General features: G+C 44.1%; 3 protein-coding genes, 2 non-coding genes and 2 pseudogenes across 5 annotated transcripts; 6 read left to right on the plus strand and 1 right to left on the minus strand.

The window, feature by feature from the left end:
- The first annotated feature begins 7779 nt into the window (after positions 1-7779).
- On the plus strand, positions 7780-12117 carry Rps3a (ribosomal protein S3A). The gene is made up of 6 exons (XM_032898149.1): positions 7780-7911; positions 8546-8649; positions 8928-9115; positions 10908-11116; positions 11499-11608; positions 11949-12117. Exons 1-6 carry the CDS (start codon positions 7850-7852, stop codon positions 12068-12070), a joined length of 795 nt encoding a protein of 264 aa, XP_032754040.1. The 5' UTR covers positions 7780-7849; the 3' UTR covers positions 12071-12117.
- Positions 9600-9673, plus strand: LOC116897479. Its single transcript, XR_004387503.1, has one exon. It is a non-coding gene; the product is annotated as a small nucleolar RNA SNORD73 (small nucleolar RNA).
- On the plus strand, positions 11230-11301 carry LOC116897477. The gene has a single exon (XR_004387502.1). It is a non-coding gene; the product is annotated as a small nucleolar RNA SNORD73 (small nucleolar RNA).
- An 8858-nt stretch (positions 12118-20975) lies between the features above and the next one.
- On the minus strand, positions 20976-184358 carry Sh3d19 (SH3 domain containing 19). Its single transcript, XM_032898150.1, has 21 exons — positions 183853-184358; positions 112416-112455; positions 68405-68445; positions 62336-62378; positions 61071-61209; positions 60782-60935; positions 59076-60065; positions 50173-50280; positions 47871-47983; positions 42953-43014; positions 41672-41936; positions 39457-39525; positions 39127-39267; positions 35081-35147; positions 34039-34169; positions 32190-32248; positions 29689-29891; positions 29222-29274; positions 26890-27076; positions 26428-26525; positions 20976-23296 (listed from the first exon to the last, which is right to left on the minus strand). The coding sequence occupies exons 1-21, from the start codon at positions 183962-183964 to the stop codon at positions 23180-23182; spliced, it is 3192 nt and encodes a 1063-aa protein (XP_032754041.1). The 5' UTR covers positions 183965-184358; the 3' UTR covers positions 20976-23179.
- On the plus strand, positions 152361-162530 carry Prss48 (serine protease 48). Its single transcript, XM_032896527.1, is given in 8 exon segments — positions 152361-152395; positions 153469-153650; positions 155166-155210; positions 155786-155948; positions 158067-158326; positions 159010-159176; positions 162263-162451; positions 162453-162530. Coding segments are annotated over 8 exon segments (1119 nt in total).
- Positions 184359-188902: 4544 nt separating the features above from the next.
- On the plus strand, positions 188903-190895 carry LOC116895434 (annotated as a pseudogene).
- Positions 190896-266497: 75602 nt separating this feature from the next.
- LOC116895435 lies at positions 266498-267294 on the plus strand (annotated as a pseudogene).
- Positions 267295-288358: the final 21064 nt, after the last annotated feature.

Genomic DNA, 288358 nt, shown 5'->3' on the forward strand with positions numbered 1-288358 from the left:
AAGAGATCTTTACCAATTACACATCTGGTAGAGGATGTGGTGGTTTAAATGAGAATGCCCGCCCCCCTTGTAGGCTCATGTATTTGCATGCTTAGTCCCCCAGCTGGTTAACTAACTATTCTAGAAGATTAGAAATTGTGGCCTTGGAGCTGGAGAGATGGCTAAGGGGTCAAGAGCACTGACTGCTTTCCAGAGGACCTGAGTTTAATTCCCAACAACCACATGGTGGCTCACGACCATCTATAATGGGATCTGATACCCTCTTCTGGTGTGTCTGAAGACAGCTACCGTATATTCATATACATTAAATAAATAAATCTTAAAAAAAAAAGAAGAAGAAATTGTGGCCTTGTTGGAGTAGGTGTGGCCTTGTCAGAGAAAGTGTCACTTGGGGTGGACTTTGAGGTTTTTCAAAAGCCCGCACCAGGCCCAGTGTCTGTCTCTTTCTTTCTTTCGGCTGCTGCCTACAGATGAGGATATAGCTCTCAGCTCCATAATCATGCCTGCCTGCACACTGCCATGCTCCCTGACATGGTGACAATGGTCTCACCCTCTGGAGCTGTAAACAAGCCTCCAATTAAATGCTTTCTTTTACAAGAGGTGCCTTGGTCATGGTGTCTCTACAATAAAAAAGATATATTTATTTATTCTATATAAGTACACTGTAGCTGTCTTCAGACACACCAGAAAGGGTTTCAGATCCCATTACAGATGGTTGTGAGCCGTCATGTAGTTGCTGGGATTTGAACTCAGGACCTCTGGAAGAGCAGTCAGTGCTCTTAACCACTGAGCCATCTCTCCAGCCTGAGACAGAGGGTTTTACACACACACACACACACACACACACACACACACACACACACACACACACACACAAAAAAAAAAAAAAAACTGAACATAAGAAAACAAATGACTCGATTAAAAATAGGGCACAGAATAAACAGTTCTCAAAAGAAGAAACATAAATGGCTGAGAAACACTTGAATACATTTCCAGCATCTTTAGTCATTAGAGAAATGCAAATTAAAATTACTTTGAAATTTCATCTTATACCAATCAGAATGGCTTATATCAATAAAACCAATGGCAGCTCATGACAGCTGGCAAGGTTGTGGGGAAAGGAGGACACTTATCCATTGCTGGTAGGAGCGCAAAGTGATACAGACGCCATGAGAATCAGTGTGGTGGTTCCTCAGAACGCTGGGAATTGACTTGTCACAAGATGCAGCTACAGCGCTCTGGATCACCTCACCAAAGGACTCTACATCTTACTGCAAAGACTTTACTCAACTGACCAAGCCAACTCAGTCAGTCAACCAGGTCCCAAGAGGAAGTGAGCATTGAGAAGGAAAAGACAATAAGACAACACTATGACATGACTCTAGCCAGTGCTGAGGCTGTAGCGGGTTTATTTCTCTCCAGCCTGCTTTTATATCATTCTAAGTACATGCAAAGAGTAAGGTCAGTTCTAGGTTAAGGAACAAGCAAGGCACTAAGCAAAGGCCGGTGATCACTGTTTCTAGGGGCTCATCAGGATGACCAGGATCAAAGGAAATGCCGCACTCCTCAGCTGAGTGTTTACCTTGAGCTTTGTATTAGCTCAAATATTATCTGAGCCACTTCCTGAGTCCTAGCCCAATGTCAAATTCCTGCCAAATTCCTACAAGATGGCCTCAGGCTCTCTACATTTAACATGTTCATTGCTGCTTTGTTCAGTATGGCTAGAAGCTGGAAAAAGCTTAGGTGTCCACTGATGGATGAATGGCTACTGAAAAGGTGGTACTTTCACAAACTAGAACAGTATTCAGCTCTTAAGAAAAATAAAATTTATAGGTAAATTGATGGGACTAGAAAAAAAATCTTCCTAAGTGTGGTAACCCAGGCCCCCAAACACAAATATCGTATGTTTTCTCTTATATGAATTTTAGTTTTTTAAGCTTTTAAAATGTATGCTATAATCTGAGTAGCCACAGCAGTTAGGCATTTAGTATGGGAAAGGGGCAGGGGGAGATTCTCCCAGGGATGGGAAAATAGAATATAGTATTATGGAGAGACAAAGGGGAAAACAATAGGAGGATTAAATGGGGAGAGGTGGGAGAGAAGGGTTAAGGAGGAATGACTAACACCAAAGGTCATTTGAAAAGCCATATGGAAAACTACTAGTGTAGAAGCTTCCTGGATATATACATATATGAAAGGACAGAGTGACCAAATAGTAGTGGAGACACGCACCAGTAGACACAGTACACCACCGAGTGCCAGGAATGGCTTACATCTTGTTGAGTCACTGGCATGAACCCACCCCCAGTCCCCAAATAAAACCCTCAGGCTACTGCCAAGGATATTGGCTGCTCTCCACAACTTGGTGGCAAGGCCCTACTGCCGAAGGGAAATCGCACTTATGTCATCAAACCCGGAGTAGTCACGCTGGTGCCTAGCTAGTAGCTTTTCCTCTGCTGACAGGGTTGCTGGCGCTAGACGGCACTCCGAATGTTTTTGGAGGAAAAGGTAATCCCCAGGTACAAACTGGAGCCTCTGCCGGTGACCTGCCTGCAAGCTAAACTGGCACATAGGACAGTGGCCCAGATGCTGTGGGAGTAGCCAACCACTTTTTTTTTTTTTTAAATATTTTATTTATTTATTATATATGAGTGACATTACTGGTCTTCATAGAAGAGGGGATCTCATTACAGATGGTTGTGAGCCACCATGTGGTTGCTGGGATTTGAACTCAGGACCTCTGGAAGAGCAGTCAGTGCTCTTAACCACTGAGCCATCTCTCCCCAGCCAACCACTTTGATGTGATTTAATGTCCACTCTGTGAGAGGGAATTCACACCCGACACTGCCAACGTGGCCAAGAGCCTGAGACTGGACAGGTCATGGGCTTATGGGAAAACTGGGACTGCTAAAGGAACAGCGATAAAATGACCCCCCAATGACATACTTCTGTACCTCAGCCTACATCAGAGAAGCTCCGTCTCAGAGTGAGTGGGGAGTAATACAGAGATTCACGACGGGAAATGTGTAGAGAATAAGACTTTGGGCTGTCTCCGTCCCCTCAAGGGTCAGGGAACTGCGGAAGAGCAAGCAAAGCCTAAGAGCCAGCCATGGTAGCTGACTAGAAGGAAGCTGCATCTTCCAGACAACAGCAGGATCGGTGCACGTATGAGAAATCACACACTGTGGCAGTATCCACAGGACCTGCACAGGTTCAAGCCTGGTGGAGTCATAACACCGAGAGGGAGAAGCAGACATGGCATCCTACTCCTAACCAAGAAGCTATCTGCAATTGATACCCACTGGCAAGGAGAAAACCAGTTTTCTTCATGGACTCTTGAGTGTATCAACCACACTCCAGGGTATTCCCCTGGCCCAAGACTGGTTAACCAATAGGAAACTCCTGAAAGGTAAAAGTTTTAAAGTTGCCCTCCTGGACACAAAGTTTAGAGCAGAAGGAAAAAAAAAAAACAAAAAACAAAAAACAAAAAAAACAGGTTAGGCCCCAGAATTGTATGTTCCAAGAAGCCTCTCCTAGGGCTACAGAATGGGTAATTACATTGGCCAGCTCAACAGCCTTCTCCCAGAAACTAGCTGACCATAAATCTTAGAGAACAATCTGAGAAGCAGGAGACAGCTTCTCCTAGGAAACAGAGTTTCTCCTTGTGATTTTTCACTGGCATTCTTCACACTTTCCAATGATACCATCCCTGCCCCCTCAGGTTGTGGTTTCTTCCTTTAAATACCCTTTCTCCCAGCCTCTCGGGGTTGAACTGCACTGCTCCTGCGTGGGATACGAGTCTCGACCCCAGTGCACTGGTGGCTATTGATAAACCTCATGTGATTACAACAAGGATGGTCTTGTGTGAGTTCTTGGGGGGTTGCATCATTCTGAGACTTGAGTGAGGGTTTCCCCACTCCGGGGGTCTTTCATTCCCTCAATGGTATTTTTGTGGACTTTTGCTTGTTTGTTTCACTTTGCTTTGTTTTGGCAATGGTCTTTTGCTTGCTTGTTTTAATTTTCATTTTTGTGTTTTTTTTTTTAAGACAGAAGAAAATAGAACATAAAGTTGGGCATTTAGGGAGGCTCGAGGGTCTGGGAGGAATTCAGAGAGGGGAAAAACATGATCAAAATACGTAGCATAATTTTTTTTCAATAAAGTAATAAAGTCAGATTCTCACTATATAGGCCTGACTATCTTGGAGCTCACTGTGTAGACCAGGCTAGCCTCTAACTCACAGATCCAATCGCCTCTGCCTCCTGAGTGCTGGGATTAAGGGTGATACAGGGTTTCATGTGGCTCTGTTGGCCTCAAACCTTGACCTTCTGATCCTCTGCACTTCCTGTGTTTTACACTTACGGGCATGTGCTGCAGCCTCCCTCCTCCTTCTCCTCCTTTCTTCTTCTTTTCTCAAACCCTGGTTGTCCTGGAACTCAGAGATCCGCCTGCCTCTGCCTCCTGAGTGTGGGGTAAAAGGCGTGCACCACCACCACTCGGCTTTACAGGCAGGGGTTTCTGTGCTCGGTTTATGTGGTGCTAGGCTTTGTACACATTAGATGAGCATCTAGGAACTGAGTTACATCCTAGCCCTTTGTTTTTGTCTTCTAAATTATAGTAAGAAGAATAAAATCTTATCTTCACATTATTTTTGGATGGGGGGAGGAAGGGAGACTGGTGAACTGTGCTGAAGGTCAAACCGAGGGCTTCCTCACTGTTAGACAAACGCTCTCTGTCACTGACTTACATTTCTGGCCTCATCCTAACTCTTTCAGGGGGTCCCCTTGCCTAGTGTTAAATACAGTCACACAGTAAGGACTGAGACTCCACAGACAACTGAGATGTGTGGAGTTACTGAAGAATTTCAGGTGGGACTAACGGGTTAGGAAGATCGCCTTGGGGGGGGTGTGGGTAGGAGGACACGAGCTCAAAGCTAGAAGGAATGGTAAGGTTTAAAAGCTCAGAGAGTGGAAGTTGTTCTGTGGCTGTGAATGCTGTGGAGGGACTCAGTGACTGCCAAGAGAGATCCTGAGGACAAAGAAAAGCCCTGAGGGTGCAGCATCGAATGTGTCTGCCGTGGGTGACTAGTCACAGATTGGGAGTTCAAGTGCTTTTAACATGACTGATCGGGACAAAGATGGCCTCATTAACAGAGAAAAGTTTCACGATATGCTTCCTTGCTGGAGAAAGCGCCCAGTTGATGAGCATCTTGACTAATGGTATGATTAGTGAGGCTTCAGGACACATCAACTTCTCACAATGTCTTCTTAAATGGGACACTGTGAAGTTCAGCACTGTTCAGTAGGGTGACTCGATGGAGGAGCTGGGATGGTTTGAGAGATCTGTTTATAGAAGAATGGCTGTGGAGAAAGGCACCTATTGACACAAAGGGGAGTTCAATTACCCTGAACTCATCCACATCCTTAAAGATAGGGGCAAAAGGCAGAGCTGGCAGAAGAGAGCTCCACATCCCAGCTAGAAGCCAGAAGAATATGACTAAACTTCTAGCTTCTTGGGAACCCGAGGTGGGAGGATCCTTTAAGATAGGGATCTGGGAGAAGCCTAAGCTACATATAGAAACTCCATCTCAAAATAACGATGATAAAAACAGTTCTAACCTAATACTCCTAGTTATAACTTAGGGTGTTTCCATTATAACACATACGCGCGCGTGCGCACACATACACACATGCACACACGCACACACACACACACACACACACACACACACACACACACACACACTTATTTCTTATGGTGTGGAAGATGAACCAAACATCTTGTTCATTTAAATACACACTGTCACAGAGCAACACCTCCAGTCCTAGGTCTCCAGAGATAGGCCTGACTGTGTAGCCCAGGCTGTCCTCAAACAAAGAATCTTGTCTTGGCCTTCTGAATGCTAGGGTTACAGGGTGTGTCCACTCCTGGCTCTACGAGTTCCTTTCAAGTTTATGGTGTGCCCGCAGTTAAACTTGTGTTTAGTCTCAGACAGCTGGGTACATGTTATCTTTATAATTAGACATTTCTGTCATTTCCCCAGTCTAGGGTAACACGACAGTAGCCCTCCTCTCAAATCACAGTCTATTTTTTTTTTTCAAAGAAAGTTTTCAATTTGTTTCTGAATCCCAGTTAATCTTTATATTTGAAGGGAAAAAAGGATTTAAAAACTTCTTGGGAGCCTGGTGAATAGGGAGTTGGTTCTGGCTTGGTCACCATTTATTTGGTTTTGGCTTTGGTCAGAGAGGAAGTTAGAGAAAGGAACTCAATCCACTGCTGGCTGAATACCAAGCCTCACAGGCCAGTTCTACCCTCGAGGTAGCTGGTGACATCTCACCAGGCTGCGCTCTGCTGAACCACTATTGCCAAGCTGGATGTGAAGGGGCATGAGGAGCATGAATTTGGGGTCAGCCCAAACAACATAGGAGGACTCTTGCTTTGAAACAAACAAACAAACAAACAAACAAACAAATGAACAAACAGAAAAATGGGAAGCCAGAGGTGGGGGTGGGGGTGTGGAGAGGTGGGGTTAGAGGTAGAGAAATAGCTGAGTGGTTAAGAGTGGTGACTGCTCTTCTAGAGGATCAGGGTTCAATTCCCACATGATAGCTCACAACTGTCTGTAAGCCAGTTCCAGAAGATCTGGGACTTTCCCATGGACATACATGCAGGCAAAACACATAAAAGTAAACATGTCATTTTTTAAAATGGGGAAGGGGTGGTTTGCATTAAGAAAATCGGTGGGCAGTTAGGCACAACAATTGATCATGACTGTGCCATTTTGGAGTGCTGGAGATGGAATCCAGGGCCTCGGACATGCTGGGGCTTTACCACTAAAGCCACTCTAGTTCCTCACTCCACTAAAAAAAACAAACGCTCCTCCTATCCCAGAACAAACAAAACCCCAGGGCTGTGGTGGTAGCTCAGCTGGTACAGGCATGGCAGCACTGAGGGCCAGTGTGCTCAGGATGGCGGTCTCTCCCCGAGCCGTATACCCTCGTGGTGGGAGAAGAGAACCAACTCTTGAGAATTGACCTCCACACACAGGCCTGTGAGACACATGAACAACCACACTCATAGTCATACAAAACAAATAAAAATATGATTACAAATGTATAAGAGTTTTATATATATTTTCTCCCCCCCCCCAGTCTGTCTTGCTAGGTAGTTCAGGCTAGTCTGGAACGCACCACATACTCTAGGCTCTACTCCAACTTGCTATCCTCCTGCCTCCAGAGCTCTGGGATTGCAAGGCATTTGTTATCACACGTGGCTAAGCCTCTCTTTTCATGAATGTTCACCACACAACCATCTCAGCACGTGAACAGCATGCCCGAAGTTATGTTTATTTAATTATACTAACATTATGAAATAAATCACGTGATTATTCCCATTTCACACACTGATAGCTAAAGAGGTCAGAAGGCTAAGTACGTTCAAGTCACCACTTGAACATGGTTTTGTGATTTAAAGCCCAGGATCTAGGGAAGAAACATACTCTCAAAATTAAAACCTTGAGAGAGTTCAGACGCCATTTCGTGTACGGAAACGTCCCACACTCAGGGAAATGGAAAACATAGGAAACCCGACGTGAGTTGAACATCTCTGACAATTTGCAAGCTCCTGTGCACAGCAGTCTCCCATAGCCAGCCCGCGGCCCGCTGCGCGACCTCCCGACACACGAGGGCGCTGTCGCAGAACGGTGGGAAGGAGACTCTGGGAAGTGTCGCGAGATTATCAAAGGCGGAAGGGCGAAAGAGCAAGGGTCACGTAGACAGCGCTCCCCGCCCGGTTCGCATTAAGTTCTCGCGCGAGTTGTACTTCCGCCCTTTTGGCTCTCAGAGCGGCACCATGGCGGTCGGGAAGAACAAGCGCCTGACGAAAGGTGGCAAGAAGGGAGCCAAGAAGAAAGTGTAAGTGGCGGATTTCGCGAACCCCCGGTCTTTGGGTCCCGCAGGAGTCGGTGGGCAGGTTCTGGTCTGCGGTGTAGGGCGGATGGTGGGGATGCATGGTGGATTGCGCGGTACGGCTGCTGGCGGGTGCGATCCGGACGGCCGCCTCTCCCTCTGGGCCGGGCGTCGCGTGCCGCGTGTGAGCCCGCCCTCCGTCTCGAGTAGTTGCTCCCGTGTTTCGAACTGTGGCCTCCTGGGTTGCTTGAAGTCCGCTGCACTTTTAGCGCCCCTTCTACTTCAGGAGGCTCGGCAGTCACTCTGGTTGACCCCATGTCACTTGCGTGCCGGGACCTCGTGACAGCAGTTCGTACCAGTTAATGTCAGAAGTCCTTTGGGTTCCGGGGCAGTATATAATAGCCTATGTAATGGACGAGTGCAGAAGGCGTGTTTTCGAACCTACTGGTTCATGCATTGGCAGACAAGCCAGCCTTACAGGTTCACCCCACGGTGAGGGGCGTCATTTTGTATTAAATGCAAGCCCTCTACAAGATTTTGCCTGGGAAATTGTGTCAATAGAAGCATTAAGAAGAGTTTAAAAGTTGTCAGGCTTGTTCTTAGGATTTACAGAGAAACTTGGTTATTCTCTCCAATCCAGGGTTGATCCATTTTCTAAGAAAGACTGGTATGATGTGAAAGCTCCAGCAATGTTCAATATTAGGAACATCGGGAAAACACTAGTTACAAGGACTCAAGGAACCAGTGAGTACCATATACTTTTGCTTTGTTCCTAAGCTGTTGCATGTGTGTTTTTAACAGGCCTCTTGGTCAAACGATTTGTCCTATGCTGGGGGACTTGGTTGAAATGTCAGCCCAGTGGTTGCAGGCTTGGCATTTTGGAGTGCTTGTTTTTAATACATTTGCAGCAGCAAGGAAGTGTTTATACAACTGTCCAAGGAGACATTGCAGTATTGCCAGTAAGTCACTGGTGTGGAGGTGGATTTGGTAACAAGTTAACAGGATCTGTCATTCTTTTGTAGAAATTGCATCGGATGGCCTCAAGGGTCGTGTGTTTGAAGTGAGTCTTGCAGATCTACAGAATGATGAAGTTGCATTTAGGAAGTTCAAGCTAATCACTGAGGATGTTCAGGGCAAAAACTGTCTGACTAACTTCCATGGCATGGATCTTACCCGGGACAAAATGTGCTCCATGGTCAAAAAGTGGCAGGTGAGACCAAAAACTGTGGGTGTGCAAAAGACATCATGGGTGTGTTGGTAGGAAGGAGCAAACGTGGACTGGAGAGTTCGGTTTCATTTCCAACTTGGATGGTTTTCCTGGTGTGAAGCAGCAGCCTGGAGTTGGGGCCTCCTGTTTCACACCAGTAAGTATCACTGCTTTTCTGTGCCCAAGGCGCTCCACATGCTAGGCATTCGGTCCTAACACTGAGCTGCAGGCCTTAGCCTAGTGTTAGCTTGTTATGGTCACATGAGGTGAGTGGGGAGCTTTGCAGTTTGGTGAATGTTTGAGTTCATAGTGAAAAGATGCTCTAGGTGACTTGATTGTCTGACAGTGACAATCAGCTCATGGAGTTGTGAAGATGAAATAGCAGATGCAGGGGAAATGGTGACCAACAAAGAGAGCAGCAACCCATGTTTCAGGACACAGCTGTTCAGATGTGTCTGGGTGACAGTCGTGACATACTGTATATGGGAATGAGTGATGACAGGATGTTTCGGTCCCATATGAATCCTACTGATTTCACCGATAACATTTCTTGCTGACATTCCCTTATATACGTTATGGAATTTTGGAAATAATAAGCTATTTAGTAAATATTGTTATAGACTCCTTTGCAGTGATGTCAAGATTTTGTTTTAGGCAGTTCTGATTATGCTATGTGGGCTGATCTCAGGCTCATAATCCCGCCTCTTGTGATAGGATTGAAGGCATATACTCATGGCAAATATTGGGTGTATAATTTGTAAATTAATAAATGTAATTTGTAAAATTCAAAGAAGTCAGATCACTTAGCCACTAAAATGGCCCTTTAAAAGATGGTAGTATGGGGTTGGGGATTTAGCTCAGTGGTAGAGCGCTTGCCTAGCAGGCGCAAGGCCCTGGGTTGGGTCCCCAGCTCCGAAAAAAAAAAAGAAAAAAGAAAAAAGAGAAAAAGATGGTAGTATGGCCTAGTTGCAGATTTTATTTAGATCTTGGCTCTGGAATTATGTATTTAAGTTCTTTGGATAACTTTAGTTTGGAATAAAGAGCATTGAGAAAATACATTTTTATAGTAGAACTCCACTGCCCCCTTTTTTCATGAAAGGATCGCCTACCTGTTGTGATGTGGTGCTTGCTATGCAGACCAAACTGGCCATGAACTTTGGATCTGCCTTTGTAAACTGCAGGGATTTCGGGCGTGGGTTGTGTGTGGCTCGTTTTGTGGGTCTTTTTTTTGTGTGTGTGTGTTGTTGTTTTGTTTTTTGGTTTCTTGAGACAGGGTTTCACTGTATCCTTAGCTGGCATGGAATTTCTATGTAGAGCAGGTTGGGCTCAAATTACTAAGAGATCCAGCATTTTCTGCCTCTTGCTTGGAGTACTGGAACTAAAGCCACCACATACAACCTAGTTTTCCTTTGTAAAAGATAAAAAAAGTTTTATTCTGTCTATACCGTCTTAGGATCTAACTTTCAAAGCTCTTATGTTTGCGAGTGTTGGTATAAATGTAAGGGATGTGACTTCAATTGACTGGTTTAAAGGCAGGGTAACAATAATGATTTGGGGTATCATTCTAATTTCACTTTCAGGAAGTTGTGTAAACTTGTTTATTATGTCACATGGGTTTGACATCCCAAGCTTTTTAATTAGCACTTAAAAATTGATTTAGGCCATTAAAAACACAAAAGGAAGGGGTGGTCTCTTAAGTTCAAGGCTAACCAACCAGGGCTATATAGTGAGAACCTGTCTCAGAAAACAGCAAACCCCAAACGCTTATGAGCTGACAGCATCCTTTTCTCACTAGACCATGATTGAAGCTCATGTTGATGTGAAGACGACCGATGGGTATTTGCTCCGACTTTTCTGTGTTGGTTTCACTAAAAAACGTAACAACCAGATTAGAAAGACATCCTATGCGCAGCACCAGCAGGTCCGCCAGATCCGCAAGAAGATGATGGAGATCATGACCCGAGAAGTGCAGACAAATGACTTGAAGGAAGTAGTTAATAAACTGTAAGTGTGTTTCTTCTTTTTGAGGTGGAACCTCAAATCACTGTTTTGTGGAGAGTGAAATTTAGACTTGACTTTAATACACAATGAATAACAAAACTTTACATAATCATGGGAATGTGTGATGAGAAAATGTTTCGGTCCCAGTTGATGACCACTGATAATAACTGTCACATTTTTCTGATGTTCCCATGCAGAATATAGGTAGCTAAGAGGGTTATAAGACATGCTAATTTTAATTTTGCTAGGCTGTGTTACAATTTAGATACTTTCTAAGATTGTTACTTTCTAAGATTGTTTTCTATTTAAAGAAAATTGCTTCTGTGTGAGAAACTAGACTTTGGGGTTTTGGTTGCTTGTTTTTAAAAGTTTCTTGTTCTTGCAGGATTCCAGACAGCATTGGGAAAGACATAGAGAAGGCTTGCCAGTCCATCTATCCTCTCCATGACGTTTTTGTTAGGAAAGTCAAAATGCTGAAGAAACCCAAGTTTGAATGTAAGTGAGAAAAAAATCATGTTTATGAGATAGGAATTTGTGGGACCAAGTACATTTTTAAAAATGACTTTAGAATTTTTGATTTAATTTGCCTGCCTGTGTGTATAATGAATGTATTCCTGGAGACACTGGTGGTCTTGGACTGGAGTTAGAGATGGTTACAGGCCGCCTGTGGGTGCTGGGAACCGAACCCAGTTCCTCTGCAAGAACAAGTGCCTCTTAACCACTGAGCCAGCCTATACATGTAGGACAAAATGATGGTCTGTTTTCTTCTGTCTGTAGTACAGAAGACCATTTTTTATACTTGTCTATAACAAGATTGTTTTTCTTTTCCTTTTAGTGGGAAAACTCATGGAGCTCCATGGTGAAGGCGGTAGTTCTGGCAAAACAACTGGTGATGAGACAGGTGCTAAGGTTGAACGAGCTGATGGCTATGAACCACCAGTCCAAGAATCCGTTTAAAATCCAGATTTTTAATAGCGACAAATAAAAAGTCCTATTTGTGATGATTGCTTCTGGACATTGTTTTAAAATATGAGAGCTGGTGAATCAGGTATTGGTCAGTTTGACCTACTGGACTTAATGATTTTGTAAATAGCTGGTTTAAAGGCATGTGCCACCACACCCTATGATACCAGCATACTCCAAAGTTCTTTTTTTCCTCCCTTTAAATAAACTCATACTGCCCAATAGCACAGTTACAGTTATGGAGTAGCAACAAAGATGACTTTATGGTTGAGGGTCACCACAACATGAGGAACTGTATTAAAGGGTCGCAGCATTAGGAAGGCTGAGAACCACTAGTTTAGAAACTACAGTTGGTGAGCCAAAAGATTGACTACTGGAAATGGTTTGTAAAGGTTTTACGATGCCCAGGGATCATCCAGATCTCAGACCTTAAACATGCTAGGTAAGTGCTCTGCTATTGAGCTCACCCCTTTAGTGTGCCACTCGGAAAGTTGGCATTGTTCAAATTAACTCAGTTTCTTAATTTTCATTAAGCGGTTAGTTGCCTCCTCCAGTTCTAGCCTATACTTTTACAGGGTAAAGTTTAACACGTTTCTATCCTCTAGGCAAATGGTCTGTTTACAGTATTAATAGGTGCCTTGGTCATGGTAGCGAGCAAACACTATTATGGCTACTTTTCTAGCCGTCAAGTATCTGTTGACATATGTACCTCAGGTAAGCCTGTTGATGTCTTGGTAAAGAAGCAGATAGTGCTGCTACTAATAGCCCATCTTGTTTGTGGGCTCGAGTCACAAAAAGACCAGCATCCTTCATGGAGTGAATATAAGATAGCCAGGAGCTCAAGATGGCACACCTTTAAGGGCACTTGCTGCTCTTGGCAGAGGACGTGGTGGCTCACATCCTTCTAAAACAAAAGTTGCAGGGATCCCACATCTTTTCAAGCACCAGACCTGCACATACATTAAAGCAAAAACAAGAAATAAGCGGCTGGCCCATTTCATGTGTTCAGTTAAAATGTAAGCCTACTTACAGGCCACCTTGAACATGTGTTATAAGAAGTGCCTCCAAAGGTCTCTGAGTAATTTTACCTTAGTCTACCATAGAAAAGCAAAATTGTGATGTGATACTGTGGACTGAGAGCAGCCTTAACTGAAAGGGGGCTTTCTTTCAGCCTTTTTCTTTTCAGCCTTAACTGAAGCCTAACTTGAAAAGGGGGAAGTGATCTAGGAGATCAAGGGATGGGCCTTTGTAACTGAAGAGTATGGGAGAATGAGGAATCATCTGCAACACTGTTACACCTTTTGGTCTTCATTTGCTCCAGTGCTTTAAGCATTCAGTGACCACTAGTCTAGGTTGGTGACTGCAGTTAGTTGGTTATCTGAAGCATGTTCTTTGGTAGTCACTTCTCAGGAAGTTCTCATAACAGTACTTGTTCAATATTAAGTATTATTTCCATGTACTTTGTATCCAGGAGTTTTAAGAACATTTTTGTGTAAATGTGTGTGTGCCTCAGTGTATCATATGTGCAGGAAGAAGCCTGCAGATTCCCTTTGGAACTGGAGCTGCCATGTAGGTGCTGGGAACTGAACCTGGCTGCTCTGGAAGAGCAGCTCCACAAAATGGGGTTTCTGTGTAGCCTAGGTTGGCCTTTAATGCATCCTCCATGAATTGCAGAGATTACAGTTAAGTGCCACCACCACCACCCTCAGTTAGAAATTTTTAGTGAAACCATTGTTACAAGGTAGAGGTCAATCACAAGTGGTGCTAGAATTTCATATATAAGTTTTTACTGCATGAAGAATGCCTTGTAATAAAGACAACTAAAAGCTTGGATTGAATTGACAATAGTGGGGATCTCCTGAGCCTTACTGGTTCCATCACACTGCCACCTGTAGAGAGGTATTGATAAGGACTCCAGGAAAGTTCACTGTTCTGCAGTGCTTTGATTCAATGCAAACTGTGATGATGCTCTGAGAAGTAGCAGGCTTGGCTTCCTGGTTTTGCATAAAGTGGTATGTTAGCTTTTTATAACATCCGTGTGACTGACCACTGGAGACCAGTGTCACCAAGGTCAAATCTAAAAGACCTATTAGGCCTACCTTAAAGGCTCTAGAGTACGGACCTGAGATCAGTGCTGCAGGTTGCCTTCAGCTGTGCCTCTGAGAAGGCTTGCTGATGGTAACTAATGAGATGCCTGACTGGATCTGGCTCTGCCCTCTGTTGGTTAGATTAATAGCCTTTCTGAAGAGCATCAAAAGTCAAGGTTGCCCAAGTGTGTCAAGTTCTACAAGCCCTGTGTGCCTACATACACGTTCTATGTATAGTATGCCAAGAATGTAATCTCTCGACTGCTCTTTGCATAGGCCATGTCTTATGTGTACATCCTGTGTAAACCTGAAGGATGAGGCGATGTCACAGGAAAAGGAAGCTTGGTACCAGAGTAGAAAATCTTTAAAAACATTATTGTCCTGTACCACAGTCATTGAATGGTAAAGTCCTTGCCAGTTGCCTCCTGTCTTCTGCTAGTGTTAATGAAACTACAGCAATCCACATGTATAAACATGAAGCACCAATTAGAGGCACTTTATTCTGATTCAGAATCAAATCTGACTTTGAGTAAATATTTGTGGGATATATAACCTAGGTTCAATTGCTAGCATCCATGTGGTGGTTCACAGTTATCTATAACTGGTTCAGCAGATCCAAAGTCCACGGGGACCAGATATGCATGTGGTATACAAGGTGGAAGCAAAATATTCACACATTAAATATTTCAGCATGGATCTCTTAGCTTTCTTTAATGATGAAGGTTGCTTAGTAGCACTGCCTTTGCATGGGTGACTGAAGAATATCAGGTTATGGGTGGCAGAAGATGATGCTTACTACATGACAGCCAGGCTGCAAAAAGAAGGTACCAGGGTCCCAATGTGTACCAGGTCTCTGCCACCTAAGCAAACAGCCACCAAATATGGCTCCCTGAGGACATATAAACAGTAAGTACTGCTGGAGGAAGGAGGCTCTACAACTCAGCAGGCAGCCTGAGCATTCTGTGTAAATGCTAAGACTATAGCTTTCTTAAGCGATCTGTACTCCAATGCTGATGTAGGCTTTTCAATGATGCACCTTCCTTGAATTCATGCCTACACAACCCACTCTTGTAACCCCAATAAACTCACTGGTTAGCGGGGGGGAAAAGCATGAACCTAGCCCTGGTATTTTTTAAAAGATTTATGTATGTGAATGCACTGTTGTTGTCTTCAGACACACTAAAAGAGGGATCTCATGACATGTTTGTGAGCCGCCATGTGGTTGCTGGGAATTGAACTCAGGACCTCTGGAAGAGCAGTCAGTGCTCTTAGCCACTGAGCCATCTCTCCAGCCCACCTAATTATTTTTTAAGTAAGTTTCACTACATGTATATTGCTTAGGTTGGTTTCCAGTACCAGGCTGAAGTGATCCTTTTGCCCCAGCCTCTCAAGTTCCTTGGGCCTTGGAGTACATACCACTGCTTTGATTTGATTTGATCCTATTCCTAGGTGTTTGTCTAAAAGAGATGAGACATGTTCACACAAACTAGTTTAGAAAGTTGGTGGTTGTAGGGTAATGTCGGCAGGGAGGTGGGAGGGAGCATCCTCAGAGGCAAGGTGGTGATGGGATATTGGGTTTCTGGAGGGGAAAAGGGATAACATTTAAAGTGTAAATTAAAATGCAATTAAAAAAATTGGTTTGGATAAGAATGGTCCCTTTAAGTGCCTAGGCTTGAATTCTTGGTCTCCAGTTAGTGGTATTAGGTATATTAGGTATATGGCCTTTTTTGGAGGTGTGCCACTGTGCTTTGAGGTCTCAAAGGCTCAGGGTAGGCCTGGTGTCTCCCTCTGCATGTTGCCTGCAGATCAGGATGTAAAACTCAGCTATTCAGCCACTGCCATTGTCTGTTTTCCTGCCATGATGACCATGGACTCTAAAACTGTAAGTCAGCCCCTAATGCACCCTTTTGTAAGTTGTCTTGGTCACGGTGTCCCTTCACAGCAACACAACATAAGTCAAGGTTGGTACCAAGTTTACTCATTGTACTAAAAGCCTAACACATTGGGTAAACAAATTGTGGTATTTGTATGTTTAAACAATAGCAAAAGAAGGCAGAAAGAAAGAACTATATGCTTTTATGAATTTAGAAGTTAATCTGGTGTGGAAACCAGAACAGTGGTTGTGGTGGAGAGTTGAAAGGGATGAAGTGATTGACTGGAAGTGTGAAGGAACTGTGAAGACAACTGTTTTCATGTTGACTGTATATGGTGTTGATTCATAAATTATTTGCTATCCAGTATTTTATGTAAATTATGACTCAGCTTAAAAATGGGCACAACTATCCAGGCTATTGATAACACTAGTTTCTTGGCTTCCATGGTATTTAGGACGGAGGCCTGGGTACCACTTGTAGGTTCAAGGGGCTGGATACAATCATGCTTTCACTTCAGAGGTCAGAAGCAGCATCATCAGTGGTTGACAAGAGTGAGTTTTATTTGCAGGGCTCTGCTCTGTACTGTGCTGGAGAAGGTGGTCCTGAATCTCTTCCCTGAGGTATTCAGTTTCCATAAATTTTCCTTACCTGGTTCACAAAATCTTCTATATCCATCCCCTAGAACATGATCTATCCCATCTAGTAGGAACAACCAACACAGGGCAGACCACTTTGAGATTCAAATTTGTAGAGGATCAATGCTTTATTTTTGCTTTGAGACATGGTCTCACTACATAGCTCTGATTTTCCAGGAATTCACCAGAAACAGAAACTCACTATGTAGCCCAGGCTGTCCTGAACTCCTCCCAAGTGCTGGGATAAAGGAATGCCACCCAGCTTCCAAGTTTTTTTTTTTTTTTTTGTTTGTTTGTTTTTTTTTTTGAGATAAGAGTCTAGTTATGTAGCTCTTACTGATCTGGAACTATACTGATCAGGCTAACTTCAGACTCTTGGCCTGTCCTTTGGTCTCTGTCTCCTGAGTACTGGGATTAAAGACATGCACTGTCACCTGACTTGGCATACATATCCTAATGGTTATCATAGTTTTGCCAGGCTGTCACTCCAGGGTCACCTGGGTCTAGCAGAGTCTTCTGACTAGCCCATTTCCTCTGCACACAATGTTTTCACCATTGTGTATTTTAAAAATCCTGTCAACACTTTCAAACATCCACAGAGAAAACAGTGCTGTCTTTATATGGTACTGAACTGGAGGGTTAAATGCACTGGATCCTTTGATCCTTTGAGAAATTTCGACTCGTCTTCAGTGGTGCCTGGAAAACAATGGTAGGCTGAAGTGCTCTTAACCACTGAGCCATCTCTCCAGCCTGAGTCAGGACTCTTAATAGAATACTTCTCCATGATTGGGAGAATAAATGTAGATTGACTTGTTTTTGGGGTTGATTTCATGTAGGCTTTGAATTATATATCAAAGGATATCCCTGAACTCCAGATCCTCTTTGCCTCTGCCTACAAGTGCTAGGATTATAGGATATGCCACTGTGTCCTATAGATATGAGGTTTCATTATATTGACCAAGTTGGCTTCAGATTCAAGTTTAACCCCTCTTAGGGTTGACACCCCACCACCTCCACAAGCAGCAGAGCATGAATGTTCCATCAGCTTTGGCTTGTTCTCCTTTCTCTCCTTCAACCCCTCTCTCTCAATGTTGTAGTTTTTTTTTTTTTTAATTTTGAGACAGGTTTCTGTGTAACAGCCCAGGCTAACCTAGAACTCCTTTTTTTGGACCAAACTGGGTCTCTAACTCTCTTAACTCTCAGAGATCCACCTACTTGTGCCTCACAAGTGCTGGGATTAGAGGCATGGGTCACCACACCTGGGCTTTTTTTGTTTTACTTGTCTTTTTAAAAAATTTAAAGAAGGAATACAGAATAATTTAGATTGATGGCCATCCAGATGTGGGGCATGACTAATCCTGCACTTGAGAAGCTCAGCACGATGATCATGAATTAGTTCAGCCTGGGATACACAGGGAGGCACTGGTACAAACAGCAAAAAGATGGTTAATTTTTGAAAAGTACACAGCCGGGGTTTGATTTAGCTCAGTGGTAGAGCGCTTGCCTAATAAACATAAGGCCTGGTTCGGGTCCCCAGCTCCGAGGAAAAAAAAAAAAAAAAAAAAAGGAAAAGTACATAGCCAATATTTCTGATTTCTGAATTTGAATCAGTTCTGAAAAGAACGTCAGTGAATCCTTACCTAACTTTGCAGTTGTGGGGTTGGGGATTTAGCTCAGTGGTAGAGCACTTGCCTAGCAAGCGCAAGGCCCTTGGTTCGGTCCCCAGCTCCGAAAAAAAAAAAAAAAAAAAAAAGATATGCAGTTGTTTAAAATCATCTAGAATGTTCCCCAGACTCATTGTTCTTTTATCTGACATAGAGGTTGGAGATGGCTTGTTGTTACACAGCCCTAAAACACTCCAGACCTGAAGTTACAGGCAGTCACCAAGAAAGAACTCTCCATCAGTGGATGAGTTCACAGTCTGAATTTCTAAGTAACAATGGTACTGTATCTACATAAAACAGGACTTCTTTCCCACAAACTGCCCTCCAAGACTAGTGGTTCTCAACCTGTGGGATGGGACCCTGCACTGGGGTTGCATATCAGATATTAACATTACAATTCTTACCTAGCAAAATTACAGTTATGAGGTAGCAATAATGGTTGGAGGTCACTACAACATAAGGGACTGTATCAGAGGGTCACAACATTTGGAAGGTTGGGACCACTGTCTCGTGTAGCCTAGCCTAGCTTTGAAAAATTCAATAAGTAGGCAAATGACCCTGAATTCCTGATCTGTCTGTCTCTAGGATTACACACACACTACCAACCCGGCTAGTTCTCTATCTGAAAGAACATTTCAGAAGGTGGAGAGATGGCTCAGAGGCTAAGAGCACATGTTCTGTAGAGGACCTGAGTTTAATTCCTAGCACCCATATGGTGACTCATAACCATCTATGACTCCAGTTTGGACAAGCCAACACTTTCTGACACACGGTACATATATATGCATGTGGGCAAAACATTCATGCACAAAAAATCTTTTTTAAAAAATCCAAAGCTTTAATTTGTTCTTTGCCATCAATGCCTACCCCTCCTTCCCTTCTTGTTTTACAAGACAGAATCAGTCTCCCTAGTACTGGGATATTACAGGAATACCTGTGTTGTTGTGTGAGCCTTTGTAACTTCTTTTTATTTTATTTTCCTTTCCCTCTCCCTCTGCTTCTATGAGGGTGTTCCCCCACCCACCCCTTCTGGCCTCCCCATGCCTTTGTAACTTCTATAGGCTAAGAAAATACCAAAACGTTTTTTTTTTTTTTTCCGGAGCTGAGGACCGAACCCAGGGCCTTGCGCTTGCTAGGCAAGCGCTCTACCACTGAGCTAAATCCCCAACCCCAATACCAAAACATTTTAAAGATTTATTTGTATTCATCTCTGTGTGTCAGTGTGAGTGAAAGCCACTGTATGCAGGTGCCTGTGGCATCTGTGTGAGGGCGCCAGTCCTCTGTAGCTGGAGCTGCTGGCAATTGTGAGTGGCCTGCCAGGGTGTTGGGAACTGAACCTGGGTCCTCTGGAAAAGCAGCATGTGCTCTTAACTGCAGTCTCTCCAGCCACTTAAACAATTCTAACAGCTAAAGAGAAACACGTTATTTCAGCACAGTAAATGGAAAAGACTGGATTGTAATCAGCAGAGCTAGGCTGTACTTAGGGCTCTGCTGTTACAAGTCCTGTAACCCTGTTGAGCTCTGTGGCCCCACACTTGTGGTAGAAAAAGAAAAGCTTGTAATGAAAAGAGAGGCCCCTAGATGGCGGCAGTGCTCTGAGGGAGGCGACAGATTTTGTTCCATACAGTGAAGTTAAAAGTAAGGTAGAAAATGAATTCCCATTAGTTCCCATTAGGAAAAAAAAAATCAGCTTATGAATTCATTCAATGACATTCAAAATGGCATTGAATCATGAGTCTTACAGCCTATGTGCATCTGGCATTAATTAAAAGGAAACATTAATGTTCATACACAGTGAAAATACTCCCTTTACCTGATCCATATATTCATTGCTGTTTTCTCAGGCTTATGTACCTAAATTTGAGAAACTGAATACAAACTGTGATTGCTTTTTAGGGATACTGACTTACAGTCCTATAATCATCATTTTTAAAATGTCAGTTCTAATGATACATTTTGATAAATACACTAATATTAACTGTTCTAAATGTTGCAGACTGATTTGCAAGAGCAATGAAAGAATTACATTCTTCATACAGCAATGTTCACAAAGGCATCTAAAGAGACACCTTATCTTTTAGGGTTCAAAGGGTAACATATTGGGCTGGGGAAATGTAGTTCGGTAGCAGCAATATGTATGAGGACCTGGGTTCAGTCCCCTCTACTGCAAAAACAAAAACTAAAAATGGCTTCTCCAGTTTTAACCTAAAAACAAAAGCAAACTCAAAACCTGAGTATTTCAAGAGGTCTGTATGATGTATGGTTTGGGTATGAAGGTGTCCCCAGAAGACTCATGTGTGCAAGGTTTTGCTCTCTGTCCAGAGGCATTACTGAGATGGGGTCAGGCCATGGTCAGATGAACTAACCCTGGATGGACGGAGTCCATGGTGGATGAACTGACGGCTGAGTTCATACTAGGGGACGGAGGAAGGCGATTTGAGGTGTTTTTCTGAAGAGTGCATCTTGTGCCTGGCTCTCTTTTCCCTCTCTTCCTGTTCCTTACTTCCCCTTTTCTACCTCTTCTCTCTTTCACAGAGTCTATATGTTGAAAAACTCCCCACCATGATGTTCTGGTTTGCATCAGGTCCAAGGTGACAGAGCCAGGTGACCTAGGAATGAAAACTCATCAGGCCCAAACCTGTTTTCTCCTTTAGGTTGTTTATGATTAAGCATTTTGTCACAGCTATGAAAAGCTGACTGGCAAAGATGAACAGTATCAAACTTTCACCTAAAAAATCTGAAACAAACACAATAACCCATTTCCATTTATCTCATAAAATTCTCTTCATATACAATTGTTTTTCTTTGACTATTGTTTTGCCTTGACCTCAATCAATTTATAATAAGAAAGTACCCATGCAAGCCCCAAAGCTACATTTTGCTTCCTATTAGTTGAGAGAGAAATACATAGCAAGAAAAACAGCATGGTAGAGTGAGATGGCAGAAAAAGGAAAAAAAAGGATTTGTTTCAATATATATTTGCATCAACAAAAGCAAAGGTGCTGAGTGGAGAGCCGCCATCTGTCCACCACACCCGCCCTGCAAACAAAGGACGGGAGATACAAGGATAAGACTGGTAGGCTCACATTCTGAAAGATGCAGTCTTGTCTGCAGTAAGGAATTGAAAAGTTGAGTTCAGTTTATTATAGTGTCAAGTAGATACACAACTATTGCACTTATTCTGCTTACAGAGAGCCAATATCAAGAGGGATTTTTTCTTCAATAGAGAAAGGTTGTTCAGTATCCTCACTATTAAATTGAAATCTCACAGGCAAAGAAACACTTCATACCCCTCTCCACACCACTGACCCCTTCTTGCTCTTATATGGCTTGCTGATGATGAGAATTTAGTTTGAATAACACTTTATGTCTTCCCATTCTCGTAAAAGTAATTTGAGTGGAAACCTACAATGATTTTCTTTAAATACTCTTAAACAAAAACATGTAGTAGAAACCCCAGATCCAAAATGCCAAAATCAAATGCAATCATATGCCAGGGATAGGAAATTTAGTAAAAAACACAAAGTAGGTATTTCCTTATAGAAGCAACGTGTTCAGGAAATCACTGGCCAGGTTTTGGATAATTGGGAAAACAGGAAAAATTAAGAAGTGGTCCAGCATATGAAACTCTTCTTGGAAACAGAAGAACCCTGTTGGAGAGCGTTTCACATCTCCAGCGAAATGCTAACCCACCAATCCATTATTAGATTGTCTTCAGAGCATTTGGCTTTAGTTCGTAAACTGTAATTGATTGAGTCACACAAGAACCACTTTTGAAACTCAGAACGTGTGACCCTGGATGACAGGAAAGTGGTCTTGTGTTTACTCCAATAGCTGCAGAGATGCGTTGGGGGTGGGACGGGGTACTGCGTCAGCCTTCAGTCCTCTTAAATTATTTTAACTTCTGATATAGCGAGACGAAGTGAGCTGTGGGGGCTCGGCACTGTTTTTCATCTTACCCTTTGCTCTGTACTCTAAGATACTCTCCGAGATTCATAACGCACTACTGTAACAAGACCCAGCTTTTGTGTATTACTGGGGTAATGCAAAGAAAATGAGTTTTCCTTGAGTCAATGAGCTGACCAGTAATTGTCGAAGGAATGATTGCAGATTCAGAAAATGTGCTTTATAATAACCCTGTTAACATACACATCCACCGAGGAGAGGTAAGTTGTGGCATGTCTGTGGAGGGGTTAGTTGTATTAGCAAGGCATCTCAGGGATGGTTTTGGTTCTTTTGACCCCTTCGAGTCCCTGGATAAATGGGGAATGCTGGGACACAAGGAGCACTTGGGGACATGAGCTTATTTCCCCACCTGCTTGTAAATGTTCCACTAGTTACCAAACTATCTGTCCTGCAGCAAGCTTCCGCCCCGGGACTAAGACTAATGTGCTCAAGCTGTTAGAATTAATTTGAATATCAAAAACGAAATTCAGATTACCATCCATGTCCTGATAGTTACAGCATGTAGAATGTCAAACGTCCTCTTTTTAAACTAAAGTAGAAAATGAAGAAGCATGGTTAATTCAGTGTGTTGATGGGAACAGGCGTATGAGTACAGTTCCTGCTTGTTAGCCGACCCATGCTGCCTGCCTGCACTGGATGCTTTCCCAGGGGAAGCACACTTCCCTGCCGACTTCCTCACTCTCCGTTTCTCCGTACACCTTTCCACAAACGAAGCTAAGCTAAGAAACCTACAGGTTTTCTGCCCTCAGAAATTCTAGTGTGCCACATACATCTTAGATACTTCTCTTTCTGTTTAAAAAAAAATAGTGCAAATATCTGATAGTCAAAGTGAATGTTCAAGTGAGTTCTCGTGTCAAGGAACAGCCAAGCTTCACCTTCAGCTGACTTGTAGAAACTGAACGTAGTTTTTGGGAAAGATTCCAGCTTTTCCCATTAGTTCTCCGCGCATCCAGTCATCATCCACGGACTCCAGCTCTGTTATTACATCTCCAGCCTGGAAGGAGACAGGAGTTAGAAATAATTATTGGTTTCTGCAGGGTACAAGCACAGAGCGTAGCCTACCTGGAGCGGCGTGAATAATCTTCTCTTTATATAACTCATTTATCTTGATTTGCAGAGAGGATTAAATGATAAACCGCACAGATGATATATACCTAATGACATTTGCTTGCAGGCCTCTTTTTCTCAAAGTAAACTCATTCCCCCGCCACCATCAGCCTCACTCCACGCTGAGCTCCCTGCTTATGTTTTATGCCCCCCACACGCACAATTCCTAATCTAAGTCACTCTTTAATCTAAGACAGTACCAGCTATACACACACAAACGCACGTAACTTTATCTAACAAGTGTTTACAGAATACCTACTATGTGGCAGATACTGTCCTGGGTAATACAGCTATAATGCAGTATAATGGACTTGCTCTACAGTGGGAAGGCGAGTGTGGTTTCGCTACCCATGAGGGCCGTCTAAGAGGGGCACACGGACAGTCATGCTTACATAAAGGTCACAGGTGAAAGGGTGAGCCACCTGCTCCTGTGTGCTTTGTCCTCGTCTGTGCCTCACAGAAGTTCAATAGCTACAGTTCTATAGATGAACACCGTCAGCATCCTCGTGAGGGAGAGGCTATTTCATAGTTTTTTGTGTGGTGTGCGTGTGTGTGGGCTCGTGTGTGCATTAGTGCATGTGCATGTGTCTGTGGGTACACATAGAAGCCAGAGGTTGATGCCAAGTGTTTCTCAATCATTCTGCATCTTAGGATACGGAGGGAAGGTCTCTTACTTGAACCCAGAACTCACTAACTCAGCTAGTACAGCTATCCGGCTTGCTCTGGAGATCCCCGTCCCCACCAGATTGCCATGACCTCCTGGCATTTACATGGATGTGGGCATCTGACTCCAAGAACTCATGCATGTAGCAAGGGCCTCACCCACTGAGCCCTCTCTCCAGTTCTCAATTTCCTTGTGTGATAAATAATCTGAAACTCAGGCAGTATATATGTCTTAGTTAAGGTTTCTATTGGTGCAACAAAACACCACGACCAGAAAGCAAGCTGGGGAGGAAAGGCTTTATTTGCCTTATACTTCCAGATCACGATCTGCCATTGGAGGAACTCAAACAGGGCAGGAACCTGGTAGCAGGATCTGATGCGGAGGCCATGGAGGGGTGCTGCTTACTGATTTGCTCTGCCTGCTTCTTATAGAACCCAGGACTCTGAGCCCAGTAGTGTCACCACCCACAGTGGGTTGGGCCCTCCCCCATTATTCACTGATCAGGAAAATGCTCTCCCGGCAGATCTTATGGAGGCATTTTCTCAATTGGGGGCCCCTGATTTCAGATGGCTCTAGCTTGTGTCAAATTGGCATGAGACTGGCTAGCATGCTAGGCTGGGTGGCACATGCCTTTAATCTCAGTATTCAAGAGGCAGAGGCAGGCAGAGTTTGAGGCCAGCCTGGTCTACAGAATGAGTTCCAGGACAGCCAGGACTACACAGGGAAACCCTGTCTGGAAAACAACAATAATTACAAACCAAAGACTAGCCACCATAGCAGAACTTATCAGGATTGCACATAGTGTGAGTGTAGAGCCAGAATTCTAGGGTGTTCTAAGGTCCACATTCCTAATCTAGAGGCTATGATGAGGCTGCCGCAGTCTACAGTGTAAAGTTGCGATAACACTGCTTGGTAACAGTCCGAGCATATTATACCCTGATTCTTGCACACAACCATGCTTCCCTCTATCAGTGACTTATTCTACCCCTCCCTAGCGACAATACTGGCTTCACATGCAGTCCCATTAGAGGCGCTTTGCCTTGACGGAGAATACAGTACTGGTTTACCCTCATCTAAGTTACAGAGGACGTGTCTCACACATGTGCAAATTAGGATTCCTTTATCAGATGAAGATCAGATTTTGTTCTGGATGATGTCTAATAATTTCGTAGACCCTGGATTTAAAGTTCTGCAAGGGTCTAAGATGACCCTGGCTACTTTAAAAAGAAAGTATATTTACCAGGATAAATGGATTTCTTTGTAGCACTACTACATAGTTCTCTGCAAAATTGTTTGATTAAAGTCTTTCCTTGGGCTGGAGGACTGGCTCAGTGGTTAAGAGCACTGACTGTTCTTCCAGAGGTCCTGAGTTCAATTCCCAGCAACCACATGGTGGCTCACAACCATCTGTAATGGGATCTGATGCCCTCTTCTGGTGTGCCTGAAGACAGCTACAGTGTACTTATATATACTAAATAAATAAATCTTTTTAAAAAAGTCTTTTTTAAGACCAGAATGAAAACATGGTAACTGTCAGATGTATTTTATGTATAATTTGCTTAAGTATGTAAAATTTTGGCTATTCAAAACTTGTTACAAATAAGTTACTACCCTAAACTATAATATAATGAATAGTCGAAGCTATTTTCCTAACCATTGTCAGTTTTGTGAGTACTAGGACTATATATGATAGCTGTCTACTAACATTATGCACATTTATAGTTAAATATTATTTAATAGATATTAATGACCAATATACCATCCCTTAACAAAAAACTCAACTATTTGCCTTATGAGCCACTCATCCCTGAAGACAACCTGTTCTCTGTGGGGTTTGCTGTGAATTCTGCGAATTGACGTACATCAAAGCCAACACGTGTAGCATGCACTATCTGATTTCTCCATTAACTTCAGATGCTGGTAGCTGCTGTGAGGACTGAGGAGAACACTCAGTGAAAACTCCCACATCAAGGTCTGCCATCATAAAGCCAAGCCACAAGGGATTCTTTGAAGACTGAGATCACTAAGCTAAGATTTTCCCCTAGGCCGTTCAGTGACAGGTGATGATGTAAACTATCAGATCTTACTCAGTTTATTTAGTTCTTCCTCCCTAATTTTCCCCCCTTTTCTTCTTGATAAGGCCTCACTAGAGGTTCAAGCTGGACTTCAAAATGTGATCCTCATGCCTCTGCCCCCCAAAAGCTGGAACCATAGGACTTCCAGCCTTGTCCACACTCTTCCATTTCAATTAGGGCCTGAGAACTCTTCATTCTTAGGTAATGATCAATATTCCATTCATATGTACATTGCAAAATGGGTAGTGTTAGTGAGCACAAAAAGATACATATTCTGACCTTGAAAGAGAGCTCATCTTCGTTTTCCCCAACAAAATCATACAGGGCTTTAACCTTCTTCCCCTTCCGCATTGTGGAAGCCACACTTTTTGCCTCAGCTGCAAAGACACAAGAATATCAAATATGCAGCAAGACGGTCACACAAAACACAAACACCTTAGGAACCTGCCTTGTCTTCCTCTAAATATTTACAAGTAGTTCTGAATTTACTTAACTTGCAAAAAGATAAAGGATATTCACTTAGGACAAAAAAATTGTACAAAGTCTACTTGTTAGTCAAACTGAGCTGCTATTCAATGATACCTTGATCTTTTCCCCTCCACATAACTTTGATGTAGTGACTTCATTAATCATCTGTTCCAGATGTAGATAAACTTAAGTCAAGCATGGTCAGAGGTAAAGGACTATACACAATTTAAAAGCCTTAGCCCTTGAAGTACGTCACACTAGCAGCTGTTATACCTGGGCAGGGCTGTACAAACACTGCTGGAAAGATGCCCTCCTTGCCATGCAGCCGGCCCCGGTACCAGTCAGAGTCTAGACGCTCGAGGATCAGGATCCGATCTCCACGTTTGAAGGCTAAGTCCTCGCTGGTCTCTGCTGTGAAACTGTGGAGGGCTCTGCACCATTCTCCAGGAGGGCTGTTATCCTGTTTCAAGGCAGGGATCTGGGTGAGGAACTGGAGGGTTTATCCCCAGTAGCATTTCTCACAGCTTCCAACATGGTGAGGAATAAAAGCTAAGGGGCCACAGGGGCTGGTGGGATGGCTCAGTGTTTAAGAGCACATGCTGCTCTTCCAGAGAACCAGACTTCAGTGCCCAAGGACTCATGTCAGCAGCTCACAAGCCCCTGTAACTCCAACTCATGGGGATACAACACCCTTTTCTGGCCTCAGAGGGCAATCACATGCCTATGTAAACATATACATGTAAATGGATAAATATAAAAAAAGTGAAGGTGTTTTTAAGAGTTCAAAACCAGGGGTTGGGGGATTTAGCTCAGTGGTAGAGCACTTGCCTAGCAAGCACAAGGCCCTGGGTTTTGTCCCCAGCTCGAAAAAAAAAAAAAAAAAAAAAAAGTTCAAAACCAGGGCTGGAGAGATGGCTCAGTGGTTAAGAGCACTGACTGCTCTTCCAGAGGTCCTGAGTTCAAATCCCAGCAACCACATGGTGGCTCACAACCATCTGTAATGGAATCCGATGCCCTCTTCAGGTGTGTCTGAAGACAGCTACAGTGTACTCACATAAATAAAATAAATAAACCTTTAAAAAAAAAGTTCAAAGCCAGAAGTTTTGTTCAAATATTTTGTTACTATTAAATTAAAGAAATAAGTTTCCAATAACTTTTCTTAAAGTATAATTTTAAGTGGCAAGTGTGACAGTTTAGGGTTTTGCTAGTTTTAAGGGACATGTAATATTTAAGCAGAAACTTTCTGTGATCTATTCTAATATGATAGGCTACTTCTAACTCTCCATTAGGAACATTTTCTGTGGGGCTGGAAACACAGACGTGCAGACACACACACACACACACACACACACACACACACACACACAGAGAGAGAGAGAGAGAGAGAGAGAGAGAGAGAGAGAGAGAGAGAGAGAGAGAGAGCGAGCATATGGGCTGGAGAGGTGGCTCAGTAGTTCAGAACACTGGCTGCTCTTCTGGAAGACCTGGGTTTGATTCCCAGCGCCCACAGAGTGACCACTCAGAGTCCTCTGTCCTCTGTCCTCTCTGTCCTCTCTGTCCTCTGTCCTCTCTGTCCTCTGTCCTCTGTCCTCTCTGTCCTCTCTGTCCTCTGTCCTCTCTCCACCAATTTCAGGGGATTTCATGCCCTCTTCTGGCCTTCCATGGCACTTCATGTCCAAGATGCACAAAGTACATTCAATAAAACACCCATATACATAAAAAAATTTAAAAAACCACGTATCCACCAGTTTTAGTGGCACATGCCTTTAAATCCCTGTCCTTGGGAGGCAGAGGTGGCCCACCTATCTAGAGTTTGAGGCTCATCTGTCTACAGAGCAAAACCATGTCTTTAACCCCTCCACTGCATGAGAAGATGGTTCTGCCCTGTGAAGGGGCAGCTCTTCCAAGATGGATGGTCAGAATCTCGAGTAGCAAAGGCTTTGCAGCCACGCAGGGCAGACCTGGCGCTACCATTTCCTGGCTATGTGTGACACTAGGCTTCTCTGGGATTTGGTTTCATTTACAGGTTTCTGTGAGAGTCAAATGACAGGACACAGAGGACCTGTTCCACAGTGGCTGGCGTGCCTTCCCTTCTCAGTAACTGGTGGACTAAAAACAACAACAACAACAAAAGCAAGAAAAAGAACCCTTTACCCACTAGATCTGGTGGCTCACACCTGTAATCTAAGCACTTAGGAAGCTGAGGCAGGGGGATGGTCATATATTTGAAGTCAGCCAAGAAACTAGGTATGGTAGTGCATACTTACAACATCAGCACTTGGGAGTTAGAGGCAGGATGACAGGGAGTTCAAGGCTACACAAGACTCTAACTTAGCCCTCTCCACAAAGGAGAGTCATGGAATGGCCACCTGTGACATGAGAACAGAAATGGAGGAAGAAGGGGAGGGGAGGTGTCTGTCCCTGTGCCTTCTGCATGTCCTTCTGAGAGTCTTAGGTACAGTATTACAGTCACCACGTAATCTACTGCAAACGTCTGCTGTATAACACATACAGTGACTTCACTGTTTCCTCCTTGTAATTATAGTATCAATTCTCCCAGGGTTTAATGTGGCTGTCACAAAGGTTATCCATTCAAGCCTCCTACCTGAGAATTTGAGCCAGGGTCTTCGTTTTTGGTCTTTGGTGGCACCTTTGTGCCTACATTAAAAAAAACAGGGTCAGATTAAACAAACAAACAAACAAACAAACAAACAAATCACATAGTATTACAGGAAAAATAGGTAGGTAGGGTGACAGTAGACACTGGGGTTCCAGACCAGTCTCTTTAAGTGTTAGCCTCCTGGGGACTTTATTTAACTGTAAACCAGGGCTCAAAATTAACCGTGTAATGCACTGCTTTCCAGTCTTTGTCATTTCTCATGTGTAGCCATTGCCAATCACCTAAACAAAAGATCAAACCAGTGACCCACACAAATCACCATTCAGAGTAAGTGTTTTCCTCACCGTGACAAATGTGCTGGGATGATCATTAAACGTCTTAAGTGTTATTATATTACTGGTTCACCTGAGGTAGGCAAAGACACAACAGATACCCACATCCCCCATACTCACTTAAAATATTCGCACCAGACGTGGGGTGATCCTCGACAAGTTCCACAAAGTTAAGGGGGAAGATCCCAGTTCGGTCTCGAATCTCTCCTCTGCCCCATTCCTCATTCACATACCCTGTAAGAACGATTACTTCTCCCTCTGAGAAACTTAACTCATCCTTCTGGTCTCCGATATACTCAAACCGAGCGATGCACCTCCGGCTTCTGAACAAAGAACAGCATGGTTACGGGTTAAACAACCGCACGCACGCAAATAAAGACTGTCATTGGCGTCACCTTCAGCTCTGCTGTTAGGCAACGCTTCATAACGCACAATAAAAATATTTCAGCTTCCATCCTCCCCTTTCAATAAATATCCTGTTTACCATGGAGCAAGGTATATTTTTTTTCTATGAAAAAAAAAACAAAAACAAAAACAAAAACCTCCCACAAAGAAGAGTATGCAGCACCACTTAACGATAAGGCTTATTTCTAGATGGTGAAGCTTGTCACACAAAAAGGCCAACCTCCTGGCCTGAGACTTCAGCAGCATTCCGGATCCAGAGCTCACTGGTTAAGTGTGTCTACACTGCACATCTGCCTTTGATCAGCTCTTATGTAAATACAGACTCTCCCAAGGCTCCATTTGTCTGTCTTTGTGCCAAAGCAATCCAAGGCCCTCTAAAGCCTTTCAACCACAGACATGCTAGGATTAGGGTAGTTCCCCTGAGAATCTCAGGGTAGAGCATCAAGAATGAGGACAGTGTACAAGGGGCATCTCCCAGGCAGGGGGATGCTCGCTATGAACTGAATCCACCATGGAGCCGAATGTATCAATGAGCCTGACGAGTTAGAAGGTCAGAGGGAGCGGGATGCCGGGGAGCCAAAACACACACTCATCCATCAGCTTCGCCGCTCTGCAAAGACCGTGTCGCCTGTAAGAAGGTACAGTCCTGAGACTCGGAGGAACCCTCCATGAGCTGCGACTTTGAGTGAAAATAAGATACAAGCAGATAAAACTCGGTCTGTGGTGTGATTCAATCCCTAGCCTTTGATCTGAGCCCTGGAAAGTAAGTTTCAATAGCAGAGATGTAAAGAGAGGACAGCTGCCTGTAAGGAAAGGCTGCCCTGCTGTAGCCAGATTCTCACTGAAGTCTGTGGGCAGGTCAATGGCCGTTCAAACCCGCTGAAATTCAACGAGCCCGAGCGGTGTCTGTGCTCAGGGTAGCACTGGAACCTCAAGTGTGAGTCAATGACTTGATGCTGTCTGAGGCGCCGGAATTTTCCTTATTTGTGATAACCTTTGCATTTATTTCCTCCAGTCCCCTGGGGACAGCTCCTTAGGTCTGACCTATTCGCGACAGCTTTACAGTCTCCACCAGGTAGTGAATTGTACTAATTTGCTCATTTAACTAGAACATAAAGCTGTGTGGTGGCAGGGCTCTAAATCACACAAGAGTTAGAGTGAGGCATAAAAGGCACATGAATCCGGGAAAGGTCTCAGGAACACAGGAACACACAGGGAGCGTTAGCCTGCAGTTTAACTCTCCCCTCACCGGGGCCCAGTCCTTAGAAACAAAACAATACAAAATGTTTACTAAGCCGATTCTCGTTCCCACTGCTGGGATTAGAACCCAGAGCTGTATGTTCTGGGATAAGCATTCAGCTGCTGAGCTGAGCCCTGGCCTCATCTGGCTCTCTTTGTAGGATTCATATTTCTTTAAGATAGACATATTTTCCATGAGAAAAGCACTTTAAGTTCCAAAAAAAAAGCTACTGAAAGACACCAGAAAGACACACTAAAGACTTCCTGATAGCAAAACTGTCTGCGTGCAGGTCAGGTCAAGTCTAAGCAAAGTGATTTGCCACTGCCCCTAAGTCTGCGCACGCAGAAGGCTGTTTAGGCTGGTTTCTACCGGCTTACAGCATTTCCTTTTCAAAATGGTTTTATTTTTATTCATTTATGTGTGTGCGTGTTTAACCTCAAATATATGTATGCACCATACGTACATATGTAGATATGTAGACCTGGTGCCTACAGAGGTCAGAAGAAAGATTGAATTCCTAGGAAATGGAGTCACAAATGGCTGTGGGCTACGTATAGGTGCTAGATTCGAACCCAGGTCCCCTGCAAGACCAGCAATTTGCTGTTAATTGCTGAGCCATTTCTCTAGCGTGTCTTTTCTTTTTCAAAATTAAAAAAAAAAAAAAAGTTGTGCATGTACATACCTACAGGGCCAGCAGAGGGCACCAGATCCCCTAGATTTGGAGTTGGTGGTTTTAAGCTACCTAATGTGGGTGCTTGGAATTGAACGAGGGTCCTCTGCAGGAGCAGGACACATCCTCATCACTGAGCCATGTCTCCAGCTCTCACTATCACATTATAAGCAAATAAGTTTCCTGAGAATTAAGGACACTGAGAATCTGTCCAATCATGCAATGGAAATGATTAAGCTTAGAAATTCTTCATTGCTAACTCCTTAAAAAAAAAAAAAAGTACAAAAGAACACAGACAAAACTTACTTAGCACAGTGAGATGATAATGATTCTCTTTTTCCACTTCTTCCTTCTGGAATATCAACCTAGCAAAGACAAAATTATGGTAACACTTTTTTTCCCCCATAATTTGGTTAAGATGAAATTTAACATCAAGTACTGGGAAGATGAGTGATTAAAATTAAACAGGGAAGGTGGCTGTTGAACCTACTGGAGGTACCATTCCTAAACACTAAAATAACCAAAATGGGGCTTTGGAAAAACTGCACAGATTCAGCGGGGTGTGGTTACTTACTCCTGTGATGTTGGCACACAGGAGGCTGAGGAAGGAGGATCATGAGAAAGAGGTTAGGGCTACAGCAGTGAGACCCTATCTAAAAGGTGTGGAGGGAGAATGGCTCTTGATGTAGTCCTCCTCGAGCAACCCATTAACTCTTGCCTCGTGTTGCCATGAGCACATAACACCATTCCATCCCAGAGAGTTCTCTACACTGCATCCGAGGAGCGTGTGACATCAGACATCCCCAAATGAAGTGTTTGATCAGATTGGTGGGTTCTCTCCATATTAAGGGGACCCTTCTCTCCTTCATATAAACAGGGCAGGAAGAAAGCAATTTGTGCTAAATGTCTACTAAATGCCAGGCACTTCCTTGGTCTGGTTGCTTAGTAAACAGGAGAGCTAGGCTGGGATAAAAGTCTCGGCCATAACCACGCAGTTGAAAACTACTTAAGGCTGTGAGGTCTATATTAGATCAGGGTCCTTTTTGATAAATTCTGTAAGTGTGATGTTTTAAAACAATTTTTTAAACTTGTGGGCTTAGGAATAACATTTATACCAATAATGTGGCCGACTGGGTGTGATTGATTTCAGTGTGGTAATTGTGCTTTTCAGAGCACGGTTACACTGAGCAGAAGAGAAATGAGGAGGAGTGTTCAAACTTACATTACTCTTAATATTAATTTAGAGAGTGTGGCTGGAGGCCTGCAAAGAACCAGGCCCCATCTGCACTGGGCAACGTTTAAGTCCTACATTTCATAATCCAAGAGGCTCAGATGCTCTCTACTTGAAAAATACAGATTTTCTGTAATATCTAGATTTTAAAGTTTCTGAAGTAATGGAAAATTACTGGTTTTTTCCCCTTCAAAATAAGCTGCTTTATTAATATTTCATAGTATCCACAGGTTATATCAGGGAGTGAGCCATATTTTTCCTATTAATACATGTGTTCAAAAAACAGTCTTGCTTTGTCCCTGTTTCACAGCTACCCCGGCTTAGCAGGAAAGTCTTCAACGTACTGGAGTGTGTCCACAAGTTAAGCTATTAGGGGCTATAAAATGTTGATGCTTCGCTGTAATTTTCTCCAATCTGACTTGAAAATGTGAAAGACAATGGACCAGTAGCTAAGGTAGATGAGCCTGGGTCTTCTCAAACTGACGTGCCATGCCCCCTAAGAGTATCCCTTCAGAATAATGTCTGGTCGCACTAACCATGGTCACTGGATGTCTCCAGGCACATATCCCTAAGTGCTTAAGAACCCTCCAAGGATGAGTGATTTACCAACTGGTACTGTTTCGTTGGAGGCTGGGCCTGGCAATGTGTACTTCACTGAAGCTGGTGGGTCCTCCACTCCTAGACTGTGTTAGCCAATCCGTCAGCAGCAACAGATCCCTGCTGAGCTCTTACTCCTTCCATAACTGAATGCTGACAGAGCTAGTCAGTGTGGGAAAATGCTCATTTAAAAAAAAATGTCCGACTGTCAAGTGATCCAGAGAAGTCTGTCTCAAGACTGTAGGCTTCTAGCTTCTCCTTCCCATCTGTGAGCCTCACCGAAGCACCGGAATGTGTGGCCAAATAAAATAAACAAACCCCACTTACAATGACTTTGACGTAATTGGCAGGAAAAATTCCAGTCTGGTTCCTACATTTCCCTCTGTACCACTCTGCATCTATTTTTTCGAGAAGATAAACAATCTCTCCAGATGTGAGACTCAGATCATCGGCTTGCTCTGTAATACAGAATTCATGACACACAATGAATTGCCCCAGCTGCACACATGCTTGAAGAACAAAGTGGCATTTAGATCTGTCCACAGAGGCCGGGAGTGCATTCGCTGATCGAATTAAATTTTTCGCAAAATTTTATTTTAAAAATGTGATATGAGAGGTTCTACTTAAGATCAGGTTAGATATCTACTAAGGGAAACGGGTTTTAAAACCACCATCGTCCTGGCCCGTGATTCCTACTGTGCCAATGTAAGTCTTGCTGAAAACACACTGGGCATTGACGGATCTTTATAGACCTGGCATGATACACTTACCACTATTCCCAGTCACCCGGAAAAGCCACTCCAACTTCAAATATTAACTAAGGGAGTACTACAGCCCTTTAGGAAGAAAATTTATTTACACCGAAATAGAAATCAATCTGCCAAATATATATTAATAAGTTGTAAATAGTTTTTTTTTTTAATTTGTAGCTTTGGCTGTGATGGATAACTTAAAACGATTACAAAAATCTAATAATTTGATCTCATATTAGGCGGTGACACACATATTAAAGAACCTTTTAAACACCCACTTTACTTATTAAATTAGAATTAACTTCATCACAATGCTAAGCAAGTAAATGTTCTATCCCGAGCCCCCGAGGAATGTTATTTCGAGCTGAAACTTCATCACAAAGTTAAAGTTTGTAAACGGTAAGCAGTGGCTATTTTTCATTGGTCTGAGGGAGCTCCCATTCCTCTCAAAGGGCAGGTTTCCAGCTAAGCGTTGAGGCGCGACTGGGCGCCTGGCCCCTTCCTGAGGACGGAGCGATGGATATAAGATGTTATCTGCCGGCCAGCATTCTATGGCCCTGGCAGTGAGGATGAAAGGCTCTGTCAGGGTCCCACCCATTTATTATCTATGCCCTTACCTGCTGGGAAGTCGTGAAGAGCCACGGCATGAGGAGCGTCTATAGGCTTCTGAGTGTGGCCTGCATCCTGGGGGGAAAACAGGGCTGTGAGTGGGGTGTGCAGGGTAGACACCAGTTTCATTTTTCTCTGCAAGACCATTGTTTTGTCCTCATTATGGAGTCCTCCTGAAATGCTGCAGCACGAGTGCTAGCCGCAGAGCACGCAGGGGAGCTAGGCGAGAGGATCCTCACCACCTCAAAAACCATGTGCCCTTGCCAGGGGGGTACAGAAATAAATTTCAATAAAATTCAATGTTACTAAGCATTCCTTTTCAAAGTCTTACTGTATGCATATGGGTATTTTGCCTGCGTGTATGTCTGTGCACCATACAAGCGCCCGGTGCCTGCAGAGACGGAAGGAAGGCACAGGAATCCCTGGAACTGCAGATGCTCAGAACTGAACCTGTGTCCTCTACAGAAGTAGCAGCGAGTCTTTAACCCCCGAGTCATCTCTCCAGCCCCACTAAGCTTTTTGATTTTAAAGGAGGAAACTAAAACAAAACAGAACTGTTTAACTTTAAAAACATCAAAGGAGATAAGAACAAAACACCATAACATTTCTCCTTCTATAAAGTTGTGGGATTCAGCCATTTTGCTTTTCATTGAATGGCACTTTCCCCGCTTCTACTGATCAATTAAACCTTAAGGACAGAGCTTTCACATTTAAGTCCATTCTGATGGAAGAGAATGGAGTTCTGTATTTATGTTCTTGCGTTTTGCAATGAAAGGAGCTAATGACTTCCCATAAAGTATAATTCACAGAAGGAAAACCAGTTCATTTATTACCACTTAACTGAATACATTCTCTAGTCTGAAAGCGATGTTACTTCCCATGCTTGGCCTTTCTATTTAATCTGAATGGCTTATCCAACAAGCAATTCTAAGTAAATTAGCCAAGAGAAGGCAGTATTCTTTGGTTAGGTAAACAATGGCTTGGGTTAGCCAGAGGAGATCCAAGATGACACTTTGTTACTGACAAGCAGCTGGTTTTACTTTTGTTTCTTGTTTTTCTCCCTCCTCTGGCCCCTTTTCCTGCTGCCGCTGCTATTATGTGGACCAGGCTGGCCTCAAAACCACAGAGATCCTCCTGCCTCTGCTTACACCCACCACACCCTGTGTTATTTTATTTCTTGAGACAAGGTCTGGCTATCTCTCCAGGTAGGCTTTGAACTCACTATATAGACTAGCATGATTTCAAATTCATGATGCTCCTGCCTCAACATCCTGAGTGCTGGGAACCCACCACACTTGGGTTCTTAGTCTCTTATGAGAAGAAACAGGCTTATCGATGATGACATCATCATCATCATCACCACCACCACCACCACCATCATCATCATCACCATCACCACCACCACCACCACCACCACCACCACCACCACCATCATCATCATCATCATCATCATCAAATCCAGTTACAGGATGTCCATTACTTTCTCAGGTGGTCTGCAGATCAAGGCCAGGGCTTTACTGCTGGGCAAGAAAGACTCCATCCTTGACCCTTGGGAATGGTACTTAAAAATATTCAATGCTAGTAAACTTTTAGAATGAAGGTAGACTTTTGTGTGCTTTCTTTCTTCATGTTTCAATAACTCTGGACCTCTCAGGGATACGTCATCTCTGGCCTTTCCACAGCTGCAGGGCACTGGCTTGATCACAGTGTACTGGGAGGAGTGGCCCCACTCTTCCCACCTTGCACTTCTGTCACATCTTTCCTGAATCCTCTGTTCTTTTAATGAAAATGTGCCGCAGAGGCAAACCGTGTACTTAATACAGGTAAGCGGAACTGTAACTCTGGTCGAGACCTAAGGGCTGAGGCAACTTTTCACACCCGCTCCTGCTCACTGCCTTTGACTAAAGAACAAACAACATGGGAGCTGTGGTAATTGTGCTATTGCAGGTCTCCAGTGGCTTTAAGAACACCGATTTATGTAACTGTGTGTGTGTGTGTGTGTGTGTGTGTGTGTGTGTGTGTGTGATTTTTATTTGTTCCTGATTTAAATCTTCAGAAAAAAGACAACAATACTAGGCTGGATGGCTAGCGACTTGGAAGAAGTGAAGACACAGATCTACCCTAAACCTAACATGAATGTGAGTCTCCAAGTGAACCCAAGAGTGAGAAAGTTAGGACGGTGATCTGAGCCTCCAGTCAGTGTCCTCTCTCAAGCCTTCAGTGATGAGCAGGGAGACTCATCAGGGGCAACAGCCTAGACGGGGTTGTCCGCAAGGGAGAAGGTCAACCCAGACGCCACTACCAGGGTGCGTATCTTGTAGGTAAACCTAAGACAGTTCAAAGGTCTTCATTGCTAAAGAAATGGTAGTGTAATGGTAAGAATGGCTAATACTAGGCTGGAGAGAAGGCTCAGTGGCTAAGATCACTGACTGCTCTTCCAGAGGTCCTGAATCCACAACCTAGCAACCACATGGTGGCTCACAACCATCTAATATCAGGCCTTAAAAATCAGGCTCCACACTCATTGATAAGTGACTATTAGTCCAAATGCTTGAATTACCCTAGATGCACAGAACACATGAAACTCAAGACGGATGATCAAAATGTGAATGCTTCACTCCTTCTTTGAAAGGGGAACAAGAATACCCTTGGCAGGGAATAGAGAGGCAAAGTTTAGAACAGAGGCAGAAGGAACACCCATTCAGAGCCTGCCCCACATGTGGCCCATATATATACAACCACCCAATTAGACAAGATGGATGAAGCAAAGAAGTGCAGGCTGACAGGAGCCGGATGTAGATCTCTCCTGAGAGACACAGCCAGAATACAGCAAATACAGAGGTGAATGCCAGCAGCAAACCACTGAACTGAGAACAGGACCCCATTGAAGGAATCAGAGAAAGAACTGGAAGAGCTTGAAGGGGCTCGAGACCCCATATGAACAACAATGCCAAGCAACCAGAGCTTCCAGGGACTAAGCCACTACCTAAAGACTATACATGGACTGACCCTGGACTCTGACCTCATAGGTAGCAATGAATAGCCTAGTAAGATCACCAGTGGAAGGGGAAGCCCTTGGTCCTGCCGAGGCTGAACCCCCAGTGAATGTGATTGTTGGGGGCAGGGCGGTAATGGGGGGAGGATGGGGAGGGGAACACCCATAGAGAAGAGGAGGGGGAGGGGTTAGGGGATGTTGGCCGGGAAACCGGGAAAAGGAATAACATTCGAAATGTAAATAAGAAATACTCAAGTTAATTAAAAAAAAAAAAAAATCAGGCTCCAAAAATTTGTTGTCAGGCCTTAATTGTGACTTGAGTCACTGGATTATATTTCATTATTTAATGAATTTATTAAAGCAGATAAACCAGGTTTGTAGGTTTACACAAAGTTCCCTTTCCCCTCCCTACACAGGGTCTCCTGTCAGTAAGGATACCCTTGACCTCTACCATGCATCCAAGGATGACCCTGGACTTCTGATCCCGCTTGACTCCACCTCCTTACAGAGTTCCACCTGCCTTTGCCTCCAGAGTGCTGGGATTAAAGGTGTGGATCACAACACAGGGCTCAGCTTGCATTTTAAAGAAGTCCTTTGTATCAGATTTAGCATTCACAGGATTCCTTTTAAAATAATGGATTCATTCTGCTAGAGAAAGCACCTCTGGTACTTGATAAACAGGTTCACACTCCTCGGAGCTGGGGATCGAACCCAGGGCCTTGCGCTTCCTAGGCAAGCGCTCTACCACTGAGCTAAATCCCCAACCCCCAGGTTCACACTCTTTAAGAGTAAGTAGCTTTCGAAGTCGAAAATAGGAGAGAGCCGAGTGTCCTAGCTCCCACAAGCCACCAGGCCTGGAAGAAGGCAGAACGCCCAGTAGTCTCTGGGCCAGCATTAGAGTCATTTATCCCAAAATTGGAGCAGACTGCTACTGTTATTTCCACCCTGGTTACAGCAGTGCTGCTGATGGGAGAGACTCAGGGAGTGGAGGACGTAATTACTAGCTCCGTGATGGGGTCACTGTGCATAGCACCAAGTCTCACAACAGCACTTCCTTACATTAGGTCTGCTTCTGGGGTGCTCGTCCAGGGGAGTGACAATCTTCATCTGGGACGGGTGGACTCTGCCAGTGCCTTCTCCCCGCCGGCATTCCAGGTAATTGTTCTCTGCCTGTTTCAGGATCACAAGCACATCTCCACGCTGCAAAGCACAACAGCACGCTCTGAAGCAATTATTACTTAATAAAACATTATTACTTCCCCACATTTTAATCTTTGGAGCCTAAAGCATTTAATAATATGTAATAGCAGGAACAGAGGGCAGCGGTTTTTTTTTTTTTTTTTCTTTTTTCTCTTTTAATCAGTCAGTAAAGAAAGAGCTCGACTTTACCTTACAGGAAAGTTCCGTGGGGTTTTGGGAGACAATGTCTTCATTGGCAATTCCATGAGGCACCGACAGCTTAAATGTAAAGTGTAAGAGAATCAGTCACAAACTCAGACCGACACCCGCTGCTGATCACCTTGGCGTGCACGCTGAAGTACTGCTTCTTCAGAAGGTTGGCTCTCGGGCAGGCCTCCAGCCCTGGGATCCAGTGAGGTCACCGTTTCTCCTGGGCACTAAGCTCTCAGCGGGTGGAGGTGAGCCCTCAGGAGTGCAAGGGGTAAATGACCTCACATTCTGTAGAAGCTCTTTCTGTAGGGCCTTACTGATGGCCTCCATTTGCCTCGTAGTCTCCCTGGTAGCCAGTGTCTGTCTGCTTGAAGCCCAAAGACTTCCTATTCCCTCAGTGGTCTGACCTTATGATGGTTTTTAGCCCCAGGGCTAAAGGGTTCTGTTCCGGCCTTGGTAGATTTTGGCTGATGAGAAGTTTTAGGTAATATACACTTAAAACATGGAGAATGAGGCTACCTGGGCCCCTGGATTACCCATGAGCAAAGACATAGAGCACAAGGAGGTGAGCTTATAAATCTGGGTTGAGGAGCATCACGCCTCCCACATCCCCACAACACCCTGGGGTTCCTAAGGCACATAGATTCCTAGTAGTAACTTAATGGGGGTGGTTGTGGATTTATAATGAAACATATCACTCTAAACAGACCATCATTTTTACTTATTGATTTCTTTGGATTACTTAAATAGTTTGTCATTACACAGAACCCCAAGTAAACCTGGTCCCTCTTGAATAAACAGTTTTGGCATAGGATGGCCACAGGAAACAGAGAACATGCCACTAATTAACCCTGTATTCATGGTATGGTGGAGTGTGGGCTCAGTGCCAAATAATTCGGTATTAATGTCCTGGTTTTACCGCCAACTGGCTTAAATCTCTAACATGGTCTCATTTTCCTTATTTGTATAATGGGGATAATAAAAGTATCTAATTTACAAGGTTAGTTTTGAATAGTGCCTAGCTAATAATTAGTTCTCGATACATACCAATTTCTATGTTACTTTATTTATTAAGTAGTCTATCCCAAAGACTGTGCCCTGGGTTTGGGTAGTTAAAGTTTCATTAGTTTATACTTTATCTTGTGGGGAGGAGGGGGGAGGTGAGGGAGAAGGGGGGGAGAGGCAATGGGTTTCATTAATTTAAATGACTGTGAATATATTATGTTTTTAATCTGTCTACTCTCTTTTCAAAACAAGAATTTGCTTAAAGTAAAAAACACTTTCTGGCTTGAAGGGAGTACAGAATGGGATTAAATTACTAACTGCGGCTAAACACAGCACTGACATACAATTATTTAAAATATAGAAATAGTTGTCCCTGCCCACTTATAAATTATTATTTTTTTTTTTTTTCGGAGCTGGGGACCGAACCCAGGGCCTTGCGCTTGCTAGGCAAGTGCTCTACCACTGAGCTAAATCCCCAACCCATAAGTTAATTTTCATAAATCATCTCTGCCTGTCATTTGTGGGGTACACAGGCAAAAGTCAGTTGGTGAAAAACATCTAAAGAGACCAACATTAACATCCAACTAATCTCAATTACTGGTAAGGACTTTTAACTAGTAGCTAGTAAATGGGGTGTGATAATTATGCTAACAAAATGAAAAAAACTGTAAGAAAGTCCATTGATCTTAATAAATGCTCGATTTCTACTTCACTTAAAGGCGACTCGCTTACTGGGCAAAGCAACTGTAAAGTACAAGCTACACAGGGAGATGAGCCCTGGCATTGGTCACCCACGCTCATGGCGGATGCTCCTGGGGCAGCGAGGTAGAATTCCTATAGCCTGCTTCCCCGACCTGGGTGTTTCTGATTCTCAAAAACACAGGGATTTTTGTTGTTGTTTTTGTTTATTTGTTTCATGTGTATGAATGTTTGCTCACACGTATGTCAGTGCGTCACGTGTTAGGTATGGCTGTGAACTGCTATGTGGCGGCTGGGAATCAAACCGGGGTCCTCGGCATCTGCAGGAACGAGTGCTTTAAACTGCTGAGCCAGCATCTCCCCAGCCCCAGAAAACTGAGGCTCTCGGCAGCCTACTTCTCTAAAGCTTTCTGGGTCAGGGTCACTTTTAAAAAGAACTACAGGTCTTTCTTTTCCTAGCAGAAAACCCTTAAGCACCAACACTTTCTGGCTTTTAAAAGTCCAGGCTTACCATGTATTTCCTGTAGAGAGGGTGTCCTGGTTTGGGACGAGGGGGTAGCACCGGATCTTGGTTTTTAAAGACCTGACTCTTGGCTTTTGAGAGTCCAGATGCCAAGTGACTCGGCTTTCTCTGAAGATCCATGTCTGAGGAGGAGCGGTTAAAAGGCAGATTCTTATTTGATGATTTGGTTGCAGAAAGTTTAGGGGGTGGGGGTCTCTCAGGGGCCCCTTTGGGGGGAGGCCTCCACACTGGAATGACTTTTCCATGCACAGGTCTGAAAGGCAAGAGGGAGCCACGAGTCAGCATTTTGTTCTCATCTAGGTTCTGTTACACACACACACACACACACACACACACACACACACACACACACACACCACACACACACAGCCTGTCGCAGGCATGAAGAGCTTTTCTGCTAGCGAGACACAGTTTACTGAAACCTGCAGGGTGTGCTACTTTTGAGCAAATGACCGTTGCATTAAACATTGTATCAGAGGAAATGGTCCGATGCTCTGGCTTCCTCTTAGCTAGCACTGGAGATTCATTAGCTCAAGACAAACAGGCATTTACAGTCATGTGCGCTCTCAGGCCCCAACTGCTCCTGAACCCACTGACTATTTCAGGAAGCTAAGTACTGTCTGCCACCGCCTGAGACAAAAGCGTAGACAGGAGACGATATCAGGTATATGTGCTTGGGTCATTTGCATAATTAGAAAAGGAACATCAAAATCCCCTAATGGCCACATTATACATTACTATTAAAGCTCTTAATTTAGAAGAGCATAAAGTCCTAAAAAGGGAATAGGATAGTTACTAGTCTGAAAACCTTTTTCCTTATCTCTAAGTGGAAATAGACTTCGACATGGCAATGCCTTCGACATTTGTTCAAATGCCTCTAGAGCTCTGGGGATAGGCCGGCTGAGTCCCCTTCTGAGACGCTGAGAAACAGGGCTACCTTTCCTAACTCCCTCCAGGAGGGAGCTTATGAGCAAGACTCCACAAGAAGAACTGTTTTAGTTTGGAAAGTTGTCTTATTTATTTGGAAAAAGTATCAAAGACTCACTCATGTTTGTGATCTGTAGGCTTTGGATCTTGTTAAAAGAAGAAAAGATCAGAGAGTCCCATAACCTGCTGTCACAAGCAGACTGTGGGCTGGCAGCCCGGGCAGAATCTGAGTTTCTCTCCAAGGCGAGATCTAAGGCTCACAACCCTGGATATAGAAGGTAGTGGACAGGAGCCAGTCCTCCACAGTATTCAGTCCCTCCAACTTTCCCACATTTTACCTACCTTGGTGGCAATCTGGGGGGTCCTTGTACCAAGCTTCCTGATTCACTGGCTTGCTCCAGGTCCTACAAATGTTACAGAAGGCTTTTTAGTCAAGACAAACCCAAACTAAGAGTTTGTAAGAGGAACTGGGGTCAGCTTTTTGGGTGAGTCTCTAAGTAGAAAAGCTGTGAAGTTATGGAGAACAGCTTTACACATATACATATACACATACATATACATATAACAGTATTACACATATACATATACATATACATATAACAGTGTTACACATACACATACATATACATATAACAGTATTACACATACACATACACATACATATAACAGTATTACACATGTACACATACACATACACATACATATAACAGTATTACACATGTACACATACACATACATATACTATAACAGTATTACACATGTACACACACACATACATATACTATAACAGTATTACACATACACATATACACATACATATACACCCTTGCTGGTTTAGAACTGTGTAGACCAGGCTGTCCTTGGACTCACAGAGATTCACCTGCCTCTGTGTCTAGAGTGTTGTGATTATAAGCTTGGTCTCTTGTGCCCAGTCATAAAGCAATATTTTAAAAAAGACCTTTTTATGTGTATGACTGTTTTGCTTATATGTATGTTGGTGTCCTCAGAGGACAGAAGAGAGGGCTGGGCACCCTAGATTTTCTTCTTTCCTGCCAGTTTGTTTGCTTCAACTTTAATATATGACATTTCTTTATCTCAATTATGGGAGAAAACAAACAGTCGTGAGTTTAAACCATAGAGAGTGAAGTGGATGGCTGTTTTGCTCCAAGAGTCAGATCTCATCTCCTTGCTGGATAGCGTCCAAACAAGCAGTGGGTTCTGAAGTAGAGAAGTTGAAGACATTAAAAAGAACTTGAAAGGAAGACACAAGAGGAGAGACTGAAGGGGAGATGGGGAGTTCTCCAGCTTGCAGGCGGGTTGCATGGGAGGCCAAGGCCTTTGTGTGGGGTGTGTGTGCAGCAAGTGTGTGTAAGCACAGGACAGGCCTAGCTGGGCTCTGCAGCCTAAGGAGAGACAAGAGGGTCTGGAGTGGGGAGGGGTGGATGGGAAGATGGGGTAGGGAAGCAGGGCTCTGCTGCTCTGTTTCATGGGTTTCCAGAATACGTCATAGCCAAAGACTGGGAAATCATTTGTCTGTTGATTGAGAAACAGAAAAATCTCAAAGACCAAGCAGGCCTCTTTGTTCTTTTCTCTTATTTTCTTTTTCAGTTGAAACCTTCAAAGTATTTACTCCCAAGACCAACCTTCCCTTTTCCAGTCATTAAGACCCCAGCATATATCCAGGAAATACTGTCTCTAAGACTTTAAAGGGAATATTTTTCTAGCCCTTTAAAATTACTCTGCATTAACAGTCACTTAGTTATCGCTTAGGAATCTTTGGGCAAATTCAAACTGTTTCATCCTCATAACAAATGAGTTAAAACTTCTTTCCACAATTTTAAAATTCCTGCTATTTATAACATCCCCTTAAATACCAAGTGATTAATCGCCAATAACTATGATAATTTAAACATGTTTCGATGTCTTAAAACCTCATTTTTTAAAAAACAAATTAAGCTTGCCCTTAAAACTTGGTTTCACTAATGAGTTCGGTTAATGTAGTGAAGCAAGCCACCAGCTCATAAACCCTGCAATATTCCAGAATATAACCCACGCCTTATAAACACCCTGCTGCCTGTAATTCTTCCTGACAGTGCTGCTCGGATAAAATGCGTGCCTTTCCTTGGCCACCTTTAAAATTAAAACAAACAAACTTTAGCAGGCAAGGAGAACTTTTTATTGATTTTCCTCAAAATTAGTTGTGGGTTATGCCTTAATAATTAAGGGAAATTTCAGCAACAAATATTAACGTGTAACTCTGACATGGAAGGGTATATATCATATATATGTATATATAGTCACATATATATATATATGGTCACATATTAGCTGGGGCCTCCTGGGCCTAGGCTTGTGTTTTCTCTTTGTTTTCAACAAGGCTCTACCACAACTGAGCTACATCCATGTAGGTTTGTCGGATTTTTAAAATATCTTTCTGATCTCTCACTTTTAAGTTGGAACAAGAAAGGCAAATCCTGGAAGACACTGCTATACGTGACACCCTCCAACAGTGACAAGGTGGCCCCCGTTGCTGCAGTTGTCTTAGTGTTTGCTCAATTTGGGTTGGTGCCCAGATTCTGCCAACAGTCCTCAGAGATTACTGACTAGAGTTTTCCCCTCTTCAGCATTCCACACACACCGTGAAGCCTTTCTATATGTTAGTTTTTCCCTAGTTCTGAGATCCCGGGAACTCTGGTGTCTGAGATGCTGGCCAAGTTCCTGGCAGGGGTGTTTTTCTGATAATAGTATTTCTATAGATGCCATCTTTGCACAATCTGTGTTAGAATCATACTTTAATTTTGGAATGACCCCCATCTCCACCACCCCCACCCATTTCTTTTTAAGAGGGGACCTTGCAGTATAACACTGATGAGAGTAGAACTCACGACCCTCCTGTCTCAGCTTCTCCAAGTACTAGGGTAACAGGTGGATGTGACTGTACCTGGGGATTCTGGGTTTCGTGTCATTTTTAAAAAGGGAGATATTTCTCCTTCTCCTAAGACCACATGTGCATCATATAAAGGACCAGCTTTTATAAAGGACAACATTTCATTGGGGCTGGCTTATAGGTTCAAAGGTTCAGTCCACTATCAAAGTGGGGGCATGGCAGCACCCAGGCAGGCATGGCACTGGGTGAATCTGAGAGTTCTACACCTTCATCCAAAGGAAGCCAGGAGCAGATTGTCTTCTAGACAGCTATGAGGAGGGTCTCAAAGCCCAACACCCTTGGGACACACTTCCTCCAACAAGGCCACACCTCCTAATAGTTCCAATCCCTGGGCCAAGCATATTCAAACCACCACAATGTGTGTGTTGGAAGTGTGGAGCATGTGTTGTAGGATCTGACACTCCCTCATAGAGCAGAGCTTGGTCAGCTTGTCTCGGGCTCATACACTTTTGTGCTGTGTCCCTGGATTCTGACATGGTCCATGCCGTATTTCCCACAGAGCTGGCAGATTTAGGGGAGCTTTGAGATAGCAAGGGAACGCATAGCTCCAGGGGCCCCCGATGGGGCCCCAGAGCCATCACTTAAGTAATGGAGGCGAGGTTTGGCATCTGTAGCCACAGAGTTGATGGAAAGGTTCCTGGAGCTATGGACAGGGGAGACAGCAGATGAGTTTTGTCCAGTGAAAAGGACAGTTGGGAAGGCCTGTCGATCCTCAGTCTGCGACACTGACACGTTCTACAGGGCTTCCCCCTCACCTCTGGACCTCATGGCGTCTGGTCTAAATAAACTCAGTTCTCAAAACAAAATTTTTAGGCACGTGTTTGACCTCAGTCTCTAGAAATCCTGCACAAACCACGGAGCTTATAATATGCTTTCTCACGGCCTTTCTTTCAAACTCACTGTTACAGTCTGTATGTATGAGCATACAGGCGGCCCTGGTGCCCTGTGACGGGTACAAGGCAGGCTTTCCTCCTGCTCATGTGAGGCTGGGATATAGTTATGGACACTAGGTAGTTAATTTATCAAATCCTGCTCTTTTTGGTTTTGTTTTTTTTTAAAGCTTTATTTATTATTATACAGTGTTCTGTCTGCACATATGACTACAGGCCAGAAGAGGGCACCAGATCTCATTACAGATGGTTGTGAGCCACCATGTGGTTGCTGGGAGTTTAACTCGGGATCTCTGGAAGAGCAGTCAGCGCTCTTAACCGCTGAGCCATCTCTCCAGCCCTCAAAACCTGTTTCTTTTTTAAATGTAGGTGTCACTCTTGGACTGTGACACCCGGTGACAATCCCTGTGTTTCCATAGCGTGGCCAGTCACAGACCCCGTCACAGCTCTCCCTGAAGACTGTGTGTCTGCTCAGCATAGCTCCCTTCAGGGGCCTTTTGAGAGTGGGCGCCTGAGATCTTCGTGGATCTCAACAACATTCCTCCATACGGGGTTGGAACCACAGTACGGTAGGGGCCCTACTATCTGCTTTTGGGCTTTCTTTGCCCAGTTTTAATAAAAATTTATTATCAAGTACTTTGAAGATACAAATGATCACTAAATTTTAATTCATTCTACAGAAGAATCTCATTAACTTGGTATTGGCTAATTTAATTTAATGTCTTTTTCAAAGAAATTTCTCTTCACTAGCTGATTAGACGGGTTTGCCTGTATGATGAACACAGTTAATGCGCAGGCTAAGACTATTATAAAAATTGGACGGAATTGGTTTAAAGACTTTAAGAATTGATTTCCTTTGAAACAAGCTATAAAGAGCGCCCACCGGGAGGACATTTTTAAAAACCTACATGGGAATAGTATTAAGGTTGAAATATAAAATACATATGTGAAAGGTATGTTAACAAATGCATAGGAAAACATTTTATTTCAAATATAAGTTTTTCTTAAATTTCAAAATTAAAAATAATTAGTTACTTTAAATTATTTTTTAAATAAAAATGAATTTGAATGTTTTAAACAAAATCCGACAATTTGACTAATCTATTTCTACAAATATTAAAGTTTCTGGAAGTTATAATAACTTCCTCATTATTACTATAGTATCACATAAAAGACAATGTCATTGTATTGGTACAGGAGAAATTATTTTATAACGAAGTACAATTAATGAATCCAATCCTTCTATAGAGACTTGTAAAATATCGAATATAACATTAAGTGAGCACATGAGGTTTAACAACTGGGTTCTAATAAGATATTTCTAAAACTCTAGCCAATGGTAAGATAATTTAAATAGTAACTGAACACTCAGAAGTGTTTCAGAACTCTGTCTGAGGCCTAACAACCCCTTGGTATCACTTACTGGGTTTCTAGTTCTGTCAGAGTTACTGAACCTTCCAGACGCTACACTGTACGTATTTCCAACTGGCTTTTCGGCAGGAAGAGGAGGTGGGCTTTGTGGTTCCTCGTGTAAACCTAAGGAAAAGACAGAAGACAGAAGTCACCAGCAATGCTAGTCCAGGATTCCATACAATGAACTGACTGTCTGGGCTCTCTAGGAAAATGGCTGGCAGGAGAGAGATCCTCACCTAGAACCAGACAGTTTTGACCTCTGGAAAGTGAGTGAGCTAGCACCACACTACATGCTACAATAGTGGGAGAGCATTTGCTAAGAGCGATAACTCAGGCATTAACTTAGGCACTTCAAACAAAATCATCATCCCTGTGTTAGATCTGTCTGGTCTACTCATAGCTGGTACTATGGATGGCAATTTCAGTTTAAATCCTACATAAAAATAAAATTAAGTAAAAAAAATTTTTTTTGAAGCTTGCTCAGCTTTATGTTTCTTAAAGATTTATTTATTTTATGTATGTGAGTACACTGTCTTCAGACACACTAGAAGAGGTCATTGGTTGCCATTACAAAGAGTTGTGAGCCACCCTGTGGTTGCTGGGAATTGAACTCAGGACCTTTGGAAGAGCAGTGCTTTTAACCGCTGAGCCATCTCTCCAGCCCAAGAGGCTTGTTCTTCAGTTGTGCTAGCCACATGTGCAGCAGCCAGTTGCCACTGGGGGAGAGAGGCTACACAGTGGCCAGCACGAATACACAACTGCGAGAGAATGTCATACTAGATAGACAACATGCTACCCATGCTAGAGATACTGGAGTTATGAAAACTCAAAGTGAACCGTTCGATTAGTTAACGTCAGTAATTGCCAAGTTTGTTTGTTTGAACCAAAAGCCTGTGCTCATTCTAGTAAGACATGATCCTTAACAGGCGGAGTACCCAACCCTCGGCCATTCACAAGTAACTAAATGTTTCTGATAATTTAGGTTAATGGCCATAATTAGCCTCAATTACCGAAACAATACTTTTATATCCAAACCACACATGCATCTCAGTAATACTCCAAACTTACTTTAAAGAAAGAAAATGGAGATGATTAGATTTAATTATTGCCAGATAATTAAAGTCTGTGTGTAGGAATACTTCTTGAGGGGATGACTGTAACATATTGTAGGAGGCTAAAGTCACCTTTTACGCTGTCTGGTGTAGCCACTGAAAGTACACGGGCACTCTCATTGGTTCAAAAGAATACTTGCAATTTCTAGCTCCAGTGAAAAGCCTCTAACATGAAGAAGGTCTGTCGGGTTCCTAAAGTCAAGCGTATGTATGCTTCTACACTCTCAGGGCACTCCAGCCCTGACACGTGCTGTGTTCGGAGGAATCAGCGGGACCTCCTGTCAGACAGACAAAGACAATGGCATCTCTGGGCCAGGCAAGAAAAGCTCTGAGGCCATGAATGAAACCAGAGGCCCCATGGGAAGCTGAGGGCCAATTCTCAGCAATGCCAGGAACTGCTCCAGAACTCACAGATTTCCTTTTCTTCCTCAGTCTCTTGGAGCCTAGGCTGGGCTGAAAACTGTGTAGCCAGGGATAACCTTGATCTCCTGATCCTCTTGTCATAACTTTCTGAGTGCTAGGATTACAGGTGTGCACCATCTCTCCCTGTTTTACACACTTCCAGGGATTGAACCCAGGACTTCCAGCACACTAGGTGTTCACTCCACCAACAGAGTCACAGCTCCAGCCCTAAATGCCACATTTTTGAGGTACAATTAAAGCTGATATAAAATTTCATTTACTGTGTGTTTAAACAAATCAATTAAGGACGTACAAAAAATCTAGGGTTCTACTAATCTTAAAATGATGTTTACTTTGCAATTTAGTCGTTCTGAGAAGCATAATTGTCAGATGTCTCTAACGCTTTTGTGTGCAGTTCTTTGAACAGTTCACACATGTGAAGACTGAGATGACTGGAACAGTGCACCCCGGACAGACATATATAACTTCATCTGCTGTTCCCTTCACCTCTTCCCCAACATCTTTACTAGCGGCACCGATATGGGATACTACGATTGTTCCCAGATTCACAGTCTCTTACTTTCTTTGTCTAAAATCAGCCTTAAAGAAAGACAGAACACAAGCTTTTGGTGATAATTCTCCAGAGAATTGGGAGAGAAGACCTTGCTCCAGGATGTCCATGACTAGGAATAACAAACAGCAGGTTACACGTAATTTCTAAAGCAGACATTGGCAAGTTAATTCAGATTTCTCCTAGGCTCTTGGAGGAGTAAATTAGGAACATAGAGAAGAGCTTACATTTTCCTGGTTTGGCTGGGATTCTTATTACAGTAGGCTTCCTGGTGGGCACCGGCTGAACCGCTCTTTCTTTTGTTGCTTCTGTTTTTGTGGGGAGCTGAAAGGGATCTAATGAAAAACATAGTTTATTTTGCATGTTTTAGTTAACACAGATTCAAACAAAAAAGCCTCATTCATAATTTAAGAGTCATATTTCTCACGCCCCAGGGAAAACTATTCATGGATAAACAAAATCTCAGTTTGCAGAGACAAAAACAAAGTTGGAGCTCATAAAAGGAAATAATTTAGTACCCCGTAAATAATTCATATGGCTTTCTTCCTCTCTGATGAGAGAGATCCAGGACAATCCTGAATTATGTAGAAGCTAGCTTTCAGGGGAGTGTAATCATTTCATAAATGTCTGTGTGCAAATGAGGGGCAACTGCAACATGCAATCTCTCCAAACAGCCACGCCCCAGCCCCCAGGAGGGCTCTGCTCTTCATCCCTGTGTAAGACTGCGATGCTCGCCCCTGGCTTACCAGCAGCCTCCTCCTCCCCTCACACGACCTGACCCTGGAAAGGGCCCAGCTGCCTTAGATTAGTTTAGTGACGCTACACTTCCATAATGGGGAAGTAAAAAGGGTTTTATTCCAAAAATAAATCATCTCCCTTCAGATATCTAACTCTGGGGCAAAGATATACGACTTAGTATTTCTCCATCTTCATTAATTTATCTTAAGTAAGTTAGATATGCCTAGGGTAAGTATTTTAAATCAAAACGTAACTATAGGCCTATTTTTTTTTAAACAGAAAGAAATTAATGTTAATGCAAATGCTTTTTTCATTATTTTAGAAATCTGACTATAAAAATGTTTGCATGTGGGGCTGGAGATGGCTTAGTACTTAAGAGGACTTGTTGCTCTTGGAGAGGATCTGAGCTTCGTTTCCGGCACCCGTATCAGGCCTGTAACTCCAATCCCAGGGGACGCATTGCCTCTTTTGGTCTCCATTGGTTCTGGGCACATAATGTGATTATATAAATACGTATGGAGGCATTCCCCCAATATAAATAACATTTAAAAATGTTTGCAAGCATGGTATATGCGTGTGTGTCTCGGTGTGTGTGTGTATGTATATATGTATATGTACACACACATATATACATACACACACACACACACACATATATATTCGCATGCGCATGCACACGGAGCTCTGGTTCACATGCACATGTTACAGCGATCAGAAGAGGATGCCTGCCTGGTAACTGCTCTACGACTCTTACCCCTTGGAGGCGGGGTATTTTACTGAATCTGGAGCTGGCTGGTTTTTTGGCTAGGGTGACTGGCCAGTGAGCTCTGGCGACCTATCTTGACCCCCTTTGTGCTGAGGTTGCAGATGCACAGGCCCACACTTGGACTCTCTATGATGCTGTGGATCCAAACTCGGGCCCTCCCGTCTGTGCAGCAAGCACTCACTGACCCGCCTCCCTGCTCCTGTGTTTCCTTTTGAATGATGGGAAAGCTTGGGAAATAGGTCAGTTGGTAAAAGGCTTGTCATGCAAACATGGGGACCTGGTTTAATCCCTAGAATCCATGTAAAAAGCTTTGTGCACTGAGGAAACAGAGACAAGAGGGTCCTTGGTTTTGGCTGGCAAGCTGATACAGCAGAAAGGGATAGCTCTGGGCTCAGTGAGATACCCTGTTTAAGGAAAAAAGGGGGGAGAGCAACAGAGGAAGACATCGGATACCAGCCTCCGGACTCTGCATGCACACCTGTGTGCACCACACAGACACAGTCACTCTCTCTTCCCACAAAGTTAACTTAAAAAGAAATGGGAGACCTGAAAATAAACAGAATGGTAAAAATAAAGTGGTATGCTCTCCCTCCCCTGCCTCTGTGCTGCTCCTTTGGCCCGCTGGAACCTAGAACCTCTGCCTCCCTTCCAACCCTTAACCCTCAGCAACCCCTCAGTGGTTCCGTCCTATGTTTCAGTATCTCTCACAGATCTGTTCTCTGCTGGAAAAGGACTAACTAAAATAATAAAGGCTAATCAGGTTCAGTGTGGTCAACCTTTCCTATTTCCTGCTGTAACTGCTGCTTCTGGCATCTCTAATATGTTGGTTACTGGTACAGTTTTTGGGTAAAGATGCTTGCTGGGTGAGTTTGGAAGGAGAAGAAAGTGTTGAGCATGAATGCCTAAGATTGGATTCTGCGCCAATGTCACCTATCCATTCTCACATTCTAGAGTTAGAGTAGGTGTGTGCAGGACAAGGGCATGGGGGAAAGGCTTGTCCACAGGTACTGAGGAGGCTGATACAGGAACATCCAAATCCAGCTTGCAGGGGAGGCCAACCTTAGGAAACCCTGCCTCTAATCCTGCACTCTCTAGAGGGCATATCTCAACAGTCCTGTCAAAGGGTCAGCCATCTTGTCTTAAGCTCAAGCAGTTCCTCCTCCTCCTCCTCCTCCTCCTCCTCCTCCTAAGATTTATTTATTTTATGTATGTGAGTACACTGTCACTGTCTTCAGACACACCAGAAGAGGGCATCAGATCCCATTACAGATGGCTGTGAGCCACCATGTGGTTGCTGGGAATTGAACTTGGGAACTCTGGAAAAGCAGTCAGTGCTCTTAACCGCTGAGCCATCTCTTCAGCCCAAATTCCTTCCTCTTGGTTTTCCTGTCACTAGCTCCTCTTAAATAACTGACCCAGTCATGTGCTTTGCTCTGCATGCCCGGGTGAAAAACTGTTACACTGTTGCAGATGGGCAGGCCGGGTGTGCTGATGGCCCCAGCTGTGCTCACTGAGTCAGGAGGCCATCTGCCTGTTGGGTTGGGCTGAGATCCATGTGACACCAAAAGAGGACAAACAGCACTATCCCAAATCACTGAGAAGATAGGCGGATCAAAGACGTGGTCTTTATTTCCATGATGGTGGAGCCCTGGTTTGTGCACGACAGTCAAGTCCCCTTTAAATGAGCCGCAGCCTCAACTGCTGAAGATGACTTTTTCCCCTAGTGTGAGCAACTTACAAAGCAAGCACGGCACCTCCCTTTGTGCTTGTGGGCTGCAGGCACAGCCCAGAAGAAGGCCACATCCCTGGTATCTGTTTAAATGGCTAAAGTTTGTAACCTTTGGTCCTGGGCCTTATTTTTAGAAAATTACTGTAGAAACACTTGAAGTAAATATTTATGAAAGTATATGCTATAGGATTCCTTCCTTCCTTCCTTCCTTTCTTTTCTTGTTTAGAAACAAAAGCAAAATATAGGGGCAACAACAGGGGAAATCTTTGAGTTCTCAACTCCAAAATACTTTCATTTTATTATTGAAAAAAATAATAATAACCGGGCAGTGGTGGCACCTACCTTTAATCCCAGCACTTTGGAGGCAGAGGCAGGCAGATCTCTGAGTTCAAATCCAGCCAGTGCTACACAGTGAAACCTTGTTTTGAAAAACCAAAAAAGAAAAATAATAGATGGAAAATATTTTTAAAAAAATACTGTAAGAAAGAACCTTTCCCCCCCAAGTACATGTTTTTTTCAATGGTTTGAAAAATGAATATAGTTTTAAAGGTAGGGATATTAGGTATAAATAAACAATAGATTGGACTATTAATCTGAAGGGAAGTCATTAAATCTCATTGTTTTTCCAAGGCAACAATAATATTAGTCAACAATAGTAAGTTATAGAAATAAAAACTGATTTGGTGACCTTGGGGATGCAGATATTACTCATACACACAATAAACAAACAATTTTCAAAAAGAAAAAAATGGGATGGACATGGAGGCCAATTATGATTCCAGGAGCTCTGAGGTAAAGGCAGGGGAGGCACCTGAGCTACAGAGTGGTAAAATCCTGGCTGGAAGAGAAAAAGAAGAAAAAAGAAAAAGAGAGGAGAAACAAGTAGAGAACATTTTGTTAAAGGTGGCACTTACACAATTTAATGACTCTTAACAAAAAATGAAAATCAGGCCTTCCATCCATCTTCTCAAAGTCCTTCCAGATACATCATTTAAGACTCAATGAGTAACTAAAATACCAGGAATACCACTCTTCATCGGTTTGATTTATTTTGAGAAAGGGTCTTCTGTATCCTGGGCAGTGATACATAGTGATACCTAGTTTGATACACAGTGATACAACTTATGTATCAAGCTTACTAGGTAGCCGAGGATAACCTTAAGCTTCTGAGCCTCCTGCTCCTTACTGAGCGATGGAATTCAGGTATGTGCCACCACATCAGGTTTACAAAATACTGTAGGTCTCTACCAACTAAGATATATCCCCCGGGGTTGGGGATTTAGCTCAGTGGTAGAGCACTTGCCTAGCAAGTGCAAGGCCCTGGGTTCGGTTCCCAGCTCTGGAAAAAAAAAAAGATATATCCCTATTCCCCAACCCTTGCATTTTTAAAAATTGAATAAAATATATGGAGACTGGGAAAAATATGTTTGTTTGCTGTCGAGGCATTACATGATAGCCATCGTATTGCATTATATCATAATTCATTTAAGCAGCCCGTTGAAACTTATTTCCAATATTCTTTGTGTGTGCACATAATCTGTGCAGACTGCTGATGAGAATGACTGCTATAGGTTCATATGTTTGAATATTTGATCCCCAGCTGGTACAACTGTTTGGGAAGGATTAGGGGGTGTGGCCTTGTTGAAGAAGGTGTGTCACTGGGGGTCAGGCTTTAAGGTTTCAGAAAAGCCATTCTGATCTCTCTCTCTCTCTCTCTCTCTCTCTCTCTCTCTCTCTCTCTCTCAGCTACTGTTCCAGCACCATGCCTGCCTGCCACCAGATTTCTCGCCATGATCATCATGGACCCTAACTCTCCAAAACCATAAGACCCAAATAAATTCTTTCTTCCATAAGTTGCCTTGATTATAGTGTTTTGTCATAGCAACCGAACAGTAACTAAGACTTATGTGCATTTTCTCCAATGTTCTTTAGAACAAGTTCTTAATCTAGAGCCTAGGAGTGGTCTCGACATGAAAGTTATACCTCAAACTGTTCATACATGAACTAATGGACACCATTTTAAAGGAGATAAAAGATGCACAGGCTGCATCAGGTTCCCAGAATCCTGTGGTCTATAGGTGGTTAAAAACCTCCTGGGGTTGGGGATTTAGCTCAATGGTAGAGCACTTGCCTAGCAAGCACAAGGCCCTGGGTTCGGTCCCCAGCTCCGAAAAAAAAAGAAAAAACAAACAAACAAACAAACAAAACAACAACAACCAAAAAAACACCTCCTGGAGATAATTCTATCAGAGACTGCTCACGCATCACAAGACCAACATTCTGTCCAAATCTAGGGAAGTCAACGGCATTTTTCTGTATTCTCATCTGCAGTGTTCACTCTGTCTTCTTTCTGGTTTCTCATTTTAATGCCAATTACTCCACACGTGTCGCCAAACAAGCAGGCCCTTTACACCTAGGCATGGTCCTCATTACTGGGCTGATAAAAACACTGGTGATTTCTTCCGTCCATTAGCTGTCTGTAATAATATGCTTGTCACTGTAATTAGTTTCCCCATCTCTGGCTTGCTTTTCTGTAATTTCTCTCTCCAGAGTTCTGATAATAGCAGAGATTGGTCACTAAACTATTAATCCAGTCTGTGTAACGGAGCTGACGGTAGAAGCATTCGGCTTTTTTTTTTCCCTGACAACTAGGTATGATTTGTAAGGGTTAGAAGTGGAATTGCTAATACTTCTTGGCTTTATTACATTAACCTGGAAGGCATTCTACCTATGAAATGAGTCTGATATTAAATTGTCTGTTTTATGAGTTTTTCTTTAATAATTCTTCTAATCTTTACAATGTTTCCACAGTGTCAGTATTTTCTGATCTCTATTTCCTGAGATTAATATGGCAACTTCATTTTATGAATGCTTTATTAGTTTCTCATTATTTTTGAGGGAAGACAAAGAGGCCCAAAGATAGATTTCCGAGTTTTCTTCTGTGTTCCCTCTCCTTATTTCTGGCTGATGCCTGAACCAATTAGGCAAGGGTTCACAGAGACCATTTATTTACTTATAATGAATGACAATGCCACCAAAATATCAGGAAAAAACCTCACAGAATCCTCAGTCAAAAAACAAACAAAAAATCCATCAGTCCTGAGGGCCGAGGGATCCTGAAGGTCTCTGGAGAGTCATGAGCACATGTGTGCACTCTGGGAAAATCCCTAGGGCAGCTGTAGCTCAGGAGATGATGAACGGCTTGACGGAGCTTAGAGGGAAGTGGCAGTAATCCAGAACGAAGGCTGAGAGTGGGGCAGCATATAGGAATGGGAGGAATGAGGCAGTTTTGAAGATGGGTCACAAGGTAAAGCAGGCAATGGTGACTTAATAGATGTGGAGTAATCACTACCAACCAGGCTGCAATGGTGGCAGCGCTCTCCTACATGACCACAACAGCCCTAGTGCTATTCCTCACCCGGGGTATCACTATGGTATTTTATATGAGCAAAGAGAGGTACTGCCTGGCTGAGGGAATTGTGTGAGAGATCACTCTACTCCCAATCCAATGGCTAGACACTCAGTGATACAGCGAGAAGATTCAGGGATAGCCTCTCTGTCTCTCCAGAGAAGGCTGTTTGTGTGAGGTTGTCACCAAGTGAGGTGCGAAATATAGGGGGGCAGGTTTACAAAAAGATAAACATGGGGCTCCCTAGGGCTTCACAGGTAAGAGCAATGGTTAAAGTCAGGCATGCAAATGATACATTTTGCCAAAAGAGGGCTCTGATGACTAAATGCTGGGCGACAAGGAATTAGAGATCATGGTGCAGAAAAGGCCAAGTGTGAGGCATGGCACAGTAGCCATACTGAGTTCCAGCCATGGCACTGCAGCCACACTGAGTGTGAGGCACGGCACTGCAGCCATGTAGAATGCTTTCTGTTCATCTTCCTGTTTGAAGACGTCTGTCATGGTCTGCTTTATAATACAGAAGAAATTCTCAGCATTTTTAACCAAGTTTGCATCTCCACAGTACCCAGCAGGTTCTAAAAAGGCAACCTCTGTTTGATTTATATTGTTTTCCCATCCTACCCTTCTCTGGCACTTGTAACATCAAAAGGTTTAGATAAAAAGATATTATTAGAAACACATTAAAATAGTCTATAAGGTTTTGTTTGTTTAGGGAATCCTGAAAATGTTGGGTAGCAAACATAACGTAAAAAACAAACAGGACTTAAAATAAAAAAATTGTATTTGGGGGCTGGGAATGTAGATCAGTTAGTAGCATGACGAAGTCTTGAGCTTGATCCCCAACGATACCAAATCAAAGTGGACACACACACAGACTCACATACACACAAACACACACCCACACAAACACATACATACATAAACACACATAAACAGACACACTCATACACAAGCACACTCATACACACACTTTCATACACAAACACATACTCACACAAACACACATACTTACACAAACACTCATACACACAGACTCACACACAGACACACACATACACAAACACATACACACACTCTCACACACAAACACACAAACACACACACACACTCATACACACAAACACACAGACTCACACACACACATACACAAACACCCATACACACACACACACACACACACACAAACCTTGGCTGGGAACACAGTTTTATGACATGGAGCACCAAGAGTCTCTCAGTCTGTTTACTTCATCTGCAGTGTGAGGCCATTGCTGCCACACAGAGGGTTGTCTTAAATCAAATTAGTTTGAGTTGAAATGAAAGAGCGTCCATCACAGTACACAGACCGCCAGCAGAAGCACAATATCGCCTATTGTTCTCCTGCCTTCTGTGTATGAGATGTATCTTCTGTGCATGAGATGTATCTTTTTGCTTTATGTGCTACAGCCAGTTACAATGCTGTATGCATAACAAACATTTAGCAAATATGTCTGCTACCATGTACAAGACACATGGTCTACAGATCTTTTGTTTCTTTGAGACAAGTCTCAGATGTAGCCCAGGTTGTCCTTAACCTTGGGATTTTCCTAACTCAGCCTCCAGTTCTGAGCTATCCTGCTTAGCCACACTTTGGCTTGGAAATCATGTGTAGTCTACACCATTCTAAGGCATGCTTAATATTTATAAGGTTACAGTTAAAACCTGCAAAACACTATCAAGTTTATATGCCCACAAAATTCATCCAGATAAATAAACAATAGTAAAATGAATTTTTCCATTGAGACATGGATCAGCTTGGTTTGACAGATCAAAGATAAACTTTGTGTCACCGACAGATAAGCTTTGCTATCTGAATAGTGTGAACAGTGTGAACTCTCTGCCTTTGGGGAATTTAATTATCTTGATCTTGGCCAGCACTCTCACAATTTTTGAGTTTTTGTTACAGAAATTTGCATTGCCAAGACGTTCTGTGAGGATTACGGGAAAGAAGCTTGTAGCATGTGTGTCCTGGCTCCAACCATCACTCTTCCGGGATCTCTCCTTGGGCGGGCCCTTCTCCTGGACCCCTGTGGGGTCAGCATAGGATCCTCCACTTGGGAAGCTTGCATTTCATCCACATAAAGCTGTGCTCCCAGATCCTTTCAATGTGAGGCCTGAATTTGAAACTGCAAATTCAGGAAATCAGCAAAAAATTGGTCCCCAGTTCCCTTCTGCTTATGTCTGGCTGTTAAAATAAAATCGATGCGTTCTAGTATCTCTTTGACTGGTCTCCACCATCCACTACATGCTCTTACTTTCCCGTGTCTATGAGCATGTATCCCATGTTTCTAATTTCTGTTTACATCATCTTGAAACATGTGCACATACCTCTACACACACACACACACACACACACACACACACACACACACACACACACTACCAAAAACAGTGACACTAAAAACAGTGACACTGAAGACACTGGTCCCTTCCACTTCAAATTTTTACTCACCTAGAACCATCTCAGAACCAATGGGTTCTTCAGCTGGGCTCCCGGAGGTGGGCAATACGTCATCGTCAAAGCTGATGAGGTCGATGTCTCCCAGGGCTTTGCTCTGTGGAGCTGGAACTGGGGGGCTGGGTGGCAGCCCTTCTCCAGGTAACCTGAATGCTTTGGCTTGTGATGTTACTGAGAGTCGGGGAGGAACAGAAACCAGTTTTGGTGGAACCGAAGGGTACGGCGGGGCATCTGGGGAGGCTGATTTCTTCGGCAGCAAAGGCCGGGGAGCAGGAGTTGGGATTTTCTTCCCCGCATCAGGGCTCTCAGCCATGGGTCTTCCTCCAGAAGTCTCATGGTTCGCGGTTCGTGTAAGGCCAGGAGTTGGTTTCTTTGGCAATTCAGGTTTGGTTACTGGGGTGATTCCGGCTTCTTGTGGCGACGAGTATGAGGTGAGCCCTTCTCTGGAAGTCACCTTGAGCCTGGTTTCCGCCCACGAGTCCCATTCTCCGGAAGCTCTGTTAGCAGCTGGCTTGGGAGCCACCAAGGGTTTCCCTGAGGAAACAGCAGGCTTCGGGGGAACAGTGCGGGGAATAATCTCAGGTTTCTTGGGCGGTCCCGGGATTTCTGTGCTTGTCTGACCCTCAAATGCTTTGATCCTGGAAACAATAGTGTTTTGGCTTTGTTCTGTGTTCATAATGTTCATCACTGCCTGACTGTCTAAATTGCAGGTGCTGTCCAGCAGACACTGGGGCGGCCAGTCTTCTCTGGGAGTCACTGGGCTTTTCGGGACATTTTTCTCTTTGCTGTGAGCGTCCCTAGCTACTGGTCTGAGGTTGGTTTTTGATCTTGGTCTTGGCACTGGACATCTTGTAGCACTGGGTTTTTCAGGACAATTCTGCTCTTCACAAATATCGAAGACTATTAAAGGTGCCACCCCTGGGGGGAGATTGCCAGCGGAGGCTGCTGGTGAAGACTGGAGAGGCTTGAGAGGCGCCTGTAGTGCTGAGGGCAGCCAAGGAAGAGGGCAAAGTTACGCCGTTATCATTTGAAAAGCACAAACTTAACAGGAGCTATCTAGGTTTAAAAATAAACAGACAGGCTACCAAGAGATTGGGTTTCCCCCGCTCGGAGCTATTTGAAGTCAGCTTACAGGACTGTAAACCTTGCATTTGTTTTTATGACACAGTCATTGTATGTTTTAAAATACCATTAAATTCCTGGTTCTCATCAGATATCACACAAACCTGGTTGTCAAAACTCAACAACTTTAATGTTTACTTTCCAAAGCAATTTGCTCTCTGTCACCTGAACATGAACTATTATTCTAAAGAAGCCCAGAGAACAGTTGCCCTTAGCTTCTTACCAAGATGAACTTACTAAACACCCCTATTTATTGAGAAGTGTTTGTTTTCTATACCTATGATTATCGAGGGGGTCCTCAATGGAAACGAAGAGGAGCTACGCTCATGCACATCGTGAGTTAAACAGAGGGTGCTTTTGTGAGAAGGATGAGAGGCTAGGTTACTGCTCTCGAGAAAGATCTATTATAGCAATCACTGCGTACCCAAATTAAGAAAGCACACAGTGATCACAAAAGCCTAGGAAGCAAGATTCAATAAATTATGCACGACTAGCGAATTATTTTAAAGGCAGGAGGCCCGGCTGATTACGGCCCTAGAACTAGGTCAGAACTAGGGAAGACAAATCGCCTGTATTACTTGGAGGTGGATCGCCGTCTATTTCTTCTGGGAAGTCGGTCTGGGTCGCAGAAGTAATAGTGCTCCTTGGAGTGGCGGCAGCATTATTGTTATTTGTGGAGTTCACCTGGACTTGGTTGATTTCTTTTATCACTTGTTCGTAGGAGGGTGGGAGCTGGAAAGCAAAGAAGGAAAATGGCTTACATCTCTGAGCAGTAACAGGCAAGGCGCTTACAGCCTCACTGCGGAGATCTCTGAATGCAATTTGTAAAAAAAGGGAATGCAAAGAGATAATGTGGTGTTTACGCACCTCAGCAGGAACCAAGTCATTGGGTCTCCAAGAGCCTCCTACAGGCGTGGAGGGAAATCCCAGTCCTGGTGGTGGAGCTCCCGGAAACCACGAGGCCGGCCTCAGTGGCTCTGCTGCCACAATAGTGATCTCTGGGCGCCTGGAAGACGGAGCCTCAGTAAGGTTCTCAGGTAGGACACAAGTTAGCATCATGGATCAGTGTTTAGAGCCTCACGGAGGCAATCGCCTTCTAAAAAAGCATCAAGAGCTATTAGAGGTCTCAGAATGGCCTTTGTGGTCCTGGTGGCCACATAGAATAGCCAGGGAGGCTTCAAGGGGGCGAATGACCACCATCCTCCACGGACCTTGAATGTTGGAGAATTAGGCCCCGAGCGCTTAGCTCTGGGGTGGTTGACAGGACAGGGCTATTTAAGGCCTCTCAGCTGTATTGCATAGCTCTGCTGTTAGCTAGCAAATACGTGGTCTTTAGTAGAAAAACATACTGGGCAGTGGACTCACTTGGATTTCTATAATAGGAGTATATACATCATAGAAGTTATTTATCAATTCCTTTATCCACCTGCCAATCCTTCGGTTTGTCTATCATTCATTCATTCATTCATTCATTCATTCATTCTTCTTTCTATCTACTCACCTATCCTTTTATTTTCTTCTCTCTCTCTCTAACACACACACACACACACACACACACACACACACACACACACACACGTTTGTTTTTTTAAAGTTTTTTGAGGCGGGAACTTGCTCTGTAGATCAGGCTGGCCTCAAACTTGGAGATCTGCCTGCCACTGCCTCCCAAGTGCTGGGCTTAAAGGTTTGCACCACCACCTCCAGGCTTTATCACTGTCTTTCTAATTAGCTCTCTGCGCTGTATCCACCTGTATACCTGCCCAGCCTGCCTCTTCTTTTATTCTTTTTTTTTTAAAGAATTATTTATTAATTGATTTATTTTATGTATGTGAGTACACTGTAGCTGTCTTCATGACACCAGAAGAAGGCATCGGATCTCATTGCAGATGGTTGTGAGCCACCATGTGGTTGCTGGAATTTGAACTCAGGACCTCTGGGACAGCAGTCAGTGCTCCTAACCGCTGAGCCATCTCTCCAGCCCCCTCTTCTTTTATTCTTGACTGTTAGTGTACACCCTGCCCTCCACCCATACATCTGAGCAACAGTTGTTAAGTACTTACAAGGAAAATTCTCTCTCTACATCATCACTCTATACTATCAGAATATGCCCTCTATCATAGCTATAACCATACCTCCTATCCCGATGAAGTTCACTTTGAATACAGGTCCGAGAAGCTACGAAAGAAAAATAAATGAGTGTAGCACCATATAAGTACGTTCAATGCAGATTACATTTCTGTAGAGTAAATATTAGAAAGGAGTTTATACACGACACGATAGAAGATACCACTTTTAATACTGCTAAGAAAATCAAATCAAAATGATCTTTAAGTATGGCAGTAAATTATAATCATGTATTTGCATTGCAGAAGAAAACAATAGATTTCAAATAGTGCCTAAAATATTGTCTATATTTCTGAAAAATCACAGTGTGAAGACAGAACAGAGAAGAGTTACTAGACAAGAACTACATGGTGGGAGTGCTGAGATTATGACATAAAGTAACGATGGGAAGAAAAGAATTTAAATCTTATCTACAGGACTGGCCTAATACAATAGTTTTATTACTATTGTAAAAAGTGTAGAAGTAATGAAAATTTTACCTATTTTTTAAACTTTTCTGACCTTTCCAGTAGTTTTATTAAGTAATGAAAATTTTACCTATTTTTTAAACTCTTCTGACCTTTCCAGTAGTTTTACTAAATAATAATAAATATAAATAAAAATAAATAAACTCAAAACACTTTCTTGATCAGGCTTATAATACACATTGTGTGTGTGTGTGTGTGTGTGTGTGTGTGTGTGTAACAATCAAGAATTTCCCCCTAAGTCTCAAACTCAAAAATCTCCATGGCAGCTCTGTGTGGTGGCTCAGTTCTCAGAGCGAGGCAGGGGCAGGCGGATCTCTGTGAGCCCAGGGCTGCCTGCTCTATAGCGTGAGTTCCAGGCTGGCCAGGATGACGTTAGGAGTCCACTCACCTGACTCAAACGAAAGCCCCGTGGCTTAAATTTCCTGAATTTTATTTATAAGGCAAGTCAATTCAATAGGAAAATTATGTCACACCTGGAGATCCTTTTAACATAACAGAATATCATCTCTACTTTCAAAGATCCTTTTAGCAGGTGGAATCTTCAAGTACTCTACTGTAAAGACTGGTGAACAAAGGCATTTGTTTGAGAGACAGACTACTTGGGCGATGGCTTTTGGCACTTTCCAAGTGCTTCTGATTTGGAGAGATAGGAAGGATCTGTCTCAATGATCTCTTCCAACTTTCCTCTAAGCATGGCAGCCAGAGCTGAGACCAGTATAGCAGGAGTGAAACCCAGGATCCTCTCAGAGCTCGGGCAGCTGACCTGATGCCAGGCCTCGAAGGCTGAACCCCCAGTATCAGAAACCCAAACCCACGTCTGGATCTCCACTTGGAATATGCTCATAGCATCATTGGGCTTCAGGGACAGCTGACATTGGAGTCGAAGCTGAGCCACACGGAGGAATGTTATCTACTGGAAAGGGAGTGGTCAGAGCGCTGCAGGGATGTCTGATTGGTAAGATTTCACTGCGTCAGAATCACCCGCGTTAGCTGCAGTCCTATGCCCACCATCACCACTAAAGCTGGAATCAGCAGATACAGCATTTCCCCAAGACTCCGATCTTCCTGCAGGAACATACCTCTTCCGCGGGGCATTGTGCTGTGCACTAATCATGAGTGCTAAGGGAGAAAAAGAAGGGGTTACAGAGGAGGAGAGGGAGGGAAAGGGGCCAGCCAGTTGCCTATTTCTACAAGGAATTCGAGACCACCTACTGTGTGCTTTTTCCCTAAGAGATTATTGATTATCTCAAGGAGCACATTCTAAAGACCCCTTGGTCGGCAAACCCTCCACGTGCCCCACCCCCCCATTCTGCACCCTTAAGTGGAAAAAAGTTGATGGGCCATAGTTTCAAAGGTAAGAAATGAGTTGAGATGAAAATCTGTAACGTTGCCACCAACACAGAATCTTTTAAGTTCTGGTAGGATCATAGGTCTGAACGGACCATCTTTGATCCTCCTCAAACCACAGGGAAAGACGCAGAGGTGTGAGGAACCCATGGTCCGCAAGGCTGGGTACAGCTTGCTGCTCCAAACAGTTCAGCTCCTTGTAGAACCAGGGGAGCTGGTTATTAGTTCTCATTCTAAATAATTTAAAAACAATCCATTAAATAACTAGAGGAAACAAACACGTTGAAAGATTTTATATTATATATGCCCTTACTATAGAATCACTGTACTATTGGTAAAAGTCACAATAATAAAAACCTCAGTGGCTACACTCTTTGGACAGGGGGGAGCAGATGCACGTGATGGGACCTCAAGGGCACCGAGAACAGCAAACTTTCGGCCTTCAAGTCTGGAGGCCTCAGCCACATCACAGATCTACCTTGTGAGCCAGACCGCCCTGGCTTCAGGTTCCCTTCAGGGGTGACCCTAATGCGAGGCAGCCCCCAGCTAATAGCAAGGAAGCAGTGTTGGAGAAATCTGAATTCTGGGGATATGTTTGCCTAAAACGTTAATTCAAAGGCCAAGAGTCATGGCACACATCTATAATCTCAGCACTTGGGAGGCAGGAGAACCATCATAAGTTCAAGGCCAGCCTGGTTGTACACAGTGAGTTCCAGGCTACTTTGAGCCCGTGTAACAAAAAAAAACCCCATCCTTAAAAAAACAAAGCAAACAAATAAACAGCAAAAAAGGTCAGCTATGTCCAATTAGCACATATTAAAAAAAAAAAAAACCACTAAAAACGTATTTAGGAGTCAAAGAATGAATGCACAAAACCCCACAATAGCCTGGAACTGGTCGAATCATTATTAAGGAAATTAAAAGGCCAACTGGCTGTGCAACGTTGCTTTAGGAAAGAAAGGAGGCTGTCTTCTTGCCAGGGCTAGATGACTGATTTTGGAATAGTAAATAGGACATCTTAATTGGCTGCTATGATTAAAAAGTATTTACAACTTTTTCCTTTAAGAAAATTGTTTGTTGCTGTATTTAAATCAGGGGCTAGGGAGATGGCTCAATGGTTCGGAGCAATGGCTGCTCTTTCAGAGGACCCAGCTTGGATCCCCAGCACCCACCATGGGGCTCACAACCATCAGTAACTATGTGTATGGATGTTTGGCCTGCATGTACGTCTGTGTGTCCTGTGCATGCCAGGTGCCCACAGAGGCCAGAAGACGACTCCGGATCTCGTAGGCCTGGAGTCACAGACGTTGGTGAGCTGTCATGAATGTTGGGAGTCAGGCTCAGGGTTTCTGGAAGAGCATCTAGCTTTAACCACTGAACCATCTTGCCAGCCCTACCAATGTTCTTAAAGAACAGGTGAAAGGGACAATGGGGGGGTGTTAATTACCCCTCACTTTATGTTTATACGAATGAGGACAGTGTATCCACCTGTCCTTGTTTAGCGTCAGAGCAAATGCAGGCATGTGTAGTTTTTTTTTTTTTTTTTTTTTTTTTTTTTTTTTTACCATGTGAGCAACAGACAGGAATTAAAAAGACAATCAGTCATTAGAACTCAAAATCCCTTTGCTTCATCTCCTCCTCTCCCTCTGCTGAGGCCACTGGGTCAGCTTCCTACTCTCACACCCCAGTCTGATCTCTCAGGTCACTGCTTCCCCTCCAGCCACTGCTTCCCCATCCACGGCACGCCACAGCCAGGTTCTCTCTGCAGGACTTTTCTGACTGACTTACCTGTCTCGAACTCCAGCCACTCCTTCATTATTTTAACTCCCAAACTTGGTTCTATTCATTGTTGACTTGTTCTACAGTGGCTGCTGTCTCCACCGACCTCCCAGGCACGGCACTCGACGGCCTATTCCTTGACTCGCGTATCCTTTGACAGTGTACTCCTCCAGCCCCACAGGCTTCTAGCCTTTCCAAAACTCTGGCTATGCTTTTTAGGTTTGTTCTGCTCCATTATCCTCATCTGCCTTCTCTTTACCTTGCACAGTCTAAGCAAATTCCATCCTGGGGAACCTAGGGAGTCAGGGACAAAGTGCAACTCCTATCAGAGTCCTCACATCCCGGGAAGGAGAGGGAAGACATCAGCCAGTGGCAGCACCTCCTTCTAAGGAGAGGCTTTACAAAGACGACTACACCTCTCCTCCATTACTGTCCCTTACAGGGACACCACAAGATCCTGTCTCTTGTATCTTTCTCTTCCCAATGTGAGTGCTGAGAGCCAACCTCCATTCCTCTCGAAGAGCAGCTCCTAACCACCGACCTCTCGGCCCCAAGACAACAGATTTGTATGAATTGCCATTGACTTTTCCCTGGGATTGTTCAAAGCCATGACGTGTGGATGCTTTAAATTCGTACTAAATATTAAAACCTATATTCCTAAACATAGGCTATATTACTCTTAGTGCGGTAATCTCCACCCCAATTCTGAGTAAAACATCTAAAACCCTGTCTTTACTTTTTGTGTAACAGGTAATCCATGTTCTGTTTAAACAAAGTACCTTTTCAGAGACTGTATTTACAAAAGGTTAAAATCCTATACCAGCAGCAAATTATAAAATATCAGCCAAGAGGTAAAGACACAAAATACAAATGTCAAGTTTGGAGGTAAATTCTACTCTGGCACTTCTACCTGTATGTGGAGAAGTATGAGCTTATATTTGCAGGCATTTATATAGCCCCCTCCCCTATCTATCTATCTATCTATCTATCTATCTATCTATCTATCTATCTATCTATCTATCTATCTATCTATTATCTATCATCTATCTATCTATCTATTATCTATCTATCATCTATCTATCTATCTATCTATCTATCTATCTATCTATCTATCTATCTATCTATCTATCTATCTATCTATTCATCTGCTGAGGTTTTTCAGGCAGGGTTCTCTGCTGTCCTCAAACTCACTCTGTAGACCAGGCTGGCCTTGAACTCAGAGACTGCCTACCTCTGCCTCCCGACTGCTGGGATTAAAGGTGTGCACCATCACTGCCAGGCTCCATTTATATAGCTTTTGAAAATTTCATAAAAGAGATTAAATTAACCAAAAAAGACAGGTTTTGTTTTGTTTTTTATTTTTTGTTTTATGTGTATAAGTGTTTTACTTGCATGACTAAGTACCATATGCATGCAGTACCTCTGGAGGCCAGAAGAGGGCATTGGATCCACTGGAACTGGAGTAACAGATGGTTGTGCATTCCCATGTGGGTGCTGAGAATTGAACCCAGAGTTTCTTGAAGAATAGCCACTGAGCCATTTCTCTAGACCACAGTTTAATATTTTAAATTCAGAAGATAGATGTTGTGATGGTTTGCATATGCTTGGCTCAGGGAGTGGCACTATTAGAAGGCGTGGCCTTGTTAGAGGAAGTGTGTCACTGTGGGGTGGGCTTGGAGACCCTCCTCCTAGCTGCCTGAGGATGCTCAGTCTGTTCCTGGCTTCCTTTGGATGAAGATGTAGAATTCTCAGCTATTCCTGCACCAGGCCTGCCTGGATGCTGCCATGTTCCTGCCTTGATGATAATGGACTGAACCTCTGAACCTGTAAGCCAGCCCCAATTAAATGTTGCCTTTTATAAGAGTTGCCTTGGCTGTGGTATCTGTTCACAGCAGTAAAACCTTAACTAAGACAGATATCTCTTACTTTAGAAAAAAAAATTACACAAAATTCTGTCTGCTTGTTAATACTGCATTGCCAGATTAAGGTTTCTGGTTTTGTTTTTTAAGACAGGGTCTCATGTAGCCCAGGCTGGCCTCGAATTCCTTACGTAGCCAAGGATGACTGTGAACTCTGGATCCTCCCGTTCCCACTTCCCAAATGCTAGGATTATAGGCATGTCCACCATGCCCAGCTCCAGATTTGTTTTTTTTTTTTTTTAAATTCTTTTTTTTCGGAGCTGGGGACCGAACCCAGGGCCTTGCGCTTCCTAGGCAAGCACTCTACCACTGAGCCAAATCCCCAACCCCCAGATTTGTTTTAAGTTGCTTGACTGTATGAGGGAAAAGCATAATTCTGAGATACTGGCTTATCAAGCAATGGCAGTGAAAAACTAAGTGTCAAAAATACATTATTAACTCTTAGGAGAAGCTATATGTATTGGGTCCGTGGTAGATTCATCATGTACGAGCACTGGCTGGGAACCTTAACCATCATTTACAACGACTACAGAGGAAAATACAGAGCAGAAGAAAACAAACTTACATCTCTTGATTACCGCTCTAATGGATGACAGGGGTCCTTGGCTAGAAAAAGAGAGAGAGAAAATGTATTACACATTCATCAATCCTGTGGAGAACAGGTTTTTCACAATGCCAGGTCTTTTTGGGGCATAAGACATTAGTTACTGGCCTCTTTACAGAACAAAAATTAATGAAAAACTTTAAATTGCCTTTTATATTACGGTGCCTTAATCATAGAAACCTACAAATTACATCTCCCAGTCAAACTCTGGGCACTCCTCCTCATCAGACAGTATCATTACACGATGCTCACAAGAGCTTTACATAGCTCTCCTACACCCTCACAGCAGCTAACTACATTATCTGAATACCAATTTAACCTAAGGGCCAACAGTTTCTTCTTTAAGTTCAGGCTTTAAAACTCCCCAACCCAACAAAGCAATCTTCCACTTCCTTTGGGTTCCTTCTGTTTGGCAGCTGGCTGCGGCTTCCTGCTGCTGCCTTTGTGCTCTTGGAGAAGTTACAGTCCCTTCTCCAGTGTGCTCACGCACTGGCCAAGATGTGCGAGCTACAAAGTGTTTGATGTTCGTGTTGTTTCTACTCAAATCAAATGATCTTTGGAACATTAAGAGGAAAAAAAAAGACAACCAGTTTAATGAGAGGATTTAGGGGGGAAAACAACAAAAAATTTGTTTATAACATTCTTTACTTTTTTTCTTAGAGTGTTCTTTAAAAATTATACTTGCTGTGGTGGCTTGAATAAAAATCTCCCCCACCCCCTCATACATTGAATGATTCATTCCCAGGGCATGGAACTGTTTGAGAGGGATTAGTAGGCGTGTCCTTATTGGAGGAGGTGTGTCCCCAGGGGTGGGCTTTGAGGTTTCAAAAGCCCACATCAGGCCCAGTGTGTGTGTGTGTGTGTGTGTGTGTGTGTGTGTGTGTGTGTGTCTGTCTGTCTGTCTGTCTGTCTGTCTGTCTGTCTGTGCTGCCTGCTGCCTGTGGATCTGGATGTAATCTCACAATGGTCATGGATTAACCCTTTGAAACTGTAAGCAATCCCCAATTAAATGCTTCCTTTCGTTTTCCTTTTCTAAGACTTACCTTGGTCATGGTGTCTTTTCACAGCAACCAAGTAACTAAGATACTTAAATTTATGTTATTTCAAAATATACCTGTCTTATATGCAGGTAACTTCTGGGAACCAGTTTATTTAAAGGTGGGTTCTTTAAGAATAAAATTGCTATGGTTTAAACATGTCTTCTACAAAAGCAAATATCAGAAGTTTAACTCCTATCAACCAATACGGGGAGGACCTGGCTAGAGGAAACCAGACTGTAAGGGCCCTGCTGTCATCAGGCAGACTGGAGCGAATTCACTGTTAGATTTGGCTCCTGTTCACGCACGCTCTCTGTCACTTTGTCTTTCACAAAGAAAAAAGTCCTCTCCAGACCCCAGCTCTTCAGCTGTTGATATCCCAGTTGTGTGAAGAACCAGGAGCTAATAAATCTCTACTCCTTTTAAATGACCCCGTCTCTGACATTCTATTACGGCAGCACAGAATGAACTAGGACAGTGGTTCTCAAAGGGTGGGTCGAGACCCCTTTGCGGGTTGCATATCAGATACTTACATTATGATTCATAACAGTAGCAAACTTATGAAATAGCAACAAAAATAGTTTTATGTTTGGCGACCACTACAACATGTGGAACTGTATGAAAGGGTCACAGCGCTAGGAAGGCTGAGAACCACTGGATTAAGACAATGCAGTATTTCAGAAGGAAGAGAGGCAAGTTCTTGAAGCTCTTTGACAGCAGGAAGCAGGAAATGTCTTAGTACTGTTGACTTCTCAGAGAGTTCTTAAAGGCCTTCTATAAAACAATTACCCGAAAAGCAAGTTAATAATAAAGTAACGCAGAAGTCACTGCTCTGAGGAGAGAATAGGTTGATGCCTGCTGCACTGTGGTTTGGCCAGCAAGTACAGGTGCTTGTTACTAAGGACCCGAGGTGAATCTCCAACCATATGGTCGAAGATTCCCTCATCCACATGTACACCTTGGACACAGTGCTCATACCCACATCTACACACACACACACACACACACCACATATACAACACACACCACACACACCACACACACGCCACATACCACACACACACACACACACCACACACACACACACCACACAAACATACACTCTTAAACACACACACACATATACAACACACACACAACACACACACACACACCACACACCCACACACACACACACACACACACACCACACACACACACACACAAACACACACACACACAAACAAACAACACACACACCACACAAACACACACACACACAACACACACACACACACACACAACACACACACACACACACACACAAACACACCACACCACACACACACACACACACACACAAAACACACACACACACACACACACACACCACACACACACACACACACACACACCACACACACACACACACACACACACACACACACACACACACGGGCAGGGCAGGGGCATAAAAAAAAAAAGAACGAGGGGTGGGTAAATAAAAAGAACTGTGGTGGAAAGCGGACATATATGTGTGCAATTTCTCAGTTCACTGGAACTGTATTAAATATTCTGAATGAAATTCAGTAGAAGAAACCCTTTCTTATCACTGTGGCAGAGGAAGGTGTACTGATGGGGTGGACCAGGGGATGTTGTGGTTGAACTGCATCTTCCCCCACAAAGCTGTGTTAGAGATGTTACCTCTGGTGCCTCTGCACACAGCTCATCTCAAATAGGGCCATTACAAATATTACTAGTTAAGATAAAATCACGGGGTTGGGGATTTAGCTCAGTGGTAGAGCGCTTGCCTAGCAAGCGCAAGGCCCTGGGTTCAGTCCCCAGCTCCGAAAAAAAGAATAGAAAAAAAGATAAAATCATGCAGGACACAATCCTGTATGGCTGGATGCTTAGATGACAGAGACACCCAGGAAGAGCTCCACAGGACATTAACGATGCTGCTAGGAGCTGAGAACCAGCAAAGACTACTGGTGACCATGGACACCGGGAAGGCAGGGTGGTACTGCCTGTGGGTTTCCGAGGAACATAGGCCTCCTGCCACCACAACTTCAGGAAAACCAGCTACTACCTTTCTGCCATCTTAAGTCACCCACCGACTCCACAAAACGAGGGAGATAAACACATTTCTATTGTTTCCAGTCTCCTTTAAATCCTGTGTCTCTGTTGAGCATCCTTGGTTGGAAAATCCAAAATGAAACTTTTGTGCATACTTTTTGCAAACTTTAGGGATAGCTCATAGGCAAAATCCACTCAGACACCCCCAAATCTGAAAGACTCCCAAATCCAAAACACTTCTGGTCCTAGATGTTTCAGATAAAGGACATTCTGAGTTGCTCACAGGACGTGCTAATTCGCTGTACTCCACACCTTGTGGAGGCCACATTTCCCGAGAATAGAAATTTGACTGAGTAGCAGCAGCCAGGGTCTGCCTCCTCCATCTGTGAAGCTAACAGTGCCTTTGAGAGCCAGTGTTGGCAGCAGCGAATAAAGAGCAGGACCGTGGGCAGGACCGAAGCCAGCACCACCACTTCTGGTTGGCAAAGCGAGATGGCCGTGACAGAGGATGACACGATCAGGGGCTGGTGTGAGGAAATGGGCTGAGGCAGGATGGGAGAGAAGGGAGGAGATTGGTTTCTAGAAACAATAGGTCTCTAGAAAACTGGGAGTGTAGCCAACATGATGTAGAGAAATAAGTCTTTCCAGGACAGAATGCAGAAAGTCAGTCATTCTAAGAAGTGAGCCCTTGAGTAAGTGAGGCGTTTAGAGCTCAGAATTATCTACAGCCAAAACAATTGCTTGTTTATTGTGTGTCCATTTGTGTCGTATGGTGAGCTTGTGGAGGTGAGAGGTCAGATGTTGGACACTGGTTGTCTCCTTCCACCATGGATCTGGTAGGAAGCAGCCTCTGACCCACTGAGCTTTCTCGATGGCCTGGCCCAAACTGCTTTTTATAGTGTTGAGCCTGTCATCATAGCAGGCTGAGCAAAGTTCTACCACTGAGTTATCTGTCCCAATCTATAAATCCCATCCATCCATCCATCCATCCATCCATCCATCCATCCATCCATCCATCATATCCATCCATCTATCTATCTATCTATCTATCTATCTATCTATCTATCTATCTATCTATCCATCCATCTATCTGTCCATCCATCCATCCATCCATCCATCCATCCATCCATCATATCTATCTATCTATCTATCTATCTATCTATCTATCTATCTATCTATCTATCTATCTATCTATCTCTACCACACAGTGATTTTATACAATAATATATCTGACTGTGTATAGTGGTCATGCCCACAATCACATTCATACTTAGGAAACTAAGGCAGAAGGACTGTAAACTGGCCAGGCCAGGATATATAGTAAACTGAAGGCCAGCCTGGGATGTGGATATATAACACGTCCCCGAAAACCAATAAACAAGGAGACAAAATGGTTCGATTATGGCATCTTTCTAAGGCACACCACACACTTTGATCATACCGAGTGCCCATTCTCTTCCTTTTGCCCATACTCTAAATTTTATTCCTCGTCCACAATGAAATAAATATGACCTAATTTTTTTATTATATTTCAGAAAAATATAATTACCTGTGATTGTATAAATAGTCTGAATTGCATCCCCCCAAAAAACCCAAGTGAGCTATGGAATTGCTCGTGTTTCTGTTTTGTGTGCTTCTGTTTTATGTGTGTTGGATGGAACCCATATCACCATGTATTAACTTTCGATTTAAAGCAATTTATTACATAACAGAGAAAGGGAAGCCCTGTGCTGCAAGTATTCTGCTCCACAGGTATAAAGGGGTAGTGATATCTTAGCCGTCTAGATTAATACTGCATCGCAATCTGTTGGGCTGATGTGATACACTGTGAGGACAGGAGGGTGTGTGAGACACTGTGAGAACAGGAGGGTGTGTGATACACTGTGAGGACAGGAGGTGTGTGATACACTGTGAGGGACAGGAGGGTGTGTGAGGACAGGAGGGTGTGTGATAGACACTGTGAGGACAGGGAGGGTGTGTGACACTGTGGGGACAGGAGGTGTGTGGTACACTGTGAGGACAGGAGGGTGTGTGACACACTGTGAGAACAGGAGGGGGTGTGAGACACTGTGAGGACAGGAGGGTGTGTGATACACTGTGAGGACAGGAGGGTGTGTGAGACACTGTGAGGACAGGAGGGTGTGTGAGACACTGTGAGGACAGGAGGGTGTGTGATACACTGTGAGGACAGGAGGGTGTGTGATACACTGTGAGGACAGGAGGGTGTGTGATACACTGTGAGGACAGGAGGGTGTGTGATACACTGTGAGGACAGGAGGTGTGTGATACACTGTGAGGACAGGAGGGTGTGTGAGACACTGTGAGGACAGGAGGGTGTGTGATACACTGTGAGGGACAGGAGGGTGTGTGAGACACTGTGAGGACAGGAGGGTGTGTGAGACACTGTGAGGACAGGAGGGTGTGTGATACACTGTGAGGACAGGAGGGTGTGTGATACACTGTGAGAACAGGAGGGTGTGTGAGACACTGTGAGAACAGGAGGGTGTGTGATACACTGTGAGGACAGGAGGGTGTGTGATACACTGTGAGGACAGGAGGGTGTGAGACACTGTGACAGGAGGGTGTGTGATACACTGTGAGGACAGGAGGGTGTGTGATACACTGTGAGAACAGGAGGGTGTGTGATACACTGTGAGACAGGAGGTGTGTGACACTGTGAGACAGGAGGGTGTGTGAGACACTGTGAGGACAGGAGGGTGTGTGAGACACAGGAGGGTGTGTGAGACACTGGAGGGACAGGAGGGTGTGTGTGAGGACAGGAGGGTGTGTGAGACACTGTGAGAACAGGAGGGTGTGTGATACACTGTGAGGACAGGAGGGTGTGTGATACACTGTGAGGGACAGGAGGGTGTGTGATACACTGTGAGGACAGGAGGGTGTGTGATACAGTGTGAGGGACAGGAGGGTGTGTGATACACTGTGAGGACAGGAGGGTGTGTGAGACACGGTGAGGACAGGAGGGTGTGTGATACACTGTGAGGGAAAGGGGGGTGGGTAAAACACTGTGAGGGACAGGAGGGTGTGTGATACACTGTGAGGACAGGAGGGTGTGTGATACACTGTGAGGACAGGAGGGTGTGTGAGACACTGTGAGGACAGGAGGGTGTGTGATACACTGTGAGAACAGGAGGGTGTGTGATACACTGTGAGGGACAGGAGGGGTGTGATGACACTGTGAGGACAGGGAGGGTGTGTGTGATACACTGTGAGGGACAGGAGGGTGTGTGATACACTGAGGGACAGGAGGGTGTGTGAGACACTGTGAGGACCAGGAGGGTGTGTGATACACGGTGAGGACAGGAGGGTGTGTGATACACTGTGAGGACAGGAGGGTGTGTGAGACACTGTGAGGACAGGAGGGTGTGTGAGACACTGTGAGGGTGTGTGAGACACTGTGAGGACAGGAGGGTGTGTGAGACACTGTGAGGACAGGAGGGTGTGTGATACACTGTGAGGGACAGGAGGGTGTGTGATACACTGTGAGGACAGGAGGGTGTGTGATACACTGTGAGGACAGGAGGGTGTGTGAGACACTGTGAGAACAGGAGGGTGTGTGAGACACTGTGAGGGACAGGAGGGTGTGTGATACACTGTGAGGGACAGGGGACAGGGGGTGTGTGATACACTGTGAGGACAGGAGGGTGTGTGGACACTGTGAGGACAGGAGGGTGTGTGAGACACTGTGGGGACAGGAGGGTGTGTGATACAGTGTGAGGACAGGAGGTGTGTGATACACTGTGAGGAACAGGAGGGTGTGTGATACACTGTGAGGACAGGAGGGTGTGTGATACACTGTGAGGACAGGAGGGTGTGTGAGACACTGTGAGGACAGGAGGGTGTGTGATACACTGTGAGGACAGGAGGGTGTGTGAGACACTGTGAGGACAGGAGGGTGTGTGATACACTGTGAGGACAGGAGGGTGTGTGATACACTGTGAGGACAGGACAGGAGGGGTGAGGACAGGATGGTGTGTGATACAGGGTGAGAAAAGGAGGGTTTTGGGAACACAGGGAGGAAAGGGGGGGGTGTGTGACCCTGGGAGGGCATGGGGACAGGAGGGTGTGTGAGACACTGTGAGGACAGGAGGGTGTGTGAGACACTGTGAGGACAGGAGGGTGTGTGATACACTGTGAGAACAGGAGGGTGTGTGATACACTGTGAGGACAGGAGGGTGTGTGATACACTGTGAGGGACAGGAGGGTGTGTGATACACTGTGAGGACAGGAGGGTGTGTGAGACACTGTGAGGGACAGGAGGGTGTGTGATACACTGTGAGGAACAGGGTGTGTGAGACACTGTGAGGGACAGGAGGGTGTGTGATACACTGTGGGACAGGAGGTGTGTGATACACTGTGAGGGACAGGAGGATACACTGGGGAGGGTGTGATGAGGACAGGAGGTGTGTGATACACTGTGATGACAGGAGGGTGTGTGACAGGGGAGGGTGTGTGATGTGACACAGGAGGTGTGTGAGGGACAGGAGGGTGTGTGTGTGATGATACACTGTGAGGACAGGGAGGTGTGTGAACACTGTGAGGACAGGAGGGTGTGTGATACACTGTGAGGGACAGGAGGGTGTGTGATACACTGTGAGGACAGGAGGGTGTGTGAGACACTGTGAGAACAGGAGGGTGTGTGATACACTGTGAGGACAGGAGGGTGTGTGATACACTGTGAGGACAGGAGGGTGTGTGATACACTGTGAGGGACAGGAGGGTGTGTGATACACTGTGAGGACCAGGAGGGTGTGTGATACACTGTGAGGACAGGAGGGTGTGTGATACACTGTGAGGGACAGGAGGGTGTGGGAGACACTGTGAGAACAGGGGGGGGTGTGTGAGACACTGTGAGGAGGGTGTGTGATACACGGTGACAGGAGGGTGTGTGATACACTGTGAGGACAGGAGGGTGTGTGATACACTGTGAGGACAGGAGGGTGTGTGATACACTGTGAGGACAGGAGGGTGTGATAGACTGTGAGGACAGGAGGGTGTGATATACTATGAGGGCATGAGGGGGAGTGAGACACAGTGAGAACAGGAGGGTGTGTGAGACACTGTGAGGACAGGAGGGTGTGTGACACACTGTGAGACACTGTGTGAGACACTGAGGACAGGAGGGTGTGTGATACACTGTGAGGGACAGGGGTGGTGTGTGATGCTGTGAGGACAGGAGGGTGTGAACAGGGAGGGTGTGTGAGGACACTGTGGAGGGAGGTGTGTGACAGGAGGGTGTGTGATACACTGTGAGGGACAGGAGGGTGTGTGATACACTGTGAGAACAGGAGGGTGTGTGATACACTGTGAGAACAGGAGGGTGTGTGAGACACTGTGAGGACAGGAGGGTGTGTGATACACTGTGAGGGACAGGAGGGTGTGTGAGACAACGTGAGGACAGGGAGGGTGTGTGATACACTGTGAGGACAGGAGGGTGTGTGATACACTGTGAGGACAGGAGGGTGTGTGATACACTGTGAGGACAGGAGGGTGTGTGATACACTGTGAGGACAGGAGGGTGTGTGATACACTGTGAGGACAGGAGGGTGTGTGAGACACTGTGACAGGAGGGTGTGTGAGACACTGTGAGGACAGGAGGGTGTGTGATACACTGTGAGGACAGGAGGGTGTGTGGTTCACTGTGAGGACAGGAGGGTGTGTGAGACACTGTGAGAACAGGAGGGTGTGTGAGACACTGTGAGGGACAGGAGGGTGTGTAGCTGAGCAAAGAGCCTTCAGGTTCTAAGATTCGGAAAAGCTTCTCACTTTAGAGGTAGGGGATAAAGCCTAGTAAAGGGGCCCCGGGGTGTGGATTGCAGAGTGCTGCTTAGGGCGACATTTGATTTCTAGCCCCACCTACATTGGATGTGGAAGCACAAACCTGTAACTCTATTACTGTGGAGACAGAGGGAGCTTCAAGCTCACCCTCAGCTACAGAATGAGTCTGAGGCCAACCTGGGTAACATGAAACTCCGTCTTTAAAAGACAAAACAAAGAAAACACACTGTGATCCAGCTGGAGTGACTTTCCACTCCAGAGGCGCTGACTGCACTCCAGAGACCAACACGTCATACGCTCAACCACGTGCTACCACTGAGCTACGTCTCCAGCCTCAAGGGATGGTGGTTTTGCTAAAAGTAAAAACGCTGACAAAACAAAAAAGACTTTCTAATCTGGGAGTGATGGGCACACTGATCATCCCAGCCCTTGCTGGTGAGTCTGAGGCTAGCCCGAGTTCACAGTGAGTTACCAGTCAGCTCCAGCTACTTGGCAGGCCTGTGCCTCAAAACTAAAAACAAACAAACAAAACAACAAAGTAAAGCAAAACAAAAGCTGCACAATCAAACTGATGTCCTGTGTAATTAAATCTCTGGAATCTAAAAGGGAAAGTTGCATGACCGTTAGGACCAATGCCACTCGAGTATGCTGATGCACTCCATGGGTCATACAAAGAATGGAAAGAGCATCGAGGTGGGAGGGGCCATGTTGAGGGGCGGTCTGGGGAAGGGGAATCTGTGGGGAGATATGATTAAGATACAGTGTGTATAGGTATGGAGTTGTTCAAGAATAAGTTGAAATATTCTTTTTTTAGAATGAATATATATTCATTATATATATATGACATGATATATGAATGTTAATATATATGCTTATGTATATAAACAAATATATAAAATATATATTAAGGGGATTTATTAGAATGGTTTACAGGCTGTGGTCCAGCTAGTCCAACAATGGCTGTCCACCAATGGAAGGTACAAGAATCTGGTAACTGTTCAGTCCAGGAAGCTGGAGTTTCAGTCGGTCTTCAGTAGAGAAATATTCTTTAAAAGGATCAATAATACAATACCAAGTTTCATCAGACGTTTTGATATTCATCTTTTCCAAAGATAAACAAAGCACATAAAGGAGCTAATTATGGCTAATTTCAACAAGTTCTGTTCGTATGCTACACATCTGTGGGGGGAGCTAGGTTAGGCTGGAGGGATGGGTCGTGTCTGTGTGTTGACTGGAGCCACATCAATGTCCAGAAAAGGTACAAACCCGACAGCCAGCTAGAGTCCTACTTCCACTCCTGTGAGCAGGCCATTCGATTTACTTTCTGTTACTTTTTTGCCTGTAAAATGAATATATGTCCATCTTCTGGTTGGCTCACAAGCCTTAAAGGAAAACAATGGAAAATATATTAGCACAGAGCTGGCACATATTAGATTTAAAATGTTATATTTCCTACCTTACTTTCCAATATTAACATCACTATAGCTCATAATATATGTGGCTGAAATTTTGTTGTTGTTGTTGTTGTTTTTACAATAAAATCTCATGGGTTCTGGGCTGGTCTAATTATGTAGCTGAGGATGACCTTGAATTTCTGATCCTCCCATCTCTATAATGCTGGAATTACAGACACGTGTCACTACACCTGGATTATACGGTGCTGTGGACTGAACCCAGGGCTTCATCCATGACGATCAAGCGTCTTACCAACCGTGCTCCATGCCCAACCAGGCCGAAACTTTCAGAGCTATGGAGTCAGCACCTGCTGGGCTAGCCTAGAGCGACATAATCCTATCTTGAAAATACAAACATTTTGCAAGCCAGTTGGAATTACTGTTCTCCATTTAGCAAATGCTTCGCCTCACAAAGCGTCCTTCTTGTATACCTCATCTCTTAGGGAGTCCAAGCAAAGGAATAGAGCATCAAGCGAACTACAGACTTTTGTGCCGCGTCCTTATTCCCATTGTAACCACAGACGGTCCTCTGTTCTGTTAGGTCACCCTCCCAGGCTGTGTTCCACAAAATGGCCATGGAGATCAGTGAGCTCTGTAGGTTTAGTTTCACATCGCTTTAAGTCTATTAAAAAGAAATTCTATATAAAGTTCAAAGATCACGAGAAATGCTTTCAACTGTTAGAACTACAGAACATTTAAAATTGGAGTGTGCTGCCCCGTCCTTCCTCATATTCTCTCTCTCTCTCTCTCTCTCTCTCTCTCTCTCTCTCTCTCTCTCAACACATGCATGTCTTGACTTCCTAATTAGATTGCCGGTTTCTCAAGGAGAAATAACAGCTTCTCTCCATTTTCACAGAGCAATTCAGTGGAACTGCATCATGTGCTCGCTGAACTAATGTGAACTTAATCCCACTTGCAGGCAGAAAGAAATATGATTTAACTAGTTCCAGTGACTCCACCCACAACCCGCTTAGCACAAAGATCTTCAAATTCTGCTTCTGCTGCTGGGTTTGTCCTGTTGGGATCAATAACCAGTTACGCCCTGTCATAGGCACGTCCTGCCCAAAGTGTCTGAGTCTAAAAACAGGAACTGTTCACTGGGGGCTGGTGACATAAGCTTAAAGTCCCAGCCCTGAGGAGGTGAAGTTAGAAGGACGGTGGGTTCAAGGCTGGCCTGGGATACACAGTGAGACCCTGGCTCAAAAACTCAATAACCTGGGGATATAGCTCAGAGGTAGAGCCCGTGTCGCACACGTCCTGAGCCTTGAATCCATTGCCAGAACTGAGGAAAATAAAGAGGTACTTTTCATACGGACCCTTGCCTTAACAAGCAAGCACGTGGCACTCACTGGAGGACTGGCCTCACTGCCAACACGGGTTGGAAGAGCGGCAATGTTGGCCTTATTGCAGGACGGTGCTAAAGGGTTTAAAGACTCCAACATTTAACACTGGCACTCCATCGAACACTTAACTCCAGCGCTGGTAACAGCCACGAGAACTTGCATGTCAGCTCACAGAATTCCAGGAGTGACTGCTTCACATCTGACTGTGTTTTTTAGCTGTACACTCTCTGAGCCGCTCTCATTATAAGACCCTAGTAGCTCCCGATAGACAGGGTGACACTGATGTACTGCTAGTTTCAAGCTATGTGTAACATACAGTAACACGCCATGGCACGCATGTGATAAAATGTGTCTGGGTCAGGCTTGCTCTATGATGGGGAGCAGGCACAATTCCATTTGCAAAGAAAGGTAGAGCATAATGTCCAGTCAGCCAGAGAAAGGTGGCACTTGTAATACGTGTGGTATGACCTCTGACCTCTCCAAATGTGGACACAGAACGAACTATGAGTCTGATGTTTGTGTTTAACAAACACCACGGAGTGAGCCAAAGAAACCAGTAACTGAAACAAACCTTTTCTGGGGGGTTTGTTACCTTTCTCCTTCAGCTAACCTAGCCTAATCGTTAATAAGTTTCTATAAAAAAACCTAAAAGGGTGTGTGTGTGTGTGTGTGTGTGTGTGTGTGTGTGTGTGTGTGTGTGTGTGTGTGTGTGTCCAATGGTGGAATGTGTACTTAGTGTGCAGAAGACTTGGGTTCCAGCCTCAGCGTCAGAAAAGGAAAAAAAAGAAAAAACTCATAAGAAAGCTAAAATCCAATCCCCTCCTCTTCAGGTATGTAGCAGTGCGAGAGAATTTAATCTTATGGTAAGGATATATTTATTGGAAAAAGGCATAAAAAGGACAACACAATTTTAAAAAGATTATTATATTAGGAGAATCAAAGGAGAATATTAGACAATATATGGTAGTTTCCTTTTGGCTTATTAGCTTATAACTGCCCCATATCCTTCTTTCCTTACCTCCCCTCAAAGCAAAAAAAAAAAAAAAAAAAAACAAAAAAAAAAAAAAAACAAAAAAAAACCAAAAAAACAAAAAAAAAAACCCGAAAGCAAACAAACAAACAAACAAACAAACAAACAAACAAAAAAACCCCAACAACTGGATATTTAATTGTTAGGGTATTAGGAGTAAATTTTAAATTTCAACCAAGAAAATGTACAGCCGTGCTAACCAAGACATTACACTAAGTACCAAAGCCACCTGCCCCACAAGGTCATCCTTTAGTGAGACCCTGACAGACAAGAGAAGACCTTCTAATTTGTATTTCCATTTTCTTCAAAGCAAAACTTAGAACTGGCTTAAAATTTCAACCTAATTTTTACCATGCATCTGAGATATAGTCTGCATACTATTTCCTCTACCAGACCATAAACTCTTCCTCAAGCCATAGATACACACACACACACACCATATATACACACACACATATATATACATGCACACATATACAGCTGTATATTCTAACATAAACAATATGTTGATATGATGTTGCCCCAAAACCTTAAATTAAAGATATATTACAGCAAGCTTTTTATAAAAATTCTTGCCATATTAAATCCCACAACAACAGGACCTCCTATTTAACAGACCTCATGGAGATGGACTCAAGTTACACCCTAGAGGTTGTGAAAAGAACTTTAAACAATCATAGGAGAAACACTGTCCCCTGATAGCTGTCACCCTGCTTTAATAAGTAATGGTGTGTCACACACCCTTTAGCACTTCTCTGTGGATCTCAGGGGAAGCCAACTTCTGTGGTAGACAGGAAAGTCCTGCCTACCCAGAGAAACCAGGGGGCAGTAGAACCAGGAGTAGTCGTGTGGTCAGAATAAAAAACAAAAAAAATTAAAGGCAGATGTTTCTTTCATTACAGTCTATACCTAAAGTCCTACCATTTCTACAAGAAAATATAAACAGCAGGTATAAGCACCCCTCTTTGTTTGTTTTTGTTTGTTTAATAAGGATTAGCTCTGTTCCTTTACAGACACTGAAAAGTCAAAGCAACTCATGCAGATATCTGTATCTGATTGGCAGACTATTTCAATTTTAGACCATGTTAAAGAGATGGGGATGGGGCTGAGGAACTGGCTCAACAGTTAAGAGCATTGGCCTCAATTCCAGAGGAATGAAGATCGATTCCTGCACCCCCATGGTGCTCACAGGCATCTATAACTCCAGTCCCCGAGATCCAATGCCCTCTCCTGGCCTCCGTGGGCATTGCATGCACACGGTATGCAAACAAATATGTACAGAGCGCCCAGACATATTTAAAAGGGAAAATAAAATTGAAAAAGGGATGTGAGGGGCTGAAGATTACTCCAAGGTTGGAGCCCTTGATGAGTAAGCATCAAGCGCAGGACCAGCGTGCCGACCTCAGGAACTGGCACAAATGTGTGGTGCACATGGCACCCCACTTGTAATCCCAGGGCTCCAAAGGCAGCCGGGACTCTCTGAGCAAGCTATACTAGCTATGAATGACCTAGGGGTTCGATTGAGAGGCCCTGCCTCTGTGAATAGGGTGGAAAGTGACTGAGGAAGACTCCAGACTTCAATGCGCAGACCCACTACTGTGTGAGAACACCCCTTAGCACACGTGTGCCCAAACACACATGTACACACCTATACACCACACAAACACACACATACGTGTGAAAAGGAAGATAATAGGAGAAAGTAAGAAGAATGAGAGGGAGAGAGAAATACATTCCACACACCCCCTTGTTATATTTGATCCTTCTTTTGACAGTGTTTCTAAACCAATATTGAAATCTAGGAGACAGAAATTCCTAGCACAGGCCTTTAGTCTTTACTGATGATGTAGGCAAAAAATAAAAATTTCAGTAACAAAAAACTCGAAGTCCCAGAAACAGCTGACATTTGGAATCGGGCTAGCAACAGAATACATTATACAAGGGCATGCGCATGCGCGCGAGCCTCAGGGTGGAGCCTTAACTTCAGCATAGGTACTGTTCCGACAAGGCTAAGTCACCTCAGTCAGTGCAACTCTACAGGAATAATGTCAAACCTTATGATTGATACAAAATCACTCAAAAATCAGTGGGTTTAACAGAAAACAACAGGGAACGAAACCAGGTTGAAAATATGAGTTTGTTTCCCCTTTCTTTATTTCTTTTCTTTCTTTTTTCTTTTTTTTTTTAAAGATTTCATCCATACCGGAAGAGGGCATCGGATCCCATCACAGATGGTTGTGAGCCACCATGTGGTTGTTGGGAATTGAACTTAGGACCTCTGGAAGAGCAGTCAGTTGCTTAACCACTGAGCTATCTCTCCAGCCCCCTTCCCCTTTCTTTATGAGACTAAAATAAAACTGCCAAGAGGAATGGAAGTCATTTCTTTTTTTCTCTTTTTAAAGGATTTATTTATTTATTTTATGTATGTGACCACACTGTCTTCAGACACACCAGAAGGAGGCATCAGATCCCATTACAGATGGCTGTGAGCCACCATGTGGTTGCTGGGATTTGAACTTGGGATCTTTGGAAGAGCAGTCAGTGCTCTTAATCACTGAGCCATCTCTCCATGGCTCTCCAGTCCTCTTTTTTTTCTCAGACATTTTTTTTTTTGGAAGATTTATTTATTGTATATGAGTATACTGTAGCTGTCCTCAGACACACCAGAAGAGGGCATCAGATCTCATTATAGATGGTTGTGAGCCACCATGTGGTTGCTGGGATTTGAACTCAGGACCTCAGGAAGAGCAGTTGGTGCTCTTAACCACTGAGCCATCTCTCCAGCCCCTCTTTTTTTTCTTAAAGACAAGACAAATACACATTTTAAGCATTTGAAATTGATCAAAATATTAATTGATACTTGTGAAAACAAAGGAAGTAATTAGTGTCATAATTAAGAAGATATTTTTTTACACCTTCGATGGTGATAAAATGCACAGGTTATTATAGGCTCCCACAATAAGACTGGCATAGAGCGCATAACCCCAGGACTTGGGAAGCACAGAGGCCACACAGGGAGACAGATGTCTCAAAATTACCACTCCCTCCAAACAGAAGGAATACAGTATTTCCCATACCAAAATAACTTTTAAAAATATCTTTTATGGGTCTGGACAGATGGCTAAGTGACTGTTCTTGCAGAGGACCCAAGTTTAATTCCCAATACCCACACGGTAGCTCCCAGCTGTCTATAATTTGATGCCCTCATCTGACTTCCAAAGGTGTGCACATGATGCACACACATACATGTATGCAAAACACTTGTACACAGAAAAAAGGCTTTAAAAATTAAGAATATTAAATTATTTTTTAAAATTTGGTCTTGGGGGCTTGGTCTCGTTCAGTGAACTCAGTTCTCAGACATGGCTGCTCTCAGACAGAAACAGCTGTAACTCTCTGGAGAGCAGCCTTGGTGCCATCAGGGAACCTGCCCAAAACAGAATGTGCTGTGCACCACAGCTGTGGTGTTTGGAGAGCCATGTGGTCCTGCCATTCCATCAAGAAGAAGAAGAAAGCTAAGACTGATGTTGAATAATCACGGGGTGGTTACTCAATGGTTTGTCTCTGCTCTGCCATCCGCACTACCTAGAGGGTCTAGCTGATGACTTGGCACGGATCATTCCGCCCTCAAAGGTCAACCTTACTTTGAAAGTAATTTGTTAAAGATTAGCTCATTTTTATAGTACTTGAAAAAAAGATTTATTTATTTTATGTATGTGAGTTTGGCTGCTGTGCTACCTCTCCAGTTCCAGATTAGCTCGTGTATGTGTGTGTGTGTGTGTGTGTGTGTGTGTGTGTGTGTACATGTGTGCATAAGAGTGCAGGTACCTGTAGGGCCTTGGGATTCCTTCGAAGCTGGACTTAGGCATCTGTCAGCTGCCTGACTTGGGTGCTAGGAGCCAAACGCTTCTTCTGACACAGCATTTTGCTCTTAACCACTGAGCAATCTCTCTAGCACCAAATTTAACTTTTTAAAGCATTTACTTATTTTTGTTTTAGGTGTCTGATCAAATGGAGGTAGCTCATATGTCTGTTCGGTAGCCTCAGAAGCCAGAAAACAATACCTGACCTTCTAGAACAGGAGTTACGGCTGTTTAGAGCCACCATGTGGGTGCTGGGGACTGAATCCTGGTCCTCTGTAAGAGCAGTGAGTGCTTTCAACAGCTGGAGCTGTCTCTCCAACCCCCTTCCCCCGAAAACCTGTCTCCCCGTCCATTCACATAGCTGTACACAGGTTCATTTCAGCCTATTTCTATTGTTGGTAATTTATAAGTGGGAATGACCAGAGAAATAGTGTTCAGACACTCTTACGGTGCTGTTACCACTGGTTACAGGTTCAAATTAATACTGGACTTGGCGCCAAGTGCTTCCGCAGTACCTGCCCTGGACCAGCTGGGTCCTTAAGGATGGCTCCGGCTTTGGCTACTGAAAGCAAGGTGACTGCTCCCACTCCTGTCTGTAAAGTTTTACTACTAGGAATCATTATTCAACCATTAGCAGAGAGGAGGATACACTTTCTTAAGTTTTTGAGTCTGACCATGCCCTCTCCTTTAGATAGACTTTGTTTGAATTGGCACACGATTAGTTCTATATTTGATAATTACTTTGTAAAGGTTTCAAGCGTCCAAGGGTGGTCCCTGTCTCCTAGTCTGCATTAAAATCCCGGGTTTTGTTAATTGTTGGTTTAATTGACTGTTTATTCTCTCTTCCCCACAAATAAAGTTTTCGAAGGCAGTGGCTCATTTTTTTATACTTGTTCCCAGCAACTAGAAAAAAACTGGAACCTCACAACTGCTCTCAAGAAGTACTAATTACGGGGTTGGGGATTTGGCTCAGTGGTAGAGCGCTTGCCTAGCAAGCGCAAGGCCCTGGGTTCGGCCCCCAGCTCCGAAAAAAAGAAAAGAAAAGAGAGAGAGAGAAAAAAAAGAAGTACTAATTACGTGAGGTTTTTAAAAAAGTGTTGGTGCTGAAGAGATGGATGGGTGGTTAAGAGCACTGGCTGCTCTTCCAGAGGACCTGGGTTCAAGTCCTGGCACAGACAGTGGTTCATGGCTGACTACTTACAGTTTCAGATCTAATGTTATCTTCTGGCCTCTGAGGACAGTGCATATGTATGGTGTACAGACATACATGCAGGCCAAACAATATACATAAAATAAAACTACATAAATCTTAAAAATTCTGTGTGCACATTGATTGAGTGTGATTGTTAACCCTGTTTTATTTTCCTGCCTCAGCAGGGGTGGTTTAGGAAACAGATCATTTTCTTTCTGTAAACAGCTCTGACCCTGCATACAGGCCCTGAGTCACTTTATTATTCAACTTTGGATCCAGGGGATTTTCTCTCCTGTAATGGTAAATAAATCTGACCTCGGGCTGCTAATTCCACCAAGTGATTGATTGCATGATGGTTTAAATATAATGTTCATTATTCAAAGGTGCTGAGATTGATGCGGGCCGATTGATTTATTTTGTTTTGCTTTTTGCCACAGCAAGTTATTTTAAAATAATTCACTGGGCCGACAAGATGGCTCAGTGGATAAAAGTGTTTGCTCTGAGGCTTCGTGATCTGAGTTTGGTTCCCAGAACTCACTTAAAGGTGAAAGGCGAGAAGCGACTCCACGAAGCTGTCCTCTGGCCTCCACACAGGTACCCACATTATAAACACACACATGGTAATACATGGAATAACATACAAAGTACATAGAGCATTGTGTCTGTTGCAGAAAGCTTGTCCTTGTGTGTGGCAGTGCTACATTATAATTACATGCTCGGGAGGACGACTCCCTTAGCATTTGCGGCACAGACCGTTGTCTGCTGTTGCGTGTTGTACGGTGTGCATTTGAGAACTTCTTGTTTGTTTTAATGTCGAGGCTTTCATTCTGTTGTCAGCATGAACAACATGGCTGCTGACCCCAACAATAGTTCCCGAATGGAGGAGGAACGCTTCATTCATCATTCTGTGTGCTTTCCGTCATGCCTTCACCTGTCTGCGCTGAGATCGAACCAGGTCTTGTGTGCGCCATGCATAGGCTGCACTACGGAACTGTGTCCCAGCTTTTTATTCTGTTTTGATACTCGTGCAAGTTCAATCTGCATCGCTAATGTTTTTTTCCCATCACTTTAGGTGAGGACAGTGAGCAAAAATAATAAATCGGCCCCCTGCTCTGCCCATTTTTTTCTGGCATAAATATTCCCACCACTGCAGTGTGCCACCCTTTGAAAGAGGTGCATATTGCACACCTAGCAAGCAAAATTAATACAATAGGAGATGGTGTTCTGATAATGCACATTTGTTTTTTTATATGTAAATTAAAAGCCAGACATGGTGCTTGATGAATAAGTTTAGAACTTAAGAGTCTCAGGCAATGGGGTTGGGATTTAGCTCAGTGGTAGAGTGCCCTATGTTGGGTTCAGTCCCCAGCTCCGAAAAAAAAAAAAAAAAAAAAAAAAGAGTCTCCGGCAAAAGGTTTTGCCTTGGGTTCAAAATCGGTTTGGCTATATAGTGAGTTTGAGGTTAGCCCGGGCTAATGAATGAGACTATGTCTGAAATAGAATGACAATCCAAACCAAACACACAATACAATTTAGTTCTTAATTTTGTCAGTGTCTAACAGCAAATCTGTAAAAAATTAGTGCGCATGTGTGTGCGTGCATGTGCATGCACGCGCGTGTTTGTGTGTGTGCGTGTGTGTGTGTTGTATGTGTTTATGTGTGTGTGTGTTTACGATCAGTTCACTCAGGCTGCTTCAACATAATACCACAGACTTATAGACTCATTAAAACCAATAGCGATTTTTCTCTCTCGTGGATCTAGAGGCTGGGAAGGTCACGGCCAAGGTGACAATAAGCACTGCATACATGATGGGGACCTGCTTCATGGTCACAGAGACTCCCTTGTCCTTGTCCTCACATAGCAAAGTGACAAGTGTCTGTTAAGGAACCCTGTTGGAGGGCTCTGCCCTCAGAACCCAATCCCTGCTGAAAGATTCTACCTGTGGGGCTGAGGAGATGGATGGCTCAGTGGGTGAAGGGATGGGAGGACCTACCGGCTAGCCTGGGGAGTAGAGCAGAAACGAAGAAAAGACCCTCGCTTGAGCAATGCAGAAAGTGACCTCACATGAATACACACCCACCCACACACATAAAAGATAAAATGAATAATTAAAAACTTAAGACAGAAAAGAAAGAATGATCTCATTGCAAAGACCATCAACAGGAGGGTAAGACTTCAGCATGAGGGAGTTTGGTGAGATGCAAACATTCTGATCACCAAGAGTTTTAAAGTGAGACTTGAAAGGTCTCATGCTGAGTGTTCAGTAACCTGTCTACCTTTCACAAGTGCCGTTTAGCCCTGTGTGCTTTCCTGCTTCTGCAGTCTATACTTGGGGCCGTTTCTCTGTGAGGCTAGGGAAGAATGGCTGAATAGAGTTCACACCTCCAGTGTGGAAGGGACTAAGGATGGGACGGGATGGACACACGACACAGCAGCAACACGCTGCCCCGTGTAGAAGGTCAATTACGTCAAAGCTGGCCAGTGTGACCTCATCATTCTTCAGGCAGAGGCTGACCTTGAAAGCATTTGGAAACTTTGCCCTGCTCTCTCTCCGGATGGTGCACCCTGGTTCTGATGGACTCCATACCTGCTGTTCTGTCCTCTTCCTGTTCCCCTTCCTGGTTCTTCTTGATGCTTTTAAATATCCTGACTCACAAGGCTGCTTATTAGGGGCCATCTTGCTGTCTGAAGTCCTAATTAACAGTCGTTGTCCTGGAATGAAGATACTCATGCTAACGCTTGCCCTTCTCTGGCCACCCAAGTCTAGAAATGGACGCTGCTGCCTCTGGGGTCATCTTGTGTAGCTAGCAGCCATCAGTTTAAAGGACTCCAACGTCCTGTAGCTACCAGATGGGCTCTTGGCTTTCCAGTGGCTTTGCAGGAATACAAATTAGCTGGTGGGAGTCCAGATGGTCTTGCTTATGCAAAGGAGACATTTCTAAATATTTGCATAAAAGTTTTGTGCCTACACATTGCTGGAGTTCCTGTCGAGGTTCCCCAAAGAGAACAAACCCTTGCGTTGTTAAAAGGAACTCATGTTTCATTTCCATTGTTGGCCAAAGCCACCAGTGTGAGGAACATTCTCAAGAAAGTCTATTTTTCAAGGGCATGGTTCAATTCATTTTCAAAATGTATGTTATTAGTAAACCAAAGGCTTTGATCTCTACTATAGAAATTTCCATTGGTTTTGTGCTTTTGTATCTATTGCTTCGTTATTTTCTCTGTAATTCAGCCTATTTTATCCTGGCTTAGAAGCCACCAAATATTTGATAAGAAGATATTCAACAGTAATTCATGTTTTATCCCTGCTGTTGATGAAATGACAGCTCTTGTGGTAACACTGGACATTCTGTTACAGGGAGGGACCCCACTGAAACCAAAGCCATACTTTCCCTGAGATTTACAGCTGTTCCTGTCTGCACAGAACCATGTCAGAGGACACCGGCTTCTCCTCTGCTTAGGGAGGAGGAGGAGGAGGAGGAGGAGGAGGAGGAGGAGGAGGAGGAGGAGGAGGAGGAGGAGGAGGAGGAGGAGGAGGAGGAAGGAGGAGGAGGAGGAGGAGGAGGAGGAGGAGAAGTGTGGGTGGGGGCAATCGCACACTGACTGCAACTGTGGATGTGAGAACCTAAGACTCACTTCAAGCTTTATGCTCAAGTCTACATTACTCACACAGGCCACAACTCAGAAAGCCAGGTCCTGAAGAAAACTGAGTGGGACCTCCATGACAGGAAGGCCGGGAGTTCCAGCAGCCTCACAGGAAGTACCAGAAAAGGTGAGGACACGGTCTATCCGTGACCTGTAGGCTGAGCAATGGGGCCATGGAGACAGCTCAGTGGGTGAAGCATGTGCCGAGCCGGAGGACCTAAGAGACTCCGGCCAAGTGTAACCTATGCCCTCTCCACAAATACAATGGAACAAAAGAATGTTTAAAGCTGACTGACAAAGCTGTTCCTCAGGGTATTAAGACCCTTGTCAAATCCCAACTTATTTTCCCAAATGAGGTCACAGCCATATTTGGGAGTGGGTCAAGCCGACACACTTGCAGGCTCACCACTCTGACACACTCAGGTAAAGGTGTGGTATCTGGGCCTATGAGCTACAAAACAGGAAGTGTTAGTGGCAAAGACTGCCAATCCTCAATAGGATTTAAGGCAATTCAGATGGGGCAAAAATTATTATGGAGGTTTATTTTTTAAATTAAAGATCACATGTCTTAATAATTAGTATGAATTACTTCATTACTTAGGAAAATGCTAACACATACAATAATTGTTTTTGACACAGGGGTTCACTCTGTATCCTTGGCTGGCCTGGTACTTGGTATGTAGACCAGGATGGCCTCAAACTCAGAGAGATCCTCCTGCCTCTGCCTCATGAGTAAGTGAATTAATATAAGTGAAGTCCACTTTCAATGTGCCATTGTACAGGAATTCCATTGCATCTATTTAATATCAAATTAGTGTCTCATAAAATTAAATGCTGAGATATAATTTTTAAAAATTTATTATTTATGTATGTTTTCATATATGAACACTCTATCTTCATGCATATGGGAAGGGAGAATCAGATCCTTCATGCATATGGGAAGGGAGAATCAGATCCTTCATGCATATGGGAAGGGAGAATCAGATCCCCTTACAGACGGTTGTGAGCCATCAAGTGGTTGCTGGGAATTGAACTCAGGACCTCTGGAAGGTCAGTCAGTGCTCTTAACCGCTGAGCCATCTCTACAGCCCCTAAACCTCTGTTTTCATATGCAACCGGCATAGTTCAGGTTCACACGCTCTGAAAGCAACAGCACCCGGCTGCAGCTCGAAATGTGCAGGATGAAATAAAGGCTGCTTATCAAGTCCCTGCTTCACTCTCTTTGTTTTAGTATCTTTATCTAACCGGAGTCACAGACCTAAGGATGTTAAAAACATCCTTGTGATTAACCCTACAGAAAATTATGGGCAAGGAGATGATACATTCATTTCAACGAAACTTTAAGAAAATCTTCCTTTTACTGAAATCTTCATGAAAACAGACTAGTGTGGATGGCTGGCTTTAGAAATAGGGCTGCAGACATCTCAGTGGGTTTGGGTGTTTGCAAAGCACCTCTGGGTCTGGATTCCAGCATCCATGTAGAAACTAGGGCACGGCCACAGGAAGCTATAACCCCAGCACTGTTGTGTGGGATGCTGGGAAAGACTGGAGAAAAGAGACTTGCTGAGGCTGGCGGCTAGGACGGAATGGCGCCTGCGACTGAAGACAAGTAGTTAGAGAGAAGCCGCGAGGTTAGCATAGTGGAAATGTCTGTATGCAGTACAAGAAGTTACCTTTGAAATCACAATCCTTCTGACCTCCTTGTGACATGAGGTCACATAAATTCTCTCTCTGGTGTGTGTGTGTGTGTGTGTGTGTGTGTGTGTGTGTGTGTGTGTGTGTGTGTGTTCCAATGCCTTAGTATAGTCAATCTCCTGTTTTATCCCTGCAAAGGCTATGTTTTCATTGAATTATTTTAATGGCATTTATCTATTTATTGGGGAGGGGGTAGTTATTCCCTCATATGGGGGTCAGAGGGCAACCTGCAAAAGTCAGTTCTCTCTTCTACTACCTGGGTCCTGGGAATCAAGCTTTACCTGGTGAGCCATCTTGTAGGTCCCAAGGTTAATTTCTTAAAGATCAAAATCAATACAGAGTGGGGCTGAATGCGTACTTCAGTTGTAGAGCACAAGGTCTGGGTTTTGAGCCCACCCAGAACAGGCTTGACTTAAACGCTGAAAGACTGCCCACCTCTTCATCGGAAGCGTCCATCTGCAGGAAGGCTGCACAAGGATTCAGGGAGAGCGCAGGCCCTGTGATCTGACTGTCATTTCATATGTAAAGTGACTGAACTGAGTCCAGAAGTCTAAGGCCCGACTTCAGTCCTGCCACACTCGCTGTGTGAGCAGTATCACACCATATAGTGCCATTCTCCTTGCCTAGATAGATGATGACTTCTAGTCTACCCACCAAGTTTAACAATAATGACATTTAAAACAGTTAGATTCAATTTAAGTTTTCTTAATGCAAAGCCAAGACACCATCCAACAAGAGCAAAGGGGGTCAGACTTGATATTCCTTAACTTCCAATACTAAAAAACAAAGGCCACTGTAACTGATAGACTCTAATGCCTTTTAATTCAATCCAGGCTTAAAAAGTAGTTATGATCTCGCTTTACAGGTGAGAAAGTTTATGTAATTTGAATGTTCAGAGTCTTAGAGCCAGGGACTGAGGAAGCCAGGGTTTGACCTCACTTGGGCTCAAAGCCTGGGTGCTTCACTGCCTCACAGGAAGTCCATGCCTAGCTGTGTGCACACCTAACCACAGACCATCTTATAAAAGTATGGGTTAATTGCCAAGCAACCATGAGACTCTGTCTTCTTTCAGTGAACATCCTATAGGCTTGCAGACTCAAATCTGAGGTATCAGAGGAAGAAAGAGGGGAGTATCTTGAAGGGTATAAAGGGGCCAGACATATAGTAAGTCAGGAGAGCGCTTGTCCTGGTTTAGTCCCCAGCACCATATAGACCGAGCATGGTGGCACATGGGAGGTAGAGGGTTGAGGCTCAGATGTCCAAGGCTATCCTTGGCTACCTGGCAAGCTCAAGGCCACGTCAAGCCAGGGCTAGAGACCTTTCTTGAAGAAAAGATTGATTGCATTTCGTTAAGAAATGTTACATGAAAAATATTTTTAACCTTTGTTGGTTTAAGAAAACAAAATAACAAAGATGCCTATTGTTCTCTGAGGCAAGTGCCCCTGCCACTGCCCATAGGGCAAGCAATGCATTTTCCTGTAGGAGGCGGCGGGATCTGGTTTGCCTGTAAACACTTTAAAGCCGCATTCAGCTCTGTTTTCCTAATGTATTCATGGCATCCAAATCCAAGTGAAAACTATACTCTGGGAGTTTTAAAGCCGGAATGAACAATGGTCGGAGTGCCGCTTCCATTTCCAAGTTGCAATATTGCTGCTGTCGCTTCCTTTAATGGAGTCATATTATCCTGTGAGGCTGACACAATCGGAAACCTCCTTAGTCTCTACAGAGATGAGGAGTTTTATTATGAGCACGCAGAGTCTATATAAACAGGACAACGTGCACGGAAGAGGTGCGGCACTGGAGGGAAACCAGCCTTTCCACGTCTGAACTTCGTTACTGCTCTCATCTTTAAGATTGGCTCTGCCTGCATCTGCACACACGCACGCACCAGCAATCCCACGTCTAAAGACTCCCAAGCCCCGAGCGAAGTTAATATTAAAGCTCTGGGTCTTCTAGCTTAAACTTGATTAGCAAATCCTGCAGGTTACACACACACACACACAGACACACACACACACACACACACACACACAGACACACACACACACACACACACACACACAGACACACACACACACAGACACACAGATACACACACACAGACACAGATACACAGACACACAGACACACACACACACAGACACACACAAACATACACATACACACACAGACACATAAACAAACACAGACAAAAGGACACACACACACAGAAACATAGACACACACACAGACACACACACACACATACACACACACAGACACACACACACACACAGACACAGACACACACACACACACACAGACACACACACACACAGACACAGACACACACACAGACACAGACACACACACAGACACACAGACACACACACACACACACACACACACACACACACACACACACACACACACACACACACACACACACACACACACACACACACACACACACACATCCAGAAGGTGTGGGAGGGTGGGAGGCCAGGCTCGAGTTCTCAGAGAAGCAGGCAAGGCACCAGCTGCAAGCAGCCTCCACTGCACACTGCACGGGGCCAGCTTTTGTGACTGTAATCACTGCGTTGCTCAAAACCACGGAAACAATGCCCTGAACGCAGGCTGGAGAACCCACACGAGGTCATTCCTAGAGTGACTCCTAAGGCTGAGCCCCCCAAACCACTGAAAGTATCCTGACAATGTGTCAGACTTTGTGTGTGTTTTCCTCCAAGTGTGTGTGTGTGTGTGTGTGTGTGTGTGTGTGTGTGTGTCTGTCATCTGTGTGTGTGGATTGAGTGGAGGTGAGGGCTTATTTCCAAAGGAATGCAATCAGTTTCCAATGAAGTGGCCCGATTCTGATTATACAAAAATCAGAATAAATGCAGAAAACCAAATCTCTTTTTTTTTCAAGCAGTCTAAGAAAACATCTTATCATCATGTCAACGCCCGCAGTCCCTTACAACCCCAGGCACTTCTGGTCCAGATAAAGCAAGCTGGGCAGCCTCGGACAACCCCTAGGCCTTTATTATGTAGACTCTTATCACGATCAGACACCTGTCTCAAGATGACAGCACTCCTCAGGACCACAATCAATATTAACTATGTGGTTATTTATGACAAAAATGGACAAACATCAAAATATCCACATTTTCTGAGCCCGTAGAGTCCTGACCTTGGGAAGCAATAATGACATCATGTAAGTGGGTTTAATCTGCTTATCCTGAGGTCCAAAGAGACTATGATGGACAATTTTATGTGTCAGTGTGGCTGGCTATAGTCTTCATTATTCAAACACAAATGTATGTGTTCCAGTGAGGTCGTTATATAGATAGGTTAAAAGCTGTCAGTACTGGAAGGCTAGCTTTAAAAAAGTCCAGGTGGGCCTGGTTCATGCAACTGGAATACCTCAAAAGGAGAGAAAGGCTCCTGAGGTGGAGACCGCTACTCAGCGGGAGCATCCTTGTAGCTGCTTCAGTCTGTGTGCGTGAGCGCCAGCTTGCCTCCCTCGTTGCCTGTCCTCGGGCTCTGGCCTTGCTTAGTCAGCCCCTACAATACTGTGAGTGAGTCTCTGCAATCTCTTCTCTCTTTTTAAAAAAGCTCCACTGTGTTACTAACTCTGTACACGTGTGGGTCTGCATGTGCATACGTGCACCTGAGTGCTGGTGCTCTCGGAGGCCCCGAGGCATAGATTCTCGAGTCATAGGCACTTGTGAATCACCCAATGTGGGTACTGGGAATTGAACTCTGGTCTTCTGCAAGAGCAGTATGCACTCTGTTGACTCATCCCTTTAGCTTCCCAATGTTATCTGTTATAGATACGTTTACTACTGGTCCTGTTTTGCTGACAAATACGGCAACTAAGGAAGTACCACAAACCTAAAAGGTAGACACTACACCTAGCCCTATTTCAGCAGAACCTGAAGAAAGACCAAACTTGCCCAGAGCAACGTTGTTGCTCTTCAACAACGTGGCCAGGATTTGAATTCGGGCAGCCTGAACAGCGGCTCCATTCTACAGTCCCTTAGAGAACGGTTCTACCATTAAGGGAGCGCTGCACAGCTGCAATGGGGCCTTAAAAGCTCATTTCAGAACATCCTCAACTTGAACACACATGGTTCCTATTTCAAATACAGGCTGGAAAGTATTGACTAGGAGTCTGAATTAAAATTTACAGGAACGGATGACAGAAGTGGAGTGGGTGTGAGCATTCTCGTAAAAAATATAGGCTATACTGAGGTAGAATGTGTGTGTTTGGGAGATGAGAGATGAGATCCGTACTTACAAAGTGATACGTAAGTGCTCAACCACTGAGCTACCGCCTCACAGAAACCAATATTCTTGCTACTTTCTTCTGCTATACCCATAAATAAGGCAGGGCAAAGGAATGGCTTAAAAAACAAGAAGTTACAGAGTGAGACCACAAACGTTTAGCAAATCCACTGAGCAGCACAGACGCTCCTTGACTGTAATAGGTTACGGTCCGGTAAATCTACTGTAAATTGAAATTATCATAAGCTGAAATGCTTTGTAAACCACCTAAGTGGGCTGAGGGGGAAAATGCTTGGAGTAAAAGTGTGCAGATCCAAGTTCAAATCCCCAGAACCCATCTAAAGAGTGCATTAGTGAACATCTGTAATCTTGGGCTCCTATGGGGAGGTGGGAGGCAGAGACAGGAGAGTCCCCAGGAGCTCCTGGCCAGTTAGCATGGTTGCCTTTAGATTACTACACGCTCACACACTTGCACACAAATGTAAATGCATGTGTGCATGTGTGTGTGCTCTCTCTCTCTCTCTCACACACACACACACACACACATACACACACCCTTCTAACTTGTTGAACAGAAACACAACTTCCAAGCTGTTGAACATCACTGCTTGGCCTTATCTACAGAGTTTAAGTCCACGCGTTATGTCAAAGATCGTTTGTACACCTGGAGTCCTAAACTGTTCATTTGTACTTTTTCTTCTGTCAATTTCACTATGGAATTTATCATAAGAGATTATCAGAGGTGGACGACAAAATGCAAACACAAGACTGTCCACAGCACTGCTTATTTTTTTTTTTTTTTTTTTTTTCGAGCTGGGGACCGAACCCAGGGCCTTGCGCTTCCTAGGCAAGCGCTCTATCACTGAGCTAAATCCCCAACCCACACAGCACTGCTTATTATCAGGAAGAAGCTGGCATGCTCAGGGGGCAGACACGGGAGCACTGAGCCTGAGGCCACGCAGAGAGACCCGTTTGGAAGGAGAAAGGACAATGAGGGAGAGAGTGGGAATAACTAAATGGCAGGTAATGGGAAGACAATTAACCTGTGGTAATACTACCCTGCAAGATGGAGTACTACCAGAGTACGTTACGGGGAAATGCTTACAGGTTACTGTTTCGTGAAGAACTGTGTTGATAGATCTGTAACAAGCATTCACAGCAAGATGCTAAGCCATCGGTATACTGACATTAGCTACTATTGAACTATTAGCGATAATCTTTTTTTCTTGAATTTTCATAGGCTTTCTACAGCATTTTTTATTTTTATAAAAAAAGCACAATTTCAAGAATACGTATTGAAATGGGAAAATTTTCACGAACTAATGAAATAAACGCAACAGTTTTAAAATAGCACACTCGTGAACCTTTTTCCATATTAAAGTCATAATCTATTTGAAAAGATAGAATCGAAAAAATTACATTAAAATGTAATAATGATTAACTATGGATAGGTTTGATTAGATGATTTTGCTCCCTTTTATATACTTGTCTTTTCAAAAATTCCCATCATGAACATATTCTGCCTCATAATTAGAATAAACACATGTAATTCCACTTTTTATTTTAAAGAGCGGTGTTAAGAGAGAAACGCGATACCTTGGGCACTGGCTGTGCACCCACTCCTACAACACCCAAAGGAGCCTGACTCCCAGGTGCTCTGAAACACCAGGGTCACAGGGGAGCCACAACATCTGCCCCAACGCCCAGCGTAACTAGGTCCCCCACAATACAATTTACAGACCACAAGAAAGACAAAAGTGTTCATGCTTCAGTATTTCTTAGAAGGAGGAACAAAGTACTCACAGGAGAAAATATGAGATAAAGTGGAGCAGAGACCCAAGGAAAGGCCATCCAGAGACTGCCACACATGGGGATCCATCCCACACGCAGTCACCAAACCCAGTCACTATTGGGGATGCCAAGAAGTGCATGCTGACAGGAGCCTGATATAGTTGTCTCCTGAGAAGCTCTCCCAAAACCTGACAAATACAGAGGCGGATGCCCACAGCCAACCACTGGACTGAGAACAGGGTCCCTAGTGGAGGAGTTAGAGAAAAGACTGAGGTAACTGAGGGGGTTTGCAACCCCATAGGAAGAACAACAATATCAACCAACCAGACCCCCTAGAGCTCCCAGGGACTAAACTACCAACCAAAGAGTACACATGGAGGGGCCATGGCTCCAGCCACATAAATAGTAGAGAATTGGCCTTGTCTGGGCATCAGTGGGAGGAGAGACCCTTGGTCCTGTGAAGGCTTCATGCCCCAGGGTAGGGGAATGCTAGGTCGGGGAGGCGGAAGGGAGTGGGTGCGTGGGGAAGCACCCTCATGGAGGCAGGGCGTGGAGGGTTGGGGATGGAGATGGGTTTCCAGAGGGAAAACCAGGGAAGGGGATAACATTTGAAATGTAAATAAAGAAAATATCCAATAAAAAAAGAAAAAAGAGAGAAACTCCCCAGATGGAATGGTGAGGGAAAAGGCCCAGTCTCTGAGGACTTCCTCATCCGGATCTTCTCTTCAGGATTTAGTGCACAATGGCTGCTGGTAAACTTTAGGTCCTGCCTGTCATAGCACCTGCAGCATAGCACCTCTGGCCTGCCTGCAGGAGGGCGGTTTTATCTCCAGGAAAGAGGTGTAGCGGAAGGAATGCTTGTCCTTCAGACATGCTACTCTGAAGGTTATGAGACAGCTGGTACTTTCCCTCCCTAATTCTCATCCCTCCTGTCCCAGAGGAGGGAGGGAGACAAGACAAGCCTTCTCAAACACCCGTCTAACTATCAATGCAGTCACAAGGCTGTGCACCAGGATGCTATCTGCAAGGCTACCACAGGAGCTGGAGCAGAAGAGGCAAACGACATTGGGGCTGACGTTAAAGTTCTGGTGTGTTGTGTACAGAATTCTCTAAGCCGGTCTCACAGTCCAGTCCTGGGTCTGATGAACTCTAGTAGGCTCCATTCCTAGGCCCAGCGAGCTCCAGTCTGGGTCCAGCGAGCTCCAGTCTGGGTCCAGTGAGCTCCAATCTGGGTCCAGTGAGCCTCGGTACTGATTTCTTGGCTTACTCAGGTTTTAGCTTCAGGGAAAGTGTGGGCTTCTTTCTGAGCATCAGCGTCTGATGTCTATGAGATGGAGGTCTGAGGTGTGGCCAACTGAATGTTTTTTGTTTTTAACCAACTGTCTAGACTGAGATTTTTCTAGGAATTAGTTTGCTTTTGTAGTTTATAGTCCTCGCCAACTTGAAAAAGGTGTTCTATGCTATGCCAGTAAGGGGTATATTTAAATAAAATTTAAAGCCCCATTTTACAAGGATATTTATTATTGGGGATAAACCATAACCTAAGGACAGACTGAGCCGCAAGGCTGTACACCACGCTCACTCAACCAAAGTCCCTGTGATATTGGTTTTGCGGTGCTGTAAATAACTGCTTCTAAATTATAGTACAGAGAGGTAAAGAAGGAATATAAAATACGACCCAAGGGAAAGAGAGGAAGAATTAAAGGGTCAGGAGTTCCATGTGTTCCCTGGACTACTGAAAAATGGTGGCCATACGGGCCTGTCTAGAGAGAGCATAAATACAAGCCAGCTGTTTCAAAGCTAGCTGCCCGCTGCTAAATTTGCAACTTCACTAAAGCTCCCAGGTAAGTTTGATGGCGGCAGCAGGTCAGCTGATAAAACAGTTCAGTTACCCAACAGACACAATACAAGCGCTGGTTCCCGTCACACCACAGGGAAATGCTCAAGTCCCATTTCTTAAAACTACAGTAAAACAGCCCAATTCATTTTCTCTCATCTCCCTCTGCAAAAGCGTTCTTTCTTTCACAAAACCCACACACGCTTTAATATTCTGCCTTGTCTCAAACTTCGTAGATCTTAGAGCAAAAGTAATGTTTCCGTTATAGCTCACAAAACATAATGCCAAGAAGTAATTACACACAAGCTGTAGTTTATAGAGGTACAGAAATCAAAACATATGGGAAGGGAAATGCTACAGAATTACAGTAGTTAAATGGAGCCCAGAGGAGCACAGTGATTTAATAGACAGAGTTAGAAGGAGAAAAGCAAAAAACAAGGTAAATCTTTTGTTCAGACATTCTATTTAAAACCATAATGAAATGATGGTGACGTGCCGAAGAGAAACATGAACATCAGTAACGGGTACCAAGGCCTAGGACCAATATCAACAACAGGTTCCGATACCAAGAACCACGATCAATGACAGGTGCCAATGAGGAAAACCGTCAATGACAGGTACCAACAAAGAGAACTATCAACAACAGGTACCAGTGTGGAGAACCACCATGACAGGTACCAATACCGAGAACCATGATCAGCGAAGGGTACCAATGCTGAGAACTAGGAACCTTTGAAACTCTTACCCATGAGGCGCTCGCTGTGGTGTTAACATCACCAGCTCTTAATACTGTGTTTACTGAACTCTGTACTATAAATTTTTTGAGTTACACTGGAGTCCTTCCTAGGCACCATATCACTATGGAGGTAGAATGAAAGTTCAGAGGTAGGAGCATAGGTCTTGTAAAAATTTAATATTTAAAACGATTATGAAAGTAGAAATGAGAAAATAGTTTATCTATGGAAAGAAACAATAATGGTTTTTACAGATAGATCTACACACAAGTGTTCACAACGGGGCAATCTCTACCTGTAATGACCTGGAAACAACCTAAGCCTGACTCAAACGGAACTGGCTGAATAAATGATATAAAGCTATGGTGAACAATTTTATACAGTATTTTAAAAAAGAGTGACATGTGTCACTCGGTAACCCTGTATCTTCTTAATTTATTATTTTATGTGTTAAGTATTTGATTTTGCCGTATGTTTGTCCCCAACCTCCATGCCATGGCTGCAAAGGTCCATGGAGTGTTCAAAGACAAGCTCAAACTCTCGCCTACAGTGGATCTCACTGCAGTAGTCGATATACCCATGCTATGGGGCTGAACAAGCTGTCCTCACTGCTGTGCCAACTCTCTTTTCAAGTCTCCCGCACCCTCAGTCTTTGAACTTGCTATGTCATCTCAACAGAAGTGAAGTTCTGTCTCATTACCCCCATGCTACTGGACCCAGAACTCTACTGCATGCCAGGAAGCACTCCACACTGAGCTGAGCTACGGCCAAACTAGCATGACTTTGTGTTAGGAAGGTAAATGACTTTCTCTCTCTCCCTCCCTCCCTCCCTCCCTCCCTCCCTTTTCTTTCTGAGACAGAGTTTCTCTGTGTGGCCCTGGCTGTCCTGGAACTCTCTGTAGACCAGGCTGGCCTTAGACTCAAGGCAAGGCCCGTGGAGAACACGTGATGTGGGGAGGGAGTATAAATAGGACTGCCCCGACTGTAAGATGGGCTTGCTGGTACAGCTAGCTCTGCAGTGCTCCTTGGTCTCAAGTCTTCGCCGAACTTCACTTTGTTGAGAGAGGCACAGCTGAGAACTTCTCCTGGCGTCCTCAGTGGTCCTAATCCCTCCTGCTGACCGTGCTGATTCGGCTGAGGCCTGGCTGTCCTGCCACCACAGCTGCCATGGCGACACTGTGGAAGGGGACTGCTCCTCTATCTGTGAAACGTTTGTCAGTAGTTGTTGCTACTGACCTTTGAACTGAACTGCTGATTCCCTGATGCACAGATGGGACTTGCTCTAAAGAACAATTTCTAAATAGGTCCACTTCCCCCATATCCTAATAACCTTTCTTTTCTACCTTCTCTGGTGGGTGGTAGCCTAGAGAGGAGGTTAGAGGATTTAAGAACTATCATTAAAAGTAGGTGTTTGAAAAATGTAAGCTACACATATATGCAGACAAAACACCCATATACATACATGCAGGCATACATACATGCATACATACATACATACTCCTGATGTGTACTCTTTTTTTTTCTTTTTTCTTTTTTTTCGGAGCTGGGGACCGAACCCAGGGCCTTGTGCTTGCTAGGCAAGTACTCTACCACTGAGCTAAATCCCCAACCCCCTGATGTGTACTCTTAAGTCACAAGGACAATCTTACATATTTCTCCACACACTTCGTTTTGTCTTCCCGACTTTGCTGGGTCCACAGCTTATCTCAGGGGGTGCGCACGGATGTTTCATACCTGGATAATCAATGTTTCTAGCACTGTTTGTTGACAGCTCATTCTTTTACTGATCTGTACTGCCACCTCTGTTACATCCCACAGATACTGAATATAATTACCTGTCTGCGAGCTCTTCTCATTCTGTCTGGTGACCTAACTGTTGACAAAATGCTGTCTTAATCACTTACAGCCATCTGTCTCTCCCTCCTGACTTTCGAACTTCCCTGGGCCGCTTTTTCTCATTACTCATTATAGAATCACTTCATGTTCCCTTTTTCTTTCGTGTGATTATTAAACAAAATATCATTGAATTTTCTGAATGGGCGTCAAAAGCGATCACGACAGGTAATTTTAATAAGGTTTTAGGAAGATCAAGATTCACGCGACAGTTTTTGAAAAGTAGATTTAAAGGTTTTGTTTTGCTGCCTCTTTCTTTGCTGCTATAAATTATTTTCTAGGAGAAGATAAAATATTTGAGATGAAATATCTAGTTATTCAGTCTCCGTAAGTCCCTGAAATCTGTGAGGCTCATGGGGTGGTACAAAGAGCTTCTAATCTATTCACGGCCATGATTGCCACAGGACCCAACATTCCATATTATCTTTAGTTCCTACTTCCATCTAATTAGTCTCTTCAGCACTGTTTCCTAGCGCCTTTTTTCTAGATGTTATTAATAGCCATGTCTGGGGGGAAAAGTTATAAATTCAAATAAAAATTTAATCTGATGTCTATTAAAGCTTTCTCTTAAGAGTTTTATAAAGAACTTTATATATTTAAAAAGGCTTTCATTAGTATTTGTGATGCTTTTCTGCGTTGGGAGAACCATGCTCTACTAGAAAACTAAGTGGGCAATAGAGTTGACTAAATTTTTGCTCAAAGAGTGGTGGTTTGAATAAGTTTGGAACCCACAGAATCATGTGTTTGAATGCTGGCCCCACGGAGAGTGGCACCATTAGGAAGTATGGCCTTGTTGGAGTAGGTGTGGCCTTGCTGGAGTAGGTGTGGCCTTGTTGGAGTGGGTGTGGTCTTGTTGGCGGAAGTGTGTCACTGTGGGGGGCGGGGCCTTTGATGTCTCCTATGCTCAAGCTTCACCCAGCGTGAAGAGCCTCCTTCTAGCTGTCTGTGGAAGGTAGCCTGCTCCTGGCTGCCTTTGCATCAAGATACAGAACATTCAGCTCCTCCAGTATTATGTCTACCTGGATGCTGACGTGACGATAATGAACTAAGCCTCTGAAACTGTAAGCCAGCCCAATTAAATGTCTTTTATACAGAGTTGCCTTGGCCATGGTGTCTCTTCACAGCAATAAAACCCTAAATAAGACAAAGGTCATTCCTGGGAGAACTTTTCAGCTCTATTCAGAGTGACAGTGGATTGGCTTTCGTTTCTGGATCCCTAAAAGGTGAGAAAAATTTACAAGTACTTAGAATTACATTAGTTGTGAAGACCCCAATCCATGCAGGGGAAAGAGAAAAACAGAACCGTAATTTTTAAAAGACACTGATTAAACTCTGTCAGCAGACCAATTTAAAATGAGATGAAGTCTCATTTACCTATTGCCTTACTTTGAACTAGGGTAGCCTTTTGAAACTGACTCAGGCTTAAAAAGACTCATTTAAATTCTCATTTCTGTGTGTGTTTCTGTGTGGGGTGTGTACACATGAGTCAAATGCCGTCAGCGGTCAGGAGAGGGTGCCAGACTCCCCAGAGTTGGGTTACAAGCAGCGGTGAAGGGCCGTGCACAGGGCACTGGGAAACAAATCACAACCTTAGAAAGAGCTGGAAGAGCTCGCACATGCTGAGCCATGTCCCCAGTTCCGGAAGTACGTCCTTTTGAAAGTGTGTTTGGAAGACTCTGTGTGACCTCTAAGATGGGTGTCTCACACTGTAAGTGAGAAAATGAAGCTAGGATTAAACAGCTAGGAAACTGGGTCAGGCCTGGCAGCCACTGCATCGGACGCTCTACTCACCCCACCCCACAGACAGAGCTGCTAAAAGCCCAGACGGCCCACCACCCTTTTCAGCGGGCTCTGATGTTATAAACAATTCGAACTGCACTGAAGCCTGCAAGAAGAAAACCCGGGATTTATCGCTTCGGAATCAAAGAGAGCTCTGCCTGAGGAGAGCACTTTTAATTCTTCCCTAGCTCTTGCCTGGAGCTGCACATCCATGGAGGATCTTAACTTAAGAAAACAGCGAAAGTAATTATGAGGCTGGTCACCCTGTTCCGGATGCCCGTGTTCCTGTCAGTGACAGGGCTTTCTGGGGGATGATCTATCTAACGTAGGTCGAGTCTGTCTCACTGAGGCCATCTTAAGGCTCCCTCAGTGGTGCCTGACCACGCGGATCTGCTGATAGGGCTCATGACCTCACACAGTTGGAAGAACAACTCTTGGGAGAAGGTGAAGCCCAGGACTGACCGCCCATCTGCACTTTCTCTGGTATCATCGGGCATTAGAGCCATCCTTAAAATGGTTTAAGGGAAACTGAAGAAGGGGACTCAAGTGAGCTGCAGCCATGAGAAAAGAGACTGAGAAGGAGACAAATCCCAGTCTGTCTTCCAGGGACAGCAACTCTGGGTTCGCCCTTGAGCCGTTCCTGGAGCTAATACAGCACTTCCACACGACCCCGACCCTAATGAGGAGGCTCTGGAGGCCTGGTCTGACTCACTCGGAATGGCAAAAGGAGACATTAGGGCTTGGTTCCTGTGGAAGGTGTGGGATGGAGCTCAGGCAGTTGTCAGAGGCCCGCAAGTCTGAACTGGAGCCAAGGGAATGCACTTTTGGTCTCAATTTGTCAGAGCTATAGGTCAAACCTTGGCCTGGGAATTAGTTTAATGTACCTTGGGCAAAAGGATTGGGAAAGGTATAACATACCCATCAGGTTCCGCAAAGCAGAACCCCGAGGACTCTTCCCAAAATGATTATGGACTCCCTGAAGCTTTGGAAGCCTTGGAGAGTCTCACACTCTCTTCTGGACGGCAGGGACGGCAGGGACGGCGTCACAGGATTCTGACTCCCTAGCCTATCCAGCATATGCTCTGTTTGCTAATGCTTTCCTTGTCGGGGCAGGGGGCTGTTGGGTCTTATGTTTCGCGATGGTACATTAATAACAAACCTAGCTATTCCCAAGGAAGGAAAAGGTTTAGGATTAGGATCAACAGCCATGATAACAGGAATGGGAACCGGTCTGATATTAGAGGTATTTATTATCCATCATATATACAAAAACGGCATAAGCAGGCTTCTAAACGAATCATCAGACATGAGCCTCTAAGTCCCTCCCTCCTTCCCTCCATCCATCCATCCATCCATCCATCCATCCATCCATCCATCCAAGTGGTACAAGCTTTAGTTCCTACTCTGTCAAAAGTTGTCATTCTTATTCTACCCTCCTTGAATCACACCTACGTAGAAGAACCAGAAAGTGAGAATATATGTCTTCTTCCATGGATATAGAACTAAGAATTGCCAGTGGGGAAGGTAACAGAACAGGTATTTACTGAATGCTTAGAGGCTAATGAGAAATAAGAAAGCCACCTAATTTCCTTCCACCAGAAGGAAAATGGCAAAGTACACAGAGGGGAAGAGAAAAAGGAACCCTCGGCACTCCTCCCTACTCCTAAGCTCAGAGCACCTGTGACAGTCTACAATGCCAGCCTAGATCATCCAGTGTGGTGGCCTGAATGAAAATGCCCTCTGCAGTCTCAGGCATCTGAACACTTGGTTCCCAGTTGGTGGCACTGTTTGGGCAGGATTTAGGTGGTGCAGCCTTGCTGAAGAATGCATGCCAAGGAGGCAGGCTTTGAGATGAAAAGCCTTATGCCATCTCCAGGTCACTCTCTGCTTTGTGTCTGTTTCAGGATGAAAGCTCATAGTGTCTGTCCTGCCACCATGCCTGCCACCGTCTGCCACAATGACCCTGCCATTATAGACCCTAACTATCTAGAACTTTAAGCAACAAAAGATTAGCTGATACACCTGGGAAGACAGCCTCAACTGAGGATATTCAGATCAGGTTGTCTTGATTGTGAATTGATGTATAAATCATAGAAGACTCTCATGATTGTTAATTGATGTAGGGAGATCCAGCCCATTTGGGAGGCACCATTCCCTAAGCAGAGAGACCTGAACTACATAGGACAGGAGCAAGCTGGATGAGAGAGGGTGAACAGGTGATATGGGTGCAGTTGTTTATCTCCCCTTTTTACTGCGGCTGTGATGCGACCAGCTGCTCTGACTTCCCGGAAATCATGGGCTGTAATCTGTAGCTACAAACCAAATCTGCCCTTTCTTCCCTAACTCACTTTTTGTCAGGTTATTCGTCACAGCAACAGCAATGGAAGGCCGCTCATCATCCTTTCCCCACAGCATCCTAAAGAGAGACATCTGTGACAGCCTGCCCCTCACCTAGACCCTATTCACTTGTCGTAGGGTCCCAGAGGCTGGGATTGGACCTGACCATCAGAGAAAAGAATGGAAGGCTCTGCTCTACACACTGGGTGCTGTTGATTTGTTTGCTTGTTTTTCTTTAGTGTGAAAAGGGAACAAAGAAACCCAGCCTGCGAATCTTGAATCTTCCTGGAAAAGGAAGGACTGAGATGAGTCTACCTGGCCCACTTTACTCTCGCCCTCAGTGGGTGGCTCAAGGCTACAATCACACTTTGGGACCCGCTCTGAACTGACCTGATTTCTGCTCTAGTGGAGGAAGAGTGATCCCGCGGAACCCATCCTGCCGATGGCAGTACTGTCCGGAAGGAAGTGGATGAAGGTGTAAGCCAAAGATCAATCACTCTCTCAAAGCTTTGTCCACTGAAGCCCAGGGAAAGAAGTGTCTTGTGTGATGGAGGCAATGCTGACCATCAATAAAATAAAGCCAGCATTGGCTCTGTGTGCAGATGGCAGCCCAGTGGATGAGCAAAACACTCTCCTTTAAGCGGCAACATATAGAAACGGCTGACCCATGAGCACCAGCTTCTTAGAGAAGCTGATGTGAACCAGGAGTGAAGAGAGGTTGAGGCAGGAGACTCTCTAGTTGAAGGTCAGCCTGGACTTACATTGTGAGGTTTAAAAGGCTATTTAAAAAAAAAAAATAAGAGAGCCCATCTCCAGAAAAGAAGAAAGAGATTGAGCGTGCCTAAAATGCAGCGGTGGGTGTCCCAGTGAATGAACAAAGCCAAGGTCTCTCCCCCACAGCAGCCCTCTCTCCTCCACTCAGTGGGATCAGGGGCTCTGAACACTTGGTCCTGATCACTCAGATACCGTTTGCAGATGGTTCTGCCATCCCCCTTCCTTTGAATCCAACTCCATCTCAGTAGCCAGAATGGGGATTCCCCCAAACCAGTATTTATGGGCTACTAAGTAAACCAGGGGTGGAGCGACTGGAGGAAAACTCAGTCACAATGGAACCTTTTCTACTCTCTCCCCAGTGCCAGCTACTTTAGCTTTCCTTCACAGCGTCTGCTCACAGACGGGAAATTCTTCCTCATATTTGGTAGAGAGATCCATCCCCCTTAAAGTTCTGTCCACAGAGTCACATTCATCTTCGGGGACGTCAGTGAACAGTCGGGCAGTTCTTCCCAATGCTACTTCCTACTCTGAAATTTAAAGTCAGGACTCGGAGACCGCTCAGTTGGTAAAGTGCTTGCATAGAACCCAAGGTCATGCCTCAGGCATCCAAAAGCCAGGTGTGCAAGCCCAGGCTGGGGACGCAGAGCCAGGTGTGTCTCTGGGGTTTGCCGGTCAGCCAGTCTAGTCTAACGGGCGAGCTGCAGGTGCCCTGAAGGACTGTCTTAAAGAAACATCATGGCTGGCACCAAGGGGCAACACCCAAGGCTAATATCCGTTCAGATGCTCACACATGCCCTCACCTAAATACACACACGACAAGTGTTCAAGTCTATAAAAAGACTGAAGAAACAATAAAATTCACACATACATATGCCTTCCCTCTATGCAGAAATCACTAATGTTCTCCCGGGATGCACCTGCTTCCTCATCTGCCCAGGTTTTTCTCCCATGAATTACATGAGACTGTACACATAAAACATGCCACCTCTGACAGCTTAGCGTCTGTCTACTGAGATGACTTTCTTATTCTCTGTCCAAATGAGCAATGTTTACAAATAAAGTCCATATTTAAGCCTTTTTAGTTGTCACTCCTCCAATTTCTTTTTTTTTTTTTTGAAGATTAGAGCTGTTTTAATTCCTTTTATTTATTTGGGTGTTGTATGTGCGTGTGGGATATTTTTACTCTTAAATTTTAAATACCAAAGGCACACACCACGTTTATCTGCTGTCTCTTTTAATTGTATGTATGTTTTATGTACATATGTATGTATGTATGATGTATTTATGTACATATATACATATGTATGTATGATGTATGTATTATGTATGTGTGTATGTATTATGTATGTATGAGCTCTTGCATGTGCAAGATAAGCATTCCACATTCCCAGTCTTCCAATCTTCTGAGACAGAGTCTAACTGTGTAGCACAGGCTGGTCTGGAACTCAGAATCCTCCCACTCTTCTTCCAGAGAGCTGATTACAAGATGTCTGCCTCCTCTCTCTCTCTTTGTCAATGTAAAACTTTCTCCCGGCCGCTGTGCTTTTCAAGACCCAATTCTCCAGAACCCACTCCCTGCTAGAGCTACCTTCTAAGCACGGAGTGTGCTGCTGCGCCTCCGTCGTCTGGAGACACACTGCCCGGCTCTTGTCAACCACGATAGGTAAGGTGACTGCCTGACGAAGGCGATGACGACCTCTTATACAACTAAGAGCCCTTTATGGGGTAGGCGTCCGCTCCCTAACAGCTCTACAGGAGAGTGAGCAGTCACCGATGGCCGTCACCTCAGCCAGCAGCTGCACCCAACAGTGTGCAGCAATGGCCCCCTTAACACTACCACCCTTCTGTGTGGATTTTTAAAGATCCAATACATTTTATATCTAGCTAGTCACAGTGGCACGTGCTTCTAATCCCAGCACTCAGGAGGCAGAGGCAGGAGGATCTCTGCGAGTTTCAGACCAGCCAGGGTTACACAGTGAAGCCCTGTTTCAAATGTATTCATACAAATAAAATATATACACATATAGATTTAAAATTCACGATCCTATTTTTTAAAGACTCAAATCATAAGCTGGGGGACAGTCCCTCAGGTCCGCCTGTCTTTCCCTTCAGTGCTGGGATTACAGGTCCCTGTGGCCCTGCTTGTTTTGTTTTGTTTTTAAAGACGAGTGCTGGAGAGCCACTCCAGGTCCCTGTTCATGCTCAAGCACCTTACTGATTGGAACATCTTACCCAAGACCCCATATATGTATTTTTCCAAGATTTTCTCAGTTGGGCATTGTATTAGCCAGGGTTCTCTAGAGTCACAGAACTTATGGTCAGCTGTGGATGGCAAGTCCAAGAATCTAGAAGTTGCTCAGTCCCACAGTTGTTTGAGCTGGTCTTCTGGAGAAGTAGGTTCCAGCAGATTTACTGGCTAGTAAGTGCAAGCAGGTGAAGAAGAGTGAATCTTTCTTCTTCCAATGCCCCTGTGTAGGGCTCCAGCAGAAGGTGTGGCCCAGATTAAAGTGTGTACCACCACGCCTGGATCTGGGACTTGCTTTGTCCTAGGCTGACCTGGAACCCAGATATCTCTTTGCCTCAGTTTCCTGGGACTAAAGGAGTGTACTACCTTGCCTGGGCCTAAGCTTTTCATGGCCACTGTGCCTCAAGATCTCCAGGCCAAGGTAAAGGTCAGAAACTTGTGTCTTCCAGCCTCAGGATCGGAATCACAGAGGAGCCCTCCAATTCTGGATTGTAGTTCATTCCAGATATGGTCAGGCTGACAACTAGGAATGGACATTACAGGCACGTCCATGCATTTTATTTCTAGTTGGAGTCAAGACTCATCTTGTACTTTTCCCTTCCTGACCTAAGATTAGCAATGCCTCCAACGTATAGGACTCACCCTTAATAGGGGAGAACAACTGTGAATGAAGAACAGCTCTCCTAGTCCTTCCTCCTGTCAGACTCCAGGGTTTTGAATCCGGATTCTACTTCCATCCCAAACACCCACTTACGCTGTTTATGCTGTCCCTGTCTTCCCACGATTTACGTGTTTCTCCTCTACCTGTCTCAAGTCAGCTGCTGCATCTGGGATCACAGAGACCAACGACCAACCTGGCTGTGCACCGGAAGGAAGCACCCAAGGCCGAGATTAACACACACCGTGAGGATCCACCCCAGACTTTCTGAACGAGCTCTGTGGGGTGGGGAATGAGAGTCCACTTTGCTTTTTAAGCTCCCCATGTGATATCAATATATCCACTCCAGGGTATACCATGGTTTCTTTCTGTGAACCCAGAATTAGAAAGTAAAAAAAAAAGTGCTGTAGCTCAAACACTCCTTTAAAGAGGTTATAAGATTACTCTTCCATATAATCCAGGACCACAAATCTCTGGGGACGTGAAAACAGGCACAGAGGTTTCCACTCATGGCGATTCTATGAAGACATCTTTTTCTAACACGCTGCTTAAATTCTACGTCCTCTGTCTTTTATGTCACCTATACTTCATGTAAGGATCTATGTTATATTAAAATTTATACTGTTCAAGTCGTCCCAACCTTCAGTGTGCCGAGAGGCTCACGAGCCTTGGTTTTTACTATTCTAAGTATTTTTTTTATTTACCCTTCTAACTTTATGTTGTCATGGGCCACTGAGATGACTCAGCGTGCAAAGCGTGTGCCTCTGACTTTGATCTAAAGAACAACACGGTAGAAGGAGAGAACCAACTCCTACAAAGTTGTACTGTGATCTCCACACCCATGCCATGGCACACACACCCACCACAAGCACATACAATGTACAAACACATGCACGCCCACCATATATACATCCACACACATGCACAGCCAACCACATGCACACCTGCCACATGCACACTCACTACGTGCACATTTATACACATGCATATCCACACACATGCACACTCACCATATGCAAATACACACATGCGCACTGACCACATGCACACCCACTACACGTACATCCACACAATGCACACCCCACACACTCATATTCACGTACATCCACATACATGCACAGGCACACATATGCACACTCATACACACGCAATTCACACATATGCACACTTACACATACTCATACTCATATTCATGTGAGGCCACACACAGGCACATCTACACATTCACACATGTAAAATACACATACAACTACATAATAATATAGTAATGATTCTATGTCTATCGAGACACAATTAGCCACACGTAAAGAGTGATTTATAATGTGTATATTATACCTGAAGAAAGGCCAATATTATAGACACTCAGCTACACTTTCCCTTCAGATAAACTCACACTGATTTGACTGAAAACCGTTGAAAAATGTATGTCTACAGTAATTAGGGGAGCTTTCAAAGATTTTATACCTTGATTCGCTGAGTTCAACACAAGTTAGGATTTGACCCCTTGAAAAGCATTAGAGTATCGTTCACCAGTAAACCTAATAAATGCACAATCACTACTTTATCAATCTCCATAAAATAAAATCCAAAGAAACAGCAGTGATGTGCAAAATAATGAGAAATAATAGAAAAAGTACAGTTTCCTAAAATTTAATAAAAAATACCTAGAATAGCCTTCAAGTCTTACTTAAAAGAGAAAGAGACAAACTCAGTTTCTACCTTTTCAAGTTTGAAAGTATTCTTAAAACTAGTCTTTGGTGCTGGTGAAAATTAGCTTTTGTTTGTTTGTTTTTAATGCTTTGCAATTATAAAAATTAAGTTATGTGTGGTGATATACACCTTTAATCCCAGCACTGGGGAGGCAGAAACAAGCAGATCTCTATAAGTCTAATATCTATCTATATATATATAGATATAGATATAGATAGATAGATAGATAGATAGATAGATAGATAGATAGATAGTTAGTTCTAGGACAGCCAGGGCTACATAGAGAAATCCTTTCTCAAAAAACAAAAAAACAAAACTTTTCTGGGGCAAAATGGTTGAGCAGCTAGAGGCATTTGCCTTACAATCCTGACAACCTGAATTCACTCCCTGGGACCCACATAAGGTGGAGAGAGAACTGACTCCACAGAATTCCCTCCGACCCATGCACTGCCAAACGGCGTGCACACACCAGGTACGCGTACACAAAAGTGAACTTTAAAAATGTCTTCTGTATTTCTACAGAGTCTGTGTCAATTCTGTCATCGGGAAAACAGCAATATGGTTAGAAGGAGGAGAGAAAATGAAGTTATAAAAAAAAGAAAATGAGAAAGCTTTATGAAGCTACATCTGTTCCTGACAGGAATCTTCAGTATAAAACACTGTCCACGTCTTCAGAGGGGTTTGTTTAGAGAAAAAAAATGACGTCTCTCCTGTGAAGCTCTGACAGCCATAATCGAGTTCAACATAACAGTAACCCTAAAAAGAACAGTTTCATTGCTTCCAAATAGTTTTTCAAGCAAGGAACTTTAAGCAGAACCATTAAATACTTTAAATTCATACCTTGAGGAACGATGCTCTGGCTTATGTCTCTCGTTGCGATCTGTAAAGAAAGAAGACAGTCACACGTCAGCACAGGCTCTAAAACAGCTGTAGATTCCAGCTGCCACACCACCGAGTCTCACAGATGACAGTTTAGGGCAGCTCTGCTTTCTCCTGCCTGGCATAGGCTCGAAGGCATGCGACATAGGACACATAAAACTTTTCTGATGGGTTGGTAAAAATCATCTGATCAGAAAACGTTGTTCATTTCAGAAGATCCTGGCTTTGCTAAAACTAAAAAGACTTAGCTAAAGAAAGTAAGGAAACTGAAAAGCCAGAGATTACTCAGCTCTAAAAAATTATTCCATGAATCATGGTTGGCAGGAGCTTCTAACAGAATGGGAGGGAGCAAAACGAGCAGCTGGCAACATCTGCAAACTGAGACCAGGACAGCCTTAACTCCGTCCCATCCAGATCATTCAAGAACTTTCTGTGGATAGTTAGTTATAATGTGGTACACATGAACATTTGAGTTCTCACAACAGTGAAGGAAGGTACTCTAAGAATAAGAAACTGGAGACACTGTTATTTGTCTGAAGTGCACAGGGCAACGCCCTAAGATGTCAACCGTGCCTGGGGTGAGAAAGCCAGCTGTGTTTAAAAGTTCAGGGGCCTAATTCACTCAAAAGTAATTTTCTAGACTGTTACAAAATACTATGTATCAATCTGAAAACCATCCCATACACATGAGACACAAAACATCCAACTTGCTCATTTGAGCCCAAGTGACAATTGTTCCCTTGTATCTGCTTTGAAATTAGAAAAGGAAACCAAAGAAAGCCTCAGTGTTTGCAAAAGTCAACACAGAAAGAAACTCAGTGCAGTCCCACTCGACTTTGAAAGGAATCTACGGGAACACTATCACATTCACTCTCCTATAACACCATCTCAATCAATGTTGACTTCATGGATTGAGTTAAATAAAGACAAAGCAGAGGTTAGATAATTTCACTGACGGTAGAGCAGGACAGAGAACATTGATAATTCTGTACCCCAGGAGGAACGGGGTTTAAAATAAAAGTGTTTTATTTATTTATTCATTTGTTTGGTATGTGTGCATGTACACACACACAACTTTCACAGGCATTAGGTCTCATCTTCTGCTGTGGCTTCCAGGGACTAGACAGTCAGGTGATTAGTCTTGCATAATAAGAACTCTCCCCACTGTAGCACTTTTACCCGCTGGGCCATCTCACCCACCCAAGAAATGCCTTTTTAAGCCAAAGAGCTAGTATACAGTAAGATGCTGTTTTCTGAACAAGTAGGAAGTAGACTCTTGGTAAAACATGTTTGTTTAGATGCTCTGCCCTCCAAATGTACAATGGTAATGTTTCTGGTTCTAATTTCTACACTGAGTGTTTCTGTGCCTTTAAAAAACTCTTAATTTATCCATTCCACTCCTCCCTTAAGCAAAAACAGCAGACTTTCCACTGTCGGGTATTAAAATCATAGTAATACTTGGTATATTTGAAATCTTAAGAAGGAAACAAATCATTCTTCTGGCTTTCAGCTTGCTTGCTGTGTTAACAAAAGCAAAGCAGAAACTGGATAGAAGCTAGTTATTCCCATAACAAAGCAACAGCTCTTACCTGTGGCTAGCCAGGAGCTAAAACTCTGCCTGGGTGTCACTGCCCTGATTTCGTGCAGTTTATTTATCTAGGCAAGTGCCAGCAGGATCCTTCACTAATCTTCCAAGGCACACAACACACAGAAGGAGGGAGAAACAGAGTCAAGAGCATGTAAACAAGCTTCAGAATCCAAGAGCTTCAGGGCCCGTTCTGATTGGCAGATGTGCTATGACCAGTCAGCACATCTGGAATGGGGCCACTCAGGAACCGGATAGCGACTCTCCTCCACTCTTGGTTCAAACAGGAAATCCCATTTCAATACTTTCAGCTCTAAGAAAACACAAACGTCTTCCTTCTCAGAGTATCTCTCTGGTAAATAAAATCCAAGAAAATGACCTGATGAACTGTTGGAAGACATTTAAACGTTTCCCATTTCACTTTGTGTTACAGATCAGATTCCTACACCAACACACACGCAGTGTTTATAATGTGTTACTCCTAGGAACCTGCACAGTGATGATTTGAGGATAAGATAAATTATCCATTGTTTAAGATATCCCCAGACACTCAATTTTCAACAATAGTAACAAATTGAAACACACATCCTCACCTTCGTCTTTCCCCCAAAGGACACAGATAAACACAGTTCACACTTGGTGATCATGTCGTCTTTTAGTTAGAATGCATATAAATATGTGGGGAGAGAGAGAGAGCGAGAGAGCGAGAGAGTGCACGCGTGCGTGTGCATGTGGGTGTTTAATGTCTATCTGAGTCTTATGTTTGTACTTTTCCAATAGCGTTATGGTTTATGCACTTCTATTTTAAGCAAAACAATTTTCACAATAGGGAAGAATATTGTGCAACTGTCAAAAAATATATTGCGATTATTTCAGTCCAAAAGCCAAGACTGAACAAAACAAATCATGAGAGCAGATTCAGGCTCTACTTTCTTGCCAACGATAAAAAAATAACTTGGATAAAACCTTTTAAGCAGGACGCAGACAGATGGACATCAAACATGGGGATTTTATCTTGGCCCTACACAGTACTTAAAGAGCACGGATTTTACAAATACTTTCTAATACGTTCTCCATTTCTTTAAAAACTTCTCTAAGTTTTAAATAATTAGAAAAGAATGTATGGGGAGAAAGCAGGTTTCTAGACTCATGTATATTTAGCAATTGATATAAATAACATTGAAGAGTTGCTAAAAAATAAAAAGGCCAATTGACAACTCCAGGTTATACACATTTCCCTTTCAAGACAACTTCCAATTCTAGGACATGGAATATGTATGTTTTAACTGCTTTAACGTATGTTTAATACGTACTTTCTAACTGCTGTAATAAGACAACATGACCAAGGTAACTTGTCTTAGGGTTTTACTCTGTGAACAGACACCGTGACCAAGGCAACTCATAAAAAAAAAAAAAATTTAACTGGGACTGGCTTACAGGTTCAGAGGTTCAGTTCATTATCATAAAGACAGGAACATGGCAGCATTCAGGCAGACGTGGTGCAGGAGGAGCTGAGAGTTCCACCTTTTGTTCCAAAGGCAACTAGGAGAAGACTGGATTCTAGGTAGCTAGGACAAGGGTCTTAAAGCCCATGCCCACAGTGACACACGTACTCCAGTAAGGCCACACCTAGCCCATCAAGGCCACTCCCTGGGCCAAGTATATATAAACTATCAAGCAACTTACAGAAGAAAGACTTTATTTGGGGTTTACAGTTTCAGAGGGTGAGTTCATGAAGGTCATGGTAAGGAGCAGGCAGGCAGGCGTGGTACTGGAGCAATAGCCGAAAAATTACATCCTAATTCACAAGTAAGAGGCAGAGAGAGCTGACTGGAAATGGAGTGGGCTGTTGAAACCCCAGACCTCAACCCCAGTGTCCTATCTCCTCCTACAAGGCCACCACATCTAATCCTTCTGAAAGAGTTCCATCAACTGGGGACCTATTCAGATATATGAGCCTCTGGGGGCCATCGTCATCCAAACCAGCACCCCATGTGATCCAGTGTTCACGTGTTCAGATACTACGCCGCTTGTGTCCACTCTGACCAGGGTGGCTTGTGGGGAATGACCACACAGGTCCTACCGATGGCTCCGAATCTAAGATGACAAGCACTTTGAAAGGCAGATGACACACATGCAAATGTCCTCTTTCGCTTTGGTTAAAACTTAAGAAGGATGGCCAACGTAGGCCTGGCTGAGAGTCTGTCCTAGGACATTCAGGCTTTGATGATTTGGCTTTGATCACTTATCATAAGAGAGAAATCAAACCTCACTGAGTAGAGAGGAGCTTGCTTTAGCAACTGCAGTCAGAAGTGATGGGTCTTACACCGTTCCTTGAAATTAGGGGAAGGCTCAACCTCCAGAATGGGCACGGGATAAACTCGAAGCAGAGTAGAAAGCAGTGCAAAGGGAATCTGCCCCATGCCTCACGCTATCACACCAGAGTCTCAAAATATCTACGACAAGAAAAAACAATCTTTAAAGGATTCTATATCATACCATCGAGTTCTGCCTTGGGTGTTCGCATAATGTTTGGCTTCAAATTGTATTGTGTGTGTGTGTGTGTGTGTGTGTGTGTGTGTGTGTGTGTGCGCGCGCGTGCACGCATGTGCGCACATGTGTGTAGAGTGTATGGTGTGTGTGATATGTGTGTATGTATGCACGTGTGTATGGTATGCATGTTTGTGTGGTGTATGTGGTATATGTGTGTAGTGTGTGCATATGCACTCATGTGTGTAATGTGATGGTATGTGTCTGTATGTGGATATGTGTGTGTTCACACATGTGTGGGCACACATATGCCATGGCACGCATGTGGAAGTCAGAGGGCTGTGTTCAGAAGTCTGTTTTCTTCTGTGTTGGGAGCTGGAGACTGAATCCAGGTCATCAAGCTTACCTGCTAAGTTATGTCACTAGACCTAAAGAGAGAGAGAGAGAGAGAGAGAGAGAGAGAGAGAGAGAGAGAGAGAGAGAGAGAGAGAGTGTGTGTGTGTGTGTGTGTTTTACACCAGTCTTACTGTGTTGCCTATGCTGGTCTCAGCCTTCCCAGCAGGTAGGGTTAACAGGTATGCACCTGCCTCCACATTCAGTTGATTCTGTTATTTCAAAAACACGGACCAATCCCACAAAAATTCCTTCAATCACTTAACATTAATGCAGGAACTCACATATCTGAAAAAGGATTAGCCATGTGCGATGTAAGGTTCAAATAGACTGTATATACACTGGCGGTCCCGAATGGTTTACTAGAACTAAGAGTCCCTATGCTCACACACCGTCACAGTACAACAGCACACGCACACTTGCAGGATGCTGGAATGACCTGAGCGGGTGGCACACGCAATTAAACAGGGTACACGATGATGGCTACGCTGCTGGTTTAGGTGTTTGTTATCCTAGGCCTCCAACCACTACTTTAGATCATACTCTTCTCTGCACAACACAAATTCACTATAACACAGCACACAGCAGCCTCAGTCTTGTGTGTACATCTCGACTGCGAGGTGCTTCACTTAATAACCGCTCTACACCACCTGGCTCTGAGTAAGCTCTGATGTGCACATGACCAAGACACTGCCTGACGACATATCTTTCATACACATTATATCCCTGTCATTAGTGACCCAGGGTGACGCTTGCCCAACAATCCTGTTGCTTTTTATCTGTGATGAGCAGCTTAAGTAAAACAGTGAACCCACCCACTATATGATGGAACAAAAACATCCAGGGCTCACGAGTCCTTGATGACTCTTTAAAAGACAGCAAACCGATTCTACAGAGATAGGGTGTGGTAGAATTTTACACGGAATAGAGTTTCACAGGCTTCCCCAAAGCCTCAAACTAATAAAAGACATACCAGGGCATTTGGGATAGTTCAGCAGGCCAAACCCAACAAACTGAGTTCCATCTCTGGGACTCCGTGGTGGCAGTAGAGAATCAACTTTCACAAGTTGTTCCCTGACTTTCACATGTATACATGGGCATGCATGCAAGCGCACAACACACACACACACACACACACACACACACACACACGCACACGCACACGCACACACACACACACCAAACGAATGGAATAAAAAGGAATGTCTTCTACATATACATAGTTCTCAAGGATCCATTGACTGTTCTCTGTGTAGACATGGATTCTTAACGATGTCTGTGTCCACTGTCCATCCAATCAGCTTTGCTCCAGTGTCTCTCTAAAGTAACTTTTCTTCACTTCTAGGGTTCCTACAGTAAGTTCTCCAATAACTTGTTTCTTTTCTCACAGCTCTTGGGCTCAAACCCAAGGCTTTGCTCATACTTTAAAGCAGGGAATTGTTCTACTGTTCTACCACTGAGCCCCTCTCCCCACGGTGAAGCCCAGTAACTTGATGACCTCATCATTGAACGACCAGGAGATTAAAGAAAACATCTGCCTCACTGCAGCAGGACAATTTGAGGCACTACCGAGCAGTTTACGTGATGGCCAACCTTTTCTGATCCTAATTAAAAACCCTAAACTCACTGAAACATAGCACCTTAATCACGGGGAGGGGAAATGAATACAGAGGGGTGTTTAGTTTTCAAAACAGGACTCGTGATTTCACCGCTGCACATTGGCTGTGTAATCTGTTTGCTCCAACCACACCCAGTGTGTTGTCTACTCCCTCCCAGTCTCTTATCAGCTTTTGTTAGGGTGCTGTGTCCCGACTGGGTTTTCTGGTTCTGGCTTCTTCCATTCTGCTATGCTTGCTTGCCAGATAAATCTAGGTCTCAGAAAAACTGTAAATCATGACATGGCATACACCCCAAGAAGGCTGAGATAACACAGGGATGCCCTGCACACCCTGCCCATGCTACTGTAAGACCTCGTGAGCCTCGGCCGCCATCATGTCAGAGTAGCCACTAGTGTAATGACTGTGCTAGTTATTTACGCTCGGTTTTCTCAGCTGTGAAAAGTCACAGAGAATATGTTTCAGAGTTTCTGTAAGGGAACATGTCACGCATGAGTGCATGCTGTGTGTGTGTGTGTGAGTGTGTGTGTGTGTGGGTGTGTGTGGGGGTGGGTGAGAGAGAGAGAGAGAGAGAGAGAGAGAGAGAGAGAGAGAGAGAGAGAGAGAGAGACTTGCTACGTAGCTGAGGATGACTTCAACTTCTGATCCTCCTGTTTCCACCTCCTAAGTGTGGAGATGACAGCACTGTATTCCCTTTCAATGTGGGGTTAGAGATGGAACCCCAGGCTACACGCATGCTAGGCAAGCACTGTACCCGTGGGCAGGTGGAATGTGGTGTGTGTGTTTATGGCTGTGCACATGTGTGTGCTTGTGTGCTCCAGCAGTGGAGGACATCAGGTGTACTCTCTATCGCTCTCCATTTATTCCTTTGAGGCAGGGTTTCTCCCTGAACCTGGAATTCACAATTTTCAGGTAGGTTGGCAGCCAGCAAGCCCAGTGACCTTCATGTCTCCATACTGTACCTCACCGGGGTACAGGCGTGCACAGGAGCACAACGGCTTGCCATGTGGGAATTAGGATCTAAACTCAGGCCCTCGAAGCTGCAAAGCAAGTGCTCTTAACTGAGTCATATCTCCAGTCCCCTTGGTTTTGCTTTTTTGAGACAGGATTTTGCTATGTAGCTCAGCATGGCCTCTATAATCCTGCCTCAGTCTCCCATATGCTGTGAGTACAGGTGCAAGCTAACACACCCAGATGCTGTTCTCTAAGACGAGGTGTTTTATGTTGTCCAGGCTGCTCTCAAAATCCTAAGCTCAAACAATCCTCCTGCCTCAGCTTCCCAAGTTGTTGGGACTATTAGCATATACGATTATGCCAGCATTGTTCACGAGGCAGACATTGACTCTTTTCCTCTTCTTCAACAGCCCTCTATTAATCTCCTCTTGCTATCTTCTTAACGGAAAACAAAAAAAATGTATTAACTCACAGTGCAGAGGCAACATGTCAAAAGTGTGTCTCCTTGGGATAAAACTAAAGTTTCTAGAAGGCTTTATTATTTCTTCTGGAATCACAGGAAATGGAGGGGTATCTATTCATTTCCTTGCTTTTTTTCCTGTTTCTTGAAATATTTTATTCCTTAGTGTGTGGTTTCTTCCTCCAATAGTAGAGTGTGTGTATATGTGTGTTGTGTTTGTGTGTGTGTGTGTGTGTGTGTGTGTGTGTGTGTATGTACATGTGCATGGAGACTAGAGGTGGACATTGGGCGTATTTCTCTACGGTGGTCCACCTTACTTTTTTTAAATAATTATTATATTTTACTTATTTATTGTGTTAGGGTTACATATGTGCCACCGTGTGCATGTAGAGATCAGAGGACAACTTACAGAAATCCTACACTCTGGTCCTGGGAATTGAACTCTGGTCATCAGGTTTGGTAGCAAGAATCTTTACCCGTTGAACCATCTCTCTGGTCCCCTACACCTCTTTTCCTGATACAGAGTTTCCTCACTGAATTTGGAGTTCATCGATTGGCCAATGAGCTCCATCGATCTGCCGGTCCCCACCTCCCAAGCACTGGTACCGTGCATGACACACGCCTTTGTGTTGGGCTTTGATGTGGGTACATCACACTTGCACACAGATCCTCACACTTGCACGGAAAGTGCTTTACTGACTGAGCCATGACCCCAGCCCAACAGAGCAGCATTTTAAAAATCTCTCTTGACCCTGGCTTGCTCTCGTATCTGTCTTTAAACACCAGTCATGGCTATCATAGGTCGGAAACCATCATTCAGTATAATTTCTTCATAAGATGACCAACTGATCAGTGACATTCATCCTCTTTCACAGTGAGACAGCCACCGGTTCCAGGCGTTAGGGTATGGATCTTTGTGGGGAGGGGAGAGAGCACTATCTTGCCTGGACCACCTAATCTGAATGCTCCATCTCACTCAATACGTAGCTCACAACAGCGTGCGTGCACTGCTCTTCATGGGTCTCAGCATGCACTGCTCTTCATGGGTCCCAGCACAGTCTGCTCCATCTATCCCAGGTAGGGTGTTCGATGAAAGCAGGGACAGTTCTCGGGGCCTCTACGCAGTCAGCCTCTGCAAATGCCTGCAACAATGGGGCCAGCCAGTGCTCGCCCTTCCCTCCTCTGTCCTGCATCCTTTAAACCTGACATCGCTGAAAAGTACATCTGAGAATGCCCGCACATCTCAACATCATAATAATTTTAAAAATCACCTCCATTCTAAAACGTCTATCCTTCTGCCTCAAAGCAGTTCTCAGAAAAACAAACCAAATGCAGGAGGCAAAACGGCAGCACATACGAACTGGAAAAGGCTCCAGCTACTTGGTGGGAAGCCGCCTCTTAGATAATTCTTCAATGTGTTTCCAGTGGCTCACTTTGATGGCTGGATTCACTGGCTATTATATCAGGCTTTTTGTGATTTTTTAATGCTGGTCATTTCGGACAGTCCGAGTCCTTTCACATGTCCCTTTTCACCCACGGTGAGTCTGGCAGGGACCTTAGGGAGATGGACATTTCATCAGCTCGATGCAGGGAAGAAGCAGAAATGGAGGCTGGCCCAGGGACAGGTGTCCTCAGCCCTCCCTGCTGCTCTCACCTCAAGCTTCCCAGTGACTCTCTCACTTCATTGATTACTTTCTTTTGAAAGTCTTACAACACCTCTTTGTTTCGTTTATCTATTGTGTGTGTGCCTTTGTGTGCCTGTGTGTGGGGGTGTGTGTGGGTGTGTGGGTGTGGGGGTGTGTGATTTTTTTTATTATTGTTTTGAGACAAGTTTTGTTATATAGCACAAGGTGGCCTGTAACTTACGATCCTCCTGCCTCCGACTATAAAGAGCTAGTACTGAGGAATGCAGTGCCATGCCCGGTCCTTATTAACATATAATCGTGCCCCCCAAATATATTTCATTATGACATAACCTACTTTGGTCTCGAAAATTATTAATCTTATTAACTTGCTATTTTGAGTCGGTCTCACTATGTAGCCCTGGCTGCCCTAGAACTCTGTAGACCAGGCTGGCCTCTACTTCATAGAGATCTGCCTGCCTCTGTCTCCCAAGTGCTGGGATTAAAGGCCTGTGTCACCATACCTAGCTTAAAATTATTTTTTTAATCCTCAAGCGTTTCAAGCCACTTTCCTGAGTAGGCTGAGTGAATGACACGGAGAGAAGAATGAAAGAGATTAAATATAAGATATTTTATCTCTTTATAAAATTACTGCCTCCCATCATATTTCAGAACAGTACAGATTTTATTCACGAGAACTCAGGGAACAAAAATTAAGATTGCTATTTCAGGTGCAAGAGGGATAGACAACACCTCTAGTCCCATGTTGCCCTTTAAGCTGTTAGGATTTAAAAAAAAAAAAAAGGCAAAGTCTTTACATTCCTCTAAAGGCAAACCTCCATTTTCTCAACTCCCAGTCCTTTAGTTCTGAGTATCAGATGATCTTGTAATTCCAGTGCTTTCCTCTGGATAGCTGCCTCTGAAACGTGAGCTAACACTAGTGAAGAGTGTAGCTAACTGAGAGGCATCGCTTGTGGAGTAGCTGAAGGCACCAGGGCCTGTGGAGAAGGGAGGCACCAGCCAGGCCCAGGGGCTCCAATGAAAGAACAATTGGTGAAAAAACCTTTCCCATTGGGATGAGAATTCTTGCATTTTCAAGTTGACGAATTTATCCACAGTGGGGCAGTCTTGATCTCTAATCTAGAGTGACCTTTAAAAAAATATTTTAATCCAGAAAAGGTAAAGCCATGTTTGAGCCTTGCTAACGTATCTTTGAACCAGGGATAGAGAATGCACTAGGGAGAGAGAGTACACACTGCCTCCCGCAAACTCAAGCACGCCCATCTCCTTCCTCTCCATTAACCCCCATCCTAAGAACTACCTTCAGAACACAGAAGCACGGGCAGAATTCTCAGCGGCCGCATGCTACCCTTCCCTGTGTAGACACTGTTGCGTGTGAAGAGATGTCTCTTAGGCATCAATCACGTTCGGCTGCAAATCCTTGTTTGATCTTCTCCCAGGAGCAGAAATAACACCTGCCGACTCCCTCACCATCCAGTCCTTAGCACCTGCCAGCACTGACACACTTTGACGCCGCACTGCTTCCGCTGGCGAAAACTGCTTAGAGATGACAAAGACAGTCTCAGTGCAACACGAACAACGTGAACTCACTGGCCTGAGTCCCCCACATCTCTGCAAATTAGAAACAAGCAGAGTTAAAATGCCTGTGCTACCTGGTTTTGCCTCCTCTTTTGTGGGAACCAGTGGCTATGACTGATTCACAGAGACTGTATCATCCTCCAAAAGCTACAGATAATTCTGATCAGAAAAGAAAGCATTTGGAAGTATTACTTCAGAAATGTAAACTAAGAAACAACACCAACGAAGAAGCAATTGGGGGGGGGACGACAATGAATCTGTCACAGAGGAATACAGAGCAACCCAGGAGTCACTTCTGTGGCTCCCGGGTCACACAACACCACTGGAAGAAATGTGAACTGCTTATCAGCACAACAGTCCTGAAAGTTAGTCTCAAGTGTCGGCTACGCTAGAGCATTCTTAACGTGCAGCCTCTTCGTCTTTGCCAAAGCCCCACGGTGAAAATCTTTGACATTTTCTAGATGAGAAAGTAAAGTCTCAGAGAACTTAGTTTGAGAACTAAATGGGGAGATTTTTGGAGTTGAATCTGAAGGTCCTCCAAGTCCCTGCTTCCCCTCTTGACATCAGAAAGCTAGTGGTGCCTCGTCTGATGAACCCGTGGTCCACACACAAAACTGGTGCTCACCAAAACCGTGCTCAGCCTACAGTAGATGGTATGGTTGCTCAAAGACCGAATCCAGAGTCCTGATGCCTTCCCAACGACTTGGAGTTTTCTTAGACTCAGAAACCCCCACTCTACAGAAGCCTTTGAGTTCAACGAGCACCTTATGACCGGCATGCGAGCCTGGAGAACTCCAGTTTACGGCCCAGTGTCATCAGATCCTTTGTCGTCGTTACCAATGCTGAATTTATGAGCAAGCGTGTACACATCGGCAGGGATGCCGAGCATAACGCTAAGAGGCCTGGATGCTGTGGTGATACCGTTTGCTGTTAATTCCTGCAGGAAACACGCATGCCCTATTAATACCCCGATCCGCCCAGTCAGCTCTGTAATCAGACGAAAGTGCTATCAAAAACAAACCTTCATCTTGAATCGGTCAACCCATTCTTTCATTCATAGACACTCCCTCAACCAGCGTTAAACAAGCAGGAAATCAATACATAAAACAGAATGGCCAAATGTACAATTGATTCTCAATGAAAGAGGGAAAAGAAATTGGAATGAGATATTTAAGATGTTTTAATTGCATTCTCAGATTTAACAAAGCTTATTTTATCTACATATCTTCTAGTCATACGTAAAACAGAAAAAAAATCTGCGGTGAAGAAAGAGAAGACTGAGAACAAGGAGTTCTTTTGAGAACTGAAGAGACGGCTCAGAGGTTAGCACTTGCTGTGCTTCCAGAGGACCTGGGTTCAGTTCCTGGCAATCATGTGGTGGCTCGCAACCATCTGTAGCTCTGGTCCCAGGGGACCCGATGCCTCTTCTGGCCTCTGTGGATGCTGCGTGCACATGATACACCTACACAGACAAATATGTGAACTAAAATAAAGATTGTTTATAAAGAAGTAGTTCTGGAAGGATTGGCTGTAGACATAGAGGGCTAAGCAGCCAGGCTAAAGGACAGAATAAACACCTGAAGGCTCATCTGAAAGAATAAGGTGACGGGGTTTTAAACAACACAAAGATAGAAAATATAAAGCTTAGGAGCCAAAGAAAATAGGCTCAGGATGCCATTTGCTCTTTTCTGCTTTTGTCTCTGAGATACTAACTTGGCACAGAGCCACAAAATAGACAATAGGGAGATCAAGAATCCCAAAGAGATGGTTAGTGAAAAGCTATGAACAGAGCACACTCCCGACATTAATAGGCAACCGTCCAAAAGGAGAGAGCTATCACCCATGTTCCAAAATCCCATTCAGAAATGTCCTCCAAGGAGAAAGGTGGGCCGAGGAAAGGTGGATCTGTTATGGATCTGTTTGACGGTGTCTGTGTGTACGTGTTTTTACTTTTGTTTTGAGACAAGAGTCTCCAAGTGCATGTGAGGCTGGCTGGAATTCATTACGTAGTGCAGGCTAGACTTAAATTCACAGCACTCCCTGCCTCGGCCTCGTGAGTGCTGGAATTACAGGTGAGGAGAATCACACATGGCTGTTGGAGCTGTTGATTCTGTTTCGATATTTACAGGGGGCAATGTCTGGGGTGGGGCTGACAAACCCAAGAAAAGCGCGGAAATTGAGAACTGCACTTCAGGAGAGGATGAAACAGAGACTGTATAAGTAAGAGAAAAATGGCGGCAAAATCCTATCCACAAGGTAGTTAATAAAAGACTCCACATAAAAGACTTACGTTTCCCTCAGCACCCACTGACCAGACATCACTGCACTGAAAGGGTTTTTGTACGTTGTTAGTACACAATGAGACACTGCTACCCTACACACTCTGGGATAGCTACAAGCCAACAGATGGAAGATAAAAAGTATTGGCAAGGATGTGGTGAAAGGGGAACCCTTCCGTGTTCCTGGTGGGGATGTAAAATGGTGCATCTGCTTTATGAAAGAATCAGCAGTTTTCAAAACCGTTAATACTGGAGTTACCATAGGACCTCAAGATGCCAGTCCCAGGTACATGCAGTGAACACAAAAACAGCTTATACCTCCAAGGGAAGAAGAGACAGCTTATTCTGGATCCAAATATGAGTGACCATGGCCTGGGAACATAGACTTAGGTTACCTAAAATTCCATGTCCCTACACAGGGAACGGTTTCGTGAGGTTTTTATGGTAACGTAACAAAGAGAGTCGTAAATTAAGGCGCTTGGCAAACGCCTAGGGGGAAGCACGCAGTTACGGTACAGCAGCAGGACAGCCTCGGCTACTGCCCCGGCTGCTATCTAGAGCATTCTTAGCCTTTTGGTTGACAGAACTGTGGTTTTGTTAAGCCAATGCATCCAAACAATCTGGCTTTGTCTGTCAGTGACAGGATGTTAGGTCCAACCAGTGGGCTGAGCGTGCGAGGAACAGCTATCGAGTGCATGCAAGATGCCCGAGATAAATGTAATTAGACTCTGGGCTGAGGCAGCCCAGCCTCTCCCGTCTCTGACGTTCCCATCAGCCAACCGGCCTTTGCAGACACAGCTTCTTCCCAGGAATTCTTGTTCACAACTCAAGACAAAGGAAATCACGCCCATGCAGAATCCTGTATACAAATGCTCAGAGCCATATAACAAACCGTAGCCCCAAACTGGAAATATGCTTTAAACTAATGAACTAGTAGTGGATAAAATATTAGTAGCAGGGCCAGAGAGCTGACTTGGCAGGTGAAGTGGTTGCCACTAAGCCTGATGACCTGCGTTTGTCCTTGCAACATACTGCAATGTGTTCTCTGGCCTCCATTCATGTGCCATGGCACACATGTTCACGTTCACACACATGCACACATGTGCGAGTGGGTGCACACACACCTATATGCATGTGCACACAAACAAACATGCACACACACAGGTGTGATTAAAATAGTATGGCATATGATAGAATAGCATTTGATCAGTTATCAGTAGAGGAAGGAAAGCACACATGGGTAACACACATGGGTGAACCTTGAAAACATTATTTACAAAAGTAACCGAACACCCAAGTGGTGACAGGGACAGAAGCCGAGAGCTCTCATCCTCAACCAGAGGATGAAAGCAGAGTGAACTGGACCTCAGCAGAGCTACAGACTCTCAAGGCCCACCCCAGTGACAGACTCTCTTCAGCATGGCCACACCTCCTAAATGTCCCCAAACAATGCTAGGGCTGAGGACCAGGGTTCCAAAGGCCTAAGCAAATGGAGAACCTTTTCAACCAAACCACCACGCCTTCATCTGATTCTTTCTTACTTTTGCATGATAGTAAATTGTCAAATTTAACATTAAATTAAAATTTAAAAATAAAATCAATAGTTGTCCTTGAGGATATATACCTCTGGTATAGAAGCTTCAATGGCAATAATATAGATCCAGCTATATTTTGCTATATCACACTAAGATTATAACAGTTTAATTATCTAAATATGGTCTAAAAATGACCTTTCAATAGAAAGCAGTGTAAAAACATAGATTAAAAGGTGACCATAGATTTGCCTTAGAGTAACTAAGTTGTAGGAGTCAAGAGAAACAACTCCAGTGATAGGCAGTGGTCACCCCATGAGGTACCCCCTAATCTCTCTTAAATTTTCCCAGAAATGGCAGAATGGAGAAGCAAGCACCCTCACAATTATCAGCCCTCAGTCCTTATGATGCTAATCAGCTTAGAGCAAATAAACTTCAGTGAAGAACCTCATACTTCCTGAGTAACCAGGATCCAAGGATTTATAAGAGTGATTACTTAACATCTATGCTAAGTAATAAGTGCTCTGCTATTACCAAATAAAAAGTACAATAACTGACAAGGAACATTTAAGCTCTTACGCTATGAGACGGAAAAGGATTGTCTCTGGCTACTCTTCTTCTGTGAATATCGCCAAGATGTGAGAGTTGAATGCTACACAGTCATGTCATGATTCAAACAAAGGAGGAAATATGAGTGGTCCCCATGTAACTGATGGCAAAGTCCTTCTTCCCTTCCCCTTCCCCTTCCCCTCAACACAGCACTTTCCCATCCCATCCCCTTCCCTACCTTCCCCTTCCCCTCAACACCCTTCCCTACCTTCCCCTTCCCCTCACCATGGCACCTTCCCATCCCACCCCCTTCTCTCCCTTCCCCTTCCCCTCACAACAGTATCTTTCCATCCCATCCCCTTCCCTTCCTTCCCCTTCCTCTCACCATGGCATCTTCCTATCTCACTCCCTTCCCTCCTTTTCTCTTCCCTCCCTTCCCTTCAACACCTCACCCCTCCTCCCTGATGTCATCTACCCATCACCTCCCCTTTCTTTCTCTCCCTTCCCCTCTACCCAGCCTACCCCCTCTCCCCTTTTTATGATGGAGAGTAAATGCAGGTCTCACTAATGCTAAGCAGGCACTCTACAATTAAGCTACCACCTTCCATCCGTTAAGAAAGTTCTTAATTAAGCATTCATGTTATGTTCTTGCCCAATGGCAAAGATTAAGTCATAACTGGACAAATGCTAAAAGCTGGAGAAATGACTCCTGACGGCACAATGGTGACTGTTAATACTGTTTAGAAAACAGAATCAAAGCAGGAGACACTGGGTCTGCATCGTAAGAGTGCAAAGCAATCTCCCATGGCAAAGCATTTCAGCTGCTGGGGAAGCTAGGCACTCAAAGCACTCTATTTATTTAACTGGAGTACTGAGGAAAATGTCATTCTTTGATACAAGCTAAAATCCTAGCACAGTTTGAGAATCGCTACTAAAAGGAGACCAACCATAAATGAGTGTCTTAGTTACTTTTCTATTGCTGTGACTAAATACCATGACCAAGACAAGTTACAAAAGAAAGCATTTAAATGGGCGTACTGTTCCAGAGTGTAAGAGTCCCTGATGGCAGGTCAAAGTCATGGCGGTAGGAAGCTAGAGGCCAGCTGAGAGCTCTTGGCTCCACTGCACACAGGAGGCAGAGGGAGCTCACTGGAAACACAGAGCTTTTGAAACCTCAAAGCCCATTGCTAGCCACACCTCCCCAAACAGGAGTACCAACTGGGAACAAGTATACTAAAACCCCAGATGCATGCAAGATTTCACATTCAAACCACCACACAGAGAGTCATGACGTGAGGATGTCACCCCACTACTAGAAAAGGAACTCAGAAGGAAGACCATCTCCTCTCACCCCCTCCCAAGAGCCAACAAATTGATGCACTCTGAAGACCTGCTGTGGAAGTTGGTTTCCAAGCTTAATGTACGTCAGTTCATGGTGCCCCGCGGGTGCTAACCAGAAGGCTGGATGATTTTTGTGGCTTAACAAAATGGCTGTTAACTCCTGTAGTTAATCAGCAGGGAGCAAAGCTGATTTGACTTTTAAGGGTCTACAGTACACAAGGCGCGGATTGCAGGACAGGTAGAATCTTCACTTCTCCCCAAAGACACAACACTTGGAGGGATTGATGTTGTTTCTGTTTTGTTCAAAGATGCCCAGTAGTCTATCAGTTGGGAGGACAACAAGCTAAGCTTATAGAATTGCTCAGAACCTTGACAGAGCATAGCAAGAAGGTTGGACATTAGAACTGACCTGGGGAAAGTACAATGTGCGACAAAGCCAAGAAACAGCAACGCCAAGACCTGATCCTAAACTGTTTCTATCTAATCTGAGACTAGGGCTGACACATCTGTCTGTCGGAATAAAGGCAAATAAAGAATATTTTTTAAAAAGCAGAAAGATGGTTGAAATGGGATTTAAATAAAACTTTAACAGTTACTTTTAAAGGACATGAGTATTGTGTTAAAATCAAAGATCATAAAGTATACATATCAAAGAGCTTAGGAATTGCGGCCGTCTTTCACTTGAGCTGCTAAAACAGTCATTCGGCAAACATGCTTCCAATAGTAAAGTCAAGTGTTGACCAAGCATCACTGCACAGAGCTGTCTCTGAAACAGCCACAGCGAAATTGACAGGCGAACAGGAGTAATCTCCAAACATTCCACCATGATTACTCCTGGCTCTTCTGAAGCATATTAATAATGATTTGATCGTGTATTGATTAAATATTGCAACAAGATTTGATTTCCATTTCATTTGTTTCTGGCGGGAAAGTGAGAAGAGGAAATACTGATGTTTGGTAAAAATTTACAAATCAACGCTCTGTGGGAAACAGGCTCCTCCCTCAGCAGCAAGCAGGAGTAAACCCCCTACAGAGACTGACTCCTCCCACCCTCCCAACTTTCCGTAGCAAGTGTGCCCAGGTCTTCGGAATGTTCCTAGCACATTCACCCCTGTTTTCTGTAAAAGCTCGTATAGTTCTGGGTGTAGTGTAGTTGTCAAATTCAAATGTAATTGGACGTATTTACACTGGTCCAGCACAGCCTTCTGGATCTTTCCCTCAGATCTAGCCAGTCTCAACTCCCAAAGAAGATACATTTTTTTTTTTTTCCGGAGCTGGGGACCGAACCCAGGGCCTTGCGCTTCCTAGGCAAGCGCTCTACCACTGAGCTAAATCCCCAACCCCAAGAAGATACATTTAACTAGGGAAGGACAGTAGAGAGAAGGCCTGGTGAGATACATGACTTGAAGAGGCCAGATCCCCACCCTCACAAGAGGTAAAAATAGCACGTTTTTTCCAGTAGTGTTTATGATTTTAGGAAAACTAAATCCTTCTCCAGATTAAAACAGCTAAAACCTTTTGCTACAAAGGTTAAATTTCACTAATAGCATATAAAACATAAATATGAAACCTCCAACTCCAGGTACCTACCTAGAGGGGTGCTGCCAACTGACTTTCTCTGAGCTTCATGCCTCGTGTGTAAATCTGAATTACATTAGTGTCACATGTGTCACCAGAGAACTGGAAATTCCCTTCAGCGTGGGGTTAGCAATGGCTCACCTGAGAAATTTTTATGCAACTCCATATACACAGGTGTATAAAACAAATACACACATCAAACATTTACTGACAATAAATCACAAAGTAATTTACTTTAAAAGAATTCTGTGGTATGCCTGTAAGCTTATTACTTATTAAAGACAAAGGCAAACTTAAATATTAATAATAGGTGTGCTTGCTTAATTTTACATAAATAATTAACTCCTGAATTATTGTGGGATGCTGAAGGGTAGAACATCTCCAACAGTTCTCAGAGCTGATGACTATTTTGATTTATAATCATCGATGCGGCCAGTGTTCCTTCATATAGAAATTTGGTAGAAGTATGGTTAGGGCCATTTCTGAAATTACTAGATATTCTGTCCTAATCCCAAGACAAAGTTCATTTAACGATTTTTTAAAAATTAAACCCAAACACCGATTTTTAAAATCAAAAGTTTTAGGGGCTGGAGAGATGGCTCAGCAGTTAAGAGCACTGTTTGCTCTTCCAGAGGTCCTGAGTTCAAATCCCAGCAACCACATGGTGGTTCACAACCATCTGTAATGTGATCTTGGTGCCCTCTTCTGGCATACAAGCATATATTCAGGCAGAACTTGTAATACATAATGAATAAATAAATCTTAAAAAAAAAAAAAAGATAAAATAAAGCAGAAAGGGGAGAATACCGTGGAAGGTCAGGATGGGCCCACAGGAAAAGCAAAGAACTAGGAGCATCAGTGTGTAAGTCTTACTGAAACGGGCGTAAGAACTTTGTTCTGCCTGAGGAGTCAAAACTGCACTCAACCTCCTTTGGCTGGGCCAAGGGAGAAATAAATAAGCTGAACTCTAGTACTGCTGGTTTTAACTCTGTGTCAATTAGAAGGCTATTCTTTATGGACTAAAATTCAGGATCGAGATATCAAGTAGCTTACCATATTTGTTACCTTTAGTTGGCTTTGAGCCGGGAAGGCACAGTTAATTGTGTTAGTGTGGACCGCTCACCCTTTTATCTCTGTGGTCTGCGTAGGGCCCCAAGCTGCTCCTTTGATTCCCTTTTAACTAAACAGAGACAAGCAGTGTGGGAAGTGTTTGGTGAAATGTTATTGTTTGAAAGTCTTCAGTTGTCTCTTGAGAATCTATCTGCCTCCTCCCCCACGTCTCTAACTCCTTGCCTACTCTATCTTACTCTGCTTTAACTAAATACATAGAAAATAGCACTATTTTTTTTAAATAATAATGTCCAATGCTGGTACAAATTGTGCAGATATGGGCATTCTTCCTTACCATGGTAGAAATGGGAATGGATCTTTTTAGACCAGAAAAATTTGACATTTTAAAAAGTTTACAGCCTTTTTTCCCCTCAAAAGTTCAGTTTCTAAAAAATAATCTAGCTCCAGAAATAGAAGGGCATGGAGATTTCCGTGAAGATTTTTACTGTACTCTTCTTTTGAAAAAAAGATTTATTTTACTTTATTTGCATGAGTGTTTTGCTTGCACAAGTGTTTTGCTTGTGTATACTTAGTGCCTGCAGATCCTTTAGAACTAGAGTTAGAGACGGTTGCAAGCTGCCATGTGGGTGGTGGGAGCTGAACCTGGGTTCTCTGCAAGAACAGCCAGTTAACTGTGTTAATGTGCTCTTAACCATTGAGCCACCTCTCGGATTTCACGCTGTACTATTCTCAATGAACAGCAAGTTTTAATAAACAACCAAAGACTCAGTAGGGTTTTTATGCCTCTAAGGAGGTAGGGAAGGAAGGAGGAGAGGGAGGAAAGAGAAGTTCTTTAGTAACTTCTCTATTTAATCCACATGAACTCTTCTTTCTGTTAGGAGTTCTGTGGTCAGCTACGGTCACACAGTTTTCATTTCATACAGCTTAATGACGAATAATTTACATGCCATAAAATTGACCTCTTTAAGGATACAAGTCAATGATTACAGCAAACTTACAGTGCTGGGCAATCACTGCTGTAGTCATTGTAGAGTTCTCCCTCTGGTAGACATCAGACAGTCACAGGGCTATCAAGAAGCAAACTACACAGTAGCAAGAGGCTGCCGTGACTAAGAGCCCTTACAGCAGGGCACACTGTTTCATGTAAAGACACGAGACTGCCACAAAGTAGCTGGGACCAACATGGCTGACCAACAACATCTGCGCATCATTACAGAGTTGCCTGCTCCCATCATGCCATGGCTGCAAATCCCCTATGAGGATGGGAAAGGGGAGCAAACCCCATTCTGGAACATCTCAACCCATTTCTGTAATCTGACCTCATTAACTCAGGATACTCTCCCTTCATTAAAGTTTGCCCAGGAAGTAAGCTGTATGCATAAATGTATCTCAACCCTTAATGTACCTTTGCCCTAATAAATGTGCTCGCAATCGTTTACTTTGTCTCATTTCTGAATTCTTTGCTGGCAAGAAGAACTGGGGTACACAGAATAGAGAGTCTCAATCTATTTCTTGTCTTTGGATCCTGCTCCGTTCTCCCCCCACCCTCCACGACCAATCACTTGTGGCCTTCTGGTAGCAGGAATGGTGGCACTCCAATATCACCTGAGGTCGAAGGATGGATTGTGAATTCAAGGCCGCCAAGAGCAACATGGTGAGGCCTTATCTCAAAATACAATTTAGAAGGTATATAACTCCATCATAAAATACTTGCCTAGCATGTGTGAAGATCTAGGCTCAGTCTTCACTAAGAGAAGGAAAAAACACTGGCTGCTCTCATCTCCCTATATTCAGCAAGGTGACATCCACAAAGGTCTTCCTGGCAGTGCTTTTGGGAGCAAAAGGAGGCCAACACTAACATTGTCATAGCAAGCCCTGTCCGACGCATGTAAAAAACGGCCACTTTGTCTTCACTTTGTTAGCCATTTTTAACTGGGAGATGTTTTTAAATGCTCACTTTCTTTATAATTTTGCCTAATGAGAGTCTGGAAAAAGTCTAGCTGTCTCTGAAGTGGACAAAGTATTTTCACCCAAAATATTCAGGAATTTGGTGCACAGGAATAAGAGCGCTGATTAAGAGACTGGCCAATATGTTTTTGGTTAGGGCTGAATAGAGACATCCCTAATTAGGGAGCATTTGTGTCATCTGATTTCTGATCCTTGCTTCAAAGTTCTCCCCACACAGCAGGGAGCACAAGGAGAAGATTAAACTTGATTTAATGAGAAAATATTTATACGTGTTCAAACACGCAGACTCAAGGGAGTAGCATTTTTAGATCTAAAATTACTAGGAAAAACTGCTTTGAGCATTAAGAAATTCTTCCAATGACGAAGGTCAACAGAAAAGAAACTCTTGGCAAAGTGTGAAGAACATACACTTTTAAAAAACTGTAGACAACGGTTCAAATCTTGGGATGGTCACTAGTTTGTTTCTGTCTCTGTCTCTCTGTCTCTCTGTCTCCTCCCTCCCTCTCTCTCTCTCTCTCTCTCTCTCTCTCTCTCTCTCTCTCTCTCTCTCTCTCTCTCTCCCTTTCTAGTCTCCACCTCTCTCCTCCTATCTGCCAGTCCCTTTCCTCTCTAAAATAAAGGTAAGTAAAACACTTCAGTGGAAAAATAGCTCCAGGATTTTCTCACGGTGAGTTCGTACGGCTTGAATTTTTTTTTAATTCAGGAACTAAAGCAACTAAATTAGGTTTCTCCCTTGTCAACGATGGCCATCTGTTAGCTTTTCTGTCATCTCCCACTCAAACACATAAAGTGAACCTCAAAGGCACACGGATACTCAGGATTGTTTTGAGGCTCAAACAGATGTGTACTTACACTAGCTCTCCATTTGGAAACCTCCAGGGTAATTACTGTGCTGACGAGAAAAGTCACAACACAGGTACCAGAGGCACAGCACACGCATGTCAGTCGATTCTCACTTCCATCCTCAGCACACGTTCAGGATGTCTGTACTAGTCACAATATTTAAAAACATTTTCCCCGTTAAATGAAAGAAAAAGATTACACTTGGCTCTTCCCGCTCAAAGCTGAACACTGTTTCCAGTGTTTTTCTTTTCTGAAAAATTAAGGTTTTCAAGCCACAATAAAAAAAAATTAACTTAACTGGACCAAAAGCATACATTCGAGATTTTCATAAAATAATCACGAGGAGAGGAGGAAAAACTTGCAAAGTCTAAATCTATACTACCGCCTATCAGATGCATGCACATTCCTTCTAAAAAATAGGTCAAAGTTTAAAGATATGAAAACCTGGTTACTGATTAAAGGAAAAACATTTCCAGTGTAGTCATCAGAAACTCGGGAACTCTGATGGATCTACAGGCAATAGTCCCAGGGGTTACCCCAATCCTACGATCCTTACAAATGCGCTAAAGAAAACGATGGCTTCCACAATTCCTCGTCTTTCCCCCTTCTCCTCTTTTTCCAACACAGGGTCTAGCTTTATAGCACAGGCTACTTGCTATCATCCTCCTGCCTCAGCTTCCCAAGTACAGGGATTATATACATAGAGCCATTATGACCTGCTCACTATTTTCTTAATTAAGAAATTAGTTAAGGCTATCTCAGTTTTAACTAAATGCTGTAGCCAAGGCTAGCCTTTTAATTAATGATCCCCCTGTCTTGGCTGGTCATTCTTTAGCTCATATTTGTAAGCCCTAAGAGAAAGGTGTTAAATTTATGTAATCTTCACTAGGATAACATCTTCCACTAAGAGAAAGGCATTAAATTTATGTAATCTTCACTAGGATAGCATCTTCTACCTTTACTCTTTTCTTTCTTTCTGTGGTTTATCTAACAAATGAAAGCCATAAGAAATTCTAAACTCCAAAAGGGGCAGAATAAAATATCCAGACAGGGCCTTTTTCTGGTATGTCATGTCTACTCCAGAACAGGCCCCGACACCTGGCACAGGAACCCAGAACTGACTGCTGGGTGAATGGAGGATGGTTGTTAGGACCCTTCCGTAGCACAGAAGGCTATGTTGCAAGACAATGAATTCTGGGTTTGAATCTGTAATATTAGGCTGGGTGATACCAAGCCCTGCTACTTGACATATAAGATAATTAGCTTACACTTAGCCAACAACGACCTCAGCTTTCTTATCCACAAAACAGGGGTGAAGACTGGAAAGGCCACGGTGCAAGGAGAACACCGAGAATAAACACCATTGGGTTTCTGTAACTGATCACATTAAATGATTTAGGATCATTTTCAAATCTCTACACAATAATTTGTTGTCAGAGGGGTGGTTTGGTTTATAAACCAAAAGGACAACTTTGATGATAGCAAAAGACTGTAATTACCTGCCTTTCTCCAGTGTTCATAACTATCTCCATATAAATTGTACAAATTCATATCTTATAAATTCTAAATCCTAGGTGCTTTGGTCAAGGCTGTTTTTGCTCTCTATTCTGAGGTCTTGCCCACTTCCTTGATGTTACTTGTTCTTTGAGATCTTTGATACTTTTGTTCTTCCTAATGGCTTTCCTGCAGTCCCCAACCAGGGGACTCACGGCAAGAAACAGGAGCCCTGTTCCCCAGGATAATATGGGCAGTGGGTTTCTCTCAACCTGTGGGCCCCAACGCCTTCCATACAGGTTGCCCAAGACCATCAGAAAACACAGACATTTACATTCCGACTCATGACAATAGCAAAATCACAGTTGTGAAGTAGCAAACCCAATAATATCATGGTTGGGGGTCACCACAACACCGGGAACTGTATTAAAGGGCTACAGCATTAAAAAGGTTGACAAGCATTGGGGAAGGGAATCTAGAGGGCACACCCAGGCACGAGGCACCCAGGAGAGAGAAGAAGCCTCTTCCTTGGGATCTACTTGTGTTTCAAGCTCTATAACCAGAATCGTGAATGCTTCAATTAGATTAGTAAACACCTCACGGAAATAGATTCGAAGTGATGGCGTTGGCGTGTATTAAGAGACCACCTTTAAAAAAAATCGATCTCTACAAAACTGCTTATTAAGTTAATCAATGCACTTTTTATAGCGTTGTAACAAATGCGCTGAGTTTTACCAAAAAGGAGAATAAAGTGTCTCCTGATTGAGCACCGCACTTCTACCGTCTGGTCACACTGCGTTTAAACGTGTCTTTTAACGCACTGACCTCTTGAAACGTCCCGTTCTCAGTTGATCCTTATTGCATTACAATGCTCTCCTTGACTCTTGGAAAACACAACCCCCCCTTCCCACCATGGACCTTCGAACTCTATACATTTTTATTATTTTCACGATGTGCTCCTGTGCTGAGCCCCGGGCCTGAAACAGGAAGGACTCGCAACTGTTCCAGCATCCCTACCTTAGCAGTCATAACCAGCACTTGCTCAGCAGTGAGGCCATAACGCATTCGTTCCACAGCTCTCAGGGTCAACCTGCAGGCGGGCGGGAAGTGAGGCCCGGACAGCCTGTGCCATGCACGCCGATGCCATCACTTACCTTTCATAGCCGTCTCTATAACTGTTTTAATAACCGTAAGTTCTAAACTAAAACCTCTGAGTTACTTCTCCTTTCCCACTAGGCTCTCCTGCCCCACTCTGCAACCCCATTAGTGCTACAAATCCTGGTGTCCTTAGCCCAACACTTATGTATTACAGACACCCACAAAGGACTGCAAAGAACAGGGTGTAAAGGGGCAAGAATATAAAGAGGAAGCAGAGAACGCTGGCTAGGAGCTAGCACTGTTAGCTAACAGACAGGTCATTTCCCTCACTGATTTCCAGCCTCGGGACCTGGTACAGCCAGTCCTCACAGGTTTTTTTGATTCCAGTTTAGCGTTTGGATTAAGTGTCCTACTCTCGGGGAGGAATTACATGAGAGGCTGGGGTATGTTCTTTTCGTGTAGCAGAGAGGACAGAAGGTCTGGGTCTAGACTCGTCCGTCCCATTCTACAGTCACTAGATACCCATTAAATAGGACCTGCTTCTTCTACTGCCCACCTGTCCTGCTCTACCCCTACCCCAGAGGAAGCAGAAATTCTCCAAATAGCCCCCGGGGCTCCACTGCCTGAGCCTGCAGTAGTCTCTCCGTCCAATCCATTCCCAGCCGGGCTGAGGTGAAGATGAAGGAGTGAGGTGGGGTGGAAGAAAAAGACTCCTCTAGGAGAGGGTGTGTTGCCTCCATCCTGGAGATACACTGCCCAGAATACACGTGGTACGAACTACCCCTCCAGATTGCACCCAAGTTTTCCTTTTTTTTGTAGGCACATAAGGAGAAACAAAGGACCTCCTAGAGTATGCATGGTGGCCCCAGATGCACAGGAACCAAGGGAAGAGATCATGTGCCCAAGATGAACAGTGACCTGTTGGAGAAAAGAGTAGGGGAAGCTTGGGAGAGGCAGAGCTCCAGAGTAGCCAGTCCTCCATATTCTCTCCCTTTTACTGGAAGTCTTTGAGCAGCCTGCCGTCTCACCGAGCATCTTCAGTTTGGAAGACCACCGTAGGGTAGAGCATTGAGCAGCCTTAGCAGGTCAGCATCTTCCATGGCTTGGTTTATGTCTGCTCGTGTCATGGAACTGAGCGTGATGGCAGACACGGTGAGGGTTGTTTCTGGTGAGTTCTGGCCTCGCTGCTGGGGCGCCCATCAAGGAAGTGGACAACCAGAGCTCCTAGGCTGAGTTTGAGGATTTACCTCAGACTGCCCGTTATGCATGGCTCCACATGGCTCAGCTAAATGCAACTACTCTCTGACTTCAGGCTCTTCATAGTCGATGGCCATTTCTCCAGAAGCATCCTCCAGACATAATGCCCTACGCAGACACATTCCCCAGGGATGCCCTTTCCTTGAGGCAGGCCCCTATTTCCACACCACTTTTTGGAGGTATATTCCAGAACCCTTTTCCCTCATCTATTTGTTGTGGTTTAAATGTCATATGTGTGCTGGGGGGGAAAAGTCTCTATCCTGGAATTCTAGTCCTGATCTATTCCCAGCTGCATGTCTCACGGCTGGCCTGGAACTCAGAGACCTGCTTGCCTCTGCCCCTCTAGTGCTGGGATTAAAGGCATGCACTACCATGCCCCAAGGAGTGATATTGTCGTACCACATCTTGTAATCCTCCAGCGTCCCCCCAGGCACCCAGAATAACACCTAGATTCGTGATAATGACTAAGGCACCAATCACTACCTACCTGTCACCTTTCCTTTTTTTTTTTTTTTTTTTTTTCCGGGGCTGGGGCCCGAACCCAGGGCCTTACGCTTGCTAGGCAAGCGCTCTACCACTGAGCTAAATCCCCAAACCCCACCTTTCCAACCTTACACTGCTCCAGATTTCCTTTCCGTTCCTGGAAACAGCCCAGCTCTCTCACCCTCTCACCCTCACAGTCTTTGGGTACTGTCTGGTGTAGCTCATCTCTTACTGACTCCTGCATGTTGGGACTCAGTTGAAGTTAACTCTTTAGGAGTCTCTGGTCATCTAGTTGAAAGACTCTTCTCTCCCTTTACTCTCCAGGTGAAACTTGTTTTCTTTATAACATGTATCAGTTTTGACTTTCAAACTCTACTCGTACTTGTCTTCTCTTCCCCCTGTGTGTGTCATCCCACCACCAACCCTTAAGATCTCAGCCCCGAGTACTATGTCCACCTTCGCCTGGTTCATGTCAATATGTATTGGAAGAGTAAAAGCTTAGGAGAAGCTAGAGGAGAACACAATGTCCAAAACATCAGACCCTCCCATGATATCCATAGCAGAGACACAAGAAACCCACAGGCTTCTGACTTTGGGTCTAAGGATACCAGACAGCATGATGTGCTGGTGGAATCACTTCAGGTCCCTGGTTGCCTCAACTCCAAAATGACTATGAAATGTGTTCCAACAGAACAGGTTTAGTGCCATTACAGTAGACGTGCCCTACCTGGCTCCTTTCAGCCCTGTTGTCCTGCCTGTTTTCCTACCTTCATCTGAGGTCCAAAGAACACAGCACCCTACTCTGTGTGTGTGTGTGTGTGTGTGTGTGTGTGTGTGTGTGTGTGTGTACACTGTATGCATGTGTATGGGTTTGCATGTGTGCATGCATATGAAAGCAAACCACCCTTGATCCCTCACTCTTCCACCTTACTGATTGAGGCAGGTCTCCCAACTAAACAAAAGCTAGCCCTGCTTGACGAGGCTAGCCCTGCTACCCAGGGTCTGTACATCCTCTACGTCTACTTCCCTAGGCTAGTTATAATTGGGCCATCACACCTACCTTGGCTCTATCAAACTCGCATCCTTCTGCTGGCCTGGCAAGTGCTTTCATCCAGAGCAATCGGCCAGCCCTCGAATCCTTCTCCATCCTGCGCTCTGTCACAGTCCTCCTGTTATGACCTCCTTGCTTATTTATACTGGCGTTTGCTCTTATTTAGCTATGGCCTTAGAAGCATGAAGGCCAGGGCGACTGCTGCAGGGAGGACAGCGGTGCTTAATCTGAGAAGTAATTGGTAATGCGCCAATGTTACCTGGGTGGAGTGTGTATGCGTAAGCGGGTAAGGTAAGCACGCTGGCCAAAGAGCCTCGTTTCTGGGTCCACAGTCTCACTTCTTCTTAATACATTAAGTCTACCCTTTATTTCTATGTAAGAATGCAACTATATCCAAATTATAATATAAAGCCATGTTCAAAATATAACAATAATTCCATATGATTCTTTCCTGAATCATTTCTCTGTGCCGTCTGAATGGGAGCAGCGACCATGAGCCTTAGTCACATCTGGGAACTCAGTCTGTGACTGTTTCAAAACCATCAATCAGGGTCCTGCCTACCATGGGGCGAAATACTTTTTTGTTTGTTTGTTTTTCAAAACGAGGCTTCTCTTTGAAACAATCCTGGATGTCCCAGTTCACTTTGTTGACCAGGCTGGCCTCAAACTCTCTGCCTCCCAAGTGCTAGGACTAAAGGCGTGTAACCACTATGTCATGATGAGGACAAAATATTTTAAATCAGTGCTATTTGTCAAAAACCACCAGCTAAAATCTGTATTTATTGCCAAAAGTTACCTTCCGATTCATTAACACAGTTCTGGCTCTTTGGGGCTGCATTTTGAAAGCCAGCATATATGCTAAAGGGGCTGAGAGTGTCTCTCATGGATCTGCAGATGTGAAGGGACCAAGGTGAAAACATGGTGCTCAGAACTGAGTTAAGCCATGATCTGCCCCAAGTGCTGGTTGGGACTTGGGTGGGGAGATGGACAGTGCATCATAAGGAAACATCGACCAAGTCCTTGTTACAAACAGCACTGCCTTCTTCCCTGCACATCTTCCACACTACTCCTATCCCCAGAGCCCCGGAGAACCCAGGAGGTCCCACAAGTCTTAGCTAACCCATGGAAAGGCTCATATACTGCCCTTTGTCCTTACACATCTAGTCCAACTTTCCTATCTTCCCTGAACACGCAGAGAAAGCTCCTTGAAGTGTCAAGTTGAAAGTTTTTGGGTCCTGGAATGACTGGTGAGCTGGGAATCAAATTATATCCAAAACAGTGAGCCTCCAATATACAACATCTGAACCAGTGAGCCTCCAGTGTACAACATCTGAACCAATGGCCTACAGTATACACAAACATCAGTTCCTATAAATTTTGGATTGAGAAGTCAGCCATCTCATCCACAGAGCTTTCTGCTGCCCCCACTTTCTGGGTTCCTCTGTTAAGTTTCTGCCTCTGATTTTCTTGGGGCTACCTTGTAAGGTAGGTCACTATGGCCAGGATGGAGGAGCAATTGCAAATGAAGGCAAAAAGCCAAATTTTAGAAGCCGAGAAACATGGAGTCCAGCATGACAGATATGGTCCTACCGGCCTGTAAGTCCAACCCGTTGGTTGACTTTCTCGGCCTGTCTGGAAAGCCAAGCTGCCAGTGAAGACTTGAGGTGAAGGATAACCCAGTGGCTTGAGCTGATCAATACACGGTAAGCGTACCAAAGCATACCATAACCCAGGAGGCTAAATACAACTACAGTCTGTCAGTTAAAAACAACTGCGTAGGGGTTGGGGATTTAGCTCAGCGGTAGAGCACTTGCCTAGCAAGGGCAAGGCCCTGGGTTCGGTCCCCAGCTCCGAAAAAAAAAAAAGAAAAGAAAAACAAAACAAAACAAAACAAAAAAAAACCAACTGCGTAACGCTAGTAGTCCTCCTACTCATTCTCTTGATGAAACTGGGCACAGCTTGGAAAGAGCCTCAGACGCACCGAACTTTAAGGCTGAAAGGAATCCAGAAACCACCTGGCCCAACAACCATTCCCCATGCCCGGTAGGAAAAGAAGGTCCAGGAGTTACCCTTTTCTTTTGGCTGAAGTCAAGAAGAAAGTCAGCCAGTGTAGGACTTCGATTCTGAAGAAAAGGAAAGAATGTAAGAGACCGAATGGTTTCGGGTAGACCGGGTAAGGCTGGAGGAGCCCACACAGTGCACTAGCCATCTACAACAGATCACTCCCATACGTATGCCACTGAAACAGCAAACCTTAGTTGCTTTCTGTGTGGGTCGTGAACTGCTGCTGTCTGGGTCCCATTCCACATTCATACCTGAGCTCATTCACGTGCCTGCAGCAGACCTCAGCTTGTTGTCATTCTTTACCCACCCCCTCACTGGGACCCCTCTGCAGAACGGCTTTGAGAAAATGGCTTCCCATGAGGGAGTGACTGAGGAGAGAGTGAAAGCAAGAGCCTGGGACTTTTTATAGCCTGCTTTCACATCAGTCACCTCATTACGCCCTACTGTATTCTCTAGCAATGAGTCAACAAGGTGTGACCTCCAGAGGCAAGGGCTGAAGTGACTTGATTACTTCTCTATTGCTGTGAAGAGACACCACGACCAAGGCAACGTATAGAAGAGTTTCTTGGAAGCTTACAGTTCAAAGGGTCCATGACCATGACGACAGAGAGTGTGCCGGCAGGCAGGCAGACATGGCACTGGAGCAGTAGCTAAAGAGCTTACATCCTATTCTGAAAACACAAGTTTGAAAGAACTAAATAGAAATGGCATGGGCCTTTCCTCCAAAAAAGACAACACCTCCTAACCCTTCCCAACCAGTCCACTGATTGGGGGCTAAGAACTCAAATATATGAGCAATTAGGGGGCATTCTTATACACCACCACAGGGAGCATAGTAAAGGCTGGACACTTCTCATTTGGAAGCTAAGGGACACGTTAGTATGAAGGGCTCAAAGGTCAAGGCTGCCTGTGCCCGGTGCTCACGGATCACACAGAAGAATGCAGAGGGAAATTCCTTGAGTTTCTCATTAGCCCCACCCACAGGAAGCACTTCATGGCCGAGCTCCCTGGAGGGGTGTTTGGGAAGGTTTTGTTGAAGTTATAGAGAGTGTCTAAAAACACCTTTCATGTAACATAAGCAAGGCTGCCTTACTGTTCTTTTCCTCAGCTCTGGCAGATAGAGGTAAGTGGTGAAAAGCACAGGTTACACACTAGCCAGGGCTAAGACCATTTTTTTACCCCATAAAATACTAAAACAACAATATATCACATGACAGATAAAACAGCTATTGGAAGGAGTTCTGGCATGAAGTAGAATGAACAATGGCAAAGCAAATCCCAGATTTCATGAAATACCAAAAAGAAAAAAAAAATCACTATTGAAAATGATAGCTTTCATTAATAACCACAAAAACAAGGTAATTACATGCTGGTAAGCGATCTAACCCAGGACCATTATAAGAGCTTTTCAGGGCTGGAGAGGTGGCTCAAGAGCACTGGCTGCTCTCCCAAGGGCCCAGGTTCTATTTCTAGCTCCCACATGGGGGCTCACAACTGTCTGTAACTCCAGTCTAAGGGATGTGATGCCCTCTTCTGGCCTCTGTGGGCACCGGGCACACACATGAAAGCAAAGACATACAGTAGATAAAACCCCATATTCATAAATTTAAAAAAAATTATTTCTTAAAAAGTTTTCCAAAGGGGTTGGGGATTTAGCTCAGTGGTAGAGCGCTTGCCTAGCAAGCGCAAGGCCCTGGGTTCGGTCCCCAGCTCCGGAAAACAAAACAAAAAGTTTTCCAAATACATAAAGTGCTACGAACTTTGCAAAAAAAAAAAAAAAGCCCCCCCAAAAGCCCTAAATGTAAAATTATACAAATTATAATCAAGGCTCAAAGAATGATTATAATTTATTCTCAAAGTGATGCTGTCTCTGTCAGTAAGATCCGGGAAGGATTCCTTTTAGATCACATTATTACCAAGGCATACTTGACACTGGAGAGTACTGAAATGTAAGAAAGAGATGCTGGATGTGTAGAACCTAAGAAGATTGCGAAAGAAGCCATGTATCTCGATGCTACAGTCAAAAACAAAACAGAACAAAAACAAACAAGTAGATAAAAGATTGCTATAGAAGCATAAAACAGTTGAAAGTACTTTACCAAGGAGCTCTGACCTTAAGGCATGTTTGCTTTTTAATAGACGCATTAGATGACGCAAAATCAGAAGTCAGCTGTCGACTGTCAGAAACAGGAGACCAGGAGCTCTGATCACAGCCTAGGTCATCATACTCCTGTACCCTAGATGTCTCTCTTCTCCTGTGCTAACAGACTGTACATGTGTGTGCATGTGTGTGTGTGTGTGCGTGAACACATATATGCCAGACAACTGTTCTACCATTAAATTGCAACCGCCAGTCCTGCAACCTTTTAAAAACCAAAACATAAATACAATACATAAAACATGAGACAGAACAAAGGTTACGTGTAAAAGAAAACCAAAAGATCCCTGTAAATATATTCCTCGTGTATTATAGGGATAAACTTGAGAATAATTTCAAGTCAGCATACTTGCAATAATATAATTTGTAGGAAACGTTCATTCTTGTCCACAGTATGAAACACTGATGGGGGAAAAACCAGCAGGTGGTTACCTTGGACTCTAAGAGGGAAGTCAGCTAACTGTATGTGTTTATCATTCTTTGGCTGCTGAGGGAAGATATCCTGAGTCTAAATAGAAGCATTGTATTTTCTTACAAAACCATACCGTGTTCTGGAGAAGTGATCTCATGAAGTGGAAGCTTATGAGTTCTTTGGAAAGTCACCGGTTAGTTGGATTTTTTTTATTGCTAGGGCAGGTACACATAGGAGTGTTTTCCTGAGGCGGACACGGGTGAAAGGATGTTTTGCTCAAGCAAGCACGTGAAAGGAAGAGTGACAAAGGATTCTTCCCTAACATCACGCATGCATTGGCTCGCCTTACATTTTGTAGTTGAGCTCCATTTGTCACGACTCCATAGAAATGCACCAAAAACCTTCCAGTGGTGCGCCGGCCGGTTCTTGCCACTTCCTCCACCTCAGGCCGATTGGCAGAGTGAAGTTAGCTGATACACAAGTACGGGACGTTTTGTTAAGACAGACTTACATGCTGAGCAAGACATGTAGTGAGGAAAGACATGTGGAGGACATGTGATGTTTGGAGGGAGTATGAATAGGACTCAGTGGACTGCGAGAGAGGCTGAGCTTGCCTGCACGGATAGCTTTGCAATGCTTCTTGATCTTGAGTCTCTGCTAGGAGAGGCATAGCTGAGAACTTCTCCTGGCATCCCTGGTGGTCCTGGTTCCTCCTGCTGACTCTACTACCTTGTGCCACCACTGCTGATTAGTGTTTGCTACCCAACTCTACCGAACTGGACTGCTGGTGCATCCACGAGTGTTTGTGAGCGGACAGAGCTGCCGCTGCTGACTTCCTGACAACGCAGATGGGATTTGCTCTAAAGAACAATTCCTAAACAGGTCCACTTCTCCCACATCCTAATAATCTTCCTTTTCCACTACCTCTGGTGAGTGGTAGGCTAGAAGGGAGGTTAAAGCATTTAAGAACCATCATTAAAACTAGGGTTGAGAAGAATTTAATACTACAATCTTATGCAGTTTTTGTTAGTAAGAATAGTTTGTAAGAACATTTCATCCCAGTCCATCAAAGGCCACTACCACTTGCTCTCTTTTGGGGGCTCTTTAAACCACACCTGTCTACTCATGTGGCTTCCCCACACATAAGCAAGAAGGAGGTGCCTGGCTGGGAAAAAATAAAAGTTCTAAATAATGGTGAAATAAATGACTCCTCTTATAAATGGTGACTCTAGTTTCTATGAAAGTTTTGAATGCAGTAAACTGAATCTTTTGTGGGTGCTCAAACAAGCCTTGAATTCCAGAAGTCAAAAAGATAAAGTCTAGAACCAATAGAACCAAGACTGGCTGAGCTGAGCCAAGTCCTGTGTGTGTGTGTGTGTGTGTGTGTGTAGACCTGCTTCAGTGGATTCTGTAGGTGATTTGTATCTTTATCTCATCTCCCAACTATGGCACAAGCTTGCATTTGCCTTATGATCGATTCCTCAGTCTTAGATATACATTGTTCACTTTCAATATCACCTAATTTCAGTCTTACCGACGGAATGTGACTATTTATCCCACATCTACAAATGAAAACAGTGTCAAACAACTGAGATAATGTTAACTTATTTATCCACAACTTCCTGACTCCAAAACTGGATCTTTCCATGGGAAGTGACTTTCATCTACTGTTGGAAAAGGTCTGTCAAGGGCTCTTCCTTCCATTGTACCAGAATGACACCCGCCCTTTGACCCCAGCTGTTGTACATCTCATTGGAGTTAAGTCTCCATCCGCAGTTGTTTATTTCTCCTTTGGAGCAGGTATGAACAGCTTGAAAGCAGAATCAAATGTACAAGTTACCTTCTTATCCTTCTAATAGTTCTAACGAACAGGAAGTATCCAGGCCAGTTATTGACGGGTACTTCCTTTGTTTGGTTTGTTTTTTGAGAAAGGGGTCCATATGACCCACGGGTTACACCCAAACTTTCTATTTTGCTGAAGATGAACTTGAACTCCTTCCTGATCCTGCTTCCACCTTACAAATCCTGGGATTACAGCCTTTGTTGTGGTTTGCCCTGGAGCTATCTGTACTTTGATGCTAATTCCACTGCCCCAAGGATGGCTGCCTAGTCACATGCTCAGGACTCAGGTGACTTCACCAGAACCTTCTCCCCATTGAATTTGTAAAATACAGGTGAGGGGCAGGTGCAGGATAGAAGGAGGCCTGTCATTGGAGGAGAAGGAAGGATGGGCAGGAGAGAAGTTTGAAGGAAGAGGAGGAGACTGGAACGAAAAGAGAAAGAGACAGGAGAGGGAGAGAAGCCATGGCAGGTGATGTTGAGATTCCGCTCTGTGTATTTACAGGTTGTTATTAATGTTCTTTTTTTTTTTTTTTGGTTCTTTTTTTCGGAGCTGGGGACCGAACCCAGGGCCTTGTGCTTCCTAGGCAAGTGCTCTACCACTGAGCTAAATCCCCAACCCCGTTATTAATGTTCTTAAGAGATGGATGGTACTGGGCTTTGTACGTTTAGGTGGGCAATTATATCTTACCAATTGAGTCAAAGTGTTGTGTTGTGTGTTCTTTTATGTGACGGTTTGAGTGTAGGAAAGGCAGGAGACACTGGGCCGCTGCGGAGTTGGAATGTGTTTCCGCCATGTTATCTAGTAGATATCTTGGGGCACTGAGGTGCTGGACCTATCGAGGTAAAAGACAGCCTACTTTTTTTTTATTTTTTATGTTTTTACAACAACATGCCTTGCTTCAATCTAGCTTTTAAATGAACAAAATGAGACCTACACACTGTAGAAACCCAACTGTTAAAACCATGAAGAATTACTCAGTATGAATAGAAGCAAAAATTTTAAAAGGGAAGTTATTTTCTCTTTAGTAAGATATGGAATGTATACAAATCCCTACAAGAAGGTAAGCAGGGCAGAAGTCGGGTTGGGTCAGTCCCAGTCAAGAGATACCCACAAACCAGCTAATAAAATAAAGAGCTAGGGAAAAGAGAGGGCTGTCCAGGGTGTGCGCTTGATATAACAAATGCAATGTGTGTGTGTGTGTGTGTGTGTGTGTGTGTGTGTGTGTGTGTATGTGTGTGCATCACATCATGGAATATATATACATATATATATATATATATATATATATATATACACTAATTCTATGATTTACTGTACTGAAACTAAAGCTTGACTAAAATTTTCTTATCCAGGTTCAAGAACTAAGATCTGATTGGGCCTTTTAAATTTGTGTTTATTATTATAATTCTTAAGTAGTATTATAATTGTTATTATTATTATTGGTGGTGGTAGTGGTGATAGTATATATTGAGTGTACACATGTGTGGGCATGCCTGTGTGCGTGTGCAGGGGCACATGTACCACAGCACCTGCGTGAAGGCCAGAGGACAACTTTTGGGAGTCAGCCCTCTCCTTTACTGTAGGTTCCAGGGATTGAACCTGTATAGACAGGATTTCACGGCAAGCTTTTCACCAGCTAAGCCATCTTGCCAGCCCCAGACTGGATCTCCCAGTAGAGGTCACAGGTATCTGTTGCCAAAGGCACCAAAAATGGCCGATGACAATGTAGGATGATGTCATTATGCAGGTGAAGGCAGGTACAAGATAGGATGAGGCCTGTCATTGGACAAGAAGGAAGGATGGGCAGGAGAAAAGTTTTAGAGAGGGGAGGAGACTGGAACAACAGAGGAGAGAGAGGCAGCCAGGAGAACATGGAGGCAGCTGTTAACATTCCTCTCTGCACATTTACAGGTTGTTATGAATGTTCTTAAAGGATGAATGTGTACAGGGCTTTGTATGTTTAGGTGGGCAATTATATCTTATCAATTGGATCAAAGGTTATTGTGTTGTGTGTTCTTTCATGTGGCGGTTTAATTGAATTCAAGAGCATATGTGGTGGCTGGAGACACTGGGCCGCCATGGAATTGGGATGTCTATGCCTGCCATGGTGGCCTGCCTTGGGAACTAGATGGGTAGAGAGATTGTTGCCAGCTCACAGAGTAGCAATCGGCAGTGTGATATGGGATGGAGCAAAGTGGGTGAGATGCTTTGCTGACTGGGATGACGATATCTACCAATATCTTGGAGCACTGCAGTGCCTAAAAGACAGCATTTTTTATAATTTTACAGCAACATGACAATGTCTGCTATTCTTTAGGGGATGGTTTTATGTGGGACTCGCTTATTTTCCTATACGACAAATTGATTTAACAGACTGAATTTGTTAAGAAACAGAAATACAAATATTCTACAACATGCAAGTTAATTTAGTCTCTATTTTTCCTTCAGGATACCCATGATAAAAATTAATTCCTAATGAGCAGGGCAATGGTGGTGCACCCCTTTAAATCCAGCATTTGGGAGGCAGAGGCAGGCGGATCTCTGAGTTCGAGGTCAGCCTGATCTATAGAACAAGTTCCAGGTCAACCAGTGCTGCACAGAGAAATTCTGTTGTGAAAAACCAAAGATAATGATGGTGATGACGATGATGATGATATTATAATAATAATTCTTAATGTGGCAGCCTTACTCTATATAACAGGGTTCTCAACAACTACTGACTCTCACCCCAGAGACATTTGACAATGTCTGGAGCCATATGCCAACGAGTAGTCGGCACCACCATCCACTGGCAGACTACGAATGCTCCTTAGTATCCTACAATTGACAGGGTAGCTACCCCACAACCAAGAACCACCTGATCCCTAAAGTCACCAGTGCCATAAAGTGCCAAGGTCAGGATATCCAACCTACAATATTCACTGTCACAAATCTAGGTTGCCACCAAGGTAATCTTTGCTGAGAATAAAACCAAAACCAGAAGCTGCCATTTATCAGGCTTCTTTAGTAAGTGAAATGCAAGCTCAAAGCTAGTACTAATCATCTAATTCTTATTAAAGTCTTATGGAGTATTATTTATTCCCATTTTGCAAAGATAAGGAGGTAGTAACTTGTCCACAGCCCCACGACAAGTTACAAAGTTCTCAACAGTCCCTCCATACTGGTATTTCCCAAACCCACAGCTTCAATTACAGCACAGGCAGTTGAGAAAGCACCTTGACTGCAAGGCCTGGGGACAGAAAACCAAACGCCCATGACAGAAGCAGCAGCAGAGAGCTCCGAGAGTGTCTGTGAGGCAGACATGAGATGTACACTTACTACTCCCAATGCCTTGCTGCTTCCTTACTTTAGAACAATCAAGGAAACAGTAAAAGGGCAGGCTCAGTGTGATTCTTGATTGGTGAACTGAAATCAAAATGTCTGTAGAGGAAAAGTAGAATCGCTAAAGCATGGGGCGACCTAGAGGCAATGCATAATCAATATTACATTTATAAAGGATTGGAGGGTGGAGGCATCAGTGGTTACGAACACTGACTGCTCTTCCAGGGGTTCTGAGTTCAAATCCTGGCAACCACAGGGCAGCTCACATTTATTTTTTTCCTTGTCTTAATATTTTTTAATTGAAAAAAAATTTCATACATTATATTCTGATTACAGTTTCTCCTCCCCCCAACCTCTCCCAAATCCTTTCCACCTTCCCATCCACCCAATTCCATGGCCTTGGTGCTTTCCTTTTCTTTAGAAAGCAAATAGGTAAATAGTACACACACACACACACACACACACACACCACACATACACACACACACACATCACACAAACCACACACACACACACACACCACACCACACACACACACACACACACACACACACACCACACACACACGCAATGAGACAAAAAGTCTACAAAAATTACTACTGAGTTTGTTTTGTGTTGCTGGGCATGAGGACTGCCTTTGAGTATGCTTCATATAACTCGTGAGATTTTATTAGAGACAATTTTTCCTTTGCAAATAGTTGAAGATAGCTTGTGTAGAGGTGGGAGCCTGTCTGGTTTGAACCTGTGTGGGTCCTCTGCTTGCTGCCAGGGTCTCTGTGACTTCATGTGTGCATCAGCCCTGTTCTGTCTGGAAGACATGGTTTCCTTGGTTCAGCCCCCCCTCTGGCTCTTCAGATGTTTTTGTCTCCTCTTCCGCAGGCCGCCCCGAGGGCATTGGCTATTCACCATGTGGTTCAGTTTCGAGTCTCTATTGGTGGTTTCCATCTACCGCAAGAAGAAGCTTCTCTGAGGACAGCCGAGTGAGACACAGACCCTGTTCATTCGTGGCTGGACCTTGGGTTGCCTCCGTCTTTCATTTGTTGTGTCCAGTGCTGCGGTGAACGTGGATGGGCAGCTCCTCCATGTTGGGTGGACCTTGCTTCCATTCTTGCAGGTGTACACACAGAAGCAGAGATTCTTATTGATCTGGATCTTCCCCTTCTTCACGACTTCGTCCTCCTCACTGATCTCTCGGCTCACATTTATAAGAGATCTTTACAGTGAGTATCAGTTGATTCCCTCCCGTCATGGCCCAGCAGGAGACGGGAGAAAGGCCCTTGGATAAAGGTGATTTGTTCAAGGCCACGGTGCACAACAACAGTCCTATGGACTAAAACCCACTGGGGCATTCTCCAAAATGACAAAGAGAATTTAGCTCAGATTTACAAAGGACTCATGGGTTCATGATTCTCTCTTTGAAAATATATAGGTCCTTACATAACCCAAGGTCATTCATTGTCATACCTACCAGGATTAACGTCACCCAGCCAATATCCGAGTCTATCAAATTTCCTTCCTTGGAGGAAAGGGACTTATTAGAGCTGGTTTGTTAAGTTGAGATACAAACGGGGATAGCACACTTATATTCCTCTTTAAAGTGAATTGTGACCCAGAGCAGTGTCTCTCCCCCTTCCTCCTCAAGGGGTTGACTTACTACAAAAACGGGGTTAGCGGCTTTAGAAAATGTCCCACATTCTGACTCTATTTACTTCCTTGTGTTGTAGTTTAACTGGAACTTTCATCCCGGTATTTTCGGCACTGGAAGTGGCTTTAGAGCTCGGGCCTCTCTTTCTCTGACAAGAATGCTGCACAGGAGGGACTGTGTGCCTCATGTTTGAGACATCAAGAGGTACACGTCTGCCTTGTCCCACTTTTTAGCCACCGTTGATCAGAGGGTTCAAAGGTACCAGCCTAAGATCTGCATCCACTTTTCAACTAAGGCTTCCAGGGACTCGAGAGGGACCACTGTCCTAATCAATTTTCCTGATGGGTTGTAAGTAGTGACTTTCTAATTTTTTACTAGAAATTTTAAATTTCTTACTAGTCCAAACACATTTATTAGGCAGACTCTGTCCCTCACAGGCTGAGCCTAATTGGTTTCTATGAACTATAATTTGTACGAGAGAAGCAAGACAACTCTTTTTTTTTACTCTCCAATTTCCAGAATAAGTAGCTGTGCCCTCGTTACATCCCACAGAGTTTGCCTCCAACAAAACGTAACAGACAGCAGTATCAAAATACATTTTTATAGCACATTTTAACAACTGAGAAAAGAGGATCTGTGAGCAACTTAACTAAATTATCAAAGAAGTCGGTTAGAACTTCACATTTGTCCAGTGAAAGCAGAAGTCCAGAACCTGGGATAATCATGGGACCCAGCAGTGTCTGTGTAAACCTTTACTCCTGACAAATCAAAGACCTGTCTGGAGCCCAAGGGTCACTGCAAAACAAAGCAGAAGCTAAGAGGCAAATGTCAAAGGAAGATCTGACTTTTCTCTTTTTGCAATGCTTGGGGTAGAATCCAGGGCCCTTCATATGTGAAGTAAACACTCTGCTACGGAGCTATTCCCAGCTCTCTGACCTTTTAAAAAGCCACATTCACAGTTAAAACTGTCTGTGAACACCAGAAATTATTTGAAATAACCACAAAGGTGGTTATGACTAAAACAAGTGATTTTTTTTCTTCTCCAGAAAAAAAAAATTAAGATGGGAAGCAGGAAGCCAAAAATTATGATGATAAAATCATAGCAGTTGGTACAAAGCCAGAGTGAATGTGTAAACTCAAAGACAGAGTATGTACAGAACCCACAGAGGCCTGTGAGGAGCTGGTAAGGTAACTGCCAAGATGGCGTCTTATCTGCCAGATACAACTGAAGACAAGTGGGTCTGGAAAGTCAGGTGAAAATGTAGTGGGGCGGCTGGTAAGCAAATACATGGAGACTTTTTTTTTTAAAATATTCATTTCTAAACACATCTTTAAAATGTAGTTATTTAAATATAAAAAGTAGGTTGGGCAGGGTGGTACAGGTCTAAAAAGCTAACTCTTGGGAAGATCACATTTTTGAGGCCAGCCTGTCTTACATCCATACACACACACACACACACACATGCACACACACACACACACACACACACACACACACACACACACACACGGTGCATGTGTGGGAGGAATCAGGCTGAGGGCAACTGCACTAAACAAACTACTGGTCTACTCTGATGTATTTTCATATCCCCTCCCCTCTCCTTTTATATGAGGATACACACTTTAAAGATAATCCACAGCCGTGAGGACCTATATCCTGGTAAGAACAGATCATCTGCACCAAATAAAGCCTCTGAGGAATTTAAGTTGAATACAAGAAAGCTCTTGGGCAGGTGGCATGGATTGTAGTTGAACCTCTTTCATGTAAGAGAGGCCAGGAACCTGCATGGAGACACTCAACAACCCTGCTTATAAGCTCTTAAGCTATCACCAACCCAAGTCCTCCCAGTTCTGGTCTTCAAGGGCTGTCCTAGGTTTACTCCAGATGTCCTCGTCACACTCCCCTCCTGACTTTTCACACACACACACACACACCCCAGGTGTTAACCCAGAGACCACACTACAATAAATGTCCCACACACAAAGCATTGTTGTAGAGTTTATTTTCCAGAAAACTTGATTTGTAAAAACAAACGGATTTAACTCAGAGAGTGGGTTAATTTCCTCTTTTCCATTTTTTTTTGGGGGGGGGCTAATTTTAGAATCCTGCCCACCTTCCAGCTTCATGCTATGGACAGACAAGACTTTAGTCCTTCCCAGTACCCTCAGTGTGCTATTCCAACCCCTACCCACACCCACCCTTGGCAAAAACAAAACGAAAACAACCACCACCTCCACACAGTGGCTCCGCCGAGGCAGTAGGGGGCGCTGCACGGTCCCGCAGCTGCTCTGCTTAAATCCCTTGCAGTCTGGCTAAGGCAAAGGGGAAAACTCTGAGAGTGCCATCTAGCGGGAGGTGGTCCTGCCCCTTCCGCAGCTACTCCTCAGCTGGCTTCCGCCAGGGGCCTGAGTCCCGGAAGCAGGAAGTGCTACACCTGAGGACAGGCATGGGCCCAGCGGGCCTCATGGTTCTGCTGCTGCTTTTGCTGGGTGAGCCCCAGGGGCGCGGCCAAGAGGGGAGAAAAGCAAAGGTTTTTGTCTCAAGAAGGCATCTTATGATAACGTAGGTGTTACTTGTGAGTAGCATCATCCAAGAAACTCCTCCAAGGTTATTGCATACACGCCACTGTTAGAATGTCCTGGTTCGATAAGGCAGTAAACAAAACTAAGGTCCCGTGCCTTCATGGCACTCCTAAATCGGTGCACACTGAAAATGTAAATTATACGTCATATTAATGTTATGAAAGGAAAAGGGCACCTAAAGTTCAGGGACAATATAGGCCTGTAATCCCAACATTCAGAAGAGCTAAGGCAAGGAGATCACATGTTTGAGGCCAGACTGGGCTACATTTGGGAAGTCTAGGCTGACCTAGTCTACATAACACAGAAGAACAAAAAAAGGTAACAGGTTAGTATAAAGTGGCCTCTCCAAGAGGAATGATTTGAGCAGATGCTTGAAAGAAACTGGGTAATGGCTCAGTGGTGGAACACATGACTAACACGTTCCAGCCCCAGCAGCACAAGGGGTCGCCCAGGTACCGTTCCAGGGACTCACCTGGCTGGGGACATGAGGGAACAAGGAAAGGACAAACACATACACAGACACAGAGAAGCTGGGGTTGGGTGACAGGAGCTGCAGCAGCTCAGAAGCTCAGTGTGTTTGTTATATACAGCTGGATAAAAAAGGTGGGATTATTACATAGCCATAAACAAAGAGGCAGGGCACGTGGTATAAATCTGGACTGAGGAGGCAGTTTAGCTAATCTAATTGACTTTGCTGGGGAGCACTCTTCAGGCCATAAACCTGGTGGGAAAAGCTACTGTGGACATTTTTTGCCCACACTATCAACATCCACTTAGGAACCAGAGGAAGGCTTGCCATCTCTCTGAGCCTTACCCCCTGAGGTGAGGGGCTCTGCCATTTCCCCACAGCTCTGAGGCTACTTGATAGGCTGTGCCCATGTCAATAAATGCACACGTGCTCAGGGCTTACTCCACTCCCTACAGAGAGGAAGACTTCATGGAAATGAGCAAGTTAGATAAGACCCAGGCCTGGGAAATCTGCACCTCAGGCACAGGAAACTAGAGACACTTCTGGCATAATAAATAAATTGTTCCGTTAGTTCTCTGGCCCACAGCTGATTAAAACAAGGGCATGCTATCAGGAGCAAAGAGGTGAGAGGCAGCACAAGGAAAGGTAACATACGTTTTGTAAAATGACAAGTCAGTTAAAGAAAACAACGTAAAAATAAACAGCCTATGAATCTCAAAATCATCTCAGGGTATCACTGTATCACAAGTGAACATAATTGATGCCCAATGATGACCTTGAATCACTAAGTCAAAGGTAAGCGGCAGTTGCCATAGCCAGGTAGGTATATAATTATTAAGAGCCCCGCTCACTGGCAGACCATTGTAAATTTTAGCCTTACCACCAATCTGGAAAGCTTTCTGTTCAGTGATGTGTTCCGTGTATTAATGAACGATATGGTGTGTTTTCTGTAGGGGCTTACCAGGGCTCTCTAACCAAACAGAAAAAGCTGCAGTCAGGTGAGTAGTCCTCAGACCGGCTTAGGACTGCTGGGTCTGAAACTGGAACTGGGGGTGGGGTAGAGGGATGGCTTGGCGGTTAGGATGACTGGCTGCTCTTCCAGAGGTCCTGAGTTCAATTCCCAACACCCATATGGTGGCTCACAACTGTCTATAACTGTAGTTCCATGGTATCTGATGCCCTCTTCGGGTGTGCAGACAAAACACTCATATAGATAAAGTATCTAAATAAAGTCTTTTAAAAAATGGAATTGGGGGGGCTGGAGAGATGGCTCAGCAGTTAAGAGCACTGACTGCTCTTCCAGAGGTCATGAGTTCAATTCCCAGCAAACACATGGTGGCTCACAACCATCTGTAATGAGATCTGGTGCCCTCTTCTGGCCTGCAGTCACATATGCAGGCAGAAAGCTGTACGTAAAATAAATAAATAAATTACAAAAAAAAAATGGAATTGGGAAGGGCAAGGAGTCTCAGGGAGGGCTCAGAGCCTGGAGAAGGATGAGATGGGAGTTTGGGGACAAGGAGAAAATGGAGGAACTTCAGTCTGCACAGATCCCCTGCTCTTCTTTGTCTAGTATGTGGACGGCCTGTCTACTCTGGACGCATTGTGGGCGGTCAAAGTGCTGCTCTGGGGCACTGGCCCTGGCAGGTCAGCCTGCGGTTTGACAGCACCCACATCTGTGGAGGTTCTCTCATCAGTAACCACTGGGTAATGACGGCAGCACACTGCATAAAAAAGTGAGTTGTAGCTAGGCGCTAACACGCAGAGGCTTCTGGGAACCTTTGGGTGGTGTCGTGGGAACCAGGAGACCAGTGCCAGCGTTCAGATCTGTGGGGCAGCAGGGAACCTTACATCACCTCAAAGTGAATGGAACGGGGGGGGGGGACAGTTCCTTTCCTTGGTGTCAGTTTACTTCTGAAATACAGACCGGGGCTTTGTCTTGAGCTTCTGGGGTCTTGCAAACATAATCTGAACTTTCTCAGAGACACTGTGTGAAAACAAGTTGCCGTGTGGTGGGCACCACATGAGACTGGTCCCTCACAAAGACTCCCACTCAATATAAGTGAGCTGGAAACAGATTCAGTCAAGCCTGCGAGGGCTGCAAGCCCACTCTGATTGGAGCGGCTTGAGAGACCCTGAGACAGAGAAAATAGGTCGCATCTGACCCCCTGACTCAAAGAATCTGAGACAGGAGTATTTTTCATCCATACCACAAAACACTGTAGCAACTAATTGTGCAACAACAGATAGTTAATGTGCACAGAAGTCAAAAATAACAGGCTTTTTATTAACAACTGAGAAAACTCAGGGAAATGATGTAGTGACTTCAAAATGCCAAGGGAGAGTTTCTTCCAAGGCCAGAATTATATATTCTACCCTTTATACTATATATCAATAGTATGTTGTATTTTGCATATACTATGGATCAACAGGATATAAACATAGACATTTACAAATATACAAATTCACAAAAAAAATGTTACCACCCACACATGGGCATGGAGGAACAGGAAAACGTGGGTCTAGACAAAATAGTAGGCTTTAACACAAGAGAATTCTCAAGAAGATCATAAATATTATAAATATAAGTCCAAAACGATAGCAGCTGGAGCAGACTAGAACAAGAGGGAAGAGAGCCAAAATGGGGTGGGGTGGGGTTGGGGCTCACAGACTGCCGGACAGGGCCGGACACACTGAGAAGTCTGTATCACCAGCAGAGAGTTCAGGGGCAAAACAATGGATTTGTGAGGCTACGTTATTAACTTCAGGACAAGCCAAGGGTTTGATGAGAAATACAGTCACAAGATCCGATCTAATCTGTAGTGCAGGAAGCCTACACAATGATGAGAAAACATTGATGTAACCCTATCAGTTAGGAAGAAGAGTGACAACCAATTGGGGAGAGTCTTGTCTCAATCACTTCCTATTGCGGTAATAAAGACCACGACCCAAATCAACCCAGCGAGGAAAGGTTGGTTTCAGCTTACAGGTGTAGTCCATCATGAAGACAGGAGAGGACTGAAGGCAGCAACTGAAGCAGAGACCGTGGAGGAACCCTGCCTACTGGCTGCTCCCCAGAGCTAGCTCAGCCTGCATTCTTATACCACGAAGACCTGCCTTGGGGTGGCACACTCCACAGTGGACTGGGCCCTCCCATATCAATCATCAATCGAGAAAATGCACCACAGACTTGCCTACAGACCAGTCTGATGGAGGCGTTTTCTCAGTTGGGGTTCCTCTTCCCAGCTGTGCTAAGCTGACAAAAAATTTTAAAAAATTAAGTACTAGAACAAGGCTAGTCAGTGAGACGTATAAGAAAGCTCAGTGTTCACCTTCTAATTAGGAACTCAAGACCCAAAGAGAGAGAGAGAGAGAGAGAGAGAGAGAGAGAGAGAGAGAGAGAGAGAGTGTGTGAGTGAGTGTGTGTGTGTGTCTGTGTGTCTGTGTCTGTGTGTGTCTATGCCTGTGTCTTGGGTGGGAGTTGTCAAAAAGACAAAATAGTGTTTCTTAAAAGCACCAGGGAAATCATTAAGGGCTGAAAGAACTGAAAGTGACTGACTACACACACACACACACACACACACACACACACACACACACACACACACACACACACACTGTGGAAGGGGTGAGGAGTATGGGGCAAATTCTGGCTACCAGCATATAAGAGACCACAGGAAGAGAAGCCAGGGCAGGGCACAGAGAGGAGAAAGGGACACAGACTACCCTTAGCTCACGGCTGACCAAGTGTTGGTATCCTCTTTTGCTCAGTCTTTGGGGTACAGATGGGCAGCTTGTCCTGACCTACTGTAGGCCAACACTCCACTTTTATTTTCCTCTCTCTTTCCTCTCAGGACCTGGTTCAGCTTTCTCTACAGTGTGTGGCTTGGATCCATCGACAGGGATTACTCAAGCACAGGCGAGGAATATTACGTGTCCAGAATCGTCATCCCTAGCAAACAGCACAATACAGACGGCGATATCGCCCTGCTGAAGCTGTCTTCCCGGGTCACCTTCACGTCGCTCGTTCTGCCCATCTGTTTGCCCAATATCTCAAAGCCGCTGACAGTTCCAGCTTCTTGCTGGGTGACTGGATGGGGGCAAAATCAGGAAGGTACAGAAGAGATGGGGAGAGACAGGGTCTTGCGTAGCTCAGGCTAGCCTTAAACGTGCTCAGTGGTCAAAGCTGGGTTTCTACTCACACCCCTCGAATCTCACTTTCCTGGAACTGGAGGCGTCTACACCCGGCTCTCGCTAATATTATTCAACAAGATCAAATCAGTCCATGAGTTTTCAGATGAAATATCTTTTGACACTTACACGTTTGTTTACTCCTGTAGAACCGAGTTATCACTGACAGAGCAAATGCTAACAATTTAAACACATAATTATCTCTCCTTCAGAGACTATTAAACATGACTTAATGTTTGGGGAGTCTAGCTTAGCTTGGTCTGGTGTATGTATGTTAATTTGTCGACAAAATGTATGTCAGCACTTTCCCAGGAGAAGTAGAGATGACACAGGAATTTATCTTGAAGCAGAAAACTGAGGAAGAGCAACCTTAGAATAATCTAGATTACCTACATTTTGACTTGATCAGAAGTTATCTGAATATTCCTTATTTAGAATACTGGCCCGAGTGGAAACCCTCAAACAGAAAGAACTCAAATTTATTATCATTTTTTTATTTGACCATTTGGGATCTTTCCATAAGCATGGTGGGAAGGTGGCCGACTGACTGTTGCCCTGACTACTGTGCAGGTTGTTAAAATCTTTCATTCCTGTCCTCCTCTTCAGGTTATTACCCCTCTATCCTCCAAGAACTTGAAGTGCCCATCATTACCGGTGAGGCATGTGAACAACTCTACAACCCAATTGGCTTCTTCCTCCCGGATCTGGAGCGGATCATCAAGGAAGATATGCTCTGTGCTGGTGAGATACAGGAGAGCAAAGATAGCTGCAAGGTTAGTGCTTGCTCTGGAGGCGGGTTCCTGCACTCCTTCCTTCCTTCCCTCCTTCCTTCCTTCCTCCCTCCCTCCCTCCCTCTCTCCCTCCTTCCTTCCTTCCTTCCTTCCAGATCTTAATGTGGATCTAAGTTCTTTTATCTGTAATTAACAATAAATTACAGCCCAAGAAACAATAATTCTGATAATAATTCTTGAGTTAATCTGGACAAATCAACTGGCCTGGATCAATATTTAAATTTATTTGTTTTATTTTTAGGATTATAGTTACATCGTTCTCCCCTTTCGTTTCCTCCCTCTGAAACCTCTATATCCCGATCCCTGATCTCTTTCAAATTCATGGCCTCAATTTCATTTCATTGTTGTTATGCATATATATTCACACACATATACATATAAATACATAAACATAATCTGCTCCATCTATAGAACACTACTTGCATGTAAATTTTCAGGGCTGACCACTGGGTATTGGACAACCAACTGGTGTGCTGCTCCCTGGGGAAGACAATTTCTTCCGCTCTCCGCATTTCTTAGACGCCTGCAGCTCTGTGTAGGGCTGAGGCCTCATGGGCTTTTCCCCGTCCACTCTCACCTGTCTGTCGTCTTTGTCCAGCTCACATTTATGCAGTCGTGTCGGTGAGATGTGATGGGTGCAGCTTCTGACGCCACTGAGAGACACAAACTCCCAGCAAAGTCCCCATCCTGACTCTCACGGTCTCTCCAGCCTCTCTTCTATGCCCCCTAAGCCTCAGCTATGGGAGTTGTATAGATATATCCCTTGGTACTAGACCCCACAACTCTGCATTTTGAGTAGTTGTGTATTCCATAATGTTGATTGATGTCAATTTAACTCCTTCAAACATAAAACTACTGATGTAGGCCAGTGGTTTTCAACCTCCCAAGTGCTGTGACCCTGTAATACAGTTCATGTTGTTGGGACCCCCCCAACCATAAAATTATTTTTGTTGCTACTTCATAAATGAAATTTTGCTACTGTTATAAATTGTAATGTAAATATCTGAAATGCAGGATATCTGATGTGTGACCCCCTGAGAAAGGGTCATCTGACATCCTCACCCCCACCCCAGCAAAGGAGTTATGACCCACAGGTTGAGAACTGCTGATGTAGACCAATTTGTTACTACATTTTTTTTTAAAAACCTGTAATTTTTCATAAATATACTGAAGTAAGCACACATTGCCCACTTTTTAATTTTCTTAAGAATATTTCATCAAATACTTTTCAAGTGTCATCTGGAGTCTTCTGATCAACTGTCGGACATCATAGTGTATAGGTGTTCCTCAGTGTACATACAGGCTTGCCTAGCCTCCAGGAAGCCTTGGGTTTGATTTCTAGCATCATAAAACCGACCAACCAACCCAGCCTCGTTGGATCCTCGTTCTATGTATGCTGTGTCGGTCTGCTTGAATCCAGGCAACTGCCCCACCCCCTTTCTCTTCTTCCTAGCATTTCTCCCTTTGCTTTCTAATTGTTGTGGTAGCTCTGAGCTCTGTTTCCCTGATCTCAAGCCAGCAAGACCGTGTGTTTCTATTTAAGTTCTTGGTACCGGATATGCTAAGGATGGGCTGTTTTAGAGAAAACCACTTGGAGACAAAGTCCTATTCTTTTTCTTCCGAGGATTAGCCCCAGTTTCTGTCTGCTTTTCACCTCTCTCCACTGCCTTCCTAGAGTTGGCTTCTCTGTCACCCGCAGCAAAGCTGCCGTGAGGTAAGCATCAAAGAACAGAACACACTCTGTGCACACTGAACATTCTCCAGAACAGAGCTTACGCGGGGCTGAAGGCTGAGCCTCCACAGTTAGGGGGACTGAAATCATAAGCAAAGTAGAATCTCTAGTAACAACAGAATGAAATTCGAAACAAATAAAAGACAAATATGAACAACTCAGCTGTGTGGAAGCTGTTAACATATTCCTAAATAACCAATGAGCCAAAAAATGAAATCACGACAAAAATTAGGAAATAGTCCGCAGAAATGAAGTGAAGACATATTGTATGTTGGCACTAACACAGTGGTTAGAGGAAACGCACCGTTGCAAAGGCAGTTCTATAACAAGAATACCTCACGTGAAGAACCTGATCTCCACACTAAGACACTGGGGAAGGAGCCCGGACGTGCAGTGCAGGGCACAGACTGCCCAGTGTCAGTCTGACCTGAGGCCCTGAGCTCAGTCTGAGTACTGAAGAAAGGAGCAGGAAGGAAGGGAGCAGGGAGACAGACAGCCACTAAAGAGAGGGAGAGAGGGAGCACAGTACGGGGGTGCAGGAAGCAAACTAGACCTGGAAAAGAACAAAGAAAACGAGAATGTTATTACTGAAGCAGAGAACAGAAAGACAACATAAAAATTAGCTGGACTGAGAAAGTAATGAGCTGATATTAAAACTCATATGGATTCAAGCGGCCATGAACAGTCATGACAAGGAAGAGCAACGTTGGAAGCCTCACACTTTCTGATTCCAAAGCTTCCTACAAAGCAGCAGTAATCAAAACAGAGTGGACATCATAGGACCAGCCACACAACGTGAGCTGTGGACAGCATTAAATAGTAAAGTTGTTCCAAAGCAAAGAAACAAAACAGGAGACAAACTCCTGATGCCTGTCATTGTCACTCCACAGAAGAAATGAGCACTTAACAGAAAAAAAGACAATGGAAAAAGAGAGGGTAGCATGTCACACGGAGTAAGTCTTGCTTCGTAGTGAAACCTTATTGAGAAGCATCACATTCAGTTCACTCTGCTTTTCCATAGTATGTTAGATGAACATTTAGAAATGGCTAATGTGGGGTTGGGGATTTAGCTCAATGGTAGAACGCTTGCCTAGGAAGCACAAGGCCCTGGGTTCGGTCCCCAGCTCCGAAAAAAAGAACCAAAAAAAAAGAAAGAAAGAAAGAAAGAAATGGCTAATGTACATTTTCAGACTCTATGATCCCAGCATTTCAGAAGTCCACAGCTGAGGGTCCAGGTCCAGTTCCAGTTCTGCTGACCTCTCCCTCACCCCTGACTGACCTTCCCCTCCCAGTAAGGCTTCTCACTGCTGAGCTCAGACCTTTCTGTCTCCCCTAGGGCGATTCTGGAGGGCCTCTGTCATGCCACATTGATGGTGTCTGGACACAGATAGGTGTGATAAGCTGGGGTTTGGAATGTGGTAAGAATCTTCCTGGAGTCTACACCAACGTGACCTACTACCAAAAGTGGATCAGTTCCATTATCTCAAGAGCTGCGGACTGGGGTGGTGACTGCACTCATATGGCTTCTTGGTCCTTCTTGTTCCCTCCTGTATTACTTTCTCTGGCTCTCCTGGGACCCTCCTGAGCCTTTGGCCCTAGCATAACACCAAGACAGCACAAGAGCGGATGCTGCTGGGGGACTAACGGGAGGGGTCGAGTATTGAAAAAAGCTTAGCAGGGAACTCATGAGACAGCTGCTGGGATCCCTGGATAACTAGCTTTATGTATTTGGGTCAAAGTTCTTGATTTTCTTATAAAGAAATAAAGAAACAGCTAATAAATAAGGCTATCACTTCTGTGCATTGTTTGGGGTGGTGTTGTCCCAGAATAATATGTCTTATGAGGGAGGAAAGATGCTTCCTATGAATAAATATTTGTGAATATGAGTTAAATAATAAAAATCAAGATGGTGTAAGGGAAGGTCTGCAAGGAACTCCATAAAGGGTCAGTTTGAGCCTTAGCTGCCTCATGGACGTACCTGTTCTGAATGGTTTGCCTCCTCTCCCTTGGTTCCCCTGATCACTGTAACAAGGAGTGCACGGAAATAGCTTAGCGCTTTTCAAATTCCAGTCTGCGATTTACTACTAAGAATATTGGTAAGTGTGACAACACAACCCCTCGGAAAGCAGAGGACAGCAAGTCTGAGGCCAACCTGTGCTACATAATGAGTGAGTCTGAGGTCAGCCTGGGTTACAGGCTGTCTAAAACAATGCAAATCACTCAGGTAAACAGACGAATGCTAGGATCGGGAGCCTTGAGGTCTTAGGTGTGAATGATCCTAACCTGCAGAGGCCCACAGTGTCTGCTTTAGAATAAGAGACGGTAAGTGTTCAGACCAAAGACCGCCGTGCTTACACTGCAGGAGCTCAGAGCTGCGTGGACCACAGTCGTTATTTCCCTCCTGGATTCTCTGGTGTAATTTCATCTATACACCTTTCAGTCGCCCCTTCCTTCTCATTTGATTGTTTATTGCCATCTGTGCCTTTTATGGTAAATCACCTCTCCAAACCAACCTTTTGGTATTTATTTAAGCACATTAGGTAGGAAGCCGGTATAAACGCCGGACACGGCACATGTTACAACCCCAGCTCTTACCACGGCTTCCAGTCTCAAACTACCCTTCACAGCAGCTCTTGCTGACTCTCCTGACCAAACACATCTTTATAATAAACTCGGAGCAAGTTGCAGTCTTCGTTCACAGAACTTGACGCAGCAATAACTTAACACTGCTTTACATGGCCGTGTAATTGCTGTATCTTTCTGATCAAAATGGAAGGTCTATGAGAGTCAAGATTTTTGTTTTCGTCTACAACTGTACCCCAGCCTTGCTAATTATCTAAATGAAAGAAAGGAGGAAAAACACCCTACTAATTTTTGCCTTCCCCATAGACCCAGACTCTGACATAATTCTTACACTCAGGATCCCTGGTGTTAATTAAGTAAGAGGATGAAAGCGGGAAAGAGCGTTGCTCCTGCCCAGACAACAGAGCAGAGAGTACTTAAAGCGGGTGAGCGGAAAGCTTTTGATCCGAGAACAGAAGCGAGGGCAGCTCTGGACGACACAGCCGACAGAAAGGACAGAAAGAGAGGAGGAAAGATCGACTACCACCAGGGACCAGGGAGGGAAAGTACAGGGGTGAGCCAGAGTCCGAAGGCAAAAAGGACCCAGGCCAAGACCTCCAAACTCCTGCCTCCTCCAAACGGGAGGCGCCTGCCCCACAGCGCAGCTTCTGGCAAAAATTTTTCTCAAGAACCAGGAACCAAATAAAGCTTAATTAAACCTTTAGCAGGGGCAAGGTCCGAATACAAAGAAGGCTACGAAACGATCTGTCTGTCACATGACGGGACGGAGCAGAGATGGGAGGCTAAACAGGGCCGGGCGTCCTGCCTTTGAGATGCGCACCGGGTCCTGGCCGGCAGAGCAGATCCCTCCCCTGGGGAAGTCTGCGGTGAGTCAGTGTGCACTCAGCAGTATCAAGTGCTCAGCACACAGCAGGCTCCAGAGAAACAGCCGGGCCTGCGCTGCTCTCAGCCTGCCTTCGGGCCTTGGCTGCTCTCAGCCTGCCTTCGGGCCTGCGCTGCTCTCAGCCTGCCTTCGGGGGTACACAGCCTCGTGATGGGGTGGCACTGTCGAGTGCAAAAGAAACAAACTAAAGCTGTGTACCAGACAGTCTGATGGAGAAAAATAAAACCAAAGAGGCAGCAGCAGGTAAGAGGCAGGACGCCACCTGACACGCGCTGTTTCCCTTCTTCTCCTGCTTCTTGTCTGCCCTGTCCTTACAGCAAGAGCCCGTCTACAATGGCGATCTCAGAAAGCCGCAGCTTGCTTTTTACACTGAATTAAAACCCAGCATTAAGATACCCAGCGGGCTCTTCAGCCTGTTTCCACCTCATGGCCTTATTGTGTCTGCCCTCCATACCTAAAATACCCATCCTTTGTACATCTCAATGCACTTATTTCTGTCTACTGCTCAGAAAAGGAAGCAAAGAATACCAACAGAATACATTAAAAGCACCATAGGAAATGGGTTTTAAAATTAGGGCTTGAGGTGTGGCTCGGTGAAGAACACTTGTCATGATAAGTGAAGCGCTGGGTCCGATCTCCAACACCAGGAGAGAAAAACTAACAGGCAAGAGGTGAACCGCATAGCCCGGGAGTTATCTCTCACTAAGGAGAGAACAGGGACGTTTATCTTCCACTTTATTTAAATATCAACTTGTCTATGATGTATTTGGGGCTCGCTAAAGATCTGAACAATACTTGTGATTGCATTTCAAAACAAGATTCAAAGTAACTTTGTACATTTTCTGTTTCAGTTGCTAAAACACAAAATGGAAAGTATAACCCAAAATGTGGGATATGGAACTTGTTAATACATTACTGAAGGGGACAAAAATCAATAGATGTTTGTATTCACAAAAGTGAAATGTCAAGCAGTTACTGACAACTAATGTGGTCAGCGCCATCACGCAGACAGAGCGAAGGGGGACATAAACAAGGCCCTCTTTATTCTCCGCCCTGGGAGGGCTCAATATAGCACCTCTGATTTAAAATCAATTTTAATTTGCAGAATATGTTACTTCTTGGAGTATCTCATTTTCATAAGCTCTACCTTTCATTTTCAGATATCTTGAGAAACCTTAATTAAGGTAGGATTTTAACAAATGAAAACTGCTGAAAATAATCAACAATATTTTCCCTAAAAGTGGGAGGGGTGAGCACATAGATGGTGATAGCTGGGTTCTCTCCCTTGTTACCAAGTCCATCAGGTAATGACCTGTTTTCCCCTCAATCTCATTAAACCATACAGCTGTCCTCCCGTGTGTGGGGACAGCACAGCACCGGACAGGAAGCCCGCATGCTGCTTCTGCTTCAGTGGTGGCACTCCACTTTTGCAGACGCATCGATGCGACTGCAATCTCCCCAACGACTCAGACAAAATACATTTTATTTATATAATAGAAATGACCCGTCTGCAACTTCTTAAAACAAACCCTTTCTTCAGGAAGGGGCAGGGGAGACTCAGCTAATCCGAGCTCAATTTCATTCTCTACCTCCAGTGATGAAGAGGAAACACTCAATCAGATGGACAAAACAGACTGAAATCTTTACTAGAGATCCTAATTGCCTTTCAAGATAATTATCTTCAACCAACCCGAAGTCTCTCCAGTGTCTTCTCTGATGTAAGAGTTCACTTCCATCTCCTATGGCTGAAGGCAGGTATTGGGATCTCGTCCTGTGGCACGATGGAGGCCACTTGGGACACTTAGCCCACACAGTATTGTGCTGTGATTAACTCAGAATACCCAAGAGTGAACGGAGGGGGCAGGGAGCCAGCCTGGGGATCCAGGATGCTTAAGACACCCATTGTGCACTTAGTGGAAACTAATGAAGAGGATAAAACTGGATAGAACTGGGTGGTGGCAACAAGACAACATCTGCTCAGCTTTGGATGTGATCTGGAAGTGAGCTGGTGAAGAACAGGGAGACAGGAGGATGGGGAAGAGAGAAGAGAAATTAACGACCAGGCTCACAGGTGCCATGAAATGAAGTGAGGAAGGAGGGAGAGGAGGAATGGACGTATTGTGCTGTCAGATCAGGGGGTGGGAAGAACGACGCCACCTGCAAGCATTCCAATACCCTAATCCCCACAGCCCGTGTTTTCACAGGAGTTAAAGGGGCTTGCACATAAGATCAGGCATCAAAGTGGGTACGCTGTCTTGGATTACGTAGGTAACCCTAAGTAATGGCAGAGCTTATAGAATCGGTTAAGGTAGGAGAATCACAGAGATGCTCCTAAGACATGATGACCCAAAAGATGTCCCAGTGATGCAAAAGAACTTGGCTCCTGAAATCTAAAAGGTAAAACCTTGCCGGTGTACAACCAATCCTGGCACTGTGGAGGCAGAGGCAGGAGGGTCTCCGTGACTCCCAGGCCAGCCTGGTCTACAGGGTGAGATTTAGGCCAGCCAGGGCTACATGGTGAGAGACCCTGTCTCTACATAAATAAAAGGTAGAGACATGCTCTTTCTGTGCAGCCTACAGATGAAATACAGCCCTGCCAGACATTCTTTTGAGTGCAGTGAGAGTGATTTTACTCTTGAACCTCCAGAACTGTATACACTCTTTAATTTCAGGCTGCTTTTAAGCCTTTAACTTGCAAACTGTAATAAAAGCAATAGGAAACGAATGCAGGTATGTTCAATCCGAGAGGTCTTCCAGTTCTGCATGTGTGTGCTACGGTTCAAGAGGAGGCGCAGGGGCAGGAAATGAGAAAGACCCTGCTCAATCATGGGCAATCTTCACATTGCCAACACAATGTAAAACTGCACAGTCACACACACTGATCTTGTAATTCTTCAAAATATTCAAGAACCCCATGAGCACACAGAACCCCAGCAGTGACAGCAAAGGAATCTGTTCCGATGTCATGGGTGCTGCCTCCATAAGGGGAGGGCCAAGGGACATTTACCCTAAAAAACAAACACAAACAAACAAACAACATTTTCCTGGATTCTGGCTATTGAAAGAAAATCAAACATCACAGATGGCATTAACATGGAAAGTTCAAACTCTCTGTGCCCCCACAGACCCTCACGATTGCCCACAGCACCCTTACCACCCATGACTACAGCATCCTCACAGTCGACCGGGGCACCCTCACCATTGGCCCTCCCTGTCACCCTCTGAGCTGGCTGTTGTTCCACGGCTTCTGTTGAAGCAAACAGCGATCATCTTTTAAAGCTAAGTGTTTTTTAAATTAGCTTGACCCGAAATCTGTGACGCACCACTATAGAGCTTCCCAGGTGATGAATGTCACTAAAACTCTGTGTCAGTCGATCAATAGTCAAGGTAACCAGAAATGTCAGCGGTTCTTCCATCAGTGAACTTTTATGTGAGTGAGTTTGGAATAATAAAAATACTTAACTTTGGGAAATTAAAACTTGGTGGAACATTGTCAAAGGCAAGTATTTGGATTTTAGGAGAAATATCCTATGTCCCTTGGAGTTCAGTGAAGTTATTTTTAATTCGGAGAGGGCTGACATGAAAGACCACAAACAAGGAAAATAAATTCACTCTTGTTTCCGAGACTTCTAAATCAGTGCCATGCAAGGAAAAAGACGTTAACCATTTGAAGAGCCTCGGCCAATAACCAAGTAGTTCTGAGTGGATCTGATCTAAATCATTCACATTGTCACTTTAAACTTTTTTTTTTTTTTTTTTTTTTTTTTTGGTTTTTTTCGAGCTGGGGATCGAACCCAGGGCCTTGCCTTCCTAGGCAAGCGCCTACCACTGAGCTAAATCCCCAACCCCCACTTTAAACTTCTAAAAACACACTCCACAACTACTGAGTTTCGAATAAGGAGGTTATGAAGACTAGTATATTCCAAAAGCTCACAGGGCTACTTTCTAGTTACTTCTTAATCACGGGGAGTCCGTGGACAGCACTGCACGAAGGGTTCCAAAACAGGTTTCAACCTCTTCAAACTAGCAAAGCTTTGTGAAGGCACTGTTGCTCCCCCTGACCATTACTGTTTCCCCTGTAAATGGATCACCCGTCCACTAAAGATCCCCATGACTCCCAGGGCCTATGTAGTGTATTAATCGTACTAATGACCTTGTGCTGTTCATACAGAGTTAGCCAAAGAACTGTGAGAGTGAAGCCTGCAGGCTCTAAGCAGAGGCTCTAAATGCTGGCACTCGTATTCCTGTCCATTGTTCTTACCCAGTTAGGGGTTGCTCCTTCAACCAGGATCCCAGAAGAGCAGCAGGGTGAGCCTGTGCTTACCTCTCCAGCTCAATACCAGGGCGACAGTTAAAGCTTGTTGTAACCACTGCCTTAGTGACAAATTATGTCAGGTCCAGGCGGCTAACAAACAACAATGTATAATTTATGGTGTTTCAGTTGAATCTTTCTAGTAATTTATTAAGAAGAAGGGATATTGGCCTATATAACCAAACCCAAAACCAAGAATTTTAAGCCTGAAAGGAAATCTGATAAACAGGAATTAGCAAACTTTCCCTCTAAAAGGCAAGCCGGCAAGTATTTCAAGCCATAGATAATATGTAAATGAATGTGTGCGGCTGTGTGCCAATAAAACTTTGTCACAGTCATAAACTTGGGGCCCTCGTCCATATCCTTCGTATTTGTCAATGGAGATTATGAGACAGAGGGGCGTGGTCATACAGTTGGTATTTTAGTTTCCTTTATTTAATTTTTTTATGTGTATGGGTATTTTGTCTACATGTATAACTGTGCACTACATGTGTGTAGTGCCCTCCGAGTCCAGAGAAGGGTATTGGGTCCCCTGAAACTGGAGTTACAGATGGGCTTGCCATGCAGGTCCTAAGGAAGAGCAGTCAATGCTCCTTACTGAACAATCTCTCTCTTGCCCCTTAATTTTCTTTCTATTACTGTATAAAACACTGATCAAAACTGGTTTAAGGGAGAAAGGGATTTATTTGGTTCACACTTCCAGGTCACAATCTGTCGTGGAGGGGAATCATGGCAAGAATTCACACAGAAGCTTGAAGAGAAACCATGGAAGAAGGCTCTGACTTGCTCGCTGGCTAGCTCACTGACAATGGCACTTCTTGCAGGAGTCAGTCTTCCCAGATCAAGTAAGGCAATCTAGACATGCCTCAGCAAGTCGGCAACACAGTAACAGATAAATACAATTACTCAGTTGATACTCTTACCACATCCTGCAGGTGAGTCTAGGCTTTGTCACATTGATTGACAGTCAATGCTAACTACTAGGACAGCTGGCTAGTAGGAGGTTGAATATTTAATTTAGTTTAGTTTAGATTTGCTTTTACTGTTTGAGACAGAGTCTCTCAATGTAATCCTGGCTGTCCTGGAACTTGCTATGTAGATCATACCGGCCTCAAACTTACAGATATCCACCTGCCTCTCTGCCTCTCTGCCTCTCTGCCTCTCTGCCTCTCTGCCTCTCTGCCTCTCTGCCTCTGCTCTGCCTCTGCTCAGAATTAAAGATGTGCTCCACTATTCCCACTGAGGGTGAGCTAGTCCTCAGAAGTTCTGTTAGGTCACAAGAAAAATATAAAATACATATAAAAAATAAAGCAGGAAATACTTGGGACTTTTAATTATGTTCATCAGGCAACAGAGACTAGAAATAAGGATCTGATTTTCAAATGATTATGGCATTGGTGAAAACAAGTGAATAGGGTAAGCCCAAATTCAGGAACGAATGATGAATTAGGCAGCGTCTTGAAAAATGCGCTTCAGTGGAAACACAATTACATGCTACCTTCCAATGATCATCTATCTGCTCGACAGTTTATCAATCACTTTTTTTTTTATCAACAGGACAGCATTTGCTATTATTTTTTTTATAGTAACTCATCTCAGGGAAATACCATTTTAAAGTAATATGAACATGTGTACGAACGAAGCCGTAAGTTGCTTCTCTTTGTTGTTTCTGTATGGAAGACAAGCTGACCTCCTCACCCTCATGTTTTAAACTTATTTTCCTTTCTCTAACCTTCAAAAATAGTAAGCACTTTGGTTGAAACTCAAACAGGACAGGAATATAAAGTAGAACACTCCAGGCTCTCTTCTATTCCACAGTCCTGGTGTTAACCATACATTCCTTTTTAACATTATTAACTACTGCTGTATCTGAGCAATTCAGTAAAGTTACTGTTTCTAGTCATTTTGACAAAGAAGAATATGGAATTCCCCTGGCCAGATATTCATGGGAAATCCTGTTTGAAAACGCAACAAAGAAAACAGAAGGAAACAAGAGGGTATAGGGCTTTGTCTATGACCTAAGAGAAGCAAGGAGCCCAGAGAGTCTGAATAACGAATAGATGGGTGCTCAGCTAAGTAATGCACGTGTGTGCGTGTGTGTGTGTGTGTGTGTGTGTGTGTGTGTGTGTCTGTGCTGTATGTGTGTGTGTTTTGTCTGCATATATGTCTGTGCAGCGCACCCATGTCTAATGCCTGCAAAAGCCAGAGGATGGTGTTGGATTCCCTGGGACTAGAATTACAGATGGTTGTGAGCCACCACGTGGATGCTGGGAATCCAGCCCAGGTCTTGTGAAAGAGTAGCTACTTAACCACTAAGCTGACTCTACAGCCCCAAGACTCATCTATTTTATTTATTTACTATTTACATATTTATTTATTTTGTGACCATTGTTTATTTTATGTATTTATATTTTTACTTGTTTGTTTGTTTTGTGACCATGGGCTGTCATGCCAAGACCTTCATGTGAATGTCAGTAGACAAGTGGGAGTCAGCCCTTTCCTCTCACATGGTCAGGCTTGGTGTCTGTCACCTTTACTTAATGAACTATTTTGCCCTCCTCAAGAGTCCTCTATATAAATACTTTATAGGGATTTATTTTACTACTTTAGATGTGTATATATGTATGTATACCTTCGTGCCATGCCCTCAGAGGGCAAATGTGTCAGATTCCAGTGGAGCTGGAGTTCCAGGGGGTTATGGGCTGCACTGTGGGTGGTGGAAGCGAATCTGCGTGCTCCTAAACTACCAACTCATCTCTCCAGTCCCTGCTTTGTTCTTTTAAACAGTCACTATGCTGCCAAGGCTGGCCTAGAACTCCTGGACTCAAGCAATTCTTTCACCCCTCCCATGCCTCCCCATCCTCTACACAAATCTCTTCTTACTGTTTAGAGGGGAGTTGGGGAACTTGAAGCTTTTGCAATCACTGTCTGGGTTCCTAAGGTGGGTGGGTTTTTGGTGTTTTTGTTTTGGTTTTTGTTTTTGTTTTGGTTGGTTGGTTGGTTGGGTTTTTGGGTTTTTTTTGGGGGGGGGATATTTGTTTGTTTTTGAGACCTAGCCCAGGCTGGCCCATACCCTGTGATCCTCCTGCCTCAGCCTCCTCAGTGCTGAGATTATAACCCTGTCACACGATGCCAAGCTTAGCTGCAAACACTTCTCATGGTACTATCTTTCCAGTATCTCCCGCTTTACTTCATGATTAGTGTTCTTTTCAGAGGTAAATATGCAAATGGAATTTGAACTTTAAAGTTTTTAGACATCAATTTGATGAGACACAATGGCTGTGCCCTCCTGTACAAGCAGAGCCCCTGCCTCCAAGAAGTTATGGCAGATATACAACTACTTGACTCTCCCTCTGTGTAGGGAGCTCATCCCCCCACCCCACTCCCACCCCGAGCACCCCTGCAGAGCCTCTCTATGGTGACAGTCAAGTACATATGGCTGCTGGGAAGGCACTGGAAGGAAGCTGGACTTGATATCCGTGTAATACTACACACAAGCCAACAGCAGTAAGCCAGTGCAGCTTATATTGCTGGTACCATATGACAAACATTTAATGCCCTTTGGACTCACATAAGACAGGAAAGCACAAAGTTCCAGCTCCTTAGATAAGTAAGTTCCCCTCAGTGGGGCAGGCCATAAGCAGAAGAGGCTTCTCAACTTTGCATACATAGGATTCAGCTCAGCTTAGAATAAAATAATACAAGTAAATATAATACAGTAAATTAAGTCAGGGTTTAAAACTAAGGAACAGTAGGGCACACACACACACACACACACACACACACACACACACACACACACACACACCCTATAATCCTAAGCATGGGGCAGGTGAAAGCTAGAGGCCTGCAAGCTTGAGGCCTATGAGTCTGAAGCCAGCTTGGGCTACATAGCCAGACACTGTCTCAAAAGCAAGGGCTGAGGATTTAGCCTGCTGCGAGGCCCAGGATTGGGGTACATGTGCACTGCTTCCTGGTTGAGTTTAATACTTTGTCAGAAGTGAGAGCCACTGCCCCTCAGGATAGACAGGGAGTGCCTGGTCCTCCAATTTGTTCCAAGGTCAATCACCAGCACCAGCACCTCTGAAATGCTGAGTTCCACTGCAGAGCAAAGGAGTGGCCTGTAGGTAGTCCCAGCCATTCAGGAGGCCAGTGGAACAAGAGACCCTTGAGCGCAGGAGTTCAAAACCAGCCTGGGACACAGTAAGAAGCCCCATCACAGAGTGAGAGGAGAGGGAAGGGGATGGGATGGAAGAACAGGAAGAACAGGGGAGAACGGAAGGGGGGAAATGCACAATCTTAAAACCTATGAAACCAGGACCTGCACTCTCCCAGGGTCTCCAGCAAATCTGTGGACATAATGAAGTTTGAGACGCACTGGAGACTACCTGCTGCTGCAGAAACGTGGAAAACATGCTGTGCTATGAAGAATTCATACAAAAAAGAAATAGTACAGGGAGGAGGATAAAATCATGTTTGTGCTATTAAGGCATTTCAAATCACGCATCCTATTAAGTCAAATATAAACCATGCCTTTAGTCTCAACACTTAGGAGGCAGAGGTGGGTGGATCTCTGTGAGTTCAAGGCCAGCCTGGACCACAGATCAAGTATAAAGGAAAGTCAGGGCAGCAGGGAGAAACCCTGTCTCAAAACAAACAAACAAAAAAAGTCGAATATAAGTCACACTTTAAATTAGCAACCAAACACCTTAGTTCAACAGAATATACTCAGAGATCAAGAGACCACATTCTCCACTCCAGTGGTAATACTCAACTGAGCCACACATGTCCTGTAACCCCAGAGTTCCAGCTCTCTCCACTACATGACAAGTCCTCCTGAAGAAATGAACAGCAAAGGATGTAGTCTCATTATAAGAAGTAATCATGGACACTGGTGACGTGGTAACACTTTCAAAGGACTACTTTTTTTATTACAGAAAAAAAAAAAGGAATCTTCTATCTGTGTACAATGTACTCAACAGGTGTTGGAGGGAGTTAAAATTAGCAACCTTCCAAATACAATGACTCTATGATTAATGTAACTTCTGGAACCCTGTTACAATGAAGGCATCCATACGGAAATCAGGCAGACTCTGGACCCCCACCCAGCAGCAGTCCAGGCACTGTGGTCTTCACTAGCAATGCAAACAATAACCTGTTAAAAGCATCGGAAGAGAAGTAGAACCTCCGTCCCTGGCTTCCGTTCAATTATTCTCAATTAAGCTGGTACTAGGCAAATGCCAAAACCAGGAGGGAAAAAGGCTGTCTCCATATTCCTGACTTGTTGAGAGGTAACTAGGACTCCTTAATGCACACAAGCTTCTAACTTACAAACACACTCATCGTCATCAGCCTCTGGAAATCCCAATCAAAAGAGGTAACCAGAATTAGTAGAGGCACTCATAAAACTAAAGCCATTTGTCCAAGGTCTTTAAAATAAAGCCGAAATATTTTAAGGATCCATGTGTTGTTTTTGTTGGCTGGGGTGTGTGTGTGTGTGTGTGTGTGTGTGTGTGTGTGTGTGTTTGTGTGTGTTTTATTTTGCCTGTATTCATGTCTCTATACCATTTGTCTGAGGAGGCCAGAAGAGCACATCAGATCCCCTGGAACTGGCTTTACAGACCGTGAGCCACCATATAGGTACCAGGTTGTCTAAAAAGCAGCCAGTAGCTGAGATACCTCCCCAGGCCAGGTCTAGGCAATCTTGTTTTAACAAAGTACGTTATAATTTAGTGATAAGAAAAGGCATGCAAGGGTTGGGGATTTAGCTCAGTGGTAGAGCGCTTGCCTAGCAAGCACAAGGCCCTGGGTTCGGTCCCCAGCTCCGAAAAAAAAGAAAAGAAAAAAAAAAAAAAAAGAAAGAAAGAAAGAAAAGAGGCCATTCTGTAAGCTAACCTCTTTAAGGTTTTTTTTTTTTTTTTAAGCATGCTATGTCTGTGCACCATAAGTATGTCTGTGTACCACACGTATGCGCTGCTCATGGAAGCCAAAAGAGGATGTCAGGTCTTGGAACAAGTGTTACAGACAGTTATTAGACACCACATGTGGGGGCTGAGAGTTGAACCCAGGTCCTCTGGAAGAGCAGTTGCTGCTCTCAACGGCCGAACCATATCTCTAGCCTTGAGTTAACGCCTTAAAGAACAAAACTCTCAGAAACCCCACCCAACACTACTTGTAATTCATCGGCAGGCTGGAAGCAGCTCCACAGGTAACTATGCTGCCACGCTCAGTAACACAGGTGCTCCTCGCTCAGGGAAGGCATGACGAATGGGAGCCAGGTAGACCAGTTGCCTATAGTGTACCTCAGTCCTACTCCATCACTTTCTATGGGACCTTCAGTGGATTATCTGCCCTTTGCAGGTCTTGGGCCCTTCATTCACAAAATGAAGGGAAGAGTCACACCTACCTCACAGGACACACACCAAGGCGGAATGAGAAAAAGATATGTAAAACAACTAGCAAACCGCCTGGCTCGTATCGCACAATCAAACAGTAACTCGCTATCTGACTCATCAGAGTCCAGTGTTTTTCCAAGTCCTCCCCAGTTCTCCGACTTCCTCTCCATTTCCAAAACTGGAAAGGAATGTAGATTAGTCACTGTACCTGTTAATAGAGCACCCTCGTGGGAATGAGTTTTAGCTGTAGGCTCACCTCAGGTGTACATGTCACGTCTTTCCCTTTTAAAGGGTGGAAGAATGTTCACGAAGACTTAGGGTAGAGGAACTGAGATTCTCCATGACCAAGCATCCCATTGATCTGTCGAATTGACGAGAAGACGGGGGGAGGGGGGGCAGGAATGATGTTTGGTGAGCAGAACGCTTGCCTCCCGGGCATGGAGCTCCTGAATTTGAAATTTCCAGAATTTTGAAACCCAAGTGCCAGTTGCCTGTCATCTCAGCAGTCAAGAGATGCTGGCAGAAAGATCACCAGTTCAAGGTCCTTCTTGGCTACATAGAAAATTTAAGGCCAGCCCAAAAATACATGACACCCTGTCTAAAAAAGGAAAACAAAAAGAAAAAAAAAAAAAAAAAAAAAGAAACCAAAAAGCGCCTTTTTATACAGAAGATTTTTTTTTTTTTTTTTTTTTTTTTTTAGTGTATGGAGATGCTTTATGTCAAAGAGGTCTGTCAAAGCATCTTACTCTGTTGGGGCGGCTCACGGGGTGACTTCCTTCACCTCATAAAGTATGAAGTCGTGGGGAGCCAAGCTGAAGCACAGAAACCTGCCAGTCAATGCTATAGGTAATGCTATAGGTAATATGGATTGTATATGTCCTCAATACTGGATAAAGAGAGCACGTCACGCCGGGGTCTTCCTGGCACCCAGCCTAATCTCTAGAAAAACAGCAGGGGCCAGGGAGATGGCCAGGTGGGAAAGGACCTGAGTTTAATGCTCAGAACCACATAATAAGTCAGATGAAATAGCACGCATCTGTAACCCTAGCACTCCTAAAGTAGGACAGAGGGCAGAGGCAGAACAATTACCCATCAGCTCATGGGCAAGTCATCCTGATGCCTGGCGCAGCAGCAGAGCCAAGAGACTGCCTCTGTTTGAAGGGGGAGAGTGAGAACAAGCCCATTACGGCACACCCACAGCTGCACAGTCCCATGCAATAGATAAATAAATAAAAACAAATAAACAGATAGAGGCTTCTCAAATATTGTCAGACAAATCTCAATAAAGTCACATTGCACAAAATATCCGACTGTCATTCCTCAAAAACAAAGGCATAAAAAGCAAGAAATATTCAAGGAGCTGCCACCACAGCCACAAGAAGCCTAAAGAGGCCGGGTAGGTGAATGCAAGATTACCAGTATGCTAGGTGGGATCCTACAACACAATAAGGACAGGAAGTAAGCATTAAGGAAGCACAAGTAGTCTGGGCCAACGGCAGAGCGCCTGGCCAGCGTGTGCAAGGCTCTGGGCATCCACCCCAGCAACACAAAACCTTAGAGCAAAAGGCCCAGGAATTCGCTGTAAACTGCTGAAGGTCACAAAGCTAATTGAGACTAGATGCATAGCTGAAATTAGGATGAAAAACAGAATGCAAATGTTCTCCCTAGAATGACATAGGTTGATAAAGCTACAGAAGCGCAGTGGGTAAAAGAGGAGCAAGGAATACCCAGCAGAAACAGGTTCTGTGAGTCCTGCAGATTACAGGCTGGCACACCTGCAAAGCCAGCACTTTAGAGACTGATGCAGGAGAATCACAAGCCAGAGGCCAGTGTGGGCTACACAGCGCTGCCCTGTGCTCTTTAATCTATCCCTAAAGGTCATGGGAGTATTTTCTCTGTAACCATGTATTATGATATTCCTAGAACACTGCCAGACATGTTGTAAATATTTACAAAGTTATTAGTGTTTAGTTTAAGTCCACTTTTTGTTGCTTTTGTTTAAATGTCTGTAAAAGATTTGCTGTTGTGTTCAGTTCCCAACACCCACACAGAAGCATACAACAGTTAGTAACTCATCCAGGAGACATGATACCCTCTCTGGCCTCAGCTGGCACCAGGCGCGAGTGCACACGCACGCACGAACACACGCACACACGAAGGCAAACACTTATACACATTGTGTGTGTGTGTGTGTGTGTGAGTGTGTGTGTGTGTGTATGTGTGTGTGTGTGTTTGTGTTTTGGAGAAGTGGGATAAAGTGCAGTTTTCATGTGTACTGTGAAATGTAAAAATAAAATTGTCAGCTTTTAGCTTAAAAATAAATTTTAAAAAGAAGAGGAGGATGCAAAAGACAGCAAAGATAGTTGTGTGGCTAAGGTGCCTCCCTAGGGTGTTTCCCTAGCACACTCAAGACCCTGGGTTTGATCTCCAGGACTGAGGAGAGAAAGAGAAAGTAATCTGTCAACTTCTGATTGGTTGAAATTAAGTCAAGAGCAAACTTTTCACTTGTGACAATAATGAAAACTAAACATTACTACTGGGCAGTATTAAAATAATCTGTACAGAGGCAGGAGAGATGGCTCAGCAGTTATGAGCACTTGGAGCTCTTGCAGAAAGGATCTGGGTTTTATTCCCTGCATCCACATGAAGGTTCACCACCATCTGGAACTCCAGATCGTCTTCTGACCTCTAGGAGTACCAGCATGTGGAACATAGACCGACATGCAGGCAAAACAGCTATGCACTAGTAATAATAACAAAATAACAATAATAACAATCATCATCATCATCACCATCTGATGGCTTACAGAATGCCAAGATAGGGAACCAGACTCAGTCTCTGGGAGTCTGGTAGGACTAAGGCGTTTCCAAGAGCAGAGTTCACTTCACAGCAATCACATATGATTGCTGAGTGGTGACACTGTGTGTTCCTGTTGTTTCTTCTACTGAAACAAAGTCCACAACTAATCTCCAGACAGAACAAAAATTCAGATTTAACTAAGTAGCAATAGCAAAGAGCTGATAGAAAGTAAACACTAATAACTAGAAACATTTACAAGTGTCTGGCTCTATTCTAGGAGTATTCTAATAAAATGCTACAGGGAAAAATATTCTCAGGATTTAGTGTAGAGATACCAGGAAGAGGAAGTGGACACAATTATAAAAGCTGTACATAGTCATCTATGTTAAAATGAGAAACATTGACAAAGAAAACAATAATGAAATAGATAAGCTTCAGAGTAGAAAATATTTGCAACGTAACTTGCAAAAGTTTAGATACCTTGGTTAAAAAAAAATCTCTCCCCCTCCAAAAAAAACCTCTCCAACAATCTATAAAAAGAATGGAGGGAAAGCATAATGTATCTACCACAGCTCCTTAAAATATGGACTGCCTCCTGTACGGGTTCATATAATTGAATGTGTGTTTGCAAAAATGTCTGGGAATAGTAAAATGTTTCTGAACATGCAAGGGACAAAAATAAATTCAAAATCAAATGTGCAGCAGATTCAAGTACTTCTGACAGTTCTTGTCCATGTTGCAGCCCAGAGCTTCACTACAGCCCTGGTTCTGAGGACAGAACAGCCACAGAGTCTACATCACACACACACACACTCACATGCATGTACGCATGTACGGACACATACATGCACGCACAGAACCATCACACCACCACACCATCAACACCAATAAACAGGTCCCCAAACACCCTGGCTCATATTTGAGAATACTTTATATTACAAATTGCAGTGCTTTTAGAAGAAGCTTTCTGCTTTTATAGAAATAAAACATGGATTAATTATGGAAACGGAGTCAATATTTTTTAATACCATTCTTTAGCAATGTATCAAATCACTATACATTTCAATTGCAATGGGTTGGAATGTACTTTTCAAATTGCTGTATGAGATACTGGCTTAAGTTTTATTGAAACGATTAATTAAACGAATTTTGTCTTGGGACTAGAAGAGAATTTCCAACAGTCTTTGAGTCAGCCCTAAACAGGCCCTCATTGTGACTCGTGTGTGCCTCTGTGAGCAGCACACTCTCCGTACTGACAACTCTCTCAAGATGTGTAACACCCAGGACAGTAAACATCTCAGCCAAGATTTAACTTTAAAAAACACACCTACTTGAAGAGGATGCAAATTTGCTTTTTTCTTTAATAAGTAAAAATAATACAGGTATATATAGATTCTTTATGATTTCTTATCAGTTACCGTTTTTTAGAGGCCCATACAGCTAGAGGTATATGAAAATTGTTCTAGGCCATAAAGGGTGTTAAATGAAAACATACTGAAGAAGACCCATTCTACACAATGGGGATGAAAACCCACAGACCTGTGTCGTTATCGATCTTACGATGTTGACTGAAAAAAAAATCAAAACAAACAAACAAACAAAAAGTGACTCTTACTCTGATGTAAGCACTTTTATCAGCCATCTTTAATCTTCCTTTTCCTCCCTCTTTCTCCAAGATCACAACCTTAGGTTTACAGAGGATGACCCTGATGGGCCTTTCCGGGTTTCCTGGGATAGGAAATTTTCCATTTTAAAAGGCGAAGGCATTCTCAAGGAACCAGGAAAGAATTGCTCACTCCAGTTTTTCCTTCCCCTGGCCTCCAGATGATCCTCTTCACCAGCACCAACCAGCCCAACACGGCGATGCCAGCACACCAGACTTAGCAGCGCAGATAGATGAAGAACCGTTGGCCAATGACAAAAAAGTCAAGAACAGAGAATGTCGTTGACTGTCTAGGCTGGCCCGCGTAAATCAACCATGGAATCCCTTAAGCTGCCAAGAAACCCAGAATGAAATATAACCTTGTGTGCTTGTCTGTGGATCTCTCCATGTTTATCTCAGTGTTTTTCTACTGGTCTGTTCAAAAGAAAAAACCAAGGGGTTGGGGATTTAGCTCAGTGGTAGAGCGCTTGCCTAGGAAGCGCAAGGCCCTGGGTTTGATCCCCAGCTCCGAAAAAAAAGAAAAGAAAAAAAAAAAAAAGAAAGAAAAAACCAGGAGCATCAAAACATCCGGGAGCATAGAAAGAATATTCCCAGCGTGGACAAAGGTGACAAATGCCTGAGTTTCATCCCTGTGACCCCCATGGTGGAAGGAGAGAAGACTCCAGCAAGTTGTCCTCTGGCACCCATACAAAATAAACAAGTCGTAATTTTTTTTTAAAAAAGGAGTATTTTCAGACCTTATCCCCAAACCAATGGGGATCAGAGGTTTAAGAGGGCAGCCAGCAATCTGTGTTTGTACAACCCCTATAAGGCAATTCTGGTACACAAAGGAAAAGTTTGAGAAATGTTTGGCTCACGTATCCACATCTTGTCTGCCTGCTAGGGAGTGACATTTAATGGGTCAGCAAGATGCTCCAAGAGTTCAAACGTGTCTGGCTTTTACACTTTAACTGTCAAGTGGGGCAATCAGGATTTTGCATCACACCACCAACAGTGATGGTACCAGACTCCCACCACAGTGACCACTAGCATCAATTCGTGCTCGCCTGGCTGCTCGAAAATTAATGAGGCCACTTCCCCAAGCTTTCAAATGGCCTTTTCTTCCTCCTCATCTTCCTCATCCTTTTGTTCTCTCTCTCTCTCTCTCTCTCTCTCTCTCTCTCTCTCTCTCTCTCTCTCTCATGTTCCCCCCCTCTCTGTAACCCCCGGTATGCTACAACTTATTCTATGTGGTTCTCTTAATCACGAAAAGCAAAATAGGAGCACCAAGAAGTAATGGGTGAGGGAGAGGATTGAAATAGACTTTAAAAAAAAACTTGATCTAAATATGAGGAAAAAGTCCCTTTGGTGTCCTTGGTAATATCTTACAACCTTAAAAATAAATTAAAACAAAAACAAAACAACAACAAACCAGGGCCAGAAGGACCTTATGTATGACATAGGTATGGCCCTGGGCTCAATCTCTAGCATGTCCCCTGCTTCTACGAACAAGCAAAAACCTGAGAAAACTTACAGATACATTTTATGAAGAAGGTAAGAGCTGAATCAGTAGCCTCCCTACGTGTAAGATGAAATGATTACTAAAATCATGTTTATTTTCTAAGGATGCCCTGTACCTGTTGGCTATGAAACAAAAGAAAAGAAAAAGTGGGGGCTGGAGAGATGGCTCAGCGGTTAAGAGCACCGACTGTTCTTCCAGAGGTCCTGAGTTCAATTCCCAGCAACCACATGGTGGCTCACAACCATCTGTAATGGGATCTGATGCCCTCTTCTGGTGTGTCTGAAGACAGAGGCAGTGTACTCACACACATGAAATAAATATTTTTTTTAAAAGAAAAAGAAAAAATATGACGTTTAAAAAGAGAACACCGGTGTCATACTCCTGTGAATTCAGCTCTTAGAGGGCTGAGGAAACAGATCATTAATTTGAGGCCAGACTGGGTATGACCTTGAGAAAAAGAATCCATTCTGGACGATGCTACCCAAGTCAAGGTACAAAGTTCAACAATATTGCGTAGAAATGTGTATGTGTATAGTAAATTGTAAAGAAAAAACAGGAAACAGTCTCAAAACTGGTTTCTTAATAGTAAGTGGGAAAGCACTTGTCTACTATACACAATGGCCTGAGTTCAGTCCCTAGAAATACAAACATATTCATTCTCTCTCTCTCTCTCTCTCTCTCTCTCTCTCTCTCTCTCTCTCTCTCTCTCTCTCTCAGTTTTTAATGGTTAACTATCCAGAGAGAAGGGGAGGGAAAGAAGCATGCTATGACTCTAAGGAACTGATATATTCTTTTTCTTACTCAGGCATAAGTTAGAAGAGCCTTCTTCACTTTGTAATTAACCACACGTAATTTAGCAGGGTGAGGAAGTTCACCGGCCGTTTCGAGCTTACAAGCCCCAAGGTTATGGTGTGTCCCAGGTCATAGGAGATTAAAGAGAAGGGAAGCCTTTAACTTGACAGAGGAAGCAGGAAACACCGATCTCCTCTAAGGAAGAAGCAGAGGGACTTAGGGATGTTAGGCCTCTGAGTGAGCTCACACTCTCTCTTGGAAGAGGACACCAGACAAGTACTGCGTGTAATGCCCAAGCTTGGTAAGGAATGCAAAGTCTTTGAAAAACATGTTAATACATTCAGCCGGAGGGAAGCAGCACCTATAAAGCATGCCGACTACTAAATAACTTATCCCCAAGACAATAAAACCTAAAATCACAAGTCTGACCCTCTCACACTGATCATGGAATTGCTGACCCCTCACCCCTTCATGAAGGGTAAGAAAGCTGAGAACACCTATTTCCGGATACAGAAGCTACACATCACCTCATCCTGGCAAACTATTATCACAGAACCTAGACTAGGCCTTGGTAGCTTTCAGACATTATGGAACTAGTAAAAAGTTACAAAAATACCATTTGTGCTGGCCTTGGGGGAAAAACACACTGAAAATATGTTGAACCTATATCTGGGTCATATTTAGGTTAAATTCCAACACTTCACCCCATGGTGCGGTCCTTTGTAAGAGTGTGGCTTTCTTCTGAAAGCTACCAAGAGTCCAAGAGTCCACACTTTTATAATCTGTAAGCAACCAAGGCACAACATTGCAAACTTTTCCACGGTATTGAATTATTTACTCAACAGTTACGTGTTGTTTCAGTTAGGTTTACACTGAACAAAACTACTGATTATCACCACTTGGTGTTCGTGGTAACAGTCAAGTGTCTTACTCTGAAAAGGGTCCAGTAGCAGGCATAGAAACTTAATTTTAAGGTTCTAGAATGTCTACTTGGGAGTATCTTACCGACTTTCTTCTTCTTTTTAATCCCATTTTCTGCCTTCCAATTCCACAGACCCAACTTTCTCCATGAAGAGCTTCTCCCTGATCACTTTCTAAGAAGGCTCCAGACTGGTGAATGGGTTTCCCTTGAATCTTTCCAATGCCTTCATCTCTTTGTATGTCCTCTGGGTTAATTCTTCCCTCCAGTTTCAGATAACTGTGGTTAACCAGCTGGCCCAATAATATCCTCTCCATTATGGTCACATAGAAACCACCCCAGGAAAAGGGAAGGAGGAGTGTGGGCTCTACATTTAATTTTACACTTCTGCACCAAGCTACTTCGTGCTTCGTTGGTGTGTCCCAAAACAAGATCTTAAAGGTAACTAACTGTGGGCCCCCAAATGACCTCCATCCAAACGAATTCCCTTCTCCAATACAACATTGGGCACTCCCTGTTTACAACGGGGAGGGCAGTTTCAACAAATTAACTTTCAAGCAGAAAATCAGTACCGTGGGGGAGGGAAGGAAGGGACTAGAGGTCCGAAGTTCACCCGCTGCTGAAACAAGACTTGATTCAGCATAAGCACGTGGTGTGACCAGGTTGAGGTGGCCCAGGCGAAACCAAAGGGAGGGGTCGTGGTCCATGGAGAGAGCCAGGCGTAGGGAGTTCTTCATGGCCTCTGACTCACCCACAGATAAGTAATCACCCAGCCACAAGTTCCAAGCCAGCCGCCTTGGATTTAGTTTGCACGGAAATTTTGGAGTTTCCGCTCCAGGGCCACTAACAGGTAAAGAGACCATTCTGAATTGTCTCGGGCTCAGCCCAAAAAGGAGATTAAGGATGGAAAGGCCACTGTCCCGCCTTCTCGCCTCCAAGAGTTAAAGGTGTCAATCCCCTCCAGGCAACACCGAGAGCTGCGGCCGTGCTGGGCACGGCACGAGCAGGCGCGGAGGGCCGGGTCCTAGATGCTCCCAACCCCGGTGCGCCCCTGGTCCCTGCGTCCCCCGCGTCTCACCTGCAGCCGAGTGGCCCGGGAGCGCGCGGCTCCGGGCGCGGCGCGGGCCCCCAAGCTCGCGGCGCTCTCGCAGCTCTTCCTCCTCGTCCTCCCGCCGCCGGCCCTCAGCCATGGGCGAGGTGCCGCCGCGCAGCCCGGGGACGGCGGGCGAGCTGCGGGCAGCGGGTGCCCCTCGCCAGCGCGCTCGGCGGGGAAGAAGGGCTCCACCTGCAGCGTGCGGAGCTGGGGCGCGGGCCGGGCCGAGCTCCCCGCCTTCTGGGCAGACACCAGCGGCCTGCAGCAGCTCAGCAGCTCGCTTCCCGTCCGGTCCCCTTCCCCGCCCCACAGAGGTCCAGCCTGGGATCGGGCGGGCTCCCAACCGGCCTCGCCTCCTCGGGGAGGGGTTTCGGGCTGCTGAGGCCGCCCTCCAGCAGCACAAGCTGGAAACACCCCCACAACCCAAACAGACGTGCACAAAATAAATAAAGGGGTTGGGGAGTTGAGTGAGAGAGACAAGGAGGCTTGGCCTCTTCCTGCCCTTTCACAATATTCCAGAGTCAACAGGAAACCCATTCGCTTGACACTTAAACAAAAGGGGGAGGAACCGGTTCCTAGGCGAGTCTTGGAGAGATGTGCGAGCTAGGAAGAGGCTGAACTTCACTTGGGGCACACCACCTGGAATTGAATCTAGATTCTAAGAGATCTCTGTCTCTCCCTGTCTCCGTCTCTCCTCTCTCTCTCAGTCTGTTTCGGCTCTGTCTCTCTGTCTCTGTCCCTCCCTCCCTCCCTCCCTCCCTCCCTCCCTCGCTCGCTAACAGATGTGGCTTAATTTGACCTCAAACCCCTGATCATTCTTAGGAGGCCTCCTAAGTGGTGGAATTACAGTAGTATCTATCATATCGGGCCCATACCCCTTATATACCCCTTTAAAAGTACCTCACTAGGGAATAGGTTTTTTGATGTTGTTTTCCTTTTTTGGTAATGAAAGTACTCTATTATACATGTCATAAATTAGTTCAAAGGCACAGAGTGTGCAACAGCAAGGATGAGCCTCCATGCACACTATGGACTTTGTGGGCGATAAAGATGCGCCCTGAGTAGGAGTAAGTTTATTAGTTGTAACAAATGTACCCCGATATGGAGGATGGTGGTAAGGAGGGAAAGTGTGCATAAGGGGGTCAGGGAGAGCATTTGTACTTTGATTTCAGTTTTACTGAGAATGCAATACTGATCTAAACAGTAAAGTCTAATTTCTTTTAAATACTAGATAGGACTTGGGGTTGGGGGAAGGGGGGTAGAACAGTTCCCCAGCATGGGGGAAGCTTAACTCTGACACTGTAGAAAATAAATACATAAACAAACAAATACAGCTTTCCAGTATTCAGCTAACTGAGGGAAAGGCCACCATCCCTAGAAATCCAGGAAGAAAATGTGTTCAAGGAGCTCCTTACCGGATTATTCGTAGACAGGTGATTTGGTAGGAGAACTGGCTTTGAAGTCAGAGGCTGTAAATTTGAGGCACTTAACTGTGGGACCTACCCCCTGTACACTGCTCCAAAGCTGGACAGAGCAATGTAACAAGTCATTGTATGTGCCTACAGCACACATCTGAGGTTCCGTAGGTGCACATACAGAATTTCACACAGAGAGGCACATTCTGGAACTGAAACAGCAGGCAAGAGTGCTCCCTTAGGAAAGGGCTGTGTGGGATGAACAGGCCTTTATCTGCAGCCTCTGGCTTTCTTTCTGAGGGCTTGTGAGGGGAGAGCCCCCACGTTCGCCGTGCTAGAAGAAAGGAAGAGAGGGGTCACTGGAGGCAGAAAGGCTCTCGTGCTGCGGCTTTTCCTCTTCAGTGGTGACTGTTGTTGCCTGAGGAAACTATTTCTGTTTTTAGGCAGATAAGAACAAAATTCAATTTTAAGAGATTGAGGTCAGATCCACAAGTTAAAGCACTACTACTGTGTAGGCAGTTAAATAAGTGGACTCTTGGGTAGCTCAAAATTAAAACGGGGGTTTAGGATTCTGAACGCACTGGGGTGTTCTAAGTGCTTGGGCTCACTTTACGTGGAAGTGTGTCTATCATGGCCTTCAGGAATAAGGAATAATTTCAAGGTCCCTCTCTGACAGCAGCATGACTGCTGGGGTCAATCTGCTATTACCCAGACCCTTAGTTTGGGAATCCCTGGAGGTCATCCTGGATCTCCCACGCAATCAGAGTTGGGAGATCCACATCCTCTTGGGGTTGGTGTGCGCTTACACTCGCACTAGGCTAGCATGGTTTCTAACTCCCATGTGCCAAGAACCGCCCCAAATGATCCCTTGAGGAGACCAAAGAACCAAAGACTCAGACAGTTACTGTCAGGAACGATTGTAGTGCTTTTCATACCAACTTTTGCCATTTTAAACGAGCACGATACATTCTTGGTCCTCCAATAAGAGAGAAGGATGACTGTGGAAGGCTGTCCTCGAAGTTTGCAGCCGTAGTTGCATTTTGATCAGAGAAGCAGGATCACCCAAAAGTAACCCTCAGATTGGACCTTGTATTAGCCAGGGTTCTCTAGAGTCACAGAATTTATGGAATGTCTCTCTATATTGAGGGAATTTATTGTGATGACTTACAGGCTGCAGTCCAGCTAACCCAACAGTGGTCAGCTGTGAATGGGAAGTCCAAAAATCTAGCAGTTGCTCAGTCCCACGAGGCTGGTTGTTTAAACTGGCCTTCTGTAGAAGTAGGTTCCAACAGACGTGCTGGCAAGTATGTACAGACAGGCAAAGAAGAGTGAGTCTTTCTTCTTCCAATGTCCTTATGTAGGTCTCCAGCAGAAGGCGGGGCTCACATTAAAGGTGTGTACACCACCACGCCTGGATCTGGGATTTACTTTGTCCCAGGCTGATCTTGAACTCAGAGATCCCCTCGCCTCAGTCTCTTGGGACTAAAGGAGTGTACAACTTTACTAGGGCCTAAGCTTTTCAGGATCCCCATGCCATGATCCAGGTCAGAAACATGTGTCTTCCAGCTGAGAGTTCTACATCCAGACTGGCAGGCGACAGGAAGAGAAACTGAGCCCCTGAACCTGGCTTGAGCTTCTGAGACCTCAACACCCAACCCCAGCAACATCCCTCCTCCACCAAAGCCGTATCAATCCAACAAGGCCACATCTCCTAACACTGCGACTCGCAATGGGTTCATGGGTGCTATTTTCATTCAAACCACCACAGGGCTGCAAATCTGCTTAGAGCTGTTGTTGATGGAGAAGGTATCATCATTGGAATCTTACGGTTATTGTGCCATGGTGGTCATTGTTGTGGTTCATGGGTGTCATAGCCGAGTAGGACTACTGGCTGCTTTTCTCCTTTGGAAGCTTGTATGGTACCTTCTGGTACCCTGAGAACTAATCTTTGTGTCCTCATGGGGGAGGCCTTCAGGTCATATCCAGCCCTCACTAATGGGTTTATGAGACTTTGGAAGATAATCTACAACCTCCACTTTACTAAACCAACATAATCCCTAAGTACATTCTAAGTATTTATCACTATGCCCCCACACAAGGACGCTTCTCTGCAACAGATGCATACCACTACATAAAACGCAAGCAGAGTTAAGGAACCCAATCCCAACCCACCCATCTGCAAGACAATTCCTGCGCATGAGGCTCGGGGATCACTGCAGAAGAGAGGGTGGAAAGATTGTAAGAGCCAGAGAAGCAGGGAGTTTGCTGTGAGATTGTGTCTCCTAAGAATGTCAAAAGCCACACCATAAAATCTCACCAATAAGACTGCCCGACCTGAACAAGGACGGCATCACTAGACAGGCTAACGTGGACAGGGGAAGCTCACAAGGCCTCAAGCCAAGACAAAGAACTACAGACAACTAAGGAATGCTGAGAATGGGAGAAGAAGACACCAACCGGTAAACCAATGCCAAATGGTCAGCCGTGAAAACACACAAATGCTAATGACATCATACAACTGAGCATGTCGTATTTGTATTTAGGAACACACACACACACACACACACACACACACACACCAATAATTAAAGAAAAAGAGACTATGAATTTGAAAGCAAGCAAGCAGGTATATATAGGAGAGTCTGGAGGGAGGAAAAGAAGGGAAGAATGATATAATTATAATCTCAAAAATAAAGCTAAATTATTTTTAAAAACCACTCATAAGAACTAGCAATTTAAAACACAATATTGCTGGACATGGTGGTATATGCCTTTAATCCCAACACTGAAAGGCAGAGTCAGGGAGGTCTTTATGAAGTACAGGCTAACCTATTTCTACATAGCACATTCTGGGACTGCTGGGGCTACATAATAAGACTTTGTCTCAAAAAAAAAAAAAAAAAAAAAAAAAAAAAGAAAAGAAGGAAAGAAAGAGAAAGGAAAGAAAAGAAAAGAAAATGCAATATGAAATCTCCGTGGCCTTAAAGACTGAAAAGATTGCTCAATATAAGGGAAAATATTGGCTCAAGGCCCCCCAGACCAAGTTCTCAGCACAAAGGAGATTTATTTTCTCCAGAGGGACAGAGGTCAGGGATAAGGGACAAAGACAGGAAATAAAGGAAGAGGGAGAATGGGAAGAGAACAAGGAAGAGGTGGAAGGGATATTTGTTCCTGGGGACAAAGGACTGCCTCTGGATAGAGACAGACAGACATGGCACATAGGAAAATGGCAGTTTCTAAAGGTACAAAGGGAAACCCCATGTTAGGATGAGGTGTTCAATTTTGATTGAGCATGTTGGTTAGGTGACCCAACGGGGGCTTTTGATTGCTAGACTTTAATACCTTGACAGCTGGACTTGATAACCTCAAGAGGAGGAAGTGGCCAAAAGAGAAATAGACCTTGGTGGCTAGCTTTAGGAATGTAATCTAATGGTTTTTAGCAAGGTAGAGGGAATAGGAGAAAAGGATAAGGCCTGCCTGAGCTGTGCTTGCCACACTAGCCAGTCTCTTCGTTCAGTGGTTAAGAACGTTTGTTGCGAGTTTGCTGTGGCTGTGCTTTGAATTTAGAGACTGCAGCGGTGACAGGTTCATGATCCCTCACTGCTCCCGAGACTGCCAGGATGTCTGCAATTCCTGCAGAGGAGAGCAACCAACTACTGATCCGACCCCTTGGAGCTGGGTAAGAAGTGGAAGGCTGAAAGAGCCAGAGTTGGGGTCAATCTAAGGCCAGTGGGAAAATTCCACCACAAACCTCTGAGCACAAAGACCCTCCCTTCCAGGAGAAGAGAGCCACCTTAGTTCCTGGAACAAGTGTAAGCCAACTATCAGACAAAGCCACTTGTGACTCCCAACCGACCCTGTTGGGAAGTTTCAAACAGTCCACTGACCACGAGTCAGTGTGAAGGTCACTTCGCCCCACCAATACTACCCTGCCTAGTTACTATTGTTTGAATTCTGCCCTTATTGTTTGAAATCTGCCTTTATTGTTTGAAATCTGCCCTTATCAAAGGTATATAATTCACTGTTAGAGTCTATTCAGGGTTGTCTCCCTCTTGAAGTGGGGAGACCCCAGCATGCTGGAACAATAAAACTCTTCTTGCTTTTGCATCGATCACTGCCTCATTCAAGGGGTCCCGATAGAGGTCCAACTTGAACCTCACAATGTATTATTCTGGAGTTCAAAGGAAGGAAAATCATGCTGGACTGTGGGATCTACCCTGTCCTGGAAGGAACAGATGCTCTTCCTTACATTGACCCCATCAACCTAGCTGAGATAGACCTTCTATTGATCAGTCACTTCCATTTGGACCACTGTGAAGCCCTGCCTGGTTCCTTCAGAAGACAAGTTTCAAAGGATGGATGTTTATGACCCACGCAACAAAAGCTATTTATAGATGGCTCCTCTCAGATTATGTCAAAGTCAGCAACATATCGGCAGATGAATGCTGCACACTGAGGCAGACTTGGAAGAAAGCATGGACAAAGTCAAAACCATCAATTTCCGTGAAGTTAAGGCAATTGAGGTAATCAAGTTCTGGTGTTACCACGCCAGCCACGTCCTGGGAGCAGTCATGTTTGTGATAGAGATTGCTGGTGTGAAGATTTTATATACAGGTGACTTCTCAAGACAAGAAGTCAGACACCTAATGGCCACTGAAATTCCTTAATACCTTTATATTAAGCCAGACATCCTGATCGTTGAATCTACGTATGGGACCCATATCTATGAGGAGCATGAAGAGTGAGAAGCACGATTCTGCAATGCTGTGCACAACATTGTCAACAAAGGGGCAGAGGGCTCATTCCTGTTCTTGTTCTCAGAAGAGCTCAGGAACTGCTCCCGATTCTAGATGAGTACTGGCAGGATCACCCAGAGCTGCAGGACATCCCCATTTACTACACATTGCCTCTGGCAAGAAGTGCATGGCCGTGTACCAGACCTATGCGAACGCCATGAATGGCAAGATCTGGAAGCAGATCAACATCAATAACCCCTTCGTTTTCGAGCACATCAGCAACCTCAAGAGCACGGATCACTTGGACAATATTGGCCTCAGTGCTGTAATGCCTCACCAGGTATGATTCAAAACAGTGTATCCAGAGAGCGGTTTGAAAGGTAGTGTACAGATAAGAGGAATGGTGTCATTGTCACAGGGTACTGTGCAGAAGGGATATTGCCAAGCACATCATGTCTGAACCTGAAGAAATTACTACCATGCCTGAACAGAAGTTGCCACTGAAAATGTCAGTTGATTACATTTCTTTCTCTGCTCGCACAGATTACTGGCAAACCAGTGAATTTATTCATGCTCTGAAGCCATCACATGTGATTTCAGTCCATAGGGAACAGAATGAAATAGACAGACTGAAAGCAGCGCTGATCCAAAAAATATGAAGATAATGATGAAGTTCACATCAAGGTTCACAGTCCTTGGAACACAGAGACTGTGGCCCTGAACTTCATGGGGGAGAAACTTGCCAAGGTCATGGGCGTTTTAGCAGATAAGAAATCAGAACAGGGCCAGCAGGTCTCTGGAAGTCTTGCTAAAAGAAACTTTAATGATCACATACTCTTTCCCTGTGACCTTTCCAATTACATTGACCTGGCCATGAGCACTGTGAGACAGACCCAAGCCATCCCATATACTAAACCCTTTTACCTGCTCTATTACCAGCTCCAGAAATTGATGGGTGATGTAGAAGAATTAGAAATTCAAGAAAAACCTGCTCTGGAGGTGTTCAAAAACATCACTGTGGTGCAGGAGCCAGGCATGCTGGTTCTGGAGTGGCTGATGAACCAGTGGCTCTAATGACATGTATGCAGACATAGAGACTGCTGTGGTGTTAGAAGTTCAATCAAATCCAAAAATAAAGAAAGGTGCAGTGCAGAGTCTCTGAGACTCTAGAGATGATCGTTTACAGTAAGAGGCTGGAGGTCATGCTCCAGGACACATTTGGAGAAGACTGTGTCAGTGTGAAAGATGACTCTGTCCTCAGTGTCACAGTGGATGGGAAAACAGTAAAGTTAACTTGGAGACTCAGACTTGCCTCCCAACACTCCAACTTTTTACACTCTTGGCATTAATTTCTGTTCCTTCAAATAAAATACCTTAGTTTCTCTGGGGGGAAAAAAAAAAGAACATTTGTCACTCTTACAAAGGACCTGTCCATAATTCTAGCTCCAGGAGATCTGATCCCCTCTTCCTCCAGCACCAAGCATGCGGTGTGTTACACAAACATACATGCAGGCAAACACCTGTGCACATAAAATAAAAATAAAATCTTTTAAAATGAAGTTACTTTTTTCTCTTCCAGGGTGTTTGGAAGTATTTAGAAGTACTCTGAATATCTTAGCGTTTGATACATTGTTGCAGACTTTCCTGAACTTGACTGCTAACAAAACCAGAATCTCTGCTTATAGGATTGTTTATCTTTATACCAAGAAGGTTGGGAAATCTCCAAAAATCCACATGTGGTATGTGCCCAGGCAGACTTCAGGGGTTCATGTTGTAAAACTTAAAGTTTCTAAAAGGGGAAAATAAATCTAGCCAGGTCTTCAGGGGTTCCATATGTACTAAGTGTGTTAGTGATAGGGTCAAACGTGCCCTCCTCACTGAAGAGCAGAACATTGTGACAATGTTGCAGTCATAAGCTTGGGTCAGAAGGCTTCATAACAATTATGAAGATAGCTTTTCTTTTTTAGTAGCAAAAATCAAGACTTATCTTGAGTAAAAAGGTAGAAAAAACTATTTCCAAATCAGAATTGAGACAAGAGGGAGTATGGCTCAGACATCAAGGTACTGCCAACACGAGCAGGAGGCTGAGTGTGTCCTACCACCTGGGTAGAAGGCTGGGTATGGAGCTGCCAGACCACAATGCCAAATGAAGATAGGTGCCTTCCTGGGGCTCCATAGCTGCCTATTTGTGAGACTCCAACAACTCAAAGTAAAGAGCAGTTGAAGAGGACTCACAGTGTGGACCTCCACAGAGTTATATATTCATGTGTACACACACACACACACACACACACACACACGAAATAGAAGTATCTATGAAAAGTTTAACCTAGAAATAAAAAAAATTCCAATTTAAAAATTGACATGTTGGGCTGGAGAGATGGCTCAGCGGTTAAGAGCACTGACTGCTCTTCCAGAGGTCATGAGTTCAATTCCCAGCAACCACATGGTGGCTCACAACCATCTGTAAAGAGATCTGATGCCCTCTTCTGGTGTATCTTAAGACAGTTACAGTGTACTTATATATATAAATAAATAAAATAAATCTTAAAAAAAAATTATGGGGCTGGGGTTTAGCTCAGTGGTAGGCGCTTACCTAGGAAGCGCAAGGCCCTGGGTTGGTCCCCAGCTCCAAAAAAAAAAAAAACCAAAAAAAAAAAAAAGAACCAAAAAAATTATAAAAAAAAAAATTGACATGTTCAGGGATGGAGAGATAGCTCAGTGGTTAGGAATGCTTACTGCCCTTGCAAAGGACTGGAGCTCATTTCACAGCATCCACATCAGGTGATTCACAACTGCTTGCAACTCCACTTACAGGGGATCTGACACTTCTTCTGACCTACACACACATTCAGATGCACGCATCCACTCACAAAATACAAATAAAAAATTACAAATTAGTTTCATTTTTAAAATTAGATGTTCAAGAGCCAACACACAAAGCCTGATAACCTGAGTTTTATGCCCAGGACCTACATGAGGAAATGAGAAGATCAATTCTCAAAAGTTGTCCTCTGATTATATACATGCCCTGTGGTGTCAAGACCTACGTGGCCACTGCAGAAAGGACATCATGAAACAGTTCCCACCCCTAGAGCAGAGCTAGCAGTGCTTGGGCTTCCATGAGTGCTGAAGGTTACTAGACTAAGGTCTGTTTCTATAATAATGTATATAATTTATTTTATGTTCTTCCTTCAGGAGATATTCTCCCTGCCAAGGTTAATGACTCCATGATAATTAGAAGTAGCATGAGTCCAGGAGGTGAGGGTGTGTCTAAATGTCCTTAGCGAAATGGTAATTGCTGAGACCCTTGGGAATGCCCTTAAGACTGTGGGAAAGAACTCTGAAAACATGAGTTCAAAAATATATAATCAGGACTTCTCGACTATGAAAAAAATATAAGGATGCAATATGAAGACTACGAGGGGCTTCACTGACCTGAAAGAACATGTTAAGCCAGCTTGTCAGAAAGATACTAAGGAAGGAGATAAAGAGATTTGGGGAGTGGTGACCTCAGGGCAACATCCTACCCAGCTAAACTTATTGTTTTTGCTTACAAAGGCAGGCAGATTTCTGAGTTCAAGGTCAGCCTGGGACAGAGCAAACTTAGGCCCAGGTGTGGTGGTGGGTATGGTGATCTCAGAGCAAGATCCTACCCAGTTATCTCATTGTCTGTGTTTACAAAGGCAAATAGGTCTCCAAATTAATTGCTATGTTAAAAACAAAAGTGTACTTGCTGTCTCTTTCTAAGAATCAAGGGGCTAAGGTCATAAGGTGCTGATTCATGGGATAATCAAAAGGGAAACTGGAGTAAATGACTGAATTGGTATGTAAATAAAAGACTGGGCTTAGGTCTGCAAGAGAGAGCTCTACCCAGAGAGAACTTCTTGGAGAGTGAATACAGCTCTTTTAGAATTCTTTTCTAGCATCATTTCCTTTTGGAATTTGTCTGGTGGGTTTTCTGAGCTATCCAGAGAGATTTTAGATTTTTTTCTAGCACTAGAGAGCTGTCTGTAGCAGAGAGCCATCCTGAGCAGAGAGCTGTCTAGGGAGCTGTCTTGAGCAGTACACAGAGCTGTCAGCTTGTACCCATGATTGACTTTGTTGTTTTTTTGCCACTCCCAAACACCCCTTCCTCACGACCCCCCCTTCAAGTTGAGGCTGGTCCTTGGCACCATGGTATTTATATACCCATACACATGTATACACACATGTATGCAATAAATAAACAGGTGAGAAATTAAAAATAAAAGACCATTAATGCCTGTAAGTATTAATTTTTAAAATACCATTCTTCAAATTCTGAAAGGAAGGCAAATATATAAAAGAATACAGGTATAATTGCACATGACTGTAATCCCAGTACTCACAGAGCTGAGGCAAGAAGATTGTGAGTTCACCCTGTGCTATATTGCAAGAGGTAGCAAGAAAGGGAAGAAAGGGAGGAAAGGGAGAGAGGGAAGAGACAGAGAGAGACAGAGACAGAGAAGGAGGTTGGGAGAGAGGGGAAAGGTGCTTATTTTAATTCATTCCTAGGAAAATATAAATAAAAAATCATATGACAGCTATTCTAGTTGTTACATTTCTTTAGATCATAATACAAACAGATGATGGGGATAGCTATCGTATTATATGGGGGTGCCCATGTATGTCTAGGGCATGTAAAATGGTTTATCCAGTTCGGAGGACAGTTTGACAATTCTTCAAAAAATTAAGCTCAGCATTATCATTTAACACAGCAATTACCATTCCCAGTGAATTCCTGAGAGAAACAGTCGATTCTAATTATAGTCAATCACAACCTTGTACATAAATGTTCTCCGTGGCTTTTTTCTTAATAACTTAAAAGTAGATGAAATTAAACATTCATCTGTTGTTGAGCAGATAAACAAAATGCAACATGATGGAGTACTATTCAGCCATAACTATTGAAGGATGGGTATATGCTATCTCGTATACGGACCTTGAAGATATTATGCTAAGTTAAAGAGGCCAAAGGCAAGATTCCTATGATATGGGATCCTATATTAAATGTCTGGAATAGCTAGCCTACAGAGACAAAATGCAGCTAAGTGGTTCCCAGCAACAGACAGGAGTGGAGGAGTGTTAGCTATGTTTCTTGTTGGCTGTGACGAAATGCAAAAAGCGATGTCAAGGAAGAAGAGCGTAATCTGGCTCAAGAGTCTACTGTGGTACAGTCCTCAGTGGTGGGAGCAGGCAGCTGGGCTCACATCTCCACAGGTCCGGCAGCAAAGAGCAGAGACGCTGACACTCAGCTGACCCTCTCTCTCCTCCTTTTTGTTTACACTTGGCTCCCAGAGCACGCCGTCCATATCCTGGGTGGGTCTTCCTTCCTCACTTCAGCCTCTCAGGAGTCTAAACACGCCTCTAAATCCAGTCAAGTTGGCCAAGAACACGGGGAGTATTATGGTGTGACCTGAATGAAAAGTGTCACTACAGGCTCACGTGTTTAACCCCATGGGTGCCAGCTGATGGCACTGTCTGGGGAGGTGTTGGGGCCTTTGAGACATGGGGCCTGGTAATGTAGGTCACTAGAGGAAACTCCTAAGAGTCATAGCGCCCACACTTCTGGTAAGCTGTCTGCCTTCTGACTCACTAAGACGGTCTATTTCTAAAATAAAAAGAGATTAGTATTATAGTATGTTGCAGATAATGAAAGTCAACTTTTTTAGTATATCAATTATATATTTCAGTAAAGCTATTTAAAGGTAAACACCTCACCACAAAAGCACAGAAAACAGAAACAAAAAGGAAAAAAGGTCAGGTAGGAGTTATAAGACAACCAATGGTGTGATCAACTACCTGCCTGTGCTGGATTTTCTTGCTTGTCACCTTAACTACATCTAGAATTAGGTAAAACCCAAGAGGCTGGGTATACCTGTGAGGGGTGTTTTTCTTTATTAGATCATTAGACCCACTTTTCATCTGGATCTTTTGATGTGGGAGATCCACTATTAATCCAGGCTGTTCCTTCTGCTGGCAGCCTTTATCAAGGACATCGAAGAAAGCAGCTTGTTCCCGCTTGCTTGTTCTCACAGCAGGTCCTTCCCTTCACTGGCATTAGAGCCTGTTACTTTGGGATTCCAGTACATACTGAAGACCATCTGAGACATCCAGCCTCACAGACTGGTCAACTGCTGGATTCTTGAACCTTCTGCTGGTAGACAGCCATGGTAGACTAGTAATAACCTAGATGACCACCAGACCAGAGCCATGGGGCCTGGACAAGGAGCTAACCTAAAACTACCACCAGTTGGGTGCACAGGCCTGGTGAGGGGGTGCTGGTGCAGACCGTGCCCCAGATGACCCCTGCCCAGCACCATACATAATGTGTGAGCGGGACGTAGCACTCCTGAGACCACTTGTGAGATGACCTCAGACACTCAGAGATCCCAGGTACCACTTAGAGGAGCAAAGTGGTGGAGAAAGGGAAGAGAAAGAGAAACAGAATGCTGTGGGCACAATGAGGAGAGGCAGAACTGAAGACTCAAAGTTAGTGAGGACCAGCCTGAGGTAAGCAGCTGGTAATCCACCTGGGACCATGGTGGGGCCCTGGCCTGTGCTGCCACTCGGGGCCATGTCTGGATCCATGGTCCTGTGGCAGCAGGGGGCTGTTACCACCAAAGACCAGTTGTCCCTTGTCTGGGCTACCTCCCAGGAACATGTTGATGCCAGAGGGCCGTGCAAAACCGGCCCCACCCCTCACCTGGGCATCTGGAAGAGCTGACCCTGAGGACATGAGAACAGGACAGCTGACCCCACCCCTAGCCAGCTGCTGTACTCAGGAGAGCGAGCAGTACAGTGCTAGCGTTTGAGCCAGCCCAGAAGATGTAAGCATGCAAGACCTGGCCTACCATTTGTCTCCTGTGTGGTATTGTGGATGAGGGAGGATACCCTCCTCTCCACTTGCCCCTCACCACACGCAGGAGACGTGGCTCTGGGGTCAAAAGAGCAGGAGAGCTGGCCCTGGATGTGGGGGCTGCAGGTGAGCCAGCCCTGAGGGTGTGAATGTGGGAGAGGAAGCTGGCTCTGCCTCTTGTCTGCTGTGTGGTAGCACAGGCGAGGGAGAGACCGCTCTCCTCTCTTTTGCCCTTACCATCAGTGGCAGGTGAGAGAGCTGGCCCCAGGGTCATGAGAGTGAGAGTGGCCATGCCCCTCACCAGATGCAACACTTGGGAGAGCAGGCCCTGTACCTCACCGAGGCAGCAGGGTAGAGCTGGCCCTGGTAGTTAAGGGTTGCTGGTGAGCTGGCCCTGAGGCGGTGAAAGCAGGAGAGCCAGTGAGCTGAATAGCTCAGATACCTCTCAAGCCCAGCCCCAGGGCTTTGAGTTGGCCCCACCCCAACATCTGCTCCATGGATGAACTGCTGGAGTGCATGAAGAGGCTGGTCCTACAGATCCAACACTACAAGATCTCCATGGCACAGGGCAACAACGGGATATCTGAGAGGAGTCCCAGTGAGGATTCCAGGATTGATAGAGTAGCAGAAGCCAGAGGGAGGCCTCATACCAGACCGATGAATGAGACATTGCAACGAATATTTGCAAGCAAAGAAATGTGGACAAAAGGGAATACTGTGGGACACACTGTGATACACCACAGCCTCCCCAAAGAGGTTTTTTTTTTTCCTCTGTTGAGGGGTAGGTTACAAAGGTGGAGGGCGGGTATGAGAGGAGGGAGACATGAGTGGGATTGGGGTGCATGATGTGAAATTCACAAAGAACTAATAAAAAACTAGGAGATAGATACTATAACATGTAAAATAATATGTATTACTATATGTATATGTACTAACTTATATAATGAATATAATATCAATCTATATTCAATATGTAAGTTCTGCTTCTCTAGAGAACCCTGACTTCGGTATCAGACGTGGTTCTAGAGCAACAGAAGTATAAGAGTAAAATCTTTAAAAGATCTGAATAGTCTTTTCAATTTGCCATCACCCACGGTTACTGACGCCTCTTCAGTTACTGATGCCTCTCCTGGAAGAGAGTACTAAAAACCCACGGTGTAAACCATTTTATAAACTTAAGGAAAGAAAAATGCACTTGATTATTCTGATTTACCAGTTGTGAGAGGCAACAGATTTGGTGACTCTGTTTATAAAACTTTTAAAAATTTGTGGAAAAATAAGGAAAATGATGGTGGTGACTGATTACTTCAGTGTCTCCGGATAAACTGACCAAGGAAAGGACTGAGCTCCCTGAGAAGATTAATCATCTTCTAGCATCTTAGAACTCAGTGCAGGACAACAATGCACTCAGTGATAAAGTTGACCAGCTCCAGATGCACATAGTCTACAGGTTTCTAAGTGTGCCCTCAAGGAGACTGTGATTCAGTCTATGATCTGTTCTTCTAGAGAACCCTGACTAATGCACTACCCAAGTGCACAAGAGCCTGCACACAGAGGGAGAGTTGTAAGAAACATGGGATAAACTCAGACAGGAACACAATTCACCTCTAAAGCTGTAAGATATTAAAAATGTTTCTATCAAAAAGTACATGTGTTTCAGAGGAAAATGTTCTTTTTTTAAAAAGATGTGTTTATTTATTTGTTTTTACTATGGTGTGTGTGTGTGTGTGTGTGTGTGTGTGTGTGTGTGTGTGTATGTGTTGCTGTGGTAAAACTTCATGACCACAAACAACTTGGAGAGGAAAAGGTTATTTCATCTTACAACTCTCAGTTCAAAAGCTCTACCTCTAAGGAGAGAAAGGGCAAGGTGTCAAGGTAGGAGCCTGGAAACTGAAGCACCAACCATGGAGGGCTCAGCCTGCTTCCTCATAGGACTTAGGACTGTCAGCCCAAAGGTGGCACTGCCCACAGTGGTCTGGACCCCTCACAGCAATCACTAATCAAGAGAATGCCTACAAGCCAATCTACCGTAGGCACAATCTTAACTGAGTTGTTACAGTGTTGGGCAAATAGAAACAGAATAGGTACTTGTTCAATGATTAGAGGAACATAATGTTTCTTTTTTTTTTTTTCTGCTGAAAGTATGAGTCTAAGTCCTCTCACTTAAATATAGAGTAACTGGAAATAAAAGTTACTGCTGGGAAGAGACTACACTCTGCCTACATCTCTGACTCCAGAGGAAAACACCAAACGCCATCTGGGACTCTGGTGCACGGGGGCTCCCCAGAAGGGCGGTGCAGGTCCTCCTGGTTGCTGCCCCCTCGGAGAGCTCATAAGCAACACCCCACGAGCAAACTGGAGCCTCGGGACCACAGGTAAGACCAACTTTTCTGCTCTAAGCGACCTGCCTGGTGAACTCAAGGCACAGGCCCACAGGAACAGCTGAGGACCTGTAGATAGGAAAAACTACACGCCCAAAAGCAGAACACTCTGTTCCCATAACTGGCTGAAAGAAAACAGGAAAACAGGTCTACAGCACTCCTGACACACAGGCTTATAGGACAGTCTAGCCACTGTCAGAAATAGCAGAACAAAGTAACACTAGAGATAATCTGATGGGGAGAGGCAAGCGCAGGAACCCAAGCAACAGAAACCAAGACTACATGGCATCATCGGAGCCCAATTCTCCCACCAAAGCAACACGGAATATCCAAACAAACCAGAAAAGCAAGATCTAGATTCAAAATCATATTTGATCATGATGCTGGAGGACTTCAAGGAAGACATGAAGAACTCCCTTAGAGAAATGCAGGAAAACATAAATAAACAAGTAGAAGCCTACAGAGAGGAATCACAAAAATCCCTGAAAGAATTCCAGGAAAACACAATCAAACAGTTGAAAGAATTAAAAATGGAAATAGAAGCAATCAAGAAAGAACACATGGAAACAACCCTGGATATAGAAAACCAAAGGAAGAGACAAGGAGCCGTAGATACAAGCATCACCAACAGAATACAAGAGATAGAAGAGAGAATCTCAGGAGCAGAAGATTCCATAGAAATCATCGACTCAACTGTCAAAGATAATGTAAAGCGGAAAAAACTACTGGTCCAAAACATACAGGAAATCCAGGACTCAATGAGAAGATCAATCCTAAGGATAATAGGTATAGAAGAGAATGAAGACTCCCAGCTCAAAGGACCAGTAAATATCTTCAACAAAATCATAGAAGAAAACTTCCCTAACCTAAAGAAGGAGATACTCATAAGCATACAAGAAGCCTACAGAACTCCAAATAGATTGGACCAGAAAAGAAACACCTCCCGTCACATAATAGTCAAAACACCAAATGCACAAAATAAAGAAAGAGTATTAAAAGCAGTAAGGGAGAAAGGTCAAGTAACATATAAAGGCAGACCTATCAGAATCACACCAGACTTTTCGCCAGAGACTATGAAGGCCAGAAGATCCTGGACAGATGTCATACAGACCCTAAGAGAACACAAATGCCAGCCCAGGTTACTGTATCCTGCAAAACTCTCAATTAACATAGATGGAGAAACCAAGATGTTCCATGACAAAACCAAACTTACACAATATCTTTCTACAAATCCAGCGCTAAAAAGGATAATAAATGGTAAAGCCAACATAGAGGCAAGCTACACCCTAGAAAAAGCAAGAAACTAATCGTCTTGGCAACAAAACAAAGAGAAGAAAAGCACACAAACATAATCTCACATCCAAATATGAATATAACAGGAAGCAATAATCACTATTCCTTAATATCTCTCAACATCAATGGTCTCAACTCCCCAATAAAAAGACATAGATTAACAAACTGGATACGCAACGAGGACCCTGCATTCTGCTGCCTACAGGAAACACACCTCAGAGACAAAGACAGACACTACCTCAGAGTGAAAGGCTGGAAAACAACTTTCCAAGCAAATGGTCAGAAGCAGCAAGCTGGAGTAGCCATTCTAATATCGAATAAAATTGATTTTCAACTAAAAGTCATCAAAAAAGATAAGGAAGGACACTTCATATTCATCAAAGGAAAAATCCACCAAGATGAACTCTCAATCCTAAATATCTATGCCCCAAATACAAGGGCACCTACATATGTAAAAGAAACCTTACTAAAGCTCAAAACACACATTGCACCTCACACAATAATAGTAGGAGATTTCAACACCCCACTCTCATCAATGGACAGATCATGGAAACAGAAATTAAACAGAGACGTAGACACACTAAGAGAAGTCATGAGCCAAATGGACTTAATGGATATTTATAGAACATTCTATCCTAAAGCAAAAGGATATACCTTCTTCTCAGCTCCTCATGGTACTTTCTCCAAAATTGACCATATAATTGGTCAAAAAATGGGCCTCAACAGGTACAGAAAGATAGAAATAATCCCATGCGTGCTATCAGACCACCACGGCCTAAAGCTGGTCTTCAATAACAATAAAGTAAGAACGCACGCATATACGTGGAAGTTGAACAATGCTCTACTCAACGATAACCTGGTCAAGGAAGAAATAAAGAAAGAAATTAAAGACTTCTTAGAATTTAATGAAAATGAAGGTACAATATACCCAAACTTATGGGACACAATGAAAGCTGTGCTAAGAGGAAAACTCATAGCTCTGAGTGCCTGCAGAAAGAAACAGGAGAGAGCATATGTGACCAGCTTTACAGCACACCTAAAAGCTCTAGAACAAAAAGAAACAAATACACCCAGGAGGAGTAGAAGGCAGGAAATAATCAAACTCAGAGCTGAAATCAACCAAGTAGAAACAAAAAGGACCATAGAAAGAATCAACAGAACCAAAAGTTGGTTCTTTGAGAAAATCAACAAGATAGATAAACCCTTAGCCAGACTAATGAGAGGACACAGAGAGTGTGTCCAAATTAACAAAATCAGAAAAGAAAAGGGAGACATAACTACAGAATCAGAGGAAATTCAAAAAAATCATCAGATCTTACTATAAAAGCCTATATTCAACAAAACTTGAAAATCTGCAGGAAATGGACAATTTCCTAGACAGATACCAGGTACCGAAGTTAAATCAGAACAGATAAACCAGTTAAACAACCCCATAACTCCTAAGGAAATAGAAGCAGTCATTAAAGGTCTCCCAACCAAAAGAGCCCAGGTCCAGACGGGTTTAGTGCAGAATTCTATCAGACCTTCATAGAAGACCTCATACCAATACTATCCAAACTATTCCACAAAATTGAAACAGATGGATCACTACCGAATTCCTTCTATGAAGCCACAATTACTCTTATACCTAAACCACACAAGGACCCAACAAAGAAAGAGGACTTCAGACCAATTTCCCTTATGAATATCGATGCAAAAATACTCAATAAAATTCTGGCAAACCGAATCCAAGAGCACATCAAAACAATCATCCACCATGATCAAGTAGGCTTCATCCCAGGCATGCAGGGATGGTTTAATATACGGAAAACCATCAACGTGATCCATTATATAAACAAACTGAAAGAACAAAAACCACATGATCATTTCATTAGATGCTGAGAAAGCATTTGACAAGATTCAAAACCCCTTCATGATAAAAGTTCTGGAAAGAATAGGAATTCAAGGCCCATACCTAAACATAGTAAAAGCTATATACAGCAAACCAGTTGCTAACATTAAACTAAATGGAGAGAAACTTGAAGCAATCCCACTAAAATCAGGGACTAGACAAGGCTGCCCACTCTCTCCCTACTTATTCAATACAGTTCTTGAAGTTCTAGTCAGAGCAATCAGACAACAAAAGGAGATCAAGGGGATACAGATTGGAAAAAGAGGAAGTCAAAATATCACTATTTGCAGATGATATGATAGTATATTTAAGTGATCCCAAAAGTTCCACCAGAGAACTACTAAAGCTGATAAGCAACTTCAGCAAAGTGGCTGGGTATAAAATTAACTCAAATAAATCAGTAGCCTTTCTCTACACAAAAGAGAAACAAGCCGAGAAAGAAATTAGGAAAACGACACCCTTCATAATAGATCCAAATAATATAAAATACCTCGGTGTGACTTTAACCAAGCAAGTAAAAGATTTGTACAATAAGAACTTCAAGACTCTGAAGAAAGAAATTGAAGAAGACCTCAGAAGATGGAAAGATCTCCCATGCTCATGGATTGGCAGGATTAATATAGTAAAAATGGCCATTTTACCAAAAGCGATCTACAGATTCAATGCAATCCCCATCAAAATACCAATCCAATTCTTCAAAGAGTTAGACAGAACGATTTGCAAATTCATCTGGAATAACAAAAAACCCAGGATAGCTAAAACTATCCTCAACAATAAAAGGACTTCAGGGGGAATCACTATCCCTGAACTCAAGCAGTATTACAGAGTAATAGTGATAAAAACTGCATGGTATTGGTACAGAGACAGACAGATAGACCAATGGAACAGAATTGAAGACCCAGAAATGAACCCACACACCTATGGGCACTTGATTTTTGACAAAAAAGCCAAAACCATCCAATAGAAAAAAGATAGCATTTTCAGCAAATGGTGCTGGTTCAACTGGAGGTCAACATGTAGAAGAATGCAAATCGATCCATGCTTATCACCATGTACAAAGCTTAAGTCCAAGTGGATCAAGGACCTCCACATCAAACCAGATACACTCAAACTAATAGAAGGAAAACTAGGGCAGCATCTCGAACACATGGGCACTGGAAAAAATTTCCTGAACAAAACACCAATGGCTTATGCTCTAAGATCAAGAATCGACAAATGGGATCTCATAAAACTGCAAAGCTTCTGTAAGGCAAAGGACACTGTGGTTAGGACAAAACAGCAACCAACAGATTGGGAAAAGATCTTTACCAATCCTACAACAGATAGAGGGCTTATATCCAAAATATACAAAGAACTCAAGAAATTAGACCACAGGGAGACAAATAACCCTATCTAAAAATGGGGTTCAGAGCTAAACAAAGAATTCACAGCTGAGAATGCCGAATGGCTGAGAAACATCTAAAGAAATGTTCAACATCTTTAGTCATAAGGGAAATGCAAATCAAAACAACCCTGAGATTTCACCTCACACCAGTGAGAATGGCTAAGATCAAAAACTCAGGTGACAGCAAATGCTGGCGAGGATGTGGAGAAAGAGGAACACTCCTCCATTGTTGGTGGGATTGCAGACTGGTAAAACCATTCTGGAAATCAGTCTAGAGGTTCCTCAGAAAATTGGACATTGAACTGCCTGAGGACCCAGCTATACTTCTCTTGGGCATATACCCAAAAGATGCCCCAACATATAAAAAATACACATACTCCACTATGTTCAGAGCAGCTTTATTTATAATAGCCAGAAACTAGAAAGAATCCAGATGCCCTTCAACAGAGGAATGGATACAGAAAATGTGGTACATCTACACAATGGAATATTACTCAGCTATCAAAAACAATGACTTTATGAAAATCATAGGCAAATGGTTGGAACTGGAAAATATCATCCTGAGTGAGTAACCCAATCACAGAAAACACACATGGTATGCACTCATTGATAAGTGGCTATTAGCCCAAATGCTTGAATTACCCTAGATGCCTAGAACAAATGAAACTCAAGACGGATGATCAAAATGTGAATGCTTCACTCCTTCTTTAAAAGGGGACAAGAATACCCTTGGCAGGGAATGGAGAGGCAAAGATTAAAACAGAGACAGAAGGAATACCCATTCAGAGCCTGCCCCACGTGTGGCCCATACATATACAGCCACCCAATTAGACAATATGGATGAAGCAAAGAAGTGCAGGCCGACAGGAACCAGATGTAGATCTCTCCTGAGAGACACAGCCAGAATACAGCAAATACAGAGGCGAATGCCAGCAGCAAACCACTGAACTGAGAACGGGACCCCTGTTGAAAGAATCAGAGAAAGAACTGAAAGAGCTTGAAGGGGCTTGAGACCCCATATGAACAACAATGCCAAGCAACCAGAGCTTCCAGGGACTAAGCCACTACCTAAAGACTATACATGGACTGACCCTGGACTCTGACCTCATAGGTAGCAATGAATATCCTATTAAGAGCACCAGTGGAAGGGGAAGCCCTGGGTCCTGCTAACACTGAACCCCCAGTGAACTAGATTGTTGGGGGGAGGGCGGCTATGGGGGGAGGATGGGGAGGGGAACAGCCATAAAGAAGGGGAGGGGGGAGGAGTTAGGGGGAGGTTGGCTTGGAAACCGGGAAAGGGAATAACAATCAAAATGTAAATAAGAAATACCCAAGTTAATAAAAAAAAAAAAGTTACTGCTGAAGAGGAAAGAGTAAGAACGGGCAGACAGATTAGAATATTGGATTTAAAAGGAGGCATCTTCAAAACATGGCAGGATTTTAAAAGTGATTAACACCGGATCGTGGGCTCACGAAAGCACATTAGTTGATTTTTTTTGTTGTTGTGATGATGACGACAATATCTGATAGAACAATTTAAGGGAGGTGTTTTAGGTAATTTTTTGTTGTTGCTGTTGTTGTTGCACCATGACCAAGGCAACTTATAAAAGAGAATGCTTACCTTGGGGCTCCTCTTTCCAGAGGTCTAGAGTCTGTGGTCTGAATAAGAATGTGGTTGGAATAAGAATGGTCCCGTTGTCTCTGGTATTTGAGTGCCTAGTCAACAGCCACTATTAGAAAGGCTTAGGAGGTGAGGTTGTTGGAGTAGGTGTGGCTTTGTTGGAGGTCTTGTGTCCCTGGGGGTGGGCTTTGAGGTTTCCAGTGTTTCTTCCTGCTGCCTGTGAATCCAGATGTAGAACGTTCAGCTAGTTCTCCAGCACAGTGTCTGCCTGTGTGCCACCATTCACCCACCATGGTAATGGACTAAACCTCTGAAACTGTAAGCAAGCCCCAACTAAATGCTTTCTTTTCTAAGAGTTGCGGTGGCCCCACGTGGTGTCTGTTCACAAGAATTGCACACTAACTAGGACAGTGATAACAGGAGGCGGGGAAGCAGGCAGGCGTCGTGCTGGAAGAGTAGCTGGGAGAGATGGGGAATGGTATCCTAGGACTGTCTCAGCCCGCCAGCCGCCCAAGTAAGGACACAGAGACTTCTTATTTATGAGCGCTTAGGCCCTAGCTTAGGTTTGTTTCCAACTAGCTCTTAACCTTAAATTAACCCATTTATTCTCATCTGCCATATGGTCCGTTACCTCTCCTCATTCCCAGCGCCAGTCTCTTCTACCTCCCATCTGACTGGCTAATTTCCCATGCCTCATTCTTTCCCAGAGTTCTTATCTCTGCCTGGAAGTCCTACCTCTCCTCTCCTGCCCAGCTATTGGCTGTTCAGCTCTTTATTAAACCCATCACAAGGTATCTTAGGCAGGTGAGGAAGGAAAGAGACACACCTTCACACAGTGTACTAAAAGATTATCCCAACCGAATGGCATAGATGTTTGGTTTGGTTTTGCTTTTTTCCACACAGGGTTTCTTTGTGTAGCCCTGGCTGTACTGGAACTAGCTCTGTAGATCAGGCTGGCCTTAACCTCACAGATCTACCTGCCTTTGCCTGCCAAGTGCTGGTATTAAAGGTATGCACTAGGCCGGCATAGAATTTTGAAACCCCAGAGCCCACCCCAGAAACACATCTTCTCTAACAATGCCATGTATCCTAAACTTTTCCAACAGGTTCCACCAACTGGTGACCAGGTTTTCAAATATATGAGCCTATGGGGGCCATTCTCATGCAAGTCTCCATAGGGAGAGACAGTTTATTTTAGCTTCTGGTTTCAGAGAAGCTCAATCTATCACAGCAGGACCACTTGGCTGCCACTGAGCATGTGGTGGATGTCTTGGTCAGGGCTTCTATTGCTGTGAAGAGATACCATGACCATAGCAACCTTTATAAAGAAAGGCATTTAACTGGATCTAGCTAACAGTCCATTATTGACATTGTGGGAAACATGTTGGCACGCAGCCAGACATGGTGCTAGAGAAGGAACTAAAAGTTCTACATCTTGATCCACAGGCAGCAGAAGGAGACTGCCCCACTAGGCCTAGCCTGAGCAAATGAGACCTCAAAACCCACCTCCACAATGGCCCACTTCCATCAATAAGGCCATACCCACTTCAACAAGGCCACACCCACTTCAACAAGGCCACACCTCCTAAAAGTGCTACTTGTGGGCCACACATTCAAACATGACTCCATGGGGCCCATTCCTATTCAAACCACCACAGTGAAGGGTCTCTCTATCATAGTGGGACAGGGAGACCTGAAAACCAGGTGCTAGGTATTACTTTGAAAGGTCCATGCATACTGACATACCAGAGAGGCCCACCCACTACACGCTTCTCAAGCTTGGTTAGCACAGTGCTTTCTTAACAGGCAGAAAGCCCTGGGTTTGATTCCTAGAAACACAGAAACTGGGCATGATGGTGTGTATACACTTGAGGTCCCGGCACTCAGAAGGATCAGAAGTTCAAGGTTGTCCTATATGCTACATATCAAATTCAAGGCCAAAATGGGATATATGAAACCCTCTCTTCAAAAAACAAATAATAATTTAAAAAGCAAAACCAGACAGACAGACACATATCAAGGAGTTGGGGAAAAGAGTAGCAATATAGTAAACTAAAAAGCAAAACCAGACAGACAGACTGAGAAGGTTCTAATTTCCATTAACCTAGTACACTGCATTTCACTTCAGGGAATCCCCCCCTCAGTTCATTACTGTAAAAATATTCCTCACTTCCCATACCTACCTCCATATTAACTTCCAAATGTTCTTCTTCAGACCTTTCATTTCCACGGGTCAAGAGCAAAACCCCTACCACAATTTTTGAGCCAAATTTGAAGCGAGCTTTAATTTAATACTGGTCAGGATGATGGAGTCTGGCCAGATCCATTACCGAGTTCCCTGAAAATGGCACCAAGTCTCATTTTGCCGAGACTTATAAAGGCAAACCCACAAGGCCATCTTTCCTATCAGGTCTAATCAGGGGCAGGCATATATGCTGACATATTTCCTGCCTGAGTACCGCCTGCCTCTACATGTGTACTTCCTGATGTATTTTCTGCCCACACGCCGCCTGCCTACATGGGATCAAGCACATCCGGAGCAATTAGGTCAAACAAACGTGTTTAGGGAAGGAAAGCATGTGCTTGTCATCCCACACAAACAGCCTCCGGTGTTCCAGGAAGTACCTGTCTTTGGACAAGGAGCCAACAGGCTAGAGGCTTTTTTGTTTGATGAATTTCTCAGGCACAGCCATTAAAACTTAAACATTACCTCAGCTCTCACATTTCCATCATGCCATGGTTTCCACAAAACTGAGGTAGCCTTGAGCTTCTCTTCAGCCCATTAGAACACAGCAGAAGCGGTGATGCAAGACTTCAAGGGAAACCTTAAGAGGCCTTGCTTGTTTCAACTCGTTCTGGAAGCCTTTTACCACAGAGGAGCCAGTCAAGATGAGTCTGCTGGTAAATGAAACACTACCTGTCCCAGTTGAGGCATCGAGACCAGCCCATGGCCAGTTGTCTTTCAAACGTGTCAGACAACCTGGGACAGCAGCAGCAGCAGAAACTGAGGACTCCTGAGTGACACCCCAGATAACCGCTGCGGCAGCTGGCTGCTGACTCACAGCCAGCCAGACTTGCTGTGTCTTTTTGTCACTGAGGTTTTGTGGTTGTTTGTTATGCAGAATTGGCTGAATCTGTGTTCTCCAGGAACTAACTGGTCAATTAAACATGAGAGCAACAAGGTTGTTAAAGAGCTGTGGCTGCCGGGAGAACAGATGAGCACTCTCATTACTGTGTGTACCTGACAGGACCTCTGCTACTCCAACTGGAGGTCCGAGAACAAAGAACTGCACTCCACTCTGATAGGTTACTTCTCCAAAGGCGAAAAGAAGCAATTCAGTCAGACCAGATTAGAATATATTAAAGGCAGGTTTATTGGGAACTTGCTCTCTGCTGGTGAGTTCACTGGCCCCAAGGACCAAGACCAGGGGCGGGGGAAGAGGGACAGAGACAGAGAGACAGAGAGAGACACAAAGAGACAGAGAGAGACACAGAGAGACAGAGACAGAGAAAGGGGGGGAGAGAGAGAGACAGAGACAGAGACAGAGACAGACAGACAGACAGAAAGAGGGAGAGAGAAGGAGAGAGAGGGAGAAAGGGTGAGCATGCAGAGAGAGGAGAGGAGACACCAAAATGTCTGCATTATTAAGGGGAGATACTTTGTGGGATGGGCAGACTATTCCCTAGGCTGGAAAGTTCAGGGTTGGGAGCAGGGTATGCCAGGTAGAGACCAAAGGATGCTGGGAGAACCTGGAGGTGATGTCTGCTTTGATATGTAAAATATGCACCTCAGTTCCTTGTCCCTGGGTTCAAAACCAAACACACTCCAAACACACATTGGCAGGCCCTTGAGTCACGATGCTTGGCTGCCTGGGAGCTGAGGCACTCACAGCTGCAGGCTGCAGGCCTCCAGCACCTTCTGTGACTGTGAAAATGGCTTTTTCTTTTCAAGTCAATGTTCTTGTTTTGTTGAGATGCGGTCTTATCACATAGCTCAGGCTGGCCTTCAGCTTGCTATATAGCCCAGGTTAGAAACAAACAGGGCTGGGTGTGGTGACACACACCTTTAATCCCAGCTCTAGGGAGGCAGAGGCAGATGGATCTCTGAGTTCAAGGCCAGTTTGGTCTGCATAATGAGTTCTGGGACAGCCAGAGATAGCTAGAGGAACCCTGCCTGGAAAAAAGCAGAAACACAAACAGACAAAACAAACAAACTCCTGATTGATCTGTCTCAGGTGAGTGTGTGCTGGGAGTTTAGGCACACGTTTACCTCCGTGGCTGCCTTTTATTAGCCTTCTGATGATAGGGGTTGAATCCAGAGCCCCATGCATGCTAAGCTCCATCCCCCCACACCCCAACAATACATTTTTACTTAAGGAGTTACTTAAGTGATTCTTTGCATGGCCCGTCAAGGTCACTTTCGTTTGTCTAAAACCCGACAAGATTTATCTTAACGATTGCCCTTTTTGTGAGAAGTGACGCCAGCTCTACAGTTGTCCTGTCAGTCTTACACAGTGATTACAACCAGATAAAGAGAGGATCAGCCATAAATCAAGAAAGAGTTCCGGAGTCAACCTGCTTCAGCTCCCCTAGATACAAACTGCAGGGTTATTAGCGGCCCAGAAGGGATGCGATGCAGATTAGCCGGGCAAAGCACATTTGTGATGCTGCAGACATCTAGGCATGCACCAGGAGAATCTGAAATATGACTCGTCTTGTTCTGGATGAAATAGCTATTAGAAAATCACACACAGCTCCTGCCATGTTTGCACTGGAGTGCACAGACAGGCGGCGGGCATAAAACCAGCAGTGGTTTTGCTATTACTTGGCTCTCCGAAAGAGTCTGGCTATGTAGCTCAGACTTACCTTGAACTCATAGTTATCTCCCGGCCGCTGACTCCCAAAAGCTGGGACCACAGATATGAGCTATCATGCCTGCCTCCTGCAGCAGTTAAATAAAGGACTCATAGAATGCTCCCATTAGGCATGATTAGAAAGGTACCAGGCAGAAACCCAGTGGGTAATTCTTTTCATGACAATGTCCACAACAATTGAGAAAGAGTTCCTAAACTTCGGTGACGACCAAGCAAGTCTTTCTTGAGGGGAGATTTGAGTGCCACAGTTATTTGTGAGGCCTCTTACTAATATGAGGCAAATCCACTTTTCCACGTGTGTTCAGGAAACAGCATTTTTCTTGCTCCACTATCGCTCCTTAATTCCTTCTGTCCCCAGATCCCACATCCTAGTGATGGCAGCTCGCCTAACGGGGTTTGGCTCACTCATAACTTGGCTTTCTTATCCTGGAGAACTCAAAACGCCCTTCCTGGGCTAGGTAGCGCTGCTTTCTTCTCCTCGGTTACTATTCACCAAAGGAGAGCAAGGAAACCAAGAAGCACTGGCTGGGGCTTCTCAAGTTCTACTCTTAGTCTCCCCCAGCCCATTGCATCAAAGCAGCCTCACTTCCTACTGACGGGGACCCCAAGACGGTGACTCTGCTCACCTGCTAGCCCTGTCTGGAGGAATTCCACTGCCTAGAGGGCAGCTATAGTTTTAATTCAACAGAACTCTTCTGTATCCTGTGGTTAAGCTATACGATTCTGCTGATAGCAGAACCTATAACCATATTTGAGGCCACAAAGCAAAAAGTCCCAAGTTTCTTCAACCCAGGATCCTTGCGTACTTCTGATTGCCGATACAGAACCCTGCGAATGTCTCTGGTATAATGCATATGCGGCACCCAGAAGAGTGAGCCCTGTCATCTCTGTGTACTGCCTCTGCCTTTGTACTTCAGCTATGTCCTGTGTGTGTCCTACTGTGTATGTGTACACATGCATATCTCAAATATATACAATAGTACATATATTTGACACTCGATGTGCAAGATGCAAAATAGGAAACTTTTAAAGAATAAGCGTTAGCTCATCCACCCAAAGCAAATCTGTAGAACACACGGGCATAAAACCCAAACCCCCGCAGAATAACACTCACGGAACAAGTGACCACTGTTAGTCCTTCTCTTCAAATAATAATGAAGGCTATCTTGGAAAAGCAGGGCTTTTAGGAACTGTGGCTTCAGGTTCAAAATATGATAAAATACCTTCAAGCATCAAACGTGAGGGAGCCTTCCTGAGAGAAGGTCATTTTTATTCAAAACCCTCACACATTTGAAAATGAAAATGTTAAAAAAAAAAAAGAAAAAAAAACCCAAAAAACAGAAAATGAAAATATTGGTTGTTTATTTATAGATCTCAGACCTTCTACCATTCTTTCCTCAGGCCGTATTAAAATCCTTGTCCTTTGACTCTTTCTCTGCATTCCAGCCCACAGGGTAACCTTTCAAACAATTTCCCCTCCCCCCTCCCTCCTTCAGTCTATTCCAATTTTCTCCTAACTTTTCCTTGTCAGTTTGGGTTTCTTAGCTGCTGCACTTCTGGCTTCGCCGTCTGTGAAATGGGAGGACAACAGCTACCTCCTAAGAAGTTATTGAGAGTCCGAGAGACTGGATTGTATACGATTGCTGGGGTTGCTAGAACAAACGACTGCAGTATTGGTGGCTTGAACAACAGAAATTCACTGCCTCACTCTTTTGAAGGCTGGGTGTCTGAGACAGTGGCAGAGGGAAGCTCTCCTCCCTCTCACGGCTCCTGGGATTCCCACAGTTTCTTGACTCTAAGCTTAATCTAGCCTGTTTCCTGTGTAGATGCTCTATGGCCAGATTTCCCTTTTCTCTAAGACACCAGCCATATTGGATTAGGAGTTCACCCTATTCCAGTATAATGTCATGTAGTTACATACGTAGGAACTCGAAACCAACTAAAGTCACAATGTATAGGAGTAGGATGCTCACAGGAATTTTAAAGAGACTCGATTCAACATATGCCACATATAACCCCCAGAACAGCTCTTGGCATGGAGCAGGCACTCTGTACATCTCCACTCTCTACTGAGTAGTGCTGTAGTTTGGATCTGCTATTTCCCTTGAAGTCTCCTGTGTTCTTGACCCCCGAAATTTGGTGCTAGTAGGTGGGGCTTACTGGAAGTTAGGCCATCTGGGGCATACCATTAAAGGGCATATGGGAACTCTGGCCACTACTGACTCCTTCTCATTTTACTTCCCAGCCATGAATGAGGTGAATACCTCTGTACTGTGCCATCATAGGTCAAAGGCAAGAAAGCCAGCAGATAAACAAGTGGGTAGAACCAGGAAATATCTTGAGTGAGGTAACACAGACCCAAGAAGGTATGCTAGGGATATTCACTTGTAAGTGGGTAGCCTTAAAGTACAGGATAACCATGCTACAATCCACAGAAGCTAAATGACAAGGAGGGCCCGAGGGAGGATGATTGAATCTCACTCAGAAGGGGTTAAAATAGTCTTTGGAGGCAAATGGAGGGAGGGAACAGGGTGGAAAGAGGATGGGAGGGCTGACCAGGCCTGGGGAGAGCCTTGAGAGAGGACCCGGAGAGTGGATAGAAATCAGTAGTTGGGAGGTGGAGGGGTGGAGGGGTGGAGGGGGGAAGGGTGCGAGATGGGGGGAGTGGGTGGATGGAAGTGGCAAGGGCTGGGGTGGTCTTTAGAGGTAGTGATGCTGCCTCTCTAGGATGTGCCAGAAACCTGGGAATGGGGAGGCTTCTGGGAGTCTTTGAGGGTGACTCTAGCTGAGACTCCTATAGCAGTGGGGGATATGGAGTCTGAAGTGGCCACCTGCTGTAGCCAGGAAGGACTCCCAGTGGAGGGATAGGGACACCAACCCAACCACAAAACCTTCCACCAAATTTGTCCTGCCTACAATAAGTGCAGGAACAAAAAATGGGCAGAAACTGAGGGAATGAACAACCAACAACTGGCCCAACTTAAGACCCATTGGTGGACAAGAACCAATCCCTGACACTATTAATGACACTCTGTTATGCCTAGCGTAACTGTCCTCTGAGAGGCTCCACCCAGCAGCTGACTGAAACAGATGCAGAGATCCACAGCCAAACATTAGATGGAGTTCAGAAAGTCTTATAGAAGAGTTGGGGGAAGAATTGAGGGACCTAGAGGGGATAGGAACTCCATAGGGAGACCAGTAGAGTCAACTAACCTGGACCCTTGGGGGCTCCCAAAGACTGATCCACTAACCAAAGAGCACACATGGGCTGGACCTAGCCCCGCCCCCCACATGTGTAGCAGATGTGCAGCTTGGTCTTCATGTGGGTCCCCCAACAACTGGAGAGGGAGCTACCCCTGACTTTGTTGACTGCTTATAGATCCCACTTCCCTAATTGGGCTGCCTTTGTTAGCCTCAGTGAGTGAGGATGTGCTCGGTCCTGCAGTGACTTGATGTGCCAGAGTAGGTTGGTACCCAGAGGGGGAATCCCTCTTCTTGGAGGAGAAGGGGAGGGGCATAAAAGAGGAAGGACTTGTAAGGAGGTGCTGTGAGGAGGGGGGTCTACAATCAGGATGTATAGTGAGTAGATAAATTAAATTAATTAATTAAATAAGAAAAAAATCAGGAGCTGAAACTTCTGAGAACTTGGGCTAAAACAAAATTCTCATCTTATGTATTTTCTTGAGCATTTGTAGCAGTGAATCAGACATAGGCCTATTCTTCACTGAGTCACGAAAGAGGGCAATCAACTGTCCCACTTTTCGCAGGACTAGTAATGTGTGAGGATAAGAGGTTTTAGGGTACGGGATTTTCAGTAACCAGAGATAAGTCCCCAGTAAGAAGGTCTAGTCATTTTCTCTCAAGGTGAACAAGATAGGGAAGATATAGGATCCTCAAGATAACAGCAGAGGCACCGTGGCAGACCGCTAGATCCCCCTATAGATCCCCCTATGTCTATATTCTCCTTGTTTGATGTTTATGAATGATCAGGCATGACTGTGCATCTCGGAAATCACTCACAAGGTTGAGGCAGAAGGATTACAAAGGCTATCTAATGAGAATCTGTCTATAAATAAATAAACAAAAATTTTAACATCCTCTGACATCACAAATAGCCATATGATTGAGCTCTGGCCAGTAGGAAATGGCATATATGATTTTTAGAGAAATCTATCAAATGGAACAAACACATCGTCTTTACCCATCTCCTCTGTTGACTAGGACGTCTATGGAATGGCTGGACTAGAGCAACCATCTTGAATCACAAGACGGAATAGTTTAAACACTTAAAAGAAGCCTGGACCCTTAATTATCGTGGAGAAGAAGCATACCAGTCCGAGACCTCATCCACCTATATTTCACTACTTTTTGTAAGAAAGAAACTTCTACTTTTGAAAGCTGTGGTTATTTTTCAGAGCTCTCAGTCATGTACCTAATGCAAATCAAGCTACTACCCACATTACAGTCTATCTTAAAAGATTCACGGCAGGTGTTACAACGGAAAGGGAAATGTTCTGAACAAAAACCAATACACATCACTGCTTGCAAGCAAAAGACAAATAGCTTCTGATTTTAATAGAGTAGATAAATTATTATAAAAGATTCCTAATAAGTTAAAGGAAATCTCCACGGGCTAAAAATGAATAAGGAACTATCACCAGAGTGTTAAAAATAGTTGACACACATATGCTGCTGGTCCAAATGTCTTACACAGCTTAGCTCGTTCATTCCTCACAATAGGCTTACGAGAGACTCTTTGTCCCTCATTTTACAGAAAAGCAAACCGACTCAAAAGATACAGAAGATAAAATGGCAAGATACAATGGAGAGACAGCCAGAATTCTAGACAGGACAAGAGAAAAGGATTAAGACAAGAAGACACTTGAGAAGATAAACTCAATAGTAAAACATTTGCTTAGCATGTATGAAGCCCTTGGTCTACCCCAGGAGACAGAAGATGATGATGGGAAATGACCCAAGACAGTACAAATCATGAGCTTTCAGAGTAGTGAAGTAACAAATATCAATTTGATTTCAAAGATATTGATACAAAATTAGAAGTTAAGAGTTGACGCTGAGTACTTAAGAGTTGGCACTACCCCAGGATTGGAGATTTAGCTCAGTGGTAGAGTCTTTGACTAGCAAGGGCAAGGCCCTGGGTTGGGTCCTTAGTTCTGGAGGAAAATAAGAGTTGGCACCATCCTAAGTATTATAAATTACATTGATTAAATCTCTCTATCTACCTATCTCTCTCTCCCACTCATTTGTGTTTGAGTGTGAGTGTGTGTGTGTGTGTGTGTGTGTGTGTGTGCACGCGTGCGAGTGCATGTACGCATGTGTGCATATGGAGGTGCAGGATCTGGTGATCTAACTCAGGTAAAAGGGCTTGTTGTACCTTTACCTGCTGAGCTATCTCACCGGTCCCAAATGATTTAGTCTTTCCAACAACTTTAAGGAACTGTCCCTACTTTGTAGTGAAAAATGAGGCAGGAACATCCAATAACAACCTGCAGGTCACAGAGCCTTCAAATGATGGATCCAGAACTCAAAGTCAGACCGTTTGATTGAAACATTGTACTTTTTAATCACTTCTTTATAAAAATCTTCTCTGAAGAAAAGCTATGGCTAGGGATGTATCAGTGCAGATTGTATGGCGACCGAAGACACAGGGCTTTTCACGTCCAACAGAATTCTCCATGGTGAGGGTGATGTTCTCTGTCTCTGCTGACTAACATCAGTCATGAGCCACACACCACTTGGAACCGAAGAACTAATTGACATTTTTTTTTTTTTTTGGTTCTTTTTTTCGGAGCTGGGGACCGAACCCAGGGCCTTGCGCTTCCTAGGCAAGCGCTCTACCACTGAGCTAAACCCCAACCCCTAAACTTGACATTTTTAATGTACTTCATTTTTTGTATGTGAGAACACTGTCGCTCTCTTCAGATACACTAGAAGGAATCTGATCCCATTACAGATGGTTGTGAGCCTCCATATGGGAATTGAACTCAGGAACTCTGGAGGAGCAGTCAGTGCTCTTAACCTTTGAGCCATCTCTCCAGCCCCTACACTTGACATTGTATCTACCTTTAATAAACTGAAACCTATATTTAAGTCTCTACAAGTGGCTAACAGCTACATTATCACATAGCACAGGTTCAAGGCTAATGAGGACAAGTGTCCTCAGGACCTTAGGTGGACGACTCCCAGCTTCTTAAGAAGGGCATAATCACAGTTGCCCCAAACTAGCTTTTAATTGCTATAATTAATAAAGAAATATATACCTCAAGTTTAAACTACTATGAAGAAGAATATATGTGCATTAATGAGGGATATCTAGAGTTCGGAAGCATGAGAAGAAGCCTGCAGAGTTACTTCTGAGAAGTGTCAGTGAGCTTGGGGGTCAGCTGAGCGTGGCAGATGCCCATGATGCCTCCTCCTCCTAAGGCACGAGTTACAGGTAGCGATTCTGTCACATGCTGCCCTCAGCCCATCAAAGGGATAACCAAAGGGACAGGATGGCCCACATTATTTAACCTGCATTTTTCTTTCTTTTCCTCTAGTATACATAGTAGAATATAGCTGAATTATATGCATATTCTAAATATAGATAGATGTGTTTAGATTATTGCAAATTTTCTGGCAGCATGAAATTATACTAGTTTTTAAGATACTAGGTTTTATTTTTGGTTTGGGTTTATTTGGGTTTTTTTGGGGGGTGGGGTTTGTTATTGTTGACGTTGTTTTGGTTTTTGTTTTGTTTTTCAAGACGGAGTTTCTCTGTGCAACTCTGGCTATCCTGGAACTCACTCTGTAGACTAGGCTGGCCTTGAATCTGTTTCTTTGTGGTAGTAGGACGGAGACCGACATTTGTCATTGTCTAGCTCCCACGAGCTGTTCCTTGGACCTTTCCACACCATGCCTTCAAGCCAGTACTAACATAAGTCTTCGTGTCTGGCTTCTGAGATTGGCCAGAAAAACCTCTCTGCTTTTAGAAGCTTTGTGCCGTGGTTGCCACTGTGTTAGGTCCAGGCAGAACGACCTTCACATGCCAGCAATCCCAGCAAGGAGATCCACTAGACTCACAGTCTTTGTCTATCCTGAGAAGGATGAGAATCATTGGGGATAATCCCAGAATTCTCTCTACCATGGACATTTCTCATCTCCCTTCAAAATGACCTAGGAGAAGACTGTTCCAAGGTTGAAAAGTTCTTCAATCTACAAACTTTCTCTAATAGAGTGCTTTTTAAATCAGCCATGTCTTGAAAGTCAGTGAAATAAGACTATACAGAATTTGTACTTAAAATTCAGTCAGGGCTGGGGCTATCACTTGGTGGAACACATGTTTTTATATTATACACAAGACCCTTGGTTCAATTCCCCAGTACCAAGTACCCCTCTAGTTCACCTAAATGTCAAAGAACTTGGATTCCAGGTTACAAAGGGACACCACCATGTCTTGTAATTCCAGCTATGAGGGCAGTTGAAGCAGGAAGATTGCTTGAGGCCAGAGTTCCGGGCTAAGCTGGGAAATGGTAAGACTCCACCTCAAAAATAAACTTGTAAAAATTTGACCAATATATGTTGAGCATTAGTAACGGAACAATCCCCATCTCACATGCTACTTAGGCTCCTCCTACACTCACCTCTGACCTTTTTTTTTTCTTTTTTCTCTTTTTCAGAGCTGGGGACCGAACCCAGGGCCTTGCGCTTAAGCGCTCTACCACTGAGCTAAATCCCCAACCCCACCTCTGACCTTTTTTGCCTTTAGTTTCTGCTTCAATCAGCAGCCTACATGACTTCGAAGGACAGGGAGACAAAACAGGGAGGACCAGCCAGCCATCAAGGGCAGCAGCCACTCAGCTGCTGAAGGACCCTAGACATGCTTTCACAGGGACTCCAGTGACCAAAGGAACCTAAGAGAGGACCCAATCACAGTTCACCGAAAGCATTCCCCGGGCCAGTGAAAGAACTTAGTTAACAAATGTCTTGTCAAAAACCAAAACCCCAGAAAAGACAGAAATCAGTAAGCTGGTAAGAGGCTGAGAAATAATAAGGTCAGTAAACAGCCAGAGGAGCTGAAACACAGAAAGCCCAGAACCGAGCACAGAGCCCTTACTAAGAGCCCAAAGTACTGCCTGTGTGCTGTGTGTTCATGTACATGAGTGTAAGCGCTGTGGCAGAGTGCTTCACTAGCACATTTGAGACCATCCTTTCAACACTACTACAGATAAACAGCACACACAGAGAGAGAGAGAGAGAGAGAGAGAGAGAGAGAGAGAGAGAGAGAGAGAGAGAGAGAGAGATATGTTGGTCCATTCTTGAAGTGCTGGGGCTGTTCTTGCTAGGGTACGGTTCATCAAACAATGCTCTTCCATAAGTCTCCTCTTCAGCTGCCCAACAGAACTGTGCACTGGTCTCTGAATGGACCCTGCACTGACCCATGGAAAGGCCACCACCTGTCAGTGACAGCCAGGAGACCCAGCCTGCTTTATTCCTGAGGACATCTTTCATACTTTCCTGGCTCAATTATGGACCCTACCTTTCTTAGGAAGGGTTCTTGAACTTCTTAATACAATCCTGGGGACTGTTTCCTGCTCTTTAGGTCCCTTGCCACTTGTTTCTTCTACTTGTGCGAATTAACAGTTAGCATTAGAACGCTGTGTAAAAGCATCTCATTTGGGGCTGGAGAGATGGCTCAGTGGTTAAGAGCACTGACTGCTCTTCTAGGGGTCCTGAATTCAAATCCCACATGGCCCCCAACCATCTGTAATGGGATCTGATACCTTCTTCTTCTGGTGTGTCTGAAGACAGCTACAGTGTGCTCACATATAATAAATAAATAGATCTTATAAAAGCGGCATCTCATTCATCCATGTATTGTTCCAGTGAAAAGGTTTGACATTATTCTGTGCCTGGCATTATTATATCTTGAAACTTTAAATTGTGTGTGTGTGTGTGTGTGTGTGTGTGTGTTTTTTCACGCACCTGCAGGTGGAGGTCAAAGGTCAACCTCGTGTCATGTGTCATTCCTAAAGTGCAGACTTCCTTGTTTTTTGAGACAGGGTCTCTCACTTGGCATGGCACTCAAGTGACTAGTCTGAGATCCCCAGGGATCCTCTTGTCCCCATGTCCCACCTGCCACTACTAATGCTGGGATTATCATTGACAGCCACAGTGTCGCGTCAAGTGTTTTAATGTGGATTTGGGGATGAAACTGATATCCCCTTTGCTTGCATGCACTTTACTGACTGAACCATTTCCTCAATCCAAAATTTTGCTTCTTAATATTGTTTGTATTGTATTGGTCCATTGGCCCAGAGAATCAGCATCAAGCAAGAACAAGCGTGACAACTTATTTAAAACCAGAACATCAGCTCAACCCTGGATTACAGAATCAGAACCTGAATTTAATAAGATCCCCAAGTGATTCATTTGCAAAGGAAAATTTGAGAAGCCCCATTGCATGTCCTCACCCTGTGGGGACCCCTTGCAATATGGTAATAGAAAATTGTAATTTTCATCCTTTGATGTAATTGTAGTTTGCTTGTAGTTTTGTGATATTGTTAATTAGATGGTAAAGTATATTGTGACTATATTGTTAATTATATTCCTAGTGTCTGACATCAATTTGGGCAATACTATATCATCAATAAAAATGGTAAAGTATGTAAATAAATATTGGCTGGAAGTATAAAGGGAACAAGGAAATGGAGTATTGAAATGACCTCTTTGCATTTGCAACTGTAACACTTTTAAGCATATCAGATTAACTGGGTATCGGTAATTTCCTCCAGTTGTACTTAATTAAAACTCAATGCTAATGTTTTTTCCTGTTGTATTAAAATCAATGCTAAATGTATTTAAAAAAATAATTGGGCAGAGAGTTAGAGGCCATATTGGGCTGTATAGTAAGATCTTGTTTCAAAAATGCAAGATTAAAACCAAGCAGAATTAATTTCCCAACCCCAAACTAGACTACCACAGCACTTCCAGCTCCGTTAAAGTATATGATGTTTTCAAGTGTACAATAAAGACCAAAGAGGAATTTTGTACTTATCAAGATAGAAAAAGATCAGGATGATGAAAAGATTACCCACATGGAAACAGTCTAGCTGAGAGAGGGGTTTTAGGAACTTGTCTGGGGCTGGGAGACAGCTCAGCAGGCTGAGGCTACAGGAGGTTCACATCCCCAGTACTAGGAAGATGGAGACTCGGATCCCTGGAGCTTGCTGGGCAGTCAGCCTAGCTGAATGGACGAGCTCTGGGTTTAGTGGGTGAGATACTAACCTAGAGAAGACAATGGAGAGTGACTGAATAAGAGACCTACTGATGACCTCCAACATCCACACGCACACACATGCACACACGTGCACACACGTGCACACACACAGAACCAAAGGTTTTGATTCTTGTTTTTTGAGACAGGGTCTCATGTAGCCCAGGCTGTCCTTGGTCTCATTAGGTAGCTCAGATTGACCTGGAATTCCTGATCTTTCTGCCCTTACTTTCCAAATATGAGGATCATGAGCGTAGGCCACCACTCCTGGCTTTTCTCCAAGAACTTGGACTTGGTTCACTTCAGTTTTATTTCCTAAAGTTTCTCTTTGAGTTGGTGTTTATCCAAAGAACTTGTTAATTATCTTGAATTACTGCACCTTTGTCTAATTTTGCATATGGGAAACATACATTTTGCTTTTTTTTTTCTTTTTTTGCTTTTATAGCATCTCCACAGCAATTGTTAGAACCCACCACACTGACCTCAGCAAGGCCAAAAATGTCTCACACAGAGCTTGCCTTATTCCAGTCACTCTGAAGAGAATGTTCAGCCTCAGCAGTTCCTGGAGTTTAAATATCAGGGCGACTGACACATTTTTATGAATGTCAGTACTTGGAGGCCTTTCCAGTTTGGCTGTCACCGGCATCCATTGCTGACTGCTCCCCTCCCCACCATGCGCTCCAGGCATCCTCATGGCTCCCCTGACACCCTTCTCTTTACTGTCTCCACCTGGGGACATGGTGCTATTTCTGCCAGGATCACCAGGACAACAGCAGTGGATGGAGAAGACGGCCTTTGGGAAAATCAGATTTCCTCATTCTGTGACTTTTTTTTTAAAAAAACTGATTTATTTTCTATTGATTTATTGGAAAAATAAGAGCAATTGCTAGCATCTAAAGTTATCGTTTAACTTAAGGGAAGTGAAAATTATAAATGTCCAGTGAGCAATTATGCTATTTCATACCTCTGCTCAGTGCTTATATGATGACTTGATTCTTTTCATCATCAATACCTACCCTTAAGTCACCCTTTATGAGAGGATAGGGTGGGGGTTTTGTTTGTTTGTTTGTTTGTTTTGAGACACAGTCTTACTATGTAGATCTGGCTTGCCTGAACTTTCGAGATAGATGGGTTAGCTTTGAACTCAGAGAGATCTGCTTACCTCTGGGTCCAAACTGCTAGGATTTAAGGTGTGAACCATCATGACCCAATCAAATGAGGCTTTAAAAACCATATAGCTAGGGCTGGAGAGATGGCTCAGCGGTTAAGAACACTGACTGCTCTTCCAGAGGTCCTGAGTTCAATTCCCAGCAATTACATGGTGGCTCACAACCGTCTGTGATGGGGTCTGATGCCATACTCTTCTGGTGTGTCTGAAGACAGTGACAGTGTACTCACATACATAAAATAAATAAATAAATCTTTTTAAAAAAACATATAGCTGTCTAAATTTTTTTAAAAAAATATACTTGTAGTTTTGGAAACGATTTGGTGTAGTCAAGGCTGGCTCTGAACTTGTCATATAGCTGAGGATGACCTTGAACTCTTCCTGGTCTTTTCATATTCACCTCTTAAGCATTGGGGTTACAGGCAAATGACACCATTCTGAGCAAGAAAATGCATCGTTGTCTTATTCACCAGACTGTTGGCTTCTCCAGTGTATTCACAACTGCCAATTCACAGTTGGCCATTCATGATGACCAAGATAGGGAACAAGTTAGATGCCTTTCATCAGACAATGGATAAAGAAACACACACGCATATGAGTAAAAAAATGTAAAAGACTTAAAAGTCTTTAAAATATAATCACTATCACCATCACCACCACCACCACCATCATCATCATCACCATCATCACCATCCTCACCATCATTGTATGTGTGCATAATATGTGTTTGGATAAACACAAGTCACTGTGAGCTTGTGACTGTCAAAGGACAACTTTGTGGAGCTTTTTTTCTTGTGCCTTTTTGTGGGCTCTGGGGGTTGAACTCAGTTCACACTGGGTTTATCTATCAAGCACTTTTCCCACAGAGCTATCTTATTGGCCCAACAATGGAGTTTAGTTCAGCAGTTTTATTAAAAAGAGATTATTTGATTTGTGGGAGCGTGGGTGGAAATCGGGGTTGATATGGTTAGTGAAATAAGCCAGATTCAGAAAGACAAATTTCCGTGTCTTACCTCAAGTGTGGAGTAGATACACAGAAGCAGCAGGAGGAATATTCAGGGAAAGGAGAGGAAGTAGTGAAGAGGGGGGAAGAGACATGAGGGCAGGCAGAGGGAGGGAGAGTACATGACACCCATGGACAAGAGTGTCATAAATACACCTCACGTCCACTGAAAATTAACCAGTGTTTTGCAGGGATGGGGTGGGGAGGGAATGCAGGCAGACGAATGAGTGGAACACAGAGGGTTTTAGGGCAGTGAAACTGTTCAGTGAGCCTCAGATGTAACTATTTACCAAAACCATAGGATGTATAACACGAAGAGGGAACGGTAAAGTGACATACGGACTTAGAAACACCAGTTTTGTTTTAAAAAAAAAAAGGCACCTCACTAATGCAAACTATTAGTAATGGGAGAAACTGGAGACGAGGCATGGGACTACACAGAAACCTCTCTGCTTAACGTTTCGGTAATAAACTCGCTCTTTTCTAAATAAAAATGTTTGACTGTATGTATGTGTCTGGGTGAGGGTTTGTGCACACAAGCAGTGCCCAATGATGGCAGAGGTGCATGATCTCTCCCTGCCCCCATGCCATGGGATTCCAGTTGCAAGCGCTTGCGAGCTACCCATGTGGGTGCTGAGAACTAAACTGTAAGGGCAGCTCATGCTCCTCCGAACTGCTGAGCAATCTCTTCAGCTCCTAAAACTGCTCTTAAAAATAAAAAGTGATATAAACTTCATAGTTTTTCAGTGTATCTTAGACTTTGTAAGAATTTTATTCATGAATATCGTTTAATTCCTATTGTGCTGTATATGCATAAAGACCTTGTCTCTACCATGGAAATATTTAAGACCTATGCAGGAAACAGGGAGGTGCAGAGGTAATTTTCACTCTGGTGTGGCATGCACAGATATGGTCAAGGAAAGCACATCTAACCCAGTCCGGGAGTGTGCCATGGGGAAAGGTAGGGACATCTTGATGAGGGAGAGATCCATGGAAGGATTTAAAGCAGCATTTTTGGCTGCTCCTCCCCTCCTTGTCAGACCTTTATTCCTTGGGTAGCTGTTGTTAGTCAGGTGGTTATTTTCCTGGAAAGGGACAATTGAAGAAGTACAGATGGGGTGGGGTGTGAGGTGGTTCGGGTGAGGTAAAAGTGAATGATTTCTCCACTCTCTATGGCCCAGTGAAGTTGCTCTTCTATAACACAGACTCCTTTACAATCTTGCCTCAGCAGCCAGGATACCATATCCAGAGTCCCAGAATAGGACACGAGCTTTTGAGGCTACTCAAAGTCTAAAGTAAATGCTACCACACAGGCACAGGTTTTGTCTCAGAGATGTAGAGGGCTGAGGCAACAAGAGCACAGGTTGGAGGCTAGCCTGGAACACCTAAAGAGGTTGTCTCAAAAAAACAAAAAACAAAAAACAAACAAACAAAAAACAATGGTAGGCCCAAAGTGTAAGAAGACCCTGAGTCAATCCACAACAAAACCAACCAAACAACAACAGTAGCAGCAGCAATAACAATAGCAACAGCAGCAACAGCAACAGTAACAATAATAAAAACAGAAGAAACCAAAACTATCATATGCTCTTATAAAACTCAACAGCAAGCTCAAACCTGCTTGTATATGAAGAAAACAAGAAGACACTTGTCTTAGGGTTTCCACTGCTGTGAAGAGACCAAGGCAACTCTTATAAAGGACAACATTTATTGAGGCTGACTTACAGGTTCAGAGGTTCAGTCCATTATCATCAAGGCAGGAAGCATGGCAGCATCCAGGCAGACATGGTGCTGGAGAAACTGCTGAGAGTTCTCCATTTTGATCTAGAGGCACTCAGGAGAAGAGTGACTTCCAGGAAGTGAGGAGGAAGGTCTCAAAGCCCACCCCCACAATGACACACTTCCTCTAACAAGGCCACACCTCCTAATAGTGCCACTCCCTGGGCCAAGCATATTCAAACCACCACATACCACTCCGTGGCCCCCATAGGCGTGTTCAAACACATTAGTTTGTAGGGGACATACTTAGCCATAACATGATACAAAATACGTTTAGTCAAACTTTAAAAGTCCCCATAGTCTGAAGCAGTCTCAACAATGTTAAAACTCCAAAGTTCAAAGTCTCTTGTGAGAATCATGCAATCTCTTAACCGTAATTCCCTATAAAATAAAAATCAAATAACAGATTATGTGTCCGACGTAACATGACACAGGATATATGTTCCACAATGGCGTAGTGAGGAAACACTAGACCAAACCAAGGCCCCGAACCAACTCCTTTAATCTTTGTTGAGTGCAGCACAATTCTCTTTGACTGGTTCCACTTCCTGTTAGCAGCTCTCCTCAGCAGATATCCCGTGGCTCTGGCATCGCAAACATCTTGGAGTCCCCAAGGCAACTTCAATGCTACAGCTTCTTTTTTTTTTTATTCCAATATCTGGGATCCACACATGATCTCCTGGGCTCCTCCAAAGGGCTGCTGTCACTTCTCCAGCTCTGCCCTCTGTAGCACTCTAAGCTCAGGTTGATCCACCCCACCACTGCTGCTGTTCCTGGTGATCATCCCATGGTACTGGTATCTCCAATATACTAGGGTCTTCCATAGCAACTAGGCTTCGCCAATAGCCTCTCGTAGGTTCTTTTCATAGCGCCAAGCCTCAACTTCTTTGCATGGCCCCTTCCGTCCTGGACTGTCAACTACAGCTGAGGCTGCACCTTCACCAATGGCCCTCCATGGCCTCTGACAGTCCTGAGCTTCAGCTGCATGACCCCTTCATGCCTTCAAAACCAGTACCAACTGGATCATTCTTACGCCTTACCAAGTCTAGCCGCAGCATGAGCTACAACCTTGGCTCTCTCTGGAACACAACTTCTTTGTGCTTTCAGAAAACACTTCCCATATTTCACCTCAGTGATGCTGGTCTCTTCTGAATCACCACTAATTTCTTAGCTCCAGCAAACCAGCATCAGTTGTCCCAGTAGTCCCTTCTATTCTTGACTCTAGAGTCAGAGCCATGGCTGAAACTGCCGAATTCTGCTGCTTGCTGGAGCTGTAAAATGATCCCTTATTCTTTTACATCTTCATTAGCTTTCTGTTTTACAACTCCTTCACTAGCTAAGCTTGCTCTGTAGAGTGACCTTGAACTCAGAGATCTGCTTGCCTCTTGTCTCCTGAATGCTGGGATCAAAGGCATGCACCACCACGCCTGGGTTTATTAAAGTTTTCTCTACTTGGAATTTGCTCTATACCAGGCTGGCCTTGAACTCAGAGATCTGTTGACCTCTGTCTCCTGGGATTAAAGGGGCTTTGATAAGGTCTGATGCCATTCTGATTTTGCTCCTCTTGTCAGTTCTTTTTGAAACATTTAAGTGCGCTATGTAAAACATCCAGTAAGATGCACTGAATGTGTCTTTGCATTCACAGACCTTCTCTGTCTAGTAAGGCACGTCCTTCCGTTAGCCTTCACACTAGAGGATTTCCTTGGCCGTTTGATAATCCTACTTGGCTGCTCATATTTAAGGGTTAGCTAATGGAGAGCGGAGTTGAGGAAGACAGGTTAACAACGAGCTTTACTAAGTGACGGTCTTTCCCGTCTCACCACTCTATCACTGTATGCCACCAAGATGTTCCCTCCTCTTTGCCTGGCTGTGTCTCTTGTAGAAGTCTTTTCCAGTCTTCTGCTTGGAGGGTCAGGCTTTACTCTCAGCACTGGGAAAGCAGGAGGGGATCCGAGTGCTTATGTGTCTGCGTCATCCCTTAATCCCAGCTCTCTCTTTAGAAGCCTTCTCCCTCTTCTCCTAATACTCAGAAGATGTCCTGCTGTTACTGACAAACCCTTGCTTGGTTTCAGACCTATCAAGTCCTTCATCATCCTCTCAAGCCCCTGTGGTGGTTTCGATTGCTTCCCCGCTCTATCCTGTAGTTTTAGTGGTACTCTAGTGGGAGCCAAATTAGGTGCATTTGTTCAATCCATCATCTCTACCTGGAACCAACTGTCAAACATTCTTAAAAAAAAACAAAACAAAACACCGAGATTCACTAATCTAACAAATACTGAGTGTCTATGACGTCTTCTGGCATTTTGACAAATGCTAGGGATGAACTATGATTTGTCTTCCATGGCGATGACTGATGCTCTGAGCTAGTATTTGGAGAGGAAAATGTCCTTTCCTTGCAAGGAAAATCAGAATTTTATTTTGCAGGGGTGCTTCTATGCTAGGGTAGGGCAAGGGCAGCTTCATAACTGTACTGACTTGAAACCACCTCTAAAGAGCGCTGAATCATTTCTGAGGTTGCCCACCTATTCCTCTAGCCTGACTGTATTTCTGAGTACTTGTGGGTTAACTGGCTCGATACTGAATTCTAAGTCTGTATGCTGTCAAGACTGATATACCTTTAAGAGGAAGTGAGGTTTCCCCTTGTCTGCAAGGGGTGAAATTTAAGATCCTATAGTCGTTCCCCGTTCCCTGAAACCACGGACAGTGACAAATCCTGTGTTTTCTCCTACATACACATGACTATGATTAAGTTCAATTTATATATTAAGCAAACAACAGAGTAACAGCAATAATAAAATAGGATAATTGTAACAGACTAGAGTAAGCGTTGTGTGAGTGTGACCTCTTTTTAAAAACGTGTTATCGTACTGTATCATCCTTTTTGTGATGACGTGATACGATACGGTGCTGAAGCGGTGAAATGCAGTGAGGCGGGTGACGCAGGCTCTGTGTTGGTCCACTACTCAAGAGTTCCTTGAACACAGACACTGAGATACCTGCTATAACTGATCTGATAACCGAAATGAATATTGAGTAGCAGCTGCGGAGTGTATCCAGCATGGATACTCTAGACAAAGAAATCATTCATGTCCCAGATGGGACATAGCAGGATAGCACAGGATCTCATCACGAGACTCGGGATAGTGTGAAAAATAAAACCAATGAAATATTTATTGCTTCTGGAAATTTTATGTTTCATATTTTTGGATCAAAATTTACAATAGTGAACTGGAACCACAGAGAGTAAAAGGCCAGGGGTGAGAAGATAGTAGTGTCTGCGTAAGCACGGATCGTCTGCACTGCCGCATGGGTGGGTGTACAGTACTTTCAATAAATCCCTTCACGCTCCTCCAGTCTCTAGCTTTCATGGTAATTTGCTTTAAATCTATACCCTCTCTCATTTCTCTTTTAATTCCTGAAACAGGGTCTCGTACTGCTCAAGCTGACTTGAAGCTTATTGTGTAGCCTAGGCTGGACTTGAACTTGTGGTTCTCCTGCCCTCTGCCTCCCAGGCACAAGAATTATAGTTATGTCTTATGACACCTCGTGATGCCGGGACTCGACTTTCGAGTTTAGCCACAGCTTGGATGATAACAGCAGGAGAGTAGATGTGTATGATAATTCAGAGTGTTTACCAAGAGCTAGGCAACAGGGCCTTGGTATTTCTCACTTAGTAGCTCATTTAACTTAATTTTATTCCATAATAAATTCACAAGCACAGAGAAAGCCTCCTGAACCAAATCACCTGCTTGGAGTAGCTCCATCCCCTCAGTCTACTCCCTCCGAGTGTACACTCCTGTTCTACATCTCTATATTCTATTTTACAGAGTTCTGTGAAAACGTACATGTTTACACAGATCTCATTTGTATGAAAGCATGCTCCCAGGATATGTTGATAACCTTACTCCACTTTGTAGTTTGATTTCCCAGATGTGAGCCACGGAAGCTCGCTACAGAATCCACTTTCCTTGACGGTCGAGCTGGGGCATCTGCACAACAGAAGGCCGGGGAGGCGCCCATCGGACTCACCCAGGAACTCCACAGGAAACTGCCAGTGGTTTTCAGTTTTGTACCAGTGGTTCCCAAACTCACACATTTTAAAAGGGTTTATTTATTTCTATGTATATGAGCGTTTGATTATATGTGTGTATGTATGTGCACCATATGCGTGCCCATGGGCATCAGAAGAGGGAGTGGGGTCCCCCAGACCTGGAGTTATAAAAACTTGTGAGCAACCACATGAGTGTTGGGAATGCAACCCAGGTCCTCTGTAAGAACAGCACGGACTCTTAACTGAGCTGTCTTGCCAGCCCTGGCTTCCAGACTTTTAACTGACTTTGGAAGAACATATGGCCTTGTTTGACTGATTGTTTCATTTTCAATTTCTGGCCCTCACTGCTGATCAGAGTCTATGATGAATTGAGAAAGATAAAATTATCTGCTTGCTATATATTATATTGAGCTAGCAAGCAACTGAAATTCTACTGGGAAGGTAGGGGACACTAGATTGGGTTAGCAATAAAGAATAATGTTAAAACAATAGTAGTCAGAGGTTGCAAAACTTTCTCCTCCTCCTCTTCCTCCCTTCTCTCCTCTTCTTCCTCTTCCTCCTCCCCAACCTCCTACTTCTCCCCTCTCTGTGTGACAGTCCTGGCTGTCCTGGAACTCAGTTTGTAAATAAGGCTGGCCTCGAACTCACAGAGATCTGCCTGCTTCTGCCTTCTTCAGGTGCTGGGATTAAAGGCATGTGCCACCACTGCCAGGCCATTCTACTTCTTCTTTTTTTTTTTAATAAGATTTATTTATTGAATGTATGTGAATACACTGTCTCTCTCTTCAGACACAAGAAGAAGGCATCAGACCCCATTGCAGATGGTTGCGAGCCGTCATGTGGTTGCTGGGAATTGAACTCAGGTCCTCTGGAAGAGCAGTCAGTGCTCTTAACCCCTGAGCCATCTCTCCAGCCCCCCTATGCAATAGTTTTAGTGGTTGGTTTACTTATCTGTCTCCTCTATCATATAGGATGGCAAAAAGAAAGTCCTGACGTTTTTGTGTTCTCAGTGCCTCTGTACGACATCTGATGCTCTGAAGATTCAAGTCCACACTTGAGTGAGAGAAGGAATGAATGAACAGATGAATCAAATCCGTGAAAGAGGAAAAATAAAATGAAGCCATACCTGGGAAGGGATGGCGGAAGTGAGTTGTCCAAAACTTTTTTTTTTTTTTTTTTTTTTTGGAGCAAGCTGAATGAAAATGGTTAGATTAGGTTGATGTTTCTTAACTTATATCCCACGCTCTCAGGAATAGTCTGCAGTCTCTTTTAGTTGATGTGATGTTCGTTTTATGAGAAGAATGGTCGCTGCCAGTAGGGAGCACACAGCTAAGGAATTGATCTATGCTGTCACACGGATCACGGTGGCATGACTGGACAGACCAACTCTGCCGAGGAGTCCTGAGGAGAACAGATGAATTCATGGAGAGTGAACGAGTCACTTCTGGTGAGGCCAGCTGCAAATCCTTGAAGGGCGGACCTTCAGCAGAGGGCATGACACTGGTGAGGAAAGAGAAGAGAAACTTTGTAACCTGAGTGGGAGGCAGAGAATGGCTCCCCGTGGCTACAGCAAGGCAGGAAGCAGAGAGAGGCAGAACACGCAGCAGTGAGGAGAGGCCCTGCCTGGCTGTGTAGGGTGTTTGTCCGGTGAAGGTGGTTACATTCCATTCAGGAGGAGTCTGGAACTTGTGGGGACTTGCTGCATACTTGGGTAGGGCTAATTGCTGTGAGCTGTGTGCTGTCAGCCCTGCCCTGGGTAGGAAGGGCAAGGTAAACACTTTGACAGGCGCACCTTCGCTTTTGACGTTTCCTCGGTCTATAATTAAGAGTCAAGTGCTGAGATAGTTTCTGAGGTTTTCACATAGGAACTGGTTCTCCTCAGTCTGCCGTTCAGGGTGCCACATACTGTTATTATGTTTCTTAGTTTGCTGCTAAGGCAGACCTCGACTGAGACAGATAACCATAGCCTGGGAGCCCTGGAGAGTCTCCCTCCTAGTTATGGCATCCCTGATCACGGACTGGCCTCCAGCTGGTGACTACTGAGGTCTTCAGCTCGAGTTAGCAATACCGGGCGAATATTACACTTTATTGGCTGTCAGCACCTGTGGAGTTATATTCAATGGTGAGGAAAAGATTTCATCTTGGAACCCATCCCAAGTGTGTCTCTTAGAATTCCATTGGTTCTAAGTGACAGCCCAAACTTCCTTATTCCCAGTGTTAGATTTATTAAGTAGGTATGAAAAGTATTCACAGAACAGACAGAAAGGCAAGACAGGGAAGCATGGTTCTGAGTGTCTGGAGATTAACCTGGGCTGCCCAGCGCTCTCTCTCTCTCTCTCTCTCTCTCTCTCTCTCTCTCTCTCTCTCTCTTTATTTTATTTATTTCATGTATGTGAGTACACTGTAGCTGTCTTCAGACACACCAGAATAGGGTATCGGATCCCATTACAGATGGTTGTGAGCCACCGTGTGGTGCTGGGATTTGAACTCAGGACCTCTAGAAGAGAGGTTGGTGCTCTTAACCGCTGAGCCATCCCTCCAACCCCCTGGCTTTCTCTTTAGCCTTCCAACCTTTCTCCCTGCGGGTGGGGAAGGCCATTTTCTGACAGTTTCAAATTCATGTCCTTTCCATCTTGTGACTTAAGAGACAAGAATGGGCCTCTTCTCTTTGGTAGAAACTTTTGGATAAAGCTCTTCTGCGGCTTGGTTTGAGGGTGCATCCTGAGCCCAACACTGAAATGGGTGGCTGGTGGCGATAGGACAGAGCACCGTGATGGGACATGCTCACCTACCCTGTTAGTCAGGAGGTCTGGGACTCTTGCAGAAGGAGTGGATTAGAGAGAAGGAGCAGATAAAGACATTAGCTACTGGGAGAGGACGGACATTCTGTGAGGAGTTTGGCTAAGGCTCTGAGGATTTCCCATTCAAGTTCCAAAGACTTCCGTTTGTGATTGGGTTCCAGTCTACTGAGTCTGAATTAACTCTGTTCCTCCTCTCCAGTGTATCTTAATTATGTCTTAATTACTTCTGGGTCACTGACACATGCTTTCAGTTCTTCAGAGCGTTTCGTTTAAAAGGTGATACTTTTTTTTAATCGCCAATCTCTGTTTATCTTGAAAGACATTTGTCTTTTAATTTCCTCAGCTCTGAATGGAAGTCACAGTGTTGGAAAGCCAAGAGTATGTTTGACATGCTTTAAAAGACACCCACGGTGGCTTTTATGAGTTCTCCTTCCCTCCTGCAGATCTGGAGGTGGCTTGGTCATGGCTCACTGGCTACTTGGGCTGAGGTAGTCGTCTCTCTAGTGTCTGAAGCTGGAGCTGGAGTATTGGTGTCAGGACTGCTCAGTCAGAGTAGACGGGAAACAGAGGAGAGGACACTAGCAAGATAACCAAGACAAGCCTCATTTCTGGGAGTTTATGTATATGTGCGGTTCTAAGGTGGAACCCAGGACTCCATACATGCTAGCAAGTGCTCTACCACTGAGCTACAGCCCGAGGCAGGCACTGCTCACTACTTAAAAAAAAAGTCTTATTTACTTATGTGTGGTGAATGTGCCATGGTGCATGAGTAGAAGTCAGAGAAGTGGTTGCAGGAGTTGGTTCTCACTCCACTGTGGGTTCCTGGGACTCAGGTGGTCAGGCCCGACAGTCAGTACCTTACCCTGGGCCATCTCACTGGTCCCACTGTTCATTCTGAAGCATTTAATGTCACTTGTTTCTTTCGATAGCTTGGGTTATCTCTCCCCAGATGCACACATCAAAGGCCTAACTTCGGCATCACAGAGCATGGGTTTATTTGGAGAGTCTTCATGGAAATAATCAATTTAAAATAAGCTCACGAGATGGGCCTTGAGCTGATGTGACTGGTATCCTTATCAGATGAAATGTTGAGGCTCATCCACACCTAGAAGAGTGCCACACCATGGTGAAAGCAGAGTCCAGGGTGACTCTGAAACACCAGAGATTACCAGGGGACACCAGAAACTAAGGGGAGAAGCTAGAGAGACCCGTCTCTCCTACAGCCTCAGAAAGATCCTACCCCGCCCACACCTTGACCTCAGCCTTGGCCTCCAGTGCTGAGACAATGCATTTCTGTGGTTTAAGTCATAAGTTTGTGGTTCTTCATCATGGCAGCCTGGCGGTATCACCCAGATCCTTTATAACAATGGCCTAAGCTTTACTCACACCCCTCAGGGGTGGACAGCATACTTCCTGTTTTCTACAATCTCTTCTCTCCTTGGCTGGGATGGTGAACATGCCTCTGCTTTGTGTGTGTGTGTGTGTGTGTGTGTGTGTGTGTGTGAGAGAGAGAGAGAGAGAGAGAGAGAGAGAGAGTATGTGTGTATGTGCCTGTGTGTAATATGTGTGCACACTCCTATGGGCATGCAAGTGCTGTGCACACGTGTAGAGGAGAGGCTGATATCAGGTGTCTTTCTCAGTTGCTCTCTACATTGTATATTAAGTCAGGGTTTCACACTTGAAACCCAAGTCTGCTGGTTTGTCCAGTCTCACTAGCGGCTTGTGCTGAGGAGTTGGTGTCTCTGTCTCCTAAGCACAGATTACAGGCGGGTTCCCATGACCACCCACCATTATGTGGGTACTGAGGATCTAGACTCAGCTCCTCATGCACGGCGAGGACTTTGTCCTCTGAAAATTTCCCTAGCTGTGGCAATTTATTTCTTCTCCTGTCTTTGATTTTTTTCTCAATATAGTAGGAAAAAGAAAACAAACAAACAAACCCTCTAAAATGTAGGAAAAAGAAAAGCAAAAAGTGCCAAGAAGCCTGGGCTCCGTGGGCAGCTCTGACGTGCGTTGGTTTTGTGATCTGGTAAAGGAGCTGATTTCTTCTTAACTTTTCTCATCTCTAAAACAGGAGCAATAGCTTGTGTTTTAAAGGGTCGCTGTAGGGGTTAAATGACAGAGTAATACTTGCTCACAGTTACTGAAAATGTGCTGTGACAATGACTTCACCTGGAAAGCTTTATACGTACTTAGCACAGGACCTTTGCTCTAGCAAGGTGAGCCGGAGAGATGAAGCCCCTGGTAGCTCGCTGCTTCCTTCTACCAATGTCTGGCATGAAAGTTTAGCCTACCAATCTTACTTGATTAAGAAGGACACATTGCAACAGGACTTTGGGATCACTCAAAACTGAAATACTCTATTCATGCTGCACTTCACATTTCTTGCAATAAAAATGACTCTTGCTTGGGAATGCCGTAGTTCTAGGGGATTTTTCCTCGGTTGTACTTTTTAGTGGATTGCGATCATGACAATAGTTAAGACTTTATTCAATAAATAATTCACTCAAAAGTATTCTGTATCATCGATTCTCAACACGGGACAATGTCAACTTTCATAGGGCACTTGGCAATGTCTAGAGACATTTTTGGTCATCATGATAACACAGACCCTTGTCACAAAGAATTACGCAGTCCAGTCCAAAGCATTGAGAATGGTGGGGTTATGGAACCCGGACACACGGACACCATTGCACATGACAGACGTGCAAAAGCAGAGTCATCGGAGGCAGAGTGGAAGTAATCGTGCACTGAAGAGGGACTTTCTCTAGGGGGGTTCTCATGGGAAAGGGAGGTAGGCGGTGAGCTCTGTCTGGGAAGAGTCTGTGTGTGAGGCTGGCGATGGTCAGGATATCAAGTTTCTGGACAAGTCAGCCGACTTTCCAATCCATCTGCCAGAGCACAGTCCAGCTCTGCCTCAGCCAAGGGACCCATTTGTGAGCTACGGCCCCTGGGGACAAAAGTGCTGCTATCTCTTCCTAGAACTGAGCACAACTGCGGGGCAATGCACACTAGCATTCTTGTCAAGAGTTGGCACATCCACAATTAGCGCGATTGTCTGAGAGAGTGTGCGACTGCACTTTGGCTTCACGTTATTAATGTCTGCAGTGTGCTCCAAGTGAAAGGACAGCTGGGGGAGGGGACGCATGCGTCTTAATTATTCAAATGCATGCAGAATTTTACAGCCCTAAAGTCTACTTCGAAGGCTCCTTCCTGCATGGACACAATGCGTCAGATTCTGACTGGATCCCTGGAGTGACTCTTTTGGTTGGAGTTGGGAACATTTTGAAAAGACCCATTAAGTCTTTGGGGCTACCAGGTGACCATTTGGTCACTAATGTCATGGGGAGAAGAAAGGAAAGAAGAATGATCATTAAAGACACAAGCTTGCACTGGTAAAGAAGTAAAGGGACCCCCTCCCCCCATTTCTCTCTTCTTCTTTTCTTTCATTGCTGCAGCTGTGAGGAACTCTGTCGTTCTAAGTCCAGCATTTTTGATAGAATGCTGTTGATGTTGCCTTTCCACCTTATTTTTATCACGGGGCTAAATAAGATAAATGCTAACGGTTCTAGCATGCATATTCCAAAAGACAGTCAGTGACGAGTCGAGTTCTTGTACCTCCTAATGCAAACATTAACCGGAGGCCCTGAGAGGCGGCTCAGCGGCAGGATGTATGCTTAGCACACTTGAGGTACTGAGTTTAATCTCCAGCACATAGCAGAAGGTATTCAGGAGGCCAGGCCACCGAAGGACAGTTTCGTTTGGGGCTTTCAGGTCAAGGAGTGATTTTAATGGAATGCCCCCCAGTTTTACGTATTTAAGTCAACAGTTAATGCTTAATGGACTCATGGTGACTAGTGTTAGACACCATGAGATCTGTAAATGTGCACACAGAGAAGAATCATATCAGATGGCTTTGCTTTAGTGGATTATTATTGGTGAGGGGGTGCTTAGGTAAGGAGTAAATCAACTCCTTTTAGGCAGTTGGTTGTAAAAGTTTCAGGCTCCAACAATATCATAATTTGGTTAGGGAGACAAATTACAGTGATAATAGAGAATTAATGAGTGTCAGGTAGTTTGGTCTTAATTAGCAGTTGGTGTGAGCTTCTAAAAATCCAGATTGAATTTAATAACAGGTTTACTTTGTGAAGTGTTCAGAAGTAAGATGGTGTGAATAATTTAGATGATGAAGGCCCAGTCAAGCTAAGAAATGTCAAGCTGAACACACACACACACACACACACACACACATACACAACACTCACACAGACACACAGACACACAGACACACACACAGACACACACACACACACACACACACACACACAGACACACACACACAGACACACATACACACACAAAAACTCTCTCTCTCTCACACACACACAAAAACTCACACATAGACACAGACACACGCACACACACACACAGAGACACACACACACAAACTCTCTCTCACACACACAAACTCACACACACACAGACACACATACACACACACAAACTCACACACAGACACACACACATACACACACACACACACACAGACATACAGACACACACACACACACACACAGACACACATACACACACACATAACACACACACAGACACACTCTCAGAGACACCACAGACACACTCTCTCTCTCTCTCACTCTCTCTCTCTCTCTCACACACACACACACACACACACACACACACACACACACACACAAACACACACACATACACACACAAACACACACACACACATACACACACAAACACACACATACACGCACATACACACAACACACATACACACACAAACACACACACATACACACACACACACACACACACACACACACACACACACACACACACACACACACAACTCCCTCGTAGCAGATGATGATCAGCCAAATGCTGTAGTATGTGCTGCAGTCTGTATCATGTGCTAGGAACATCAGGTGACGTGTAGATGGCTGTTGTTCCTCTTGAGGTCACCATTTTATCAGAGCTCAAATTTTGTCAGTTTGGCTACAGCCCACAGATACTAGGGAAACTGGTTATGAGGGCAGACAGTGAGGTGGTGAGGCCTGTGCTCCTGTGGGGCTTGTGGCAGCAGGGATGGCTGAGACCAGAAGACACTGAAGTGTTTGGAGTGAGAGAAGGAGAGAGGATTCAACAAGGAGGGCAAGACATGGGGACCACAGTTGTGACACTGGACACAAGGCATTGTGAAAGCAGCCAATTGCAAATGCCAAGATTGTGGAAAATTTCAGAAGATACTGAAATAAGTTTGTGATAAGACACACATGGAGAGTAAATATTAGAAAGATGGAGTTATTCAAGACTTATTCATGGAGTCACTCAAGATGCATGAAAGTGGATAAAGTCCCCAGGAGCTGCCGGAGACTGAAACTGGAGCTTTGGGGGAGGGATCCCCAGAGTCAGGAACTGGAAGAAGGTGTCCCAAGTAGCTGAAAGTCCAAGAAGAAGTAGGAACACATCGCCACTGAGACGAGGGAGGAAGGAATTTCTAGCAGTGGGTGGTCAGGGTGGTTCGCAGAGAGGCCGGAGAGAAGGAAAACCTCGATAAAGCTGGTCATTGTATGGAGCTACACTGTCCCAAACAGCCCGTGGGTTTTTTTTGTTTTAAAATCAAATGAAAAGCCTAAGATATTAATAAGCTTTGAAATAAAGCGTGTATGCAAATGAACATCAAAGACGCAGCAACCTGCGGGCGGAGATGACCACACTGTACAGTCACGCACAGCATTTCTGTTCTCAAAGAAACTTGGGGGACATTATTCAAACTCATCTTTGGAACATTCTTGGGACGATTATAGCCTGAAAGGAGCCAGAGAACAATGTTTTCACCGCGCTCTTGCTTGATTACTGCCGCCTTTGTGTGACCGTTGATACTGACGATAGGTAACTTTCCAGGAACTTCGTGACGGAAAATGAGATGATGACGATGAGGAATACCCTGCACTTAGCTAGCATAAAGTGACGTGAGTTTTTCCTTTTCACCTTCAAACACTCTGTGAAATATCGTATCTCCAGTTTATGTATGTGGACAGCTTATAAGAGCCGTGCTAAAAATAGATACATTGAACAGGGCCAGAGTATTCCAAATAAGTGGGATTTCTGTGTTTCATTATCTTGAGCTCTGCCTAGAATGCTGAAGGAAATTTTATCACGGAACAAAACCAAACATCAGGGTACATCAATCCCCGCCTGTGTGTAGACACAGCTGGAAGGCATATGCATTTGTCAGAAATTTTCATGTTGTAAATGACAAAGCTCTTATCAAAATCACTTAGAAAAACACAGTAAAGGGAGGATGGGCTGACTCAGGGATGGGAAAGGCTGAGGGTAGATGGTTCGTCTTAAGGTTTAGCTGCGCTTGAATCCAAGGGCTTGTTTAGCACCGTGAAAGTAAATCACACCTTGGATGCAGTGTGCAGGGCAGGAGTGGGCATGGGCCAGGGTAGGGAAGCAAGGCAGATGTTCATGTGCCTCAAGGGACAGACGTAGGTAGGGAACCAGCAGTTTCCCATGGGGAAAATCAGTTGCTTTTAGAAGAAAGAATGGTTGGTAGGTATCAAACCCAGCAGGTCTCCAAAACCAGTCCTGCTTTCAAGCAGTGCTCTCCCCGCGCGTCAGAAATTCTTACTCTTAGAACTACTTCTTTAAGACTTGGGTCTAGGGCTAGAGAGATGGCTTAGTGGTTAGGAGCACTGACTGCTCTTCCAGAGGTCATGAGTTCAATTCCCAGCAACCACATGGTGGCTCACAACCATCTGTAATGGGATCCGATGCCCTCTTCTGGTGTGTCTGAAGACAGCTACAGTGTACTCATATAAATAAATAAATCTTTTAAAAAACAAAATACTTGAGCCTAAAAGGTTTCCTTCACTGAGGCAAAGGCTTGCAGTGTTGGTGGTATGCTGGTGGTCATGTGCATAGCCTAAAATTCTTTTGGGAATGTGGGTGTCTGGGTTTACCTCTTTAGTGAAGTCCAGTGGGCCTGCGATACAACATCAGCTGTAGAGCGCGTTCCTGGCTTTCATGAAGGCCATGGGTCCATATCCAGTACTGAAAAAGCAAGTGAACAAACAGGAAACCATCCACACCCCGAGCGTCGTCCCTACTGCGAGAGTTTGAAAGGAACAATACTTCGTGCACAGTTAATCGCCTCCCTCCCAGACCTTCCTTCCCCTCCCTTGCTCTTCCTTCTCGATGTCAGTGTCTGTGCTATTCAGTAGTTGCCCGGGAACACTGACAGAGCTAGATATAATGACATTTCCTGGAGAGAACATATTGCCCTATACACTACCACGTTGTGGGTTTTTGCACACTAGATTTCCACTGTGTCTGTTTGGGAGTTACTGTCTCCAAGGTAGGAGAAAGGATGGGTAAAGGGAGGAGACACTCCTGCCCTGTAGGGAAGGAGATTAGTTTGTGGGGCATTACTGTTTACAGCCAGTGAAACATGTGGAAGGCAACCAAACCACTGGAATCCAAAGAACCCGGAGCCTCAGGAGTTCTTGTTTAGCATGTGGAAAGTCCCAGAGAGAAGAAAAGCTCCACTTGTTTGAGGACTTGCTTCAATATGACTAAAGCAAAAGGGCTTGACCAAGGGAGATGCGGGGAGGAAGGACAGACGCTGCAGCTGGGTGGGTTTTTTGTTTGTTTTAGTTAAGTGCTCAAGACACTAATGTAGTGTTTATTACAAGGGAAATATCACACAGCCTATCAGTTTGAGCTTGTAAACTTCCAATTTGAGAGCTGAAGGAAAACCGTCACAGTTTTAAGTTGGATTTAAAAATCGGTCAGGAAAGGACGCTAAGCAGCTTGGCTGAGGCCTCCGTGCTGCAGTACCACTCATGGCCACAGGGATGCAGTGCAGCTCAGCAGACAGTAGGAACCCTAGAGAGAGGCGGGTTCCAGGGACTCCCTTGCTAGGGCAATAAAACCCGATCTCCTGGAACCAGGTGGAAGACATTCTTTATCCCTATCATCCATCTCGTCCCTCGGTTCACCGTAACTTCTGTGGCTTATTAAATGACAGTTACTACAGGCTTATTACACGGTCCCTACTCCAGTGAACAGTGGTTATGCCTTGTGGAATTTTTTGAAATAGAAATATCTAATGATGAAGGGCTGGTAAAACAACTTGTTAAATGGTCATTCGAAGAAACGCAGTGCAGCTATGTAAATGTGTGCTCCAGACATTACTTAAAGGTAGGAACAATGACAAATGAGAATAAATTTTGTTAAAAAAAAAAAAAAAAGACAAGCCTGTTATGGTGACACAGTTGTAACCTGTGTACTTAGGGGGTTAAGGCAGGGGGATTGCAAGTTAGAGACTAGCTTGTGCCTCACAATGAGACGTTGTCTAAAAATGAAAAAAAAAAAGTGTGTGGGTGCCTGGGTATTGAGAAGGTGGCTTAACTGGTAATGTGCTTGACGCTAAGCACAAGGACCTGAGTTCGGATCCCTGGCATCGAGTTAAAAAGCAGGGCACTGTAACCCCAGAGCTGCAGAGTAGACAGGAGGATCCCTGGGATTTGCTGGCTAGCTCTAAGTTCAGCAAGACCCTGTTTCAGAAACTAAGGTGTCAGGTCATTAAGGAAAGACACTCCCATGTAAACCTCCATGTCACGAATGCCCACGAATTTGTGCCCACGTGTGACCACAAATACCAGTCCCCAATCAAACAACGACAATAACAGAAGCAAAATCCAGATACACAAACGATTCGAGATTCTAGTGTTACTGAAGTGTTTAAGAGAACAAAATCTGTAATCGGTAAACGTATTGTTAAAGTCTTATTTTCCTCTCATGTTTTATAATTTTATAAAATACAGAACACAAACACTTTTGTAGTTAGGAGAAAATTAATGAGGGAAATACCCAAACAGATGACTATCTAGTCTTCCACATGAAGAAAAGGACAGATCTTAAGTTAGCTGAGGCTGGTGATGCTTACGGTACCGCTCCACATTTCCTCACTGATTGGCTCTCCCTTAATGCTGGCCAGAGATTGAGAAGCCAACTCACAAGGCCTTGGAAAGAACATTTCAACAAATCACTAATTAGTTGTAATTATGTATGATCATTAATTTTCTTATGGCTTTTAAATTTCCCTGTAGCGAGCACATAGGGTTTATTTAAAGTTCTTACAAATAGAAGTGTACATGTAAATATTGGCTATGGGGTTGTCACTTACATTCTCCTTTAGTTTAATCTTCACACTTATTTCCTTAGCGTTGACTTCATGAAGCAATCAAGTCAGACATCTTGGAGTGCCCTGCTCTCTGAATGTGCCTGATTATTTCTGGAGGTGCCCTTGAATACACCCGATGTATTTCCTGGAAACAGGAAATTAAGCCACAGGCAGGAAGAGATTCAGGTCACATATTTTGGCAGACGTGTGTGCTGGGAAATGCTGTGTACGTCATAATTTATACTATCGGGAGTCATATCAGGTTGTTCCAGTTCAGGGTCAGTCCGTGGTCACTTGGCCCCATGCCGTTGGACAGAACACGCTGCCAGGAGACTATGCAAAGAAGAGGCTTCTTACCACCTGGTGGACAGTAAGCAGAAAGACAAACAGACACATTTAAAATGTATTTACTTATTTATTTTGGTGTTTCAAGACAGGTTATTTTTCTGTGTAGCCTCAGAAGTTTCTTTTTTATTTTTGAGATTATAATATAATTACATCATCTTCTCCTTCCCTTTTTCTTCCTCCACCCTCCCCATCTGCCCCTCCTTGCTCTTTTTCAGATGCATGGACTTTTTTTTTTCATTAATTGTTGTCACGTGCATATATGTATGCACATCTATATCCCTAAGTACAACCTGCTCAGGCTGTGTAATGTTACTTGTATGCCTACGTTTTCAGGGCTGACCACTGGGTATTGGACAACCAACTGGTGTGCTGCTCCCTGGGGAAGACAATTTCTCCCGCTCTCCGCATTCCTTAGACGCCTGCAGCTCTGTGTAGGGCTGAGGCCTCATGGGCTTTTCCCCGTCCACTCTGGCCTGTCTGTCGTCTTTGTCCAGCTCACATTTATGCAGTCGTGTGGGTGAGATGTGATGGGTGCAGCTTCTGAGGTCACTGAGAGACACAGACTCACAGCAAAGTCCCCATCCTGTGGTTCTCACGGTCTCTCTGCTCCCTCTTCTGAAATGTATCCCCCACGACTAACATCTCACATGAGAGCTGGTTCTAGGTGGCGGTGTACTTGGTATATTGGTGGGTCCATGTTGACGTATTATTATTAAAGTTCCAGCTTACTCAGGGCTGTCTTTGTGTGGTACATCTATGAGTTCTGACGAAGTATACGGTCACATATATGTACCCTCGTAGTATCTCACTAACAAATGGCCAGACAGGTTTGATTTGTCAAACAATCTGTAATATTGATTTTTGTACATTGATCTTACATCCTGAAACCCTATTAATCCTATTTGCTAGTTCGAGTGGCTTTCTTACAGATTCCACTCCGTTTTCTATGTACAGGAGCACTTCGTCTGCTAAGAACAGTTTTCCCCTTTCTTTCTGGATGCTCCAGCATGGTATTTCCCAACCTTCCCAACGAGGCTCCTGACACAGTTCCTCATGTTGTGGGGACCCCCAACCATAAAGTTATTTTGTCCCTACCTCATAACTATAGTCTTGCTTGTGATATGAATTGTAATGTAAATATCTGATATGCATGATATCTGATACATGATCTCCAAAAGGATTGCGACCCACAGGTGGACAACCACTAGCACAAAATCTATACTTTATGATGTTAAGAGTATTTCAAGTTTTTAAGTTCTTTTTGGTGTCTTACTATGTAGCTCAGGTTAGCCTTGAACTTGTGATCCCCTTGTCTCTGTGTCCCGAGTGCTAGCTAAGGTGCACGCACACAGTTTAAGGTTTTATGATGAACTATGATTTTATATGCAGAAAACCATACATGATCTTTACTAGTTTGAGGAAGTTCCCTAGCTTTTGAATGTTCGTAGCTGAATTTTGTCAACTATCTTTTCTGCATCCATTCCGATGATTATAGGTGGTCTTTTAATTTGTCGAGATAGTGAATTACGCTGATTAATTTGTTCATAAGTTACCAGAGCTGCGTTTCTGACGTGAACTCCACTAGTCATGACGTATTATGCTTTCTGAATTTCAGTCTTCCAGTCAACAAAGGGATGTACTCCAAGGCCCGCAAGGATGACTCGACCTCTGCATACCAGGAAGGACTCACTTGGTCCCTGTGTTGTCTTGGTTGTCAATTTGATAACTAAAGGAGGTAAGGTCTTTTCCAGAGTTGGTGGCATCTGCTGGCCTCTCCATGACTCTGCTGCTTGTTGGCGAGGGTCTGCGACCTGTTGCTGCTGCAGTTCCTCACTGACCTCAGAACTCAGCTTCCGTCATCCAGTGTGGACTGAAGACGCGTGGTTCAACATGGACTAGAGGTCAGCAGCTCGCCAGGGATCCTCTAGGCCTTCAGCACCAGATGTTGCTCTGGACTCTTCAGTATGCAGACTATCTAGTCAGTTTCATCTAAGCAATCTAATAAATTTGCATGCGCGCGCGCGCGCGCGCGTGCGTGCGTGCGTGCGTGCGTGCATGCGTGTGTGTGTGTTCTAGCAGTTTATTTCTCTGGGAGACCCTGATGAATACAGGCTGTGAAGATCTGTGCACCTAGGGACCTATGGCCTCATGAGCTCATGATCACGTGACTGAGCCCAGGGCCTGGTTTAATGCTGGAACATTAAACCAGTGTCTCTCAGAACTGGACAGCTACATTACAGCTCTTTCTTTCTGGGACAAGCCCAAAGGAGAGTGGTGACCAGAAATCTCCACAGTGAGCAGAAGGTCACGTATTGCACAAGTGTGTGGCTTTTGCTTGAAGGGAAGATGGCCAGATTTGATTATGTACTGATTCGTGGACTCCAGTCAAATTGGCTGGATGGTTGGTGACTTGGAAGAAGGATGCTTATAAAGCTGCTGAGAAAGGTGTCTGGGGAGGGGACCCAGGAATAGATTTCTTCACCATGGAGGTGAAAACAGGTATGTCTGGATTGTAGGAGACATTTTAGGGCGTTTGTTAGTATTGCCAAGTCTTGTGGTTGAAGTCAATGAAAAGCAGCGACCACCTAATCCAGGCAGGATGATAAGCAGCCCTAACTCTTCAAAAGTAAACCCCTTAACCCCTCCAGAAAAAAAGAACCGAGAGCTGCTGAGCTGGCTGCTGAGGGCAGAGGAAATACGGAATGGATAGAGGAAGGTCATCATAGAAGGAAGGATTGTGGCTGCCCTGAGCACCTGTACCCCATTTTGTTAAGACATTGTTTATGTGCTTTTTCTAGCAATCCAAAAAAGGTATGTTTGCATAGCCCTGGTCATCCTGAAACTCTCTATGTGACCACGTTGGGCCTCAGATGCAATGCTCTTCCTGTCTCTGCCTTCCCAGTGTTGGGATCACATGTGTGTGCCACCACTCCTGGCTCCAGATGCCGTACACACTTGAACAGCAATAGATTCAGTAAGACAACTATGTGGAAATCGATAAGACATCGCTACCCTGTTTGACAGAACACTGTGTTGCAAAGCGCTGTGCAGTTGACAAGTGTTGCTGTTACAATGTGTTCCGTGTTGTACAAACACTTTACAGGGGCTTTGGGTTTACACTGTATCCTTTCACACAAGATGTACAGGAGACAGAATAATTGAACTCAGAGAGAGATGGCAATATTACAATGCCTAATTTTGTAACTTTATGAATTATACTTAGGGTGTATTGTTTCAGTTTAACGATGAGTCACACATCACATCTCACTCCTATCTGGGATAAATTTTTTTTTAATTTCTGGATAAGATTATTTTCAAAAGTTTATTTTGTAGGAAGCTTTCTTCCAATGTCTTGACTTTATCTAGAACTTCAGAAAATGTTTAAATGAAAGAACTAGCAAAAATTACGTTAGTTAGTGAGTACTGAGAGCCGAGTTTAAAATACCCTTTCAGAGCAGCAAAGGGTAAGCCGTGTCTCTTATCGTGGTTCAGATGGAAAATGCTCTAACGCATGCTGCAACCTATCAAGTTCAATTATTTCATAAATGATAAAATAATTATGTTTTCAAAAGTGACAACAGAAATTACAGCAGGTGCTTTTGGAGCACTGAACTCAATTCTGTTGTTTTTTTTACTTTAAATAGCAGGTAAAAAGTTGGTGAATGGTTTGGCAAACTATTTCTTAAACCCCTTTTCATCTCTGGTGAATATATTATTTTATTTGTTCTTTTATTTGGTTCTTGGGGTTAAACCTGGGCTGTGTGCCTGCAGGCAAGCACTCTCCCACTACTGAGTTACTTTCCAAGCCCGTGTGGTAGATTTCAAATGTATTGTGTAAATGGGGACAAGGATAAACATCGGAGTGGGGAGATAGAGATCTATCTATCTATAGGAGGAAGAGCATCCCTTTTCAGAGGCATGAAGTTCTTGATGCTGCCACGGTGGGGCAGTATAATGACAAAGCCACCAAAAATCAGCCAAAAAGCAAATGAACACCCAACTTCTTCAAAGACCATCTCATTAGTATTGGCAGGTAACTGTCTGCAAGCCTCAAGAGGTAAATGAAAAACTATGCTTATGTGGGAAAAGTCTATTCTCTCAACGATGAAAGGGGAAATGCAACTGGCCCTCTGATAAGTGCAGATGAAATTCGTAGATTAGAAGGGTAAGCAAGTTGTCATAAAAATTAATCAAACGCGAAGGGTCTCAGATCCTGAATCAAACCCTACTCTGTATTTCAAGTCATCGAGTTTTGATTCATACAGCTAGCACGTCCCATCAAACACAAAACCCAGGGAGCAGGAGAAATTGGACACCTGACAGCTTTCTAGTTAAGCGGGCTTTACAGCTACCTTTACAGAAACTATCAGAACATTTCTACTTGACTTGAATACAACTGCAAGATTGAAATTTCCCGTAAAGAAAAGTGATTACATACCACTGTAACAATTTAGAGATACCTGGGTTCAATATAAACAAGCGAGGTATATTTCCCCCTGGGGAAACGTGTTACATCAGACAGAGTCCGGGCCAGCCTTCTACTTCTCTGAAATAAATACACCTAACACAACCAAAAGCATGCTGGACACTGGTAGCTATCTTTCTGTAGGGAAACTTTCATACATTCCCATTCACAAAACAATCCTAAGAGCTCCGGGATGCGTTACAGCGAAGACGAATCCTGGGGACATTCTTCTAAGAGAAATAAACTAGTCACACAAGGATAAATATTATGTGATTCAATCTTCACGGGAGTCTTAGAAGGGTAGAATGGTGACTGTCGAGATCTGAGGGGAAAAAGGAATGAAAGGTCAGTGATCTGTGGGTACAGAATTTCAACTGAGGAAGACAGAAAAGGTCTAGAGATCGAGCTACTGACGTTTGTTAACAATGGGAGTTTACTCAAGATCGCAGGATGGTCTACTTAGACCTTAAATGGCAGGCTGGGAGATCTTCCTGGCTGCTGAGGCCGTGGAGAGCTCATAGGCAACACCCCGCGAGCAAACCTGAGCCTGGGGACCACAGGTAAGACAAACTTTTCTGCTACAAACGACTTGCCTGGTGATCTCGGGTCACACAGAGGCGGAGTTCCTCTGGGGCCGGACACTTCCGGTGTTTGGCCAGAGTCCCGGACCAGCAGAGGATCCCTGCCTTCAGCAGCTCTCTGCTCCCAGGCCCCCGGAGGGGAGTTCTGGCCGCCTGGTCGGGGGGGCACTCCTGAGGCAGCAGAGCCGGAGGAGACCACCAACACCGCCCACCTCTGCCCACATCCCTGGCCCAGGAGGATACTGTATACGGCCTCTGGGTACCCGTAGAGGAGGGCCCAGGAGCAGCAGATCCACTGCGTCTGAGACACCGCACCTGAAGGGACCGACCGGATAAACAGTTCTCTGCACCCAAATCCCGTGGGAGGGAGAGCTAAACCTTCAGAGAAGCGGACACGCCTGGGAAACCAGCAGAGACTGCACGCTGCACACAGTACTGACCCCAGAGGAAAACAAAAGCTATCTGGAACCCTGGTGCACGGAACCTCCCGGAAGGGGCGGCGCAGATCTTCCTGGCTGCTGAGGCCGTGGAGAGCTCAAGGGAACACCCAACTAGCAAACTTGAGCCTGGGGACCACAGGTAAGACAAACTTTTCTGCTACAAACGACTTGCCTGGTGAACTCAAGACACAGGCTCACAGGAACAGCTGAAGACCTGTAGAGAAGAAAAACTACTACCAAAGCAGAACACTCTGTCCCCATAACTGGCTGAAAGAAAACAGGAAAACAGGTCTACAGCACTCCTGAAACACAGGCTTATAAGACAGTCTAGCCACTGTCAGAAATAGCAGAACAAAGTAACACTAGAGATAATCTGATGGCGAGAGGCAAGCGCAGGAACCCAAGCAACAGAAACCAAGACTACATGGCATCATCGGAGCCCAATTCTCCCACCAAAGCAAACACGGAATATCCAAACACACCAGAAAAGCAAGATCTAGTTTCAAAATCATATTTGATCATGATGTTGGAGGACTTCAAGAAAGACATGAAGAACTCCCTTAGAGAAACACAGGAAAACATAAATAAACAAGTAGAAGCCTACAGAGAGGAATCGCAAAAATACCTAAAAGAATTCCAGGAAAATATAAATAAACAAGTAGAAGCCCATAGAGAGGAGTCACAAAAATCCCTAAAAGAATTCCAGGAAAACATAAATAAACAAGTAGAAGCCCATAGAGAGGAGTCACAAAAAATCCCTGAAAGAATTCCAGGAAAACACAATCAAACAGTTGAAGGAATTAAAATGGAAATAGAAGCAATCAAGAAAGAACACATGGAAACAACCCTGGATATAGAAAACCAAAAGAAGAGACAAGGAGCTGTAGATACAAGCTTCACCAACAGAATACAAGAGATGGAAGAGAGAATTCAGGAGCAGAAGATTCCATAGAAATCATTGACTCAACTGTCAAAGATAATGTAAAGCGGAAAAGCTACTGGTCCAAAACATACAGGAAATCCAGGACTCAATGAGAAGATCAAACCTAAGGATAATAGGTATAGAAGAGAGTGAAGACTCCCAGCTCAAAGGACCAGTAAATATCTTCAACAAAATCATAGAAGAAAACTTCCCTAACCTAAAAAAGAGATACCCATAGGCATACAAGAAGCCTACAGAACTCCAAATAGATTGGACCAGAAAAGAAACACCTCCGTCACATAATAGTCAAAACACCAAACGCACAAAATAAAGAAAGAATATTAAAAGCAGTAAGGAAAAAGGTCAAGTAACATATAAAGGCAGACCTATCAGAATCACACCAGACTTTTCGCCAGAAACTATGAAGGCCAGAAGATCCTGGACTGATGTCATACAGACCCTAAGAGAACACAAATGCCAGCCCAGGTTACTGTATCCTGCAAAACTCTCAATCAACATAGATGGAGAAACCAAGATATTCCATGACAAAACCAAATTTACACAATATCTTTCTACAAATCCAGCACTACAAAGGATAATAAATGGTAAAGCCCAACATAAGGAGGGAAGCTATACCCTAGAAGAAGCAAGAAACTAATCGTCTTGGCAACAAAACAAAGAGAAGAAAAGCACACAAACATAACCTCACATCCAAATATGAATACAACCGGAAGCAATAATCACTATTCCTTAATATCTCTCAACATCAATGGCCTCAACTCCCCAATAAAAAGACATAGATTAACAAACTGGATACGCAACGAGGACCCTGCATTCTGCTGCCTACAGGAAACACACCTCAGAGACAAAGACAGACACTACCTCAGAGTGAAAGGCTGGAAAACAACTTTCCAAGCAAATGGTCAGAAGAAGCAAGCTGGAGTAGCCATTCTAATATCAGATAAAATCAATTTTCAACTAAAAGTCATCAAAAAAAAGATAAGGAAGGACACTTCATATTCATCAAAGGAAAAATCCACCAAGATGAACTCTCAATCCTAAATATCTATGCCCCAAATACAAGGGCACCTACATACGAAAAGAAACCTTACTAAAGCTCAAAACACACATTGCACCTCACACAATAATAGTAGGAGATTTCAACACCCCACTCTCATCAATGGACAGATCATGGAAACAGAAATTAAAACAGAGACGAGACAGACTAAGAGAAGTCATGAGCCAAATGGACTTAACGGATATTTATAGAACGCTTCTACCCTAAAGCAAAAGGATATACGTTCTTCTCAGCTCCTCATGGTACTTTCTCCAAAATTGACCATATAATTGGTCAAAAAACGGGCCTCAACAGGTACAGAAAGATAGAAATAATCCCATGCGTAAGCTATCGGACCACCACGCCTAAAACTGGTCTTCAATAACAATAAGGGAAGAATGCCCACATATACGTGGAAATTGAACAATGCTCTACCAATGATAACCTGGTCAAGGAAGAAATAAAGAAAGAAATTAAAGACTTTTTTAGAATTTAATGAAAATGAAGATACAACATACCCAAACTTATGGGACACAATGAAAGCTGTGCTAAGAGGAAAACTCATAGCGCTGAGTGCCTGCAGAAGGAAACAGGAAAGAGCATATGTCAGCAGCTTGACAGCACACCTAAAAAGCTCTAGAACAAAAAAGAAGCAAATACACCCAGGAGGAGTAGAAGGCAGGAAATAATCAAACTCAGAGCCAAATCAACCAAGTAGAAACAAAAGGACCATAGAAAGAATCAACAGAACCAAAAGTTGGTTCTTTGAGAAAATCAACAAGATAGATAAACCCTTGGCCAGATTAACGAGAGGACACAGAGAGTGTGTCCAAATTAACAAAATCAGAAATGAAAAGGAGACATAACTACAGATTCAGAGGAAATTCAAAAATCATCAGATCTTACTATAAAAGCCTATATTCAACAAAACTTGAAATCTGCAGGAAATGGACAATTTCCTAGACAGATACCAGGTACCGAAGTTAAATCAGGAACAGATAAACCAGTTAAACAACCCCATAACTCCTAAGGAAATAGAAGAAGTCATTAAAGGTCTCCCAACCAAAAAGAGCCCAGGTCCAGACGGGTTTAGTGCAGAATTCTATCAGACCTTCATAGAAGACCTCGTACCAATATTATCCAAACGATTCCACAAAATTGAAACAGATGGAGCACTACCCAATTCCTTCTATGAAGCCACAATTACTCTAATACCTAAACCACACAAAGACCCAACAAAGAAAGAGAACTTCAGACCAATTTCCCTTATGAATATCGACGTAAAAATGCTCAACAAAATTCTGGCAAACCTAATCCAAGAGCACATCAAAACAATCATCCACCATGATCAAGTAGGCTTCATCCCAGGCATGCAGGGATGGTTCAATATACGGAAAACCATCAACGTGATCCATTATATAAACAAACTGAAAGAACAAAACCACATGATCATTTCATTAGATGCTGAGAAAGCATTTGACAAAATTCAACACCCCTTCATGATAAAAGTCCTGGAAAGAATAGGAATTCAAGGCCCATACCTAAACATAGAAAAAGCCATATACAGCAAACCAGTGGCTAACATTAAACTAAATGGAGAGAAACTTGAAGCAATCCCACTAAAATCAGGGACTAGACAAGGCTGCCCACTCTCTCCCTACTTATTCAATATAGTTCTTGAAGTTCTAGCCAGAGCAATAAGACAACAAAAGGAGGTCAAGGGGATACAGATCGGAAAAGAAGAAGTCAAAATATCACTATTTGCAGATGATATGATAGTATATTTAAGTGATCCCAAAAATTCCACCAGAGAACTACTAAAGCTGATAAACAACTTCAGCAAAGTGGCTGGGTATAAAATTAACTCAAATAAATCAGTAGCCTTCCTCTACACAAAAGAGAAACAGGCCGAGAAAGAAATTAGGGAAATGACACCCTTCATAATAGACCCAAATAATATAAAGTACCTCGGGGTGACTTTAACCAAGCAAGGGAAAGATCTGTACAATAAGAACTTCAAGACTCTGAAGAAAGAAATTGAAGAAGATCTCAGAAGATGGAAAGATCTCCCATGCTCATGGATTGGCAGGATTAATATAGTAAAAATGGCCATTCTACCAAAAAGCGATCTACAGATTCAATGCAATCCCATCAAAATACCAATCCAATTCTTCAAAGAGTTAGACAGAACAATTTGCAAATTCATCTGAATAACAAAAACCCAGGATAGCTAAAACTATCCTCAACAATAAAAAGGACTTCAGGGGAATCACTATCCCAGATCTCAAGCAGTATTACAGAGCAATAGTGATAAAAACTGCATGGTATTGGTACAGAGACAGACAGATAGACCAATGGAACAGAATTGAAGACCCAGAAATGAACCCACACACCTATGGGCACTTGATTTTTGACAAAGGAGCCAAAACCATCCAATGGAAAAAAGATAGCATTTTCAGCAAATGGTGCTGGTTCAACTGGAGGTCAACATGTAGAAGAATGCAGATCGATCCATGCTTATCACCCTGTACAAAGCTTAAGTCCAAGTGGATCAAGGACCTCCACATCAAACCAGACACACTCAAACTAATAGAAGAAAAACTAGGGAAGCATTTGGAACACATGGGCACTGGAAAAAATTTCCTGAACAAAACACCCATGGCTTATGCTCTAAGATCAAGAATCGACAAATGGGATCTCATAAAACTGCAAAGCTTCTGTAAGGCAAAGGACACTGTGGTTAGGACAAAATGGCAACCAACAGATTGGGAAAAGATCTTTACCAATCCTACAACAGATAGAGGGCTTATATCCAAAATATACAAAGAACTGAAGAAGTTAGACAGCAGGGAGGCAAATAACCCTATTAAAAAATGGGGTTCAGAGCTAAACAGAGAATTCACAGCTGAGGAATGCCGAATGGCTGAGAAACACCTAAAGAAATGTTCAACATCGTTAGTCATAAGGGAAATGCAAATCAAAACAACCCTGAGATTTCACCTCACACCAGTGAGAATGGCTAAGATCAAAAACTCAGGTGACAGCAAATGCTGGCGAGGATGTGGAGAAAGGGGAACACTCCTCCATTGTTGGTGGGGTTGCAGACTGCTACAACCATTCTGGAAATCAGTCTGGAGGTTCCTCAGAAAATTGGACATTGAACTGCCTGAGGATCCAGCTATACCTCTCCTGGGCATATACCCAAAAGATGCCCCAACATATAAAAAGACACGTTGCTCCACTATGTTCATCGCAGCCTTATTTATAATAGCCAGAAGCTGAAAGAACCCAGATGCCCTTCAACAGAGGAATGGATACAGAAAATGTGGTACATCTACACAATGGAATATTACTCAGCTATCAAAAACAATGACTTTGTGAAATTAGTAGGCAAATGGTTGGAAATGGAAACTATCATCCTGAGTGAGCTAACCCAATCACAGAAAGACATACATGGTATGTACTCATTGATAAGTGGCTATTAGACCAAATGCTTGAATTACCCTAGATGCCTAGAACAAATGAAACTCAAGACGGATGATCAAAATGTGAATGCAGATCGCCATGAGAGACACAGCCAGAATACAGCAAATACAGAGGCGATGCCAGCAGGAAACCACTGAACTGAGAACAGGACCCCTGTTGAAGGAATCAGAGAAAGAACTGAAGAGCTTGAAGGAGCCGAGACCCCATATGTACAGCAATGCCAACCAACCGGAGCTTCCAGGGACCAAGCCACTACCCAAAGACTATACATGGACTGACCCTGGACTCTGACCTCGTAGGTGGCAATGAATATCCTAGTAAGAGCACCAGTGGAAGGGGAAGCCCTGGGTCCTGCTAAGACTGAACCCCTAGTGAACTAGACTGTTGGGGAGAGGGCAGCAATGGGGGGAGGGGTGGGAGGAACACCCATAGGAAGGGGGGGGGAGGGGATGTTTGCCCGAAACCGAAAGGAATAACATTCAAATGTATATAAGAAATACTCAAGTTAATAATAAAAAAAAAAAATAAAAATGGCAGGCTGGGAAGATGGCTCAATGGGCAACATACTTGCCCTGAAGGTACTGGGTTCAAATCCACAGAACACACTTATGAGGTAGGCATGATAGCATGAATATCTGTTAGCTCAATGTTCCTACAGTGAGATGGGAGGTAGAGACAGAAGGGTCTGCGGAAGCTCCTGAGTCAACTAGCCTTGTACAGCAGCAGTGAACAATGTGGAAGGCCAAGGAGGAACACTTGTGTCTCTGACTTCGACATGAGCACTGTCACACACACACACACACACACACACACACACACACACACACCCACAAACACACACATGTGTGTACACACACATCATATTCACACAAAATTAAAAGTTAATTGGTAAATTTTATTACATATATTTAACTATATTGAAAAAAGACAAAAAATCATAGTGGCTATTATCCCCTTTTCTTATCATATATATATGCATGTGTATATATGTATATATGTGTGTGAATACATTTACACCATAGAATGTATAATGGAAAAGAAACTGAAGTACTATTCATTTTGTCACATATAGTGTATGAGAGAGACAATTTAATTTATAATATGGTCTCTAAGACTATGAAGTTCAATGGGAGAGAGAATATTGGTGATTAGCTTGACATTTCTTTATATATATGTATATATAGTTATATATAAGTATATATAGTTATATAATATATATAGTTTTCTTGATTTCTTTTTTTTTAAGATTTATTTATTTATTTTACGTATGTGAGTATACTGTAGCTGTCTTCAGACACACCAGAAGAGGGCATCAGATCCTATTACAGATGGTTATGAGCCACCATATGGTTGCTGGGAATTGAACTCAGGACCTCTAGAAGAGCAGCCAGTGCTCTTAACCACTGAGCCATCTCTCCAGCCATTGCTTGACATTTCTTAGGCCTCATTTCACTAGAGGACAAGCTAGCTAGCTGTCTCTTGGAAGGAAAGATAGCTGTGTTTCAAAGATTATAATGTGTAATGAGAAAGTTATAGTTATTTGCACTTAATCCAAATGGACAATGGTGACCAGATTATCTAGTGAGAGCCAATAGTTTGACTTAAAAAGCTCAGAATGTTGGCTATAGGGATAAAGACAATAATGTTTGGGTAGAAGCGTACACACAAAACCAAATTAAGACAATATTCGAAATAAAGATTCTAAAGGAAAAAAAAATACATTTTGAGACTGAGTGTCATGTAGGTCACATTAGCCTTGAACTTGCCATGAGACAACTGATTCTAGTGTTGCAGCCTCTACCTCCCAGGTGCTGGGGTATGGTTATGTGCCACACACACGCAGCTGACACGTGCTGGGATTGAACCAAATCTTTGTACATGTTAGGCACTGGACCCACTGGGCTCCATCCTGTTTCCAACCATACACAATAAACACAAATGGTAATGTAAATGGTTGCTTTGCTTACTCGATCCCCCCCACCTCTCTCTCTCTCTCTCTCTCTCTCTCTCTCTCTCTCTCTCTCTCTCTCTCGGAATGGGCTTCAGCAGCTGAGTTCCTCGTGTTCCTCACAAAGTGTGCTTCACATCCTGACACTTCAGCTGAACCCAGGCGCCCTTCTCCGGCTTCTTTCTTCTGACCATTTTCATTCACCTGCTTCAGCAAGCTGTCTCTGTTCTTGGGATGCTTGACCTGCTCTGTCTGCACATTAATTCTCTTGCAAGAATTAACTTGCTTGTTTACAGTGATGCCCCTGGCATGCTGGGTGACATTGCAGACTCTTCCGGGTTTGCCGTGATAACATTTATGGGGTGTTCCTTTATGAACAGTGCCCATTCCCTGATGTCTACAGTATCACCCGTCTTGTAGATTCACATGTATGAGGCTGAAGGAACAACTCCATGTTTCCGGAAAGGCCTAGAGAATACAGAGCAGGTGCCTCTCCTCTGGCCTGTTGCGTTTGTCATTTTGTGAGTTACTGAAAGATGGCTGCGGGCGCCCAAAGAAAGATGGTTTCTTTTTCTTAATTCAGAAAAAATGTTCTTAATATGGAAAAATAATAACAAAATAAGCAATAAATGTTTGCAATTCTTGTCACTAAGAATGGGCACAAAAAAAAAAGTCACAGGAGCAACCGATTTTAATAACACTTAAATGATGAAACACTTGGACGCTACAAGTGGAGAGCCCCGCCCTCCTCTTTCAGAGGTGGTATGATGGGTAATTTTCACGGTAGTGTTGATGGCTTGCAGAATCATCATGGAAACTCACATCTGGGTCTGGGCAGAAGGAGGTTTTCAGAAATACTGGGATGGGAGACCAACTCTGAATGTTGTCAGCGTCATCCCATGAGCTAGAGCGTGAGACAGAATACCACGAGGACCACTGCTCTGTCTGCAGAAGCAGTGTGGCTGGCCACCTCTCACTAGGGCCACCGTGCCTTCTCCACCATGAGGATCTGTATCCCCTCAAACTGTTAGCCAAATCAAGTCTTTCCTCACGTTGCTTTTGCCAGGCATTTGGTCGCTGGGATGAGAAGAGTAGCAAACACAGGCAGCCTTTTTCATGTTCCTGATCTTGCTGTGTGCCCTTTTAATCACTATTTCTGATACCTAAGAGCTATGTGTATGTATTCATAAATGTATTATATGTCTTCCATGTTTCTTACATTCATATGAATACGTGCATGTTAGCTGTATGTCTTCTTTTGCACTTACAAATAACTGTAAGTTATATGTTTAAGGTTGGGTCATGTTACAAGTTAATATTCTTTTTTTTTCTTTTCTTTTTTTCGGAGCTGGGGACCGAACCCAGGGCCTTGCGCTTGCTAGGCAAGCGCTCTACCACTGAGCTAAATCCCCAACCCCACAAGTTAATATTCTTAAGTCGTTATTCCCAACAGGAGTCAATTTTACTTCCCTAGATACTGGAAATGACTAGAGGTTGGCTTGTTTTTGTGGTTTTTATTTTTTTGTTTTTTTTTCCGGTTTTTAAGATAAGGTTTTGCTTTGTAGCCCAGGCTAGTCTCTACCTTGAGCTCCCCCCTGCTTTTGCCTCTCATGGGTGTGTGCCATCATATCTGGCTTGGAGATAATTTTGTCACAGGGAGGTGCTATCCAAATCTATTGGATAGAAGTCAAGAATGATGCCAAACATCAACAGAAAGCCCCAAATGTATCAAAGAATTATCTGGTCTTGCATGTCAATAATGTCAAAGTTTAGAATTACTGATCATTGCTAGTAATTCCTCAAGCATGGTCAAGACCATCACGAGTATAATCACTTGGGAACTCCTTAAAATGTAAATAGTTTGGCAAACCGCAAAATGAATCAGCAGTGGAGGGCTGGTAATCAATCATAGGTCTGGTATGACCACATTATTTTGATACAGGAAGGACCTCAACAAGCCAGGAAACAGGGTAGCATTAAAAAGAAAAAAGGTACTTTATATATTTGGAGTTTCAAAAGCTAATATTACTTCTGGCCGCTTCATATGCACATCCTTGGAGTCTAATTGTCCCGGGAGCAGGATTCATGTCTGCTCCCCTGCATCGGCAGAACATTCCCGAAAGTACTCTGACTTTGGCTGCTTGGCAATGAGACCACCCCCGGCCTACTCACTTTCCCCAGAAAGATGGGTTCCTGTACTAGGCCAGGCCTTAGTCTTGGACTCATTCCAGGGACCACATGAAACAGAGAACAAGCAGGTCCTCAAAAGAAAGCAAGGTAGAGGGACAACTCTACAGCTGCCTACCTGTTAACAACAGTCATTTCCAACCCCTCCCTGGTGAGAGCCTCACCACGATCATCTCGCCGACTCAGTCTCTTACCTTGGTCCCCAAATGGCATGCTTGTTCCAGGCTCTAAGTGCAAATGCTCATGCATGCCATTTGTATCTGTGAGAATATTGCTACTCCAACTTTCCTCTCCACCACATATGATCTTCTGGGAGCAGATGAAGTCCTGAGGGAATGTGTTATGGACACAGCATGGACAGAATGGGTCAATGTCTCAGAACCGTGGAAATGGCAAATCCTTCAAGAGAATGGGCAAAACTGTTCCCTGGTCCAATCACCGATGCTTATAAACATTTGACCTTCAGCAAAAACCATGTATGGAGAAACTGCCGCTTTCTTTTATTGGATGTCTACAACAGGAAACTGCCCTTACAGAGATTTCCTACTTGGAACAGCTAGGCCAACCCCGCCTCCTCCTCCTCCTCCTCCCTCCTCCTCCCTCCTCCTCCTCCTCCTCCTCGCTCCAGCCTCCTCCTCCTCCTCCTCCTCCTCCTCCCTCCTCCTCCTCCTCCTCCTCCTCCTCCTCCTCCTCCTCCTCCTCCTCCTCCTCCTCCTCCTCCTTGCTGTCTCTATAAAATGTGCTGAGTTTCTGCTTGGTTTTGTTTTTTGGCTTTTTTTTTTGAGACAGGGTTCCTCTGTGTAGCCCTGGCTGTCTGGGACTCATTCTGTAGATCAGGCGGCCTCAAACTCACAGAGATCTGCCTGCCTCCGCCTCCTGGAGTGCTGGGTAAAGGCGTGCACCACCATGGAGCCCCGTGTGTTGGCGGTGTGTTTCCTTCCCAGTGCACAGCCCACCTGACCCTAGCTTTTCTCTGTGTCTGTTGTTTTTTATGTCCCTGTTCCCCAGTCAGGTGGGTCCCACACTGTGCAGGCTGTGGGTGGCAATTCTCCATCATAGGAACTTAACCGGGCTATTCTCCTTCACGAAGAATTCCTAGACAGGCAGGGCCAGGAATACCTCATACCTTCGGTGATCTAGGACCTTTTATGAGGCCCCATGTCCCAAAGGTCTAACTACCTTTCAATACCAGGGCTAAGCCCTGGGGACTCAGCCTTTAATTTCATTGGATGTTTACCGAGCATCAGTAACAACCACTCAGTCGGCAAACCCCGCTCACATTCCTTACCAGCCATCTCCAAAATATCTCATTTTATTTTCTGGCCCAGGATCCCATCCGGGATAGGTGCTGCATTTAGTTCTCTCCCAGTCTGGGAGAATCCTTAAGTTTTTCTCTACTTTTCTTGTCCTCTAGTTTACAAAAAGTCCAGATCCCACACTCTGTCAGTGACCCTTAGCCTGCAGCTCAGGTTTCCCAACATTCGGTCAGAATCAGGTCCTGCTTCCTTGATAGAAAGAGTGTAGGAACGGCGCTGTGCTCTTGTTAGTTGGCATGCCAGGAAGCATGGCTTACCCCATCTTGTCAATCTCCATCACTCCGCCCTCCCTGCCAGGCTGTTCCACTGAGAAGTCATCGTTTTTCTCTTCTTTGTTTTCTCTTATTTTATTTAATACTTATGAAACATTTTGTTACATTTATTTATTTTGTGAGCCTACATATGTGCTGTGGTGTACTTGTGGACGTTAGAGGACAACTTACAGAAGTTTGGTCTCTCCAGCAACTTTGAAGGATGCTCATAGGCTCATCATGGCAAACAGGGCTCTAACAGGCCTTGCCCTATTCCCTCTGCCTTGCTGAAAATCCATTGGATCACATCCCTAAAGCTAGCCACAAAGGTCTATCTCCATCCCTAAGGCCAGCCACTAAGGTCTATCTCCATTCCTAAGGCTAGCCACCAAGGTCTATCTCCATCCCTAAAGCTAGCCATCAGGGTCTATCTCCATCCCTAAGGCCAGCCACCAAGGTCTATCTCCATCCCTAAGGCCAGCCACCAAGGTCTATCTCCATCCCTAAAGCTAGCCATCAGGGTCTATCTCCATCCCTAAGGCTAGCCACCAAGGTCTATCTCCATCCCTAAAGCTAGCCACCAAGGTCTATCTCCATCCCTAAAGCTAGCCATCAGGGTCTATCTCCATCCCTAAGGCTAGCCACCAAGGTCTATCTCCATCCCTAAGGCCAGCCACTAAGGTCTATCTCCATCCCTAAGGCTAGCCACCAAGGTCTATCTCCATCCCTAAAGCTAGCCACCAAGGTCTATCTCCATCCCTAAAGCTAGCCATCAGGGTCTATCTCCATCCCTAAGGCCAGCCACCAAGGTCTATCTCCATCCCTAAGGCCAGCCACCAAGGTCTATCTCCATCCCTAAGGCCAGCCACCAAGGTCTATCTCCATCCCTAAAGCTAGCCATCAGGGTCTATCTCCATCCCTAAAGCTAGCCACTAAGGTCTATCTCTGTATTGGCTGCTTCCTCCCACTGGGGCTGACTAGCAAAGTCCAGCTATTAAAGTATTGAGGTCGGGCAATCAAAAACCCCTTGCGGCTACCGTAATTAACATATCCAATCAAAATTAAACACCTTGTCCTAACTCAGTTTCCCCTTTTACCTTTATAAACTGTCATTTGCCTGTGGGCCATGTCTGTCTCCTCCCTATCCAGAGGCAGTCCTTTGTTCTTCTTGGACAAATATCCCTCCCCCATCCCTTGTTCCTTTCTCCTTCTCCTTCATCCTCTATCTTTGTCTCTTTGTATCTTATCCCTGACCTCTGTCCCTCTGAGGGCAGATAAATCTTTGTGCTGAGAACTTGGTCTTGAGGTGTCTTGTGCAGATACCCATCCTTCAAAGTTGATCCCAGTGATGGAGCTCAGGTGTCCAGTTGTGGCAGAAAGAACTTGAAACCATCTTGTAGGCCCCCTCTTTTTAAGTTGACCAGTGTTTCGTGGAGGGTGGGAGTTTGAATGAGAAATGTCCTTCACAGCTTATGTATTTCAACATTTGGTCCACAACTGGTGGTTCTGTTTGGGAGATGTGGAACATTTAGTCGGTCCAGCTTTGCTAGAGGAAGTTAGTCACAAGGGATGACAAACTTCTAGGTTTCATTCTCCGCTTCCTGTCTGATGGAATGCGATTAGTTGGGTCTCTAATCCTGTTTCTTGCCGCCTTTTTTTCCTTTTTTGTTTTCTATCCAGTAATCCCTCTCTGGAACGATAAGCCAAAGTAAGATCTTCCTTCTGCAAGTTTACTGGTTCATGGTATTTTATCACTGCAAGGGAAAGCAACTAATAAACGGAGTGATATTCTAAGGTTACATTAGTATCTAATATAAGTATCTAATATTATATAAATATCTACTATATTAGTATCTAATATCAATATCTAATTATAATAGTAACGATACAGGGTTACATTAGTAACTATTACCCAACAGCATTGGTCTCCTAAGCAACCTCTAGCCGCATCAACCAGCGCTGGAATGATTGCTGACTCTTGATTTTCTACCCCCTTCATCCCTTCTGTTAGGTTGAAACAGAACATCATTGTGTTTCTTTGAATTTTTAAATGTTGCTGTTTGATATTTGAATACAATTTAAAATAATTAAATTATTAAATAATTAAAGTTAAATCAAGAGACACTACATACTTTTTATTACATCGTTTACTTACTTGTGTATGTGGGTGTGTATGTGTGAGCATGCTATGATGTATGTGGAAGTCAGAAAGGGGTTTGATCTCTCCTTCCACTATATGAGTTCCAAGGATAGAATTCAGCCGTTAGGTTTGATGGTACGAGCTTTTATCCACTGAGTCATCCTGTTTGCCCGTATATATCCCTGTAATGTGCATGTCTTATTTTATAAGTTTTGCTAATTACACATTAATCTCTTTTTTAAAAATCTTTTATTATTCTGGTGTGTGTGAGTTGGGCACACACATGTCACAGTACAGGTGTGGAGGTCAGAGGACAACTTTCTGGAGTCAGTTCTCTCCTTCAACAATGGGTTGTTGGGATCAGATTCGGGTCAGGAATCTTCACGCCCTGTGCCTTTACTTGGTGAGTGACCTCACTGGCCGTGTTTATTTTTTGTTTTGTTCTTTTTTAGACGGTGGAAATGTTATATAAATCTGATCCATTTCCCAGTTCAAAACGGGTTGTAAAGAAGTGAGATAACTCACCACATCAAAAGTGCATTTGGCCCAAGAACTGTTACAAGTACACAGAGCAGGAGATCACAGCCCCATATGGCTGGCCATCAGAAGCTGTCAGTGACCATCATCAAAGAGGACTCCGTTACAAGTACAGGGGAAATTGTCAAAAACCAGCTTAGACACAGTCATGAAGCACTTGAAGCAAACTGGAAGGTAACATTTGTTAAGTGTATGCCTCATGAACTGACGAAAAAAAAATGTTGCTTTTTTTTTTAGCTGTCAATTTGCATTGCATTTATCCTATGGGATAAGAAACAATTTCTTCATTGGCTTTTGATGTGCCATGAAGAGCAGATTGTATATCACGACCTGCAATGACCAGCTCAGTCGTTGGACTGAGAAGCAGCTCCAAAGCATTTCCTAAAACCAAACTTGGTCAAAAAGGTCACAGTCGCTGTTTGGTGGTGTGGTTTGAATGAGAAGTGTCTCTCACAGGTACATGTACTTGGACACTTGTTTCCGGGTGGGAAGTTATAGAACATTCAGGAGGTGCAGTCATGTGGGAGGAAGTAGTCAGTATAAGAAGACTCCGAAGGTTTAAGACCTTGCCCCACTTCCGGTTTTCTCGCCCTGTTTCCCCCATGTATGGCCGTAATGATCTTCACCTCCCTGTTCCTGCTGCCTCCTGCCATGCCTTCCCTGCCGTGGCGGACCCTTATCCCCCTGAAATTGTAAGCCAAAATAAATGCTTTTGTCTATAAGTTTCTTTTTGGTTATGGTATTTATCATAGCAATGGCAACACCAACAACTGACAAAGGCAGTCTGCATTGCCTTAACCCACTACGGCTTTCTGAATCCTTGCATTTCTGAATCGTTTCGACTGAAATGTATGCTCAGAAGATTGATGAGACACACTGAAAACTGCAGTATCTGCAGTCCTCACCGGTCAGTAAAAAGGGTCCAATTCTTCTCCAGGATAATGCCTGATCCCGTGAGAATAAACGATGCTTCAGAAGTTGGTTGGCCGGTACTGTGAAATTTTATTCACTACACAAACCTGACCTTCTAGGTGACTAATATGCCTTCAAGTAGCTCACCTTTTCACAGGGACAATGCTTCCACAACCATCGGGATGCAGAAATGCAATGTGGGAACTGACTCAATCTTGAAGCGCAGATTTTTACTCTACAAGATAAACTAAATTATCTGCCAAAAATGTGTTGATTGTAATGGTTCCTATTTTGATTAATAAGGATGAGTTTGGGGTGAGTTATACTGATTTAAAATCCATTGTCTAATAATTCAATTCCTTTTCACTGAACTAATAAGTTTATTATCATTTATCACTCTGTTGTAAGGACGGGATTCCTTTTATTTGTTATATGTATGAACTCATGGATTTCTGAGTCTTTTTGGAAGCAGAATCTTGCTGTGTTGTCTAGGGTGGTCTTGAGCTGCAGGGCTTAACTTAAGTGATACCTCTGCCTCATCACATATATGCAACTACTGTGCCTGGTTTTTCATCTCATTTTGATTTTTGGTGTTAAAAAAAAACATTTTAATGATCAAGATTATCCAGTAGGAACCCTTTCAAGATGGCTCCTCTTCTTCTTGTTAGGTGTCTTAGTTTCTTTTCCTGTTGCTATGATTAAAATACCCTAACAAAAGCAACTTATGGGAGAAAGGTTTAGGTTACAGTGTATCCTAGTGGGGAAGTCAGGGCTCAGCAGCTGGTCACCTTATACCAGCGCTCACCTTCAGAGGAACAGGGCAATGAATGCATGCTGCTGGTGCTGAGCTTGCTTGCTCACTCACATAGAGTGTAGGATCTTCTGCGCATGCAATACCTCAGAACAGCAGACCTTCCCACCTCAACTGATGTAATCGAAACAATCTTCACAGGCACACTTAGGAGCTATCTCCCAGATAACTCCGATTTTGTCACGTTGACAATTAACGTTGACCACCACAGCACATTTCTGTTATTCTGAATACTTCCTAACTTTTTTGGGTCGGAAAGATTTAGATTTAATACTTTGAGTTTATCTTTGCTCTTCCCAAGTGCCTACCCAAAGGCATCCATTTCCCTAACAAACCCTAAGTATTTTTTAGTGGTGGGCATTATTTAGAAACCAAACTCTGGAGACCTAAGTTCCTCATTGTCACTGTGTACTAGAGAAGAACATTATATTGTGTTTTTAGTTTTCTTAATGGATTGTAGCAAATGCATGTGTGCATATATACACATACCTATAACTATCTTTCAAGTCTTTCTACACATGCATGAAAACTTGAGTTGATATTTAATCCCTATAATTCTTAGCACCTTGGGCTTCTTTCTAGTGTTCCTTCCTTCCATTTTGGTAAATACTTTCTCCAGTGTATTTGCTTATTCACTCATTGATTTATTTGTTCAATGTATCCAATCCCTGCACACAGTGTGTTAAAGTTATGGCTTTATTACTGTGAAGAGACACCATGACCACGGCAACTCTTATAAAGGAAAACATTTAATTGGGGCTGGCTTACAGTTTAAAGGTTTAATCCCTATTGTCATGGCAGGAAACAGGCAGACATGGTGCTGGATCCACAGGCAGCATGAACTGACAGTGACTTGACATGGGCCAGACTTGAGATTCTGAGACCTCAAAGCCCACCCCTTACCGACACACTTCTTCCAACAAGGCCACACCTTCTAATAGTACCACTTCCTATGGACCTATGGGGGTCATCTTTATTCAAACCACCACACAGGTCCCCGTGCCTTGCCAGCTCCCTTTGTGTCAACAGCAGTATCTTTTCTTTTTGTTGATATGCCTCTGCATGGCTCCTCTACCCTTTACTTCATGGTATCCTCACATTCTTGGATGCCACCAGGCATGTGGACACTGGTCTTGAAAGAAGGAACTGTTGATATGTCAGATGGTTCCTTTTCCATTATGTAGAAAACTTGTGTATACTGCAGAAGGTTTAACAACCCTGTTCCCATCATTAACTGCCAGGTGTGTTCCCAGCCCCGGTGACAATGAAAATTATTCCTACATATTTCCGAATTCTGTCTTGGTACTGAAAATGTGATCCTTGGACCAGCAGCCTCAGTGACATCTGGGAACTTGTTAGAAATTCAAAAGGTAGGCTCACCCCAAACTTAGAGAACCAGAAACTACATTTTAACAAGATCTCAGGTGATTTCTGGATGCACTAAAGTTTGAGAACCAAGGATGGGTTTTCTGTAGAAAAACATTTCCCAAGAGAACCTCTCCCATGTCTGGAGGCACATACAAAAGTGTTCACATTCGAGACACTGAACCTTCGCAATGCAGATATGCTCATGATTGGAAATCATTAACTTGAAGCACTGCTGCAAAGTGGAGCTGGCAGCCACCGGTATGCAGTCAACTGAGAGGGAACAAGTCAAGAAGATCATTTGGATCCCTCAAGGCCTCATTGCCTGTGGCCAGTTACCTAGACGGGTGTCAATACATTTTTTTAAAAAATAGATAACCTGGTTTCTGTAGCATTTCAATTGCATGAAATTGAAGGAACCTAAGAAGACAGAGTTGGACTTGATTTACAAATTAGGCTGAAGAATGCCAGCAGAGGTGACCCAGTAGAGGTCTGTGAATGGATTGACCAAGTGCCAAGAGGTTGACACTTTGAGCCTTTTTGACAAGTACCTGGAGTTAGAGGATGGCCAAGGGCTCCAGCTTTCCCCCTTTAATGTTGGATAACTTTGCCCATTTGCCTAGTGTGCCTGTGGTGAGAAAAAAATAGGGAATTACTGCTGTTAGCAAAGGGAAAACTTTGACATATATACACTTGTATGTATGTGTATGTACATGTATACACAAGCACATGTTTATGTACATGTACATATATGTACATATAAGCACACAATACATATATATGAATACTTTTAAGTTTAAGCACACATAAATTTGCAAACATAGAAATTATTTTTTCTTTTTAGAAATGTTTCTTGTAATCCAGGCTGGCCTTAGACTTGCTATGCAGCTGACAAATGACCTAGGACTTCCTGATCATACCTCTACTTCCCAGGTACTGGCAAGACAGCTGAGAGTTCAAGGACAACCTGGCTTGCATAATAAATTTAAGACCATCCTGGGTGGGCTACAGTGACACTAACACGAAAAAGCATTCTGCTTTTAATTTTATGTATAGACACCTTGTAGAATTCTGTATTATATGGTATCATCTGAATGCATCCTTCAGTCTTGTATATAGACACACCTTGTAGAATTCTGCATTATATGGTGTTATCCTTTGAATGTATCCTTTAAAATGGTTTGGTCTGGGGGGTAGCTCAATGGTAGTGATTGTCTGGTATATGTGAAGCTCTGACTTTGGTTGCCAGTGGCTTCACTATGATGAGTAGACTTGTTTTAAGAGTTGAGTCCTCTTTTGTGTGCGCTCTTGCAGTAGTTGTTGGTTGCTGGTACAAAAGCAACTTAAAAAGTAGTCTGGTCTGAGTGTTAAATGTTCTTCATGGGCTTCTTTGTTTGAATACTTGGGCTTCAGCTGACAGAACTATTTTAGAGGCTGTGAATCCTTTAGGAAGTGGAGCCCTGGAGGAGGAAGTGGGTCAGTGGGCCTTATGGTTGTATTGTAAACTGGCCCTACCTCCTGTGCTTGGCTTCATGGCCTTAGGCGCTGTTGGCTAATCTATTGTCAACTTGAAAAAGCTAGAGTTATCTGAGAAGAGGGAACCTCAAATGAGAAAACACCTCCATAAGGTCCAGCTGCAGGGCATTTTCTTAATTAGTGACTGATCAGGGAGGGCACAGCCCAGTTTGGGGGGTGCCATTTGGTCCTGGGTTCTACAAGAAAGTAGGCTGAAGAAGCCATGGGGAGCAAGCCAGTAGGCAGCACTCTTATAAGGCTTCTACATCAGCTCCTGCCTCCAGGTTCCTGCCTGATTTCTGTTCCCGTCCTGACTTCCTTGGATAATGAACAGTGGTGTGGAAGTGTAAGCAAGATAAACCCTCTCCTTCCCAACTTGCTGTTTGGGCATGTTGTTCATCACAGCAATAGAAACTCTGACTATGACAAGTTGGTACCAGGAGTGGGGTATTGCTGTGACAGGCGTGTTTTGGGGAGGATTGTGGAAGGACTTTGGAACTTTGGGCTAGAAAAGCCATTGAGTGTTCAATGCTTGGTGAGCTTTTGTAGGAGGTTGGAAGATAGGACTGTTGTGGGCAATGTGGACTGTGGATACCTGACTTGTGAAGTTTCGGAGAAAAGTTTAAAGACTCTACGGGGACCATTCGTTATTTTGAATTAAGACTCTGTGGTTCTGGTTAGCTGTGGCTGAAGCATCAGCTGTGACTAACAAGATAGATACCAGAACTACTAAAGTGAAACCTTTGCTTTGCTTGGATACTCAGTGCTAGTCAGTTGGAGGTGAGAAATTAGTAGTGATTAAGAAGGGACCAGCATCACTGAGGTGTAAATTTTCTGGGAAGTGTTCCCTCAGAGTCAGCACATAGAAATTGCATTCCAGAGGAGACCAAGTTTGTACCTTGTGCTTGCAGCTGAACTTGGTAGTGTAAAAGCCACTCAGGTGGTACTGATTAGGACACGTGACAGGGTCATAAGAGAGCAGCTGAGGCTTAGCACTGTGAGAAGCCAGGAGAGGCCATTTGTGAAGGCACAGCCTCTGGGACAGCTGGAGACCCAGGATTGTAGGAGTCGAGGCTTGGCACCACGAAGGGAAGCTATGAAAAGCTATTAGTGAGAGTGCAGCCCAGTTGCAGCAGATGCCAGTACCATGGGATGACCACCAGGGACAGCAGCAGCAGTGGGATAGAGCATGCCGGAGCATAAGAGACAAGCTGTATGTGCTGCAGAGGACAGAGCCAGAGAAGTGACCTGAGCCCTTTGGAGGAGCCCAGGAAGTTTGGTTTCGCTTTGATTTGATTATGACTGCACCCTGGTTCCCCTCTCTTGCGGTATAAAAGTATTTAATTTGATAATTTTACTGGAGCCCACGGTTGAGAGACTTTGAGTTTTAAAAGATTATAGGTTTTTTAAAAAGAGAGTGGCTACTTTAAAGGGACTGAAATTTTAATATGTTTACATTTAAGTCTAGGACTTTTAACGTTATTTGTATTTTCAACGGGAGATCTTTGGGACAAATAAGAATGGAAATGACATAGTCAATAAGACAAATCGGCTCTCTCTCTTCTAGCTGAGCAAGATGCCCAAAAGAAAGAAGGCCAAGGGGAAGAAGGTGACCCCGTCCCCTGCCATCGTCAAGAAACAGGCGGCCAACAAGGTGGTCAATCCTTTGAGAAAAGGCCCAAGAACTTCAGCATTGGGCAGGACACCCAGCCCAAAAGAGATCTCACGCACTTTGTCAAATGGCCCCACTACATCAGGCTGCAGTAGCGAAGAGCCATCCTCTATAAGCAGCTCACAGTACCTCCTGCCATTAACCAGTTCACCCAGGCTCTGGACAGGCAAACAGCGACTCAGCTGCTTAAGCTTGCCCACAAGTACAGGCCAGAGACAAAGCAGGAGAAGAAGCAAAGTCTCCTGGCCCATACTGAGAAGAAAGCTGTGTGCAAAGGGGACGTCCCAACTGAGAGACAGCCTGTCCTCCAAGCAGGGGTCAATACAGTCACCACCTTGGCAGAGAACAAGAAGGCTCAGCTGGTGGTGATTGCCCATGATGTAGACCCCATTGAGCTGGTGGTTTTCCTGTCTGCCCTTTGTCGAAGGATGGGGGTGCCCTACTGCATCATCAAGGGAAAGGCCAGGCTGGGGCGCCTGGTCCACAGGAATACGTGCACCACTGTTGCCTTCACACAGGTTAACTCGGAAGACAAGGGTGCTCTGGCTAAGCTGGTGGAAGCTATAAGGACCAATTATAATGACAGATGTGACGAGATCCGCCGCCACTGGGGAGGCAACGTCCTGGGTCCTAAGTCTGTGGCTCGCATTGCCAAGCTGGAAAAGGCAAAGGCCAAAGGACGCTCCACTAAACTGGGTTAATGTACACTAAGTTTTCTGTACATAAATATAATTACAAAATGAAAAAAAGACAAATCAGCAACCTAAAGATTGGGAAAAAATCTTCATCAACCCCACATCTGATAGAGGACTAAGATCCAAAATATATAAAGAACTCAAGAAGCTAACCACCAAAAAAAATATCTAAACTACCCAATCAAAAAAAAATGGAATAAGAACTAAAGTATTCACAACAGAGGAATCCCGAATGGCAGAGAAGCACCTAAAGAAATGTTCAAAATCCTTAGTAATCAGAGAAATGCAAATCCGAACGACCCTGAGATTCCACCTCACACCAGTGAGAATGGCTAAGATCAAAACTTCAGGTGACAACATATGCTGGCGAGGATGTGGAAAAAGAGGAACACTCCTCCATTGCTGGTGGGATTGCAAACTGATACAACCACTCTGGAAATCGATTTGGAGGTTCCTAAGAAAATTGGAAATACACCTACCTAAAGACCCAGAAATACCACTCTTGGGAATATACCCAAACGATGCCCCACCATGCCACAGGGCCACGGGTTCCACCATGTTCATAGCAGCCTTATTTGTGATAGCCAGAAGCTGGAAACAACCCAGATGTCCCAGGAGAAGAAGGGATACAGAAAATGTGGTTCATTTACACAATGGAATACTACTCAGCTATTAAGAATGAGGACATCCTGAGTTTTGCAGGCAAATGGATGGAACTAGAAAATATCATCCTGAGTGAGGTAACTCAGACCCAAAAGGACATGCACACTATACTCCCACCAATTAGTTGATATTAGTCCTCCCCCAAAGTACAGAATACCCAAGATACAGTTCACAGAACTCCAAAGGTCAACAAGCTGAAGGGCCCAAGTGAGGACGCCTCAGTCCCACTTGGGAGGGAGAAGAAAGCAAGAACAATGGGGAGAGGGAGGGACAGGGCTTGGGGGTGGGAGGAGACAGAAGCATCTTCTGGTATTGGGTGAGGGAGAAGGACTGAAGCCGTAAGGCCCAGCAGAAAGAATGGAAACAGGCGATCTTGGGATGAAGGAGGTTGGGAGGAACCTCCAGAATGTACCAGAGACCTGGGAGGAGAGAGACTCTCAGGACTCAAAGGGGGGACCCTAGATGAAATGTCCTGCAGTGGGGAGAGGGAACTTGTTGGTCCATCTCCAGCAGAAAGACAGGACATTAAGTGAGGGATGGAATTGCTATCCCATAGTCAAAACTCTGACCCATAATTCTTCCTGTCTGAAAGAAATACAGGGATGGAAATGGAGAAGAGCCTGAGGAAAAGAAGGTCCAGCAACAGGCCCAAAGGGGATCCAGCTCAAGGAGAGGCCCCAAAACCTGACACCATTAGTGAGGCTATAGGGTGCTCACAAAAAGGGACCCACCATGACTGCTCTCCAAAAGACCCAACAAGCAGCTGAAAGAGTCAGAGGCAGATATTTGCACCCAACCAATGAACAGAAGCTGCTGACCCCTGTGGTTGAATTAGGGAAAGCTGGAGGAAGCTGAGGAGGAGGGCAACCCTGTAGGAGGACCAGTAGTCTTAATTAACCTGGACCCCCAATGTCTCTCAGACGTTGGATTACCAACCAGGCATCATACACCAGCTGAGATGAGGCCCCCAAAACAAGCAGAGGATTCTCGTGTCTGGGTTCAGAACATGCACCTAACCCTCCATAGACTGGAGGCCCCAGGAAGTTTAGAGGTCTGGTGGGGTGGGTGGGATGGGGACATCCTCGTGGAGACGGGGGTGGGGGGTGGGAGTTGGGAGGAGGTATGGGATGTGCCGAGCGGTCTGAGGGTGAACTAGGAGGGGAATAAAATAGATGAATGACATTAGCATGATTGCAAGGTAGGGATATAGTAACCAAAAATAAACAATGCCTCGTTCATACCCTCAGGCTCCTTATGTTAACTCTCCTAAGTGTGATCCACAATAAATGGGAGTTCTTAAACCTTGGATGCCCTGAAATTACCCAGAAAGTCTCAGAAGACATGAATATCTCCTTTCCACTGTCCAATATTTTTTATATAATTTTTCTGGAGGTCAGCTGGGGCACCAGGTCTTTCTTTTAAAAGCTAGTCAGAGGATTCTAAGGTGCAATCCGTGCTGAGGATTACTGTGTGGGGACTTCCGTCATCGCACACCTAAGCAGCAGCTCACTCTGCAACGATCACAGAGGCTGCTGGTCTTATAAAACGTGGCCGTGCAGCTTGGTCTTCAAGTGAGACTCCGAACAGCAGGAGAGGGGCTGTCTCTGACTCTGTTGCCTGCCTTCGGGACCCTCCTCCTACTGGGCTGCCTTGTCTAGACTCAAAGGAGGAGGATGTCCTCCTAGTCTTACTGCACTCTGATACCAAAGAGCTGGTTAATGTCTATGAGAGGCATCCCTTTCTGAAGAGAAATGGAAGAGAGAGTGGAACTGGAGAGGGTGGGGGACTGGGAGGAAAGAAGAAAGGGGAAACTGTGGTCAGGATATAAAGTAAATGATGATGATGATGATGATGATGAAGAAGAAGAAGAAGAAGGAGAAGAAGAAGAAGAAGAAGAAGAAGAAGAAGAAGAAGATGATGATGATGATGATGATGATAAACAAACTTGGTTTGCAGATATGGGGGAAGGAAGTATGCATTCCAATATGTCTCTAATATGCTGCTTCTCCTATGTTCAAATGATGGGGGAAAACCTGACTTTAAGGATTTATGGATGTTTGAAGAACTCTTAGATTGCCACCTACCTTTAGCATCATTTTTGTAACTCTATCACATACCCCTTTGATAAATAACATTAAACATCTTATCTTAATGACATTTTTTGACTTCATGAGATACATTAAACAGAGAAACTATTGGCACATAAAATGTGGCCAAGAACTGTGAACTAGCCTAGACTTTACAAAAGCAACTCTCCATTCTTTAAAGTGGAATGCCTAGGTTATAGACGAAACCTCGTATGTCTCAAGCTACTTAGCTTTGAAAATATCTTTGCTCGAAAATTACAATTTCCCAAATTCTCAGAAAGACAATTAGAAACAGATTCCGTGCTGAAGACTGTGGGGCGAGAGGGCAGAGAAGAGAGAGGGCAGATGAGAGGCCACCGCGGTGCTGAAGGCAGGAAGAAGAAATGTTATGACTTTGCGCATCTGGGCAGAGCCCTGATGATTGAGATCTAAAAACCAAACCAATAGGTGTATTTCAGGAACTATTGGTAGCAGGACACCATACACATTTTTCTTGTACTTTATTTATAATTTTCACTTTATAAACATATAGGTGACAAACCCTGTGTTTATTTAGAGCTAAAAAAAACAAACCCTAGAAACTGTATATGAAGAAATGGTGGCTTTCATCTTCCCCCTCCCTGTCCCTCCTTTCTTCCCTCCCTCTCCCCCTCCCTCCTTCCTTCTCTCCTTTCCTCCTTCCCTTCCTGTCTTTCTTTTGTCCTTGGGATGAATTTAGAGGCCTATGTATGTTGGCCTCTAATGAGACTAAATGCCAATCCTCTTTTTATCTTGAGATCGCTGTCCCTAAATTTCTCAGGCTGGCCTTGGACTTAATCTGTGTCCTGGTGGGTATCAACTTGTGATTCTCCTGCCTCAGCCTCATGAGTAGCTGGGATTACAGGCCTGCACCAAGACGTACCCTTAAAGTATTTCCTCCTTAGATTTTACATCAGTGTTTCTCAAAGTTTGCTAAACATCAGAGTCACCTGGTAGTCTTGTTAGAATCCACACTGTTGGGTTTTATCCCCAAAGTTTCTCATGGTCTGTTCTAAGTAGTTCAGGGGCAGTGAGGCGGTGCTGATGCTGCTCTGGGTAGAGGAGAGGATGCTGCTTCGTGAGCCCCGTACAGTTTGAGCATCCCTCGTATAAGCTATTCCACTCTAAAACTATTGAGCGCTCATATACTACAGGTGGAAAACTCCACACCTGACCTGTAGGCAAGACAGCAGCACTAAAAATATTTTACCTTCATATTAACATATATTAGAATTGTAACAACCATAAATGAATTTTCTGTTGAGATTTAGATCCTAATCCCAAGTTATATTTCTGTATCTTTTTTTTTTAACACACACACTTCCCAGACTTGAAGAAAATTCAAAATTACTCTGTGTCCCAAGCATTTTAGACACTGGGTACACACATTGTATTCTCAGCTTTAATAGCAAAGCCAGTTTGTCTCAGGTATCCTCTGTTACTTCTTACGTTGGACTTTTCATCACCTCCACTCTTTTGTTTGACAGATGAGTGCTTGGTTTGCACACATTGCCATTCGAACAAGTGTCAGCTTCACAGTTGTTTTTCAGATGAGTAAAAAGTCCCTAGTGGGTGATTCCCAGTGTTGGTATATAGATTTGCTTTAATGAGTCACCATAACCCTGTGTATGGGTTCAATTGATTTATATTCTGTTTTAAACAACAGTGACTCTCCTAGTGGGCCCACCTTTCCAAACTTTAGATGAGGCTATGAATTATGGGAATGGGAATGGCTGAGGTACCAAAGCCTAATGACATAAGAAGCCAGTTTTACTAGGATAGCCCCATGAATTTAAATTATTCATGCCTATTTATCTTACGAGCAATCAATTCACCGTGGTTAAAATTTTCTGTTGAAATTTCTCTTTCAAAAGCTATACAAAGTTGCTTACTTTTAACTTCTCTCTGCCTTTTGGAGGGAGACCTCTTGAAACTGGATGTAGGTTTTCTAAATGTCTGAGTTGAAAATGTGATAGTGTGGCAAGATACAAAGAAGACTGGGTCTGGGAGACATTTAAAGAAGCCTAGTAAGCATTCTTAGGATTGTGACAGTAGATAAAGCAAGGAACAAAAGCAGGGGTTGGCTCCCTAGAGGTTATCACTGACCATTACATCCTGTGAAGAGAGAAGGCAAACCAAACAAAGGAGCTAAGCAGGTGGCATAGGCCTGAGGTACCAGCTATTTCACGGGCCAGGGCAGAAGGATTACTTGAGACCAAGATAGCTGCCTGGGCAACATAGCAAGGCTTTGTCTGAAAAGAAAAGCAAATCTCAGATATCATAAAATCCTGAGAGAAAATGCTTAAAGAAAAAAAAATTGGACTCATCAGGAGGAGCTAAGAGAGAGCCAGGAACCAGACAACCAGGAGTGTTCGGCCAAAGGAACAAAGCCCCCCAGGAAAGTGCAAGCACAGAGCGCTTCTGTGTAGAAGAGGGAAATCATCTGCCTTGGTATTTTAGGATAATAGGTTCATCCTGAACACTTAGAAAGATAATTTAATTAGCCCCAATCATTATTCAGTCAGTAGGAAATGTGCAAGTCCGTGTGGCTTTCCAGTGAGAAAATTGAGTTGGACTAACTTAAACCTTTTTTATGACAAGAGCAGATGATGATCAGGGCAAAGACAGATCTGTGTGTTCATTTAAGGCATCCGAGTTTTTCTTTTTCTGTGGAGATTACATCCTCCAGTTCACTGAATAAAGGTCTTAAAGACATCATCCGAGATAATGAACCAAAGATTCATAGACTCTGCAGAGAGAAAGAGGGGCACAGGCTTTGAAATTATCACGCTACCAAGCTTGTCATCACTGTTGATACAACTTTTCCATAGGAAATGTTTTCTTTTTTCTTTCATTCGTTTTGCAAGACAGGGTTTTACAGTATAGCCCTGGCTATCCTGTAATTTACATTGTAGTCTAAGGTGGCCTTGAACTCATAGAGATCTGTTTGCTTCTGCCCCCTGTGTGCTGGGATTAAAGGTGTGCAAAAGAAATGTTTTCTTTTTTTTTAAGATTTGAATCATTATTTTTAGTGCACGCGTGTGTGTGTGTGTGTGTGTGCGTGTGTGCGTGTATGTATGAGTTTGTTCCAGGGAAGGAGACCAGGTCATCAGGTCACAAGCATGGCTGGTACTTTTACAGCTGAGCTATCTTGCCAGTTCTTCTTTACTAATCTTGACCTGTTAAAAGCTACTTATGTTGGGCATGGTAGTGAATGCCTTTAATCCCAGAGGCAAGGCCAGCCTGGTCTATGTAGTGAGTTCCAGGACAGCTAGAACGATGTACAAAGACCTTATCTCAAAAGCAAAAGCAAAACCAACCAACTAACCAACCAAAAAGCCCCAAGAACCAAAAAACAAACAATGAACAACAAACAAAAAACCCAAAAAACCCCCAAAAATCAAAAAACAACACCAACCCCCCCCAAAAAAAAAACAAAAAAACCCCTCCAACACAACAAAAAAGCTACTTAATCCCATCAAAGTCATGGTTAAATAACATCCTATCAGGCCTTCCTGGATTTGCCCCTAGCTAACGTCCCCTTTAAAATTTCCTTATAACTAAAATTTACTTTACTTTTTGCATGAAGTGATTAAATGAAGGTAGATACTTTGTTTTCCTTACCGGATCATGTTGGTAAAGGTAGTTTTCTGTTTATTTGCATGGCTTTCTGAAGGTGTCAATTCAATATTTGAACATAGCAGGTTCTTGTCACATGTATAAAATATCAGAAAACAGAACGAAAAGAATGGATAAAGAAAAAAGAATAAATTGGCATATATAGATATAGATACACACACACACACACACACACACACACACAGGCACACTCCTTATTCGTAAAGCATGAGTGCGTTTATATGAGTGTACTTACTTGGAAGTTTTATATATTAAAGGGAGACTCCTGTTTGCAGATGAGATGGTGAATTAAGAATAACTTCCTTTCTAAAACAATAGTGGGTGAGCAAAAAAGAAGCCTTCCATAACAGTCTGGAATTAGATACAGGACGGGAAGGAGGTGAGGGGAGCTTGCCGGGAGGAGGGTCTGCTTTATCTTAGACACTGGAAGGGCGAATTGGGATCAATATATCTCTTCACCTGAAGAGTGGAAATAAAATTCATGTTTCAAACAAAGAGAGGGAAATTTGGCCTGTCAAACATCAGGAAACAAAGAAAAGTATAGCAAAAATAAAATTTGAAAATGATAAATGTACTTCAACAAGGCAGAAATTATAGTAGTAAATGTAAGTAGATTGAGTTTATAAATCATGGGAATGAGAACCTCAGAATGTACGTTTTTTTTTTTGGTTCTTTTTTTCGGAGCTGGGGACCGAACCCAGGGCCTTGCGCTTCCTAGGCAAGCGCTCTACCACTGAGCTAAATCCCCAACCCCTCAGAATGTACTTTTAAGAATTAAATCTAGCCACGTGAAAGAAATAAAAGATAAAGGAATAGAATAATAGAAAATGCCAAGCTGGACCTCATGGTAAAGGCTTGCAATCCTGATCCTCGGAAGGCTGAGGTGGGGTCAAAGTTCAAGGTCTCCCTCAATTAAAAAAAATGAGTTCAAGACCAGTCTAGACAAATCAATCAGATGATGTCTCAAACTAACAAGCTGCTTGGGAATACAGTGTGGTGTAGAATGCTTGCCTAGTATGAGTGGGGCCTGGACTCAAAGCCTAGTAACACACACACACACACACACACACACACACACACACACACACACACCAGGTAGTTAACTGAGAAAAGAATGAAGAAATTAATTTTATTAATTTTAGTTTTATTATTGTTGCTGTGATAAAATTGTTATTGTTCTGTCCCACGGCAGAAGTAACACCTAGGAGAACACTTGGTCCATGGTTCCAGGTTCCAGTCTAGCACAGTGGAGATTAAGGTGTCAGGAACTTGAAGCAGCTCGTCACATCCACAGTTAAGAACAGCAATGGATGAAGGCTGCTTACCTTCTTGTGCTCAGCCCCTTTCCCTTTCTAGACAAAGAGAGACCAGGACCCAAACCCGAGAACTGTCTACATGAGAGGGTCCTTCTGCTTCAGTTAACCAAATCAAGACACTCTCCTGAAGACCTGGCCACAGGTCAACATGATCATGACTACTCCAAACTGAAGTTCTCTTCCCACATAATTCCAAATTATAGCAAGTTGACAATTAAAACCAACCACCATAGAGTAGATTTTAGGTGAGATCAACACAAATTTGCAAGCTCTGAGTGGAGAAGATCTCCCTAATGTGGGCAGACATCATCTAATCAAGTCCTGTATAAACGAAAAAGGCCAGCTTCTGCCAGACTATCTCAACACCAGCTCCTCTAGATATCAAACCTTCTGATCGGATACCAACTATTAGGATCTGATACTATTTATAAGATGGTTCTCTATAAAGTAGGTGATTTCATAATAGTAAAAAACCGTTGGTGAGTTGGGGATGGTGACTTTAATCCCACCGGTGACTCAGGAAGCTGTGTAGGATCTCCATTAGGCCAACCTGATCTACATAGTGAGTGTCGGAAGTCACATAATAGGCCATGTCTATACATATGTACATATACATATACATCTATACATATACACATATACATATATACACATATATGTTGTGGTGGTTTGAAGTGGAAATTTCTGGTTTCTTTGGAAACTCAGTTGTGTCACGTGATGTTTTCCTGGAAACTGTCTTGTAAGAGGATGTTTTGCTGAAGCAGACAAGTGAGAGGGCATGTGGTGTTTTGCTGGAGCAGCTGCTTGAGAGAGAGTGTGATGCTTGAGAAGAGTTGTAAGCAGAACCCACAGACAGTGAAAGGATGCTCTTGCATTGCTACACTTTGCAACACTTCTCTGGGTTTTGCTGGCAATGCAATGCTTTGCTGGTTTTCGCTTTTTTTTTTTTTTTTTTTTTTTTTGTAGAAAGAAATGTGCCAAAGAACTTATGGTATTCTGGCTGATTCTTGTCGCTTCTGCTGACTCTTGACAATTTGGCGGAACCTTGTGGTTTCTGCTGGATTGAACCCATGATATCGAATCTTGCTTGGTGTTTGCTATTGGAATGGACTGCTGATATCCCGACAATGAAGATTGGAATCGCCCCAAATAACTACTTTTAAAGTACTCCTTTAATCTCCTTGTCCACAACAACCTTTCTTTTCTACCTCTCATTGGTGGGCTAGAAGAGAGATTGAAGCATTCTAGAACCCTAAATAAAATAGGCTTTGAAAAAAATCTAAGCCTACAGTGGCTTGAATAAGAATGGCCCCATATGCTCATACAGCTGCGGCCTTATTGGAGTAGGTATGGTCTTGTTAGAGTAGGTGTGGCCTTGTTGGAGTAGGTATGACTTTGCTAGAGTAGGTGTGGCCTTGTTGGAGTAGATGTGGTTTTGTTAAAGTGGGTGTGGCCTTGTTGGAGTAGGTATGGCCTTGTTAGAGTAGGTGTGGCCTTGTTGGAGTAGGTATGGCCTTGTTAGAGTAGGTGTGGCCTTGTTGGAGTAGGCATGGCCTTGTTAGAGTAGGTGTGGCCTTGTTGGAGTAGGCATGGCCTTGTTGGAGTAGGTGTAGCCTTGTTAAAGTAGGTGTGGCCTTGTTGGAGTAGGTGTGGTCTTGTTGGAGGAAACATTTCACTGGGGGTGACCTTTGAGGTTTCAAAAAACCATGCCACACCAAATCTCCCTTACCCTCGCCCTCTGCCTACAGATCAGGCTGTAGCTCTCAGATGTGACGGCAGCAACTGCCTGCATGCTGCCATCCTCCCTGCTATAATGTTAATAGACTAAACCTTTGACACTGTAAGCAAGCTCCCCTGATTAAGTGCTTTCTCTTGTAATAGTTGCCCTGGTCATGGAGATTCTTCGCAGCAATAGAACAATGTCTACAGCACATGCCATCCAGAAGTGAGGAGTTCTGACCTAAACAATACACATTCAAAACAGACTACATAAGAGTGTAGAGGAATGGAGATAATGTTTTGAAAAAAAATCCAAATAGTAAATCTAAGAAGATATCTTTACAAATGCTTATTAAGGTAGAATTGAAATAAGTAATCAAAACACATAATAGACCATGTCTATACATATATATACACATACATACATACACGTATATACATGTACACATACCTATATACATATACCCATACACGTATACATATTAATTTTATATCTGTCTTTTAGGGCATCTCATTTTGCCTAAAACCCAAATACCCACTTGATAGAGTACTCAGGGAACATTTGTATCGATCTTTATGTGCTAGGGTCACAAAAGGCACCTCAAAAATTTCCAAAAAATTAGGTTTGCACAAATTATATTCTTTTAGAAAAGGTAAAATTTAAAAATATTTATTAATAAAAAATTACTAAAGTACCTAATATTTAAAAGAGATCAAAAGAGAAATTACAAATTCTTTGATTATGTCTCTGTGGCAATTTCTTAAATCCTGGATTAAACATTTTCTTTAACAATTTATTCCTGTTGGGACTCTAGAAGTAAAAACCAACCTGGGACTTTTATAATCGAATATTTATGGTATTTTTTGGGCTACATAAATAGTATCAAACTTGGCTTGAAATCAAGTGGGTAGTCAGTGGAATTATTTACTTACTCAATATTTAATTCATCCTACCTAGAGCCAAGGTTCAATTTGAAAAGGCTTGTATCTTCAAGGTCATTTCACCATGCTTAGGGAGGACATTAGGTCACAGGCGTATTGACCTTTCAAGGTGGTGTCCCTGCTTTGTTGGCTAGTTCTTTCAGAATGGTTTGCTGCAGTTGGGAAGATCCTGAGTCAGTAAGGTGTTTGCCACATAAGAATGAGAACTTAAGTTCAGACGCCCAGCATCTACTTAAAAAGTGAGGGGTGTCTGTGATCCTACCTCGGGACACAACTTCTTTCAAACTAGGAAGGATAGGTTGAAGATTGATTGTGTGGGGAAAAAAAGTAATTATCTACTATGGTTGTGTGCAATTTAAAAAAAAAACAACCCTTGCGCCTTCTCGATCCCCCCCCCCCCACACCTCTTTCACCCCCTTGCAGCTAGTTCCACCAAGCAGCCAATGACCACTGGGTCGCACTCAGTTCCCACACCAGCTCTCCCAGTCTCTGCTCGCTCCTTCCCCAGTGCTGCAGACAACCTTCTCACCCAGCTCCCATGGCTAGCTTAGCCAAGCCGCTCTGGTTTTTGTCTCTGGCCCTTACCAGCAACAGCTGTCTCACCCAACTCCCTTTAGCCCCATGAAGGGAAAACATTAGAAACTTTTACATTTTAAAACTAACCAGATAACTCTATGCTTCGGCAGCTTCTGATCCACTTCCCTGCCTGGTCCGATCCCAATCCTCTGTTACCACTGGGAAACCCCCCTCCATATCTTTTCCCAGCGATTGTCTTCTGCCATCTTCGTTTAGCCAATCTAAAAATTTGGGAAACAATTAGGGAAACCCCCTACATACTATGATTTAAAATTTGGGAGGAAAGGGTTCAGTTGATGCTTTCAAAATTTAACTAGCAATTAGAGTTTTAAAAAAGAGTTCATCAGGACATCCAGATAACTTATCAGCGTAGGTAAATTGTATTGCTCTATATTAGAAAATGGCTGGGCATGGCGGCACATACTTAATCCTTGGGAGACAAAGGCACAATAACCTCTCTGTGAGTTCCAGTCTAGGCCAACCAAGGCTACGTAGCAAGAGCTTGTCTAAAAGAGAAAAGTCGGGGGTAAAAAAGAAAGCAAAAAAGTAGAAAATGGCATTTTAATGTTTATAAAATTCACACAACATCCATAAGTTAATAAAGAGTAAGTCTGGGAGCTGGTGGATAGATAGCTCAGAGCTGGAGTGGAGGGCGAGCATACCCAAGACCTGGGCTTTCATTCCCAGCATGCCCACCCCTACCAAGATTTATTTCTATTAAAGGACATCAGAAAACAGCCAAATAAATAAAGCAAAATATCATGCTAACAGATGGGCTGATTTAAATGTAAACTATTTAATTCCTCTAAAATTAATTTACAGATCAGTATAATTCTAATACAACTTTGAGAGATGTTTGGAGTGAAACCAGTAGAATAAATTGTATCTGGCAAATATTTCGGGGCAATTTTAGAAAGCAAAACAAAGTGATTGAAATATTTAAGCCAAGGGAGCAAAATACGACGTTAGACAGACCCGTGTACACATAGGGATTTGATATAAAGGAGCTGGATGCCACAAATCTGTGAAGAAATGATGAATTATTTAGAATTAGATATTGGGAATAAGAAAATACAAGAGATTCCTATTTTCTATTACATAAGAAGCTCTGATTATATTAAATATAAATGTCAAGTATGCAAGAAAATATAGAACACCAAGGGAAGAACTTTTCTTTCATAAACACGGTAGGCTAGGTTCTCCGGAAAACAAACTCAAAGACTTCAGGATGGAAGTTTATCAGATCTTGGAGTCCAGACATATGCAGGATTAAAGGAAACAGGCTAGGTGGTGTTCAGAGAGGCTTCCGCTGATCTCCTGAAAGAAGTGTGGTGCTGGGACAGTCCCTGCATGGTTGGGCAGAACTTTTTTTTTTTTTTTTTTTTTTTGGTTCTTTTTTTTTGAGCTGGGGACCCGAACCCAGGGCCTTGCGCTTGGGCAGAACTTTTATTATTTGCATTGACCCACGTTTGGAAGCAGGTTACCCTGAGGAGGAGGAACAACTGATGGGGACCTGCTGGCTGTATCCTGTTGAAAATTGGGACTATACTGCTCTCAGTGTGGGAGTACGCCTATCTCTGTGAGATGCTATTTTTAAATCTTTTGGATACACACCCAGCATGAGATGGTTGGATCATATCATACTCTATTTTTAATATCGTGAAGATCTGCAGCACTGGTTTTCCTACAGCAATATCATCTTACATGCTCACTAACGCTAATGAACATCAGTGAAATAATTCCAGGCATGGTGGCCCACCGCAGGTGGAGGTGTTTCTCTAATTGGTTCTTGTGTCAATAAAGATGGCAGAAGCCAATCGCTGAGTTGAAGGGGAAAAGGTGGGATTTCCGGGTCCTAGGAGGAAGAGGAGGGGATGGGCTAGAGAGAGGGCTTTTTGGCTAGGCTTTGGGAAGAGGAGGACGTTTGTCATTTCTGGGGGGCAACTAGAACCAGTGGTGGCGTCAGTCACTAGCGGAATTCTGATATAGGATAGCTGATGCGTTTAGGGCAATAGATTTTGTGCCCAGCAGTTGTGTTATCTAGCTAGTTTAACAATATTAATGCTGTCTGGTGTTTTCTATCTGTGGAGACTCAGGTGGGCAGGAGAAAAGGCACAACCAGGGCGGACTTTGGCGGAGCTAGCTACCCGATGGTTGGCCCGGGAGAGGTAGCATAGTTCCCTGAGTTCATGGGAAAAGTGTCAGAGCTGTGGTTTGGCGGAGCTGGGTGAGACTGGACAGCTTGCTGAAGCTAGCTAGCCCTGGGGGCAGAGTAAGACAGCTGTTGTTAGCGGCTGATCTCGGAGTATCGCTGATCTCGGAGTATAGCAAGGGCTGCGCCACCGGGTTTTTTAAAAATTACGTGCTACAGACCACACCTTTGAAACCCAGCAGTTAGGAGGTAGAGGCAGAGGCAGAAAAAGGTGAATCTCTGGAGTATAAGGCCGGCCTGGTCTACATAGTGAGTGACAGGCCAGCCAAGGCTACATCATAGAGGGACTTAAAAAACAAACAAACAAACAAACAAACAAACAAACCAAAACAAACACACAGCCAACCAAAAAACAAAACAACCACAAAAACACAAAAACCTCCCCAGAATAAAATTATCTTCTTATAAAAGCAGTCACATGGTAATTATAGAAAGTCGGGAGAAGGAAGGAAATTATAAAGAAGAAAATCTCTTGCACTCCTGGTATTTCAAGATCATTGGTGTTAACATTTTAGCTTGCTCTTCAGAGGTTTTTTCCTGACCATATACACCCATAGCTAATGTTAAAATCCATCAAAAGGCCTCCTGTTTTTTTATGAATATATTCTATACTAGGTCCTTCCTGCCCCTGAGGGAAAACGCCCCAAAGAACTTGCATACTATGTGGTAGGCTCAATCTGGTTAGAAGAAAACTTACATAGTTACTATTGGAGAGTCGTTTAGGAAGTTTTCCTGCCAATAATGCTTGTACATAGAATTTCCTACATATTTACAATGATTTCTTTCGATAAATTTCTAGAAACTGCCTTGAAAACAAAATGTTTAATGACTGCTTATTATATTGGCTGAACTGTGTTCAGAAATGAAAATATATTGTCACAATGCAGCAAAATAAATACAATCCTTACCTCTTTTCAAAGAGAAACTTAAAACACAGGACTTGAATTTACTTGATTAGGGTCACAGAAATGGAAAATGTAGGCCTGGACCTTGGATAGATAGCCTGGGCTATTGTGATTCAAGTACAACCTAGGTGGATGCTGGAAATGTTTAGGAATAATACACCTTCTATCACTAGTAAAATGGAGGAGCCTGGTCACTTGATTACTCCCATAGATGTAGAAGTCATCCAAAAACAGACCTTTTGTTTTGTTTGCCTGATAGCACATTTTCTTGACAGGACAATGGTTATTCTAACAGGATGCACAGCGTTTGTTCCTGAGCTTAACTCTAGAAGACACTATAAATTTACATTTACTCTATGGAGGGCAATGTTTTCATGTCCTTTTCGTTTAGATTTCAAGTCATCCAGGGTAACACTTCTTCTGTGCTGCACATTAGGGTCCTTAGCCAGAGGTGATGGCATTTGTCTACTTCTTCATGTGCACGTCAAGGTCAACAATCTAACACGCTCTTTGGATAAGAATGTACAAGAGTGAGTCTGGATGTGTTAATGGCAGAATATTACTTTCCCTTCTACATTTAACTCAAAATTTCTGGTATTTAAAATAGGACAAATTTAGAAACACAAGATACAACTTTCTATACCTGCATTTACAAATTGGAGTAAAGGCAGGAAGAGTGAGAGATGTTTGACTTGTTCATTAAAGAAGTCTAATGTCTGTGTCTTTTTTGTTTTTTTTCGGAGCTGGGGACCAAACCCAGGGCCTTGTGCTTGCTAGGCAAGCGCTCTACCACTGAGCTAAACCCCCAACCCCTAATTTCTGTGTCTTAATATTACGTATATAATTCAGCCAAAGAGAGTATTGAGGAATAACACTGGGAAGGAAAAATCTATTTTAAATGGCTAATATGTTACTAATTGTTATTTGGCCTTTTATTACTGTGACAAAATACTCGGATCGACTTAAAAAGACGGAAGGTTTATTTGGCTCACAGTTCATTGTCAATTGCCCAGTTGCTTTGGCCCTGTGACAGCATGGCACACCAGCGTGGGTGCTCAGGACATTTGAGAAATGCTTACTTCATAATTGTTGAGACTGTAATATTTTTGTTCCTCAACCCCCCAATGAGTGCTTGGCACACAAAAGTTACCCAATAGGTATTTGTTGAATAAAGGAATGATCTGCCCACATTCCAAAGGCAGAGTGGACCTGGACCTGCTGTGTATAAAACTCTGATCTCTTAGTTTCTTCCCCCCACGTCCCCCAGTTTATATTGAGGAACTTTTTTCTTTCTTTTCTTTTTTTTTCTTTTTTTCTTTCTTTCTTTCTTTTGCCTTTAAGGTTTATTTTATGTATGTGAGTACACTGTAACTGTCTTCAGACACATCAGAAGAGGGCATCTGATTACCATTACAGGTGATTGTGAGCCACCATGTGGTTGCTGGGAATTGAACTCAGGACCTCTGGAAGAGCAGTCAGTGCTCTTAACCTTTGAGCCACCTCTCCGCCTGAAGAACTATTTCTTAACTACAGGTGACAAAAGTGAAAGCTGGTGATTTGGGCACGGTAGCGGTGGTGGTGGTGCTGGTGGTGGTGCTGGTGGTGGTGCTGGTGGTGGTGCTGGTGGTGGTGCTGGTGCTGGTGCTGGTGCTGGTGGTGATGTGCAGGCAGGGGGAAGTTTGAATCATCCAGTTGCTATGGGTGCAAGGAAAATTAGAAAACTAGATTCATTCGATTTTGGTTATCTCCGGATGTCATTCAAGCAGAACAAAGGAAGACACTTCCTCAGAAGCAGGATTTGGTGAGGCGCCAGTAGGATGCTGTGGTAGGAAAACCTCCACATCCGTTTTTTTGCAGACTGTGGTGTAGTCCCATCCGCTGGGAGGAGAACTCACTTCAAATTTCAGCCACAATAACCACAGGGCAATGCAAATGCCAAGAGAGTTGCTAACCAAGATTCAGATTCCTCCTATGGGACTTAAAGTACAGGAAGCAGAGCCGGGACAGGCGGTCCAAGCACACAGGGCGTGGAGACTGAAGGGGAGAGCTGGCATGGTGTGCTGCTCTCAGTCCTTAGGCAAAGGTCGCCCCAGGTCGAGGGCTGGGCCCTGGAAGGGGGTAAGGTACCACGCAGTGCCAAAGGGCCACCACCTCCTTTCTATTCTGGAGAATTCTGAGTTGCGAACTTTCATCCTTGCTAAGGACTGTTCATATTAAACAGCCCTTTCTTTTTGGCTGGAGGTGGGGTGGCAGTGGGGACAGTTGCCAATGAATGAGAGACACATACCTATGCAATACTCGCAAGCTCACAAGAACCGAATGGCTAAAATTGCCCCTAAGAAACTAAACCGCAACTCTTGCCTCCTTGCTGAGACCAAATGGCCTCCTGTTCATGCCAGCGAGCTTTCCAGTCGAATAACAGGAGACTCACATCTACTGGGACTGTCCTGTCATGTTAAAGTTCAAATATCCGAGGAAAAAGAGAACAAGCGATGTGTCAGGCTACGCACTCAAACCTTCTGGAAGTGAGAAATCTAAGACGTCCAAGCGTCGCGGTGTGTAGCTTCCTTTCCTCTCAAAACCCTAGAAACCAGTCATGCGTGCCTGCTTGTCAGGCGTGGGGCGGGTGGAGGGATGAAGTTCGTCCGAGAGGCGAGCCCCCAAGGGCGAGGCGTCCTCCACAGAGCTCCAGTTCAAGTTTCGGTGGAAACTTTCTCGCAGAGGCTCCGCCCCCTTCACCTTGGAAACCCGTGCGCGCTGTAGTGCACGCAACCCGAGTCTCTGGAGCACCTGGCAGAGGCGGGTCTGGGTGGCAGGGCGGGGCTTGCTGGGGGCGGGGTCTGAGGCAGCGGAGGCCCTGGGGGCGGGGTCTGGACCGGCTCCCCTGAGTCGCCGGGCAGGTTGGGCCCCGCCCCTGCCACCTCCCCCCCAGACTCCTCGGAGGGTGCGGGCTTTGGGGCGGGGACCAGCCCGAGACCTGCGAAGCTCCGCCACCGGCTGACGCGCTGGAGAAAAGTTGTCCCTGGACCTTCTCTTACTGGGTGTTTTGTCCTCGGGTCCTCAGGCTGAGTTGAAGCCAGGGCTGGAGGTCACCGCGCCCAGACGCGCAAGGGCAGCTGCCCGGGCCCCGGGAGTTGGGTGTTGGGCCCGGAGGAGCCGGCTCAGTTGTCTGTTGTGCCCTGTGCACTGCCGGCTCGGTTGTTTCCCCCGACCTCGGACCGCCGCACAAACTTTCTGACTGTCGAGGAGACACCGCGTGGCCGGAGGATCCGCGGCCGCACGCAGGTAAGAAATCTGTGCTTGAAGGATTGATTTTATTTTATTTTTGGGTGTTGGAGGAGGAAGAGGCTGTCCCGAGAACCTCCTTCCTGCATCCTGCTGGGTGGCAGGAGCTGGTTTTGGAGAGAAGAAGGGCAGGACGGCTGGGAAGGTCCCAGTCCAAAGCCCTGTTGCTGCCCGGGACGCTGCGGGCTCCTGCAGGTGACGTTACTCATGACAGACCCTGGGCGAAGAGGGCCAGCTTGTTTTGACGGAGGACGATGTCATCAGGCTCTCCACCCCTTTTCTCAGTCCTTTGGGCCGCAGCGCCTGGGTCCCTCAGGAATAATTGGCAGAGATGATGAGATCTGGTCTGCCTTCCTCTCCAAACCTTTCCTGGCATACACCGGAGACAGAGGCGGGGCCACTGGGCTTGCAGCACTCTCCTGCTGTGAGGAATTTATTGATAGGTGACTGTTGCTCAATTGCATAAATTCTCTGATGAAACTGAATTTGAGTTATGGTTATCAGTGTGTGTGTGTGTGTTTTCTCTCACTTCATAAAGCTCTCTTGTTAACTCCACTCCTGTGAGGTTAGCTAGCTATTGTTTTATTTCAAGCTCGGGTAGATGAGGTGTTGGTGGTGACAGCTACTTTGTTTGCTTGGAGTTTGGGGACTCGTGTGAGTGGGTCCTGAGAATTAGCCCAGGTTGGCTTTAGCCTCCTGTACTTGACAGATCAGCTGTCAACCACTCTATAGGTGCAGGGAACATCACAGCCCCTCCTCCAAGGGAAAGAGCTCCACACTGAAGACAGACAGTCCTCAGGAGGAGGAAGGGTGGGAACAGTGGCTGACCAATTGTTGCTTTCTTTAGGCTGGGCATAGTCCTCTGTTGGCTGCTCTGGGAGGGCCCTGCTATCAAGTTCATCTCCTTAGGAAGTTAGCTGCTTTCAGTTAATAGCCATAGCAGCTCCGATGAAATTATATAGGTCATTGAAAAATAATTCCTGCTTAATCACCTTTATCCCGTTGATTAGCAAGGGGAAGATTTCCCCTCCTTAATGTACCTGCCTGACCTCTCTTGCGTACCTGGCACTAGACAGCGCGAAGCTGCCTGGACCTAATGGACCCCAGCCAATGTCCTGATTTGGAGAATGTCAGTGGTCGTCTTGGGACAGAAACTGAGAGATTCAGTCCAATATGGCCGACAGGTTGGCTTTACTTTTCCGATGTTAAAGACTGATTTCTTGGAACACCAACAAATTCTTTCTCATGACACTAATAAGAATTCTGTCCCTCTTTGCTTTGATCGAGTTAAGCTTGAGGGCCTCGTTTGTCTTACAGTTTTAGGGATAAGATTAAGTTACATGGGAGGAAGGGCGAGAGAGGCTGGCATCCAGCAAGTGGATCCGGAAAGGTTGACAGTGGCCTGGGTACTTAGGCTCACCTGCCCAGCTAGCTTTTTCTTCCTTCCAAAGGCTGGGTGGGTCTCTACCCCAGGTTTGGTTCAGAGCTCTTTCTGCGAAGTTCTTTCTCTAGCAGGACTCTAAGAGTCAATAGCTTTAAGCCAAGAAACAAATGTACAAGCGTATGTAGCAAGGTGGGGTGAACGGAGGAAACGGGGAGCTGGAGGCTTGTACTACTTTCTTCTTTTTAAAGTCAGTGCCCCGTGCTCGCTAGTGAAGCACTCAGTTTCCAGGTGGCATCCTCTGTTACTTTTTATTTTTATGGTATGAGCACACCTTTGCTGTCTTCAGACACACCAGAAGAGGGCATCGGATCCCATTACAGATGGTTGTGAGCCACCATGTGGTTGCTGGGAATTGAACTCAGGTCCTCTGGAAGAGCAGTCAGTGCTCTTAACCCCTGAGCCATCTCTCCAGCCCTCTGTTGCTTTTAAGAGGAGAATTTGGGGAAGAGTATTCCTCCTGTGTGAGAATATTACAAAACGACTATCTCTGATCTCTGCGTAGAAACCTGAGCTTCATTCTCTGTGCAGTTGTCCCATCCTGGCCAAAGGGCAGACCCTGAGCCTCTGGCTTTGAAGCACAGTTTATAGCAACTTCATCTTTATTCTCACTGAATTCCAAGCCGAGGTTAATAGCCTACAGAGAGGAGTGGTTCTTAAAGAAAGGGTAGAACTCCAAGGATTTTGTTCACATCTCTTGGATAAGACAGTAACAGACAAGCCTTTCTACAGCGTCATGATTGACACGTGCTTTTAGACATGCATATTTAAGCTGTGTAATGTGAACACCTTTCAGTAAGTACATTGTACTTAGTCTACGCAGGAGGAAAACAGAGGAGGCTCGGAGTTTAAAAGAGACTTGTTTACCCAGGTTCTGGGACTACAGCACTTAGACTTGAATGTAAGACTTTTGACTTACGGGACAGACTTTGAAGTTTTTCCATTACAATTCATGAAGTTTTTGGATGTAAAATAGGATTTTATTTTTGTTTTTATTTAGAAGATGTGTGTGTGTGTGTGTGTGTGTGTGTGTGTGTGTGTGTGTGTGTGTTTTGGAAGCCGGAGGACAATGTCTGGTGTTTTTTTTTTCCAGTATCCTTCACCTTATATTTTGAGACAGGATCTTGTATGGGCGCAATCCTGAGGGGTTTCCTGTCTCCACCTCCACTCCAGCACCTGGATTGCAGGTTCACTCTCGATGTCATTGGCCTTTTTATTTGGCGCTTAGAGCAGTCACATGGCTAATCAAGCTATCTCCCCACCCCAATGCAAGACTTTATCAAAATGTACTTATTTCTTTATTTGAGTGTGAGAGAGTGAAAGCGAGAGCCAGAGAATGCATCAGTGCCACGGTACATGTGTGGAAGTCAGAGGGCAGTGCTTGAGGAGTTGATTCTCTCCTTCTACCTTTATGTGGATCCCAGGGTAGGAACACAGTTCATTGGACTCTTCAAACACACACACACACACACACACACACACACACACACACACTCACTATCACTGGGGGAAAAAAAACCACAGCAAGACCCCCAAGCCCGACCCAAATGTGGAAATAAATTTGTCCTTTTCAAGCACTGAGTAACGACAGGAAGAAATAGGCGAGCGTTGAAGAGTCTCTTAAAGGACTTTTGTAGGAGAGGAAAACACAGTTTAGGGTAAAGAGGTAAACTTAGGCAAGAGTCTGCTGAACTTGGCCATGCATTTTAATACTAGATAATACTTTATTCTGTGTTGATGCTTTCTTAAAATCCTTTGGCTGGGCAGACTCAAGGTTTGCTGTCAGATTTCAGAGCGAGCAGGACCCACCGAGGCTGTTCATTTTCCATTCTTCCATCCCGCTGGTGAGGAAGCCGAGGTGTCGGCATTTACAGTCACTTGATGTCTGGTTATCGTAGGGATGAGAGCCTCTCTCTTACTTTCTTTCCCTGGTAAGAAAATTATCCCAGGTTTATAATCCCTCAAACACCTTTCCAACATGTTAAACTTTTTAAAGTTTTTTACAGTGTCGAGATACTCATGGGACTATGAATTTAGAGACATGATCTATTATTCCTCTTATTTTCATTATGAAAATTCTTTCACTACCGTCAGGGTTGGAAGAAGGCATACCTGTTGCTGTTAAGTCTCGGATTACTTTTACGTAGAATTAGAAGCGTAAGTTTATCTGCAGCCATTCGGGAGCTGACAGCATTGCTTAGTTGAATTTGATAAACTTAAAATTTGAAGCCCACTTTTATCCTGAGAAGCTGTTACTAGAGCAGGCG

Source organism: Rattus rattus, chromosome 3, assembly GCF_011064425.1.
Source record: "Rattus rattus isolate New Zealand chromosome 3, Rrattus_CSIRO_v1, whole genome shotgun sequence".
NCBI classification, from domain to species: domain Eukaryota; kingdom Metazoa; phylum Chordata; class Mammalia; order Rodentia; family Muridae; genus Rattus; species Rattus rattus.

What these genes read in the sequence shown, in the direction of transcription:
- Rps3a (XM_032898149.1), top strand. Translation starts at nt 7,850, where the DNA reads ATGGCGGTCGGGAAGAACAAGCGCCTGACGAAAGGTGGCAAGAAGGGA. An exon ending in CCATGGTCAAAAAGTGGCAG is followed by an intron (nt 9,116 to 10,907) that starts GTGAGACCAAAA and finishes TTTTCTCACTAG; the next exon opens with ACCATGATTGAAGCTCATGT. An exon ending in AAGGAAGTAGTTAATAAACT is followed by an intron (nt 11,117 to 11,498) that starts GTAAGTGTGTTT and finishes TTGTTCTTGCAG; the next exon opens with GATTCCAGACAGCATTGGGA.
- Sh3d19 (XM_032898150.1), bottom strand. Translation starts at nt 183,964, where the DNA reads ATGGCTGAGGGCCGGCGGCGGGAGGACGAGGAGGAAGAGCTGCGAGAG. An exon ending in CCAGAGCATCGTTCCTCAAG is followed by an intron (nt 68,446 to 112,415) that starts GTATGAATTTAA and finishes CTCTTTTTCTAG; the next exon opens with CCAAGGACCCCTGTCATCCA. An exon ending in CCACGGAACTTTCCTGTAAG is followed by an intron (nt 39,268 to 39,456) that starts GTAAAGTCGAGC and finishes TGTGCTTTGCAG; the next exon opens with CGTGGAGATGTGCTTGTGAT.